Source organism: Rhinoderma darwinii, chromosome 2, assembly GCF_050947455.1.
Source record: "Rhinoderma darwinii isolate aRhiDar2 chromosome 2, aRhiDar2.hap1, whole genome shotgun sequence".
In the NCBI taxonomy this organism is placed as follows: domain Eukaryota; kingdom Metazoa; phylum Chordata; class Amphibia; order Anura; family Rhinodermatidae; genus Rhinoderma; species Rhinoderma darwinii.
In genome coordinates, this window is record NC_134688.1 from 235,596,153 (window position 1) to 235,884,510 (window position 288,358).

General features: G+C 43.2%; 1 protein-coding gene and 2 long non-coding RNA genes across 4 annotated transcripts; 2 read left to right on the forward strand and 1 right to left on the reverse strand.

Moving 5' to 3' along the window:
* The first annotated feature begins 111,500 nt into the window (after nucleotides 1-111,500).
* Nucleotides 111,501-218,974, forward strand: LOC142742823 (uncharacterized). Its single transcript, XR_012881445.1, has 3 exons — nucleotides 111,501-111,587; nucleotides 212,655-212,779; nucleotides 218,563-218,974. It is a non-coding gene; the product is annotated as an uncharacterized LOC142742823 (long non-coding RNA).
* BEND2 (BEN domain containing 2) lies at nucleotides 148,454-240,935 on the reverse strand. 2 transcript variants are annotated; one of them, XM_075852967.1, is made up of 11 exons: nucleotides 240,853-240,935; nucleotides 239,139-239,289; nucleotides 237,108-237,179; nucleotides 233,315-233,389; nucleotides 218,561-218,662; nucleotides 212,586-213,105; nucleotides 210,304-210,504; nucleotides 195,263-195,384; nucleotides 174,305-174,518; nucleotides 171,839-172,042; nucleotides 148,454-156,474 (listed from the first exon to the last, which is right to left on the reverse strand). In XM_075852967.1, the coding sequence occupies exons 2-11, from the start codon at nucleotides 239,226-239,228 to the stop codon at nucleotides 156,317-156,319; spliced, it is 1,758 nt and encodes a 585-aa protein (XP_075709082.1). In that variant the 5' UTR covers nucleotides 239,229-239,289; nucleotides 240,853-240,935; the 3' UTR covers nucleotides 148,454-156,316. The 2 variants fall into 2 exon arrangements, with proteins under 2 accessions (XP_075709082.1, XP_075709083.1); XM_075852968.1 differs by lacking the exon at nucleotides 148,454-156,474 and having other exon boundaries at nucleotides 171,974-172,042; nucleotides 174,275-174,518.
* Nucleotides 240,936-252,628: 11,693 nt separating this feature from the next.
* On the forward strand, nucleotides 252,629-270,436 carry LOC142741004 (uncharacterized). The gene is made up of 4 exons (XR_012880963.1): nucleotides 252,629-252,679; nucleotides 253,217-253,308; nucleotides 260,781-260,902; nucleotides 270,347-270,436. It is a non-coding gene; the product is annotated as an uncharacterized LOC142741004 (long non-coding RNA).
* The last annotated feature ends 17,922 nt before the right edge of the window (nucleotides 270,437-288,358 follow it).

A 288,358-nucleotide genomic window follows, 5' to 3' on the forward strand; every position in this document is an offset into this window, starting at 1 on the left:
CTTCCTGCAGAATGTCAGTATTTTCTTGATGGGGGTTTTTTTTGGAGAGAAGTGGCTTCTTTGCTGCCCTTCTTGACACCAGGCCAGCCTTCAAAAGCCTACGCCTCACTGTGCATGCAGATGCACGGACATCTGCCTGCTGCCATTCCAGATCAAGCTCTGCACTGGTGTTGAACCGATCCCGTAGATGAATCCTCTTTAGGAGACGAAGCCTTCGTCACAGCAATTGAACCTCTCTCCTTGAAGTTCTTGATGATCCGATAAATGGTTGAAATAGGAATAATGTTACAAGCAGCAATGTCCTTGCCCGTAAAGCCCTTTTGATGCCAAGCAATGATGACTACACTTGTTTTCTTGGAGGTAACCATAGTTAACAGAAGAAGACAATGATTTCAAGCACCATCCCACTTTTAAAGCAACCAGTCTGCTCTTATTCAATCGGCATGACTGAGTGATATCAGCTGAAGTGTTCACAAAGAGTTCTCCTTTTCCCCAGCTTGTATGCAGTATGGAAAATTCCAACTTCCACCGGTGTGTTTCTCTGTAATGCTGGTTCCTATAGTTCCACGAAGCAATATAGCTGTAATGTCCATGGCTGCGGGCTGTCGGCTCCAGCCTCCCGCTGACAGCCGCAGCCACGAGTCGGCAAGCGCTGGCCCCAGCCTCCTCCTCAGGAGACGCCAGCGCTTGCATCCACTCACCTCCGCTGGAGCCCGCAGGGTGCGCGCGCACGCTCGTCCCCGCTCTTAAAGGGGCAGCGCGCGCATCGGACATCTTGAACGACCTTTGACCCGTGAGTACCCGGGGCTATAAGAGGGGTCCAGCCCCCTAGTTCAATGCCTGAGCGTTGTTAGTTTCCCAGTCTGTCTTGCAAATGGTCCCTTAGTGTTTCCCGTTCCTGTTGTTACCCGTACCTTGTTCCCCGTTCCTGTTTCCCGTGCTTTGCCCTAGTATCAAGTCGTGCCACGTCCTGTGTCGTCTGCCACGTCTGGAGGAATCCGCCACGTCCTGTGTCGTCTGCCACGTCTGGAGGAATCCGCCACGTCCTGTGTCATCTGCCACGTCTGGAGGAATCCGCCACGTCCTGTGTCATCTGCCACGTCTGGAGGAATCTGCCACTTATGGCGCAACTTGCGGCTCCTGTGTCATCCGCCACGTTTGGCGCCATCTGCTGCACCCATCTCATCTGTGCCAGAGCTGCGGCCACCATCTGGACTATTCAGGTACCCTTGTGCGGGACATTGTATTTCTGGGGTGTCCTGTTGTTTGTCCAGCTGCCTCCCCGCTGCGGTGGTACGGCCTTGTGGGTCCACTAACCCGCTCCGTGACAATAGCAGCGTGCTATATAAGTTCTTACAGTCGCTGGTCTATATCTCGAACAAGAGAAAAAACATCCTGTTCTGCAGTGACCACTAGGGTGCGTGTGCGAGCTCATTCCCGGTCTTAAGGGGCCAGCACGCACATGTTAATAATTAACTAATTACTCCCAGATCACCCTGGACTATAAAAAGGGCCCTGCCCTTTCACTTCTTGCCTGAGCCTTTGTATTGTATTGTTTGTAATCCTCTGTTAGTCTTGCAAATGGTCCCTTAGCCGTATCCTATTCCCTGTGTTCCCGTGCCCTGCTACCTGTATTCTATGCTCTATTTGTTCCTATGCCATCTCTAGTGTTTGAACTGGTGCCGTCTACTACAACTGCTGACTTACACCAAGTCTGGTGTCACCTGCCACATTTTGCATCATCTGCCGCCAAAGTCCCATCTGTGCCGTTGTTACTGTCTGGACTATTACAGGTACCCTTGTGCTTGGACTTTATATTAACTTGGTACTCTGTTCTTTGGCCAGCTGCTACCCTGCTACAGCGGTGCGGCCTAGTGGGTCTACATGCCCACAGATCGTGACAATAACAATCTCATGTGGCATGCCAAGTTCTGCAGCCCGACCCTTGGTTTGACCCTTCTGGCTTCCTCTGGGGCATATAGGCATGTACCATTAGTATGCTTAAATAGTCGCCAAGAATCAACAAACAGAAATACTTAAAATTCAAATACATAAAATTATTATATCTTTGTTAAAAGATAATGCACATAGCAATTGTATTATGGAGAAATAATTTGTCACACATACTCTAGCATATGCCGCATAGCAATTTGTAGCATATAGTTATCTTACTCCGTGCTGCTAGGCTAAAGAAATTTTTATAATTTATTCTTTTACCTCAGCATAGCCAAATTCTTAAAGACAATTACACATTATATAAATGAGCACATTGATGCAGTTATATGGATATTACTTAATCCAAAGTATCTAATATATATACCCCATCTTCATCATTGATAAAAAACTAACCAATCCAAATGCAATGCTTTTGAACCAACACCTGATTTCTATATCATGGCGTATTGTTTCATTCGTAGTTAGCCACATTAAAAATCTATTAAAAGGTTCCTAAAAAATACATTATTAGAAGAATTAATCTTCCCTCCCACTATTGTATATATAATGAATTAATCATCAACCAACAAACACATTACAAATGGATACACTCAGGTAAAATACCCAATAATTTTCAGTTAGAGGATGGCTTCATAGAGATGGTGTTTTACGGGCCTTTTATAAATATTGATAAATTAGAGAAAACATTTTAGTTTGAAATCTGAGTTTAATCCCAAAGAGCATAAGGTATTCAAATGATATATCCAATAGAATTCTCTTTGACTCATTCTTTTAATGTAATTTTCACCTCACCAATGGTTTTCAATGACCTCAATCCCATAGAATTTAGTTCCATTTGGATTTTTATTATTTTATTCCACACCGGTGGAAGTTGGAATTTTCTCTTCTGTATGCAGGCTGGGGAAAAGGAGAACTCTTTGTGAACACTTCAAACTTTTTGCTTGCAACCGTCTGAGCGGTAAAATCTATTATTTTATTTTGACTTTGTGGTGTTGAGGATTTCACCTCTTTTTTTTTTTTTACCTGCTCCGGTCGCTCCCCTTCTTTTAATTTGGAAGAGAGGAGAGCTGAGTTTTTCATAATAGATAATGTGATATCAGCTGCCTTGTCCTCGTTAACACTTTCTCCTGAGGTAACGAGAAGATAATTGAAATTGTCAGCAGGTCATTTTGTGGTAGGGCTGAAATGCAGTGGAAATGGGATTTTGTGATTAAGTTAATTGTTATGAAGAGTGATCAGATGAATTGCAATCAATTGCAAAGTCATTCCTTGCCATGACAATCTAGAGTTAATGCAAATTGCCACTATAAAAACTGAAGCAGCAACCTTTGTAAAAACTGAAATTTGTGTCCGTCTCAAAACTTTTGGCCAGGACTGTGTATCAGCATCCCCAAGGTGGGCCTGGAAAACTAGAATATGACAGAATTCATGGGCGGGCTCATTCTCTGACACAATAATGGGCCCATGTACAATAGGGTCCCATAGGTCCAGCAGTAGATACCCTAATTTTAAGCAAACTTTGGAGACAATCACTTGCCACTATTGTCTATTTTTTATGGGTTGATGCTCAAAGAACTTATCAGACCTTATTGATGAAATGTCCTGCCTGTACAATGATGCAATGAAAAGTGAACGCACACAGGTTTTGTATGTTGAAGACTGGGCTCTTAGAATCATTTCCTCTGTTGGGCCCAAGGAGCCCCAGTCAAACACCGCCATTGGTCTGTCACAATAAGCAAAAAACATTATGGACATTTGTCTTGCAATACAATAACGTGTACATTTATTTTGTAATATCTCTGTTTAATCTGGGCACGTAACCCCCTATGGCAACCACATATAGAAGAGGTAGCTGTGCATGCGCATGGCCCTCTTTTATTGAATTCTATGGGAGTAACGGAGCCAGCTGAGCCAGCAACTCTTTTAGATTGTAATAGATAGAGCCAAACGCACGCCTGGCCACCTCTCCATCTCTTCTTGGCTGGATAGGATCACTGAATGGCCATCAGGGGCCCCAGATTTCTTGAGAGGTGAAAGTGATTAAGATGTGCAGTGTATGCACTACCCAAATAAAAAGTGACTACCAGGACTGCTGGCAGCCTGCTGAAAAGAGGATGCATGGTAGGCCACAAGCTAAAATAAGTCTGCAGCCTACAAGGTATATTGTGAGTGAGGGAGCTAAAGACTCCCTTGCATCCTCGGAACAACCAGTTATTCTTATACGGCTGTGATTTTAATAACCAGATCAGAAGAAGTGACATACAGTGAAGGAAATAAGTATTTGATCCCTTGCTGATTTTGTAAGTTTGTCCACTGTCAAAGACATGAACAGTCTAGAATTTTTAGGCTAGGTTAATTTTACCAGTGAGAGATAGATTATATATAAAAAAATAAAATAAAAATCACATTGTCAAAATTATATATATTTATTTGCATTGTGTACAGAGAAATAAGTATTTGATCCCCTACCAACCATTAAGAGTTCAGCCTCCTCCAGACCAGTTACACGCTCCAAATCAACTTGGTGCCTGCATTAAAGACACCTGTATAAAAGACTCCTGTCCACAGACTCAATTAATCAGTCTGACTCTAACCTCTACAACATGGGCAAGACCTAAGAGCTTTCTAAGGATGTCAGGGACAAGATCATAGACAAGGCTGGAATGGGCTACAAAGCCATAAGTAAGACGCTGGGTGAGAAGGAGACAACTGTTGGTGCAATAGTAAGAAAATGGAAGACATACAAAATGACTGTCAATCGACATCGATCTGGGGCTCCATGCAAAATCTCACCTCGTGGGGTATCCTTGATCCTGAGGAAGGTGAGAGCTCAGCCGAAAACTACACGGGGGGAACTTGTTAATGATCTCAAGGCAGCTGGGACCACAGTCACCAAGAAAACCATTTGTAACACATTACGCCGTAATGGATTAAAATCCTGCAGTGCCCGCAAGGTCCCTCTGCTCAAAAAGGCACATGTACAGGCCCGTCTGTTGTTTGCAAATGAACATCTGGATGATTCTGAGAGTGATTGGGAGAAGGTGCTGTGGTCAGATGAGACTAAAATTGAGCTCTTTGGCATTAACTCTACTCGCCGTGTTTGGAGGAAGAGAAATGCTGCCTGTGACCCAAAGAACACTGTCCTCACTGTCAAGCATGGAGGTGGAAACATTATGTTTTGGGGGTGTTTCCCTGCTAAGGGCACAGGACTACTTCACCGCATCAATGGGAGAATGGATGGAGCCATGTACCATCAAATCCTGAGTGACAACCTCCTTCCCTCCACCAGGACATTAAAAATGGCTCATGGCTGGGTCTTCCAGCACGACAATGACCCGAAACATACAGCCAAGGCAACAAAGGAGTGGCTCAAAAAGAAGCACATTAAGGTTATGGAGTGGCCTAGCCAGTCTCCAGACCTTAATCCCATCGAAAACTTATGGAGGGAGCTGAAGATCCGAGTTGCCAAGTGACAGCCTCAAAATCTTAATGATTTACAGATGATCTGCAAAGAGGAGTGGGCCAAAATTCCATCTAACATGTGTGCAAACCACATCATCAACTACAAAAAACGTCTGACTGCTGTGCTTGCCAACAAGGGTTTTGCCACCAAGTATTAAGTCTTGTTTGCCAAAGGGATCAAATACTTATTTCTCTGTGCACAATGCAAATAAATATATATAATTTTGACAATGTGATTTTCAGTTTTTTTTTTTTAAATATAATCTATCTCTCACTGGTAAAATTAACCTATCCTAAAAATTCAGTTGGCAAACTTACAAAATCAGCAAGGGATCAAATACTTATTTCCTTCACTGTAAGCATGAACGGTGGATGGTGAAGCACTTAGGGCTCGTTCCCCTAGTGCCCCCCCTAAAATCCAGCCATGACTACTAGTATTTTGTTAATTTTCGGATGTTACTTTGTGTAAAGCATGCTTAACATAGCCTATATACTAAATACTAAGACTGCACAAAAAAATAAAAAAATAAAAGCTTCAAAGTAATCATTAGTTATTTTTTATAATTACTTCAATATTTAGGTGTTTTTTTAGGTTATATGTTTAAAATATAGACTTTTTCTAAACATTTAGGAGTGCCTTCCTTTTTCTTGAACGCACAGGGGCACGACTATGTGAGAAATATGAACAACATTAAAACACATAGAAAGGGACGCAGCAGGGCCAGATTGACTTATAGGCAGGGTAGGTCTGTTCCTATAGGCCCGTGGTCCGAACCCAGAACGTGGATGCCAGTGGCATCACCGGGCGACTGCCACATTAAATTCCTCAGGACGCAAATACAGTTAAATACAATGGCACAACAGAGAGCTATCCGCTTCCTGTTCTGCCATTCCCTGGGCTACAGGTCAGGTTAGGCCTGCAGCCTATAAGACACTGGGACAAGATCCCTGCGCAGGCTGGCGCGATCATAGGCTGCAGGCCTAACGTAGCTGAGGAGGCCTGCTGTGGAGCTCTGTTTGTCGCTGGAACGGGTGTAGGTGAGAAACAAATTTACAATTTTTTAAAGAGGCACTATCTACGAGGGGGGGGGGTGGCACTATCTCCAAGGGGAACTGTAGTGCACTATCTACAGGAGCAACTGTCTGGCAATATCTAAAAGGGGCACTACCTGCAGGGGAAACTGTGTGGCACTCTATAAGGGAGTTGTGGCATTGTGGCAGATGAGCCTCGGATTTCTACTGCAGATCCATGGGTCGGAATGGCCTTTGGCAAATTTGACCCATATGAATATAGCCTTACTGTTGGTGTTCAGCTCGGACCTTCACCTGACGGCAGACCAGGTAAATGGACCATCACTCAAAATAGTTGAGTACCTCTGTTATAGGTAGTCCTAGGGAAAGGAAACCCACTGAAAGGAAACATGTACAGAAGAATAAACTGATAGTGTGTATGCATATGTACATTATATGTATACGTAAATGATGCATACATAGTTATGTGGAGCAGGGCACCCATGGAAGGACAAGGAGCCTGCAGGGGGTGCTAGATGTTGTAAGAGCAGAGAAAAATTCTGTACCTACAGGCATCTGAGATTAAAATTAATGTTTGAATCCGACAGAAAACAAATCGTAGTGTTCTTCATCGAGATACAATACGACGCACACTACACTGCAACTACATACTGGAGTACTGCTTAGTGATGTGACCGTGTTAGTGAATGTGCTTTATTGTGACAGTAGCTTATTCTTGTGAATAGGTGTATTCATCAATATGCGTATGGGAAAAAACAGTGGAGAGAGATGAAGTGATGAAGGAAATTTTAACTCTGCCTGTGGTTAGTACAAGGGCATTGGTGAGGTGTATAAAACAAATGCAAGATCATAGTTCAGGCAAGGAATCAATGCTTTCTTTTTTTAAGAGCTGCAGGTGTGGTCTTCTTGATAAATAAAGTCTAAGGCGTGCATCATTTTGTCCCTACAGGTTAATGAGAATTAAATATTCTACTGCTCACTGGATGTGTATATGGGAGAGTCATGAAACCTAGCCATTGCCAGTTTAGTAATGATTCTACCAGTCAATCTGTCATGGCCATGGGGTATGTGGACCCACTACGCCGCTCCGCTGTAGCGGAGCAGCAGCTGCCCAAAGTATGGTCAATAACAGTCTCTAGGACAAGAGTACCTGGATAGATTATCTGGCAGACACGTGGAGTAGCAAACACGAGGAGTAGCAGACACTTGGCACTGATGACAATTGGCACAGATGACAGTTGGCGTGGCAGATGACAAGTGGCACAGAGGATGAACTCGACTCCAACACTAGACTTCGCTCAGGAACAAACACAATTACTTGATACGGGATACAGGAACACCGGATACAGGATACAACTAAGGGACCATTTGCAATAACAAACATGGGTAGACACAACAACACTCAGGCAAGGAGGAAGAGGGCAGGGTCCTTTTTATACAGGGGGGTGAGTAGGGATTGGATAGGAACCTTAATTCTGGTGCCTTAATGGGTCAGCGCGCACCCTATGCACAGCAGCCGTGGACAGTCTAGTGTGCCAGGGTCTCAGAGGAGGGAGATGCCGGCAAGAGCTCAGAGGCCTGCGGTTGCGGCCGTTAGCGGGTAAGTAATGCCGACGGTCCGCGACTGCGGCCATTACACAATCTCTGTGTAAAACAGGCAGGACTGCCATCAGAAAAAGGAATCAAGTGGCACCCCCACATACAATTGGATTACTTACTCTTGATTTTTATTGTCACGGATGCAATATTTTCAACTTGCAATATACATGTTAATGGGAATGTACACCACACAGTTTAATTACCGAACGTTTTGGTCTCTAATGGACCTTTGTCAGCGATGATCTAGAATGACAAATTAACTATATGTTAATAATATTAGTGAAAATATTCAGAAAATATATATCTGATAATAGAGCTTAAAAAGGAAGAGAAACAAACCCCATAAACCATTGATGGGACAATAGTATAAAAGCACAAACCTATATGTTGGAGGCAGCTAATGCTAAGATAGGGTATATGTGGGTATATGAGGGCACAGGTAATGACCCAATAAATCGAGTATACTATTTTAAACTATCAGTGAATAATCAGATCTTGTGGCGCCAGTATTAGGTACTCTACAGGAGAATAATAATGAAGTCCGTCCAAACTGCTCAAAATAAGAATTAGCATAATCTTACATCAGTGGTTGTGTGCATAGGGAGAAGGAGAGGGTCACTCTTTCCAGCTTCTATGTAGAGCACGAGGGGGAGAAGAGGAGCAGTGCGGTGAGTATACTTGTATTCTATACAGGTATGCTGTATTTTCAGGAATGGATAGTGCATGACAGCGGACATTGCGCCAAGTGACCTGCGGGCCGATGAGAGAGTGCGCCTCTTAATAAATCTGCTGCATCTTACTCCAGCAGAGCAGATAGAAAAGACTATCTGCTTAGTCTTCGTGAATCTGCCCAAAACACTGTAACTATGATTCTAAAAGGATTCTCTATGCTTCGGTAAGAGGACCTGTTGTCAGTGACCAAAAACGTCTGGAAATACGGAGCTGTTTTCAGGCGAAAACAGCTCCTGATTTTAAAACGATTTTTTATCAACTCGCGTTTTTCACAGCTGTTTTTTGGAGCTGTTTTTCAATGGAGTCAATGAAAAATGCCTCCAAAAACGTCCCAAGAAGTGTCCTGCAGTTCTTTTTACGAGCCGTTATTTTACACGCCGTATTTTGACAGCGACGCGTAAAATAAAGGCTCGTGGGAACAGAACATCGTAATTCCCATTGAAAGCAATTGGCAGATGTTTGTAGGCGTATTAGGGGCGTTTTTTCAGGCGTAATTTGAAGCATAAATTATGTCTGAAACCACTCCATGTGAACATACCCTTATACAGTATGTCCAACTTGTTTGAAGTGATATGTATCTGGTAGTAAAGTGTTTTTGCAACTAATGGTGGAATTGTGCTTTCCATCCAATGCCACGTATATCAGGCCACACGAACATTTGAGCAAGTATACTACAAATGATGAATGACATGTAAAGAAATCTCTAATAGGATATAGTTGGCCTGTATGTGGGTGCGATATAGTATCTCCTTTGATTATGCTGGAACAATGACTACAACCCAAACAAAGAAATGTTCTAAATTTCCTATTTTTGATAAATTGTTGACTAGGAAACTGTTTAAGGCTGCATCGTATATTGCGAGATCTTATAAAGCAGGTAACTGGAAGAAAACAAAATGTATTAATAGTAGAATACGCTTTGTTAAGTAAAGCCCAGTACTTTCTGAGTTGTTGATGTATTTTAGGTAATAGAGGATGGTAAGTAGTAATGCATACATGTTGTTTGGGTTTAGATGCTGTGGGTGAATGATCAACATGTGGCCTGCCACATTTCTCAGTCAATAGATTGACTGCTCTCCTTCTCCCTATGCATACAACCACTAAGGTAAGTTACACTAATTATCATATACTCCTGTAGAGTACCTAATACTGGCATCACAAGATCTGATTATCCACTGCTTTTTAAAAAAAAACTTTTTATTTAGGTCACTACCTGTGCTCTCATACAGCCATATATACCCTATCTTATAGCATTATCCAGGGTTATACATAGAAATCATAGGCCCCAAAAGCAAAAGTCAGAAACCACCTATGGGTGTCTACAGCACTGATCAGACACAGTCAGAGGCAGAATAAATATTTACATTTACTCACAGCTGACGTCTTCTCTGACTGGTGTCATCCTCCACTTCTTCTATGCAGAGGCGTAGCTAAAGGCTCATGGGCTCGGGTGCAAGAATTGAGCTTGGTCCCCCTACCCCTCCCCAACACCACCATCATTAGACCCCTGCGCGCGCCTATGCCCAGACACCTTGCCCAACAGCCCCCATAGTATAATGCCCCCACACAGTATAATGCTCCCATAGATGCCCCCACACTATAATGCCCCATAATGTATAATGCCCCCCCATAACAGCCCCATACAGTATAATGCTCCCCATATCAGCCCCCACAGTATAATGCCCCACATAGCTGCCCCCATACATTATAGTGCCCCCCATATCAGCCCCCATACAGTATAATGCCCCCCATATCAGCTCCCCATACAGTATAATGCCCCCATATCACCTCCCCATACAGTAAAATGCCCCATATCAGCTCCCCATACAGTACAATGCCCCCCATATGAGCTTCCCATACAGTATAATGCCCCCCATATCAGCTCCCCATACAGTACAATGCAACCCATATGAGCTACCCATACAGTATAATGCCCCCCCATATGAGCTACCCATACATTATAATGCCCCCCATATCAGCCCCTCCATACAGTATAATTCCCCCATATCAGCCCCATGCAGTATAATGCCTCCATATCAGCCCCCATATCCGCTCCCATGCACTATAATGCCCCCCATATTATCAGCCCCATGCCATATCAGCCCCCCATGCAGTATAATGCCCCCCCCTGCAATATCAGCCCCCCATACAGTATAATGCCCCCATATGTGCATAATAGAAAAACAGCATAATTACTTACCTATCCCGTTCCTTTGCCTCCTCCGGTGTGTGCTATGAGTGACTCAGCGCAGACAGGCGCGATGATGTCGCTACATCCCGCCAGCCTGCGTCGAGCCGCTCAGGGCACAGTGAATGCTGGATCAAGGAGACGTCAGCTCCTTGCTCCAGCATTGAATGGAACCGGGACCTCGGTGAGTGACTCGCGACCCCCCGGCGCTCTTCACACGAATCCCCAGGGGGACGCGACCCACAATGTATAATGTATTGTGTTGTATTGTTTAGTTTGCGGAGGAGAGAGGAGGGGGGGGCTGTAATTTAACGGGCCCCCAGTCTCCACCGCAAACAGCACAATGCAACACAATACATTACAAGGCAACACAATACATTACATTACAACATAACACAACACATTACAATACAGACTCTGCAGCTCACCTGGAGTCCTCCGCACCGGCTCTTCCACTGCACTGGCTGGAAGACGTGTCACGTGACAACACGGTCACATGGTGCACTAAGTGTACCATGTGACCGTAACCAGGAAGTTCCGGCTTCACGGCACAGAAAATACATTTTTAACAAGCATGCTGTATGGCAACAGGGGCCCGTGGGCCCCCCAGGCTTAGGGGCCCGGTTGCAACTGCGACCCCTATAGCTACGCCACTGCTTCTATGCAGTGCTTATCGCCCATATGTCTTCTGCTCCTCACTTTTGCTGCAAATCCTTATACTGTGTCCCTGAAAATAACACTGTCTCATATAGAGTCCCTGAATAAAAATTCCCCACAATGTGCCCCTGAATACAAAATGCACCACAATATGCCCCCTGAATAAAGAATATGCCCCACAATATGTTCCCTAATTAAAAAATTAACCAACACTGTCCCCCTGAATTTAAAGTGCCCCACAATCTGCCCCCTGAATTTAAAGTGCCCCACACTGTGACCCATAAATTAAAAGGGCCCCTCACTCAGCCCCTGACTAAAAGTGCCTTACACTGTGAAAACGTGCTCTTGAATTAAAAGCCCCCCCCCCCCCCCCCCAGTAAAGCTTATTCCTACCTACTCTGAGTTTTTTCTGCAGGCTTAGGCCCAGTAGGTATCTTTTTAATTTAGGGATTCACTAAAAAAAAAGGTCGCCTTGATGTGGCAGGTGGGCTCACACAATTTGATAAAAATGTGCATTAAGAATCTCGTATTATTAAGTATAGTAAATGTAGCAGAAATGCAAAATTATCCAAATATACTATTTGGTGGTCTTGATGCTCACAGAGTGGTGTTGCAATGTGTTCTTTGTTATGTATTGTTTGAAGTTACAGCGTACGTGCACCTTCATATTTGTGTCATTTTGTGAGGATGTGCTGACTATTTTTTTGTGCTTTTTCCCAATGCTGGATGATATCACGAATCAGTGTGTGTGACTGCGCCCAGAGATGAAGAGGACCCAGAAGTGAAAAGTAAGTAAATGTGTGTTCTGTATTTATTCTGAAGTCTAGATTTAGTTTGGGGTCTACTGGGGTCTGAATTTATTTAGGGGTTCTGGGTAAGGGAGGAAGGCTGCAAAGGGTGCTAGATGTGAGAAGGGCACTGCAATGTTCTGCTTTATTTTGTAAGGTAATTTTAAACACAATTGAATATTTACTATGACAATTTCCATTTAAATTGGTCTCTTAATTATTATTTTATTGTAATCTTTAGAATGTGCTTGTTGTCTGTTTTTGTTAGTAGTTATTAACATCTGAAAAGACCACAAAGAACTCATCACATCCACATTATCATTCTTTTTTTCTGACTTGTAAACAGTCATTATTATTTTATACGGCACAATCCTTCGGTGCTGCCTTTGATCTATCTAATATTCGTGTTTATTTCCAGTGGAATTTGTTCTTTTTTTTCTTGCCAATTATTGCAAGCAGCTATACCATATGAGAAAAACATGTCTGCATCTAGTGCTGCTATTTCTTTTTCAGTCCACCTTTGAAGCCTTTTCTTCTGTTTAATTGTCAAAGGTGGCTGGGCACATGTATAATTGAAGTTGTGCCCGCTAAGCCCTTGCTGTGCCGTCATCCTCCCTCTGTGGCTTTGGACCAAACAACACAGCATGAGAAATGCAGTGTTTGGTCTGGAAAGTGACAGTTAGCTGCTTTCTGTATGTGAGAACTGTACTTCGTGAAAACACAGTTACAAATGACGTGCTCTTACATCTATAACAAATGATGGCAGCCTAGCAGCTTCCTGTGGTGATCTCGTCGGTCGAAAGGATATAAAATGCACAATTGTGCAGTGTATGAGCTATTCGGATTCTTTCATTTCTTTATATCTAAAATTATATATAAATTTGTTTGCAGCAATGCATATGAAATTAACGTTCTACTACATTGTACTAAACTAGCATAATATTATTTTAGTCTTACCTTCATATATGATTGAAAATTGTAAACTAGAAACAAAATAAACCACAAAATGAAGTGCCCTGTGAAACCAATATAAATAATTGTATATGACACAAAAAAAAGGATCTCTCGGATTTACATAGTAATTTTACATTTTAACTTTAAATATAATGAGCTACTTTTTAGCTTGTTTGTTTACTTATCTTCTGCTATGTCATATCCTCTTCTCTGTTCACATTCAAAGCTGCATTCATAGTCCTGCTCCTTGCCACCAGTCTGCTGACAGACACACCGACACAAGCTTAGATGAAATACAATTACACATCATTTAGTAACTTGAGAACTGTACGAGATAAGTAAAGCTGGCGATGCACATACGATAGCAGTTGGCCAAATGCTTATTTAGCTAACAGCCTTTTTCTCTTTGACTTTCCTATAAACATATATATATGTATATATGTACATACACATACATACACACACACACACACAGATACATACATACATACATGCATACATACATACTGTCATGGTCACAGGGTATGTGGACCCACCAGGCCGCTCCGCCATAGCGGAGAGGCAGCTGTCCATGTCTCAGTCTATAGAAAAGTCTATAGCAGTTCGTAACACTCTGGTACCTGAACTAGTCCAGACAGTGTCTGTGTCTTCAGCACGGATGGAGGTCGGTGCAGCAGGTTGCGCAAGATGTGGCAGAAGACACTGGACGTGGTAGAAGACACTGGACATGGCAAAATACATTGTATGTGGCAGAAGACACTGGACGTGGGAAACGACAGCAGGTGCAGTAGGACACGACTCCAACACTAGTAGGCACAGGAACAAGAACACAGCACGGGATACAGGAACAGGTAACAGGGCACGGGTAACAACTGGAAGGGAAACACTAAGGGACCATTTGCAAGACAGACTTGGGATAAACTAACAACGCTCAGGAAAGGATAAGAAGGGCTGGGGCCTTCTTATAGTCCAGGAAATCATGTGAGTTGATAATGATGACTGTTTTCATGTGCGCGCGCTAGCCCTTTAAGAGCGGGCACGAGCACCTTACGGCACACAGCGGACCGGAGTGGAAGTGAGCGCTGGCATCTCCTAGGAAGGAGATGGGAACCAGCGCTCACGGATCCATGTCTGCGGGCGTCGGGAGGTGAGTAAACCCGACGGCCCGCGGCCATGGACGCTACACATACATACATATACTTGGTTTGGCTGAGCCTGCATATTTACTGCCATAGGGAATGGGGATAAGCAGAGGTGTCTGGAGTTCTCATGTCTAAAATGAACAAAGGGTGGTTTAAATCCAGCATGCACCATTGAGAAAAAGTCTGGTGCTCTTAAATATATTAGGTTGGCAGTGAATACTGCCAAATTCTAAATCATATGTCAACATATATCTATTGTGTATAGCCAGTTAAAAGGGTATTATTAGAAAACTCTAAATATGTGGCACCATTTTTTAAAATTTTGTTATGTGACTATCCACAGAAATTTTTTGGGGGAAAATATTCTAGTTTTCACTCTGGCCACTGAAGCAGTCACAATAGGTGGACACTTCCAATTTTCTGTAGCTCACTTGTCAGCTTTTCTGTATAGACTGACATAGAATATGCAGAGTCATCACACTATCATTAGAAGGCGGAGGATTTATACAATGATCTATTGTACTGCTGGAGGCCTAGATAAGACAGGATAACTACATTATACACACACAGATATTCTGTCACTCTCTGGGGGAGGGGTTCTACCTTATCACTTCCTTTAGACTGTAATAATGCATGAAATTTCTATGTTAATTGACTACCATTAATTTCAGCTGCCATAAAGTATACACCCTGCTGCACTGTCTGTACAGACAATACAGGAAGTTTTTTTAAGAACTAAATGGCTACAACATTTAAAATAACAAACTCATTATTTCTGTACATCTAATTATTGAAATGAAAATTAAATACTTGAGACATTCCTTTTGAAGCAAAGTGTTTGTAAAGTTTTGCCACAATATATGTAGATTTAGTGTTCATACTGTATATGCCTCCTATTTCATACAAAAACAGTGTTTTTTTTTTTCCTGTTAAATTTGTAGCCCTTAGGTTTTCTGAGATTATGAAACAAAAATTAAAAGTACCTATGTGTCTGAATGCCCACCAAATGATACCACCATAGCTCAGAAGTACGGTAATTGTTTTTTATTTCCATTATGTTGCCCAGCTTTGTTGTTTACTATTTGATAGGGCTTACTGTGGGCATGATTAACATGTAAAGGACTACAGTTCCCATGATTCCTCTTTCCTCACAGAAATTGCCTATATTTATAGCTGCCTGCATGCCCCTGTATTACAAGGTGTTAGGTAGTACTGTAATTATTTACTGTCTGCTATTGAGACACAGCTCTGCATTATCTGCTGCCCAGCATGTAAAACAGGATCCCTCCGGAGAGAGGGAAGAGAGTAGTAGAGATAAGAGGCATGTGATGTGTGATGTTCCAAACATCAGGGAGAGAGGGGTGATAACCACCTGTTCAGTGTACAGAAGTCACACACGCAGTAGATATACCCCTAGCAGCATGGTTATATGACTGCATCTGAGACTGGCTTCAGAGGCATAACTTGAACCTCCTGGGTCCCAATGCAAAAGTCTCTTACAGCACCCTCAACTATCACATATAATTTATCGTGCTGCTCTCCTTACACGAGGCTGAAGGAACTTCTGCACCCCCTTTAGTTATGCTCCTGACTGGCTTACAGAGGCATTTCAGCTACAGACAGTACATTAGTAAGTGACTAATCTTACTGCAGTTAAACCATCTGCACACAGATTTGAAAGACTGGAAAACTTCTTTAAACTGAAGTATTCTAACAGAGTAGGAAGAGAGCATTTAGGTTTATGCCTCTATATTGCCACTTTTTTTTTCCCCTAAAATAGCGTGTCTTATTATGGTCATCTTTAATTGTAAAACGAACAAATCTATAATAAGGCACATATTATAGATAAAGAACTTGGATAAGTAGGTTTCACACAAGCATAATATGGCCACATATTTGCACACGTATTGTGGCTAAAAATCCTGGTCTAGATCCCTATGATGCTGCTAGTTCAAGCCTGGATTTGCTTCCGTAATACACTCATGTGAAACAGGCCTTCCTGTTCAAATCCATATTCTTGTCCATTTTTTTGACACGTTTTTTGATGTGGAAACCGTGTTGGAAATCGTACCAAAAAAGCCTCCCATTGATTTCAATGGGAGGCGGAAAAGAAGCGACATGCCCTGTCTTCGGGCATTTACGTCTCTGACCACCCATTAACATCAATGTGAGGCAGAGAAAGTGTATTTCCTGTTAGTTTTGCCCATCGGCGCTCAATGGCCATGGGCGAAAAAGGTAGCGAAAAACGCGGCAAACGGCGTGCAGGCAGATCAAAATCTGCCTCAAAATTCCAAACATACCCTTATAGTAGTTCGTGCTAGAGCAGGATTACGTATACAACAGTATCGGAATCTCTTTCCTGAATTGGTTATCACCTCCTTTGCCTGGGTCCTTTTGTCAACTTGGCAACCACTTAAAACACACTAAAAATATACAACAGTTGTCACTGGAGCTGCACTCATCTATCTACTGTCTACAAAACAGAGCTGTATTTGGAATATGCTGTGTTAATATATCAGTCTGACATAAAGACTAGAGAAAAAATACTGCGCTGTAATTGTTGTACTGTACTTCTACAGTACAATGCTTTACCTCAGTTAGGAATGTTATATAGTTCTCCGTAGGGCATATCTGTTATTACTGGTGTACTCATATTATGTTACACAGGTAATGGGTCACTGATCAGGTATAAGCAATGTGATAATGTGCTGATATACACGCTATAAAATTTCCATACTCTGCTTTGGGAATAAATTAGTTTCAATTTCTTACTACAACACTGCTTAGCATTCCAAGGAACAGAGCCAATGCCTAAGGCTACTGGTGCTAGGCTGGCACCAACTATGTCAAACAAAATCAAATACCAAAGATGATTGTCTGTTATACTCTTCCATGACCCTCCCAACTACTATCACTACTGAAATAGATATTACAGGGAAAAGTAAAACTTTCTACTTTGGGAAAAAATAAAGGACTATTAACCTTTACATAGATACAAAAACACTTTCATGTTCAGAAACATATAGGGGGGAATTTATAAACCTATCTATCCCAGTTTTCTTGCGTAGAATTCACAAAAGAGCCAAAAAGTCGTAATTTGCATTGTAAATTGTCTTTTTACGCCGCCTTGGGAAAAGGGGGCGTTCGTTCCCAAAAAGAACAGGGCCACAGCGGCCCGAGAAATTTATTATAATTTACACCAGAAAACTGGTAAAAGTTACAGTGGAAATCAACGCCAGCTCCTAGTTAGCGTAGATTTCACTTTGTGGGGCATAGCAAGGTAGAGGCCCATGCTGGGTCCCGTATCTTGCCCCCCCCCCCCAGATCGGACTACCCCTCCATCCCCCTTGGACAATTAAAATAATTTAAGAAGTATGCTCACCTCACAGCTCTTCTACTCCCCTCTGAATCCCAACAGGCTTCCTCAGCACATTGCAGCTCATATAAGATAAGTCCTGACACCGGGCAGCGTCATGACGATGTATTATACGCAACACTCAGGTCGTTAAGTGCTGCGTCACGTATAAGGTCCTGACGATGCTTGGTGCCAAGACTTTGTATGAGCCGCTGCATGCTGAGGGAGCACGAGACGACCCGGAGGGGAGAAGAGGAGTGGTGAGATGAGTATTCTTCTTTTTTATTTTATGTCCGATGGTAAGAGAAGAATGGAAGGCGTACGGCCAGAGTACGGCCAGTCGAAAGATGCAACACATTTATTAAGAGGCGTTTCAGCAAATTGCTTATTAAGACTGGACTATGAAAAGCCAGTCTTAATAAATCTCCCCCATAGAGCATAGCTTGTAATGTGACTAAAGTAACCTCCATCAACTTGTTGTACCTGGTACAATATATGACTGGATGAAATTAATTTGGTACTTTATTCAGGTATGTTCTGATAAAGTTTAGTTCGCTGCACCGATTTTCACCCACACTCCAAAAACAAACGGATAGGTTAAAAGGGTTGTATGAAATTAGGAAAATATGCATGCTTTCTTCTACAAACCGCACCACTCTTGTCCAGGGGCCGTGTCTGGTATTGCAACTCAGAATCATTCCAGTGAATGGGGCTGATACAAAGCACAACCCATAGACAAGAGAGGCGTTGTATCCAGAAGAAAGCAACTATGTTTCTCTAATCTTATCCAAACCCCTTAATTGCCTTCCTATGATATTGCCACTAGTTTGTATGTATGTGCCTTGGATAGAGAAATTAGATTGTGAGCCCCAATGAGGAAAAGGATGTATGTGAATGGTGACAATCTGTATAGCACTGGGGTATATGTTGGCGGTATATTATCAACATAAATAAATGAATATATAGCATTTCTATCCCAAACAGACACATTCATGTATGAAGCTGTCACATTCAACAGCAGTTGGACATTTAGCCAATTAAATATCATTCTTCAGCTCTACAACCCTTTATAGACCAGCATGGACGCAACGTTTTGTCTTTTCAGCCGGCCCAGATATTCTATGTACTGCCCTAAATTTATCTGGATGCTGTATGCAATATTTATCCAGGGTTTTAGGGTATCTACATTGTATTAGCTGCCTTATCACTTATTATTTGGGTCCTATACCACAATATTTGATTGATGCGGTTTTGGATCACTTGCCTTACAGGGAATATTGACCAGGTACCTATCTGCACTACTAACTGGCTACAAAGGCTTAGGGAACATTGATGCTTATTTTCTATGTGATTTCGGTGTACATATTCACCATACGTTCTGTTCCATGCATCATGAACAAATGAGAGATGAGTGCATCTCCACTTGTAAAAAACAATGTTAGGACACATAGATACAAATGCATGATCTCTACGATAGAGCCTCAATGATAATGTAGTGGGTTATATCTGACTCAGATATCAAACAATTGGAGCACCTCTCTAAAAGCTTGTATGTAGTTCTATTTTCAGTATTCTATTTTCCTGCGTAAATCAAAATCCGAATGACTTTGATATACTTCTAGTAGTTAGCCATAATAGCGCATGATATATAGTATAGCAGATTATCCTGCACTCTCGGGCCAGGCATGTACATATTGTGGCAGCGGCTTCATAAATATAGTCATCTGCAGAAGTTTTTTAGACTCTCTTACACCACTTTTTAACTTATGACAGCGATAAATCTTCTTTTACTTATGACAGCGATACATTTTCTTTTACTTATGACAGCGATAAATCTTTTACTTATGACATAGTGATAAATCTGGTCTATAAAAGTGTGGGAGATAATGGGACTTGCACTTCAGTACAGCGTGTGACGTGTTAATAGGCAGTATCAACATAACCTTCATGGACACAACTTCAGAGCTATTTCCTCAGGCAACTATGATCTACTTTACCTTGTATAGTTAGTTAGATTTGGACACTTCCATGCACTAGAAAACAAGTAGAATTCTTTGTTGCCTGCGCTGTTATTTCTACAGAATTCCATGGTTTAACACATTCTTTACACTACATCAGGGATCAATTAATGAATTCCCCGATGATGCTTGGTGTCAAACGTGAATAAAACAAATCTGCAAACGCCAGTTACAAATATTTGGATGTTTTTCTCATTCGGTTCTAAATGAGGACGTGTCTTGTTTTATCGACTAGCCAATGAATAGTCTGCAGTTCACTGTGAAATATCTCCAGATGGTGTGAATGTAGCCAGAGCCTATGTTTCTATTCACATCTGATACCAAGCCAGTACTTGGGAGCTGAAATTCTGTCATTGAAGCAGTGCCTGTCAGTCAAGTGAGAAATGATTAAATGTCCCATTGTCTCCATAGCACATAGCAGCATGTCAGGGCCACATGATTTTCACTGAGGACAATATAGATGGCTCCAGGCATATGTCTTGTGTCAGCTTTATATGACATTGCCTATTAAAAATAGTCATCCTTTGTTTTTTGTATGATGTTGTCTAATGTGGGATTTTTTCAATAATTTGCATATTTTCCACCTTCTGTCCATAATCATTAGGCCCTGTTCACACAGAGGATTTTGCAGGCAGAGAAAAATCTGCCTCGAAATTCCCTCAGGAATTTTGAGGCAGATATTGACCTGCCTGCACTTCTTTGCCGCGTTTTGTGGCCGTAGCCACTAAGTGCCGCGGGGGAGAAACACTTAGAAAAATCCTTCTTCTGCCTCCCATTGATTTCAATGGGCGGTCAGAGGTGGAACCTTGGCGAGGAAGAACATGGCCCTTCTTTTTCCTGCGAGCGGGTAAAAGCTGCCGCTGAAAACAAACGCCTCGCCTCCCATTAAAATCAATGGGAGGCGGTTTCTGCCATTTTTTTGGCGCTGATTCTGACCCGGTTTCCACGTCAAAATCAGTGCCAAAAAAACTGTGTGAACTGGGCCTAAGGGTGGATTCACATGGGGCAGATTTTGATGAAGAAATTAAAATCCGTTCTGTTCATCAAAAAATAGAACTGCAAAAACAAGCCCATACAGGTGAATGGAACTGATTTTTAGTCATAGGAATTTCTGTAACAAAATCTGCAGCATGTGAATCCACCCTTACAAGCATATTGAGGCCTAATTTTTGTTCATGGATTAGAAATCTTTGTGGTGTCATGATGACAATTTTTATTATGCTTCAGGGTGTGAGTGAATGAGTAACATTTGGTTATAAATATGTCAATGTGTTTTTGGGTATAAATATACCACAGGCGTAATAGCTGAGTTGCTGGGAACGGTTTGTTTGACATATAGTTAGTGCTACCATTGCGGGCCTATGTTTTGAGAAACAGATCTGAGAAACGTTCTAGTGGTGGTTAGCATAAAAATATTTTTAGTGCATTTTTATTACATTTTTTTCTAAGGAATAAGCTTACCCCCACCCCATCGAAAAAAAAATAAACCACTGAAATTATTAGAAAACTTCAGTGCAAAATCAGAACTTCATCATGTTCTCTAATATTGCACATCTGACTAACGTGGTAAAAATATGAAAATGAGACACCCTATCTACACCGGTCCTTATTGTCACGGCACAGAATGTCAAAGATCTGACGATTATAAAATGATAGACAGCTTCATTAGGACTTGTTTGGTCTAAGTACTGTATATTTAAAGGTTTAGATTCTAATAAAATTGGCCATTGTATTTCTGGATTTTGATTGGTTGTACATCTGCCTATAGTTAAGAATATGTAATAAAATGCATAATGTATCAATACACAGCAAATACTGTAGCTTTTCCTGACCAATGAATAAACAGAAGCTTTTGATATTTTTATCTCTCTTTCCATTAATTTTTTTAAGACCAATAAACGTTCCACAAAATAGCATTTAAGCAAATACCCTTCACATTTCTATTTAAATGCATGAAATATTTTGCGAGCTCCTTCTGCCCGAGTCATCATACACTAGCATAATTGGCATATGTTATCATCTACAAAAGGATATTGCATATTCCAAGCTGCTGCTGGCCTGGATTCCCCTGAGGGATGGAGTCTGGACATGCTTTAGGAAATCACTTTGATTATTATCACTGGGTTATCAATCTCTACAAAAAGTAAAGCACTGAATGTGGTCTAAAAAAAAAAAGAAGTACAGAAGTTTCTCCAAATGGTAATAACACAAGGACTCTCGTACACCTATAGAAAATATATAGAAGGCAAAATAAAAACTAATAGCAATGTGGAATATATGACGGCTCAGATAAATCTCAACACTGTATCATTGTAACCTCCAGGTAACAACGCAGCAAATATGGGAGATTTTGCATTCAGTGAAGTGATCTTTCCTAATGCCCGCTTGGATCTTGGATCCATCCATGTTTTGTAAATGCACTCTAGACCAAATAATATTCCTGAAAATAACTTGGATTCTCTCTATTGCTTTGTACCTTGAACCAGAAGACACAAAGAAGGATTCCCAAATGACTGAAGCTTTTATGCTTATCTTTTAATTTGCGAGAGATTAACTTTGCCTCTAATTAAACTGGATTTCAGACGTGGTCCCATGTGCAAAAGTAGCATGCATTAACTATTCTGTCACATGTGCCGATAGAATAACGGACCTGAAAGGATGTGGTTAAGTAGCTTTAATGTAATGTTTAAGGATGTAGATTTTTTTTTATTGATTATATGAAAAATTAGAACAGCAGCTGCGATGTGCAAATGTATAGATTAAAGCGAGTGATGTAAAAATATATTTATCATTCTATGCCAGCCTCCTAGCCAATGATATCTACCATTAAACACTGACTGTGCGCCGATCTTCAGGCCGTACAAAGTCATCCTTCACAATGTGTTACAATTTCCACGTCTAAGTCACCTCAACAGTTGAGACCATGGTATGTGCTATTATTGGAAAGCAGGGACCTTAACACTATATTTCAGTTTGGCACCATTTCTTATGTGATACATAAATTCTATAGCATTATTTCGCTGTTAAAAGCAAATTTTCAATTTTAGTGCATGTCAAACAGTCACATGATTTTTTTGTCTTTATGATTTTCCGACAAACACAAGTGAAACGGTCTCCTTTGTTCTATAGTGTCCATTCTATTCTATGCATCAATTTGTATCAGATTGTATCGGTTAAGTCAGACAAATCATTTTTACAGGATTCAAAAAAAATACATGAGCACTTTTCTTCTCAAAGTTTTTTTTTCCCAATTGAATACAGTTAGTGAAGGGAATTATGAATGTGAAGGGAGCCCATGCTGTGCGTGTTTATTGGATCCCGTACATGAAACGAGACCCAATAGAAATAATGATACAGACTGACATAATTAAATGCGTTTGGACCAGATTTACAAATAAAATATAGCGAATAATATGATAAAAATATAAATACATATAATAAGTTAGTTCTGTCATTGCTTTAGCTAATATTAAAGGAGTGTTCCTCAAGGCCGATTAAGGTTGGTGTTGCCCCCTTCCCACCTCTTGAACCCAGACTCGACCTGATCCCCTATCGCAGCCACATATGGGAGAGGTGACCACGCATACACATGGCCCTCTCCACTGAGGTCTATGGTAGTTACAGAGACAACTGAGCCATGGACAAAGCCATACAGAGCCATGATTTAAATGGACAAAGCCATGCAGAGCCGTGAGAGGAACCTATTTTTCTGAGAGGAATGGGTCCCAGAGATACGCAGTGTATACACTACCAATATAAATAGTGACTACAAGGCCTGCGTTACCGGCCTGTGTGGAAAGAGGACTCGTAGGTCACAAGTTAGTATTAGCCTATGACCTACAAGGTCATAGAAGGGGCAGGGAGTGGAAGGCTCCCTTTCACCCACTGGTAGGGATGAATCTAGACTTTCTGTTCACTTAAGTGAAGTCTAAAATGGCACCCACCTACCCCCCGCTAAGATGCAACGTCCCAATTACATATGATACAGATTAATAACAATTAAAGGGATTATCCAAAATGTAGATATTTCCTTAAAATACTGTAAACTTGCAAGACATTAGGAAATAAAGGTTGTCAAATGTACTGTACTGACCATTAGCATTCTCCTCCAGTCCAGAACCACCATTTTTCATTGGTCCCTGTATAGTCTGTGTATTCGCTATACCTCAACGTCATATCTATAGTGACAAAATAATGTGGCCGCATCATCAAATAAATTCAGTGAGATAGTGGTGAGTGGCAGTGAGGGATTTTATGGGAATTTTAATATGTATTTTGTTATTAGTTTGGTGTGCTTTGTTGACATCCGAATCCAGAGGTCCAGAGAATCCTGCACAAAAATTTATTGGATTAAATCAGATGCATCATATATCCCTCCAAAATCCTCTGGATCCCATAATGTAATGATAAAAAACAAAAAAGTGCATGGTTACATATTTTTATTGGGTACAATAATGCAGAATGATGCGCTATTCTGCCTGCTAAACGCAACGGGAACCAGAAGTAATTGAGGTTAAATTATTTTTCAAAAATCCACTGAACAAAATAGGGACAAACACAGAGGTGAAAAAAGGGATACATCAGCACTTCTTGTGACAACTGCAGTGTTTTCCTCTCATATATCTTTGGTCCCAGATTAGACCCCTAAATAAAGTCAGACCCATGGCCAGACCCCTATATTTATTCAGACCCCAGATAAGATTGCAACATTTATACAGACCCAGACCAGACCTCTATATTAATTCAGACCCTCAGGCCAGATCCCTAAATTAATTTAGACCCCAGACCAGACACCTAAATAAATGCAGACCCCAGACCAGATCCCTAAATATATTCAGACACCAGACAAGTACCCTAAATAAATTCATACCTCAGACCAGACCTCCTAAATAAATTCAGACACCTAAACTACACCCCCTAAATATTTACCGATCCTCGCTCCAGTGTCCTCTTCAGCTCTGGGCACATAGCACACAGGGTCCTGACATTTGATAGCATCAGGACCCAGCACGGCGGTGTTCAGAGCTGAAGAGGAAACTGAGAGTGAGAAATGTAAGTAATACCAGTCATTCTCTATTAAATTAATCACACAGATAATGGCGGATTAAAAACTCACACTTATATTTATCAAATGAGTTGCAAAATGACTAGAAAATATAGTCAAGACATTGACAAGGTTAGAAATAATGATTTTTCTTTAAAATAATAATTTTCTCCTTCAAACTTTGCTTTCGTCAAAGAATGCTCCATTTGCAGCAATTACAGCATTGCAGACCTTTGGCATTCTAGCTGTTAATTTGCTGAGGTAATCAGGAGAAATTTCACCCCATGCTTCCAGAAGCCCCTCCCACAAGTTGGATTGGTTTGATGGGCACTTCTTGCGTACCATACGGTCAAGCTGCTCCCACAACAGCTCTATGGGGTTGAGATCTGGTGACTGCGCTGGCCACTCCATTACAGATAGAATACCAGCTGCCTGCTTCTTCCCTAAATAGTTCTTGCATAATTTGGAGGTATGCTTTGGGTCATTGTCCTGTTGTAGGATGAAATTGGCTCCAATCAAGCGCTGTCCACAGGGTATGGCATGGCGTTGCAAAATGGAGTGATAGCCTTCCTTATTCAAAATCCCTTTTACCTTGTACAAATCTCCCACTTTACCAGCACCAAAGCAACCCCAGACCATCAAATTACCTCCACCATGCTTGACAGATGGCGTCAGGCACTCTTCCAGCATCTTTTCAGTTGTTCTGCGTCTCACAAATGTTCTTCTATGTGATCCAAACACCTCAAACTTCGATTCGTCTGTCCATAACACTTTTTTCCAATCTTCCTCTGTCCAATGTCTGTGTGCTTTTGCCCATATTAATCTTTTCCTTTTATTAGCCAGTCTCAGATATGGCTTTTTCTTTGCCACTCTGCCCTGAAGGCCAGCATCCCGGAGTCGCCTATTCACTGTAGACGTTGACACTGGCGTTTTGCGGGTACTATTTAATGAAGCTGCCAGTTGAGGACCTGTGAGGCGTCTATTTCTCAAATTAGAGACTCTAATGTACTTGTCATGTTGCTCAGTTGTGCAGCGGGGCCTCCCACTTCTCTTTCTACTCTGGTTAGAGCCTGTGTGTGCTGTCCTCTGAAGGGAGTAGTACACATCGTTGTAGGAAATCTTCAGTTTCTTGGCAATTTCTCGCATGGAATAGCCTTCATTTCTAAGAACAAGAATAGACTAGTTTCACATGAAAGCTCTCTTTTTCTAGCCATTTTGAGAGTTTAATCGAACCCACAAATGTAATACTCCAGATTCTCAACTAGCTCAAAGGAAGGTCAGTTTTATAGCTCCTCTAAACAGCAAAACTGTTTACAGCGGTGCTAACATAATTGCACAAGGGTTTTCAAGTGTTTTCTAAACATCCATTAGCCTTCTAACACAGTTAGCAAACACAATGTACCATTAGAGCACTGGAGTGATGGTTGCTGGAAATGGGCCTCTATACACCTATGTAGATATTGCATTAAAAACCAGACGTTTGCAGCTAGAATAGTCATTTAGCACATTAACAATGTATAGAGTGTATTTCTGATTAATTTAATGTTATCTTCATTAAAAAAAAAACTGTGCTTTTCTTTCAAAAATAAGGGAATTTCTAAGTGACCCTAAACTTTTGAACGGTAGTGTGTATATATATATATATATATATATATATATATATCCACGTATATACATACTCATATGTATGCATACATCTATATGCACACACACACACACACACACACACGCACATATATGTACAAATCATTGTGAGAGTAAATGTACATAAGTTTTACAGAATAAAGCTTTAGATACATGGTGACTTTGGCCATGACACCGTATTGCATGTAATGAAAGTAAATGTGGCCGCTTTGCGATCCGCAGGTTGCAACGACCGCCACACGACAGTTGTGAGAAATCCAAACCTGCTGGATTCCTTGCGACTGTCATGTCGGGGCAACCTGCGGGTCGCAACGTGGCCACATTGCCTTCATTGCTTGCAATGTAGGCTGCGGAATACTGTGATCTTTGGCTGTCCGACCTGTGTCGCAGCCAAAGTCACCATTTAGCCCTAGCCTACGGTTGATGCTTTTTAGATACTGCCTGGACATCTGTGTTCATCATGGCCCTGCCTTGCATGGTCAGGCTGCTATTCTTGTATTCACAGAACTGCAGGGAGCCGGCAGGGTGCGGGGCTTCCTACTAGAGCCACGAGAGGAGATGTCTGTTACAGAACACAGTAATATGCAGCTTCCTGAACTTCCTCAGCGCTGTTGTATGACTGCAGGGGTAGTTCAGAACAATGATTCTCATTACTATGTTCAAGAAGAACCACAGAATGGAGCACCAATAAATTCTCTCCTGTGTAAGCTAAAGTGATGCTTTTCAGTGTAGGGATTACCGGCATGGTTAACTAAATTCTGCCCCCTGCAGGCACTAACGTGCGCCGCCTTAGGCAAGATGCTAAATTTGCATAATGGAAGGTGTGCTCCTCCTCACTGGACAACTATTATTCCTAATATGTTTGTGATTTTTACAACCAAATTGGGCAGAGAGGGTCAATGGTTAACGCCCCTAGGTCACCAAGGTGTTCGAGGCCTGGGGTACATGCCCCATGTACCCCTCCTATAATCCAGCCCTGTTACCCCTAGCAAAATCTTGCAAAAACAAATAAAACATCTGTTTAATGTAATGTATTCAGGTGGAGATATGAAAAATATTTGTAGACCTGCTTGATGCTGGACTGTGCTTATGTAGGACTTACGCCAGGTTCTCACTTGTGTTTTTTGGGAGGATGGCGCATCTATCTATTTCATTGTGCAATGCAGGCATTTCTTGTATTGAATTATTCAGTAACTTTTTTCTTGCATATTCTGATGATGTTTTAACTATATTAAATATATAAGTTCCCTTATCCAGACCCTTTCCAATTCACTATAATCCAATTGCCTTTCTTTTCTTGTCTCCACAAAAATACATTTGAACAACGTATTATCCTTTTTCTGTCCTAACTTGGCATATAAATATACATTAGTATCATGATGGTTGAAAATCAGCACTGACAATGTAATGTGTGATTTTCCAAATCACCTTTTTATGTTTTATCCTCCCAGATGACTGTTAGGGTATGTTCACACGGGCTATTTTCAGCCGTTTTTCGGGCCGTTTTTCGGGCCGTAAACGTCCCGAAAAACGGCTGAAAAATCGGAAGCACAACGCCTACAAACATCTACACGTTGATTTCAATGGTAAATATGGCGTTCTGTTCCGACGGGGCATTTTTTTACTCCTGATTTTCAAAAAATGGTGTGTAAAAAGACACCCCGTAAAAAGAAGTGCATGTCACTTCTTGAGCCATTTTTGGAGCCATTTTTCATTGACTCAATAGATAAACAGCTCCAAAAATGTCTGTAAAAAAAACACAGCAAAAAACGCGAGTTTGATTAAAAAACGTCTGATAATCCGGAGCTGTTTTCCCTTGAAAACCGCTCCAGATTTTTAGCCGTATTTTGTTAACCGTGTGAACATACCCTTACTATTTACATGTGAAAGTATAGTTTTTTAAAGGATAAAATGTCTAAGGCCCCATGCACACGACCGTGCCCGCAATCACGGCCTGCAATTGCGTTCACGGCCGGCCGCCGACCGCCACCCGGATTTTCAGGCCGTGCTCCCATACAAAGTATGGAAGCACGGCCCGCAAAATGCAAAAGAACGGAGATGGTCCATAATTTTTGGAACATTTCTACGGCACGGACACCCATCCGTAGCGCTATGGAAAGGTGTCCGCGTTCAATGAAAGTGAATCGGTCCATTTTTGCGGACCACAATTGCGGTCCGCAAAATCTGAGGTTTTTTACGGTCGTGTGCATGGGGCCTTATTTATTGGATAGTGAATATCAAGAATTTCCATATACAGTAGGCAGGCATATAGCAATTTTAACAATTGTGTTAATCTGTTGGACAATCACCTATATATTATTAAATATGTTTCCACTATTTAGTGTTGCTTTTATTTACAAAGCACAGTGTAAGGCCTCATGCACACAAACTTATTTTTTCCCTCCCGTAAATACTGGCGTAAATACGGGTCCTTGGTCACACGTATTCGACCCGTATTGCACCAGTATTTACGGACCCGTGCCCGTAAATACGGGTCCGGTTTCACCAGTATTCCACCCGTATTTACGGTCACGTTTTCGCTGCAAAATTGCACTGCACTAATCGGCAGCCCCTTCTCTCTATCAGTGCAGGATAGAGAGAAGGGGCAGCCCTTACCGAGGTAAAATAAATTCATACTTACCCGGCTGTTGCCTTGGTGACACGTCCCTCTTTTGACATCCAGCCTGACCTCCCTGGATGACGCAGAAGTCCATGTGACCGCTGCAGCCTGTGATTGGCTGCAGCAGTCACATGGGCTGAAACGTCATTCTGGGAGGCCGGACTGGAGGAAGAAGCAGGGAGTTCTGGGTAAGTATGAACGTCTTTTTTTTTTTTTTTACAGGTTGATCTATATTGTGATTGGTAGTTTCTGTCCAGGGTGCTGAAAGAGTTACTGCCGATCGTTTAACTCTTTCAGCACCCTGGACAGTGACTATTTACTGACGTCGCCTAGCAACACACGTAGTCACACGTAATTACAGGAGCCCCATAGACTTCTATGGGCCTGCCCGTGCCGTAATTACGGCCTAAAATAGGACATGTTCTATATTTTTCAACGGCACGGGCACCTTCACGTAAGTATACGGGGAGGTACCCGTGGCCAATAGAAGTCTATGGGCCCGTAATTACGGTCGTTTTTACGTTTGTGTGCATGGGGCCTTAGGCTGGGTTCACACGAGCATGTTACGTCCGTAATGGACGGAACGTATTTCGGCCGCAAGTCCCGGACCAAACACACTGCAGGGAGCCGGGCTCCTAGCATCATAGTTATCTATGACGCTAGGACTCCCTACCTCGCTGCGGGACAACTGTCCCGTACTGTAATCATGTTTTCAGTACAGGACAGTAGTTCCAGGGAGAGGCAGGGACTCCTAGCGTCGTACATAACTATGATGCTAGGAGCCCGGCTCCCTGCAGTGTGTTTGGTCTGGGACTTGCGGCCGAAATACGTTCCGTCCATTACGGACGTAACATGCTCGTGTGAACCCAGCCTTACACAGAAGAGACATATGGAATACTATAATTCCTCAAAATTGTCTCTTTGTACTTAAAGAGGCTCTGTCACCAGATTTTGCAGCCCCTATCTGCTATTGCAGCAGATAGGCGCTGCAATGTAGATTACAGTAACGTTTTTATTTTTAAAAAACGAGCATTTTTGGCCAAGTTATGACCATTTTCGTATTTATGCAAATGAGGCTTGCAAAAGTACAACTGGGCGTGTATTATGTGCGTACATCGGGGCGTGTTTACTACTTTTACTAGCTGGGCGTTGTGTATAGAAGTGTCATCCACTTCTCTTCACAACGCCCAGCTTCTGGCAGTGCAGCACTGTGACGTCACTCACAGGTCCTGCATCGTGTCGGCACCAGAGGCTACAGATGATTCTGCAGCAGCATCGGCGTTTGCAGGTAAGTCGATGTAGCTACTTACCTGCAAATGCTGATGCTGCTGCAGAATCAACTGTAGCCTCTGGTGCCGACACGATGCAGGACCTGTGAGTGACGTCACAGTGCTGCACTGCCAGAAGCTGGGCGTTGTGAAGAGAAGTGGATGACATTTCTATACACAACGCCCAGCTAGTAAAAGTAGTAAACACGCCCCGATGTACGCACATAATACACGCCCAGTTGTACTTTTACTTTTCAACACGCCCAGTTGTACTTTTGCAAGCCTCATTTGCATAAATACGTAAATGGTCATAACTTGGCCAAAAATGCTCGTTTTTTAAAAATAAAAACGTTACTGTAATCTACATTGCAGCGCCGATCTGCTGCAATAGCAGATAGGGGCTGCAAAATCTGGTGACAGAGCCTCTTTAAAGATGCAGGAATTTAAAAAAAATGGCTGCCTCCATGGTTTTGTTTACTTTTTTTATGGCTATAAGGCTATGTTTACATGATACTATGTTGCATAAAATATCACATAAAATTCATTAATTAAACTGTAATAGCATTTTTGTCGCCATTTTGTTTTGTATGTGTTGTGGTTTTGTACTGAATTTTCTGATAAAGATTGTCGTAGACAGTATTTATATTAGACATGAAGTCTAAAATGGTGTCATATTTGTAAAGCAACTGGCTGCCATTTTGCATGTTTTCCTGTAGGCCAACAGTTTTCATTTTTCAATTTGTTTCCTAAAGGGCAGTGCATTGTGTGAATAGAATCCAACATTTTTCCATTCACTAGAAGATGTAACATTTTAATCCTACATTTTAGACAGCTATAAAAAGGCACATTAACCCCTTAACGCACCATGACGTAACTGTACGTCATGGTGAGCAGTAAGTTCGCGCACCTTGACGTACAGTTACGTCAGTGCTTTGACAGTTAACCGCCGCGCGGCGCTACACCGCAGCGGCGGTTAACTGTGCAGGGTGTCAGCCCTGCTCTCCCCGTTGCCGATCAGCGGCCTGTCGCCGCTGATATCGGCAGTTAACCCCTTAATTGCGGCGCTCGATTTTGAACGCCACAATTAAGGTCTTTAGCGCCGATCGGCAGCCCCCATGTGAAATCACAGGGGCTGGCGATGGTACCCATGGCAACCGGACGCCAGACAATGGCTTCCGGGTTGCCATGTACAGAAGCCTATGAGGACCACCCCGAGGGTGGTCGTCGTAGGCTTCCTGTCAGTGTGACTGTCACGTCACAATGACAGTTGGAATGCATTACACTACGTGTGTAGTGTAATGTATTCCAGCAGCGATCAGAGCTGCAAGTCTAAGTGTCCCCTAGTGGGACAAGTGAAAAAAGTAAAAAAAAGAATAAAAATGTTTTAAAAAAAGTGTAAAAATAAAAGTTATAACTGACATAAACAAGAACTGCTTTTTTTCCTATAATAAGTCTTTCATTATAGGAAAAAAAATGAACACGTAAAAAAAAAGTACACATATTTGGTATCACCACGTTTGTAACGACCCCAACTATAAAACTATAATATTATTTTTCCCACACAGTGAACGCCGCAAAAAAAATAAACGAAAAACAATGCCAGAATCACTATTTTTTGGTCACCACCCCTCACAAAATATGTAATAAAAAGTGATCAAAAAGTCGCATGTACGCCAAAATAGTACTGATACAAACTACAACCCGTCCCGCAAAAAACAAGCCCTTACACAGCTTTTTTGACTGAAAAATAAAAAAGTTATGGCTCTCAGAATATGGTGACAGAAAATAAATTATTTTCTAAATAAGTTATTTTATTGCACAAACGCTGCAAAACATAACAAAACCTATATACATATGGTATGGCCGTAATCGTACCGACCCACAGAATAAAGTATAATAGTCATTTATAGCCCAGGGTAAACGCCGTCAAAAATAAATAAAAATCATTGTCAGAATTGATGGTTTTTGGTCACCTGGCTTGCCGAAAAATTGAATAAAAAGTGATCAACAAAATCGCATGTACCCCAAAATGGTACCAATGAAAATTACAGATTGTCCCGCAACAAATAAGCCCTCACACGGCTCCGGTGGTGAAAAAATAAAAAAAGTTCCGGCTCCCAGATTATGGCGATGCAAAATGTGCAGAGTGTTCCAAAAGTGGATAAGATCGGGCACCATTTATCAGTGCGACACCGGCCACATATCTGTGGATTATTATTTATTTACCCCATTATTATACCCTCTTATTATGCCCGTGATGTACTCTGCCCAGCCTACATGTGCCCCAACATTATAAACTGAAATACCAGCAAAACGCCAGAGCTACTACCAAGCAAAATATGCGCTCCAAAAGCCAAATGGCGTCCCTCCCTTCTGAGCCCTACAGCGTGCCCAAACAGCCGTTTATGTCCACCGATATGGCATCGTACCAAAAAATGGTACCAATAAAAACGACAGCTCGTCCCGCAAAAAATAAGCCCCCACACCCCTCTATTGACAGAAAAATAAAAAAGTAGTGGCTCTTGGAAAGCGGGGAGGAAAAACGAAAAAGCAAAACATGAATCAGTTCGTAAAGGGTTAATTACTTTCTAATGAAAAAACATTTATGACCACATGTGGGGTATTGCCGGAGAAATTGCTTTACAAACGTTGGGGTGCATTTTCTCGTTTATCCTTTGTGAAATTGAAAAAATTCAACATTTTAGTGGAAATAATGTTGATATTAATTTTCACGGCCTAATTCTAATAAATTCTGCAAAAGACGTGTGGGGCCTAAATGCTCACTATACCCCTAGATAGATTCCTTAAGTGGTGTAGTTTCCCAAATGGGGTTACTTTTGGTGGGCTTCCACTGTTTCGGTCTCTCAGGGGCTTTGCAAATTCGACATGGCACCCAAAAACATTCCAGCTAAATTTGAGCTCCAAAAGCCAAATAGCGCTCCTTCCCTTCTAAGCCCCGGTGTGGGTCCAAACAGTAGTTTATTACCACATATGGGGTATTTACGTAATCAGGAGAAATTGTTTTACAAATGTTGGGGTGCTTTTTCTCCTTTATTCCTTGTAAAAATTAAAAATGGCTACCTTTTTTCAGAAAAAAAGTAGATTTTCATCTTCACATACTAATTCAAATAAATTTAGCAAAAAAACTGTGGGTTCAAAATGCTAACTATACCCATAGATAAATTCCTTGAGGGGTATAGTTTCCAAAATGGGGTCACTTTTGGGGTGTTTCCACTGTTTTGGCAGCACAAGGCCTCCTCACACCTGACATGGTACCTAAAATATATTCTAATAAAATAGAGGCCCAAAATCCACTAGGTGCTCCTTTGCTTCTGAGGCCTGTGTTTCAGTCCAGTACAGCACTAGGGCCACATGTGGGGTATTTCTAAAAACTGCAGAATCTGGGCAATAAATATTGAGTTGCATTTCTCGGGTAAAACCTTCTGTGGTACAGAAAAAATTTATTACAAATGAATTTTTGAAGAAAAAAAATGAAATTTGTAAATTTCACCCCTACTTTGCTTTAATTCCTGTGAAACGCCTAAAGGGCTAAAATACTTTGTGAATGCTGTTTTGAATACTTTGATGGGTGCAGTTTTCAAAATGGGGTGATTTATGGTGACTTTCTAATATATAAGGCCCTCAAAGCCATTTCAGAACTGAACTGGTCCCTGAAAAAATAGCCTTTTGAAATTTTCTTGAAAATATGAGAAATTGCTGCTAAAGTTCTAAGCGTTGTAACGTCCTAGAAAAATAAAAGAATGTTCAAAAAACGACGCAAACATAAAGTAGACATATGGGAAATATAAACTAGTATGTATTTTGTGTGGTATTACTATCTGTTTTACAAGTAAATACATTAAAATTTAGAAAAATGCTAATTTTTGCTAATTTTCTCTAAATCTTTGCGTTTCTTACAAATAAATATTGAATTTAATGACAAAATTTTTTCAGTATCATAAAGTACAACATGTCACGAGAAAACAATCCCAGAATCGCTTGGATAGGTAAAAGCATTCTGGAGTTATTACCACATAAAGTGACACATGTCAGATTTGCAAAAATGGGGCTGGTCCTGAAGGCCAAAACAGGCTTAGACACTAAGGGGTTAAAAAACAAGAAAAAGGCACTGTGTGATCCCAGTCATCCAGTTTCCGGATTACAATTATGAGATACGCATTAGTTGCGTTTTGAAAATAGCCGCACACCAGGAGTGAATGTCTTATAATATAATTACCGCCATGTTAAATTAGCCGGTCTGTGAGTGGTCTATAATGTGGTGATTAGATGGTAAATGCGTCCCCCATTGAGGGGCTAATTTTCTCCAGGTCCATAGGTTTGTAGGCAATGGATGTTCAAATGAAATGATTGCTTAGTCCGGCTTCAAATTACCGACTGAATGTGATTAAACTACATTTTAGAGAAAATTATGGACTTATGTTTTGTTGCTTTAAAATGCAGATGGGATCTAAGCCTATCAGAGGAAAGCAAGTAAATATTTTTTTATGGAATTCGCATTCTTGCTGTCTTCTAAGGGCCTGTTCACACGGACTATTATTTTGACAAAAATAATGCCGCCTAAAAAAAATGCCCTGTAAAAAGAAGTGCATGTCACTTCTTGAGACGTTTTTCATTGTGTCAATAGAAAAACGGCTCCAAAAACGGGCACAAAAAAACGTTTGCTGTTTCAAAAACGGCTGAAAATCAGAGGCTGTTTTCCCTTGAAAGCAGCTCAGTATTTTACAGCCGTTTTGCGTGTAAACATACCCTAATTACGGACCGTAATTAGGGTCCATAATTACGGACCCATTCATTTCTTGGGAAGGTGTCCGTGCCATAGAAACCTTGCATAAAAAATAGGACGGGTTCAATTTTTTTATTTTATAGACCCTGCTCCCATACTTTATACTGGGAGCATGGCCCGCAAATGCGGACGGCTGTCCGCGGCCTGCCGTGCTCGTAATTACGGACCACGATTACGGGCACGGTCAGGGGCGTAACTAGGAAAGACTGGGCCCCATAGCAAACTTTTGACTGTGGCCCCCCCTCCCCTGGGTGTCACACAACCCCCCCCCTTGTAGATAGTGCCTTTTTTACAGCCCCCCCTGTAGATAACGCCATACAACCCCCCCTGTAGATAACGCCATACAACCCCCCCTGTAGATAACGCCATACAGCCCCCTCTGTAGATAACACCATACAGCCCCCTCTGTAGATAACGCCATACAGCCCCCTCTGTAGATAACGCCATACAACCCCCCCTGTAGATAACGCCATACATCCCCCCCTGTAGAGAACGCCATACAGTCCCCTCTGTAGATAACGCCATACAGCCATACAGCGCCCCCCCCTGTAGGGAACGCCATACAGCGCCCCCCCCTGTCCGGACAAAGGCAGTTGCCGAAACGCGCGTCGGGTGCAGGCGTCTCCCCTGTGTGTCACTATGTCTACTGGTATGTAAGCCTAATTTTTTTACCAAGTCAGTAACCTTATTTTGGTATTTCTGACTTCAATGAGCTTGTCGTTTCAGCACTTCATACACTAGTCCCTCTTACTATGGCGTATTGTACATGATCATTATCTCTAATTCAATTACATTTTACCAATCGCCATCTTTTCATTCAGCAAACAGACATATCCTTGATATTCTGTTTGACTGTTCTTATTGGATGCTGTTGAATATTGTGTTTGTTACTAGCTCATAATTATGGCAAATTATTCATACCTGGTCTAACACAGGTTGACGTCATTATCATTGTGTGACTCATCTTTTATTCCATCTTTTAAACTTGTCCACGTTTTTTATGTAATAAAATTTATATATTTTCATATTTCTACATTATTGTGTGCCTAAGTTGATCATTCTCTCACTATAGTGTCTTATAGATTATTAATAGTCCATTTTTAATGATTAATATTATGTCTACTATACTAAATATGAGCAGTTCCAGCAAATGGATGTCTACTTTATCAGTCAGAATACTTATCATTTAGGTTTGAAAATGTTCTCTGTTGTTAGTGGTAAATGCTACAATAATAGCATTTATACTATATACTATAATTTTCCTTGATACAATTTAACATTGGGAAAATAATTCATATTGTGGGTAATATCTGTAATAAAGATTAATATGCACTCTGTGTGACACCACACACCAACCTTTTATACCTTGTAAGCCATATTCAACTTTGAGTGATGGTCACGTGCCACATTCAAGTAAAAGATGTTAATGTATGAAATGTGAGGAAAGACAAAATCATAAAATTTTCAGTTTTCAAATAAATATTTCAGTTTGAAATGTTAAACACTGGTATAAAATCTCTAAACTGGCACTGCTCTGGGTATAGGATGTGTATGTAATATTGTTAATGTGAATGTCATATTGTAGCCAGTACATATGACCATAACTCAGGGCTTCTATGGCGAGCCTCATGTGACTCCCAAGCCGCTGGTTAGGTAGCCCTACCATACAGTGCATTGTCTGTGCTCACAGCACTGTATGTGCATGAGCCCTTATCTCCTCTTGCTCACGACCGAGTTCGGGCCGTTTAAAACGGTCCATGTGTTGGCTGGATTTCCCGGCCCGACTGCGGTGCAGGTGAGGAGTCCTTGCCTCCCTACGGAACTGCTTTTCCGTACTAAACAAAATTATATAGTATGGAACAGCAGTTCCGCGGGAAGGCAGGGACTCCTGCCATCATAGACATTTCATGATGCTAGAAGTCCCATTGACAGGTACCGCGGTCGGGCCGGGAAATCCGGCCGATACTCGGATAGTTTTTCACGGCCCAAACTCGGTCGTGTGCAAGAGGTGTAAGTCTTACTATAAACTTTATTAGTAGTGGAGATTAACTGTATATGTTATTATTACAGGTATATTCCATATTTACACATTTTATTAATAATCTTGACAAATCTGAATATACTATCTTACCTTATCTTCGGGATGTCTTACACTTCTGTATGAGGAAATATCATAACTCCAGTTTCATCTGTGGACTTGAAATCTGACAACTTCAATATCAAGATTTGCACAGAAGATGTACACAACTACTTTTTAGTCAATGTATGTCTTTGCCAGGTGACCGTTGCATGAAAATATCATTAAAGTAACATGTACATTCAACTCAATGTATTCCTATGTACTGCATATGGTGCAAGTATATGTATTATTTATGAATTAGATACGTTAAGCAAGGTACCTGCTTGTGCTGCAAACCTCCTTTGGGAATAAGTATTTTCTCGCCTGTTCTGGGATCTGTTGGTGATTAACGACAATGGGAAGAACAGATCTCCCAATCATTACTGTGAATGCAATATTGGGCTAGGTTTACATCTGTTTTACTGGGCACATTTTATATTATTTTTTTTACAAAAGCAGATCAGTTGATTCATTTTTATGATATATTTTTTTTCACAGGGCCCCAAAAAAGTAGCCTACTGCATTTCTGGTTCTTGTAAAAAAAAAAATAATGGATTTGTTACGATCTGTCACAACCTATTTTTTATCATTTAAGTCAATAGGTGATGGATTGGAAAACTAATGCCCCCTAATGAAGCAAAGTGGAAATGCACTTTGGGATATACTGAACGAGTGGTCTCGCAGTTATACTAACTTCCATTTTGGCACTCAATTTCAAAACTTGTAAGTGCCATATAGTTTATGGGAGTTTAGAAACATGATGTTTAAATATACTGTTCTTTAATGTTCTTGAATATTATGTCCTTTTTTTCTGCTTTAGGCTAATACTATTATTAAGGCAATGATTATAGAGAACATATAATACTTTTTTCAAACAAATTATTATTTTTTGTGTATATTGTTTTCTACATTTATAGGAGCTGTAATTTGTAGTATTGTGATGTATTATCATTAATCTGAAGTAGGTGCTACATGCTAATTCCTCGGTCGTTATCTTGACTCAATATAGTATCTACATCTTAATTGTTATGTTTAATACATTCAATAAAGATAGATAATTTTACAGCAATATAATGGTCAAGCTTTTTTTTTTTTTAAATATCTTTTTTATTATCAGTTTTCACATTTTCTTACAAACATTTCACGTAAGAGTTACATCATGAGTGCGCAGCACTCTACTGTCATGGAATTAACTTTGAATTAAATTCAACATAACACATAAACATATAAACACATGAACATGGCATAATTGTCTATCTTCAGATGGACCGAAAGCATGACTTCCCCCAACCCCAACACGACCTGGGTCATCAATAAGTTTCTACTCATCCTTTTTCCCCCAGCTGATTCAGAGTTGCAACCCCCCTAAAGTGCCTGCCAAGAGCTGTGTACAATACCACTTTGTGTACTGGAAGGGCCTAACAATTTCCGCTATTTCGGCTGCTGTACATTGCGATTCTATGAATGTTTGCCACTTATCAAATAGCTTCTTGGTTCCCGTTTCCTTCCTCCTTTCCACCTCCACCCTCTCAAGAACCAATAACTGTTTTAGCCGCGACACAATCATTTCTAAACCCGGCATGTCTGCCTCTAGCCATTTACTCAGGAGGCATCTCAAGGCTACCAGTAGAATCGTGTGCACCAGCACGGGAGGTGATCTCACTCCTCGAGCACCCTCTTCCTCCGGCGGCCGCGCCTGATGGAATAGTAGCGCTTGCGGCGTCATTGGGAGATTCGTTTTCCAATGGTCCTCAATATACTTCTGTACCATCCCCCAAAATCGTTTCGTGTGTACACACCCCAATGCCACAAATTCGTCAGTGGTGTATTGCACTTGGGACAACTTGTAATGCGGTCAGGGAAAGATTGTGAAGGCAGAATATTAAAGCCATATATAGCTGCATGCATCAACTTAAAATAGGTTTCCCTCCAGCTCTCATTTATCACACTCTTCCGTACCGTCTCCCAACCCCCCAGTATGCTCTCTCCTATACCTGGATCCTGAGTCCACCGTTCCCAGCTTTTAAAACTAATCCTTGATTGCGGCCGAACAAAACCATCTCTCAATGCTCCATACAGCCCCGAAATGGTCGCCCTCCCAGTTGTTGGACCCATGACCTCATCCAGAGTGTGCGAGGTAGCTTACTTACTCACATCCCTGAGCCTGGAAGTGCAGAATGCTCGTACCTGAAGTACTTGCAAAAAATTGACCCTCCCTGCTATGTGTCTGAGTTTAGTGGTGATTTCCTCCCCAGTTAACCACCTCTTTTCCTCTGTGTGCATAAGACCCCCTGCATTGCCTATACCTACCCTCCCCCATGAGGCAATTCCGTCCCCCTTGTCTATTCCCGGTAAGAACTCTGGATGTCCATTTAACGGCATATATTTCGAGACCAGGTGTGGTAGCCCAAACTGTTTGCGTACCACTTTCCAAGCTAGAACTGTATCTCTCAATACAATGGAGGTTTTGAGACGGCACGGAAGAGAAGCAACTCTGCAATGTAACAAAGCTTTTAGGTTCCAGGGTGAGGCATACTCCCCTTCCAGATCTAAGTTGGAATAATTGCTTGTCTCATGAAGCCAATCTACTACATGGCGAAAAAGACAGACCACGTTATAACCCCTGACATTCGGAAAGTTCACCCCCCCTTCTTGTTTACCCATCATGAGCTTGGTAAGTGCTATGCGTGGCCTTTTTCCTGCCCATATAAATTTAGTGAATGAAGCCGTCAGTTTCGAGACATCCACATGCTTCAATAATAGAGGAAGTGTTTGAAAGGGGTATAGCAATCTGGGGAAACTAACCATCTTAATCAGATGGCATCTTCCCAGGAGGGACAACGGCAATTGGCCCCATCTAGTGAGTTCCGCTTGTATTTTTTTAATTAACGGGGAATAATTTAGGCCATACAGAGTGTCTGGTACCCTACCTATTTTGATACCCAGATAAGTAATGCAGTGCTCAACCGGTGATATCCCGCAACCCAAGGATTGCCAAAAGGTCTTAGGCAATGGCCTGCCCAACTCCAGCAGTTCGCTCTTAGCTATGTTGACTTTATATCCCGAGCATTGCCCAAATTCCTGTAAAAATTGAAAAACCTTCCCTAAATGCTCTTGAGGATTCGACATAAAAAGTATGACATCATCAGCGAACAGGGCTAATTTCACTGCACAAGACCCTACTTGAATGCCTCTGAACATATCCGATTCCTCCAGGTATCTAGCCATAGGTTCCAATGCCAGATTGAATAACAGGGGTGATAGGGGGCAACCCTGTCGTGTTCCTTTATGTAATTGGAAGGGATCTGATAGGAACCCTGAGCAGTGAACACGTGCTTGCGGGCTATTGTAGACTCCCTTCAGGAAGACCCGAAAGTCTCCCTGAATGTTCATTTTGATGGTCAAGCTTTTAATGTTTTTTTATAGGATCTACTGTAGCATCAGTGTTTAATTTGTTTTTCAATCAGTTCCCATTGACTTGAATGTGGAAAAAGATAATCATGACTGGTGATGGATCCTTTTTCTCTCCTGACTAAATTTAGGCTGAATTCACACTAAAATTCAGGAGATCTGTTTTCCTGTTTATTAAAATGTATCGAACACAGGAGACAGCAAACATTCCCCAACATTTTGTCAATGTTATCCATTTTACCTGTGCTGGAAACTCTATTCTTGTTTTTGAATAATGACGGACAGGAGAACAGATCTCCTAAATGTCAGGGAGCATTCAGCCATAAAGCGGTTGTCCAGTTTAGAAAACCCGCTTTCATATACTCTATTAGTGAAAAAATGTTATGATGGCGGTCCTCTGTTCAGGATTTTTATCTCTTGACCAGAGTGGAGAACAGTTACAAACCATGTCTCTCGCTATGGAGGTCCTGTCCTGTCCTGCATCAGGACATTGATTTCAATGGGCACTGTGTAATTCTTCATTTGTCCTGTGGTGGGGCTGCAGGGAAATGTAACATTTACTGCCAGGTGTTCCCACTGATTACAACTGATCACTGGAGTGCCCAGCAGGGGACACTTTGTAATCAGCTAATTGTCAAGGGACCCTTCTAACAAGTAGGGATTCTACAAAGCGCAAGATCCTTTAAAAATTATTTTCAGATGATTATTATTTTTTGTTATTGGACAGGTGTTTTATTCATTTTTTTGTGGGTTGAGAAACTGATAGAAACGGATGTCAATTGGTTATTCGTTTTCCAGTGCTTTTAGATAAAATATCAAGCAAAAACACGTCTTAAAAACAAGTCTGAACCTAGCCTTAACCATGCACTTTTTTGATCTATGGTTCATTTAGAAACTATAAGCATTATCATAATTATGTTCTTTATGCCTGAGACAGAAAACCTATTCAGGGGCAGCTGTTGAAATTCTTCAATATGATCATTATGAGTGTAATTATCCAGGCATACTAATTTACATGACATTATCCAGATTTCCCAGATGCATTAAAAATGTACTTTGTGATTAAATGTTATTGAAATATGTCAGTGGAATTGTTGACACTGTTCAGGGTGGAACTTTTTGTTACCTTGGACTTTGCATAACATTATTCAAGACTGTGGTTATTAAAAGTAGACAAACATTAAAGTGATACATTATCTACAATGTAATGATAGACCAGGATCTTTTGCAAAGGCTGCCAAAATTATGGACATGATTGTGTATTGGCAAGCCAGTCATAGAGAGAGAAAAAGCATATAGAAACCTAATCTTGAAAATCATGACCAAGAATAATTTTTTGGGTGTTTTTCTTGATTTTGCATAGGAGCATAACCATCCCATTTTTGAATGCCCCCCCCCCCTCATCCATGATCTCAGATCACAAATACATACAGTCTCAAATGTACATACATAAACACACTCCTACACCGACACACTTAGGATGCTTTCACAAGAGTGTGTGGTTTTTATTACATCTTTTTTGTCTGAAATATAGAGCTAAATTTATTCCATGAGGTTATTCACATGAACAATACGCGCATATTTTAAAAACGCATCTTGCACTACATTGATCCATCTTGCAGATGGAAAACACCCATTGAAGTTTATGGTGAGTGTTTAAAATATGGATGCATCCGTATGTGATCTGTATTTCATTAGTATTGCTTCTGTTTTTCAAAGGGGCTTTCTTATGCAATTTGATTATCTCTATAGAAGACAGACCATCAGTAATTACAGATCTGAAATACTGATGACCCCATTTTCGCTAAGCTACGCTCCCTTTTCGAGACACTTCTTAAATGTGTCTAGTGAAGCACAAACATTTGGAGTTTTATGGCGCATTTGTCTAATAAATAAATCTAAAACCTGATGCGTCATTATGAGCCAGAAATGCACCACAGTTAGATGCATTTTGCAACATATTCTATGTGCAAAAACATTAGTAAAACTGCTCCAATGTATATTAGAAAGTCTTCGGACTTGATGTGTTGACACTTTGTAATATATTTTAAATTATTATGGAACCCCTTTGAAGTGGACCTCTCCCCTCTCCTGACACTTCTATTTTAGTAAATACTTGTATTACCCATAAAATAACAGTTCTGGAACATATTTTCTTAGAATTTTGCGTTGTGCTATTCCTCTAAGGGGCGTGTCTCTACACAGTCTCACTGTCCGCTCTGATTGGACATTGTCAGTCAATGTAAGGACAAAAGAGGCTTTACTATTAATGATCAATTATACATCACTTTTCAGGGAGACATTAAGTTATTGATCAAGATGATATAAACAAGGACATTTTTATATTAGATGTATTTAATAAAATCTAACGTGTGCATGAGGCCATGAGTCAAGGAAAGAGCAATAGACATTACATGGCACAAATGCTATGTGGGTTGCGGGATACTTTCTGTTATATGATCATTTTTTTCCCCGCAAGGTAATGTCTTATTTATTTACTATAGAATAAACCATCAAACACAATGTACAAATAAATGGCAATTTAAAGCAGTTGTCATTATATTTCTATTGATTTTACCAGCAGGATTATCCATCCAAGGTTATTGCGTGTTTTATCTGACTCATCATTTTATGAATCCTCGATCGATGTTCACTGTAATTCATTTTTATACAGTTATTCCTTTGTTTATTTCTGTACAGCTTGAAACCAGGATTGCAGGAAATTGGCAGATTAGAGTGAATCTATCTCATTAAAAGCTCCATTCTGAATGCCCTTCTTCCAGACCTTCCAAGAGGCATATTGCTGCTGTTATAAATCATGTAGACATGTATTGTGAAATAACTAGCGAGGAACCATCAGTGTCTTGTCCTGCTAAAAACCTATGAACTTCTAACTTCACAAAGGAATGTAATTTAAAAAGCATTTAACACGGGACGGTGGACTATGGACTTAAGAGAGATAAACAGATTAACAATATATATTACAAAGTATCCGCCACCAAATTGCTCTTTTATTATGTGTTTGGTCCAATCATTTTGTAATAATTTCATAAAATAGATTTCTTTATAATGGACTACATTTACAAATAAGTGTTTTACTGCAGGGTTATTTTCTTTATTTGACTGACATTGTGGTTCTACTAAATTTCATCTATGCATTTATGGTGGGTCTTAAAAATTCTTTGGGTGACCCAGCTTGCCGAGTCCCCTTAGAATAGGTTTCCTCTACACGCAGATATCTGATTGGCCTGTCATGGGTCATCACATTCACTGCCGAGCAAAAGTTAAAGTAATTGGTCAAAGAGACTCATTAAGAGATGGATAAAGTTCTTTGTTCTCTCTTGGTGTAAAAATTTCTCAATAAGGACAGTAAAAAAACAGTATAATTGGATACTCTCAAGAGAATGTATTGTAATATACAATATAATGGGTCACTGGCCACACTACTTACTTCTGTGGCTGATGTCCCTGTCTGCATCCCGGCACAGTTGTCATCCTTTCATAGTGAGGCAACTTCTCATAGGGCCAGGCACACGTCAGTATGGGGTAATGGATGATCAGCACTACATACTAAAGAAACAGAGCTACACTGCTGACATACTGTATATGAGAAAAGTAATTTATTATTGCTCCTGATTTTTTTTAAAAAAATGAAAGCCTTTCAGGAGTGGAAAAATATTTCCCTGCTTTTGTCCTGCAAGACCATCAGTAGACTAAAGGCCATTGTTTATTGAATTTGGTATTACCGTGTTTCCCCGATAGTAAGACACCCCCGATTGTAAGACGTATCGGGGGTTTCAGGGGGGTCGGCTAATATAAGCCGTACCCCGAAAGTAAGACATATGTCTTACTTTCGGGGAAACACGGGGGTATTGCCGCCTCCTGCCCACTTCCGCGCCGCCCCCCTCTCCATACGTCACCGCGCCGTCCTGTGATGGCGCGGGTACTGAGACTGTACCCACGCGATCAGCGGCAGGAGCACGGCTGTTATACACAGCCTGGCTCCTGCTGCAACTGCCGTAATCGAAGCGCGCGCCGATTCCGGCAGTTTAACCCATTAAATGCCGCTGTCAATAGTGACAGCGGCATTTAATGTGTTTGACAGAGGGGGGAGCTCCCTCTGTCACCCGATCGGCGCCCCCGCAAACAAATCGCGGGTCGCCGTCGGGTTTCCATGACAGCCGGGGGTCTAACAAAGACCCCCAGGTCTGCCTTCAGCATCTGCCTGTTAGACGATGCCGGAGGCATGACCTAATAGGTTGCCTGTCAGTTTTACACTGACAGGCAATAATGCTTCGGTATACTAAGTATACCAAAGCATTATATATGCGATCGGCACATCGCATAGTGAAGTCCCCTGGTGGGACTAAAAAAAAAAATGTAAAACAGTTAAATAAAGTTTGTGAAAAAATAAATAAAAATAATTCGACAATTTTTTTCCAATATAAGACATACCCCGAAAGTAAGACATAGTGGGGCTTTTGGGGATAAAAAGAAAGTAAGACACTGTCTTACTTTCGGGGAAACACGGTAGACCAATGGAGCAGCATACATTGTATGTTGTAAAACAGCTTGTGTCTGCTGGCAGGCTTCAGGGAAGTAGAATATATTAAAGGGGCTGTCCGGACATTTTTTATTGATGGCCTATCCTTAGGATAGGTCATCAATATCAGATCGGCGGGGTCCGACGCCCGGCACCCCCGCTAATCAGCTGCGGCCTCTTCAGTGTTTACCAGGCACAGTGCAGTAAACATTGGTAGCGGCTGTGCCTGGGATTGCAGCTCAGTACCATTATCTTGAATGGGACTGGACTTGTACAGCGCTGTGGCTGTAAACTGGGAAAAGGCCAAGGCGACGAATGTCGCGGGCCCCTTCAGTTGAACACCCGCTGATCTGATATTGATGGCCTGTTCTAAGAATGGGCCATCAACAAAAAAAAAAAGTTCGGACAAACCCTTTATGGAATTTCTGGATTTTAAAATCTCTAATATGTTAGTGTAGGTTCACCTTTTATTAAAATTTGCCATATAGTCCTTGGGGGGAATTTATCAAGAGTTTTACACCAGTTTTCGTCAGTACCTTACCAGTAAGTTATCATTGCTGCGTCGTCGTCAGTACCTTGATTGAGCCGCGGTATTAAGAGAGAGTCAGAGGGGACCTGGTGGGGAGAAGAGAAGAGAAGTGGAGCGGTGAGTATGTTTTTCTTTTTTATTTATGTGATGGGGGATGTATTAAGCGTGGTTGTTACAATTGTGGCGTATGGCCAACAAAGATATGCAACACATTTATTAAGAGGCGTTCGTCTCTTAATAAATGTGTCACATCGTATGCCAGCAAATTGGTTATAAAGACTATTGTATGAAACACCAGTCTTAATAAATTGCCCCCACTGTGCCCATTGCAGGAATGATACAGATTTTAAACAAGTAAGACAGATACTAGCGTTAAATGATTATTTTTGTTACAATGTTATATATACAATATATATTAGTCTGCAAGATTGTAAAATCATTATAAAAATGCGTACTTTGCTCTGGAAGCAGGACGGCCATTGTAATTTTTATCTGCCAACATTGTTATTCTCTACATTACTCCAGCAGTGAGAATGTAGGGTTTGTTCACACAGAGTTTTTTGCAGGCGGAAATTCTGCCTCAAAATTCCGTTTTGAAGTTTGAGGCAGATTTTCCTCTGCCTGCACGCCGTTTTTCACTGCGTTTTTCGCAGAATTTTTCACCAGCGGGCAATGTGCGCTGTGGGCATAAAACTCAGCGAAATACTCTTTCTTTGCCTCCCATTGATGTCAATGGGAGGTCAGAGACGTAAACGTCCGAAGATAGGGCATGTCCCTTCTTTTTCTCGCGAGACGGTTTTACTGCTCACGGGAAAAAGACGCCTCCACCTGCCATTGAAATCAATGGGAGGCATTTTCGGGCCGGTTTTTGACGAGTTTTGCGGCGCGGTTGCCTTAGTGGACATCTTTATGTAAGATTGCCGGCTATGCAAAGATGAGTTTCAAAATATAGCACATATGTTCACTAACAGATTGCACATAACAGTAAAATTTTTAGTGCCCTATATACTATTTTATTCCCTTAATTGTAATTTTAATCATATATTTGCTGTTGATTGTACTTTCTGCTAATCCTCATTGCTCCCATGCTGTTTTAAGCTTGGGAGTTAGTGACTAGTTTGTTTGTCCCCTTAAAGAGGCTCTGTCACCACATTATAAGTGCCCTATCTCCTATATAAGGAGATGGGCGCTGTAAAGGATCTGCCAGGCACAGCTTCTGTGTCAACGCCCATAGGTAATCAGTCTGCACCTGCTTCTATGTCTGTGAGACTGACTCCATCTTCCACCACTCAGGATGGCAGGCTTAGGAGTGGGAGAGCCTATCACAGCCTGGCCAGACGGAGCTAGCTCCCGCCCTCTGTCTATTTATACCTGCCTTTCCTGTTCCTCCTTGCTTGTGATTCTTCTCGTTTGGTTTCCTGGCCCTGCTGCAGCTTCTGAACTATTTAACCCTGCTTCATATTGACCCTGGCTTACTGACTACTCTCCTGCTCTGCGTTTGGTACCTCGTACACTCCTGGTTTGACTCGGCTTGTTCACTACTCTCCTGCTCTGCGTTTGGTACCTCGTACACTCCTGGTTTGACTCGGCTCGTTCACCACTCTTGTTGCTCACGGTGTTGCCGTGGGCAACTGCCCCATTTCCCTTAGCTTCTGTGTACCCTTGTCTGTTTGTCTGTCGTGCACTTACTGAGCGTAGGGACCGTCGCCCAGTTGTGTGGCGGGTAGATTAGGGCTCACTTGTCTGTTTCCCTACCCCCATATAAACCACTTTATGAGCGATTTTTAGCTTTATGCTAATGATTTTCTTAATGCCCAAGTGGGCGTGTTTTACTTTAGACCAAGTGGGCGTTGTACAGAGGAGTGTATGACGCTGACCAATCAGCGTCATACACTTCTCTACATTCATTTACACTGCACTAGCGATATAGTTATATCGCTATGTGCAGCCACATACACAAAGACTAACGTTACTGCATTGACCTGATAATGAATATACATCACTACCAGCCTGGACGTGATGTTTATTCAGAATCCTGACCACTTCTGTAGTGTCTGTGTGATTTACAGCAAGGCAAACGTAATCTCGCGAGATTACGATGTAACCTGTCATTTCAAACGAGATTACGTTTGCCTTGCTGTAATCTCACAGACAAGATTCAGAAGTGGTCAGGATTCTGAATACACATCACGTCCAGGCTGGTAGTGATGTATATTCATTATCAGGACACTGCAGTAATGTTAGTGTTTGTGTATGTGGCTGCACATAGCGATATAATTATATCGCTAGTGCAGTGTAAATGAATGGACAGAAGTATATGACGCCTCTGTACCTGTATGCAGTGGCGTAGCTACAGGGGTCGCAGCGGTCACAGTTGTGACCGGGCCCCTAAGCCTGGGGGGCCAACAGGGACCCCATTGCCACATAGCGCGCCAATGATTTAATAAATTTTCTGTGCCATGGCCCCGGCACTTTCTGATTACGGGCCGGACTCCTTAGATGTCACGGACACATGGTACACTCAGTATGGGGGTAATTTACTGTATGGGAGGGCCGATATTGCGGGGTTGGGGCATTATACTGTATGGGAGGCTGATATGGTGGGACCATTATACTGTATATGGGGCTGATCTGGTGGGGGGGGGGCATTATACAGTATGGGGGCCGATATTGTGGGGTTGGGGCATTATACTGTATGGGGAGCTGATATGGGGGGGGGGCTTTATGCTGTGTGGGGCAGCTATGGGTGGAATTATACTGTATGGGGGCAGTTATAGGGGCATTATACTGTATGGGGCAGCTATGGAGGCGTTATACTGTGTGGGGCCAGCTATGGGGGCATTATACTGTGTGGGGGCATTATACTGTGGTGGTCAGCTATGGGGGGCATTATACTGTTTGGGGGCATCTATGGGGAGCATTATACTGTGTGGGGGCAGCTATGGGGAGCATTATACTGTGGAGACAGCCATGGGGGGTATTATACTGTGGGGACATCCATGGGGGCTGTTGGGCAAGGTGGCTGGGCATAGGTGCGAGCAGGGGTCTGGTGGTGTTGGGGACGGATTGGGGGCCCCAAGCTGAATTCTTGCACTAGCGCCCATGAGCCTTTAGCTATGCCCCTGCCTGTATCTAGTTATACATTAGATTCTTTTAAGTTTTTTCATGTCCCTTTTTGGAGTTCCCTTGGCTGTAGACAAAACTGAAGGCCCGAGAACGATGTAATTCCTGGGTATTATGATAGATATGGAACTGATGGTCCTTAACCTCCCAGAGGAGAAGTTATCTCACCTCCAGGACTCCATCCGTCAAGGTCCCAAGGCTCATAAAATTAGGCCTCATTCACACGGCAGGGTTTCCCGGCCGGGTGCCGGCCGTTCATAAATCGGCCGGCACCCGGCTGCATTAGGAATGATAGACCCCTAATGGGGCTATTCACACGACCGATTTTTTGACGGCCGGGAAATCCGGCCGTCAAAAAATAGGACATGCTCTATCTTTGCCCGGGCACCCGGCCGCCGGGCTCCCATAGAAGTCTATGGGGCCGGGTATTACACGGCCATCACCGGAATGTGTTCCGAGTGATGGCCGGGTTTTCCGGAGCTTGCGCTCTATCTCCTCCTCCTCACAGCGCAGAGTGCATGTGAGGAGGAGGAGTTGATGCCATTCTGACGAATGGCATCGCTGTACACTGTGTTGCAGGGCCGGGGTGTACAGCAGGTGGAGGGAGCGCTGCGCTGGCTCCCTTCCCCTGCTTGTTAAAAGCACCCTGGCTCGGCGACACCTTCGATGGCGCCGCTAGTAGCAGCAGCTGCTGCTGCTGCGGCTGCTACTACTGCAGCGACGCCACTATAGCAGAGCAGGGAGGTATCTCCCCGCTCTGCTATGTGCTAGCCGCACTTTAGCTCCTTAAAGGAGCGGAATCCCCGTGTTTTCGGGGATTCCGCTCCTGGACAGAGCGCTTGATGTCTCTGTCCATATCTGGGCAGTGACATCAGGGGAAACTCCTGAAGCGGAATCCCCGAACACATGGGGATTCCCCTTCAAGAGCTGCCGCTGATGTCACTGTCCGGATCTGCCCGGCCCGGCACGGATGCATAACTTTATGCAAACCGGCCGGGCAGAATGGCCGATTTTACCGGCCGGCACTCGGGCTCGGGAACGACCCGGTCGTGTGAATCCCGCCTTACCTTGAAAGAATTGCAATCTCTGTTGGACCAATTAGCTTTCGCGTGTCACATATTTCCCATGGGAAGAGTTTTTTCACGCCGGTTGTCGATAGTGACTGCAGGAGTTACTAAACCTCATCATCATATTTGGTTTTCTAAAGTTTTAAAGGATGATTTGAGAATGTGGCAAACTTTTTTGTCTTTCTACGCAGGCCTTTCTTGTTTCCCTGAACAGGAGATTCACAACTCTGATTTCGAGTTGTATACTGATGCTGCCGGATAAGAGGGTTATGGGGCTAGTTTTGGAGTAAAATGGTCTGCACAATCCTGGCCTGCCAATTGGGTCACAAAAGGTTTGACAAAAAATGTGATCTTGCTAGAACTTTTCCTGATAGTGGTGTCTTTGGAAATATGGGGTGCTGAGATGTGTAATAAAAGGATATTGAACAACATCGGCCTGGACATTTTCTTCTCTGGCCTGCAAGATGCCATAGAACGAGGTCTGTGTAGTTTGGCAGGTGGGGTTAGGAGTTTGGTGTAGGGCTACACCCAGCTTCTGTGGCGCTGTGGAAGGACCTTGTCCATTCAAGTTAGGAGATAGAAGTAGAACAGTCACCTGACGTGTCAACATAGACGTGCCCACTGCAGCTGTGGTGGTGGGGTATGTGACGTGACAATGTTTTTGAGTAGAACGAATTCCACCCGTAGCTAACTACGGACAAGGACGTTTTGTAAGTTCATTGTTAACTGATCTAAACTGAATTGACAACTGATGTATAAAATAATGCCAGTTTGCATCAGTTTTCGCTGTATATGCAGCTCCATTGGCAGAATGCGGGATACCATAAACATTGGCCTTTAGTCTGCTGATGGTCCTGTAGGTCAATAGCAGGGCACTTTATGTCTCCTCAGTTTTCCTGCTCTATTGTCCGTTCACTGCTACTCATAAAAATAATTTCAATAGCAGAAGTATATTAGGAAATATAGGTAGGTATATGCAGTTCCTTTTACAAATGTAGCTTTAAGTGAATATCCAGCATTTAATTTAACACCAGTTCGTTTTCAGGTTTAACATTCTGTGCTGCTTATCTTCATAATATATGTTTATAGTGGTTGAAAGTACCTTTTTGAGATATAGATCTCAAAATCCCCTGCATATACACATACATTCTAGCTGCCTGTAGCCACCACTAGGGGGGGGGGGGGGATTCATGAATTTATAGTATACCGCTTTATTATTGAGTTCAATGTATAAGCTCTATGCAGTTCCTCTGCTCCCTCTAGTGGTGACTACAGGAAGCTGGAATTTTATTATTTGACTCTATGGCAGAGAGCTTGAAACCCTATATATATATTAAAAAAAAACAAGAATCTCATTAAATTCTAACTGGTTAAGTAAGCAGTAATTTGTTATTTTTTTTTGCTTTTGTCTCATTGCATTCTTATGGACATAACAAAAACACATAAAAAAATGTATGCAGGCTATGGCCCAGAAGAGAGAGGTTTTTTTTTTTTTTTTAGGTTCGAGACCCACTTAAATGATGTTGCCTTGTCGTGGCAGGTGGACTCATACAATTTGATAAAAATGTGTGCAAAGAATCTCACATTTGTAAGTATTGTAAACATAGCGGTAATGCAAAATAGTGCTGTTGCAATGTATTTTTGACATACATTGTTTGCAGTCACAGCGTACGTGCACCTGCACATTTGCTATTTTGTTAGGATGTTAGAAAGAATGTATTCCATATTACTAAGTGTACTTCTCAGGTCAGGCTTAAGTCACTGATTGTATAATTACTTTATTAACAAGGACTGATAAGGAATATTTCTGAATTCAATGATCATGAAGAATTGTCCAAGCGGTGTATTGTCCTATTGTCCAGTCAGCATTCTTGGTCAAGTTCTAAATAGCCTATAGATAATCTACTGCTAAACCTAGAGACACATATGTATCCTTGCTCTGTTTAATATTACTGCATAACTCACAAATCTAAAGAGATTGGGTGTAGCGGTAGAAATGATTCCAGTAAAAATTCTTGTTACTAAAATTCTGTACATGGTGCACTTGGTGCTATGTCTAGACATCAAAAACATGACATTTCTCAAAAGGACTTTGGCAAATAAAATTGAGTGAATGATACCTTAACCTGCGGGTCTGGGCACAATTGTGTGCCATGATCTGAACCGCAATATATCTAAAAAAAAATATAATCAATAAGTATACAGAGTTTACAGCAATAGGTTTACTTGACTGGCCTAAGTAGAGTCATGTGTTATTTAACCCCTTCCCTCTTTAGCCACTTTTGACCTTCCTGACAGAGCTTCATTTTTCAAATCTGACATGTGTCACTTTATGTGGTAATAACTCCGGAATGCTTTCACCTATCCAAGCGATTCTGAGATTGTTTTCTCGTGACACATTGGACTTTATGTTACTGGCAAAATTTGCTCGATATGTTCAGTATTTAATTGTGAAAAACACCAAAATTTAGCGAAAAATTGCAAAAATTAGCATTTTTCTCAATTTAAATGTATCTGCTTGTAAGACAGGCAGTTATAATACACAAAATTGTTGCTAATTAACATCCCCCATATGTCTACTTTAGATTGGCATCGTTTTTTGAACATCCTTTTATTTTTCTATGACCTCACAAGGCTTAGAACTTTAGCAGCAATTTCTCACATTTTCAAGAAAATTTCAAAAGGCTATTTTTACAGGGGCCAGTTCAGTTGTGAAGTGGTTTTGAGGGCCTTATATATTAGAAACCCCAAAAAAGTCACCCCATTTTAAAAACTTCACCCCTCAAAGTATTCAAAACAGCATTTAGAAAATGTCTTAACCCTTTAAACATTTCACAGGAATTAAAGCAAAGTAGAGGTGAAATTTACAAATTTCATATTTTTCTGCAGAAATACATTTTTAATACAATTTTTTTTATAACACAGAAGGTTTTACCAGAGAAATGCAACTCAATATTTGTTGCCCAGTTTTTGCAGTTTTAGGAAATATCCCACATGTGGCCGTAGCGTGCTACTGGACTGAAACACCGGCCTCAGAAGCAAAGGAGCACCTAGTGGATTTTGGGGCCTTATTTTTGTTAGAATATATTTTAGGCACCATGTCAGGTTTGAAGGGCTCTTGCGGTGCCAAAACAGTCAAAATCCCCCAAAAGTGACCCCATCTGGGAAACTAGACACCTCAAGGAAATTATCTAGGGGTGTAGTGAGCATTTTCACCGCACAGGTTTTTTACAGAAATTATTGGAAGTAGGCCGTGAAAATTAAAATCAACATTTCTTCAAAGAAAATGTAGGTTTAGCGATTTTTTTTCTCATTTCCACAAGGACTAAAGGAGAAAAAGCACCGCAAAATTTGTAAAGCAATTTCTCCCGAGTAAAACAATACCTCACATGTGGTAATAAACGGTTGTTTGGAGACACGGCGTGGCTGAGAAGGGAAAGAGCGCCATTTGGCTTTTGGAGTTCACATTTAGCAGGAATGGTTTGCGGAGGCCATGTCACATTTACAAAGCCCCTGAGGGGACAAAACAGTGAAAACCCCAAACAAGTGACCCCATTTTGGAAACTATACCCCTTGAGGAAATTATCTAGGGGTATAGTGAGCATTTTGACCCCACAGGTTTTTTGCAGAAATTTTTGCAAGTAGGCTGTGAAAATGAAAATCTACATTTTTTCAAATAAAATGTAGGTTTAGCTAATTTTTTTTCATTTCCACAAGGACTAAAGGAGAAAAATCACCATAAAATTTGTAAAGAAATTTCTCCCGAGTAAAACAGTACCCCACATGTGGTAATAAACGGCTGTTTGGACACACGGCGAGGCTGAGAAGGGAAAGAGCGCCATTTGGCTTTTGGAACTCAAATTTAGCAGGAATGGTTTGCGGAGGCCATGTTACATTTACAAAGCCCCTGAGGGGACAAAACAGTGGAAACCCCCCACAAGTGACCCCATTTTGGAAACAACACCCATTGAGGAAATTATCTAGGGGTATAGTGAGCGATTTGACACCACAGTTTTTTTGCAGAAATTATTGGAAGTAGGCCCTGAAAATAATAATCTACATTTTTTCAAAGAAAATGTAGGTTTAGCTAATTTTTTCTCATTTCCAGAAGGACTAAAGGAGAAAAAGCACCACAAAATTTGTAAAGCAATTTCTCCCGAGTAAAACAATACCCCACATGTGGTAATAAACGGCTGTTTGGACACACGGCAGGGCTTAGAAGGGAAAGAGCACTATTTGACTTTTTGAGATCACATTTAGCAGGAATGATTTGCGGAGGCCAGGTCACATTTGCAAAGCCCCTGAGGGGACAAAACAATGAAAACGCCCAAAAAGGGACTCCATTTAGGAAACTACACCTCTTGAAGAATGCATCTAGGGGTGTAGTGAGCATTTTGACCCCACAGATGTTTCATAGAATTTATTAGAATTAGGCAGTGAAAATAAAAACAGTCCTTTTTCTTCAATAAGACGTAGCTTTAGCGCAAATTTTTTCATTTTCTCAACAAATAAAGGAAAAAAAGAACCCAACATTTGTAAAGCTATTTCTCCCGAGTACGGCAATACCCCATATGTGGTCATAAACTGCTGTTTGGGCAAACGGCAGGGCTCAGAAGGGAAGGACCGCCATTTGGAGTGCAGATGTTGCTGGATTGGTTTCTGGGCACCTGTGGGCCCAAAACAGTGGAAACCCCCCAGAAGTGACCCCATTTTGTAAACTACACCCCTCAATGCATTTACCAAGGGGTGTAGTAAGCATTTTAACCCTGCAGGTGTTTTGTAGAAATTAGTGTGCGCTCAATGTTGCAGAGTGAAAATGGGATTTTTTTCCATAGATATGCCAATATGTGGTGCCCGGCTTGTGCCACCATAACAAGACAGCTCTCTAATTATTATGCGGTGTTTCCCGGTTTTAGAAACACCCTACATGTGGCCCTAATCTTTTGTCTGGACATATGACAGGGCTCAGAAGTGAAGAGTACCATGCGGAGTGGAGGCCTAATTTGGCGATTTACAAAGTATTGGTTCACAACTGCAGAGGCTCAGATGTGAAATAATAAAAAGAAACCCCTGATAAGTGACCCCATTATGGAACTGCACCCCTCAAGGCATTTATTAAGGGGTGTAGTGAGCATTTTCACCCCACAGGTCTTTTCCATAAATGAATGCGCTGCGGATGGTGCAAATTAAAAATTTATATTTTTCCCTAGATATGCCATTCAGTGGCAAATATGTCATGCCCAGCTTATGACGCTGGAGACACACACCACAAAAATTGTTAAAAGGGTTCTCACGGGTATGACGGTGCCATATATGTTGAAGGAAACTGCTGTTTGGGCACGCTGTAGGGTTCAGGGCCGAGGGAGCACCATTTGGCTTTTGGAGAGCGGATTTTGCTTGGTACTATATTTGTTTGAGTATTGCTGGTGTTTTATAATGTGGGGGTACATGTAAGCGGGGCGGAGTATATAAGGGGCATAGTCAGGTGGTATAAAAAAATAAAAATAATCCATAGATGTGTGTTACGCTGTGAAGCAATCCTTTCTGCACAGGCCGGTGTCGCACTGATAAATGGTGTCATTTCTTATCCCCCTTTTGGTCCACACTCCGCGCCTTTGTAGTTTGGGGAATTTTGCTGGGAAAGTATTATCCTGGTATAATACGGGCACCGTCGCTTCCATCGGATATGATTGGGCCCTCCCTTCCTGGTTCCCTAATTTTAGGTCCTTGATAAATCGCCTCTTGAAACAGAAGAAATGTTCTCCTCGGGCACAACTGCATATTTTTTTATTTCCTGACTTATTGGAGCCATAACTAATTTTATTTTTCATAGACGTAGCGGTATGAGGGCTGGTTTGTTGCGGGACGAGCTGTAGTTATTATTGGTACCATTTTGGGGTACATGTGACTTTTTGATCACCTTTTATCCTATTTTTTGGGATGCCAGGTAAACCAAAAAACGCAATTCTGGCACAGCTTTTTTTGGTTTTTTTTTATACAGAGTTCACCACGCATTATAAACTACATGTTACCTTTATTCTGCGGGTCAGTACGATTCCGGCGATACCTCATTTATAGAACTTTTTTATGTTTTACAACTTTTTGCACAATAAAATTACTTTTGTAAAAAGAATGTATTTTTTCTGTCGCCAAGTTGTGAGAACCATAACGTTTTAATTTTTTTGTCGACGGAGTTGTATGAGGGCTTGTTTTTTGCGGGACGAGCTATAGTTTTTATAGGTACCATTTTTGGATACGTGCGACTTTTTGATCACTTTTTATTGTAATATTTGTAGGGCAAAGTGACTAAAAAACAGAAACTCTGGTAACGTTTTTTACGGGTTTTTTTTACGCTGTGCACCGCGTGCAATAAATAATATAATATTTTGATACCTCCGGTCGTTACGGTCGTGGCGATACCAAATACATATGGTTTATTATTATTTTTCAATAATAAAGGACTTGATAAGAGTAAAAGGGGGATTGTGTGTTATTTGATTACTTGAAACTTTTATTGTTTTCAAACTTTTATTTTTTGCACTTTTTTTTACACTTTTTTATACTTTTTTTACACTTTTTCTCAAGTCCCACTAGGGGACTTGAAGGTCCAACGGTCAGATTTTTTTTTTTCTAATACATTGCACTACCTATGTAGTGCAATGTATTAGATCTGTCAGTCATTCACTGACAGCAAGCCGTTTAGGCTTCGCCTCCCGGCGGGGCCTAAATCGGCTTCCGTAATGGCAGAGCAGGAGACCATTGTGTCTCCTGTTGCCATAACAGCAGTCGCCAGTCCCGATTGCCTGTCAGGGCTGGCGATCTGCTTGTAACCGCTACGATGCAGCAATCGCTTTCGATTGCTGCATCGAAGGGGTTAATGGCAGGGATCGGAGCTAGCTCCGGTTCCTGCCGTTACAGGTGGATGTCAGCTGTACAGTACAGCTGACTTCCACCGCTGATGACGCCGGATCAGCTCCTGACCCGGCGCCATCTTGCCGGCAGCTACGGAAGCCGATCAGGCTCCGCCGCCGGGCGGATCTTGACCGGCTTCGGTGCTAGGCAGACCGGGAGGCCAGTATTAGGCCTCCGGTTGCCATTGCAGCCACCGGAACCCCGGCAATTTCATTACTGGGGTTCCGATGAGCTGCAAACACCTTAAGTGCAGCGATCGCGTTTGAGCGCTGCACTTAAGGGGTTAATGGCGGGGATCGAAGCTAATTTCGGTCCCCGCCGTTACAGTCGGATGTCAGCTGTAAGATACAGCTGAGATCCGGTGATGATGGGACCGGCTCAGCTTCTGAGCCGGTGCCAAACGTTTGACGTACATGTACGGCAAGATGCGGGAAGTCAGTACTTTCCATGACGTACATGTACGTCAAATGTCGGGAAGGGGTTAAAACCTTTAACTTTTATTCACCCCTTTTCTGGCCCACCACCTAATAACGACACGTGATAACCGAGGTTGGATATGAAATGGCCACAGCGCCGTTTATTTATTTACCTTATTTTAAATGCAATTTTAATCCAAAACATTCGGATAACTCCTTTAGGAATTCGACCGGAGAATTCCTCCTCTAATTCACATGACCCAACATGGGTCAGAATCAGAAATAACAATCAACATTATTAACACTTTAACAGAGCTGTTAGGGATCTGCCAGGTACTTCATCTAGCTACACTCCTGGGATTAATCAATCCACACCTGAGGCCAGACCTGTTCGACTGACACCTTCTCCCACCAACCAGGGTGGCAGGCTCAGGAGTGGGAGAGCCTATCGCGGCCTGGTCTCTCGGAGTTAGCTCCGCCCCCTGCCCTTTATTACCTGCCCTGTGCTCTCCCTCAGTGCTTGTAATTCTTTTGGATTCCTGGCCCCACTGCTGCTTGCTCCAGCCTGCTTCTGCCGTGCTTCTGCCTTGCTGCAGTTCTGCTTGCCCTGCTTTGCTTGCCCTGGCTTGCTTCTGTCTCCGTGCCCGCTCGGGTGTACTCACTTCGTCCTGGTCCTGACTGTTCGTTCGCCGCCCCGTTTCCTCGTGGCGTTCCGTGGCTACTGCCCCTTCCCTTGCGTGTTCCCTGTTTGTCTTCCTGTGCACTTAGCCAGCGTAGGGACCGCCGCCCAGTTGTACCTCGTCGCCTAGGGCGGGTCGTTGCAAGTAGGCAGGGACAGGGCGGTGGGTAGATTAGGGCTCACTTTCCCTTCACCTCCTTCCTGCCGTTACATAATTACAAGCCCTTACCTAGTCTACCATTTCTCCTACGCTGACGCTATCATGGACCCCCTTGAGACCCTGACCCAGCAGATGCAGGGCCTCTCCCTACAGGTCCAGGCCCTGGCCCAAAGGGTCAATCAGGGTGACGCTGCTTTAGTAGTACCCCTCACCTCACCTCTAGAACCCGACCTCAAGCTACCTGACCGGTTTTCAGGGGACCGTAAGACGTTTCTCTCCTTCCGGGAGAGTTGCAGACTGTATTTCCGCCTAAAGCCCCACTCCTCAGGTTCCGAGAACCAGCGGGTGGGTATCATCATATCCCGACTCCAGGAAGGGCCCCAAGAGTGGGCCTTCTCCTTGGCTCCTGACGCCCCTGAACTTTCCTCTGTTGATCGTTTTTTCTCTGCCCTCGGACTCATTTACGACGAGACTGACAGGACTGCTTTAGCCGAGAGTCAGCTGGTGACCTTACGTCAGGGTAGGAGACCGGTTGAGGAATACTGTTCTGATTTTAGGAAGTGGTGCGTAGCTTCTCAGTGGAACGATCCGGCCCTAAGGTGCCAGTTTAGGTTAGGATTATCTGACGCCCTGAAGGATCTGCTGGTTAGCTACCCCTCGCCTGACTCCCTTGACCAGGTTATGGCCCTAGCAGTACGACTTGACCGACGTCTCAGGGAACGTCAGCTAGAACGCTTCAGTGTGCTCCCCTCTGACTTTTCTGCGATTCCCCCCGAGGTCCCGTCTCCTCGCCCCTCCACGGAGGACTCGGAGGTACCTATGCAACTCGGGGCCTCCATGTCCCCTCGACAACGTAGGGAGTTTCGCAGAATGAATGGTCTCTGCTTCTACTGTGGGGACGACAAGCATCTACTGAACACCTTTCCCAGGCGCAAGAATAAGAAGCCGGAAAACTTCCGCGCCTAAGTGATCATCGGGGAGGTCACTTGGGCGCACAGGTATTTCCCGTGAATGTGAAACGCAATAAAATTTTGCTTCCCTTTCAGGTCTCGTTTGCTGGCCGGTCTGCCACGGGCAGTGCTTTCGTGGATTCTGGCTCATCTGCTAATATCATGTCTGTGGAATTTGCTATGTCTCTAAAGATGCCTTGTATTGATTTACCTTATCCTATCCCTGTAGTAGGAATCGACTCAACACCCCTTGCTAATGGTTATTTTACTCAGCATACTCCTGTTTTTGAACTCCTGGTTGGCTCCATGCATTTGGAGCAGTGCTCTGTACTGGTGATGCAGGGATTATCGTCTGATCTGGTTTTAGGCCTTCCCTGGTTGCAGTTGCATAATCCCACATTTGATTGGAATACTGGGGATCTCACCAAATGGGGTAATGAATGTCTTATGTCATGTCTTTCTGTTAACTCTATTTCTCCCCGGGAGGAGGTAAACACGCTTCCTGAGTTTGTTCAGGACTTCGCCGATGTGTTTTCTAAGGAGGCCTCCGAGGTGTTGCCCCCCCATAGAGATTACGATTGCGCTATCGATTTGGTGCCTGGTGCCAAGCTTCCTAAGGGTAGGATATTTAATCTTTCATGTCCTGAACGTGAAGCGATGAGGGTGTATATCCAAGAATGCCTGGCCAAGGGTTTCATTCGCCCCTCGACTTCTCCTGTAGGTGCTGGCTTCTTCTTCGTGGGGAAGAAGGATGGTGGTCTTAGGCCGTGCATTGATTATCGTAACCTGAATAAGGTCACCGTAAGGAACCAGTACCCACTTCCTTTGATTCCGGATCTTTTTAATCAGGTTCAGGGAGCCCAATGGTTTTCTAAGTTCGATCTACGGGGGGCATATAACCTTATCCGCATCAAAGAGGGGGATGAGTGGAAAACTGCGTTCAACACACCCGAGGGTCATTTCGAATACCTGGTCATGCCCTTTGGGTTGTGTAATGCCCCTGCTGTCTTCCAGAATTTTATTAATGAAATCCTGAGAGAGTACCTGGGTAATTTTCTTGTTGTGTACCTTGATGACATACTGGTGTTTTCCAAGGACTGGTCCTCCCACGTGGAGCATGTCAGGAAGGTGCTCCAGGTCCTTCGGGAGAATAATCTGTTTGCTAAGACTGAAAAATGTGTCTTTGGGGTACAGGAGATACCATTTTTAGGGCAAATCCTCACTCCTCATGAATTCCGCATGGACCCTGCCAAGGTTCAAGCTGTGGCGGAATGGGTCCAACCTGCCTCCCTTAAGGCGTTACAGTGTTTTTTAGGGTTCGCCAACTATTACAGGAGATTTATTGCCAACTTCTCGGTCGTCGCTAAGCCTCTTACGGACCTTACCCGCAAGGGTGCCGATGTCCTCCATTGGCCCCCTGAGGCCGTCCAGGCCTTTGAGACTCTCAAGAAGTGCTTTATCTCGGCCCCCGTGCTGATTCAGCCCAACCAAGAGGAGCCATTTATTGTGGAGGTTGACGCTTCCGAGGTGGGAGTGGGGGCCGTCCTGTCCCAGGGTACCAGCTCCCTCACCCATCTCCGCCCCTGTGCTTACTTCTCTAGGAAGTTTTCGCCCACGGAGAGTAACTATGATATTGGCAACCGCGAACTTCTAGCCATTAAATGGGCTTTTGAGGAGTGGCGGCACTTCCTGGAGGGGGCCAGACACCAGGTAACGGTCCTTACTGATCACAAGAATCTGGTTTTCCTAGAATCGGCCCGGAGGCTTAATCCTAGACAAGCTCGGTGGGCACTATTCTTTACCAGATTTAATTTCTTGGTTACCTATAGGGCTGGGTCCAAGAATATTAAGGCTGACGCTCTGTCACGTAGTTTCATGGCCAATCCTCCTTCCGAGAAGGATCCCGCTTGTATTTTACCCCCTGGTATAATCGTCTCTGCCACGGATTCTGATTTAGCTTCTGATATCGCGGCTGATCAGGGTGCAGCTCCCGGGAACGTCCCTGGGGACAAACTGTTTGTTCCCCTGCAATACCGGCTGAGAGTACTCAGGGAAAACCATGACTCCGCTCTATCCGGTCATCCTGGCATCTTGGGCACCAAACACCTCATTACCAGAAACTATTGGTGGCCTGGGTTGCCTAAAGATGTTAGGGCTTACGTCGCCGCTTGTGAGGTTTGCGCTAGGTCCAAAACCCCTAGGTCCCGACCTGCGGGCCTACTACATTCCTTGCCCATTCCCCAGAGACCTTGGACCCATATCTCCATGGATTTTATCACCGATTTGCCTCCATCTCAGGGCAAGTCGGTGGTGTGGGTGGTAGTCGACCGCTTCAGCAAGATGTGCCACTTTGTGCCCCTTAAGAAGCTACCTAACGCCAAGACGTTAGCTTCTTTGTTTGTGAAACACATCCTGCGTCTCCATGGGGCCCCAGTCAATATCGTTTCTGACAGAGGGGTACAATTTGTTTCCTTATTTTGGAGAGCTTTTTGTAAAAAGTTGGAGATTGATCTGTCCTTCTCCTCCGCCTTCCATCCCGAAACTAATGGCCAAACGGAAAGGACCAACCAATCCCTGGAACAATATTTAAGGTGTTTCATCTCTGACTGTCACTTCGATTGGGTCTCATTCCTTCCCCTTGCTGAATTTTCCCTGAATAACCGGGTCAGTAACTCGTCAGGGGTCTCCCCGTTTTTCTGTAATTTCGGGTTTAACCCTAGGTTCTCCTCCGTCTCCCCTGGTTGTTCCAATAATCCTGAGGTAGAGGAGGTTCATCGGGAACTGTGCACTGTCTGGGCCCAGGTTCAGAAGAACCTAGAGGCGTCCCAGAGCGCACAAAAGATTCAGGCGGATAGTAGACGTTCTGCTAACCCCCGGTTTGTCGTCGGGGATTTGGTCTGGTTGTCGTCCAGGAACTTGCGCCTTAAGGTCCCGTCCAGGAAGTTTGCTCCCCGATTTATTGGACCTTATAAGATCATTGAAGTCCTCAACCCTGTATCCTTCCGTCTGGAGCTCCCCCCATCCTTTCGCATACATGACGTCTTCCATGCCTCCCTCCTTAAACGCTGCTCCCCGTCCTGGTCCCCCTCGAGGATACCTCCTGTTCCCGTTCTCACCCCTGAGGGGGTGGAATTCGAGGTGGCCAAGATTATGGACAGTAGGATGGTCCAGGGCTCCCTCCAGTACCTGGTCCATTGGAGAGGATACGGGCCGGAGGAGAGGACTTGGGTACCTGCCCGTGATGTTCACGCTGGGGTATTGATCAGGAGGTTCCACCTCCTCTTCCCCACTAAACCGGGTCCCCTTAGTAAGGGTCCGGTGGCCCCTCATAAAAGGGGGAGTACTGTTAGGGATCTGCCAGGTACTTCATCTAGCTACACTCCTGGGATTAATCAATCCACACCTGAGGCCAGACCTGTTCGACTGACACCTTCTCCCACCAACCAGGGTGGCAGGCTCAGGAGTGGGAGAGCCTATCGCGGCCTGGTCTCTCGGAGTTAGCTCCGCCCCCTGCCCTTTATTACCTGCCCTGTGCTCTCCCTCAGTGCTTGTAATTCTTTTGGATTCCTGGCCCCACTGCTGCTTGCTCCAGCCTGCTTCTGCCGTGCTTCTGCCTTGCTGCAGTTCTGCTTGCCCTGCTTTGCTTGCCCTGGCTTGCTTCTGTCTCCGTGCCCGCTCGGGTGTACTCACTTCGTCCTGGTCCTGACTGTTCGTTCGCCGCCCCGTTTCCTCGTGGCGTTCCGTGGCTACTGCCCCTTCCCTTGCGTGTTCCCTGTTTGTCTTCCTGTGCACTTAGCCAGCGTAGGGACCGCCGCCCAGTTGTACCTCGTCGCCTAGGGCGGGTCGTTGCAAGTAGGCAGGGACAGGGCGGTGGGTAGATTAGGGCTCACTTTCCCTTCACCTCCTTCCTGCCGTTACAAGAGCAGGGGAAGACCTTGAAGCCATTTAAACCGGATTTCCTTTAAATTAGCCATCTGCAAACCACCACCAACTCTTTACCTCCAGCCGTAAACCAGCTCGGAGGCACCGCTCACCTCTGCAGATGGCTCCAACCACCAGAAGACCACTTCAAAGGGATAACACCGTATGAAGTCTTCAAATTATATACTTTTTTGGGGGACGCATACCCCCGATGCGACCCCCTCACCATTTTGCACTGACCAACCTTAAGGACTCCCCCCACCACCGCGATACAGGCCTTGACTACCTTAAGCCTGTGAGTCCCTCCATACCACAACCGCCCTCTCAATTCCTTCTGCTAAGGCCAGGCTCCACATATCAATTCCAACCTCGGTCAAATGTACCCCATCACTCCGCCAATAATTTCCAACTCCAGACTCCAAATCCCCGTGTCGGACACAAATGCCCTCGTTCTTGGCAACAAAACGTGACACCGCCCGGTTCACCTTAATGCGGGCTTTATTAACCCTCTCCACTGATCTTGCCAAGCACCAAAACTTCCTCGGAACGATGTCCGACCAAACAATCACTAAGGATGGATAAGACGCCCACAGACATAACAAATCATGCTTTATATCCCGCACTAGCTCACGAAAGGGGCGTACTCCTAGATCGTTCCCCCCAACATGCAACACCAAAACCTCCGGGACTCTATCCAGCTGAGAATATGTTTGAAACTCGGCCAGTACCCGGCTCCATAACATACCTCGAAATCCCAGCCAATGTAAAACCGCATCTTGCCGCGGAATGCGAAGCTGGCGGCCATCCGGGCGCACGTCTGCCCGCAGTGCTCCCCAGTGCACAAAAGAATGTCCTAACAGCCAAACTAAACATGGGCGATGATCTGAAATGAAAGGACAAACAAACGCAAATAAAGGCCATCCGAAACAATTTACAAACTCACAACAAATGAGGGCGCACGTAAGTCCTAAACCTATTAGACTCCCAGTGACCAAAGCGACGCACACCCTCGTCATCCAACCCCCAACGCCCAGCTTCCATAGCCGCGCCGATCCTGAACGAGTGAGATGAGTAACACCCATTCCCAACTCCAACCTCAGCCAAGCATTTTTTGAACACTGCATCAAATTGATACCTGGACAGAAACAAGCCATTCTCATGGCAGAGCAATGGCGACTCAGGCACCTCGCCACGTGGCTTGAACACAACCATGCACGCAACCGGACACATCGCCGACCCGGGGAGAGCAACTCGAGTATATCCCCGTAAAGACCCATGTCCGCCTGTCACAGTCCCCCAGCCCTCGCCGTACTAGGAGAGACCAACTCCCCAATTCGGAGTGCTCCAAAAAACGCGAGGGAAAAAGCCAAACGAAACAACTCTACCTCATAAGGTGAATTACAAACAGCCCCCAGCGATGCGCCCAGCGACCCAAGGAGGGCAAAAGACACGGGTCGCCTCAAAGCTTGCCTTACTAGAAAATGCTTGGACACATCCTAGAAACCCCGTAATTTAGATCCAAACGCCAAACCCGCAACGCAACGATTCACCTTAGCCAAAGAAAATTCGGCATCCCAAGCATCCCCCAACCAGTACAGCAATGCTACCAACCTGTCTTGTTCCGTGATGACATTACCCAACACTCTTACCCACTCCTCCCATTGCTGCCAACAAGCCGAATAAGCGTTCCAAGTCGCACTCGCCAACGACCGTTCAATCAACCTTTCTACTGGACCGAAACCAGATCCCAGAGATGCTCCGGACAAGCCACGCCGAACGGATCCGCTCCCGGTGCCAATTGACGAAAGCGATCCCACTGCGAGCGAGAAAGAGCTCAGCAATACAATTGGAAACCCCTGGTACATGCACCGCACCTACCCACGCATTTAGCGACAAGCACACCAACACTAGGTGACGCAACAACTGAACCACAGGTGGAGAAGATGCTGATAAATTATTAATTACCAACACCACCCCCATGTTATCGCAGTGGAAACAAACCTTTTTATCCCTGAGCCTGTCCCCCCAAATGGTCGCCGCAACCACGATGGGGAACAGCTCGAGTAGGGCCAGATTCTGCGTAAGACCACTGATCACTCAGCTGTCCGGCCAGTTCCCTGCACACCATTGACCCCCCGCAAACGCGCCAAAACCACCGGACCCCGCCGCGTCAGTAAACAACTCCAACTCACTCATATCTTGCACCGGGGACATCCACAACGATTTACCATTATATTGGCCGAGGAACACATCCCATACCTGTAGATCTGCCCTGTGTTCCAGCCCAAGCCTCACAAAATGATGGGATGCCCGGATACCCGCCGTCGCTGCCGCCAATTGCCTACTAAAAATTCTACCCATTGGCATAATTCTGCAGGCAAAATTCAACTTCCCCAGCAGCGACTGGAGCTCGCGCAAAGTGATCTTCTTCAATCGGCAGGCCCGCCTCACCTCATGCCGTAAGGGCAGTAATTTATCCTCAGGCAGCCTGCACTCCATAGCGACCGAATCAATTGCGATCCCTAAAAAACAGATGGTAGAGACCGGGCGCTCAGTTTTTCCCGGTGCCAAAGGAATTCCAAAATCCGACGCGACCTTCTGCAAGGAATACAATAGGTTACCACAAACAGGAGAACCGCTAGGGCCAACACACAGGAAATCATCAAGATAATGGATCAAGGAGTCCACCCCTGCTACACCCTTCGTCACCCATTCCACGAAGCTACTGAAAGCCTCAAAGTATGCGCAAGACAGAGAACACCCCATTGGAAGACACCTATCAACATAAAACCCCCCGTTCTAGAAACAACCCAACAGCCGTTGGCTCTCCGGGTGTACCGGCAGCAAAAAATTGCCGCTGCGTGCCACATCGATTGTCCCTCTTTGTGATACTTGAAAGTTTATTACAGTCTACAGAGAGGGCTGTATAGCACCGAATGGGGAGGCTGTATAGCAATGTCTACAGGGGGGCTGTATAGCACTGTATGAGGAGGCTGTATAGCACTGTTTAGAGAAGGGGCTGTATAGCACTATTTACAGGGGGCACTATCTACAAGGCTAGGCTGTGTGTGGCACCCAGGGGAGGGGGACCCAGTCAAGAGTTTGCTATGGGGCCCAGTCTTTCCTATTTACGCCCATGCCTGTGCCATCCATATCTGTATAGCTGTGCCAGATACTGCAGCTTAGTCCCTTTTAACTGGTGCTGAGCTGCAGTACCACCAACACCCACATTAGCAAGAGAGGCGCTTTGTAGAGTACTGCAGAAAAGGGTCTTGTAAATAGCATGGCTCCTTCATTCTGTGGATCAGTGGGGTACTAAGGATAGGCCAACAATGTCCACAGGCTGCAGAGATCCCGCAATTTTCCCAAAATGTATCAATTCATTTAATAAGAAATAATAATTTATTTGCAAGTTTTATCATACCTGGATTCCATAAAGTAATGGGATCATAATTTCACGCAGACATGTTGTGGGAGCAAGTACTGGTTAGGGTTAATAGACAGGTGAACTGCATTTTCTACTGTGCGGGTTGCCAACATAACTCAGGAATTAGTAAAGTTTTGTATGCAAGGGTTTCCGTTTGTCTTCGTTCTGTAAGATTTCCATTTTTTTGCGGAAACAATAGCGCAGTCGACTTCGCTATTGTTTCCGCAAAAAAAAAAAAAAAACCTTACAGAACGGAGACAAACGGAGGTTCCCCTGATGGAAAGGTCTAACTGAACCCATGAACGGAAGCCCGGCGCAGATGTGAACGAAGCCTTAGCTGATATTTCTGTTCTCTGTAGCACACTTGTCAGCTTTGCTGTATATACAGGATGAGAATACACAGATGAGGCTCTAAGTGCAACTCTCCTGGTCATTGCGGTAGGGGCTGTACTCTATCACTTCCTGGAGATTGTAAAAAATAGATGAGATTTCTCTGTCTACTGACTCCAATTCATTGCAGCCAGTGTCATAGCTCTAGGGTTCACAGCGGTCGCAATTGTGACCGGGTCCCAAACTGGGGCCTATGTAATAAACTACACGGGTCCCTGTTACTATAGTATGAGTATATTTACCCTCCTCGTTCCCGTGCACAGCTGAGGTCCTGACATCTTTCAGTGTCATGACATCACGCTGAATGGAATCAGGAGCTCCGTTGTACACGGAGCCAAAGAGGAGGGTAAGTAGAAGATTACTGTCTGCTGGGGCCCTGTATCTAAGCCTACCATGTGGTAGGCTTAGATACAGGGTCCAACAAACAGTATCACACATGGGTCCTGTATCTAAGCCTACCATGTGTATCCAGGCCTGTATTTGCCACTAGGCACTAGCGTTCTGCCTGGGGACTCTAGCACTGCTCCTGATTGATGGGTTTAGTTTTTACAGTGTTCAACATCTGCAGGTCAATGCGATTACAGGGATACCAAATTTATGTTTATATTTTTTAATGTTCTACTACTTTTACAAAATAGTTTTTTGCAAGGTGAGCTGCAGTTTTTATTGGTATAATTTTGGGGTACATATGACTTTTTGATCACTTTTTATTCCCTTATTTTAGGGATGTGAGGTTATAAAGAGAAACAGCAATTCTGACATTTTTATTGGCATTCACCATGTAGGATAAATAACAGTATATTCTGATAGTTTAGACTTTTATGCATGCAGCGATACCAATTATCTTTATTTCATTTTTACAATATTTAATTAAAGAACTAGAAAAATCTTTTTTAAATCCTTTTCTGTCTAGTGTTAACTTTTTTAAAGTTTACTTGTGCATTTTTTTTTTAGTCCTCCTATTGCGATTGCTTCGCAGGGGTGGGACGATGGGATGAGTCAGGGGCTTAGCCCCTCTTTCTCACAAATTAGATGCCACGGTTGCTATTGACCAAGGCATCTAAGTGGTTAACTCTCCGATCTTGGCCGCTAGACAAGGTTGTCAGCTGTAATGAACAGCTGGCACCCACAACATACAGAGCAGGCTACTTTTACTGACCCATCATGACGTACAGTTACGTCATGATGTGCTAAGGGGGGTTAAAAATAAATTCAGCCAATGATTGTGCCAAATATTAATTTGCTATTTCTGCTATTTCTTTTTCTAATGTGCAAGTCGTGCAGCACACTGCTCCATGGCTACTGCTAAAACTTGTATGGGCCCCTAAATTTCTGTACTTGTATTATTCACAAAATATCTGTTAAATAAGAACTATTTTTAAATTCAGAACACAAACGGAAGACTAAGGGTATGTTCACACGATGAGAGGCATTTACGTGTGAAAAGACAGACTGTTAACAGCTGCCTCGTTTCACACGTAAATGCTCCTCCTCGCATTTTGCGAGCCGTCTGAGACGCTGGTAAATCTTGAGCTGTGCTTCATTGAGTTCAATGAAGAACAGCTCAAATTACGTTGCAAAGAAGTGTCCTGCACTTCTTTGCCGAGGCAGTCCATTTACGCGTCGTCGTTTGACAGCTGTCAAACGACGACGCGTAAATTACCTTATGTCAAGATTTGACTCTAAGGGTATGTGCACACGGTAGCAGGCTTTTACGTCTGAAAAGACAGACTGTTTTCAGGAGAAAACAGCTGCCTCGTTTCAGACGTAAATGCTCCTCCTCGCATTTTGCGAGGCTTCTCTGACAGCCGTAAATTTTGAGCTGTGCTTCATTGACTTCAATGAAGAACGGCTCAAATTACGTCTGAAAGAAGTGTCCTGCATATAATGTATATAAGTGTCCTGCACTTCTTTTGGTGAGGCTGTAGTTTTACGCGTCGTCGTTTGACAGCTGTCAAACGACGACGCGTAAATGACAGGTTGTCTGCACAGTACGTCGGCAAACCCATTCAAATGAATGGGCAGATGTTTGCCGACGTATTGTAGCCCTATTTTCAGGCGTAAAAGGAGGCATAATACGCCTCGTTTACGCCTGAAAATAGGTCGTGTGAACCCAGCCTAACTCTATATGGATTCCACATCTGTAATTTATTGAAAAAAACTTTTCTAAAAAAATGCTTGATTATTTCTTTCGTTTCTGCATAAGTATTGTTTCCACAATTATGTCATTGCATTACATAGGTGTATTGTGTTGGATTAGTAATTAAAAAATGAAAACATAAAAATTTGTCAATTTGCTGTACTATTGATTTCAGTGGTAATGCTTCCGTTTCAGTTCTGTAAAGTTTAATTTTTTTTCACGGAAACAATAGTGTTGTCGACTATGCTATAGTTTCTGTGAAAAAATATTCAACTTGATGGAACGGAAACAAACTGAAACACACTGAAATTGAAGCATTACCAATAAAATCAATGGTAATGCAAACGGAGCGATAGTTTCAGTTCGGCTTTTCGTTTTTTCGTCCCTCTGATGGTAAGGTTGAACGGAACCTGAACGTTGATGTGAACAGGTCCTTAGCTGTCTGTAAGGTCCTGTTATGTGCACATTATATGGCCCAATTATTTATATGATTTAAAGGAACAGTGTCACGAAAAAAAAATTTTTAACATTAGTTTGATTTTAGTCTTTTATTAAAAACTTTTATATTTATTTGTGTGTTTGTGTTTTACTTTTTTTTATTTTTACACTTTTTCTTCCCTATGGGGGCTGCCATTTTTTACTCCATTTCTGTATGTGTCGATTAACGACACATACAGACATGGAATACGGCAGCTTACAGTCCCATAGTGAATGCGAACGGGGCCCGTTCCATCCACTATGGTGTACGCCGTCTCTGTGGGAACGGCGCATGCGCCGCTCCCACACAGTCCAAGTTGAACTGAGCGCCGTCCGGCGCCATTTTCCTGTAGACTGGAAGTCGCGGCCGGACAGTAAGATTACTACTTCCGGTCGCGGCTTCCGGACTTGTGCACTTGGAGCAGCGGCAGCAGACGGAGCGGACGGACGGGAGGGAGCGGCAGCGACTGGAGCAGGTAAGTGATTTCTATGTATGTTCGTGTTTCAGTGTGTGTTTACTAGTGTATGTAAACCTACTACACTGTGTGTTAGCTCAAAAAATGGCGACACACAGTGTAGGAGGTTTGACCGTTTAATCCCCTCGTTTCTCCAGGCACTAGCCAGAATAAAGGAGGGGGGGATTCTGAGAGCTCACTAGAGCGAGGGATTTTTTTCCAATTTTGCAGCAAAAGCAATGTGGTTGCTTTACCACATGCAATGCTGCAATTTTGGGAATTGCTCCATCTAGTGACCAGTACTGGGAAATATTATAAATTAGAATCTAATTTATAATATTTCCTGACTCGTGAAAAAAATAAAAAAAATTAGAACAATGTTTAATCACCTACACACTAATTGTTTAACTAAAAAAAAAAAAAAATTTTTTGCTAACAACACATTCCCTTTAAGACCCTGTGAATTATGCACTGTATGGCACTTTTATTTAGGAAATATATGATTTTTTTTTTTACTATTATTTGGACAGTGTTCACCTCAGTTGTTTGTGCTCTATAAGACTTTCATGTGCCCACTTTATCATCTTGTAGTTTTGGGTGCTGTTGTAGGGGCTGCAAGTGCAGCTTTTATATAATAGCCCAAGAACATCTAGCTGCACCTGAGGGAACCTTCTATACTGCTCCGTCTTGCAGTGTTGACCAAATAAACTGATCCTGTCCTATTTAGCTATAACCCACCCCTTTATATATCACTATTTTGTGTAGTGAGTATTTTATATTACATTTACACTATGTGTAAAAAAGTATTGGGACACACCTCTTAATCATCTAATGTAGGTGTTTAATTTAGTCACATCGCCACAGGTGTATAAAATGCAGAACCTAACCATGCAGTCTGCCATTACAAACATTTGTGAAAGAATGGGTCATTCTAGGGAGCTCACTGAATTCCAGTGTGGTACTGTAATAAGATGCCATGGTTGGAACATGTCTAATTGTGAAATTTCTTCCCTCTTAGATATTCCGCCATTAAATTTTAATGGCGTTATTGCAAAGTGAGTGGTTAGTAACCACAGCAACTCAGTCACGAGGTATCAGACCATGTAAAGTTACAGAGCCGGGTCACCGAGTGGCATAGTGCATAAAAGTCGCCAACACTCTGCAGACTCCATAACTGCAGAGTTCCAAACCTGCTCGAGCATGAACATCAGCACAAACAATGCACGCCAAGAGCTTCATGGCATGGGTTTCCATGGCCCAGCAGCTGCATGCAAGTCCTGCATTACCAACTAGAATGCCAAGCGTTGGATGGAGTAAAAACAAGGGAAGTAATCCAGCGCTGAGTCCAGTTGTAAGTTTAAAAAGGAAGCGTTGTTCCCATCTTTATTGAAGTAATATTAAAAATCGTAGGGAGACGCAGTCCCAGAAAAATTGTGAGTAGGCAGTATGCCCCAGCCTACGCGTTTCGAGCAGCTCCTGTGCTCTTAATCATGGCAAAGAAGTTGGATGGAGTGGTGTAAAGCATGCCAACACTGCAAAGTGGAAACATGTTCTGTGGAGTGATGAATGACGCTTCTCTATCTTGCAGTCTAATGGATGAGTCTGGGTTTGTTGAATGACAGGAGAACATTACCTGCCTGACAGCATTGTGCCAACTGTAAAGTTTGGTGGAGGAGGGATATTTTTATAGGGTTGATTTTCAGGATTTGGCCTAGGCCTCTTAGTTCCAGTGAGCGGAAATCTTAATGCTTCAGCATACCAAGACATTTTGGACAATTGTATGCTACTAACTTTGGAGTAACAGTTTGGGGAAGGCCCTTTTCTTTTCTAGCATGACTGTGCCCCAGTACACAAAGCAAGGTCCATAAAGTCATGGTTTTGTGGGTTTGGTGAGGAAGAACTTGACTGGCCCACACAGAGCCATGACTTCAGCCCCATCGAACACCTTTGGGATGAACTAGAACGGAGATTGCAAGCCAGGTCCTCTTGTCCAACATCAGTGTCTGACCCCACAAATGTTCTTGTGAATGAATGGGCAAAATGTCCCACAGATACTGTAAAAGGGGGCAATTGACTATCTGTATTATCTCCCTTTTCTCCGTTCCTAGTCCGTTACCTTTGTTTCCTATATAGTCCGCTTACTTTCTATTGTTCACAATGTGCACACACTCCAGTCCTTCACACACCACAGGAGTAACATACAACCCTCGCAGATACTTAAATATATAAAAATACTTTACTCATAACATAGACATGACAAACCAATATACACTACATCAAGATACAATACATTACATAGACAACACAACCACACACAGCTGCCTCTGTTCCTACCTTCCCTGGACACTTTGCACATGTGACTAGTAATGTGTATGTGTGTGTGTATATATATATATATATATATATATATATATAAATCCAGGTCCCAACCTTATACGGTCTCCTGGTACTAAAACTATAACCAAAGCCACATACAGCGCCTGACCATTAGTACATGTACATCTAGAGACTCATGCTTAAAGAGCATATATATATATCTACTCATCTATAATCCACATAAGATTCCTAGAATATCTCTATGTACACATATAAAGTCTGCTGTAATATAATTATACTTATATACATACACAGAAAGCAGAGGCGTAGCTAGGTTCTCCTGCACCCGGGGCAAAGATTAAAATTGGCGCCCCCTCCCCCAACATCTCCTTCCCCCTCGCCATGTTTTCTTTCCCTACCAATCAATGAGATGTAATTTTTTGTTCACAATTTTTTTAATGTAACTAGAGTATAAAAGCATTTCTACATTTTACAAGCGATATAGTTCTATAATGTAATTAACATAAAAATAAATTAAAAGAAAATTAATTAAAGAGGCCGCACACAGCCCCCTGTAAATAGCGCCACACACAGCCCCCTGTAGATAGTGCCACACACAGCCCCCTGTAGATAGTGCCACACACAGCCCCCTGTAGATAGTGCCACACACAGCCCCCTTCTAGATAGCGCCACACACAGCCCCCTGTAGATAGCGCCACACACAGCCCCCCTTGTAGATAGTGTGACTTACCGGAGGAGCCGAGGAGGTCATTCGGCGCAGGCAGCGGCAGAGTTCCTTCTGACTAGGGTTGGTGACAGCCAGGGCCGGCCTTAGCTTGGATGGCGCCCTGTGCGGGACTCTCTATTGCCGCCCCCTACACAAACCAAAAATGAACCACATATATGGACACGCTGGAACATATATACTGTACATACATAAAGATAGATATTTAGACATACAGGCAAATATACACACACACATTCTGGAATATATACATACAGGTAAATATATAGACGTACAGACACATACACACACACACACACACACACACACACACACACACACCGGCAGATAAATACAAAGACAGGAACATATACAAATACATAAAAGACACATATATACAAGCACAAAGACACATTCACAAACAGACCCATATATACGCACACAGGCACATATGTACACAGCACAGATAATGTAGATGTTACCTGCAGTCCTATGTAACACCACAGATAACACAGTGATAACTCTCTAAATACAGATAGTAGTGTTACCTGCAGTCCTATGTAACACCACAGATAACACAGTGATAACTCTCTAAATACAGATAGTAGTGTTACCTGCAGTCCTATGTAACACCACAGATAACACAGTGATAACTCTCTGAGTACAGATAATGTAGTAGCTGTTGCCTGCAGTCCTATGTAACACCACAGATAACACATTGTAGCAGAGCTGGGATTGTAATTCAGCACAATGTGTTATCTGTGGTGTTACATAGGACTGCAGGCAACAGCTACTACATTATCTGTACTCAGAGAGTTATCACTGTGTTATCTGTGGTGTTACATAGGACTGCAGGTAACACTACTATCTGTATTCAGAGAGTTATCACTGTGTTATCTGTGGTGTTACATAGGACTGCAGGTAACATCTACTACATTTTCTGTACTGTGTAGCAGAGCTGAGATTGTAATTTAGCACACAGTACAGATAATGTAGTAGTGTTACCTGCAGTCCTATGTAACACCACAGATAACACAGTGATAACTCTCTTATTACAGATAATGTAGTAGATGTAAGAGACAAACACATGCAGAGAGACACACACACACACACACACAATTATATATATACACACAGACACTCACCATGTCTCCTTGCCTACAGGTCAGGACGGGCTGTGTGTGGGCGGAGCTTCCTCTCTGTTTCTCGGCAGAGCACAGAGTTGAGGCAGATGAAGGGAGGCTGCAGCACGGGAGTGGACCTGTCCCCTGACCTGAGTCATCTGACCTCATGTCACTGACGTGAGGTCAGGTGACTGGACTGGTCCACTCCCTGGCCATCACAGACCCCAGTCAGAACGCCGTAATGTCCTGGCTCTTCCTAAGCTGCTGCAGGTGTCCGACATACGGAGCGCCTGTCAGCAGCGATCAGCTGCTCTTCGGCGCCCCCCTTCCCTATCCTCCGGGTTGCGCCCGGGGCACATGCCCCGCCTGCCCCCCCCCCCTAGCTACGCCCCTGCAGAAAGCACACATACATTGAAGGAAATAAGTATTTGATCCCTTGCTGATTTTGTAAGTTTGCCCACTGTCAAAGACATGAACAGTCTAGAATTTTTAGGCTAGGTTAATTTTACCAGTGAGAGATAGATTATATTAAAAAAAAAAAAGAAAATCACATAGTCAAAATTATAGATATTTATTTGCATTGTGCACAGAGAAATAAGTATTTGATCCCTTTGGCAAACAAGACTTAATACTTGGTGGCAAAACCCTTGTTGGCAAGCACAGCAGTCAGACGTTTTTTGTAGTTGATGATGAGGTTTGCACACATGTTAGATGGCATTTTGGCCCACTCCTCTTTGCAGATCATCTGTAAATCATTAAGATTTCGAGGCTGTCGCTTGGCAACTCGGATCTTCAGCTCCCTCTATAAGTTTTTGATGGGATTAAGGTCTGGAGACTGGCTAGGCCACTCCATGACCTTAATGTGATTCTTTTTGAGCCACTCCTTTGTTGCCTTGGCTGTATGTTTCGGGTCATTGTCGTGCTGGAAGACCCAGCCACGAGCCATTTTTAATGTCCTGGTGGAGGGAAGGATGTTGTCACTCAGGATTTGACGGTACATGGCTCCATCCATTCTCCCATTGATGCGGTGAAGTAGTCCTGTGCCCTTAGCAGAGAAACACCCCCAAAACATAATGTTTCCACCTCCATGCTTGACAGTGGGGACGGTGTTCCTTGGGTCATAGGCAGCATTTCTCTTCCTACAAACACGGCGAGTTGAGTTAATGCCAAAGAGCTGAATTTTAGTCTCATCTGACCACAGCACCTTCTCCCAATCACTCTCAGAATCATCCAGATGTTCATTTGCAAACTTCAGATGGGCCTGTACATGTGCCTTCTTGAGCAGGGGGACCTTGCGGGCACTGCAGGATTTTAATCCATTACGGCGTAATGTGTTACCAATGGTTTTCTTGGTGACTGTGGTCCCAGCTGCCTTGAGATCATTAACAAGTTGCCCCCGTGTAGTTTTCGGCTGAGCTCTCACCTTCCTCAGGATCAAGGATACCCCATGAGGTGAGATTTTGCATGGAGCCCCAGATCGATGTCGATTGACAGTCATTTTGTATGTCTTCCATTTTCTTACTATTGCACCAACAGTTGTCTCCTTCTCACCCAGCGTCTTACTTATGGTTTTGTAGCCCATTCCAGCCTTGTGCAGGTCTATGATCTTGTCCCTGACATCCTTAGAAAGCTCTTTGGTCTTGCCCATGTTGTAGAGGTTAGAGTCAGACTAATTAATTGAGTCTGTGGACAGGAGTCTTTTATACAGGTGACCATGTAAGACAGCTGTCTTTAATGCAGGCACCAAGTTGATTTGGAGCGTGTAACTGGTCTGGAGGAGGCTGAACTCTTAATGGTTGGTAGGGGATCAAATACTTATTTCTCTGTGCACAATGCAAATAAATATATATAATTTTGACTATGTGATTTTCTGTTTGTTTTTTTATATAATCTATCTCTCACTGGTAAAATTAACCTAGCCTAAAAATTCTAGACTGTTCATGACTTTGACAGTGGGCAAACTTACAAAATCAGCAAGGGATCAAATACTTATTTCCTTCACTGTATAATATAACTTAGCTTGCTCCTGATGTTAAAGAGGCTCTGTCACCAGATTTTGCAACCCCTATCTGCTATTGCAGCAGATAGGCGCTGCAATGTAGATTACAGTAACGTTTTTATTTTAAAAAAACGAGCATTTTTGGCCAAGTTATGACCATTTTTGTATTTATGCAAATGAGGCTTGCAAAAGTCCAGGTGGGCGTGTTTAAAGTAAAAGTCCAAGTGGGCGTGTATTATGTGCATACATCTGGGCGTGTATTATGTGTGTAAATCAGGGCGTTTTTCCTACTTTTACTAGCTGGGCGTTCTGACGAGAAGTATCATCCACTTCTCTTCAGAACGCTCAGCTTCTGGCAGTGCAGACACAGCCGTGTTCTCGAGAGATCACGCTGTGTCGTCACTCACAGGTCCTGCATCGTGTCGGACCAGCGAGGGCACATCGGCACCAGAGGCTACAGTTGATTCTGCAGCAGCATCGGCGTTTGCAGGTAAGTCGATGTAGCTACTTACCTGCAAACGCTGATGCTGCTGCAGAATCAACTGTAGCCTCTGGTGCCGATGTGGCCGACAAGATGCAGGACCTAGGGCAGGAAGTGAGTGACGTCACAGCGTGATCCCTCGAGAACACGGCTGTGTCTGCACTGCCAGAAGCTGGGCGTTGTGAAGAGAAGTGGATGATACTTCTCGTCAGAACGCCCAGCTAGTAAAAGTAGTAAAAACGCCCCGATGTACGCACATAATACACGCCCACTTGGACTTTTACTTTAAACATGCCCACTTGGACTTTTGCAAGCCTCATTTGCATAAATACAAAAATGGTCATAACTTGGCCAAAAATGCTCGTTTTTTAAAAATAAAAACGTTACTGTAATCTACATTGCAGCGCCGATCTGCTGCAATAGCAGATATGGGTTGCAAAATCTGGTGACAGAGCCTCTTTAAGTGCTGATCGTCCAGGGCTGGCAGGAAAAGGAGCCAGCACCAAGAGCTTCCCATGGCCTATATGTTCCTATCCCATTCCATTGACTCCGCCTTATGACCACCCATATGCCTTCCGATGTGCATCTGTACAGTATAGGTAAATCTAATCACAGTATGCTCAGCTGTCTCTACATCCAGTTTACAATGGCTCCTTCCTGTACTGAGGTCCATTGTAATGCTAATAAGGCAGTAGATAAGAATCTGACCAAATGACTTCTGAGCATACTGCCACCTCAAAGGGTGAACACCACTGAATAATATCAGTATATACTATATCTATTTACCAGGTATATTTTATGTGATCATAAGTCAGAGTGTCTGGATGGGAACAATATTCTCCTGTAACAGATACACTCCAAAATCTTGTAAAAATCCTTTCCAGAAGAGTGGAAGCTGTTTTTGCTGCAAAAGGAAAACCTACTTTATATTAATGCCTATGGATATAGAATGGGATGTCATAAAAACTCCTGTAGGTGTAATGTATAGGTGTCCCAGTAATTTTGTCTATATAGTGTAGCTCTGAATAGGTGGCTGAGATCTGTTGCATGTTCCACAGAAGCAAAATAGTCAATAAATGATAAGAAACCCCCTATGAGATGTCTTCTTCAAAGATTGATACCATGTTGGTTACCATGATCATTTGGGCATCTAGAAAAACTATATTTTTAGTGGAAAAAAAAAAATAGATTTGGACCGTCAATGAAGAAGAGTTTTCAGACTATAATGTCTGAATTAACTGCTGGCTACTAGATGATTTTTTTTAACTAATGGTGTCATAAAATCAAATAAAAACACGTTTTTGAAGGTAAGGATCACACATGTAGCGTGGCAGAGAATATGACAGTTTTAATTCAGCTAGAAAACAGATGAAATCTAATACAGAACAACTTACCTTTAAATCCATTTATTCTTATACGAGACCTCTGCATGTATAACATAGCATCTTTTCTAGAACAATGTTATGTTGATAAGCCAAACACTTTAAACCTGTAACAGTATACTCTATTAAGTGTATATTACTTATTATGTTACAAGCATTCTTTAGAGTTCCTCACCGGGAATAAATTGAATGTTATTTTGCTTGGATTTGGACCAATCTCCCGCCACCAGAATATTGCTTGCAATGAGGATATCATGTCTTTCTGCCAGCTAAGCGGTGTCATGGTGTCACACCTGGTCCTTTTGATAAGTTTTCATCAAATAAATAAAATGAAAATTACAGTCCGGGGGGTAATTTATGGAAACATCTGAACTTGCAAATGTAGATTACTTCTAAAACATTTTCCTTTTGAATAAACATTTTTTTTCTTACTTTTTTCACTGTATCTACAATCACTGTTGCTGTAAATGTGTTATCTGGTGCAGAAAATGAATTTTAAAATACCCCATTAGGGAATTCTGATTTAATAGACTGGGATTCTTCTTACAGGTCCCTTATCTAATAACCATAGAGGAAGTGGTTAGAGCATTTCTAGAAGACCCAGAACTCCCATATATTACATGGACAGCCCAATGATTGCAATATGCACTGTATAATACCTAATTTCCCATGTTGCCACTGTGGGGCAATTTAATATTTGCTTTCAGGTTCCCACACAGTTTACAGGTGATATAGGGTATTCCAGGTATATATATATATCACCTTTTGACTACTGGAACCCCCACTTATCTCATGAAGGTGAAACCATATTCCCCCCTACCAGGATGACAATGGTGAGAAGGAGTTGTATGGAACGATAGACTAGCATGCGTGCTACTGCCCCATACACCTCTATGATAGTTATAGAAACTGCAGAGCAAGCAAGACAAAACAGTAATGTTGTGTTGTAACCAGTTTAAAATAGAGGTTGGGTTATATAAAATGTTTAGATTAGGCTTCGTTCACATCTGCGTCGGGGTTCCATTCATGGGTTCCATCAGACCTTTCAGTCAGGGAAACCCATGACCGGAAACCATAGCTTTCCGTTTGCATTACCATTGATTTCAATGGTAATGCTTCCATTGCTAATGATTTCCGTTTTTCTCTGTTCCGTAAGGCTTCTGTTTTTTTGGGCGGAATTAATAGTGTAGTCGACTATGCTATTGATTCCGCTGAAAAAACGGAAACCTTACGGAATGGAGACAAACTAAAACCATTAGCAACGGACGCATTACCATTGAAATCAATGGTAATGCAAACGGAATGCTATGGTTTCCGTTTGTTTCTGTTTATGGGTTCCCCTGACGGAAAGGTCGGAAGGAACCCATGAACGGAACCCCGACGCAGATGTGAACGAAGCCTTTTACAAAATGCTAAATTTAAGAACCATTTAGTGGACTGGGTTTCATAGGATGGCTCATTTTTATGTGAAACAAAAGCAGATTTTAGATTTAAGTAATGTGATTATGTGAATCATAGACTGGAATATAAAATGAAATGTTCAATTCTTCAAATCTAGCTATGCAAATATATTTTAGATTTTTTCTTAGGAGCTGAAGCAGTGATAGTTGATTTAAACAAAATCAGGCTGGATTCACACGAGCGTGTGGTTTTTGCGCACGTAAAAAACGCGTCATTTTGCGTGCATTGTAGTTGCGTGTGGCATGCGCTATGGCTGCGTTTCTGGGTTTTTTACGCGCATATGGCATGCGTTTTTTACGCGCGTTAAAAAAACGGAGGGTGGAGTGATGGAGAGGGCAGCCTACAAAAAGGCACTCTTCTCAAACACCTTCTTGATGTGAGCACATGTTCTCATCCTTTTTGCACCGTGCAAAATTCTTTGGGTCGTTTATTGTGTTTCTTGGCTTGTTGCCGTCTAAAAGGCAAATTATGCCGTTGACTCCACTGGGCCGTGTGCTGGTATGGTGGATGGTTTCTCGGCTATTTGGCGAGCGCTGACCCATGCTTCGGGAGGGAACCCGGAGAAGAGGGAGGCTTTGGGTTCATCCGCTTGTGGCACAGCGCACCTCCAAAGGGCACTTTCATACTCTCTATGATGACCTCCGCCATCACCCCGAAAAATTTAGGTCGTTTTGCCGCATGTCTGTAGCCACGTTTGAGATTCTGCTGGAGCAGATTCGTACAGGAATCACCCACCAGGACACAAACATGCGGCGCTGCATGTCCCCCGAGGAGCGACTCCTTGTGACGTTGAGGTATGTGTGTTTTACAAAATTACTGCTTACAGGACGGTGTGTGGGTGTCATGTCCTACCAACAAAGTGTATATTTGTTTGTGTCTTTTTTTTCTCACGCATTTAGATTTATTGCAACCGGAAATAGCTACCATTCATTACATTTTGAATTCCTTCTGGGAGTGAGCACAATTTCTGGCATTGTGACAGCCAGATGTGTGGTGCTTTGGCAGAGATTAAAGCCCACAGTGATGCCTCAGCCCACGGAGGAGCACTGGCTTCGTATTTCCGAGGATTTTATGTCCGCCACCCAATTTCCTCATTGTATTGGTGCCCTAGACGGGAAGCACATTCGTGTGAAGAAGCCCCCCCACTCTGGCTCAAGATACTATAATTACAAACAATATTTTTCCATCGTCTTGTTGGCCTTGGCCGACAGTAATTATTGTTTTACCATTGTACACATTGGGTCGTATGGAAGCTCCGCCGATGCACGCATATTTCGCTCATCCAGATTGGGCCATCGTCTAATGAGCAATCAACTTGCTGTGCCGGGACCGAGCATCCTCCCTGGCTCGCGAGGACCACCAGTCCCATATGTCATCGTTGCAGATGAGGGTTTTGGCCTGACAAGCCAAGTTATGCGTCCTTTTGCAAGAAGGGGCTTGGATGACCGTAGGCGCATCTTCAATTACCGGCTAAGCCGAGCTTGAAGATGTGTTGAATGTGCATTTGGCATTATGACAACCAAATGGCGGGTGTTCCTCACAACAATGCAACGGACGCCGCAGAATGTGACCCATGTCATACAAGCGTCTGTCGTTCTTCATAACTTCAGCCGCATACATGATGCCGGTTTTGATGCTGAATATATTCGGAGAAATGCAACCACATCAACCATTCTGGGCCAAATTCCCCTAGGAAGGGCCCAAACATCTGGTATCCGAGTGCGCAACATTTTTGCCGAATATTTTGACAGCCCCGATGGAGCACTGCCATGGCAGGAAGATTCTCTGTGAAGGTTGTCTTCGTGGAGATTATTGCCCCAATTTCTCATTACTGAGGGCAATGGGATGAATTTAGGGGGGGAATTTTGTATTAGGGACTCGCAAGACCTGAGGACCCTTGACGTGGGTTGCGAGCTTATATCTTTTGTGGTTTTGCCGTGTTGGTCTGCTGCCAAACAACTAATTGTATGTGAATCACATTGGCCAATCCAATGTTCGCAAATACAATCACAAAGTTGCTTAGTGCGTCCATTATCATAGCACTGAAACGCCTCAGAGAAGTCGTTGCTGTTTCGAGCAAAACTACAAAAGATAAACTAAGACCTCAATTATGGCATGCAACTACCTTGGGCCCTGGGTAGCATGTTGCAACGTTACCCTTGGACATGTTTGGGAAAGCATGTTACATTACATATACACCGTGTTCCAAATTATCATGCACATTGGATTTAAGTGTCATAAACATTTATTTATTAGTTTTTCAATGAAACTCATGGATGGTATTGTGTCTTAGGGCTCTTTGGATCATTGTAATCAATCTCAGACACCTGTGATAATTAGTTTGCCAGGTGTGCCCAATCAAAGGAAAACTACTTAAGAAGGACGTTCCACATTATTAAGCAGGCCACAGGTTTCAAGCAATATGGGAAAGAAAAAGGATCTCTCTGCTGCCGAAAACTGTGAAATAGTGCAATACCTTGGACAAGGTATGGAAACATTGGATATTTCAAGAAAACGTAAGCGTGATCATCGTACTGTGAAAAGATTTGTGGCTGATTCAGAGCACAGACGGGTTAGTTCAAATAAAGGCATAATGAGGAAGGTTTCTGCCAGACAAATTAATAGGATTAGGAGAGCAGCTGCTAAAATGCCATTGCAAAGCAGCAAACAGGTATTTGAAGCCGCTGGTGCCTCTGGAGTCCCGCGAACCTCAAGGTGTAGGATCCTGCAGAGGTTTGCAAGTGTGCATAAAGCTATTATTCGGCCACCCCTAAACAATGCTCACAAGCAGAAACGGTTGCAGTGGGCTCAGAAATACATGAAGACTAATTTTCAAACCGTGTTGTTTACTGATGAGTGCCGTGCAACCCTGGATGGTCCAGGTGGATGGAGTAGTGGATGGTTGGTAAAATTGCCACCATGTCCCAACAAGGCTGTGACGTCAGCAAGGAGGTGGCGGAGTCATGTTTTGGGCTGGAATCATGGGGAGAGAGCTGGTAGGCCCCTTTAGGGTCCCTGACGGTGTGAAAATGACCTCTGCAAAGTACGTAGAGTTTATGACTGACCACTTTCTTCCGTGGTACAAAAAGAAGAACCATGCCTTCTGTAGCAAAATTATCTTCATGCATGACAATGCACCATCTCATGCTGCAAAGAATACCTCTGTGTCATTGGCTGCTTTGGGCATAAAAGGAGAGAAACTCATGGTGTGGCCCCCATGTTCCCCTGACCTCAACCCCATTGAGAACCTTTGGAGCATCCTCAAGCCAAATATATATGAGTGTGGGAGGCAGTTCACATCAAAACAGAAGCTCTGGGAGGTTATTCTGACATCCTGCAAAGATATTCAAGCAGAAACTGTCCAAATACTCACAAATTCAATGGATGCAAGAATTGTGAAGGTGATTTCAAAGAAGGGGTCCTATGTTAACATGTAACTTGGCCTGTTAAGTTTTTTTTTATTGAAAGAGCTTTTGATTTCTGTAAATATGACCTCCTGATGCTGCAAATTCAACAAATTACCATTTTAGTTCTCTTTACATCCTTTAAAATGTTTTGATCTCTGTTGTGCATAATAATTTGAAACAGATTTTTTTTTAGAAGTAAAAAACTCAAAATGCACTGTTATCATTAGGAGATTTGTTCAATAAAATTTGCATTATACTCCAACGGTTGATGGCTTGAAGATTATACTGCCTGTCATTTGCATCGACTATTTAGGAAAATCAGCGAAATATAACATTAGCATAATAATTTGGAACGTGGTATATGGAGGGAAACACACAAACTTTTGTTGCTCCACAAAACCACACTTTATTGGGTAATGGGTCAACAAAATATATACCAGAAAACATAGGACAACAAAACAACAAACCAACGCACCAACATGATGCACAATGTGGAAAAATTGGGCCAAATAAGGCCTAAATTAGGCAGCAAAACTGTGCGGCGCCACCAGCACTACAACTCCTGATAATGGTGGGATGGGGAGTTGTAGCTGCCCATTTCAGCACCACTATGCTGCCCATGGCCCTGCAAAGGATGTTCCTCAACAGCATAGTGGTGCTGATGCTGCATGTGGTAGCCTACAGGTGGACCGTGTGGAAAGTTTACCACGGGTCGGCTGTAGGCTGGAACAGGCCGGTCCCGCATCGGCACAGGACCAGGTGACATGCGGCCCGACATTGGGCGGTGGAAGTGTTGCCGTGCCAAGGAGGTGGCAGGCTGTGAAGGGACAGGTGCATTGAACGGCACCGATGGGTCGGCCAATCCACGCCAATGCTCCATTGCCTGGAAGCACTGGCGTGGGTTGTTAGTAGGTGTGGCCGCGACTATGAGGCTGAGTATCGAGCCTTGGAGGCGCGCCATACGGTTAACGGGTACTCGCCGGAGAAGCGGGGCAATGCTGCGGCCAAAGGCGTCACAGCCATCCTCCTCGGCGCTGAGACGCAGGTACTCGAGTACCCTGGAGTCCACTTGGCCAGCTGCGGATCCTATGTGGCTGTGCCTGCGCCTGCCTGCTGCGGTGGTTTCAGCTGGAAAGTCCCGTGCCACCTGGGGTTGGCTGGACGCCTGTGGGGCTGGTTCTGGTGCTGTCGCCTCTGGGGTTAAGGGCAGCACGGGATGTGCTTCTGGTGGCGCCTGCGCCTCCTCATTGCCAGCCTCCTCTTCCGTGTCCAGAAGATTGTCACTGCATCTGTAATCAAAAATTTACAGGTCTTCGTAACATTGCCACAAGAGACAAACAAACAATTTTCGGTGCATGACATGTGAACAAAGACATGTCTTCAAGGTAAGGTCATTACTTACAGCCGCATCTCCATAATGTCCTTCAGGAACATTAGTTGCTGTGTTAATATATATTTCCACTTTTTGGTGGCCCCGTCACCACTACGGCCTCTAGCGCCATATTCACAGCGGAATTGATCCCGGCAGCTCCTCCACCGGGTTTTTACATCATCAACTGTAGAAAGGACCAAAACAACATAATTGTACTGTAACCAGGTGCCATACACGAAATATGCAGTTGTTGGAAACGTTGCCATTCCCTTACACACCAATATACATGATCCACAAACTCACTGATGCTGTGACACACCCGGAACTTTGGCCATTGGGAACATGTTAACACAAGGATAGACTACAGCATGTGGGTTTTACAGGGCATAGATAAATCAATGTACTTACCAATGCTCTTGCTGTCTCGTGTGCTGCCTTTAGACCAGGCAGATCATCTTCTCCACATCACACGCACGAGGCATTGCAGCAGTTGTCGGTGTGAAAATGAAGCATGTGGCCAACAAGTGAAAATCCACTTCCTGGTTGGTGCTTGTTTGTCCAAGTTCTCTCAACTCATTTAGGCTGGATTCACACGAGTGTATATGCCTTTTGCGCACGCAAAAAACGCGCCATTTTGCCTGCGCAAAGTTCCGTGTGGCAGCATCATATGATGCGTGGCTGCGTGGTTTTCGCGCAGCCGCCATCATTATGACACTCCATTTGGATGTTTGTAAACAGAAAAGCACTTCAATGGGTGCGTGATACGTGAAATAAGCAGAAACAACGGACATGTTGTGACTTTTTCGCCTGGGACTCACGTGGCGTAAAAATCACGCACATGTCTGCACGGCCCCATAGACTAATATAGGTCCGTGCGATGCGCGTGAAAATCACGCCTGTTGCACGGACGTATATCCCGTTCGTCTGAATAAGCCCTCAAAATGTAGCCTTCCCCTTTCCCATCCCTTGGTTGAACTTGATGGACATCTGTCTTTTTTCAACCGTACAAACTATGTAATATTAGCTTTTAAATGATACCAGAATTAAAGCTTTAGGTGTAATATTCGGGACACATGACTAATTTAACCCATTCCCGACATTTGCCGTATGGATACGTCATGGAAAACTAGTGCTTCCCGCATTTTGGCGTATCCATATGACAAATGCATGGCACCGGCTCAGAAGCGGAGTCGGTACTATCATCGCCAGATGTCAGCAGTGTATTACAGCTGATATCCGGCTGTAATGGCGGGGACCGAAATTAGCTTCGATGCCCGCCATTAACCCCTTAAATGCGGCGGTCAAACGCGATCGCTGCATTCAAGTTGTTTGCAGTTCATCGGAACCCCAGCAATGAAATTGCCGGGGTTCTGGTGTCTGCAATGGCAACTGGAGGCCTAACACTGGCCTCCCGGTATGCCTAGCATAGAAGTTTTCCAGGCCCCACCCGGAGGCGGAGCCTGAAAGGCTTCCGTAGCCGACGGCAAGATGGCGCTGGCTCGTGAGCTGAGCCAGCGTGATCAGCTGTATGTTACAGGTGACTTCCACCTGTAACGGCAGGAACCGGAGCTAGCTCCGATTCCGGCCATTGCAGTGATCGGAAGCAATCGCTGCATCTTAGGGGTTACTTAGGGGTTATAGCACACTGTTGTCTGGTATCACACCCGACACACGTTTCGGCGAGGAATGACCACCCCCGGACGAAGGCATTCCTCGCCGAAACGTGCGTCGGGTGTGATGCCAGACAACAGTGTGCTATAATATGGGTAAGCTGCTCTCACTCAACTGCATGTGCACTTTATACTAATGATTTATGCATTATCAAATGTTAGGCTACACTAATGAGTATAACCATATACCATCATTTGGGACCTTACACAAGCCTTTTTTTGATAAGTATACCCAGGTGTTAGTAATTAATTAATTTATTTATTAATCTATTTATGTACCTTGGTCTCTTATATATATCCTTGTTATGCATATGCTATTACAGTAGCCCCTTTATACACATGTGTCTGGCTTCTTTTTCCACACTGTGGTAGTCATCCTTGTCTTTTTAAACTTGTGAGTAAATATATTTATTTCTTGTATTGTGTAATAATAAAAATTATAATTCTTTATTTAAATTTGGTCTTTGACTCAATTCTTTTAGGTTGTTGTTCTTATACATTATATGAGTCATTGCTAATGTTACCAGCAGTCATGGGTATTCACTGTGTTATATGCCCTTTTCCCCCCATATATTATATATTATTTGAAGTAATTTACTTTGTATGACCTTCAAGGGGTATTTTGGTTGTCCTCCACATTGGTTGTGTATAGGTAGTGACCTGCAGAATAAAGTTAACATGTACTTTATAACGCATGGTGAACGTTGTATAAAAAAACTAAAAAACGATGCCAGAATTGCAGTTTTTTGCTCACCTTGCCCCTAAAAAAATAGGATAAAAATTGATCAAAAAGTCGCATGTACCCCAAAATGGTACCAATAAAAACTACAGCTTGTCCTGCAAAAAAACAGCCCTCATACCACTACGTCTATGAAAGGGTAGGGTATGAAACATATCTGCTGGAAGCGTAACACACATCTATGTATTATTTTACTGTTTTCTTCCAACCCAATTATTATACCACCTGACTATGCCTCTGATGTACTCTGCCAAGCTTAAATGTACCCCCACAGTATAAACGGAAACACCAGCAACACCCAAACAAAAATTACTACCAAGCAAATCCACGCTCCAAAAGCCAAATGGTGCTCCCTCCCCTCTGAACCCTACAGCGTGCCCAAACAGCTGTTTACTTCCACATATATGGCATCGCCATACCGGGAGAACCCTTTTAACAATTTTTGGGCTGTGTGTCTATCTAGGGAAAATGTTAAATCTTTACTTTGTACCATCCGCAGCGCAATCATTTATGGAAAAGACCTATAGGGTGAAAATGCTCAATACGCCCATTAATAAATGCCTTAAGGGGTACAGTTTCCAAAATGGGGTCATGTCTCTGGGGTTTCTTTTATTATTTCACTTCAGAGTCTCTGCAATTGTGAAACAATATTTTGTATATCACCAAATTTTGGCCTCAATTTTACATGGTACCCTTTCCGTCCTGAGCCCTGTCAAATGTCCAGGCAAAAGATTAGGGCCACATGTAGGGTGTTTCTAAAACTGCGAAACACAGCATAATAATAAGAGAGCTGTCTTGTTATGTTGGGCACCACATATTGACATATCTATGGAAAAAAATCCCATTTTCATTCTGCAACATCGAGTGCACACTAATTTCTGCAGAACACCTGTGGGGTTAACATGCTTACTACACCCCTAGGTAAATACCTTGAGGGGTGTAGTTTCCAAAATGGGGTCACTTCTGGGGGGTTTCTATTGTTTTGGAAATGTGACATAGCGCCCAGAAACCAATCCAGCAAAATCGGTACTCTAGAAGCCAAACGGCGCTCCTTCCCTACTGAGCCCTGCTGTGTGCCCAAGCAGCTATTTATGACCACATATAGGGTATTGCCGTACTCGGAAGAAATTGCTTTCCAAATGTTTGTGTTCTTTTTTTTCCTTTATTTGTTGAGAAAATGAAACATTTTAAGCTAAAGCTTTGTATTTTCACTGCCCAATTCTAAAAAATTCTATAAAAAACCTGTGTAATCAAAATGCTCACTACAGCCCTAGATGAATTCCTCAAGGGGTGTAGTTTCCTAAATGGAGTCACGTTTTGGGAGTTTTTATTGTTTTGTCCCCTCAGGGGTTTTGCAATTGTGACATGGCCTCTGCAAACTCTTCCTGCTAAATGTAATCTCCAAAAGCCAAATGGCTCTCTTTCCCTTCTAAGCCCTGTCGTGTGTCCTAACAGCCGTTTATGACCACATATGGGGTATTATTTTACTCTGGAGAAATTGATTTACAAATTTTGTGGTGCTTTTTCCCCTTTAGTCCATGTGGAAATGAAAAAAAAATTAGCTAATCCTACATTTTCTTTGAAAAAAAAGTAGATTTACATTTTCACGGCCTAATTCCAAAAATTTCTGCAAAAAAACTGTGTGGTCAAAATGCTCACTATACCTCTAGATAATTTCCTCAATGGGTGTAGTTTCCAAAATGGGGTCACTTGTGGAGGGTTTCCACTGTTTTGTACCCTCAGGGGCTTTGCCAATGTGACATGGCCTTCGCAAACCATTCCTGCTAAATTTGAGCTCCAAAAGCCAAATGGCGCTCTTTTCTTTCTAAGACCTGCTGTGTGTCCAAACAGCCGTTTGTGACCACATGTGGGATATTGTTTTACTTAGGAGAAATTGCTTTACAAATTTTGTGGTGGTTTTTCTCCTTTAGTCCTTGTGGAAATGACAAAAAATTAGCTAAACCTACATTTTCTTAGAAAAAATGTAGCTTTTCATTTTTCCAGCCTACTTCCAATAATTTCTGAAAAAAACCTGTGGGGTCAAAATGCTCACTATACACCTAGATAATTTCCTTGAGGTGTGTAGTTTCCCAAATGGGGTCACTTTTGGGGGATTACCACTGTTTTGGCACCGAAAGAGCCCTTCAAACCTGACATGGTGCCTAAAATATATTCTAATAAAAAGAAGGTCCAAAAATCCTCTAGGTGCTCCTTTGATTCTGAGGCCAGTGCTTCAATCCATTAGCACACTTGGGCAAAAAGTGGGATATTTCCTAAATCTGTTACAGTCGAGGAGCAGGATGAAAAGTATTACTAGTTCTGTGGGTGCAAATGATGGGTGTCACGGTCTGTGGGACCCACTAGGCCACACCGCGGTAGCGGGGAAGCAGCTGGCCAAATCACAGAGCGCCTGTAAGATGGCACTGGACGTGGCAGTACACGTCCAGTGCCTGGAAGATGGCACTGGACGGGGCAGATGACACATGATGTGGCAAACGACAGCAGGTGCAGTAGACACGACTCCAACACTAGTAGGCACAGAAACAAGAACACAGCATGGGATACAGGAACAGGTAACAGGGCACGGGTAACAAATGGAATGTGAAAACACTAAGGGACCATTTGCAAGACAGACTTGTGATACACTAACAATGCTCAGACAAGGATCAGAAGGACAGGGACCTTCTTATAGTCCAGGAAATCGTGTAGTTGATGATGATGATTGTTCACATGTGGGCGCACTGGCCCTTTAAGACCGAGCACGAGCATGCACCCTATGGGACACAGTGGACCGGAGCAGAAGTGAGCGCTGGCATCTCCTAGGAAGGAGATGTGAGCCAGCGCTCACTGATCCATGGCTGCGGGCGTCGGGAGGTGAGTAAACCAGACGGCCCGCGGCCATGGACGCTACAGTGGGTAGGAGAGTGGAGCTGTAAGTGAGAGTATTAAGAAAGATCACAGCCCTCCACTGTAATTTCTCCCCATCTACAACCTTCCAGTGATGCCAGAGGAGTGATACAGAATCCCCCACTGTGTTTAATCAGGCCACTTGTTAATACACATGACGCTAACCCATTACGGCTTCTTGCGGCATACTTTTTTGGCCTCCTCAGTTTTTGTGACTTGGTCAAGATATGTGCAGGTAGACATACACATAAGCGGCATGTTTGAATTCTTCACGCCCTGAACGTTTATTTTTAGGAGGTGTTGTGCGTTTCAGGCTCTGCATGGGTCAGACTTAGCTTCAGGCATGATTTTTTTTATGCATTTTTTTTACAAAACATTAAGCTTTCATGCAAAATTACATGAAGGTGCATCATTCAGATTTTATTTGTGAATTTCAGTGTCAAAATTGTGCCGACTGCAAAAGGGTTAATGGCGTTGTATCATCGCAAAATGACATTATTTACATCATGTTTTTATTGGTCGGGGACAGCGGGCGAGCTGAGCTCAATGCTCGCTCCTGCCTGTAATGTATATACAAGCTATATTATATATTCGATGAGGGAGTGGTGGTGTCAGGTCCGTATTTCACACCGAATAACCACCTCTGTAAATTGAAAGCTGAAGGCATGCCTGGAGAGAAGTACACCACACAAATGTCTGAGGTACAGCTTCAATGTCAGCCAGGAGGAACTGAACTTTATTCAGAACAAAGAAACACACACAGAGAAGACACATGCCCCTCCCTATAGATGTGGGACTTGCTTGAATTCCATTGGCTCTTCTGCTGTAAGTCTTCCTATACATTCTTCTGCACACTCCTCTTTGCATTCCAGGGGGCGGTGTCTTCCATAGGTGTGTCCGACATGAACAAAGAACTTGTTATATATATCAGTATATTACACAAAGAACTGAAATGTATATACATATGTGTGAGGATAATATTTTTCAAACAATATACATAGTATTGATCCCTCACAGTGGAAGCCATTCATGTCAGCCTTGTGTCCACAGACGACACCGTTGTGTGCAGTGAAACATGTTGAATCATTATGAATCATGCTGAATGAGTGAAAAAAGTTTTTAATTCACACATCGCGTCCGACTGTTGCAATGATATACAATAGAAGAATATAATATAGCCTGGAAATACATTACAGACAGAAGCGATCATTGAGCTCAGCGCCTATCCACATGGCCGCCATCATGGCAGTACTGCTGGTACACCTGTTAGGGGCTCGGCAACCAGGATGAAAAGAAGGGGCCCGTCCACTACTTTAAACTTTTAGTTGAGGGCCCCAGCGTTAGTTACTTGGAGAAAGGAACGGGCCATTCTTTACTCTGAAGTAACTTACGCTGGGGCCCTGAGAGGAAAATGCTGCATGAGCAGGAAACAGAAGCTCCATGTCAAGTGTGGAGGGAGCCGCCCACCAGACAGGGAGGACGGAGGAAGAAGAGCTATAGAGGAGCAGCGACACACAGCTGCCCCCTCTCCTGTCTGCAACTTGTACCAGGGGAGGGAGGACGGAGGAGGAAGGAAGAGCTGGAGAGGAGCAGTACCACGCAGCTCCCCCCCTCCTGCCTGCAACTTGTAACGGCTGAGGAAGATTCCTCCAGGACAGGTAAGAGGGAACTGTCATGTTATGTGTGGGGGATTCTTTACAAATCGTTTTTGTGGGAGAGGGGGAACTTAACTGTAAATGATATATGTGGGGGAGGGGATTTTGTGTCAAATGCTATATGTTGGGGAGAGTGGGACTTGGGTGTGAATGCTATGTATGGGGGAGGGGATTTTGTGTAAAACGTTTTTGTAGGGGAAGGTAGGACTTGGCTGTGAAAGCTATATGTGGGGGAGGGGACTTTGTGTAAAATACTATATGTGGGGGATAATGGGACTTGGCTGTGAATGCTATGTGTGGGGGAGGGGATATTGTGTAAAATATTTTTGTGGGGGATGGTGGGACTTGGCTGTGAATGCTATATGTGGGGGATTGTGGGACTTGGCGGTGAATGCTATGTGTGGGAGAAGGGATTCATTATTAATTTTTCTTGGGGAGGGGGAACTTAGGCTGAGTTCACACGGGGCAGATACGCTGCATAAAAGCACGCAGCGTATCCGCCCTTTGCGCCGCAGGGAATTCCGAGCGAAAATCCACACCAAACTGTGGTGCAGTTTTTCGCCCAGAATGTCCGCTGCGGTAACTGCAGAATTTATCCGACTTGCCAGCAGTACAGGACAGTTTTCCCACAACGAGGCAGGAACTCCTGGCATCGTACATAACTATGATGCTAGGAGCCCGGCTCCCTGCACTGTGTTCGGTCCGGGAAATACGGCCGACATGCGGTACGACATATCAGGGGATTATGTTTAAAGGCTATGTAAACCTTTGAAAACTTTTTTAAAAAAAATAAAAATGTCTATCAGTGTGTTTGGTGAAACTGTGCAATTACATTTTATTACAAATTATTTTTACTATTTGAGATACAGCGGCTTTATATCCTGTATACAGAGCAGCTGTATCTAGTTCTGAGATCTGAATCCGTCAGGTCAGTGGGACTGACGGCTTCAGTGACAGCGGTCAGATCAAGCTGTTATCGATCACATCTTTGTTTATAAACGCTGCGGAATTTCCGCAACGGAATTCTGAGCGGAAATTCCGCAGCATTTACAGTAGCAGCAAAGAGGATGAGATTTTGTAAATGTCATGCCCACGCTGCGGAAAAAACCTGTAGCATAAACGTTAATAAATTGACCTGCGGTGCGGAATTTAAATCATGTCAATTTATGCTGCGTTTTTGTTGATTTTTCTGCTGCGAGTTTTCCCCTTTGAATTCAATGGCGATGCAAAACCCACAACAGAAAGCCAAGTGTTCCGACGTTTGTGGCGTAATCGCAGCGTATACGCCGCAACAATTGCAACTCTGGAAAAAAAAAATCATACCCAGAAGGCCGTCGTCCTTCCTGCAGTTTGGCCTCCTGGGATGACGTTACATCCCATGTGACCGCTGCAGGTAAATCACAGGCTGCAGCGTCACATGGCCTGCAACGTCATCCAGGGAGGCCAGAGCGGATGTCAGAGGAGGGGGTAAGTATGAGCGCTTTTTTGCGCAGAGGAATTTCCGTCCGCAATGTGGTGCGATTTTTCGGACGGAATGTCCTGCGGGTTCCAGGTCAGACACGGTGCGTGATTTTTATGCGTATCCGACCGTGGGAACCCAGCCTAACAGCTCAATCCTGCATGCAAGAAATACGCAGGATCCGCTGTCACTGAACCAGTCAGTCCCCCTGACCTGACGGATTCGGGTTTCAGCACACGATACAACTGCTCTGTATACAGGATATAAAGCAGTTGTATCTCAAAAAGTAAAAATTATTTTGAATAAAATGTAATTGCAAAGTGGCACAAAACACACTGATACACATTCTTATTAAAAAAAAAAGTTTTCAAATGTGTAGCGGCTGCAGCCTTTATATAATTTTTGTGGGGGAGGGGGGATTTGACTGTAAATGCCATGTGTGTTGGAACTTATTTCGCATATATTCACAAGTTACGGTCATATTGCGTTTTTTTGTTTTTTTTTGCAGAGATATTCGCAAAACCATGGCAAATGACAGTTATAAAGCAATTTTACAGGAACTGTTGCAAAAAACTTGATTTGACCTCGACGTGTAAAGAGACCCTTGTAGTTTATTTGTGTAGGGTAAGAGGGCTTTGCTGTAGATGTTATTGCGAGGGAAAAGTTTAGTTATAGTTTTTGTGTGGGGGAGGGTATATTCACATGTAGCGTTTGAGGTGCAGTTAAAAAAAAATGCATCAAAACCGCGCAGTCAACTGTGCTATTGATTCCGTCCAAACAACGGAACCTTATAGAACGGAGACAAACGGAAACCATTTGCAACTGATGCGTTACCATTGAAATCAATGGTAATGCAAATGGAATGCTATGGTTTCCTATTGTTGCAGTCTGGTTCCCATTTCCTGACGGAAAAGTGAGACGAAACCCATGAACGGAGTCCGACGCAGATGTGAACGAAGCCTAACATATATAGACATAAGGAACAGCCGCAGAGTCCCTGGGCAGAGCGATAGTAGAAGATCTGCCCGGGGACTCCAGCCCTGGGGAAGCTCCACTTCCCGGGCGATGTATCCCACTATATGCCATACAGTCGGATACGTTTTGGCTAGATTTAACAAAATCCAGACCATTAACCGATCACTGACTGCTCCATGGTTTTGTTCACTGTAATTGACATCGGCACCAAAATCGGTTAACACGTATAACATACAAACATGAGCGCCACACTTTCCGTTGTCCACCCCTGGTAATGGAGGGGGCCCAGACATCTTGGCTGTATGGGGCCCAGAAATTCCTGATGGCGGCCCTGCCTATCCAAGTTCTATTTCTATTGATTATCATCAATAAATAGACATCATTAGAAAGAGCACTTTTGCTTAAATTTCTTAATTACAAAATATATATTGAAAGCAGGACCATGTACTATACGGGCCATGTGCAAAATACTTTACATTTATTGAGAATCAAATGACAAGCGGACAGTCCACAATAATTTTTATTGAACACATTATTTGTGATAATTAACACAGTGTAAATTACAATAGTGATTTTAGTAATACATAAAATAAAAGTTGTTTTAAATTTAATCCTCAACTTGTGGGATTAAATCTATTGAGTTGGTAAAACATCCTGCATTATATGGCAAAAAGTATGTGGACGCCCATCCTAATTATTAAAGGGGTTATTGGGGGACCAAAAATTGCATTGCAATAATATATTTATGTGAAACTAAGTAACTTACTAATATACTTTAATTAAAAATTCTGTACTAAATGTTGCAGTTCAAGCCTCATGAAGTATTCAGTAAGTGCTGGAGCTTTTCTAATAGTGATGACGCTCTGAGACGGCCCCACGTGACGGAGCTCTTGCTTCATGTGCTGTTCGTGAACATGACCGCAAGGGGATGTCACATTGCCTATTGCTTGAGTCCCGAGCAGAGCATCAGCTAGCGCTTTGCTCGGGACTCCAGCACTGCTCCCGACATCCATATTTGGTCAATTCAGGAGTTACCTATCGCTGGAGTGCCCGAGCAGAGCATCAGCTCCACAACTTCTGCCACTTTGTCACTGTTCATATATCGACAATGACGTCGGCAGAGTAGTACTGGAGTCCCTGAGCAAAGCATCAGCTGATGCTCCAGTACAACTGCCGACGCCATTGTCTATATATGGACAGTGACAATGACATGGGCAGAAGTTGTGGAGTGCCCAGGCAAACCATTAGCTGATGCTCTGCTCGGGGACTGCAGTACAGCTGCTGTCGTCATTGTCCATATATGGACAGTGACAATGATGTGGGCAGAAGTTGTGGAGTCCCCAGGCAGAGCATCAGCTGATGCTCTGCTCGGGGACTCCAGTACAGCTGCCGACGTCATTGTCCATATATGGACAGTGACAATGACGTGGGCAGAAGCTGTGGAGTGCCCAGGCAAAGCATTAGCTGATGCTCTGCTCGGGGACTGCAGTACAGCTGCTGTCGTCATTGTCCATATATGGACAGTGACAATGATGTGGGCAGAAGTTGTGGAGTCCCCAGGCAGAGCATCAGCTGATGCTCTGCTCGGGGACTCCAGTACAGCTGCCGACGTCATTGTCCATATATGGACAGTGACAATGACGTGGGCAGAAGTTGTGGAGTCCCCAGGCAGCGCATCAGCTGATGCTTTGCTCGGGGACTCCAGCGATAGGAAACCCCTGAATTGACCAAATATGGACGTCGAGAGCAGTGCTGGAGTCCCGAGCCAAGCGTTAGCTGATGCTCTGCTCAGGACTCAAGCAATAGGCAATGTGACAGCCCCTTGCGATCATGTTCATGAACAGTACATGAAGCAAGAGCTCAGTCACGTGGGACCGTGTTGGAGCGTCATCATTATTAGAAAAGCTCCAGCACTTCCTGAATAATTCATGAGGTTTGAACTGCACCATTTAGTACAGAAATTTTATTTAAAGTATATTAGTAAGTTACTTCATTTCACATAATTATATCATTGCAATGCAATTTTTGGTCCCCGGATAACCCCTTTAAGTTAGGGTTTTTCAGTGACACCCATTGCAAATAGGTGCATAAAATAAAGCAGACAGCTATGCGATCTTCATGGACAAACATTGGTAGTAGTATATGGTCCATACTGAAGAGCTCAGTAACTTAAAACATGGCACGGTCAAAGGGTGCCACTTTTGCCAGAAGTCAGTTTGTGAAATTACGGCTAGATCTGCCCCGCTCCAACAATAGCTCAGCCGAGAGGCGGTAGACCACGTGGCACGTAAAAACTGTCTATATTCTATTGCATCACTTACTACAGTTACACACTGCCTCTGAAGGGGACATCAGCACAAGAACCAGGCATCTAAAGCTTCATGAAAATGGTTTCCATGGTTGAGAAACGATACACAAAGCTAAGATGACCATGCACAATGTATGCCACCACTGGACTCTGGCAGATGCCAGGGGAACGCCACCTACTGGAATGCTTAGTGCCTCATTTCCAGTGAAGGGTAATAGCCTGTGAAGGTCCTGCCTGTTCCAACATAACTGTGCCCCTGTGTGAGGTCCATAAATGCATGGTTTCACAGCCGTTCTAGCCGCAAAAGGGGGCCCAAACCCATATTAATGGCCATGGTTCTGGAATAGGACGTCCAACAAGCTTGCATGTAATTGCTTATAGGCACCACTATGGAGGTAAGCAAAAACTAAAGATTTCCCTCTCAGTTAATTCTGAAGATTTTTGCAGCTACCTTTGCACACACTGGGGTAATTTCCTGGATGATAATGTATCCCCTGTGGCCGACACATGATTCCTATGATGTACGTCTAAGGCTGTCATATGTGGTCACAGAAATTCTTATGTCATTTAAAAAACAAAAACCAAGAGGCATACTATAAAATCTTACATTCTGACCTGATAACAGCCCACCAAGAATTTCTAACACTCCCAGATGACCCTCATAAATAGCGGTACCTGGAGACTAAGCGCTTTTTGGACATTTATAAATTAGTGCAGGCTTAAAGGGGTTTTCTGCGCCCGGACAACTGATGACCTATTCACAGGATAGGTCATCAATATATGATCGGTGCGGGTCCGACACATGGACCCTACACCGATCAGCCGCTCTGTCTGCCTCCGGGCGCCTGATGTTTTGAACGGTATGCAAAGTGGCTGTTCTGCAGAACTGCAGCTTTGCTTCTATTCACTTGAATAGGAGCAGAGCTGCAGTACTGCAGCTCGGTCGCTATTTTGTGACCGGAGCCATCTGCTTCCAGCTCCAACTACTGCATACCTTTCCAAACATCCGATGCCCGGAGGCAGACAGAGCGGCTGATCGGTGCGGGTCTGGGTGTCGGACCCGCACCGATCATATGCTGATGATCTGTCCTGTAGTCAGATGTCCGGTCGTGGGAAACCCCTCTAAGCTCACCAAAAATCATTATTTCCGCTAGGGTCGTAAAACCAGCAGTTTATCAGCTTGCTTCACCAAACCCTGCCGTTCTGGTCGCGCTAACCTCCAAGTCTGGCACCTATCAATTGGTCCATTTTCCTCTAATACCCACAATATCCAAACTACCTTAACGCAGTACTTTACAGATCTTTACGTGAAACGCCCATATAACTCCCAAGCAATCTGGGATCTTTTTCCTCGATCTCTCCTCACTCATTACAGGTCAACAGGAAACCCTTGCGATGCCCTCAGCAGGAAATCGACAGAACTATCTCTTTCCTAAACAACGATAAAACACCTGTTCCTGATGAGCTCTCCAGGGGATATTACAAACTACTTCAACCAGAGGTCATACCTCTTCTGACTTCATTGCTCAAAGACATGTATGAGAATGGTACCCACGTTGAGTGTTTCCAATAAATCGTGCTTCCTAAACTTAACAAAAGGCATACTTAACGATAGCATCGACGCTCTTGGCCCACCAACAGAAACATGCCATTCTAATGCTTCTAAGCTTAGATGCTCCTTTAAGTGTCCCTTAATTATTTAAACAAATGCCTAAGACACCGCAATTTTGGTGACACTTTCTTCAGCTTCCTCTCGCTGCTACAATTCCAAATCACTGATTATATACAGGATTGAATCCCCTCTCTCTCCACTTTTTTAGGGGAACCCGATAGAGCTGCCCCTATCTTTACTCCCATTTGACCTGGCTTTTTATTCTCTAAAAAGCAACCTTCACTCATGGATTGGATGATAGCTGGGTATTCAATTTGGCAATGAGGAACTATGGATCTCCACATTCACGGATGATCTTTTACGGTTTGTTTCTAAAGAGCAATAGACCTTGGCTTCTCTCCTGTAGGAAATTGAACTACATGGAGCACTCATGGGATTCGTATTTGTCACGGACACTGGGTTTGTGGACCCACTAGGCCGCTCCGCCGTAGCGGGGAGGCAGCTGACCAGGTCACAGTCTATGCGAACGTAAAATGGCAGACAGTAATGCTTGGGTACCTGAATTAGTCCGGGCGGTGGCTGTGGCTTCAGCACGGGTGGAGGCAGGTGCGGCAAGTGGCGCCAGACGTGGCGGGCAGTATCCGATGAGCGGTAGACACTTGACGTGGCAGATGGCACTTGACGTGGCGGATGGCACTTGACGTGGCGGATGGCCTTTGAACGCGGGTAGGCACAGGAACAATACGGAATACAGGAACGGTAACAGGGCACGGGTAACAGCTGGAACGGGAGACACTAAGGGACCATTTGCGAGACAGACTGGGAAAGATTAACAACGCTCAGGCAAGGATTAGAAGGCCAGGGGCCTTCTTATAGACCAGGAAATCGTGGCAGTTGATGATGATGATTTCCTAATTGCGCGCGCTGGCCCTTTAAGGCCGGGCGCGAGCACCCTACGGGACCCAGCCGGACGGAGCGGATGTGAGCGCTGGCATCTCCTAGGAGGGAGACGGAGGCCAGCGCTCACAGATCCATGGCTGCGGGCTTCGGGAGGTGAGTAAACCCGATGGGCGCTACAGTATCCCCCCTCTTACGCCCCCTCTTCTTGGGGCCAGAGTGAGAGAGGAACTTTTTAATAAGAGTAGGGGCGCTGAGGTTCTCCTCTGGCTCCCAGGACCTCTCCTCAGGACCAAACCCTCTCCAGTCCACTAAATAGAAAGTCCTTCCTCCTACCCTCTTGCGGTCCAGGATCTCCATTACCTCGAATACATCAGAAGGGCCGCTGGGAGCAACTGTGGAACTAGAGGTCTTGCTGTAGTGGTTCAGGACCACTGGTTTCAGGAGGGACACATGGAAGGAGTTAGGGATTCTGAGGGTAGGAGGCAGCCGCAGCTTATAGGAAACAGGGTTAATTTGTTGCAGGATCTCGAAAGGACCAAGGAACCTGGGAGAAAACTTGTATGAAGGCACCCTCAAGCGAATGTTCCGAGAGGACAGCCAGACTTTAGTCCCAGGAAGATACTGAGGCGGCTCTCTTCTCTTGGTATCTGCCTTATGCTTCATGCGATCTACCGCCAGCAAAATAGAGGACAGGGTCTGTTGCCAGATTTGCAGGAAGTCCCCATATGCAGTCAGCAGCGGGTACCTGAGATGAAGTCGACACTGGAAGAGGAACTCTGGGATGTTGACTGTACACGATGTGAAACGGAGTGGAGGTGGTGGACTCACATGTGTGGTTATTATATGAAAACTCCGCCCATGGAAGAAGCTGTACCCAGTTATCGTGCTGTGAAGAGATGAAGTGGCGGAGGTAATTTTCCATGATCTGGTTGATCCTCTCAACTTGCCCATTGGACTGGGGGTGATAGGCAGAGGAAAAGTCCAAACTCACATCCAGGAGTTTACAGAGGGCTCTCCAGAACTTGGAGGTAAACCGAACCCCCCGGTCGGACACAATGTGAAGAGGCAAGCCATGCAAGCGGAAGATGTGCTGAATGAAGGAACTTGCCAGTCGAGGAGCAGAGGGTAGGCCGGTCAGCGGGATAAAATGTGCCATCTTAGAGAACCGATCCACCACCACCCAGATGGTGTTGCATCCTGCTGAGAGAGGAAGGTCCGTGACGAAGTCCATAGCGATGTGCTGCCAGGGGGCACTGGGTACAGGCAGGGGTTGAAGCAGGCCGGCAGGCTTGCTGTGAGTCACTTTGTTAGAGGCACACACCGTGCAAGCAGAGACAATGCAAGCAGAGACAAAGTCCAGAACATCCTTCGGTAGCGTGGGCCACCAGAAGTGACGAGCGATCAGGTCTTCGGTTTTACGGACACCGGCGTGCCCAGCTAGTTTAGAACTGTGTCCCCAGCGGAGAATTCTTTTTCTGTCTGCCAACCGAACAAAAGTTCTCCCCGGAGGGCTATTTCTAAACTGCAGAGGATTGGCGGTGACAACGCAGGATGGGTCTATGATCGTCTGAAGGGACTCCACCGTGTCTTCCATTTCAAATGATCTGGACAGGGCATCGGCCCTCACGTTCTTGTCAGCGGGACGGTAGTGGAGCAGAAATTGGAAACGGGTGAAAAACAGTGACCACCTGGCTTGACGAGGATTCAGTCTTTGAGCGGACTGAAGGTAAGTGAGATTCTTGTGGTCGGTGAAGATCAGGATGGGGTGAGCAGCGCCCTCCAGAAGATGTCTCCACTCCTCCAGAGCCAATTTGATAGCCAGTAGCTCCCGATCTCCAATGGAATAATTGCGCTCAGCAGAGGAAAACAGTCTTGAGTAGTAGCCACATACTACTGCCTTTCCTTTGGAGCTCCTCTGGAACAGAAGTGCGCTTGTACCAACAGAGGAAGCGTCCACTTCCAGTGAGAACTGCTGAGATACGTCAGGGTGATGGAAGGCTGAAGTGAAGGCTTTCTTGAGGCTAATGAATGCGGACTCTGCCTCTGGAGTCCATACCTTGGCGTTCACACCCCTCTTGGTAAGGGTAGAGATGGGGGCCGTCAGAGAAGAAAAGTTCGGAATAAACTGGTGGTAGAAATTGGCGAAACCCAGGAAGCGCTGTATGGCCCTTAGGCCTTGAGGACGTGGCCATTCCAGGACAGACTTTAACTTCTCAGGGTCCATCTTAAGGCCTTGATCCGAGATGACATAGCCCAGGAAGGGCAAAGACCTCTTTTCAAAGGTGCATTTCTCTAACTTGGCATACAAGCGATTCTCTTTTAGTCGCAGAAGAACTTGACGAACATGCCTCCGATGGGTCATCAGATCTGGGGAGAAAATTAGAATATCATCGAGATAAACTACAACACACGTATAGAGGAGATCTCGGAAGATATCATTGACGAACTCCTGAAATACTGCGGGAGCGTTACACAGTCCGAAGGGCATCACTAGGTATTCGTAGTGCCCATCGCGGATGTTAAATGCCGTCTTCCATTCGTCACCCCAGCGAATCCGGATTAGATTATAGGCCCCCCGCAGATCTAGCTTGGAAATTTTTTGGGCTCCTCGTATGCGATCAAACAGCTCGGAAATGAGTGGCAACGGGTATTTGTTCTTGACCGTGATCTGATTGAGACCACGGTAGTCAATGCAGGGTCGGAGAGATCCATCTCTCTTTTTAACGAAGAAGAATCCTGCCCCGGCCGGGGAGGAAGATTTTAGAATAAAACCCCTCTCCAAGTTCTCCTTGATATAGGCTGACATCGATAAAGTCTCTGGCAAGGAGAGGATATACTCGTCCACGGGGAAGAGAAGCATTGGGAACCAGTTCAATGGGACAGTCATAATTCCGATGTGGAGGCAACGTCTCAGCCTCTCGTTTGCAGAAGACATCCGCAAAACTGGCATACTGAGAAGGTAGATCGGAGAGTGACTGAGGCAGAGGGGGCACAACAGGACGGACTTGTGACAGGCAATGGCTATGGCATCTGGAACCCCATTGAAGAACTTCTCCAGAACTCCAGTCGAGTGTCGGGGCGTGTAGACGGAGCCATGGCAGACCCAGCAGGATAGGATTGATAGCCTTGGGTAGTACCAGGAAGGAGATCTGTTCTGAGTGAAGAGTAATGTCAACGGCTCAGTGATGAGCATGATTGGATCAGGCAACGGTAGACCATTCACAGAGGCAACTACCAGGGGTCTCTCCAGACGGACTGTGGGTAGTTGAAACCGATCCACTAGATCTTGGTGGATAAAATTAGCAGCCTCTCCAGAGTCAAGATAGACGGAGGAAGGATGTGATGCCTGTCCGGTGACGATGGCCACAGGTATCGATAATTTGGAAGAGGTTTTAACGTTTGGAGACGTTCCACCTAGAGTTGCCTCTCCAACCAACCCTAGGTACTGAAGTTTCCCGGTTTCTGTGGGCATTGGCGCACAAAATGACCCTTGAGGCCGCAATACATACAAAGTCCAGAGGAGCGTCTGCGCTGTTTCTCCTGTTCAGATAACCGGACTCTGTCTACCTGCATGGGTTCCTCAGGTAGCGCACTAGGAGTGGACAATAGTGGTCTCTGGGCAGAGGGTGCTGGTCTGTGGGCCCGGCTCTCCTGACGAACCACTTGAGAGTGCTCCCGGATTCTCATATCAACCCGGGTGGCTAACAGGATGAGGCATCCAAGTTAGAAGGAAGGTCGCGGGCTGCCAGTTCGTCCTTGATGTGAGAGGACAGTCCCTGCCAGAAGGTCGCCACCAGTGCCTCATTGTTCCATGCCAGCTCGGCTGCTAGGGTACGGAAGGAGATGGCATACTCCCCTACTGTGGAGCCTTCTTGCTTGAGGGTCAGCAGAGTGGCTGCGGCAGAGGATGTTCGACCTGGCTCCTCGAACACGGCACGAAAGGACTGCAGGAACAAGGCTTCGTCCGAGGATACAGGTCCTTGTTGCTCCAAGATTGGGTTCGCCCATGCGAGGGCCTTGTCAGCGAGGAGGGAGATAATGAACGCTACTTTGGCCTCCTCGGAGGGGAAGAGATGAGGCCGTAGCCTAAAATGCACCGTGCATTGATTGAGAAATCCTCTGCATGCTCTGGGGTCACCGTCGTAGCGAGGAGGAAGAGGCAGAGGAACTGAGGATCCGGAACAAACAGGGGGAGCAACAGGCAGTGGCATGGCAACAACTTCAGGAGGAAGAACCGGGGGTGGAACCGCGAGTAGATCCAGGCGGACCAGAATAGAATTCACCGCCTCAAGGAGTTGATCCTGACGTGTGCGTAGGTCCTGCATCTCTGTCTGAATCTTCTGTACTGGGGTCTTGGGCTGGCCAGCGGGTTCCATGGCCTGAGCGTACTGTCACAGACACTGGGTTTGTGGACCCACTAGGCCGCTCCGCCGTAGCGGGGAGGCAGCTGACCATGTCACAGTCTATGCGAACGTAAAATGGTCCGGGCGGTGGCTGTGGCTTCAGCACGGGTGGAGGCAGGTGCGGCAAGTGGCGCCAGACGTGGCGGGCAGTATCCGATGAGCGGTAGACACTTGACGTGGCAGATGGCACTTGACGTGGCACATGGCACTTGACGTGGCAGATGGCACTTGGCGTGGCAGAAGACACTTGACGTGGCGGATGGCACATGACGTGGCGGATGGCACTTGACGTGGCGGATGTCACTTGAATGCGGGTAGGCACAGGAACAATACGGAATACAGGAACGGTAACAGGGCACGGGTAACATTTGGAACGGGAGACACTAAGGGACCATTTGCGAGACAGACTGGGAAAGACTAACAACGCTCAGGCAAGGATTAGAAGGCCAGGGGCCTTCTTATAGACCAGGAAATCGTGGCAGTTGATGATGATGATTTCCTAATTGCGCGTGCTGGCCCTTTAAGGCCAGGCACGAGCGTGCGCGCGCACCCTACGGGACCCAGCCTGACGGAGCGGAAGTGAGCGCTGGCATCTCCTAGGAGGGAGATGGAGGCCAGCGCTCACAGATCCATGGCTGCGGGCGTCGGGAGGTGAGTAAACCCGACGGCCCGCGGCCATGGGCGCTACAGTATTAACCTAGACAAATCAGAAGCTCTAATGCTGACAGCCCCTCCTATGCCCAAATTGGCCTTCCTCCACTTGTAAACTCGTTTCTTAGTGTATTTAGGGGTACAAATTATATGCAATCCAGCCCAATTAAACACCAATAATTTTAATATTTTTTATCAGGGAATGAAACAAGGATCTTACCGCCTGGTCAAGCTTTTATAGACAGAGCCAATCTTTAAAAAATTATCACATTTCCAAAACTGCTCTGCCTGTTTCATACCTCATATTATCACTGAAATCAATATGTGGGTTCCTCAAATAAACAAATAGTATCACAGAGTGGGAACTCTTCATAAAACATAACCTTTATTTATTACTGAGATTAAAATACTGTATGTAATACTTTTGAATACAAATACTCTTGTCACAACCCGGGTTGAATGAAATAAGCAATCCACAATAATCACCTGGAGTATCCAGAAAATTAGATCTAGGTGGTGTGGTACCATACACCACCTATGGACAAACACCAAGGAAACAAAAATATCACAGACAATTAGTGTAATTTCTAAGTACCATATTGCATAAAATGACCATAAGGCCTGATTCACACGAACGCTGCGCATCTCGGACGTGACAAACGGCAGTTTTTCACGTCCGAGGTGCATCCGTGCCCAGCGCTGCGGGATGCGATGTCACGCATCCCCCATAGTGGAGAGGCTATGGAGGGATGCGTGATGCGTGAAAAGATAGGACATGTCCTATTTTCCCACAGACCCTTCACACGGTCTGTTGAAACAACGGCTGTGTGAACGGCCACATTGAATAACATAGGTCCGTGGGACGGCCGCTGTTTCAACGGCCATCCCACAGACGTTTAACACGTTCGTGTGAATCAGGCCTTACACTGATACTTCATAACCGTCCCAAGGAGTTTCCCCAACCTAGTTGGTTCATCAGGGGACAATATTGGACAATTTTTGTATAATTGGAGACCTATAAAAGGTATATATACACATATATAATAAATATTTGCTTGTATCAGCACATGTGTGCCAGTTTACAACTCACGACTCCTGGGAGTAAAGATGACAATGGGTTGAGGAAGGAACAGGTGGATGAAGATAATCCATTTTACAAGGCATGCTGGTTTGTAGAGGCTATAGATGGAGGCTTGGCATTCCACATGGTCTAGGGACGCGTGGTGGCAGCATGCCTTGTAAAATAGATTTTCTTCATTAAATGTGTGTGATAGAATTTTTGTATCCCTGGAGTTTGTCCATAGGTGTTGTATGCTACCACGCCATCTAGATATAATTTTCTGGAAGGGGTATTTATATTCAAAATAATTACAGAGTATTTTAATCTGAATAATGACTAAAGGTTATGTTTTATGAAGAGTTCCTCCTCTGTGATACTGTTTCATACCTTGCCTGTGATGATTAAACCATTAACAAACCTTTTTTCACACTTATCTGGCGAGGCAAAATGCATTGCATAAGTTATCACATTTTGCAACAAGCCAAACCACATGGGGGCATTAACTTCCCATGACATCAAATGATATAACCTTTCTGCCAATGCATGAATTCTTCAGGACTGAATAGCTAATTCCTCTGTGCATGCCCCCACCAAACTAGAGGAACAACTTTACCCTTCCATCTATTTAGCCAACCTACTCCATCTTCCATACTCTAATCTCTCCATGCTGTGGTGGAGGTAAAGTCACACCCTTTTTTAATGACGTCATGGCACACATGGTTGGTAGTCAGACGATGGCTTTGCTTTTTAGGAACATCCTCCCAATATCTTTAATTTACCCATAACCATCAATTCTAACACGGTTGGGCCCACTTGATCTTCCACCTTTGGTCATTGCAGGGGCTTTCCCTGGTGAAGGATCTCCTTAACCCACAAATGAAATCCGTAATCACCTTCAACCAAGGATGCTAAAAATTTGATTATTTCTCCGCCCACAACTTTTTCATTTTCTGTAAGCCCAAAGCTATGTGATAGGGGTCACCTGCACCTGCACCTTTACAGACACGAACTGGGAAGATATTTTTGGTGCTAGATTCATGCAGCTTCCTGCCATCTGGGGGAAAATCTCCAGTTTCTACTCCTTCATATGCCCCAATAGAGCTATGATGCCAGTGGGTCAGGAATCGTCAAGTGATTGGCTAACGACCCGGAATTCACAGTGAGCAACATCTTGACCGCTCCTTCTGAAATCAAATACACCAAATACACCAAGTGTTGCCTACTGTGAAATGTACCTAAACATAGTCCATAGGGGTTACATTTCGCTGAGCAGGGAAGTAACAATCATGGTCACACGGAGTGCAACCTCGAGCGAGCCTGGCGGGGAAGAGGGCCTGTCAGCCCTGATCCCCATGTGAGCGCTGCTTTCTATAAGCCATTGGCTCCCTGCTCTGCCAGTAACTCTGGTAAGCCACAGGCTGTTGTAGGCCTGTGGCCTTCTGAGGATGTGAGCCTAACTTCATGGCGCAGGTGGCAGGACGACGTCGCTGCAATGCGCCAGGCAGAAGATGCAGCAGCTAATTGTGGGAACGTGGTTAGGTGCATTTTTCAATTTATTTTTTATTGGCGCATAGGGGACACTTATTAAAGGGGCAACTAACTACTGGATATGGGCACCTATCTACTATATGGGGGCCTAACTACTATATTGGAGCACCTGAATTCTATATGGGTGGCCTATCAATTATATGTGGAAACCTAACTGCTATATGGGGCCTATATACTATATGGAGAGCCTATCTACTATATATAGGCACCTATCTACAGTATGGGGCACTGACTACTACATGGGGCACAAAAGAAAACTACTATATGGGAGCACAAAAAAAGAACTACTACTGTAAGAGAGCACAAAGGGGGACATTACTACTGTGTGTTGGCACTAAGTCTGTTTGCGAATAGGTGGGGAGGATGCTGGAAAATCAAGGAGCCCAAAAAAAAAAGTCTGTGTTGTAAATTCTGCAGCGACAAGGCATGGCTGAAAGAAGTCGTCGTATCGGTCTGGCCTGGTAGAAGAAGAAAAGGAAAAGTGAACGACTTCAATCTGAGAAGACATCACCTTTGAGTCACTTGATGTAACTGTACTATAATCACTTATATGGTCTGCAGAATGCCTGTGTGGGACTGGTATCTACCACTATGTAGTCACTGTCTGGTGGTAATATTGGTCTTTGTGTAGTGGTTTTCATTAAGTAACAGTATGGTGGCATTATTTACTCCTGTGGCATTAGTTATTCTGTGGTGGTAACATGTGGTCATAGTATGGCGGTATTATTTAGTAACAGTATGGTGATATTATTCAGACACTATGTAGTAGTAATATGTGGTCATGGTGTGGAGGTATTATTGAGTAACAGTATGGTTGTATTATTCAGTCACTATGTGGGGGTAATATGTGGTCAATTACTTGCAACAACACAGGGGCCTGCACATCCAAGCAACGTTTAAGGATGGGGGCAGGTGCAAAATTTGTCCTGGGGCCCAGAGAACTTTAGTTGTACCACTGTCGCTTAGATGCAATATTGCCATGGGACGAACAATCGTGGGAGGCTGTCCTCAATTTATTTTGGATCTGTCCCCAGACTTACTCCTTCTAGAAGAAATATATCTTTCTCGCACACTCGCTCTAATTTATTAGTCTACCATAGGTTTTGAGTTAGAATGCTTAAAGGGGTTGTCCCAAGTTGATAAATGGAGCTATAAAGCTCCCCCATGTAAAAATAAGAAGAATTCTAATTACCTGTCCGTCGTCCAGCGATGTCGTTTTCTTGATATCGTTGATTGAAGTTGCGGTCGGTCCCTCTTTGTATCCTGCTCGTTGCCTAGGTTCCCGGCCACCGCTATTTACCTTTAGCGGTGGCCGCGCATGCGTAATTACATCCTCTGCGTCCTGAGCAGAGGATGTCATTTACTCATGAACGCGCATCTCGGCGCATGCGCAGGAGATGCAGTGGAAGGCACCCGTCGCGAGAAGTCTGCGCTCCGCTAAAGGTAAGTGTGTGTGTGTGTGTGTGTGTGTGTGTGTCTGTGTATATAGGGGTGTGTTTGTGTATATGTGTTTGTGTTTATGTGTGAGTGTATATATGGGTGTATTTGTGTGTATATGTTTGTGTATATTTTTTTTGTGTATATGTGTGTGTGTTTATGTGTGTGTGTGTGTGTATATATGGGTGTGTTTGTGTATATGTTTGTGTGTATATGTTTGTGTGTGTGTGTTTTTGTATATGTGTCGGTTTGTGTATATATGGGTGTGTTTGTGTACATATGTTTGTGTGTGTATATGTGTATGTTTGTGTGTATATGTGTGTGTGTTTTTTTGGTGTGTATGTGTGTGTGTTTGTGTATATATGGGTGTGTTTGTGTATATGTGTGTGTTTGTGTATATATGGGTGTGTTTGTATATGTGTATGTTTGTGTATATATGGGTTTGTTTGTGTACATGTGTTTGTGTATATGTTTGTGTATATATGGGTGTGTTTGTGCATATGTGTATAGGTTTGTGTGTATATGTTTGTATGTGTGTTTGTGTATATGTTTGTGTGTTTGTGTATGTGTGTTTGTGTATATATGGGTGTTTGTGTACATGTGTTTGTGTATATGTTTGTGTGTATATGTGTGTGTGTATATGTCTGTGTGTGTGTGTTTGTGTATATATGGGTGTGTTTGTGCATATGTGTATATGTTTGTGTGTTTTTGTATATGTGTGTGTGTGTATATGTGTGTGTTTGTGTATATATTGGTGTTTTTGCATATGTGTATAGGTTTGTGTGTATATGTTTGTGTGTTTTTGTATACGTGTGTTTGTGTATATATGTGTGTTTGTGTATATATGGGTGTGTGTTTGTGTATATATGGGTGTATTTATGTATGTTTGTGTGTATATGTGTTTTGTATATATGGGTGTTTGTGTACATGTGTTTGTGTATATGTGTGTGTTTGTTTATGTTTGTGTGTATGTGTTTGTGTGTTTATGTGTGTGTTTGTGTAATATATGGGTGTGTGTTTATATGTGTTTGTGTATATGTTTGTGTGTGGTTGTTTGTGTGTGTGTAGGTGGGTATAAGTATCGGTATTGTTCACATTGATAACTTTTTTTTTATGTTGTTGCAGATTTTGATGTACCAATTGGACTACATCTTCGATTCGTTGGACTACTGCGTAGAGCTACGTTTTTTGAAAATTTTAATAAAATGGTTAACGAGGGTTTTGTTGGGGATTTCTTATTTCAATAAAAAAAATTGTCTTTGTGTTTTTTTTTCAAACTTTATTTGTGCCTAGATAATGGTAGTTGGCTGATTGACAGCGTCCATTATTAAGGCGGTACTTAGTGTTAGCCGGTGCAGAGGCTAGCACTAACCACCCATTATTACCCCGGTACCCACCACCCCCAGGGGTGCCGGGAAGAGCTTGGTACAATCCAGTACCCGACCATCTGTTGTGATGGTCGGGTACTGGGGCGGCCGTAGGCTGGTATTATGAGGCTGGGAAGGGCCAAAAATAGTGGACCTTCCCACCCTTGTAATGCTAGGCTGCTGCTGCTGTGTTGTATCGGGCTGGTTATAAAAATGTGGGGGACCCCCACGTCGTTTTTTTTTACAATTTAATAGACGTTGGGTCCCCCACATTTTTAATAACCAACCATATACAAGGCCGCAGCAGCCTGGCATTACACGGGTGGGAGGGGCCACTGGTTTAGTACATTCCCAGGCTAATAACACTGTGTTGTTTGTGGCTGGTTATGATAAATTGGGTGGAACCCCATGTCTTTTTAATAAAAATAATAAATAAATAATAAATAAAAAAAATGACGTGGGGTCCCCCCCATTTTTATAACCAGCCAGATACAACACAGCAGCAGCAGCCTAGCATTACAAGGGTGGGAAGGTCCACTGTTTTTGGCCCTTCCCAGCCTCATAATACCAGCCTGCGGCCGCCCCAGAGCCCGTCCATCACAACAGATGGTCGGGTACTGGATCGTACCCAGCTCTTCCCGGCACCCCTGGTGGTGGTGGGTACCGGGGTAATAATGGTGTTTAGTGTTAGCCTCTGTACCGGCTAACACTAAGCCTCCCCTTAGTAATGGACCTTGTCACTCAGACAGCGGCCATTACTAAAGTGATAGTAATAAAACTTGAAAAGAAAAGACAAAGATATAGATAAAATATTTTATTGAAATAAAGCACCCCCAACACAACCCTCATTAACCATTTTATTGATGAAAAAAAAGCGTCATCTAAGTAGTCCTTGAAACCGACGTAGTCCAAACACCAAACCTGTAAAAAAATCAAAAATATAAAAAAAAAAATGAAATAAAACATGTCGTAGGCTTAGTTTCACTTTCATGTGTGATACTGACTGTTATACCATGTATAGAAGCCTGCGGCAAAGTTGGCTTAGATACAGGGCGCCAGCAGACAGTATCATACATGGCCATACAGACATTTATACAAACAAACATACATACATACATGCAAACATACATGCACATATACACATACATACAAGCAAACATACATACATACAAGCAAACATACATACATACATGCATACATACATGCAAACATACATACATGCACATATACACATACATGCACATATACACATACATGCACATATACACATACAAACATGACAACATACATACAAGCAAACATACATACAAGCAAACAAACATACATACATGCAAACAAACATACATACATGCAAACATACATACATGCAAACATACATGCACATATACACATACATGCACATATACACATACAAACATGACAACATACATACAAGCAAACATACATACATACAAGCAAACATACATACATACAAGCAAACATACATACAAGCAAACATACATACATACATGCAAACATACATACATACATGAAAACATACATACATGCAAACATACATGCACATATACACATACATGCACATATACACATACAAACATGACAACATACATACATGAAAACATACATACAAACATACATACATGCAAACATACCTACATGAAAACACATACATGAAAACATACAGACATACAAACATGACAACATACATACAAGAAAACATACATACATGCAAACATACATACATGCAAACATACATGCACATATACACATACATGCACATATACACATACATGCACATATACACATACAAACATGACAACATACATACAAGCAAACATACATACAAGCAAACAAACATACATACATGCAAACAAACATACATACATGCAAACATACATACATGCAAACATACATGCACATATACACATACATGCACATATACACATACAAACATGACAACATACATACATACAAGCAAACATACATACATACAAGCAAACATACATACATACATGCAAACATACATACATACATGAAAACATACATACATGCAAACATACATGCACATATACACATACATGCACATATACACATACAAACATGACAACATACATACATGAAAACATACATACAAACATACATACATGCAAACATACCTACATGAAAACACATACATGAAAACATACAGACATACAAACATGACAACATACATACAAGAAAACATACATACAAGCAAACATACATACATGCAAACATACATGCACATAAACACATACAAACATGACAACATACATACAAGCAAACATACATACATGCAAACATACATACATGCAAATATACATGCACATATACACATACATGCACATATACACATACAAACATGACAACATACATACATACATACATGACAACATACATACAAAAATAAACTCACCTAAGACGTTCCCACGAAGAGCTGAACGGTCCCGTCACTTTTCTTCTCCCATTCACAATAACAGAGCGGTGGGCGCAGATGACGTAATCACGTGGGCCTGATATGATTACGTCATCTGCGCCACAACGCATTGTTACTATGAATGCGAGCGGCGCCAAGAAGAAGGAAGATGGCAAGTGACGGGACCGTTCAGAGCGCCGTTAGAATGTCTTAGGTGAGTTTATTTTTTTTATATATTTTTAGTTGTTCGCCGGGTGCTGATGCAGCACCGATGCGGCGGGTACAAAAATGTAGTGACAGGGTGGGGGAGGGAAAAGTGGCTTGCCGAAACGGGGTGAATGTAGTGTAGTGTAGTGTACAGTACATTCACGGTAAGTTCGTCTCAATCGGGCTAACCATGCCCGCTTGAGACGAACATTCTCCCGATGTTGCTAGAACTACAGTATCTAGCAACATCGGGAGCGCGCACACTGCAGAGCGGAGCGGCTTGATTGACATCGAGCCGCTCACGCCCCTTTTTAGAGAAGATAACCAGCACTTGCTGAGTTATCAAGTGTAAAAAAAAAGGCACTTAGGAAATGAATTTTTAAAATTTCCTGCTTAGAATGTATAAAAAAATTTTTTAGTCAACTTGGGACAACCCCTTTAATTTTCTTGATGGACTGGGTCTCTTTAATTTCACTGAAATTCTCAGGAAACAGAGTAAAACCTTTAGCTCTCAACAGTTTTTTCACCCCAGATTCAAACTGACACTTGCACTGGGGATAGTGTAACTACCCCAAGCACCAAGAGTGCTCATGACTGGCAAATCTGCTGAAAGCAAGTGAACCCCCCCCCCCCCCCCCCACCACCATTGGCATGCAAGTTTTGGTTTGCAGTAAGGAAAGGTGGCAATAATGCATGCTTGCTATAATATTCTATAAAACCATTATGCTTTGCTGACTTCTCATGTTTCAAAAGTACATTTTGTTTGTTTCAATAATATTATGTATTGCACATGCCGCTGTGAGTCAAGCATTTTTGTGTGCATATCATTTATATATTATTACTAACACATTATTTGGTAATGAACAGCCCCTGTGTCAAAATAGCGGACAATCTTCAACTTGCAAACATGTCCGGGCCAACTACAAGTATTGGAATTGCTTACTTTACAAGTGGGATGTTTGTAAATGTTTAGATAATAGAACATGAAAGTCACCGGAAATTCAGATTGTCAGCCTCTGTAGGTTCCTTTATGACAACCTGTGTATGCTGCCCTTAGATGTAGGCAGCACGATTTCTGCTAATGGGTTTATATGGCAATGGTTGAGAACTTGAACGTATTGCTTCTGCTCTACAGTAATATTATATATATATATATATACACATAAGAAAAAAGCAAAACAAAAGCAGCACCGTTCCTTCAGTATCGGGTGCACAGGTTCTTGTTCAGACACGCGACCAGTGTCCCAAATAGCCAACAAAATCCAATACACAAGACAGCAGTCCAAATTCAGTGAAAAAATCGGATCACTTTAATCACCACTTGCAACGTTTCAGTACTGCTCCATGGGGCCTTTCTCAAGCAATACATTTCAGTGAAAAGTGCACATATAAATACATGGTTTACAAAAAACTTCATAATAAGGCAATAAAATGTCAATATTGCATAATTCTCTGGTTTCAAATAAGAACAGTGCAGTGAAAAAACACCACCGTGTTGAACATTCTCTTTTTAAATAGATTGCGTGCTATTGATTATGAGGGCATATCGCCCATACTGTATAAAATTTAAAATACAATCTAATTGGCTAAGTGGCAATAGATAAGGTGCAGGTGTAAAACATTATAAATCTAAAAACTTTTAATCATTTCTAAATTCGGCTCACCGTTCTGTGGATCCCCTTCCATCCTCCATGCTGGTTTGATTCCTCGGCGACGTTCAGGTTTAATTCAAGGGGTTGAATAAAAATATCCTGTGAAACGTTTAGGGATTGCAACCATTTTTCTAAACAGTCTCCTCCTTTCAGGGGCTCAAAAGTAATTGGACAAATTACCATTACAATAAATAAAAAGTTTTTTTTTTTGTTTTTTTTAATACATTGTAGAGAATCCTTTGCAGGCAATGGCTGCCTGAAATCTGGAACCCATGGACATCACCAAATGCTGGGTTTCCGCCTTTGTGATGCTTTGCCAGGCCTTTACTGCAGCGGTCTTCAGTTGTTGCTTGTTTGTGGGTCTTTATGCCTTAAGTTTTCGCTTAATCAAGTGAAATGCATGCTCGATAGGGATGAGATCTAGTGATTGACTTGGCCATTGCAGAATATTCCACTTCTTTGCCTAAAAAAAACTCCTGGGTTGCTTTCACAGTATGTTTTGGGTCATTGTCCATCTGTACTGTGAAGCGACGTCCAATCAACCTTGCTGCATTTGGTTGAATTTGAGCAGAAAGTATATCCCTGAACAATACAGAATTCATCCGGCTGCTTCTGTCTTCAGTCACATCATCAAAAACACTAGTGACCCAGTGCCTTTGGCAGCCATGCATGCCGATGCCATCACACTGCCTCCACCATGTTTTACAGAGGATGTGGTGTGCTTTAGATCATGAGCCGTTCCAAGCCTTCTCCATACTTTCTTCCACCCATCATTCAGGTACAGGTTGATCTTAGTTTCATCTGTCCAAAGAATGCGGTTCCAGAATAGGGCTGGCTTTTTTAGATGTTATTTGGCAAAGTCTAATCTGGCCTTTCTATTTTTGAGGCTGATTAATGGTTTGTACCTTGTGGTGAAACCTCTGTATTTGCTCTTATAGAGTCTTCTCTTTATGGTAGACTTAGATACACCAACTTCCAGGAGAGTGTACTTCACAGGGTAGATGTTGTGTTGTGAAGGGGTTTTTCTTCACCATGGAAAGGATTCTGCCATCATCCACCACTGTTGTCTTCCGTGGACATCCAGGCCTTTTGGAGTTCACGAGATCAACCGTGGGCTCTTTTTTTATTTTCAAGAATGTACCAAACTGTTGATTTGGCCACTCTTAACATTTGTGCTCTTTCTCTCTGATGGATTTCTTCATTTTTTTCCGCCTAACGATGGTCTGTTTAACTTGCATTAAGAGCTCCTTTGACCTCATGTTGTGGGTTCACAGCAACAGCTTCCAAATGTAAATGCCACACCTGAATCAACTCCAGACATTTGACCTGCTTAATTGATGATGGATGAATGAGGGAATAGCCCATGCAGCCCATTAAATAGCTTCTGAGAAAATTGTCCAATTACCTTTTGGTGCCTTGAAAAAGAAGCAGCTACATATTGAAGAGCTGTAATTCCTAAACCCTTCCTCAAATTAGGATGCGAGTCTGCACTTTAAGCCCATATTGATTATATAACTGTATATTCAATATGTTTTGGTAAACCGCTAAAATGCCAAAACTTGTGTCACTGTCCAAATAATTCTGGACCTAACTGTATATATATATATATATATATATATATATATATATATATATATATAATCTCAACATTGGAATTGCAACACCAAGAAGGAAAAGTTTTTGAATTGTGGTAATCACACGATCGATAGACATGTTAATAATATGCAAATGATTAAAAAAATGGAAACCAAATATTCCAATCATCTTGATTTATTCAGTATCCAGTATAAGCAACACGAGCAGAAATACACACACTTACACGCCTTGGCATGCTATCAATGTAGTTATTAATGGTTGTCTGAGGAATGGTATGCCACGCTGAATGCACCTTGGCACGCAAATCATCAAGATTGGCTGCAGGCAGCTCCCTTTGCAATTGTCGACCAATGAAGTCCCAGATGTGCTCGATGGTAGACAAGTGTGTAGATGCTGCAGGCCATGGTTGCACATTTAGGCCACACAGGCTGCTCACAGTAGCACGAGCAACATGCGGCCTGGCGTTGTGCTGTTGAAAAACGTGTTCTGGGACACTTTGGAGAAATGGTCGAACCACTGGTTCCACAATCAAATCAATGTAACGTTGAGCTGTTAGTTTACTAGAGGAGTCCGGCTACCGTACATTATGCCACCCCACACATAATCCTGGGAGTAGGACCAGTGTGACATTCCCTTGTGAAGGCCTCTTCATGGCGTTGCCCACATGGTCTGCAGACCAGTCTCTGGCTATCATTGCATCCGAGAAAAAAGCGGCACTCATCACTGAAGAGAATAGACCTCCATTCCAGCCTCCATTGGCATCTTGTTGTGCACCATGATAGCCTTACAGGGCGGCGGCGTGTGGTCAATGGAACACCTGTAGCTGACGTCTGGCTCGTAGCACAATGTCGTGCAAACACCTTCTGATGGTTTGTGTCGACACTGGTTGCTGCCCTAGGCTTGGGCTGTGTTGTTCAATTTCACTTGTTGTTCTCTCAGCCTCTGGGACACACAGTATTAAACAGTCCTGACATCTCGGCCTAGGCGCGTAGTGATCTACTGGAGTGATAAACCAAGGTCTCTCAGTTTGCGACAAGTGGCAATAAGTGGCACGTCGACGAACAGGAGGCATCTCTCGAGAACACACTGTGTGTCTGCACTGCCAGAAGCTGGGCGTTGTGAAGAGAAGTGGATGATACTTCTCGTCAGAACGCCCAGCTAGTAAAAGAAGTAAAAACGCCCAGATGTACACACACAATACACGCCCAGTTGGACTTTAACTTTAAACACGCCCAGTTGTACTTTAGAAAGCCTCATTTACATAAATATAAAAATGGTCATAACTTGGCCAAAAATGCTCGTTTTTAAAAAAAACGTTACTCTTATCTACATTGCAGCGCCGATCTGCTGCAATAGCAGATAGGGGTTGCAAAATCTGGTGACAGAGCCTCTTTAACATTGCTTTGCAAATGAAACCATGTAAAATGCATGGTTTTCCCCTGCTGCGCCGATCTCCTCTACAAAATGCAACGTAGTATGTAATGTTGTACGTGTGCTCAAAATATTCTAGCTATGCAAATAAAACCTGTTTTAATATATACTATTCGGCTGTATTTGACTCTCTTATATGAATTCAACAATTTTGTAGGTTAAAGACTCCTAAATGCCCAGTATTGAGATATTCTTGCTTCCTTAAGTATCCATGTATAACACATTGGTTACATTACTATATACCTTCAAATGTATTATAGTTTCCAGTGTTATCGACTTTACATACATAGGTGAAAAACGTATCCATTTTGATTTTTTGTTTTATAGAGTGTGCAGCATCCTGTTGACCAGTCAAGGATTTCCAAGAGGAAATAACAGACGTCTCTAAAACACCAAATAAACGGGATTATTATTAAACTTTCCATCAGAACGCACCTCATTAACTACTAATCAGCTTAGGGCTTACACACTCCCTCAACAATCTTCTTTCCCAAAAATGGAGTCATGAAACAAAGTGATTTTCAACCAGTTTTATGCAGTGGTTACTGGCCTCTGAAGCCCCCTGGTGCAAAGCCTGGCAAACCGCGTTCAGTAATTTACTGTATGAGTGTTTTGGCAAGTGTGCTCCCGTTTCCATGGTGATATAGCTCGGTCCTCACATTAGATTGCTTTCGATGAAATTACAGCACGTGCTCCTCTTTTTGTTGACATTCATTCAATATAACTGAGTAATCTAGCCTTGTCACAAGCATTTCAAATCAGATTGCGTATGCTCGGTCTTACATGTCAGGCGGAGCAGTTTATGAGAACCCTTAAGATGCACTTTCAAGGATGAGTCATTTACCAGGCAGAATTTTTTTTCATTCAAGTCAGTTCGATAGATGGAAGGGTTAATATATGTGGCAGCCTAATTATCTAATTACCTGGAAGAAATGATAATGGATTCTTAAATTTGCTGCAGAAAACTTGAGGGATTTGTTATAAATGCATGGCTAGTGTCGGTTTTCTAGGAGTTTTACATTATTTGCATTTTAGGCTTTTATATACCGTAGAAGTGTAGCTGCCAACAATACATTACAATTTTCAGGGAAACTTCACTGCTTACAATATGTATTATAGCTATGCTAGGCTTACACAAACACACAAACATTTTGCTTTTATTCTTAGCAAATGCCCAAGTATATATACCCAAATTATATATATATATATATATATATATATATATATTATATATACATACATACACAAAGAAAATAGAGCACAGAGCAGCACTCAAAGGAAAAAAAATGTAAATTTATTCACCCAACAAATGCAACGTTTTCCTTCCTCAATAAAAGCTTTTTCAAGCAATTTGTGAAAACAACACACAAGTATATATAGAGAGAGCATAGCTCAATTAACAAGTGCTATATAGATTGGCAATTATATAAATCATGCAAAAAGTCGCAATGTGTAACAGTGTATCAAAATACAGTACAAATGTTTTTAATAGTCAAATCTTGACATAAGGTATAAAATCATGTTGTATCAAACATGTGCATATAAACCAGTGTAATACATTCATTAGGTATCAACAGTAATCAATATTAAAATTCAAAAGAGCTGGCACTCACCAATCCAAACAAGCTAAGATTTCCTGAACAAAATATCCCATGTGTCGACTACGAGATTCTCGACGTCTCAAGCGCCGAGTTGCGCATGCCCAAGTGCCCATTATTATTTAAATTACTCTGTAATCCTGTCTTGACTCTGCACAACTGTAATATCTGCTATGATTCCAATAGCTTAATATTATATGGGATGATTTATGATCGCTCTGTCCTCTGATTCATGGATGTAGGTTCTGTATATAGGAGGTTTGATCTAATAATGTAGGACTTGTCTTCTCAGCCAAAGATCCCGGTATTGATTACCACTATATACCTCTGTGCTGATTATATATCGACACATTGGTGGAGTGGATTTTTTTGAGACCTGAGACTCCGGCATCTCTATATGTGGGTGGTCTTTTGTCTCTAGGGACGTAAGGCATTAAGTATAGCCAAGCCTACTGTTGAAGTATGTGATACCCAGCTTTTACACACTCCGCTATTACAGCAGAACACACTATCCATGACTTGGATATAATCTCTGTACTTATATATCTGTTTAGATTATATGTATTGGTAGTCTGCCCTAAATAAAGATGGCGCGATACCACACACTTACCTAAATACGACTGCGCGGCTGATCGGGCCTTTGATAGTGTTGAGGTTTACGTCAGTCACCACAGTGTTGTGCATTGCCATAGCAACCACATAACACGTGTGTAGGCCTTACCTAATGGACAGCTAGGACTTGGGCATGCGCAACTCGGCACTTGAGAAGCCGAGAATCTTGTAGTCGACACATGGGATATTTTGTTCAGGAAATCTTAGCTTGTTTGGATTGGTGAGTGCCAGCTCTTTTGAATTTTAATATTGATTACTGTTGATACCTAATTAATGTATTACATTGTTTTATATGCACATGTTTGATACAGCATGATTTAATAGCTTCTTATACCTTATGTCAAGATTTGACTCTAAGGGTATGTGCACACGGTAGCAGGCTTTTACGTCTGAAAAGACAGACTGTTTTCAGGAGAAAACAGCTGCCTCGTTTCAGACGTAAATGCTCCTCCTCGCATTTTGCGAGGCTTCTCTGACAGCCGTAAATTTTGAGCTGTGCTTCATTGACTTCAATGAACGACGGCTCAAATTACGTCTGAAAGAAGTGTCCTGCATATAATGTATATAAGTGTCCTGCACTTCTTTTGGTGAGGCTGTAGTTTTACGCGTCGTCGTTTGACAGCTGTCAAACGACGACGCGTAAATGACAGGTTGTCTGCACAGTACGTCGGCAAACCCATTCAAATGAATGGGCAGATGTTTGCCGACGTATTGTAGCCCTATTTTCAGGCGTAAATCGAGGCATAATACGCCTCGTTTACGCCTAAAAATAGGTCGTGTGAACCCAGCCTTAAACACATTTGTACTGTATTTTGATACACTGTTACACATTGCGACTTTTTGCATGATTTGTATAATTGCCAATATATATATAGCACTTGCTAATTGAGCTATGCTCTCTCTTTATATGTGTGTTGTTTTCACAAATTGCTTGAAAATGCTTCCATTGAGGAAGGGAAACGTTGCATTTGCTGGGTGAATAAATGTCAAATTTTTTGCTTTGAGTGCTGCTTCCGTGCTCTATTTTCTTTATATATCATATGGGGAGAAGTCACTCCTCATTATTTCAAGCATAGCACCAGCCAACTTTGTTTTTTTGCCACGGTGCTGCTCCTACCCTGCTTTCCATTTTACATACATATACATATACAGTGCCCACCAAAAGTTGTGGAACACCCTCATAACTTTTGAACGGCTCGAGGTAGAGGGTTGAAATTGGGTAGGATTTAATGGGGTCATAAAATCTACCAATTAACGCCCAAAAAAACACCCCCACCCCCTTGGGGACAGCAAAATCTTAAATGGCACGGGGGGGGGTCGAGTGGGGGGCTCATTTGAAAGCTCTTTTCAATACGAAAACAATGCCACAGTCGATTTTTTTCGCTGAGATATTTAACTTTAAAGTTATCATCTTCATTATCGGCTACCGCTTGTGTTAGCATTACCCAAAATGTACCTCGCAAATAAAATCCTAAATGTGTGTGGGTGCGTGTGTGTGAGAGCTTGGGAATGTCGCATCAAGGTGACTTTAAATTACGTATTATTACAATCGGCCTCGGCGATACAAAATGGACCTTGTCTACGATTGTAACATGATTTCATGTGTACACATTTCGGTAGTCACTTGTGAATTTCAGAGAGCGCTAATTCGGAGAGTAATTTTCATTTTTGTATATTTCTTTTGTCATATAACAAAATGCATTTGACCGAAACGGAAAGGATCACTTTATTGATGATGAGAGGGTATGGCGAAGAAAAAATAAGATCCTATCGAGAAGTAGCAGCTTTATTCAATGCCACTTATCCTATCCGTGATCCAATTTCATTATCAACTGTTAAAAGAACTGTTCATCGTTTTGAAATAACCGGTTGAGTTAAAGACCCAAATATGCTAGTAATGATGAAAAAGCTTTAGATGTTCTGCTCACTGTACATGATAATCCTCATACATCTGTCTCGAGTGGAGCACAACAAAATGATATTAGCACCACATCAGTCCGTCAAATTTTGAAGAGGCATTATTATCATCCTTATAAAATACGTCTAGTTCAGGAGCTAACCGAAGATGATTATGACAGAAGAATGGAATTTTGCGATACAATGATGACACGATTTGATGATAATCATCAGATTTTCAACTGGACCTGTTTTTGGGATAAAGCTACGTTTGAACTAAACGGTTCTGTAAATCGACAGAACATGAGGTTTTGAGCTGACGAAACCCCACATTGGATGAGAGACAGTCATACCCAGTATTCTCAGAAGGTTAACGTTTGGGCCGGAATATTGCTCAATCATATTGTAGGACCGTTTTTTATTGAAGGAAACATAAATGCAGAAAATTACGGCAATTTGCTAAGAAACCAAGTGATACTGGCTATTCAAAATATTGCTGGAGAAGCTTTCCGCAATGTTTTGTATCAGCAGGATGGAGCTCCGGCTCATTTTTCTAAGCGAGCTCGAAATCTTCTGAACGATAATTTTCCTGAGCAATGGATAGGTAGAAGAGGCCCGATAGAATGGCCACCGAGATCACCAGATCTGACCCCATTAGAATTTTTTTACTGGGGGGTATTTAAAAAGCAAAGTCTATGAGACTAGGATTGCAAACTTAGACAGGCTGGAAAGAATAGTGAACATTTCTAATTCAATCACACCAGATGTAATAAATAACACACACACACCACCCCCCCCCCCCAAGGGGACTCACATTAATCTAGCACCCCAATGAGATGTAAATCCGACCGTGCGACCTCCGCGCGGTACATTTTGGGTAACGCTAACACCGGCGGTAGCCGATAATGAAGATGATAACTTTAACATTAAATATATCAATGAAAAAAAATTCTATCTCAAAATCGTGTAGCATCAACCCCCCGTGCCATTTAAGATTTTGCTGCCCCCAAGAGGGTGGGGATGTTTTTTTTTTGTTGCGTTAACTTGTAGATTTTATGACCCCATTAAATCCCACCTAATTTCAACCCTCTCCCTCAAGCCGTTCAAAAGTTATGAGGGTGTTCCGGAACTTTTGGTGGGCACACACACGCACGCGCACGCACGCACGCACGCACGCACGCACACACACACACACACACTCTATTTGGCCAAAAGTATGTACACCTGAACATCACACTTATATGAGCTTGTTCGAGATCTTATTCCAAAACCATCGGCGTAAATATTAATTTGGGTCCTCTTTGGGGGCTAGAACAGCCTGCATTCTTTTGGGAAAACTTTCCACAACATTTTGGAGTTTGGTACAATTGAGAATTTGTGGTCACTTGCCCAAAAGAGCATTTGTGAAGTCAGGCACTGATGTTGGACAAGGTCTGGCTTGCAATTTGTGTTCTAATTCATCCCAATGGTGATCGATGAGGTTGAGGTTCTGGGCTCTCTGCAGGCCACAGTAAGCGCTGGCCCCATCCTCCTCCTCAGGAGACGCCAGCGCTCGCTTCCACTCACCTCAGCCGGATCCCATAGGGTTTTATGCACCCTATTTTCCTTTGCAGCTGCTGCTTGACATTGAGTACTGCTGCTTAGCTTACTTGTAAACAGAATACCCAGGTCCTTCTCTTGTTATGCCCAATTTTATCCCATTTAATGTACATGCATTAATGATATTACTGTGGCCTAGGTGCATTTCTTTACAGTTATCAACATTAAAATGTATCTTCCATGTATTGCCCATGATGCCAGCTTAACTTGGTCTGTCTGTGATATTTTACAATGAAGCTGAATTTCAAGAATCTTACAAAGTTTTGTATCGACCGCAAAAACTGACAAACTATCAATCCCATTCACAAAATCATTAATAAAGAGATTTGAAAGAATTGGGCCTAACACCGATCCTTGTGGTACCACACTGATGACTTTAGCACATTTTGAGTAAGTACTATTTACAACTCTGTTTCTGTCCCTTAACTAATTCTTTAACCACACACAGACATTGTTTTGCATCTTTAGCTTTAGTAATACCTTATCAAATGCTTTTGCAAAATCCAAATATATAACATCATCTGCATTAAAAACATTTGCACTTATCTCCTCAAAGTTGGGCATGACCTGGTTTTCATGAATTTATACTGGTTATCAGGTATTCGATTGTAAACTGTTAGGGTATGTTCACACGGCCAAATTAGGAACGTAATTCGGGCGTTTTATGCCTGGAATTACGTCCGAAATTACGGCTTGAAAGCGTTGACAAACATCTGCCCATTGAAAGCAATGGGCTGACGTTTGTCTGTTCACACGAGGCGTATATTTACGCGTCGCTGTCAAAAGACGGCGCGTAAATAGACGCCCGCGCCAAAGAAGTGTGATGTCACTTCTTCAGACGTAAATGGAGCCGTTTTCCATGGACTCCATGGAAAACCAGCTCCAGTTACGTCCGTAATGGACGCGGCGTTCAAACGCCTGCACATGCCGTTACAGCTGAAATGACGGGGCTGTTTTCTCCTGAAAACAGCCCCGTAATTTCGGCCGTTACGGACGCTGCCGTGTGAACATACCCTTATACAGTGCATTCGGAATTCTTTAGAACCTTTCACTTTTTTCACATTTTGTTATGTTGAGGCCGTGTACTAAAATAAAAAAAAATCTGGATTTTCCCCATAATTCTGCACTTAATACCCCATAAATACAAAGTGAAAACAGAATTGTATAAATTTTTGAAAATTTATTAAAAATAAAAAACTCAAATTTCACATGGACCTAAGTATTTAGATCATTTGCTATGACACCTGAAATTTAGCTCTGGGGGCCTCCCATTTCTCTAGATCATCTTTTAAATGTTTCTACGCGTTAAATGGAGTCCACCTGTGGTAAATTCATTTTATTGGACATGATTTGGAAATATACACCTCTGTCTATATAAGGTCTCACAGCTGACAATGCATGTAAGATGAAAAACCAAGCCATGAGGAGAAAAGAACTGCCTGTAGAGCTCAGAGACAGGATTGTGTGGAGGCACAGATGTGGAGAAGGGTACAAAAATAATTCTACCGCACTGAAAGTTCCCAAGAGAACAGTGGCCTTCATAATTCTTAAATGGAAGACGTTTGGAAGAACGAAGACTCTTCCTAGAGCTGGCCGCCCCACCAAACTAAGTAATCAGGGAAGAAGGGTGTCATGTCTGTGGCTGCCAGCTCCAATCTCCCCCTGGCAGCCGCAGCCACGAGTCTGCAAGCCCCAGCCTCCTCCTCAGGAGACACCAGCGCTCGCTTCCACTCACCTCAGCCGGCTCCCGTAGGATGCGCGCGCACGCTCGTGCCCGCTCTTAAAGGGGCAGCGCGCGCACCGGACTTTGATGAACATCGGGCCGTGAGTACCCTGGACTATAAGAGGGGTCCAGCCCCCTGCTTTGATTCCTGAACGTTGTTGTTGTTTCCTAAGTTTGTATATATGATGGCCTCCTAGTGTGTTCCTGTTCCCTGCATTCCGTACTATCCTGGTTGAGTACTGTGCTGAGCCAAAGTCGTGCCATGCTGTATTCCACGCCTGTCCTGCTTCACCACGACTGACGTCTGCCTGCTGCCTAGTTCCAACCGAGCCTGCCTTGCTACTGTCCGAGCTGTCACAGGTACCCTATATGAAATATAGACATTGACCTGGACCCTGTTGGCCAGCTGCCATACCGTCAAGGTATGGCCCAGTGGGTCCACAGACCCTTCGTGACAAAGGGCCTTCATAAGAGAGGTGACCAAGAACCCAATTGTCATTCTGGCTGAGCTCCAAAGATCCTGTATGCAGATGGGAGGTCAACCATCTCTGCAACACTCCACCAATCTGAACTTTATCGCAGTGGCCAGAAAGACGCCTCTCCTTAGTAAAACAGCACACAAGAAAATGGCAACAGCACACTGCGAACACTAATGCCACCTAAGCTACTAAATATAAATAAATATGCATTACTGCTAAATCTACTTACAATAGGGAGGTTCTTAGTGCACATTTTGATCAAATTGTGTGAGCACACCTGCCACGACAAGGCAACCTCTATGAGGTTGGAACCTACGCTGCACATACACCCAGAACTGGGACTAAACCTACATATTCTTGGGGATGGTAGGAACTAGCATTAAACTAATTAAAATCACACAGGGCAGAATGGGAGGAGTGCAAGATCAAAAAATGGAGGCAGTCACTAAAGCCACATATATAAAACACATAAACACAAAAGTTTGAACGGCACATTCCAACAAAATGATACAAAACGTATATGCAGGTGCAAGAACGCCTGTGACTGCAAATATACAGCACACAAGAAAATGACAAAAGCACACTGCGAACACTAATGCTACCTAAGCCACTAAATATAAATAAAAGACACATGAAAGCCCGCCTGGAGTTTGCAAAAAAGCACCTAAAGGACTCGTACACTGTGAGAAACAAGATTCTGTGATCTAATGAAACCGAGATTGAACTTTACGGCCACAATTCTAAGCATAATGTCTGGAGGAAACCAACCACTGCTCATCCCCTTCTCAATATCATCCCTACAGTGAAGCATGGTGGTGGCGGCAGCTTCATGCTGTGAGGGTGTTTTTCAGCGGCAGGGACAGGGAGACTGGTCAGGGTGGAGGGAAAGATGAATGGAGCAAAGTACAGAGATATTCTTTTTTTTTTTAAAACATATTTTTATTGATTTTCTGAAGATTTTTCACATAACATAATATGAAATAAACTGTTGCAGAAATATAATCACCTATTGCTTATGGTATGAAAATCACATTCCCACAATGACACTAAGCTCATAGTTGTTTACATCATTATGTGACAGTTATTGAAGGTCATTACAAGAATTTCCATAACATTTGGTGTACAGCGTTAACAATGAATATCCCTGAGGAACAATGCATACAAAACTTTTTTAATATAAGTATAAACATGAATAACCTAAACTGGAGCCACATGAAGCTATATTCCTAACCGAGTTGGCCTAAATATCATTTCAAAGTTACAGATATTATGTTCTACGCGTTCTCAACACTCCCAAGGTGCCCTTGAGATCCTCTATCAGGTACCAAGGTGATCCCGTGAATGGATCGATCATTTTGCATACCTCCTCCCCCGAGAAATGCTCTGTTATGAATAGTTTCCATTTCCCAAAAAAAATCCCCCCTTGTGCATCTTTATGTTTTAGAACATCCATTCTATCTAAATAGAATAGGCTTTTCATCCCCTGTACAACCTCACTTGATTGCGGGATATCTTGTACCAACCATTTCTGGAGTATGCATCGTTTTGCCACCATCAATGCCGCATGTGCAATGGGGGGCAAGTGGGTTACTTCTGTGTCATCTGACCCTCCATCATGCTGGACATGCAAAAAAACTTCCATTGGCCCCAGGAGCCCCTTAAATCTGCTTATTTGTTGCATTAAAGATGCCATTTCTTTTCAAAATGGTTGTATTTTGGTGCATGCCCAAAACCCATGGTACATGTCTGTGCGAGGTGATCCACACCTCGGGCATGAAGTCTTTCTATCTGGTTTAGTTATGGAAGGGGGCAGGGTGAACGCATATATGGCATGATGGAGGATTTTTAAGTGGGTTTCTCTCCATTTCTCGTTTGTTATATGTTTTCTGAGATCCACCAACCCCATTTCCACATGTTTGGCAATATTAGGCAAGCCAAATAGCTTTTCCCATTTCATAAATGCCTGAGCTGGTGTCACCTTTAATAGTACTGGCTTTAGGGTGTTATACAGTTGCGATATGGACCTGTGGTGTCAGAGATATTCTTAATGAAAACCTGATCCAGAGTGCTCTGGACCTCAGAATGGGCTGAAGGTTCACCTTCCAACAAGACAATGACCCTAAGAACACAGCCAAGACAACACAGGAGTGGCTTAGGGACAACTCTGTGAATGTCCTAGAGTGGCCCAGCCAGAGTCCTGACTTGAACCTAATCGAACATCTCTTAAGAGACCTGAAAACGGCTGTCCACCGATGGTCCCCATCCAACCTGACAAGGCTTGAGGGGATCTGCAGAGAAGAATGGCAGAAAATCCCCAAATCCAGGTGTGAAAAACATGTGGCGTCATACCCAAGAAGACTGGAGGCTGTTATCGCTGCCAAAGGTGGAGTAAAGGGTCTGAATACTTATGTCAATGCAATATTTTAGTTTTTCCTTTTCAATAAATTAGCAAAGATTACTAACATTCTGTTTTCACTTTGTCATTATGGGGTATTGAGTGCAGAATGATGGGGAAAAACTTGTGGTTTTTTTTTAGCACAGGGCCCCAACATAACAAAATGTGAAAAAATTCAGTCTGAAGATTTTCCAAATGCATTGTATACTTTTGCAGTTCATCTCTTAGAATACCTTCAAATATTTTACATATCACAGATGTTACTGGCCGGTAGTTACTTGGTTCCAGATTCTTACCCTTCTTAAATATTGGTACAACATCAGCCGTCCACCAATCTTGTAGCACTCCCGTTAGTAGGGAGTCTAAGAAGATAAAATACAATGGTCTGTCCATTACTCAGCTCAATTCTCTTAATACCCGATGATGGATGCCGTCTAGATTAGGGGCTTTATCAAAATGTAATTTGCTCAGACGCAGCTGTACTTCCTTCTTTGTTAAGTAGGTAATATTTGGTGGACAATCTTGATTTCTGTCCCCCTGAATATCTGGCTCTGGGTGCTTATCAGTAAACACCGCTCCTTTTATCCTCTACAATTATATTGCCATGGTAATCTTAAGAGGCCCAATATTGTAAGTTTTTTTCTTTTTAGCACTTATTTATAAAATGTTTTTGGATTCATTTTAATCTAGTTAGCAATTTGTTTTTCTATGTCCATCTTTGCTAACTTGATTTCATTTTTACGTTTCCTATTGAGATCTTTGTAAGCCTGGAATGCTTTTTCTGAACCCTCAGCCTTCAATGTTTTGAATGCTTTTTTTTTTTATTATATGTCTGAATAGGGAAGTACTAAATATAATACTTGCCTATTCAGCCATATTGATCTTCATTTATTTCTAGACATTTTGTTACCATTTAAACTTATTCACGATTCATGTAATATAAATTATATGGACAAATGTATTGGGACACCTACGAATTATACCTACAGAAGCTTTTAGGACATCCCATTTTAAATACATGGGCATTAATATGGAGTTGGTCCTCCCTTTGCAGCAAAAACAGCTTCCACTCTATTGGGAAGGATTTCTATAAGATTTTGGAATGTGTCTGTGGGAATTTTTGCCCATTCTTTCAGAGCAGCATTTATGGGGTCAGATGCTGATGTTGGACCAGATGGTCTGGCTCGCAATTTCTGTTCTAGTTCATTCCAAAGGTGTTCAATGGGGTTGAGGTCAGGACTCTGTGTGGGTCAGTCAGGTTTTTCAACACCAAACTTACCCAACAATGTCTTTACTGACCTTGCTTTGTGCACAATCATGCTGGAACAGAAAAGGGCCTTCCCCCAAACTGTTCCCACAAAGTTGGAAGCATAGAATTATCCAAAATGGCTTGGTATGTTGAAGCATTAAGATTTCCCTTCAATGGAACTAAGGGGTCTAGGACAACCCCTGAAGAAAAAACTCCCTCCTCCAATAAACTTCAGTTGGCACAATACAGTCAGGCAGGTAACGTTCTCCTGGCATTTGCTAAACCCGGACTCATCTATTAGACTACAAGACAGAGAAGTGTAATTTGTCACTGCAGAGAACACGTTTCCGCTGCTCCAGAGTCCTGTGGCGGCATGCTTTACGTCACACCATCTAATGCTTGGCAATGTGCTTGGTGATGAAAGGCTTGCATGCAGCTGCTCGGCCATGGAAGCCCATGCCATGAAGATCCAGGTGATGACGTTCATGCCAAAGATTTGGAACTCTGCAGTTATTGAGTCAACAGAGCGCTGGCAACTTTTATGCACTATGCGCATCAGCACTTGGCGACCTTACTCTGTAACTTTACGTGGTCTGCCATTTTGTGACTAAGTTGCTGTGGTTCCTTAACGCTTCCACTTTGCAATAATACCACTCACAGTTGATTGTGGAATATCTAGCAGGGAAAAAATTTCATGAACTGACTTTTTGCAACAGTGGCACCTTATTACAGTACCACTCTGGAATTCAGGAAGCTCTTTAGAAAGACATTCTATCACGAATATTTGTAAAGGCAGACTGCATAGCTAAGTGCATGATTATACAGCTGTAGCAATGGGACTGAATGAAACAACTGAATTCAATGATAAAGAGGTGTGTCCCAATACTTTGTCTATAGAGTGTAAATGGAAGAAAAAAAAACACTATTATGAGAAAGACAAAACTTATTAGGACGTTAAAATAGGATTTTGCTGACTCGTTTATTAAATTTTAATGATCTTTGGTCCTTTGAGATTCCTTTCAAGGACTCTTCTTAGGTTTCTTTCATTAGCGGCTAGGACAGTGATTGCTTGACTCTGGAAAAACTCTTGTCCCCATAAAATTACAGAAGGATTTCAAGAAAACTTTCATGTTCAGAAAACTGATTAATTTATAGATCCTTAGATATTGCCATATCGAGACCGTCTTGAATTGCTCTTCTCTCAGATTATAGAGGCCTTACCTGATTAAGTGTTATAACAGACCGATGCAGTCCTTTCACAAAACTGTATGATCTAGCTTTAGGCTGGGTTCACACGACCTATTTTCAGACGTAAACGAGGCGTATTATGCCTCGTTTTACGTCTGAAAATAGGGCTACAATACGTCAGCAAACTTCTGCCCATTCATTTGAATGGGTTTGCCGACGTATTGTGCAGACGATCTGTAATTTACGCGTCGTCGTTTGACAGCTGTCAAACGACGACGCATAAATTGACTGCCTCGGCAAAGAAGTGCAGGGCACTTCTTTGCCACGTAATTTGAGCTGTTCTTCATTTAACTCAATGAAGAGCAGCTCAAGATATACGAGCGTCACAGACGCCTCGTATATTACGAGGAGCATTTACGGCTGAAACGACGCAGCTGTTTTCTTCTGAAAACAGGCTGTCATTTCAGCCGTAAAAGCCAGCTAGCGTGTGAACATACCCTTAGCTGTTTGGTCTGAGGAATGTATTTTGGGTTCTTTACTAATTTAAGGAATCTGTGGTCTGGTCTGGGGTCTTATTGAATTTTGGGGTCTGATTTAATTAAAGGGTCTGAATTACTTCGGGTTCTGATCAATACTCGGGACATGATGGGAGTTCCAGTTTCTCAGAAAGTCTGCCCTTACCCTAACTTTTACATGTATCTGGTAAATGCTCGGGGGGAAAGTGGGGTCTGTTCAAAAGTTCACTGTGAGGCCCATCGCTCCTGGTTTTACATAACTTTCACCAATGTTTTCTGTGAATTACTCATGTTTTCCCTGCTATGTCATGTTACGCCTGATTTATTAATCGATTACTTATCTTTTCCTTTCCCTTTTGTGCCTTCCCCCTTCCTTTTCTTTTTCTTTGGAAAATTAATAAAAATATCAAGATTACAAATAGGATACTGCTCATGAAAAATACAAAAAGTGTTATGACATCATCACAAAGAAATTTTAATTAAGAAGACAAACACTATTATACAATCATCATACAGCAATTCTGCCTAAGACGAAAAAAAAAAATATAATTTTTACTTCATCATCATGGTATTTTGCCTGGTGAAAAAAAACACAAATTGTGACATGATGATGTCACAATAATGTTTGTATTTTTCCTAAGTAGAATTCCATTGTAAGTATAATAGGATTCTTGTTATGAAAAAAAACAACAAAGTAAAGTCAAACACCATTGTGACATCACAATGGAATTCGGCTTTGGAATTAAGAAAAACACTATTGTGAAATCTCAATGGAATTATGCCTAGGAATAAAGACAAATACTTTGGTGACATTAACACAATGGAATTGTGACATGAAACAATGGAATGGTTACTAGGAATAAATGTAAACAATTTTGTGACATCATCACAAAGGGACTCTGCCTAGGAATAAAGACAATTGCTTTTGTGACAACACAATGGAATTCTTTGTACGAATAAAGGCAAACACTATTTTGACATCAGAACAATGGAATTCAATTTAGGATTTATGATAATGGTTGTGACAATTCTGACTTGGAAAAAGGACAAACACTGTTGTGACATCATTACAATAGAAATCTGCCTAGGAATAAAGACAAGCACTATTGGGACATCATCACAATGAAATTTTGACTAATATAAAAGACAAACTCTATTGTGACATTACTGAAATTCTAACAAGGTATAAGTACAACCACTATTCTGACATTATCACCAGGGACAGCCTTAGGGTTGTGCAACTGCACAGGGTGCATCAGTCTCTGACTGAGGAGGGGGCACTGCGCCGTGTCAACACAGCTGATCAGCACACAACTGGCTGGAAAAAGCAGACTGTACGGGGGAATAATGGGAAAGTGCTTGTGTTATTCTCTGTGACAGAGGGGCGATTCCTTACACTCCGCACCCTAGGTTAGCCTGTGCCAACTCAAATAACGAGCTCAGTCATTCATTGTTCCTGCTGGATGCAAAACTATTCCTGCACTGTGCAGAACTCATTCTCCAAAAAGTCTGCATGGTGCCACTAATGACTTTTCGCTTAACGGTGTTAGGGTATGTTCACACGCAGTGGTTTCATGCGTATTTTGGCATTTATGCCTCGAAAAATGCCTGAAAAAAATGGAAGCTGAACGCTTACAAACATCTGCCCACTGAAATCAATGGGAAAAACAGCATTTAGTTCATACGGGGCGTTTTTGTACGCCTCGGTTTCAAAACACGGAGAATTAGCATGTCACTTCTTGAGGCGTTTTTTGGAGGGGATTTTCCATAGAACACTATGAAAAACGCCTCAAGAAACGCCTGAAAAGAAGCCTCAAAAGAAGCTCCAAATTTCATTTTCAGCTTCATAAACGCCTGAAAATCAGAGGCTGTTTTCTCTGAAATCAGCTCCGTATTTTCAAAAGTTTTTTGCTAAGCGTGTGAAAACACCCTTACTCAGCTTCACTATGCTTGAGACGTCGTCCAAGTTCCAATTACGCTACCCGTGGACCGCATCCAGATACGCTATTGGACTTATGGTCTAACATGGAGCGTTACAGACAAACACTATAGTTACATCATTTCAAAGGAATTATGCCTAGGAATAAAGCCAATCTTTTTTGTGACATTATCAGAATGTTATTTTGACTAGGAATAAAGACAAACCGTATTCTAAACCTTGTAAAGCTCTTTGAGGCTACCTTCACACACACTTTTTTCTGGCTGGTAAAAAAACACAATGAATTTCATTCATTCAAGTTTTTCTTGGGGTGGGGTTTTCTGTAGCCACACACTTTTAATTTGATTTTCAAATTAAATGAAACTTTGAGTTTGATTTTCACGCACCCATTGACTTCAATGGGCACGTAGGTGTGTAAAAAATGCGCCAATATAGGACATGCAGTGAGTTTCACGCAACGTACACACGCTGCGTGAAGACTCCTGCATGTGTGAATGGCCCCATTGAAATCAGTTGTCAGTGTGCTGTGCGTGATTTTCACGCACAGCACACGGACCAGTTTTACGCCCGTCTGAATGAGCCCTAAAAGGTTTTTTTTTTCCTATAGAGAAGCCTATGGGACAAAGCCTGAAAAACAGACAAAACCAACCTCATGCTGCGATTACAAAAACACGTTACTGACCCAAAAAACAAACACAAAAGGGAAAACAACTACAAAAAAAATGCATTGTTTTAGTGTGTTTAATATTTCCCTATCCAAAAGTCTAAATATCACAGCACCAGATAAATGAAAAAAAATGGGTGCACGCCTCAATAGGACTTGATCCAAGTTCCCTTGATATAGACAAAGAAAGAAATGCAAGGCAGCACATCAAGTGGGAGCTTTATTCACCCAATGCGACGTTTCAGTCCAACAGGACCTTTCTCAAGCATGTAAAACCACAAACAATGATAGGTATATAAGGACTCACAGAGTCATAATCAATTATGAATTAATTAATATAAAAGTACAAAAAAATACAGATATGGAATACAATAAACGTATCTATGAAATGCTAATATTTCCCTATTGACTTCCAGCTAACAAAAAAAACATGTAAAAAAGCACAAGGAAACACGCAGCCTATAAAAAAAAAAAGGTGCAGTTTTCCCCTAAAAAAGCAGTGTGTGAATTCCGCCTACTGCTAGTTTCCCACAATGTTTGAGCCCATTTTCAGACGTATACCTTTTTAAAAGAGAACTGTCAAAAGAATCTGTCAAAAATCCAGGGAAGTGATTATTTCTTTTTTTTTTTTTTAGATGCATTCGAACATATACTATGAAAACTGATATACCATTACTTTGTAAGCCTCTGCTATTATTAACTATATTTTAAAAAAAAGTACACCTTTACATATACACTTTTTTTTTAGTGTCCCTTTTGTTTTGAAAAATCCTAAAGTCCATGCTTTTCAATACAGAAAGAAAAAAAAAAGTATTCAGATGTATACCTGCCAGGCATATGCTAAAAGTAAAGGTTAACTGAAATGAATAAAAGGTGGCACAGAACCACAGAGGACAGTTTGTAATGATAACATTATTTGTTAGGTCGTGCCCCTTTTATCTGAGGAAGGGATCTATATGCCTCGAACACATTATAAATATTGGAGACCAATAAAATAAAAGCTCCTTGAACCATACGGACTCCGTCTGTTAAACCTTTTACCCAGAGTTGCACAAGTTCTAGCTTTGGCACAAAAATCTGCAACAAACACACACGATGTATGAATCCAGCCATACAGAAATACACAGGACTGTGAGGAGGGGACGTGGCCGAGCTCCTGGGACACACAGGGAAGAATTCTTTCAATATTTCTTCGTTTTAAATTGTAAAATGGGTCAAAAGAAGGATCAAAAAGAGAGGAAGAGTTAAAGGGAGGAAGTGCTGGGGTATCCTTTTATTTTTTATGTGCATTTTCTTTGTTTAGCTTATTTAAGTATTACTTTGTAGAATATGTTTACAAGATCTAACATGGATTACACATTTGGACTTAACTTATGATTGTGGGAGGAGATCATTATGGTAAAAAGTGCGGAGGCCAGTAACTATGTTGCCCACGACTGACTGGCTCCTCTATTATCTTTATCACAAAGTGTTGTGGTATGTACAAAATGTATGAACGCTTGCTTAATAGAACCAAGTCTTACTTAACTTTTAACAGATGTTTGTGCACCCTTTTCCAATAACTGGGTAAATAAAAAGTTAGCAGGAACACATTAAAAACACATGACCTAACGGGTTTGAAAAATAAATTACAAGCTGATACTGTAACAAAATATGTTTTACAATAATCTACAGAATTCTGCCAATTTTTGACAGCAAGAGCCAACACCAGATGGACGTTTATCATGCTGATCAAGACTTCATCAGTATAAAATCTCACATCCAAAGGAAACGAGAGCAGTTTACAAAGCTAATCGTATAACAATGCTTGGCAACAAATGCAAAAAGCTCTTAGTCTGTATGAAATAGTACTGCATGTTTGCCATTGCTAGTCCTCCCACATTGCCATGGAGATGTTTAATTATGCTATTTAATGTCATTGTGTATTTACAGCTGTAAATAAGCTTTTGGCAAGCAGAAAAGTCTATGCTTTCTTGGATTGTTCAATCCATCTGCAGTCTTGACAGCCGTCCAGTATTCCATATGATGAATTTCTGCAATTTATAACATCTGAGTTATTCTGTCTTATACTTAATGCAAACCGTATAAAAATTATTTTGTATTTGGCAAAAATATTACAAAATATTAACAGAAAGCAGCTATAAAAAAAAAAAACAAAGTGTCATTTATGGAAACTTGGAAGCATTTGTCATGTTACTCCACTGGCTGGAAGGTTTTGAGAACTTTAGATTGATAATAAATAATCCATACTTTGGGCTCACTAAAATATCAATATCAATTTATATAATAAACAAACAAAACCCCACTGTTTCAGCCTCATGCACAAGGCTGGGTTATGTGCATGCACTCTGTGGTGCCATATGGAGTCCCCACAGGTTTCACATTATGGAGCTATAGGCACTCCATGTACTGCCATATAATTCTTCCTTATGGCATCCTCCTTATGCTCCTGTATGAAATTGGAGGTATACTGAAGTACAGTATGACCCCATAGACTGCTGTGGGTTCTGTATTATGTCTCAGCACAACTCAGAGCTTGTCCACTGCTGAAATATGGCGTGTGCATCAACCCTTTACCCCTTCCCGTCATCCGCCGTATATATACGGCGCTGTCGGGCAGGGCTTCCCGCAATGTACAGTACCATTACGTTGCGGTGATGGTGCGGGCTCAGGAGCTGAGCCCGCACCATCACTGCCGGATGCCAGCTGTATATTACAGCTGGCACCCTGAGGTATTAGCATCTGATCCGGCCGATTAACCCCTCAGATGCTGCGTTCAATAGAGATCGCAGCATGTAAGGCGTTTTTAGCCACCGGTACCCCAGCAACGTCACCGCTGGGTTGCCGGTGGCTGCAATGGCAATCGGAGGCCTAATACTTACTTTCCGGTCTGCCAGCAACAGAAGCCTCCTATGCCCCGCTCGCTAGTGGGGCCTAAAAGACTTCCGGTACCTTCAGCAAAATGGCACCGGCTCAGAAGCTGAGCCGGCATCATCAGCAGTGGGTGCCCGCTGTATGCTACAGCGGACACCCCGCTTTATCGGCGGGAACCAGAGCTAGCTCCGATTCCTGCCATTAACTCCTTCGATGCAGCGATCCAATGCAATCGCTGCATCAAAGTGATTTGTAGCAAATCGGCAGCCTGCCATGTGATGGCAAGGCTGCCAACTGCTACTATGGCAACAGGAGGCCTAACAATGGGTAGTGGAATGTATTAGAACATCAATCAAACAGTTGGACCTTCGAGACCCTAGTGGGACTAAAGAAAAAGTGTAAAAAAAAAGTAAAAATAAAAGTTGTAAAACATAAAATAACAGTTTCAAGTAATAACATAAAACACGATCGCCCTTTTTCCCTTATCAAGTAATGTATTACTGGAAAAAAAATAATAAAGCCATACATATTTGGTATCGCCGCGTCTGTAACGACCTGAACTATAAAAATATTATGTTATTTGTCCCGCGCAGTGAACGCCGTAAAAAAAACAACTAAAAAACAATGCCAGAATTGCTTTTTTTTTGTTACTTTGTCTTCCAAAAATTGAAATAAAAAGTGATCAAAACATCTAATGTATCCAAAAATGGTACCTATAAAAACTATAGCTCGTCTTGCAAAAAACAAGCCCTCATACAGCTCCGTCGACTAAAAAAATAAAAAGTTATGGCTCTTACAACTTGGCGACAGAAAAAATACATTCTTTTTACAAAAGTAATTTTATTGTGCAAAATGTTGTAAAACATAAAAAAGTTCTATAAATTTGGTATCACCAGAATCGCACTGATCCGCAGAATAAAGGGAACATGTAATTTATGACGTGTGGTGAACGCTGTATAAAAAAAAACTAAAAAAATATGGCAGAATTGATGTTTTTTTTTGATCACCTTGTCTCCCAAAAAAAAAAGATAACAAGTGATCAAAAAGTTGCATGTTCCCCATAAATGGTACCAATAATAACTACATCTCATCCTGCAAAAAAAAGCCCTCATACCACTACGTTTATGAAAAAATAAAATTAGTTAAGGCTCCAATAATTCAGGAAAGAAAAATATGCAGTTGTGCCGGCCCGAGGGGAACATTTCTTCTGTTTCAAGTGGCGATTTATCAAGGACCTAAAATTAGGGAACCAGGAAGAGGAGGACCCAAACATATCTGCTGGAAGCGAGGGTGCCCATATTATACCAGGACAACACTTCCCAGCAAAATTCCCCAAACTGCAAAGGTGCGGCGTGTGGACCAAAAGGGTATAAGAAAGGATATTTATCAGTGCGACACTGGCCTATGCATAAACGATTGCTTAACAGCGTAACAAATATTTATGGATTATTTTATTGTTTACCCCATTATTATACCACCTGACTATGCCCCTGATGTACTCTGCCCAGCTCGCATATGCCCCACATGATAAACTAAAATACCAGTAAAACTCCAAACAAAACTACTACCAAGCAAAATCCACGCTCCAAAAGCGAAATGGCGCACCTTCCCTTCTGAGTCCTACAGCGTACCCAAACAGCAGTTTACTTCCACATATATGGCATTGCCATACCTGGGAGAACCCTTTTTACAATTTTTGGGGTGTGTGTCTCCAGTGGCATAAGCTGGGCATAACCTATTTCCCACTGAAATGTCACATCTAGGGAAAAAATTTAATTTCTACTTTGCACTATCCTCAGCGCAATCATTTATGGAAAAGACCTGTGGGGTGAAAATGCTCACTACACCCCTTAATAAATGCCTTGAGGGGTGTAATTTCCGAAATGGGGTCATTCTCAGCGGTTTCTTTTATTATTTCACATCAGAGCCTCTGCAATTGTGAACCAACACTGTGTAAATTGCCAAATTAGGCCTCAATTTCTCATGGTACTCTCTCACTCCTGAGCCCTGTCGATAGTCCAGGCAAAAGATTAGGGCTACATGTAAGGTGTTTCTAAAACCGGGAAACACAGCATAATTAATTAGAGAGCAGTCTTGTTATGCCAATATGTGGTGCCCAGCTTGTGCCACCATATCTATGTAAAAAATCCCATTTTCACTCTGCAACATCGAGTGCACACTAATTTCTGCAAAACACCTGCAGGGTTAAAATGCGCACTACACCCCTAGGTGAATACTTTGAGGGGTGTAGTTTCCAAAATGGAGTCACTTGTGGGGGGTTTCCAGTGTTTTAGTCCCACAGGGGCTTTGCAAATGTGACATAGCAACCAGAAACCAATCCAGCAAAATCTGTACTCCAAAAGCCAAATGGCGCTCCTTCTCTTCTGATCCTTGCCGTGTGCCCAAACAGCAGTTTATGACCACATATGGGGTATTTCCGTACACCAGAGAAGTTGCTTTGCAAATGTTGTGGTTATTTTTTTCCTTTATTTGTTGAGGAAATTAAACATTTTGAGCTAAAGCTATGTCTTATTGAAGAAAAAGGATTGATTTTATTTTCACTGCCCAATTCTAATAAAATCTATAAAACCCCTGTGGGGTCAAAATGCTCACTACACCCGTAGATTAATTCCTCAAGGGGTGTAGTTTCCAAAATGGTTTCACTTGTGGGAGGTTTCCACTGTTTTGTCCCTTCGGGGGCTTTGCAAACCATTCCTGCTAAATTTGAGCTCCAAAAGCCAAATGGCTTTTTCTCCTTTAGTCCTTGTGGAAATGAGAAAAAAATAGCTAAACCTACATGTTCTTTGAAAGAATGTAGATTTTAATTTTCACGGCCTACATCCAATAATTTATGCAATAAACTTTTGGGGTCAAAATGCTCTCTATACCCCTAGATAATTTCCTTGAGGGGGTCTAGTTTCCCTAATTGGGTCACTTTTGGGGGATTTCCACTGTTTTGGCACCGCAAGAGCCCTTCAAACCTGACATGGTGCCTAAAATATATTCTATTATAAAAAGGAGGCCCTAAGATCCCCTAGGTGTTCCTTTGCTTCTGAGGACGATGCTTCAGTCCATTAGCACACTAAGACCACATGTGGGATATTTCTAAAAACTGCAGACTCTGGGCAATAAATATTGAGTTGCATTTCTCTGGTAAAACCTTCTGTGTTACAAAAAAAAAATGGATTAAAAATGAATTTCTGCAACAAAAAAAAAAGGACATTTGTAAATTTCACCTCTACTTTGCTTTAATTCCTGTGAAATGTCTAAAGGGTTAAGAAACTTTCTAAATGCTGTTTTGAATACTTTGAGGGGTGAAGTTTTTAAAATGGGGTGACTTATTTGGGGTTTCTAATATATAAGGCCCTCAAAGCCACTTCACAACTGAACTGCCCCTGTAAAAATAGCCTTTTGACGATGCCAATGTAAAGTAGACACATGGGGGATGTTAATTGTGTGGTATAACTGCCTGTCTTACAAGCAGATACATTTAAATTTAGAAAAATGTGCAAATTTTTGCAATGTTTCATAAAATTTTGGTGTTTTTCCACAATTAAATACTGAACGTGTCGAGCAAATTTTGCCAGTAACATAAAGTCCAATGTGTTACGAGAAAACAATCTCAGAATCGCTTGGATAGGTGAAAGCATTCCGAAGTTATTACCACATAAAGCAAAACATGTCAGATTTGAAAAATGAGGCTCTGTCAGGAAGGTCAAAAGTGGCCAAAGCGGGAAGGGGTTAAACACATAGCAGACGTGCACATATGCATTAATAAAGATCTCATCTATAGGTAATAATGCTATATGTAATCTTGTAAAGACATGAATAATATGAAATGGGACTGAAAACATAATCAGTGTTCATAGTAAATTAAAAAAATTAGAGGGTAAATGATTGGCACTAACTTCACTTGTGGCATCAAAGGATTGCGTGCCTGCTGGGACTTGTGGTACAATCACGTTTAGTTGATGGTGCTCAGTGCTCGTAGAAGAAAGGCATAAACAGATACACAGCAAAAAGTAAAAAGACTGCACGGCATTCAACGCTTTCCTAAGGTGCTTTTAATTCAATAAACAGAGGCAGGCATAACACGGGAGACGCGGACAAGACAACTGGCCTACGACCGTTTCACGTCCTCTAGTCGCTTTTTCAGGGCCCGTTGGGATTGAGTGCACTCGCACTTAAATCCCCTAGCTGTGCATCAGCAACAACTTCCGTTCCTTGTAACAGTGGACAAAAATACAAACATTTAAACTTAAATATTGATAAAACCAAGTGTAAAGAATACTAACCGGAGTGGAAACAGTATGAAATTGTTAATCTATTTAAAAAAAGCAGATCGATCATTTCTATCATTCAAACCCAAAGGTCCTAGTGCCTCCATTCTGATTATCCAATTGGCTTCACAGCATAACTGTTTTATGTGTCGATCACTACCATCGAATGGAGGGAACACACGGTGTACACCCGCAAAGGACATACATTTTGGGTCCCCCCCATGTACTTCTCGTATATGATTTATTAATCTAGGAGATCCCTTTCCTTTGCCAATAGAATATATGTGCTCACGAAACTGTTTAAATACTGGCAGTATTGTTTTTCCTATATAGAAAAATTTACATGGGCAAAATACCACATAGACTAAAAAGTTGGATCTACACGTAATAAGATGTTTGAAATGGGACTGAAAACATAATCAGTGTTTTAATCGCACCCATTCTAACTTTTTTCCAAGTGCTCATCTGTCCACAAAATGAACAGTTACCACATTTGTGATTGCCTACTGGGACTATATCTCGCAACCAATCGATTTTTTTTTATCCAAAAAGCGGCCCTTAACTAATTCGTCCCGCAGATTTTTGTATTTTCTACTAAATCTACATCCGCCTCTATAATGTGACGTTTCCTAATGGCACTATTAATAAGGCCTGCTATTGGACTATATAAACAGATCAGAAACAGAGTCTAATGCCAAATAATACGAAGGAATAACAAATCTTTATTGAATACATATAAAAACATACATGTTAAAAAGGTAAATGAGGGGAGAGACTCTACATAGTACACACAGATAAGAACCAGATCCAGGTATATGATATATATTCATCTAGAGACCCTATATTAGGGACATATAGCTAGGATAAAGGGGCTATCAAAATGTAACATAGGTGGTTGAGTACAGGCTGAAATGTTAAGAACGGATAACAAGAGTAAGTTCCTTCTATAGCAAAAAACCCAAACAATTGGTGACTCAGATAGTCTTACCCATAATGGTCTTCCTGATGGTCTGGATGTCTGTGTGTGGACCCCGGACCCCGACGCGCGTTTCGCGATGATCGCTTCCTCAAGGGGTATTTAGGACGACCAGTTGTTTGGGTTTTTGGCTATAGAAGGAACTTACTCTTGTTATCCGTTCTTATCATTTCAGCCTGTATTCAAACACCTATGTTACATTTTGATAGCCCCTTTATCCTAGCTATATGTCCATCTAGATGAATATATATCATATACCTGGATCTGGTTCTTATCTGTGTGTACTATGTAGAGTCTCTCCCCTCATTTACCTTTTTAACATGTGTTTTTATATGTATTCAATAAAGATTTGTTATTCCTTCATATTTGGCATTAGACTCTGTTTCTGATCTGTTTATATATATTATAGAGTTGCCTTTCCATTACTTAGGGAGGTCAGTCAGTAGCGACTTTACCTAGCCCATTACCTACCTTGTATGTGGAATTATTGAGATTATTACTGCTATTGGACTATATTGGAAAAAAATTACGAATCCCATAGTTCTATCTTTCTTCCTTTTTTAAAAAAAGTAGTATATTTCGGTCACATTGAAGTGCTCTAGAAAAGGATTCTTACAATACATCTTCATTGCACCCTCTAGCTCTCAATCTCTCCATCAATTCCATAAATTGTTCCAAAAATACATCATGATCACTATTTATTCGTTTTAACCTAAGAAATTGGCCATAGGGTAGTGACCTTTTAACATGTGGTGGTTGGAAACTGTTATGGTGTAAAAGTGCATTAGAAGCTGTAGGTTTACAGAATCCACTAGTATGTAAGCCTCTATCATCTACTGTAATTTTAACATCTAGAAACGTTATACTGGCACCGCCAAAATTAACAGTAAACTTCATATTTAAGTCATTCGTATTAATATACTGAATAAAATGATCAAACTGTATTTGGGGTACCTGACCATACAATTATGACGTCATCAATAAATCTAGACCAATATCTTATGTATTTTATATATGGGTTATTTTATATATGTATTTTTCCTCCCAGATGGCTAGAAATAAAATTTGTGTATGTTGGAGCGACAGGTGTCCCCATCGCTGTACCGGTTCGCTGCACCAACCAATGGGCCCCAAAATGAAAAGCATTGTGAGTCAATACAAAGTCCAATGCTTTGCAAATAAAATTTACACATTCCTCACTTTTCCCTGTGCTCTCCAAAAATGAACAATCTATGGAATTGATGGAGAGATTGAGAGCTAGAGGGTACAATAATGAAGTATTGTCAGACTCTTTTTTTAGAGCACTTCAATGTGACCGAAAAACACTACTTTTTAAAGGGAATGTGTCGCTAGAAAATTATTATTTTTTTCTTTAGTTAAACAATTATTATTTAAGCGATTACACATTGTTTTAATTTTTTCACAAGTCAGGAATTAATATAAATTAGATTCTAATTTATAACATTTCCATGTGCTGGCCACTAGAGGGAGCAGTTCCCAAAATTGCAGCATGGTCACTGTGGTAAAGCAACCTCATTGATGTATGCTGCAAATTTGGGGTGGACACGCTCTCTCTCTCTAGTGTTAGAGATTATTTGGGGTGGACACAATCGCCCCTCCATTCTCCTGGCTAGTGCCAGGAGGAGGGGTTTGAATCTTCAAACCTCCTACACTGTGTGCCGCCATTTTCTGAGCGACTGCACAGTGTAGGAGGATTAGATACAGTGCTCAGCAGACAGTATCACATGAACATACACGAACATAATACACACATCACATACACGAACATAAATTACCTTCTCCTGCCACCGCCGCTGCCTCCGCTCCTATTCCTTGCGCCTTCGCTTCCTTGAACATATGGCCGGAAGCCGCGGCTGGAAGTCGTCATCTTACTGTCCGGCAGCGGCTTCCGGTCCGCAAGAAAATGGCTCCCTGGATTTCGCTCTGCAAACGAGCTCCGTTTTGGTGTGTGGGAGCGGCGCATGCACATTAAAAAGCAGCATGTTCTTCCTTGCCGCGATTCCAACTCTGACTTCCCATTAAAATAAAATTCCTCTGTGTGAACTAGGCCTTAAAGAGGCTCTGTCACCAGATTAGGCTGGATTCACACGAGCATACTCGATCTGTAAAGAACGGAACGTATTTCGGCCGCAAGTCCCAGACCGAACACACTGCAGGGAGCCGGGCTCCTAGCATCATAGTTATGGACGACGCTAGGAGTCCCTCCCTCTCCGTGGAACTACTGTCCCGTTTTCAGTACGGGACAGTAGTTCCACGGAGAGGCAGGTACTCCTAGCGTCGTACATAACTATGATGACTCCCGGGACCACGACAATCAGCTGTTTTGAAGGGGCCCCAGCGCTCGTACGAGAGCTGCTTCCCCTTCATTTTCCTCACTCGCTCACACTGTGAATCGCCGACACGGATTCACAGTGTGAGCAAGTGACTGGAATGAAGGGGAAGCAGCTGTCGTACGAGCGCTGCGGCCCCTTCAAAACAGCTGATTGGCAGGGTGCCGGGAGTCGGACCCCGTCAATCAGCTTCAGCAGACAGAGATATTAATCTTACCCTCCTCTTCAGCCGCAGCGGATGTCCTGACTCTATCCAGGATCAGGATGCTGTGCGCGGTGCATAGCGTTGTGACGTCATACGCTGCGCATAGTGCTGTGATGTCAGGACCTCCGCTGCGCTCCGGAAGGTAAGTACTCTAGTTACTATAGAAACAGGGTCCCCTAGTTACTATAGTAACTTTTTATTGATGTGGTGTGGGGGGCCGCGGGCCCCTAGCTTCGGGGCCCGGTCGCATTTGCGACCTCTGCCACCCCTATAGCTACGCCACTGGGAGCAGAGTTGCAGTACTGCAGCTCGGTCGCTATTCCGTGACCGGAGCCATCTGCTTTCGGCTCAAACTACTGCATACTGTTCAAAACATCCGGCGCTCGCCGGCAGCCTGAGCGGCTAATCGGTGCGGGGATAGGTCATCAGTTGTCTGGTCGTGGAAAACAGTTTTAATTTCTAGCTTAGTGTTCCTTTAGGAAGAAGTAGTGGCTATGTTATATTCACATATGTAAAAATGTCCTTTGACCTCACAGTTTAAACAACAATAATGCATTAGTTAAAATGCTCATACCGAACAGCTTTATTTACAGTTGAAAATTAGTTACGTTCGGTCACATTCACCCATTGCCAAAGATACAGATAGCCGAAACATTATGTAAAATAACACCATAAAATCCATATCTGATCTAGTTATCGTAAAGTATATAAATTACTTAAAAAATATAGCAGCTATAAAACATGGATCATTTGAGATAGTTTATTATATAGTTCAATATAACTGGGCATATTTCAGGTTAGTGTAACAGTAAAATAAAACTATATTTTGTAACAAAATGTATATTTTATTTTACATACAACACAGTATAGTAAAGAGAGGGACATCGTAGATTTCCTAAAAACGATAAAAAGGGGTTATTTAAAACTAGAAACATATCGAACTTCACTAAACCCAAGATACAAAACACACCTCTGCATAAGCTTATAGTGTAGGACTTAGAAGTCAATAGACAAAAAATAAGAAGTACATCAGTAACAGGTATAGCAATATTACACATGAAATGTCCAAGCTGAAGACACTAAATCAAGAAGTTACTGCATGCTCTGTCTTTACATAGTTGGGAAAAACTAGAGAGCACATTCTCACACAGGGTTTTTCAGATTTTTTTTGTACACTGTTTTTTTTTAACCAAAATATGCTTAAACAAAAAAAACAGTCAGATGGTTTGGAAAACCGTGATCACCGTTCTATATCTGGTTTTACCGTTAAATTTAGTGGAAAAATCCTCCACCTCTGGCCTAAGACTGGTTTCAAAGTTATAGATTTGTTAATATGCTCATTTGCTATGCCAATCAAGAAGGTTTTGGCCCGGTATTACTGGCATAATCTTTACAGCCCAGTGCACTACACTTTACGGTAAAGAATGGTGCAAGTTTTTGGTAATGCTTCAGTTTCAGTGTCTGAAAAACTTGGTTAGGCCTTGTTCTCTCAATGCAGTTTTGACTGCCCAGTATTTTCACAGCAGATTTTATTCCTTGCAATGCAAAGATTGAAATCCAAGGCTATATCTGAACCAAAATCTGCAACAGTATTCTGCATGTGACACTTGCAGCTTTCATTACGGGAATTTGGTGATATTTAGCCCGGATAGTGTAATATTACTGCTTGTCGAACGTTTAGCTACACTTTAAGGGCCGATTCACAAACTTCTGACATGTCATAGTGACATGTCAGAAGTTTGGATTGGTGGGGGTCCGAGCACAGAGACCCCCGACCAATCGCTAGAACGAAGCAGCTGAAGCGCTCGTGTGAGCGCTCAGCTGCTGCGTGTCTGTTCATCTTTTTCCGGAAATAAATGTATCGGTGAACGAACTCAATAGAAAGTCTATGAGCCCGTACTCCGATACATTGGCTTTCTGTAAAAAGCCGAACAGACATGAAGTGGCTGAGCGCTCACACGAGCGCTTCAGCTGCTTCGTTCTAGCGATTGGTGGGGGTCTCCGTGCTCGGATCCCCACCAATACAAACTTCTGACATGTCAGAAGTTTGTCGAACGTTTAGCTACACTTTAACACAAATATTGTATAACAAGCACCTGCTAATTTGTATAGATGTCACCTCTTTGCATATACATAGGTCAGAAAGGATGCTCAGAAGCAGTCAGTATAATGCCCTGTTCACAGTTTTTTGCAGGCAGAATTTTGAGACAGATTTTGATCTGCCTGCACCCGTTTTGCGCATTTTTCACCCGCGGCCAAAAACGCCACGAAAAATGCTTTTTCCCCTTGCGGGAAAAAAGCGCCTCCCATTGAAATCAATGGGAGGCATTTTTGGCCAGATTTTGGCGCGTTATCCGACGCGGTTTCCGTGTCAAGACACGTGTAAAAAAAAATATCAGTGTGAACAGGGCCGAACCGGTCTATAACGAAAGTCACAAACAACCTATATATGAAGGATCTATATATACATATATATATGTAACGTGGAAACCGGTATAAGATATTGTTTCTGCATTAGGACCACTCCTTGGAAATTGGGATAGAACCAAAGAATCAATTTCCTTTGCACAGAACAACATTTAGAAATATTGTTATTTATCCATTTTGCGTTATAACATATTTTATCTACAACCCATCCCTTGTGATTTGATAAAGCTTCAATGTGATGCAAAATAGACATTATCCAAACCAAAGCGAGATCAAAGTTAGCATAAAAAAAAATGCAATGAAGTACACGTTTCTATGGAAGGGAAGTAGACCAACTATATTCAGAAGATAAACTTTAAGGCTATGTTCCCACACACAGGATACGCTGCAGATTTTCTGCAGCAGAATCTCTAGAAAAACTCCGGTAAATCTGATAGAAATTTGCAATAAATAGTGCGTTTTTTCTGCTCATATTTCTGCGAAAACGCTGCGTTTTTTCCACAACGGTTTTACCTGCAGATTTAGCGTTAAATATTGGTTATAGCAAAGTATATGTGCACTTTCGGATTTTCAGCTTTTTTTTTACTGTGTTTACGCTGTAAAAACCACAACAAATCTGTTGCGGAATTTCTGTTCCCCATTGAAGCCTATGGGCCAAACACGCAGCATCTCCGCATAGAACATGCAGCATAAACGGACACGCTGCGGAATTGAAAAACGCACCGCAGAACACTTTCCGCACAAATTTTGTGTGTTTTTTTTCTGCAGCCTGGGCATGAGTTTTTCTAAATCTCATTCACTTTGCTGCTACTGTAAATGCTGCGGAATTTCCTCACAGAATTCCATTGCGGAAATTCCGCAGCGTCTACGCTACGTGGGAACCCAGCCTAAGTGTGCAGTCACAAATGGTGAAAATCCGTTCCATTCATCTGAATGTGGTTGTTTCTGTAACATGTACGTGGATTTCTGTTTTTTGTTTTTTTTCAGATGAATGGAACTTCTACTTCTTTCTCCTGGATCCACTTTAAAAATCTGAATCAAAATCTGCAACAAATCGAATGTGTGAACATAGCCTAAATCAGTTCCATTTATCTGAATGGGGTTGTTTCTGCAAGCAAGCACAAAATCTGCCGCGTGTGAAACCACCCTAAGTGGAGCGCCATGCTCATCAGTCGCCAGTTATCAGGGACAGTTTCGGTTCAGATCACAGTACAAAGTACACGGGCCATGTAGTAATTTTAAGGGTCCACTAAAATTCATAAAATAAATATACAGAATCTAACAGATCCATTGTTTTTCTAGAAATGTAAAAGTTTAGCGTTTTTTTTTCCTCCAGACAAACCTATACTATATGCCATATGTTTATCCCTATTGTTTTAGCATATATTGGGCAATTCTCTTAAAACACTGTTTTTATCCTCCCAGATTTCATAAGCATCCATGGAAGAGACCTCCAGGTTCTAAAATCCCTAATACAGTTGTATGCATTAGAATTTAAAGGGGGCTTTCTGGGATTTTGAGATTGATGATCTATCCTAGTGATATTGATGGAATATCCTATCATGGGAGGATAGCGGGCTGTGCCTGGAACTGGAGCTCTCTCCCATTCAAGTAAATGGGACTGAGCTGTAAAACCAGGCACAGCCGATACGAAATGTACGGCGGTGCGCCTGGTAAACAATGAAGCGGCACTAGTTATCGGTTAGCTGATCAGTGGGGGTGGATTAGAGTCGGACTTCCACCGATCTGATATTGATTACCTATCCTGAGGATAAGCAATCAATATCAAAGTCCCGGGAAAATCCCATTAACCTGAGGCATGCAGAGTGAGGAACATTTGCTTAGTCAGAAATCCTCCTGTCATATAGGAGTTAAAGGATACATTTTTATAATTTCATTTATACATTAGTAACCATAGTTCATCTTCATTCATGACTTACAAAGTTATACATGTATTTATAACAATATAATATATTGTAATCGCTAGAATACCCAGTGATAAAGTGATGTCATCATGGTGAAGTCAACTTTAGTTTTATAGTGAGCCCATTCAGTTAGGAGGTTAGTACAAAAGACATACACAGTGAATCTTCAATGTGAAATGAGTAGGCTGTAAATCTCTAAAGTGTTTTTAATTTTTTTTAGTTTGTCTATTTGTTAATTGGATGCATGGTCCAAGGATTTGGTGGAAACTAGATCTACAACATCCATCTATTAAACTTATTTTACAAATATAAAATTATAGTAACAGGCAGTAAAAGTCTGTCTAATCTAAAATTATTAATATGGTAAAACCGTCACAAAAAGAATGACCTAAAATATCTTTGTGATGTCACTTGAAAACGTGCCAGGTCTTTCCAGCACAAAGGGTTAAGAGGGTTCCTTACATAGCTATACTATTATACATTACTTATTGGAAATGCGCCAGTTCACAACAATTATATAAAATTAATGACAAAAGAAATTCCCGTTTAGTTTACCCTCCAATCTGCGTTCATACTATGTTTGCCAAGTATGTTCGGCGTATACATCTGATAAGCTCCTGACTGCCTGCAACGACCACTAGAGGGAGCATAGGAGCTTGCTGAATACTGCAGCAGGCAGCCAGTTTATCATTTCACTCCATGTCTATGCAAGGGATTTGGGCTGACCCCTATTAAAGAGGATCGGTCATACGTTTATGATACACGTCTGAGGGACATATAATGAAGTGACAGAAACGCCGATTTCAGACGTCTGTCACTTATTAGGTAATGTGCCGTAGTTTCTGAGAATTTAGTAGTTATACCTGCGGAGCGCGGCAAGCTTAAGTCCAAGTATATTCATGCTGCCCCCAGACGCCGATTGACACACTTCTCTCTATTAGGGTATGTTCACACGGCCTATTTACGGACGTAAATCGGGCGTTTTTGCCCCGAATTACGCCCGAAAATAGCGCCTCAATAGCGCTGACAAACATCTGCCCATTGAAAGCAATGGGCAGACGTTTGTCTGTTCACACGAGGCGTAAATTTACGCGCCGCTGTCAAATGACGGCGCGTAAATAGACGCCCGCGTAGAAGAAGTGACCTGTCACTTCTTTGGCCGTAATTGGAGCCGCTATTCATTGACTCCAATGAATAGCAGCGCTAATTACGGCCGTAATTGACGCGGCGTTCAAGCGCCTGCACATGCCGGTACGGCTGAAATTACGGGGATGTTTTCAGGCTGAAACATCCCCGTAATTTCAGCCGTTACGGACCCCCGCCGTGTGAACATACCCTTACTGTGCATAGGGAGAAAAGTGTCATTCAGCATCTGGAGAGCGGAGGGCAGCATGAATATACTTGGACTCAAGCTTGCAGCGCTGGAGGTGTGCCGCAAGTATAACTACGAAATTCTCAGAAACTACAGCAGATGACCTTTAAGTGACAAGGCAGCATACATTTATGACATATCCGCTTTAAGGATATATTAAAATCGTACAGAATTTTGAACCTATTTAGGTTAAAAAAAATTGTGTTTAAGAGTTGACACTTTAATTTACTTTTTTTTAATAATGGAAGTCATATGCAGCATAGGCACCTTTTTTTTCTTTTTCAAACATATGTCGAATATAGTCAGCAAACATGAACAGAGCCTCAGGATCCTAAACACAGGTATTTTTTTATTTTCTTTAAACAAATTTAGTGGATGTGAGAAAGTTTTCCTTTGTGAGGCTTCATCTTTCTCCCTGTTTTGGGATCAGTTTGTGCTTCTCGAAAGACAGATACCAAAAAAAAAAAATCCACAAATGAGACCTAGAGGGTAAGGGTAGAAGGGGGAGGGGGATTTGAACTTCACATATTTCCTTTTCTGGATAAAGCATTTTCAGTAATAAGGGGTTAAATTAGATAGCCTTTAAGGATTCCCAGTAAAAGCAACGTCCACCTTAGCGACATCTAAAATGCAAAATGAAACCACTTTACAAGTACTCTTTATTAACCATCTAGTGACCAGCCTATTGCAGGCCTTAATAACGCGTTTGTGTCAGTGATATCGCATCTTTTCATCGTCGCATTTCAAAAGCCACCATTTTTTTATTTTTCCGTAGACATCGTGTGAGGGCTTGCTTTTTTTTTGCAGGATGAGTTGTATTCGTAATGGCACAATTTTAGGCTACATATAATTTATTGGTAAACTTATTAGCTTTTCTTGGGGGTAAAGGAAAAAAAAAAACCCTGAAAATCTTAAAATTTATGCCATTTACCGTGTGTTATAAATAGCATTTCTTTATTCTTTTGGTTGTTACGAGTATGGCTATACCAAATTTATATTGTTTTTTTATATGAACAATAAAAACCCTTTTTTTTTTTTTTATTATATGTTTTTGTCAGAGCCATAACTTTTTTTTATTTTTCCACCGACGTAGCCGTATGAGGGCTTAGAATTTATTGGTACCATTTTGGCGTACAAACTACTTTTTAGTCGCATTTTTTGAAAGGCAGGATGAACAGAAAACAGCAATTCTGGCATTGTTTTTTATTTAATATTTGATGGCGTTCACTGTGTGGGTTTAATAACGTCATACTCTTATAGTTTGGGTTGTTACGGATACGGAAATGGCAATTATGCGAAGCTTTTTTTTTTATAAATGCATTTTGTAAAGGGAACAAAGTGAGTTTTTGTTTTTTTTCTACTTGTGATTTTTAAACACTTAACATACTGCAATACTTCTGCATTGCAATGTATTATGCTCGTCAGTGTAAAACTGACAGGCATTCTATTAGACCCAGCCTCAGGGCCTTATAGGCATATACTGATGGCAGACCTGGGGGCCTATGTTAGGCTGCTGGCTGACATGGAAACCATCGGCACCATGAAATAGGGGGGGGGGAGGGGGGCTGACTGGTTGCTGTCTGTTATCTTAAAAAAACAGATCTGCATAGCAGCTATAGATACAAAATTGTAAGATTGCTAATGGAGTCTAATTGAAAATGTAAGCAACTTTGCAATTTAGATGCATTGGAGCAATAAAATAAAATGTTTTGGGAATATAAACATAGACTTGCCCTACTAACTTGGCCAGTGGTCTTAAATTAGTGACCAAAAACACAGCTATCTGCCCCCATTGCAACACATGACTGGATGACCAAGCTCCACAGCACCCTGCACACTTTGATTTGTATTTGAATAAGCAACAAAAAAGAAAAGAATGGAAAATCAACGAATATTACACGTGTGTGTACAAGGCCTTAAAATGGTTGGCCACTTTCTTATAAATATATTTAAACATATGAGGTAAAAGTTCTAATGATTACGAATATACTTTTATTTTGCATTTTGCAGAATCTCTGATATTTCCTGTTGTGGTACTCCCCATAAACCATGCTCTCTCTGTGTCACTTCTCATCCATGCGGCATCATGCCCTGCGGGGAATCACCTGACCCACACGCCCATAGCTCTGTGAAAGCTACCCAGTTTGTCGCATGCCCAGTAGGTGCGTCGCAGTGCCGCCGTCAATTAGCTTCTATTTCACAAGCGCAGTAGAAGCAGTGCTTTTTAAAATAAGTCTATTATAAACGTACTGCTACTACTGTGCCAGGCAGGAAATTCTGTGCATGCGCAATAAAAGCTAAAATGACAACGCCGCTGAGACGCATTCGCTGAACAGGTGATTTGGAACATGCTCAGTAGAAACCAAAGAACGGGACAGTGCATAGAACCATGGACATTTGGGTCAGGTGACCCCGCAGGGCATGACCAGTAGATAAAGCACTGTTTATGGGGAGGACAGCAACAGGAGCTTTCAGAGATTTATCAGAATAAAGTTAGATTTAAAATAAAGGTATATTAGTAATCCATACAACTTCACAATATATAATTTCATTAAATATATTTATACAAAAGTGGCCAACCTCTTTGAAGGGGGTTGTCCAAGATTAGAAATACCTGGATGCTTTCTTCCAAAAACCGTGCCACATGTCCACATGTCGTGTGGGGTATTGAACTCAGCCCCATTCACTTTAAAGAAAATGTGTCTTTAGAAAATGACCTTTTTAAATGCAGCTTTAAAGGGTTATTCCCAAGTTGAGTAATTTTTATTTATTTTTTTATAATACTTCCTAATCATAAATAAAAATATATTGCTGTAAAAATTTTGGGGATAATCATTTCCTAACTCACTTTTTCCTCAACTAGATAATGCAGCTAGTGCTGGTTATATTTTCTAAAAGGGGGCGTGAGCGGCTTGATGTCCATCAAGCCGCTCTGCTCTGTTAGTGCGCGCTCCCGACGTCGTTAGATAATGTTGTTTTTACTACCCCCCCCTCCCTTTAGCGAACTCCATTGGGACGCCTTCTAGGAGTGTATTTCCGACACTTTGGCTGGGAATTCTGGTCCTGGAGGAGCCCCTGACTATAGGGTCCGTGGTGTAAGCTGTGCATAAATCAACTGTATGAGACAGCGTCCTGCTCTGTCTCCTGTTGGCAGTACAGCAGCCCGCGCAGATACAGGGCTGGCTTCCTTACAGCAGATGAGCGCATAGGAGACCGAGCAGGACGCAGTCTTATACAGCTAATTTATGTGCAGCTTACACCACGGACAGCGGTCAGTCCATGCTGCTGTGTAGCATAAGTATGTAGCAGACAATGTTACATATCTAGTCCTGATAAGGGCTCAGCTAACTCTGCTGGCCTATACTGATGTGCCGAGCACAGGATGGCCCCAGGGCATGCCTGGGGGCCGCCCTATAGACTTGAATAGAACTCGGGAGGTGGTCAGGCAGGGTGCTACTGTGCATGCTCTATTATGCCCGTTCCCGAGATCCCGGCCATCCTCACTGCAAAATAAAGAGTTAGAACAGCGCAGGCGCGGCCACCGCTAGATGAAGCAGTGGTGGCCGGATCCCTAGGCAATGAGCAATAAACAAAGAGGGGCTGTCAGTAAGATAGAGACAGGATGTCTTGCATAGTACAGCATTTTAAAAAAAGGAAGGTATTTACAAAAAAGCCTAATTTTATGTTGTTAATCTTTATAGGAATATTTGTCAAGATGGGAACACCCCTTTAAGGTTAAAACATTTTATAACATTTTTGGGTGATTTCTTTTTTAATTTTATATAATAAAAAAATCCTAAAATCTTGTATTTTTGACTCTGGCCACTAAGCTTCACAATATGCCGACACGTCCTGTTCTATATAGATCACTTTTCAGCAGTCATCTCATTATCATCGCAGGCAGGATTACAATGAAAGCTAACACCTATATATTGAGAACGTAGGATCCACCATTGGCATTAGATGAATGACACAGCTTCCCTCTTATTCCTTCCTGTACAATGACCACAGCACAGGTCACAGAGCATGCCTAGAAAACCCGTCCATACAAGTCAAGGGGTCCCCTCCTGTTCACAGGTTCCTATGGTCCATGTGCCTGCTGTAAAGCATATCTCTAAATACTTTTAAAAGCAAAATAGCTGCACCATAATCCAGTAATAATGAAAAATCTACAATAAATAAAAAAACAAAAAAACTTATTGGAAAACAAATAATAAAGTATTATGGTTTCACTAACTGGTTTTAATTAGGAAACAATACATTCCTTTAATAGAGCAGATCTTCAATTCCAGACAGAACCCACTGAGTTTCTAAAAGAAAGCAGCCATGTTTGGTTGATCCTGAACAACCCCTTTAAGGTTTCACAGCCTGTTTTTTTTCCCTTCATCATGCATGTTATTTAAAAATAGGTTTCTAAAAATTCACTTGATACATATTCCTAACATTGGAGATTACAAGTATAAAAAAAACCTATGAAAAATCCCTGCAGTATTCTAGAAATAGTACATATAGCACTATAATATGTTTATGTGTTGGTTACACAAATACAACAACATGTTAACAATTATATAGTTCCTTTAAGAAAATGTTGGACTTCAATCCATTATAAAAAATTACAATGTAAAATACAAATACCACAGGATTTAGAACATTACAGTAAATACTTTCATAATGTGTCATAAGCATTGTTTCTGGGCATATTAGGACTTTATTTAGGTAAACTAGTGCTCCATGGCATCCAATTAGATTGCTGCTTTTATTCTCTAACCTACTATAGAAAAATGAAAGCCATAATCTTATTGGTTGCTATTGACATTAATCGCCAACCTTGTTTGCACAAATTCACCATTGAGTGTCATTGGCCCACATTTATCAATGTATTCGCGCAATTCTTTGGCGCATTTTACTCCAAAATCGTGTCTAATTTGCCTTTGAGATATTTATTGACCATTTTTTGCAGAATTTAGTGCCATTTGCACCATGCACATTCGTTTTTAAAAGTTGGTGTGGTATACGGTTTGGCAAATGAGAAAAAAAATTAATGGTAGTGATACGTGTTGTGACATTTAGCAGAAGAGGGCACATGAATTTATGAATTTGTCGCAACATAGGCTAATAAAGTAGCCGACCTATAGACACTGGCTAAAATGACACCGCTTTAGATAAATGTGGGCCATTGACTTTAGTAATTCTAATTTAAAAATAAACAAAAAATTCCTGCAAAAAACATTCCATAAAAAAAAAAAAAAAAAATCAAATCTCTAGTGGCACTTGTTGCAATACAGAATTACAGAGAACCTAGTATTAAGTATTAAGAATGACTGTCGCTACTCATCACTTCGATAACTGCACCACAATCCAGCTATATAGTCCAAAGCACGTTTTACAAACATTTGTAACAAGCGGACCTTTGAATAAAAAAAAAAAAAGAGATTTGCCAGAGAAATTTGAATATCAGATATATTAACAGTGCTTTTGTATTATATATTAAAGACAGACATTTGTGTTAGAGTACAAAAATAAAAAGGGTTGTCCACTTTGGATAACACTTGCCCATCAGGCCCCCCCCCCCCCCAATAATAAGATAATAGTAGTGGGAACCCTCCTGTGATTGGGCACCTGTACAATGTTGCCAGACCTGCCAAAGCGACCACTCTTTTCAGCTGCTATGTGCAGGGGTACCCCTCTACCTCCCCATGCCTGAATAGAACAAGCTTCTTTGTCCAGAATCCTTAATGTATTCACTATCCCATTAAAGGCAATCCATATTCTGTATTGCAGCCATTAATATAACGTTTAAAAGATATAAACACCTTTGCAATGACCCTTTTTTATATTTAATTTTTTTCCTAAATCTAAATATAAGCAACTTTCTAAATAGTCTTTATTAAAAACGTCCTACCATTTTGCATTCTATGCAGCTCCTATAGATAACTGGCGGTGCTGCTGTTTCTAACTCAAATCCGTCAGTCCACTTCTCCTGACGTGATGATGTAATCTGCTCTCTGAGGTTGTACATGGTAGAACAGAGAGAGGAGAGGGAGGAAAGCTTTCAAGCGTTCAGGGAGGATAGATCACACAGGCTGTCAGTATCAGAGTGTAGATAGGGAGGAAAGCCGAGGGGGAATAACACAGGCTAGTGTAGAGAAAAAGCTGTGCCGATACATGAGAGCTAATGAATACAGTAGCATCCTGAACACACAGACCTCACAACCAGCATGGGAGAACATGTCCACTGGAAAAAAAAGTCTGAAACTAGAGTAGCTTATAAACTGCATACCAGGTAGTCTAAGGCCCTGTTCACACTGAGTTTTTTTGCAGGCAAAAAATATGCCTCAAAATTCCATCTGGAATTTTGAGGCAGATTTTGATCTGCCTGTACGCCGTTTGCCGCGTCTTTCATGGTGTTTTTCGCCCGCGGCCATTGAGCGCCTGGGGCAAAAACGCAGCGAAAAACGATTTCTCTGCCTCCCAATGATGTCAATCGGAGGTCAGAGACGTAAACGCCCGAAGATCGGGCATGTCGCTTCTTTTTAAGCTTTCTCTGCCTCCCATTGAAATCAATCGTTTTTGGACGTTTTTTGGCGCGTTTTCCGGCACTGTTTCCGCGTAAAAAAAACTCCATGTGAACAGGGCCTAAATATAAATGAAGGAATGAAGATTGCTGCCTAAATCTTAGTGCAACTTTTTTTTTTTAAAACTTCAGGTAACCACTACCATATGTAAAAATTATTTTTCCCATGTCAAAAGTTGTCCATAGCATTTAAAACATTTAAAAAACGTTTTGTCCTGCACTGGGTGCCACTGCAACATATATATGCTTAGTGGCACCTTTTTTTTTAGAATGAAGACTACACAGAATTGGAGCAGCCCTACAATGAACAATATGGCTGCTAGTGAACCCTGGCAAAAGTAATAATATAAATAATATTTAATATATACACTACAAAGGGGTTTTCCAGGGAGATAATTTTTGCGGCAGGCAGTGCAGTTATATTAAGGAGCACATTGAAGCATAATCAAAGAACGAATGGAGCAGGCATTGAGGAGGCTGTGGACCAATAGGATGCCTCAAACTCGGGTATACATCAGAAGTCCTGGTTCTGAGGCATCCTATTGGTCCACAGAGTCGTCAATGCCTGCGCTATTCATTTTCTGCTTATACTTCAATGACAGGCCTGTGACCGTGATGTATGGACACAGGTCTGTCTGCATAACGCTCGTGCACAAGGGTGTGTCAAAGCAACAAAAAAAACACTAGAATGAAAAGCAGAACTTTCAGCCGGCCAGAGGTAGGGGGAATAGGAACAAATGCGTTCCGATTTTTGACACAATGAATATTAGGAAGGGTATTTAATTTTGACAGAGTATTAGTACAACAATTTTGTATCCCTGGAAAACCCCTTTAATGCATAAAACATGTTCTATAAAAAAAATAAAAATCTATGTTGCCCATAGTAATGAGAGAAGCAATGTGACACTTTCTAAAAAAAAAAAGAATATTTTTTAGCATGAAGCCCAATTGTTTTTAAAAGAAAATACCTTATATGATAACTACAATAACCATCACAAACTTTTCGGACATAAATGTTGTAAAACTAAAAACCATAAAGTACGTTTCCGCTTTTTTTGTATTGGATGGTATGTCAAAGTAGTCATTAAAACCGTCAGTAGAAAAACTTCAGTAGACAAAGGCACATCTCGGCACCATCTAGAACGTAATAAACAGCAATCAATTCATGCCAGATTGCGCCAGCATTAGATGGTTACATTAATTGTGCCTATGGCATCTATCTGCCAAGAGAGGTATTTTTCCAGGTTTGCAAAGTTGCCTTTTTCTGATCATGACGAAGACTTCGGATGGTACTGTTAATCGCAGCCACACACGCTTTCCAGTCCTGACCATTTTCCTTTAGATCAAATGCTGGGTAATTCATCTGTAGGAAGTCTGGAGGGAAAAAAAAAAAAAGTAAGCCTAGACTATTTTGAAAGCTATTCCTCAAATTAACCCACTGTCAATTGTATTATGTGACCTTCACTGCCTGGTGTGCACCACCAAACTTGTGTATAGTACCCCAGTGATCAGTGCAGAAGTGTCACTGAACTATGTAAATGTTGCTTCCCAGGATGTCCCGATTGGAATAGCGGCGCCACCAATGAGGAGATCCATGTTATTGTGAAATGCACCAAAACGTCAAAAATATACACAGTAAATCATCCGCTCAGTAGCAGTGGGTGTTATGTTCATACGAAGATCGTGGTGGCATCTGTCCACAAATGTGCATGTATGCTGAACTATACACAGAAACAAAGTGATAAGTGGTGCTAGTGAATTAAGTGTAGTGTGCCCCCTTCAAATTCTATTATGCTGCTAAATAATGACTTCACAATCAGAGATGGAAAGTCCGACCTAGGATCGATGCTCCTGACTGGCACTATATGCAGTGACCGCTACAAAGCTGTTCACTCTATGCACTAGGGAACATGGGCATAGTATGATACAGCGAATGCAGTCAGTGTGTGGCAATATAAAACGGAGAATAGCGGGGCTCCAACTCTCCGGCTACTAGCGCAAACTCAGTGCTGGTTGCACGCTAAGGTTCACGATCTGTGCATTACTGATAGTATCAGCTCCTCTTCACAACTGGGCGTTGTGAAGGAGTATATGACGCTGACCAATCAGTGTCATACACTTCTCATTGTTCCAGCCCTGCTTCTTTCACTGCACATTCACACTGTAACAATGGGCTGGAACAATGAGAAGTGTATGATGATGATTGGTCAGCGTCATACACTCCTCTTCACAACGCCCAGTTGGTAAAAAGTAAAAACACGCCCAGTTGGTCATGAAGAAACTAATTAGCATAAATCTAAAATTGTTCCCAACTTGCTAAAAAATTATCGTTTTTCAAAATAAAAACCACTGTTATCTACATTACAGCGCCGATCAGATTATTATAGGGCACTTATCTGGTGACAGAGCCTCTTTAAAGTAAAGTAGAGGGGAAATGCACAAATTTCATTTTTTTGGGCGAAATTCATTTGCAATATATTTTTTCTGTAACACAAAGTTTTACCAGAGAAACGCAACTCAATATTTATTGCCCAGATTCTGCAGTTTTTAAAACTATCCCAAATGTGGCCTTAGTGTTCTAATGGACTGAAACACAGGCCTCAGAATCATAGTGGATTTTGGGTCCTCCTTTTTAACCCTTTCAGGACCGAGCTCATTTTGGCCTTCAGGACCAGCGCCATTTTTTCAAATCTGACATGTGTCAATTTATGTGGTAATAACTCTGGAATGCTTTTGCCTATCTAAGCAATTCCAAGATTGTTTTCTCGTGACATATTTTACTTTATGCTAGTGGAAAAATGTGGTCAATAAATTCATTGCTTATTTGTGAAAAACCCCAAGATGTAAAGAAAATTTGCAAAAATTATGATTTTTCTAATTTTAAATGTATCTGCTTGTAAAACAGATCGTAATACCACACAAAATAGTTACTATTTCTCATATTCCATATGTCTACTTTATATTTGCATTGTTTTTTGAACATTATTTTATCTTTCTAGGACGTTACAAGGCCTAGAACTTTAGCAGCAATTTCTCACATTTTCATGAAAATGTCCAAAACCTATTTTTATAGGTACCAGTTCAGTTCTGAAGTGGCTTTGAGGGCCTTATATATTAGAAACCCCCATAAGTCATCCAATTTTAAAAACGACACCCCTCAAAGTATTCAATACAGCATTTAGAAAGTTTCTTAACCCTAGGTGTTTCACAGGAATGAAAGCAAAGTAGAGGGGAAATTTACAAATTTATTTTTTTTGTCGGAAAATCCATTTGAATCCATTTTTTTCTGTAACACAAAAATACACAACTCAATATTTATTACCAAGATTCTGCAGTTTTTAGAAATATCCCACATGTGGCTATAGTGCGCTAATGGACTGAAACACAGGCCTCAGAAGCAAAGGAGCACCTAGTGGATTTTGGGGCCTCCTTTTTATTAGACTATATTTTAGGCACCATGTCATGTTTGAAGAGGTCTTGTAGTGCCAAAACAGTGGAAACACCCCCAAAAAGATACCATTTGGCAAACTACACCCCTCAAGGAATTCATCAAGGAGTTTAGTGAGTATTTTAACCCCAAAGGTTTTTTGCTGAATTTCGTGGAATTAGTGCGTAAAAATGAAAACCGAAATTTTTTTCAATACAACTTCGAAATTATACATTTTTACAAGCAATAAAGAAAAAGCACCCCAAAATTTGTAAAGCAATTTCTCCTGATTACGGCAATACCCCATATGTGGTAATAAACGGCTGATTGGACACACGGCAGGGCTCAGAAGCAAAGGAGCGCTATTTGGCTTTTGGAGCTCAATTTGTTTTCGGGTGTCATGTCGCATTTGCAAAGCCCATAAGGGACCAAAACAGTGGACAACGCCCAGAAGTGACCCCATTTGGGAAACTACAGCCCTAAAAATAATTTGTCTAGGGGTATAGTGAGCATTTTGATCCAATAGGTTTATTGCTGAATTTAGTGTAATTAGGCCGTCGAAACTTCTATTGTTTTTTATTCTTTTTTTTTTGTACGGCGTTCACCGTGCGCTATAAATGACATATTTCATTTATTCTGTGGGTCGATGCGATTACGGCGATACCATATGTATATTTTTTATGTTTTATGGTGTTTGCACGATAAAATCACGGTTTTAAAAAAATTATTTTGTTTTTGTGTCGCCATATTCTAAGAGCCACAACTTTTTTTTTTCCATCAGGAAAGCTGTGTGAGGGCTTGTTGTTTGCGGAACAAACTGTAGTTTTTATCGGTACAATTTTTGGGTACATGCGACTTTTTGATCCCTATTTATGCAGTTATTTGGGAGCTGAATTGAATAAATAGAGCTATTCTGGTATCGTTTTTTTATTTATTTTTTTATGGCAGTCACCGTGCGACATAAATGACATTATATGTTTATAGTTCAGGCCGTTACGGACGCGGCGATACCAATTATGCATAGTTTCTTTTTTTCTAATAAAGGACTTTTTGTAACTTTTTTTTTTTAGTCCTACTAGGGACTTGAAGATCCAATTGTTGGATCGTTGTTATAATACCCTGCAATTCTTATGTATTGCAGGTTATTATACCTGTCAGTTTCACACTTACAGGAGGCATATTAGGTCCTGCCTCTCGGAGGACGTAATCACCTTCAATAGATGGCAGACCGGAAGCCTTTGTTAGGCTTCCGGTTGCCATAGCAATCGCCCCCCCGCAATAATCGGCCCCCACAATCGCGTAGCGGGGAGCCAATGTTGCTACAACAACTTAAATGCGGCGGTCGCTGTTGACTGCCGCAATTAAGGGGTTAATTGGTTCAGATCACCGCTGTGATCCGACCCGATGTTTTCCCCCAGTACTAAGGCTGCTAGAAGCAGCCTGTACTGGGAGATGCCGGGCTGCGGGGAGCGCCTGTGTGCTCTGTTAGGAGCACACGTAGATTAACGGGCTGCAGACACAAGGACCAGCTCTGCAGCCCATTAATCTACGTGGGGTGGTCGGGAAGGGGTTAAAAGAATATATTTTAGACACCATGTCAGGTTCAAAGAGATCTTGTGGTGTCAAAATATTTGAAACCCCCAAGTGACCCCATTTTGGAAACTACACCCCTCAAGGAGTTTTTCTAGAGGTATAGTTAGCATTTTGACCCCACAGGTTTTTTGCTGAATTTAATGGAATTATGCAGTGAAAATGAAAAACTTTTTTTCTGAAAAGATATAGAAATGCTTAATTTTTACAAGGAATGGCTAAAAAGAACCCTAACAATTGTAAAGCAATTTCTCCCGATTACAGCAATATGCCATATGTGGTCATAAACTGACACACAGCAGGGCTTAGAAGGGAAGGAGAGCCATTTGGCTTTTGGAGCTCAAATTTAGCTGGAATAGTTTTCGGTTGTCATGTTGCAAGTCCCTGAGACGAAGGCCGGATTCACACGAGCGTGTGCGTTTTGCGCGCGCAAAAAACGCGGCATTTTGCGCGCGCAAAAGGTCAGCAAAAGGTCCATGTGTCAGCAGCATATGATGCGTGGCTGCGTGATTGTCGCGCAGCCGCCATCATTATGACACTATGTTCACATTCATAGTTTTGACTACTGTAGAGCGCATCACGCGCGGCACACGGAAGTGCGTCCGTGTGCTGTGCGCGGTTTTCACGCACCCATTGACTTCAATGGGTGCGTGATGCGTGAAAAACGGGCAAATATAGGACACGTCGGGAGTTTTATGCAGCGGACACACGCTGCGTGAAAATCACTGACAGTCTGAATGGCCCCATTGACTAACATAGGTCCGTGCGACGCGCGTGAAAAATCACGCGCGTATTATACGTTCGTCTGAATAAGCCCTAAAACAGTGGAAACACCCCAAAAGTGATCCTATTTGGGAAACCACACCCCTTAAGGAATCTATCTAGGGCTATAGAGAACATTTAGACACCACAGGTCTTTTGCAGAATCTATTAGAATTAGGCAGTAATTCTAAAAAAAGAAAAATCACAATTTTTTTCCACAAAAATGTTGCATTTTTTCATTTTCACAAAGGTTAAAAGGAGGCAAAAGAACCCCAACATTTGTAAAGCAATTTCTCCAGAGTATGGCTATAACCCCATGTGGTCATAAATGGGTTTATTAGAAATGAATTAACCCTTTCAGGGCTGATCCATTTTTTGCGCTTTCATTTTTGTATTTTCATCTCCGTTTTCCAAGTGCCATAACGTTGTTTTCTTTTTCTGTCAATATAGTGGGGTGAGGGCTTATTTTTGCGGGAGGAGTTATAGTTTCTATTTACACCATTTAAAAATACCATTTAATGTACTGGGAAACTGAAAATAAAATGAAATTGGAAAAAAACTGCGATTTCTCCATTGTTTTTTTGGGTTTCCTTTTTACTGCTTTCACCGTGCAGTAAAAACTTACATTTTTTCTGCGACTCAATACGATTACGAAGATACCAAATTTATTTTCTTTTTTTTTTTTATATTCTACTACTTTTACAAAGTAAAACCAATTCGTTAAAAAATAAATAAAAAAAAATTGTTTTGTTGTTTCACCACATTCCGAGAGCCATAACTTTTTTTAGTTTTTTGGTCGACTGAGCGGTGTTGGGGCTTATTTTTTGTGGGACGAGCTGTAGTTTTTATTGGTACACTTTTTGGTACATACAACATTTTGATCACTTTTTATTACATTTTCTTTTGAGAGCTAAGGTGACCAAAAAAGGCTTTATTTTTTACTGCGTTCACCGTGCGAGTTAAATAATGGTATATTGTAATAGTTTGGACTTTAACGGATGCAGTGATACCAATTTTGTTTATTTGTTACATTACTGTAGAGGAAAAAGTTGTTTTTTTGGGACTTTTAAATATTTCATTTTTTTCCCACTAATAACTTAATTTACTTTTTTTTTTAAATTTACACATTTTACTAGTCCAAGCGATCTAATGCACTAAAACTGTATATAGTCCTTGCTGTTGGCGGCTCATAGTTGTGCACTAGGAAATGGAGACAAGCAGGACACTGCTTTTTGTTCACTGTGCACTATAAATTAAATTTACTTTATTCTGCGGCTCGTTACGATTATGGCTATACCATATGTATATAGTTATTTTACGTTTTGCAGCATTTGCACAATAAAAAATCACTAAAAAAAAATAGAATTTTTTGTGTCACCATATTCTGGAGAGCAATAACTTTAAAGGGTATGTTCACATGCTTAACAAAAAATGGCTCCGATTTTCAGCCGTTTTTTTATGCATCAGACTTTTTTTATGCGTTTTTTACGGCCATTTTTGGAGCTGTTTTTCTATTGAGACAATTTAAAACGGCTCAAGAAGTGACATGCACTTTTTTACGGGGCGTTTGTAAATAACGGGCGCGTAAAAAACGTCCCGTGGGAACGAAAAGCCGTTTCTCCCATTGAAATCAATTGTCAGATGTTTGGAGGCGTTCAGCCCCCGTATTTTCAGCCATTTTTTGGCCCATTGAAGGACCCCAGAGCTGTCTGACCATATTTCCTATGACCATATTGCCCTAACAACTGCCTGAGTACTATCGGTACACAGGCTAATGTACTGGCACATAGATATATGAGAGTACGTTAAAAAAAATAAAAAAATGAGAAATACATTTTTAAAAAAGGAACGTTAAATTCCAAAAAATCCTTAAAAAAAAAATAGATACGTGTTTTTTTTTTTCAATAAATAAATAATTCAAATATAAGTCACAATACATAAAATATACACATATTTGGTATTGTTCCCATCGTAATTACCAGCCCAACAAATTCATAGCGTCATTTATGGTGATCTGTGTATGGTGTAGAAAAGAAAAAGAAATACAGCTTTTTTTCTTCACTTTTGCCAAACTAAAAACTTATATAAAATAGAATAATAATGTATATGTACCAAAATACGGCACCTTCATAAGGTACAACTAGTCCCACAAATACAGTCTCATACAGCTACATCAAGCAAAAAATAAAAAATAAAAAGTTATGAACGCTGGGATGCAAGGAAGGAAAAAATTATTCTGTCCTCGTATTGTTTTGGAATCAAGAATCGCAATACTACGCAAAGTATCGGTATCGCAGTCCAAATTCTGGTATCATGACAACCCTAATCTGGACCATGGTTCACAGAATAACCCGCACAAAACGGATTAAAACTAAATGGGCATTAAAAAAACAAAACATGTCAAATATAATATAAGGCCTCATGCACACGACCGTAGCCATGTGCACGCCCGTGATTTCCGGGTCGGCCGGCCGGCCACGGAGTGACAGCCGCCCGCAAATCGCGGGCTGTGCACATGGCCGTGGCCATAATTTTCAATGAGCCCTGGACAGCAGAACACGTTCTTTCTGCGGTCCGGGATGCTGGGCCATGCACGGACCATGGAAATCACAGTCGTGTGCATGGCCCCATAGGAATGAATGGGGCCGCAATTTTCGGGGGAATTGCGGTCGCAAAAGCACGATCCTGTGCATGGGGCCTTCGAGTGGTTCAGAGACACATGTACCAAAGAATTCTAGATATGCCTTTTCAGTAACCATGTACTACTTTACATCTCAATCCCTTTTGAGCAGCACCATAAATTGCAACAAAAACGCAGTGAGAGTGTGTGTGTGTGTGTATATATATATATATATATATATACACACATACATACACACACACACACGATTAATCAAACGATTCCTCCATTGTTTTTTGCGGTTTTTTTTTCTATATTTTACTTCTCTCACAAGTAAAAAACTAAGTGTAAAATGTATTTATTTTGTGTCGCCAAATTCTGAGAACACTTATTTTTCCATCGATTAAGTGGTATGAGTGCTTATTTTTTGCGGGATAAGCTGTAGTTTTTAATGGTACCATTTTGGGGTACATGCATTTTTTTGCGGGAGATGAGTTGACCAAAAAAATAGTGATTCTGCCATTTAATTTTTTTTTTTTTTAGTGGTGTACACTGTGCGCGTTAAATAATGATATATTGTAATAGTTCAGACTTTTACGGATGCGGCGATATCAATTATGTTTATTTATTTTTTTTACTACGCTCTAGGGGGAAAATGGGCAAAGTTTTTTTTTGTGAACTTTTTTTTTTTTTTTACATAAAAACACAATAACTTTATTTGACTAATTTGTACTTTTTTTTTTTTTTTATTAGTCCCCCAACGGAACTTCAACAAGTGATCGTTGGATCGCTTGCACTATATACTGCAATACTAATGTATTGCAGCATATCGTCTTTCTGACAGGCTTCTATTAAACCCTGCCAGAGGCGGACCAAGCAGCCATAGAAAGCATCGCCTCCCCGTGATTGCATTGCGGGGGGCGCGATGAGTTGCTAGAAGGGGTCACCCCCTCTAACGATTTAAATGCCGGGATCGCTATTGACCGCGGCATTTAACGGGTTAAAGAGCCTCTGTCACCACATTATAAATAGCCTATCTTCTACATAATATGATCGGCGCTAGATTACAGCAGTGTTTTTTATTTAGAAAAACAATACTTTTTGACGGAGTTATGACATATATTAGCTTTATGCTAATGAGTTTCTTAACCCCTTCCCTCTTTAGCCACTTTTGACCTTCCTGACAGAGCCTCATTTTTCAAATCTGACATGTGTCACTTTATGTGGTAATAACTCCGGAATGCTTTCACCTATCCAAGCGATTCTGAGATTGTTTTCTCGTGACACATTGGACTTTATGTTACTGGCAAAATTTGCTCGATATGTTCAGTATTTAATTGTGAAAAACACCAAAATTTAGCGAAAAATTGCAAAAATTAGCATTTTTCTCAATTTAAATGTATCTGCTTGTAAGACAGGCAGTTATAATACACAAAATTGTTGCTAATTAACATCCCCCATATGTCTACTTTAGATTGGCATCGTTTTTTGAACATCCTTTTATTTTTCTATGACCTCACAAGGCTTAGAACTTTAGCAGCAATTTCTCACATTTTCAAGAAAATTTCAAAAGGCTATTTTTACAGGGGCCAGTTCAGTTGTGAAGTGGCTTTGAGGGCCTTATATATTAGAAACCCCAAAAAAGTCACCCCATTTTAAAAACTTCACCCCTCAAAGTATTCAAAACAGCATTTAGAAAATGTCTTAACCCTTTAAACATTTCACAGGAATTAAAGCAAAGTAGAGGTGAAATTTACAAATTTCATATTTTTCTGCAGAAATACATTTTTAATACAATTTTTTTTATAACACAGAAGGTTTTACCAGAGAAATGCAACTCAATATTTGTTGCCCAGTTTTTGCAGTTTTAGGAAATATCCCACATGTGGCCGTAGCGTGCTACTGGACTGAAGCACAGGCTACAGAAGCAAAGGAGCACCTAGTGGATTTTGGGGCCTTATTTTTGTTAGAATATATTTTAGGCACCATGTCAGGTTTGAAGGGCTCTTGCGGTGCCAAAACAGTCAAAATCCCCCAAAAGTGACCCCATCTGGGAAACTAGACACCTCAAGGAAATTATCTAGGGGTGTAGTGAGCATTTTCACCGCACAGGTTTTTTACAGAAATTATTGGAAGTAGGCCGTGAAAATTAAAATCAACATTTCTTCAAAGAAAATGTAGGTTTAGCGATTTTTTTTCTCATTTCCACAAGGACTAAAGGAGAAAAAGCACCGCAAAATTTGTAAAGCAATTTCTCCCGAGTAAAACAATACCTCACATGTGGTAATAAACGGTTGTTTGGAGACACGGCGTGGCTGAGAAGGGAAAGAGCGCCATTTGGCTTTTGGAGTTCACATTTAGCAGGAATGGTTTGCGGAGGCCATGTCACATTTACAAAGCCCCTGAGGGGACAAAACAGTGAAAACCCCAAACAAGTGACCCCATTTTGGAAACTATACCCCTTGAGGAAATTATCTAGGGGTATAGTGAGCATTTTGACCCCACAGGTTTTTTGCAGAAATTTTTGCAAGTAGGCTGTGAAAATGAAAATCTACATTTTTTCAAATAAAATGTAGGTTTAGCTAATTTTTTTTCATTTCCACAAGGACTAAAGGAGAAAAATCACCATAAAATTTGTAAAGAAATTTCTCCCGAGTAAAACAGTACCCCACATGTGGTAATAAACGGCTGTTTGGACACACGGCAGGGCTTAGAAGGGAAAGAGCACTATTTGACTTTTTGAGATCACATTTAGCAGGAATGATTTGCGGAGGCCATGTCACATTTGCAAAGCCCCTGAGGGGACAAAACAATGAAAACGCCCAAAAAGGGACTCCATTTAGGAAACTACACCTCTTGAAGAATGCATCTAGGGGTGTAGTGAGCATTTTGACCCCACAGATGTTTCATAGAATTTATTAGAATTAGGCAGTGAAAATAAAAACAGTCCTTTTTCTTCAATAAGACGTAGCTTTAGCGCAAATTTTTTCATTTTCTCAACAAATAAAGGAAAAAAAGAACCCAACATTTGTAAAGCTATTTCTCCCGAGTACGGCAATACCCCATATGTGGTCATAAACTGCTGTTTGGGCAAACGGCAGGGCTCAGAAGGGAAGGACCGCCATTTGGAGTGCAGATGTTGCTGGATTGGTTTCTGGGCACCTGTGGGCCCAAAACAGTGGAAACCCCCCAGAAGTGACCCCATTTTGTAAACTACACCCCTCAATGCATTTACCAAGGGGTGTAGTAAGCATTTTAACCCTGCAGGTGTTTTGTAGAAATTAGTGTGCGCTCAATGTTGCAGAGTGAAAATGGGATTTTTTTCCATAGATATGCCAATATGTGGTGCCCGGCTTGTGCCACCATAACAAGACAGCTCTCTAATTATTATGCGGTGTTTCCCGGTTTTAGAAACACCCTACATGTGGCCCTAATCTTTTGTCTGGACATATGACAGGGCTCAGAAGTGAAGAGTACCATGCGGAGTGGAGGCCTAATTTGGCGATTTACAAAGTATTGGTTCACAACTGCAGAGGCTCAGATGTGAAATAATAAAAAGAAACCCCTGATAAGTGACCCCCCCTATGGAAACTGCACCCCTCAAGGCATTTATTAAGGGGTGTAGTGAGCATTTTCACCCCACAGGTCTTTTCCATAAATGAATGCGCTGCGGATGGTGCAAATTAAAAATTTATATTTTTCCCTAGATATGCCATTCAGTGGCAAATATGTCATGCCCAGCTTATGACGCTGGAGACACACACCACAAAAATTGTTAAAAGGGTTCTCACGGGTATGACGGTGCCATATATGTTGAAGGAAACTGCTGTTTGGGCACGCTGTAGGGTTCAGGGCCGAGGGAGCACCATTTGGCTTTTGGAGAGCGGATTTTGCTTGGTACTATATTTGTTTGAGTATTGCTGGTGTTTTATAATGTGGGGGTACATGTAAGCGGGGCGGAGTATATAAGGGGCATAGTCAGGTGGTATAAAAAAATAAAAATAATCCATAGATGTGTGTTACGCTGTGAAGCAATCCTTTCTGCACAGGCCAGTGTCGCACTGATAAATGGTGTCATTTCTTATTCCCCTTTTGGTCCACACTCCGCGCCTTTGTAGTTTGGGGAATTTTGCTGGGAAAGTATTATCCTGGTATAATACGGGCACCGTCGCTTCCATCGGATATGTTTGGGCCCTCCCCTTCCTGGTTCCCTAATTTTAGGTCCTTGATAAATCGCCTCTTGAAACAGAAGAAATGTTCTCCTCGGGCACAACTGCATATTTTTTTATTTCCTGACTTATTGGAGCCATAACTAATTTTATTTTTCATAGACGTAGCGGTATGAGGGCTGGTTTGTTGCGGGACGAGCTGTAGTTATTATTGGTACCATTTTGGGGTACATGTGACTTTTTGATCACCTTTTATCCTATTTTTTGGGATGCCAGGTAAACCAAAAAACGCAATTCTGGCACAGCTTTTTTTGGTTTTTTTTTATACAGAGTTCACCACGCATTATAAACTACATGTTACCTTTATTCTGCGGGTCAGTACGATTCCGGCGATACCTCATTTATAGAACTTTTTTATGTTTTACAACTTTTTGCACAATAAAATTACTTTTGTAAAAAGAATGTATTTTTTCTGTCGCCAAGTTGTGAGAACCATAACGTTTTAATTTTTTTGTCGACGGAGTTGTATGAGGGCTTGTTTTTTGCGGGACGAGCTATAGTTTTTATAGGTACCATTTTTGGATACGTGCGACTTTTTGATCACTTTTTATTGTAATATTTGTAGGGCAAAGTGACTAAAAAACAGAAACTCTGGTAACGTTTTTTACGGGTTTTTTTTACGCTGTTCACCGCGTGCAATAAATAATATAATATTTTGATACCTCCGGTCGTTACGGTCGTGGCGATACCAAATACATATGGTTTATTATTATTTTTCAATAATAAAGGACTTGATAAGAGTAAAAGGGGGATTGTGTGTTATTTGATTACTTGAAACTTTTATTGTTTTCAAACTTTTATTTTTTGCGCTTTTTTTTACACTTTTTTATACTTTTTTTACACTTTTTCTCAAGTCCCACTAGGGGACTTGAAGGTCCAACGGTCAGATTTTTTTTTTTCTAATACATTGCACTACCTATGTAGTGCAATGTATTAGATCTGTCAGTCATTCACTGACAGCAAGCCGTTTAGGCTTCGCCTCCCGGCGGGGCCTAAATCGGCTTCCGTAATGGCAGAGCAGGAGACCATTGTGTCTCCTGTTGCCATAACAGCAGTCGCCAGTCCCGATTGCCTGTCAGGGCTGGCGATCTGCTTGTAACCGCTACGATGCAGCAATCGCTTTCGATTGCTGCATCGAAGGGGTTAATGGCAGGGATCGGAGCTAGCTCCGGTTCCTGCCGTTACAGGTGGATGTCAGCTGTACAGTACAGCTGACTTCCACCGCTGATGACGCCGGATCAGCTCCTGACCCGGCGCCATCTTGCCGGCAGCTACGGAAGCCGATCAGGCTCCGCCGCCGGGCGGATCTTGACCGGCTTCGGTGCTAGGCAGACCGGGAGGCCAGTATTAGGCCTCCGGTTGCCATTGCAGCCACCGGAACCCCGGCAATTTCATTACTGGGGTTCCGATGAGCTGCAAACACCTTAAGTGCAGCGATCGCGTTTGAGCGCTGCACTTAAGGGGTTAATGGCGGGGATCGAAGCTAATTTCGGTCCCCGCCGTTACAGTCGGATGTCAGCTGTAAGATACAGCTGAGATCCGGTGATGATGGGACCGGCTCAGCTTCTGAGCCGGTGCCAAACGTTTGACGTACATGTACGGCAAGATGCGGGAAGTCAGTACTTTCCATGACGTACATGTACGTCAAATGTCGGGAAGGGGTTAATGGACAACTGGGCGTGTTTTACTTTTTGACCAAGTGGGCGTTGTGGAGAGAAGTGTATGACGCTGACCAATCAGCGTCATACACTTCTCTCCATTCATTTACACAGCATATAGTGATCTTATTACATCACTACGTGCAGCCTCATAAACACACTATAACGTTACTGAAGTGTTCTGACAGTGAAGAGAGATCACTACCAACCAGGACGTGATGTCTATTCACAATCCCGACACTTCTGTAGAATCTGTGATATTTACAGCAAGGCAAGCGTAATCTCGTTTTAAATGACAGGTTAGATCGTAATCTCGCGAGATTACGCTTGCCTTGCTGTAAAATATCACACAGACGCTACAGAAGTGTCAGGATACTGAATAGACATCACGTCCTGGCTGGAGGTAATGTATATTCACTGTCAGGTCACTTGAGTAACGTTATAGTGTGTTTATGTGGCTGCACATAGTTATGTAATAAGATATGCTGTGTAAATGAATGAGGAGAAGTGTATGACTCTGATTGATCACTGTCATACACTTCTCTCCACAACGCCCACTTGGTCAAAAAGTAAAAAACACGCCCAGTTGTCCATTAAGAAACTCATTAGCATAAAGCTAAAATAGGTCATAAATTATCGTTTTTCTAAATTAAAAAAAACACAGCTGTAATCTACATTACAGCGCCGATCATATTATGTAGAAGATAGGCCACTTATAATGTGGCGACAGAGCCTCTTTAAATGAGTGGGATCGCACTCGATGGCGCTCCCGCTGGTTACGGTGAAGTGTCGGCTGTAACATACAGCCGACACCCGAATCGTATGGAGCGGGTTCACTCCATGAGCTCGTTCGATACTTCCCCTGCCCGGCTATGACGTACGGATACGTCAAATGTCGGGAAGGGGTTAATGTGCAACGAGAGGGCCTGGCTCACCATCTCTGTTCTAGTTCATCCCAAAGGTGTCCAATGGGGTTGAGGTCAGGGCTCTGTGCGGGCCAGTCAAGTTCTTCCACACCAAACTCACACAACCATGTCTTTACGGACCTTGCTTTGTGCACTGGGGCTCAGTCATGCTGGAACATAAAAGGGCCTTCCCCGAACTGTTCCCACAATGTTGGAAGCATTCAATTGTCTGTCTAAAATGTCTTGGTATGCTGAAGCATTAAGATTTCCCTTCTCTAAGGGTGGATTCACACAAACGTCAATTGCGTCCGTGCAGGCCGCGTGGTTTTCACACGGCTCGCATGGACCAATAGAAGTCTATGGGGAAGTACAGACAGTCCGTGCTTTTTGTGCAGCGTTTGTCCGCTGCGTAAAAAGCGCGACATGTTCAATATCTCGGCGTATTTCGCACATCACGCACGCATTGAAGTCAATGGTTGCGTGAAAACCACGCAGGTCGCATGGAAGCACTTCCGTGCGAACTGCCTGTTTCGCGCAACAGCTGTAAAAAGGATGAATGTAAACGGAAAAGCACCACTTGCTCTTCTGTTTACAAACATCCAAATGGCGTGTCATAATGATGGCGGCTGCGCGAAAAGCACGCAGCCGTGCATCATATGATGCTGCCTCACGGAGCAGGTAAGTGGCTTTTGCGCAGGCAAAACGCAGCGTGTTTTGCGTGCGCAAAAACGCCACGTTCGTCTGAATCAGCCCTAATACGAACGGGCCTAGGCCAACCCCTGAGAAGCAAGTTAGCTAAGCATTATCTCACTAAACATTACAGTTGGCACAATACAGTCAGGCAGATAACATTCTCCTGGCACTCGCCAAACCCAGACTCGTCCATCAGACTGCCAGAGAAGGGTGATTTGTCACTCCACAGAACACGTTTCCATTTCCCCAGAGTCCAGTTGCAGCGTGCTTTATACCACTCCAGCGAACGCTTGGCATTGTGCTTTGTAAAGTAAGCTCCTGGTGCACAGTTTTTGCGCAGATATGAATGCCAGAGGAGGTTTGGAACTCTGCAGTTGAGTCAGCAGAGCATTAGTGACTTTTATGCACTATACGCATCAGCAGTCGGCAACCCGCGCTCTAACTTTACATGGTCTGCCACTTCATGGCTGAGTTGCTGTTGTTTCTAAACGCTTCCACTTTGCAACTTTAACCACTCACAGTTAATTGTGGAATATCTACGAAGTGACTTGTTTCAACAGTGGCTTCCTATTACAGGACCACGCTGGAATTCAGTGAGCTCCTTAGAATGACATTCTATCACAAATGTTAGTAAAGGCGACTGGATGGCTAGGTGCTTGATTTGATACAACTGTGGCAAATGAAACTAAATGAAACTCAATGATCAAGAGGTATGTCCTAATACTTTTGTCCATATAGTGTATGCATTCTTGACTTGATCATGCTCTTGTCTTTTGTATAATTCTATACATAAACTGTAAAATGGTGTTCAAAAGGTGTGTATACGTTTTAGAAATAAGAAGTAATACTTATACCTCTTAAAGCAGCAATTCTGTTGGGATCTAATGGAAGAATGCCACGTTCCAGGTTTCCATAAACATTGCTCTTCACTAGAATTTCCTCCAGGAAGAGATGCCGAATCAAATACCTAGCAGAGAGTTCTGGACGAGACTTTCCTTTGCCAATATAGATGACTGAGAATGGTAACTGCACATTTCTCCAGGGTTCACCAAAAAGTTCTTAAGGGAAAGAAAAAAAAAAAAAGGGAAAAAGTAAAAAAAATCTTATGCCAGAATTTAAAGGGGTTGTCCAGGATTAGAAAAACATGGCTGCTTTCTCCAAAAACAGTGCCACATATGTCCATGGGTTTTATCTAGTATTGCAGCTTGGTTCCACTTAAAATAATGGAGCGGCGCTGCCATACCACACACGGAGCCTGTGTACAGGCGTGGCACTATTTTAGAAAGAAAGCAGCCATGTTTTTCTAATCTTGGACAACCCCTTTAATGTGACAATGTGTTTTTATTTGGACTGAAAACAATTAAAAGACACATTTAGCTCGGATTCATCTGCACATCAATTATAGGGAACCATAACTGCAGGCAGCATGAAATCGTGTCCCGATTAGGGATGCACGATGCATCGAAACTTCGATACTGTTTCGATACTGTGCATCCCCAAACGGTTCGATACCGCCATTTTATGTATTTCGATACTTAGCTGTGCGGTCGCACAGCTCAGTATTGTAACACATGAATGTATGAGAGCGGGGCTGCGTCTGTGAAATTTAGCCATTGCCCCGCTCCTGAGTCCTGACAAGCGATGATGATGCAATGCGGCCGGCGCTGCACTAATGCACTGAAGACAGAACATGGCGGGCGCACTGCAAAACACCCCCATGTTCTGTCCTCAGTGCCTGAACCGCCGCTCATTAGAGCAGCGTCGGCCGCATCTCCTCATGCTGACCGCGCACGCACTTCCTGTTAGGAGCGGGGCAATCGCTGTATTACACAGCCGCAGCCCCGCTCTATAACGGCGGAGATCAGGTAAACCTCATCTCCGCCGTTATTTCCGTGAATGCTGCGATCAAAGCTGACTGCATCATTCAGGGGAAAATGAGAGGGGGGGGGGGGATGTCCCTTGGATCGCGTCACAGGGAATTCCTGTGACGCGATTGAGGGACATACCATATATGGGCAGACAGCCCAGGGTCTATTGACGGACCCCAGGGCTGTCCTACCATATTTCCTGTTATGGCATACTTAGGTATGTCCTAACAACTGCCTGTGTACTATCAGTACACAGGCTAATGTACTATAATATAGATATATGCCAGTACATTAAAGTTTAAAAATAAAGTAAAAACATAAAGTAATGTTAAATAAAATAAAAAATACACATACACCTTTTTTACAATAAACATTAAAATAAGTCTCAATACATAAAATATACACATTCAGTATTGGCGTGGCCGTAATAACCTTCACAACAATTTTTTTTGCATAATTTATGATGTGTACGCTGTAAATAAATAAAATATCACTTATTGTGGGGCACAAGTTGTGATGATGAATTTACCCTCCATGTGCCTCACATTAATAGTAATTAACTCCATCATGTACCTTACATATATTAACCCATTATGACTGAGAAACATGATGGGGTTAATTACTATTAATGTAAGGTACGTGGAGGTTAAATTCATCATCACACCATGCGCCTCACATCAGAAAATGGAAGAACTTTTTTTATTACTGTTGGCAAAGTATTGAATTTGTATCGAAATCGAAATACTAAACGAAGTATCGGTATCGAAGTCCAAATTCTGGTATCGTGACATCCCTAGTCCCGATTACACTAAACTATGTTTTACTCTACAGTTCTGCAGCATTTCAGAGAAATCATAAAACTAGGATTTCTCCTAAACATCGCAGCCCTGTTAGCCAAGTATGATGATGTGTTTAATAACGGATATATATCAGCTGTGTTCTGTGTGACGTGGATTATCAATAAAGTATCACTTGAAGCATATCCCTTGCATTTAAGTGCCGTTCTATTTCTCTATTTCTGGATACATCATTATGGCATGCCAGAAGTTGTTGCACATGGCAGTGAGAAAAAAAAGGTGATTTCGAGCACTGTATCATAGAAAACAAATGTTTTAGCGTGGTTTGTTCGCAGAGCTTCAATCTTGTCCCCCCCCAGATATGAACATTTTAAAATCCTGTAGGCCAGAACCTACCACTAGTGGTATCTAAAGTTTGCCTAAGGCTAATTTGAGATAAAAATAAATAAATAAATAAAAAAAGTCTTTTTTTTTTATCCTCTTGAAACACTACTATCTGTCCTTAATCTGTATCTGGTACTGCAGCTCAGGTTCGGGTAGAGTGGTGTTATTTCCTGAACAAATGTCAGACCCTTTTTTATTTCTAATCTCAGATAACGCCTTCATAAGCAATAAAGTATTTTACCTCTGAACACTGCCTAGCCAGGAGCATTACCTATAGGATCCGAGGCCTTATGTTTTGTAGACATTCCAATCTTCTGCGATCCAGATGCCCTGTTATCCTTCTGTTTTTTTAGTGGCGTGTTTGCCTGTGTGACATCCTCAACATCTGTAACTTCCACCTCATTGTACTCTTCTGTCGCATCATCAGAATCCAAGCAAATCGAATCATCAGGAATTTGTGGTGTAGCTTTAGGATAGACATTGATCTTTAGGAAAAAAATAAATTCACAGTTAAACAGGTAAAAAAATAAAAATAAAATAATTATACGTCCATTAAGTTTACCCTTCCTAAGTGCTAGCCGTTTGATTCAGGGGAAAGTAAAACAAAATTGGCCAGTTGCAGCACATTTTAGTCATTGACCCCACATAGCAGTTAGGTTACTTCTCTGCCTCCCCCGTCTAGAACTCTCAATGTCATCTAATTGCCAGATGAATATCTATTTATTTTTTTAAACTCTGTTATTGTAGTTGCCATGACCTCTTGGGTAAAGCATTCCAAAGTTTGCCTACTTAAAATGTAATGGTACGATTTTCTATACTGATTAACTCGTCTTTCCTCCACGGTAAAGGATGCTCCCTGGTCTCTTGTACAGTTCTTGGAATTAATAATTCAATTGTCAATTCTTTGTTATGTCCTTTTTTATATTTATACATATGAATAGGTTCATTCCTAAAGCACCTTTTTCACAACCCTAATATTATTTTCGCATAGGTTTCGGGTCATTGACAAACGCTGACACTCTACTTTCTACCTCATCCACAGGGTCATTACGAAACGATTAGGGTGCAGTTACACGCGCCACATTTTGTCGCAGAAATATCTGCGACTGAAAATCAATTCCATTCATCTGAATGAAACCTGCAGAAAACCATGTACTTGCTGCAGAAGTAACCCCTTTCAGATGAACGGAGCAGATTTTCAGTTGCAGAAACTTCTGCAACTAATCTGCCGTGTGGGAATCCACCCTTACAAAAAATTGGACTGAAAACAGAACCTTAGAAACTCTGAAGAGGAGAAGCTGTAAATGGAATGTACTCAAAATGGCAGCAATCACACCAACTAATTATCCATGTACATACTTCGTCACCGTGCAGGAAAAATAATTATAGTTTTATTGTTTGGGTATACACACACACACACACACACACACACACACACACACACACACACACACACACACACACACACACACACACACACACACATATCTCGCATGTACCCCAAAATGGTACCAATGAAAACTACAGATTGTCCCGCAACAAATAAGCCCTCACACGGCTCAGTTGGAGAAAAAATACAAAATTTTCAGAGCCAGAACTCTTTTTTTTTCGCCATATCCTGAGTGTTCCAAAACAAATAAGATTGGGTACCACTTATCAGTGCGACACTGGCCACATATCTATGAATTATTATTTATATGCCCTGATGTACTTTACCCAGCTTACGTATGCCCCCACATTATAAACTGAAATACCAGTAAAACTCAAAACAGAACCACCAAGCAAAATCTGCCCTCCAAACGCCAAATGGAGCTCGCTCCCTTCTGAGCCCTACAGTGTGCCCAAACAGCAGTTTACGTCCACAGATATGGTGACATCGCCATACCCGGGAGAACCCGATTAATATTTTATGAGGTATTTGCTTTCAGTGGCACAAACTGGGCACAACATATTGTGCACTAAAATGGCATATCAGTGGAAAATTAAAAATGTCACTCCGCACCATGCGCTGTGCATTAACCCATTCACGCACCACGACTTAATAGCATGTGATGCATGGGGCGGGCTCACGTGCGGAGCCTGTGCCATACGCCCGGGACTAACGGACATGAACAGCGAGTTACAGGATCCTGAAAAAATGACAATATACTGCAATACATTAGTATTAGTCCCCTAGGAGGACTAATATAATGTGCAACAAAAAAAAAAGTTAGGCCTTAGTCACACAACAGGGTCCGAGTGTCGGCTGATAAAAACGGCCGTTTTTTCCCGGCCATTTTGCATCCGTTCCGATTCCGTGTTGCCGTTTTTAACGGCCGATTTTGACCCGGTTGCATCCGTTTTTTTCCCTGTCCGTTTTAAAATCGGATGAATTTCATAAATTTGTTGCCACACACTTTCCTCTGTAGGTAATGCCCCCCAGCCCCCTGCAGGTAATGTCACCCAGCCCCCTGCAGGTAATGCCACCCAGCCCTCTGCAGGTAATGCCACCCAGCCCCCTGCAGGTAATGCCACCCAGTCCCCTGTAGGTAATGCCACACAGCCCCCTGTAGGTTGCACCCATCCCCCCCCCCCTTCCAGGAGAAGTCAGACTTCAATGTCCATAAATGGACAGTGTAGTCACTCACTTCTCCTGTAGCGGAATGCCCAGCCATAGGGTCGGGGATTCCGCTTCAGAAGTGAGGGACATCGCTGTGTCCATATAATGGACAGTGTAGTTACTCACTTCTCCTGTTGCGGAATCCCCAATCCCCGGCTGGGGATTCCGACTCCTACAGGGAGCAAAAAAAGACCCTCCTCCTCCTCACATGCACTCTGCACTGTGAGGAGGAGGAGGAGAGAGAGCGTGAGCGACGGAAGACACGACCGTCACTCGGGACACATTCCGGTGATGGCTGTGTTTTACCTGGCCCCATAGACTTCTGTGAGAGCCGGGCGGCCGGGTAAATGGCCGAAAATAGGGCATGTCCCATTTTTTGACGGCCAGGTTTCCCGGGCCGTCAAAAAAAAATCAGTCGTGTGAATAGCCCCATTAAGGGTCTATTGCTCCAACTGCAGCCGGGTGACAGACGTTTTATGAACGGCCGTCACCCGGCCGGGAAACCCTGTCGTGTGAATAAGGGCTTAAAGTTATTATTAGTGAAAAAAAATGAAATTAATATTTAAATATTTTTTTCTCTAAAGTATTGTAAAAAAAAAAAAGAAATACACAAAATTGGTATCACTGCATCCGTAAAAAAGTCCCAGCTATTAAAATATACCATTATTTAACTCGCACGGTTAAATATATATATATATATTTATTACAAAGATAGAAATTTGGTATCACTGTAATTAAATTGAGTCGCAGAAAAAATGTAAATTGACGTTTGTACGGTGAAAGTAGTAATAACAAAACCCAAAAAACAATGGGGGAAATCTCCAATTTTTGCCTGCAAAGAATTTTATTTCCAGTTTCCCAGTACATTAAATGGTACTTTAAATGGTGTCAATACAAACTACAACTCCTCCCTCAAGAAATAAGCCCTCACACCGCTCTATTGATGGGGGATGATAAACAAGAGAAAAAAAAGGAGTCCATACATGTCAATATATGAAAAAACTAAACATCTTTATTGATAACATAAAATACATTAAATGACAAAGACAGAGAATCTAAAATGAATCCTAGTACGGATCACAGATATATACATTGAGTATATATATATATTTTTAATACACTGATGGTATGCACAATTACTGTAACTCAATGTAGCTCCAACATGGGGTGCATCAAAATAGGAGTAATTTTAAAATATAAGTTGTGTAAAGAAGGACAATGTGCCTAACTCAAAAAAGGCCTATAGTAACTGAAAAGTAATTGGTGCCTGGAAAAATGGCATAGAGCCAAATTTAAGTCAGATATGTGCACTTACCCATGTGTGGGAGATTGAATGTGACCCAGCGGTATAGGAGAGCGCCCCCTTGAGAAAGCCACAGGCGAAACGCGCGTCGGGGCGCTCTCCTATACCGCTGGGTCACATTCAATCTCCCACACATGGGTAAGTGCACATATCGGACTTAAATTTGGCTCTATGCCATTTTTCCAGGCACCAATTACTTTTCAGTTACTATAGGCCTTTTTTGAGTTAGGCACATTGTCCTTCTTTACACAACTTATATTTTAAAATTACTCCTATTTTGATGCACCCCATGTTGGAGCTACATTGAGTTACAGTAATTGTGCATACCATCAGTGTATTAAAAATATATATATATACTCAATGTATACATCTGTGATCCGTACTAGGATTCATTTTAGATTCTCTGTCTTTGTCATTTAATGTATTTTATGTTATCAATAAAGATGTTTAGTTTTTTCATATATTGATATGTATGGACTCCTTTTTTTCTCTTGTTTATCATATATTGTTAGAGTCCTTATCTCTAATTATTCATATGGGTGGTTGAGTGTTGTCTCCCCCCTTTACACGTATTTGTCCTGTGAGACATCCTGTCTAATTTCTATTGATGGGGGGCAGAAAAAAGAAAAAAAAAAGTTATGGCTCTTGGAAAGTGGGGAGGGAAAAACTAAAAAGAAAAAAAATTGATTAGTCAAGAAAAATGTAATTGATTTCTAAAAACAAAACCATTTGACCACATGTGGGGTATAGAAATACTCGGGAGAAATTGCTTTACAAATGTTGGTGTGCTTTTTCCTCCTTTATGAAAAAAGTCAACATTTTAGTGGAAATAATGTTGATATTCATTTTCACGGCCTAATTCTAATAAATCCTGCAAAAGTCCTGTAGGGTCTAAATGCTCACTATACCCCTAGATAAATTCCTTAAGTGGTGTAGTTTCCCAAATGGGGTCACTTTTGGGAGGTTTCCACTGTTTTGGTCCCTCAGGGGCTTTGCAAATGCAACATCACACCCAAAAACCATTTCAGCTAAATTTGAGCTCCAAAAGCCAAATAGCACTCTTTCCCTTCTAGGCCCCGCTGTGGGTCCAAACAGCAGTTTATTACCACATATGATTTATTGCCGTAAATCGTGAGAACTTGTGTTAGGGATCTGCCAGGTACTACGTCTAGGTATACTCCTGGGATTAATCAATCCACACCTGAGGCCAAACCTGTTCGACTGACACCATCTCCCACCAACCAGGGTGGCAGGCTCAGGAGTGGGAGAGCCTATCGCGGCCTGGTCAGTCGGAGTTAGCTCCGCCCCCTGTCCTTTATTACCTGCCGTGTTCTCTTCCTCAGTGCTTGTAATTCTTCTGGATTCCTGGCCTCACTGCTGCTTGCTCCAGCCTGCTCCTGCCGTGCTTCTGCCTTGCTGCAGTTCCGCTTAACCTGCTTTGCTTTGCCCCTGGCTTGCTTCCTTCTCCGTGCTCACTTTGGTATACTCCACTTCATCCTGGTCCTGACTACTCATTCACCGCTCCGTTTTCTCGCGGCGTTCCGTGGCTACTGCCCCTTCCCTTGCGTGTTCCCTGTTTGTTCTCCCGTGCACTTAGACAGCGTAGGGACCGCCGCCCAGTTGTACCCCGTCGCCTAGGGCGGGTCGTTGCAAGTAGGCAGGGACAGGGCGGTGGGTAGATTAGGGCTCACTTTCCCTTCACCTCCTTCCTGCCATTACATAATTACAAGCCCTTACCTAGTCTACCATCTCTCCTACGCTGACGCTATCATGGACCCCCTTGAGACCCTGACCCAGCAGATGCAGGGCCTCTCCCTACAGGTCCAGGCCCTGGCCCAGAGGGTCAACCAGGGTGACGCTGCCTTAGTAGTACGCCTCACCTCACCTCTAGAACCCGACCTCAAGTTACCTGACCGGTTCTCAGGGGACCGTAAGACGTTTCTCTCCTTCCGGGAGAGTTGCAGACTGTATTTCCGCCTAAAACCCCACTCCTCAGGTTCCGAGAACCAGCGGGTGGGTATCATCATATCCCGACTCCAGGAAGAGCCCCAAGAGTGGGCCTTCTCCTTAGCTCCTGACGCCCCTGAACTTTCCTCTGTTGATCGTTTTTTCTCTGCCCTCGGACTCATTTACGACGAGACTGACAGGACTGCTTTAGCCGAGAGTCAGCTGGTGACCTTACGTCAGGGTTGGAGACCGGTTGAGGAATACTGTTCTGATTTTAGAAAGTGGTGCGTAGCTTCTCGGTGGAACGATCCGGCCCTAAGGTGCCAGTTTAGGTTAGGATTATCTGACGCCCTGAAGGATCTGCTGGTTAGCTACCCCTCTTCTGACTCCCTTGACCAGGTTATGGCCCTAGCATTACGACTTCACCGACGTCTCAGGGAATGTCAGCTTGAACGCTTCAATGTGCTCCCCTCTGATTTTTCTGCGATTCCCCCCGAGGTCCCGTCTCCTCGCCCCTCCACGGAGGACTCGGAGGTACCTATGCAACTCGGGGCCTCCATGTCCCCTCGACAACGTAGGGAGTTTCGCAGAATGAATGGTCTCTGCTTCTACTGTGGGGACGACAAGCATCTACTGAACACCTGTCCCAGGCGCAAGAATAAGAAGCCGGAAAACTTCCGCGCCTAAGTGATCATCGGGGAGGTCACTTGGGCGCACAGGTATTTCCCGTTAATGTGAAACGCAATAAAATTTTGCTTCCCTTTCAGGTCTCGTTTGCTGGCCGGTCTGCCACGGGCAGTGCTTTCGTGGATTCTGGCTCATCTGCTAATATCATGTCTGTGGAATTTGCTATGTCTCTAAAGATGCCTTTTATTGATTTACCTTATCCTATCCCTGTAGTAGGTATCGACTCAACTCCCCTTGCTAATGGTTATTTTACTCAGCATACTCCTGTTTTTGAACTCCTGGTTGGCTCCATGCATTTGGAGCAGTGCTCTGTACTGGTGATGCAGGGATTATCGTCTGATCTGGTATTAGGTCTTCCCTGGTTGCAGTTGCATAATCCCACGTTTGATTGGAATACTGGGGATCTCACCAAATGGGGTAGTGAATGTCTTATGTCATGTCTTTCTGTTAACTCTATTTCTCCCCGGGAGGAGGTAAACACGCTTCCTGAGTTTATTCAGGACTTCGCCGATGTGTTTTCTAAGGAGGCCTCCGAGGTGTTGCCCCAACCATAGAGATTACGATTGCGCCATCGATTTGGTGCCTGGTGCCAAGCTTCCTAAGGGTAGGATATTTAATCTTTCATGTCCTGAACGTGAAGCTTTGAGGGTGTATATCCAAGAATGCCTGGCCAAGGGTTTCATTCGCCCCTCGACTTCTCCTGTAGGTGCTGGCTTCTTCGTGGGGAAGAAGGATGGTGGTCTTAGGCCGTGCATTGATTATCGTAACCTGAATAAGGTCACCGTAAGGAACCAGTACCCACTTCCTTTGATTCCGGATCTTTTCAATCAGGTTCAGGGAGCCCAATGGTTTTCTAAGTTTGATCTACGGGGGGGATATAACCTTATCCGCATCAAAGAGGGGGATGAGTGGAAAACTGCGTTCAACACACCCGAGGGTCATTTCGAATACCTGGTCATGCCCTTTGGGTTGTGTAATGCCCCTGCTGTCTTCCAGAATTTTATTAATGAAATCCTGAGAGATTACCTGGGTAATTTTCTTGTTGTGTACCTTGATGACATACTGGTGTTTTCCAAGGACTGGTCCTCCCACGTGGAGCATGTCAGGAAGGTGCTCCAGGTCCTTCGGGAGAATAATCTGTTTGCTAAGACTGAAAAATGTGTCTTTGGGGTACAGGAGATACCATTTTTAGGGCAAATCCTCACTCCTCATGAATTCCGCATGGACCCTGCCAAGGTTCAGGCTGTGGCGGAATGGGTCCAACCTGCCTCCCTTAAGGCGTTACAGTGTTTTTTAGGGTTCGCCAACTATTACAGGAGATTTATTGCCAACTTCTCGGTCGTCGCTAAGCCTCTTACGGACCTTACTTGCAAGGGTGCTGATGTCCTCCATTGGCCCCCTGAGGCCGTCCAGGCCTTTGAGACCCTCAAGAAGTGCTTTATCTCGGCCCCCGTGCTGATTCAGCCCAACCAAGAGGAGCCATTTATTGTGGAGGTTGACGCATCCGAGGTGGGAGTGGGGGCCGTCTTGTCCCAGTGTACCAGCTCCCTCACCCATCTCCGCCCCTGTGCTTACTTCTCTAGGAAGTTTTCGCCCACGGAGAGTAACTATGATATTGGCAACCGCGAACTTCTAGCCATTAAATGGGCTTTTGAAGAGTGGCGGCAATTCCTGGAGGGGGCCAGACACCAGGTAACGGTCCTTACGGATCACAAGAATTTGTTTTTCCTAGAATCGGCCCGGAGGCTTAATCCTAGACAAGCTCGGTGGGCACTATTCTTTACCAGATTTAATTTCTTGGTTACCTATAGGGCTGGGTCCAAGAATATTAAGGCTGATGCTCTGTCACGTAGTTTCATGGCCAATCCTCCTTCCGAGAAGGATCCTGCTTGTATTTTACCCCCTGGTATAATCGTTTCTGCCACGGATTCTGATTTAGCTTCTGATATCGCGGCTGATCAGGGTGCAGCTCCCGGGAATGTCCCTGGGGACAAACTGTTTGTTCCCCTGCAATACCGGCTAAGGGTACTCAGGGAAAACCATGACTCCGCTCTATCTGGTCATCCTGGCATCTTGGGCACCAAACACCTCATTACCAGAAACTATTGGTGACCTGGGTTGCCTAAAGACGTTAGGGCTTACGTCGTTGCTTGTGAGGTTTGCGCTAGGTCCAAAACCCCTAGGTCCCGACCTGCGGGCCTACTACGTTCCTTGCCCATTCCCCAGAGACCTTGGACCCATATCTCCATGGATTTTATCACCGATTTGCCTCCATCTCAGGGCAAGTCGGTGGTGTGGGTGGTAGTAGACCGCTTCAGCAAGATGTGCCACTTTGTGCCCCTTAAGAAGCTACCTAACGCCAAGACGTTAGCTTCTTTGTTTGTGAAACACATCCTGCGTCTCCATGGCGCCCCAGTCAATATCGTTTCTGACAGAGGGGTACAATTTGTTTCTTTATTTTGGAGAGCTTTTTGTAAAAAGTTGGAGATTGATCTGTCCTTCTCCTCCGCCTTCCATCCCGAAACTAATGGCCAAAACGGAAAGGACTAACCAATCCCTGGAACAATATTTAAGGTGTTTCATCTCTGACTGTCAATTCGATTGGGTCTCATTCCTTCCCCTTGCTGAATTTTCCCTGAATAACCGGGTCAGTAACTCGTCAGGGGTCTCCCCGTTTTTCTGTAATTTCGGGTTTAACCCAAGGTTCTCCTCCGTTTCCCCTGGTTGTTCCAATAATCCTGAGGTAGAGGACGTTCATCGGGAACTGTGCACTGTCTGGGCCCAGGTTCAGAAGAACCTAGAGGCGTCCCAGAGCGCACAAAAGATTCAGGCGGATAGTAGACGTTCTGCTAACCCCCGGTTTGTCGTCGGGGATTTGGTCTGGTTGTCGTCCAGGAACTTGCGCCTTAAGGTCCCGTCCAGGAAGTTTGCTCCCCGATTTATTGGACCTTATAAGATCATTGAAGTCCTCAACCCTGTATCCTTCCGTCTGGAGCTGCCCCCATCCTTTCGCATACATGACGTCTTCCATGCCTCGCTCCTTAAACGCTGCTCCCCGTCCTGGTCCCCCTCGAGGAAACCTCCTGTTCCCGTTCTCACCCCTGAGGGGGTGGAATTCGAGGTGGCCAAGATTATGGACAGTAGGATGGTCCAGGGCTCCCTCCAGTACCTGGTCCATTGGAAAGGATACGGGCCGGAGGAGAGGACTTGGGTACCTGCCCGTGATGTTCACGCTGGGGTATTGATCAGGAGGTTCCACCTTCTCTTCCCTACTAAACCGGGTCCTCTTAGTAAGGGTCCGGTGGCCCCTCATAAAAGGGGGAGTACTGTTAGGGATCTGCCAGGTACTACGTCTAGGTATACTCCTGGGATTAATCAATCCACACCTGAGGCCAGACCTGTTCGACTGACACCGTCTCCCACCAACCAGGGTGGCAGGCTCAGGAGTGGGAGAGCCTATCGCGGCCTGGTCAGTCGGAGTTAGCTCCGCCCCCTGTCCTTTATTACCTGCCGTGTTCTCTTCCTCAGTGCTTGTAATTCTTCTGGATTCCTGGCCTCACTGATGCTTGCTCCAGCCTGCTCCTGCCGTGCTTCTGCCTTGCTGCAGTTCCGCTTAACCTGCTTTGCTTTGCCCCTGGCTTGCTTCCTTCTCCGTGCTCACTTTGGTATACTCCACTTCATCCTGATCCTGACTACTCATTCACCGCTCCGTTTCCTCGCGGCGTTCCGTGGGCTACTGCCCCTTCCCTTGCGTGTTCCCTGTTTGTTCTCCCATGCACTTAGACAGCGTAGGGACCGCCGCCCAGTTGTACCCCGTCGCCTAGGGCGGGTCGTTGCAAGTAGGCAGGGACAGGGCGGTGGGTAGATTAGGGCTCACTTTCCCTTCACCTCCTTCCTGCCATTACAACTTGCTTTACAAATGTTGTGGTGCTTTTTCTTCTTTATTCCTTGTAAAAATGTCTACTTTTTTTCAGAAAAAAAAAAAGTAGATTTTCATCTTCACAGACTAATTCCAATGAATTCTGCAAAGAACCTGTGGGGTCAAAATGCTCAGTATAACCCTAGAAAAATTCCTTGAGGGGTGTCGTTTCTAAAATGGGGTCAATTGTTTTTTTTCTACTGTCTTGACACCACAAGACCTCTTCAAATCAGACATGGTGCCTAAAATATAGTAGCCACCAAAAGTTCCGGAACACCCTCATAACTTTTGAACGGCTCGAGGTAGAGGGTTGAAATTTGGTGGGATTTAATGAGATCATAAAATCTACCAGTTAACGCCAAAAAAAAACAAAAACACCCCCACCCCCTTGTGGGCGGTGGGGTGGGAGGTCGAGTGGGGGCTCATTTGAAAGCTCTTTCAAAATCGATTGCGGCATTGTTTTCGTATTGAAGATAGGATTTTTTTTCCGCTGACATATTTACCGTATTTTTCGGACTATAAGACGCACCCAGGTTTTAGACAACAGAAAATAGGAAAAAAATGTCATATTTTACTTCTTTTACAAAGAAAAAACTATTGGTTAAAAAAAAAAAATTTCTTCAGTTTCACCACATTCTGAAAGCCATAAATTATATTTTTCCATAATTTGAGCAGTGAGAGGGCTTATTTTTTGCGGGACGAGCTGTAGTTTTTATTAGCACCATTTTTTGTCACATACAATTTTTTTAATCACTTTTTATTTCATTATTTTTAGCGCTACGGTGACCAAAAGACAACGATTCTGGAGCTTTAAATTATTATTTTTTTTACACCATTGACTGTGTGAGTCAAATAATGCTATATTGTAATAGTTTCGGACTTTTACGGATGCAGCGATACCAATTTTTTTAATTATTTTTTTATTTTGACATTGTGCTTGGGGAAAAATGGGAAATGTTTTTTTTTTTAACTTTTAAATACATTTTGAGGTGTGTAAAAAAAAAATGTAACTTTTTTTTTTTTTTTACACACATTTTATTAGTTCCCTTAGGGGATTAGAATACACTGCAATACATGCATGAGTTACGGAAACAGCGTAACACGCTGAGCTACGTTATTTCCGTAACTCCCATAGTAGTGAATGGCAGTTACAGAAGCAGCGTAGCATGCTACGCTCTTTCCATAACTACTATTCAGTTCTATGGGAGTTACGCAAACTGCGTAGCTCAGTGAGTTACACGGTTTCCGTAACTCGACCATGTAAGAAGGAAATGGCCGTGAGACCCGCATCTATTTGACATTTATGACATATCCTGTGGATATGTCATAAATGTCCTTCATGGGAAAACCACTATAAATGCCGCGGTCACTATTGACCGTGGCATTTAACTAGTTAAACCGCCAGGAACAGCGCCATCCCTGTTCCTAGCCGTTAGTGCAGCGTGTCAGAAGCTGACACCAGCAGTGTATGGAGCGGGCTCAGCGCGTGAGCCCGCTCCATACATCATCCCCTCCCCGCACCATGATGTGCCGGCACATCACGGGTCGGTAAGGGGTTAAGTAAAGAGCGGTCAGTGGGCCCGGTACTGCCGGGTCCCCTGACTGCCGACTATAAGACGCAGGGACTTTTTAGCAAGATTTACTCTTGCTAAAAACTGCGTCTTATAGTCCGAAAAATACAGTAACTTTAAAGTTATCATATTCATTATCGGCTACCGCCGGTGTTAGCATTGCCCAAAATGTACCGCGCAGGTAAAATCCTAAATGCGTGTGGGCGCGTGTGCTTAATGTCACATCATGGTGATTTTAAATTATGTATTATTACAAATCGGCCTCGGCGATACAAAATGGACCTTGTCTACGATTCTAACATAATTTCATGTGTACACATTTCAGTAGTCGCTTGTGAATTTCAGAAAGCGCTAATTCGGAGAGTAATTTTCATTTTTGTACATTTCTATTGTCATATCACAAAATGCATTTGACCGAAACGGAAAGGATCACTTTATTGATGATGAGAGGGTATGGCGAAGAAAAAATAAGATCCTATCGAGAAGTAGCGGCTTTATTCAATGCCACTTATCCTATCCGTGATCCAATTTCATTGTCAACTGTTAAAAGAACTGTTCATCGTTTCTAAATAACCGGTTCAATTAAAGACGCACCAAGATCCGGAAGACCCAAACATGCTAGTAATGATGAAAAAGCTTTAGATGTTCTGCTCACTATACATGATAATCCTCATACATCTGTCTCGAGTGGAGCACAACAAGCGACTACCGAAATGTGTACACATGAAATCATGTTACAATCGTAGGCAAGGTCAATTTTGCATCGCCGAGGCCGATTGTAATAATACGCAATTTAAAGTCACGTTGATGTGACATTCCCAAGCTCACACACACGTGCCCACACACATTTAAGATTTTACCCGCGCGGTACATTATGGGTAATGCTAACACCGACGGTAGCCGATAATGAAGATGATAACTTTAACGTTAAATATCTCAGTGAAAAAAAAAATCCTATCTCAAAATCGTTTGCAGCATAGTTTTTGTATTGAAAATAGCTTTCAAATGAGCCCCCACTCGACCCCCCCGTGCCATTTAAGATTTTGCTGCCCCACCCACCCCACCACCAAGGGGGTGTGGGTGTTTTTTTTTTAGCACTAACTGGTAGATTTTATGTCCGCATTAAATCCCACCAAATTTTAACCCTCTACCTCGAGCCATTCAAAAGTTATGAGGGTGTTCCGGAACTTTTGGTAGGCACTGTATATTCTAAGAAGAAGGAGGCCCCAAAATCCACTAGGTGCTCCTTTGCTTATGAGGACTGTGCTTCAGTCTATTAGCACACTAGGGCCACATGTGGGATATTTCTAAAAACTGCAGAATCTGGACAATATTAAAGAGGCTCTGTCGCCACATTATAAGTGGCCTATCTTCTACATAATGTGATCGGCGCTGTAATGTAGATTACAGCAGTGTTTTTTATTTAGAAAAACAATCATTTTAGACTGAGTTATGACCTATTTTAGCTGTATGCTAATGAGTTTCTCAATGGACAACTGGGCGTGTTTTTACTTTTTGACCAAGTGGGCATTGTGGAGAGAAGTGTATGACGCTGACCAATCAGCGTCATACACTTCTCCCCATTCATTTACACAGCACATAGCATTATAGCTATATCGCTATGTGCAGCCACATACACACACTATAACGTTACTGCAGTGAATATACAGTACATTACCTCCAGCCAGGACGTGATGTCTATTCAGAATCCTGACATTTCTGTAGCGTCTGTGTGATAATTACAGCAAGGCAAGCGTAATCTTGTTTTAAAGGACAGGTTACATCGTTATCTCGCGAGATTACGCTTGCCTTGATGTAAATATCACACAAATGCTACAGAAATGTCAGGATTCGGAATAGACATCACGTCCTGGCTGGGGGTAATGTATATTCACGGTCAGGAAGCTTGAGTAACGTTATAGTGTGTTTATGTGGCTGCACATAGCGATATAGCTATATCGCTATGTGCTGTGTAAATGAATGGGGAGAAGTGTGTGACGCTGATTGGTCAGCGTCACACACTTCCCTCCACTTGGTCAAAAACTAAGACACGCCCAGTTGTCCATTAAGAAACTCATTAGCATAAAGCTAAAATAGGTCATTTGGCTTTTTGAGAGCACATATTGCTGAATTGGTTTTTCGGTGCCATGTCGCATTTGCAGAACTTCCTAAAAGGTACCAGTACAGTAGAAATTCCCCAGATGTGACCCCATTTTTGAGACTCCACCCCTTAAGGAATTACATTAGGGGTGCAATGAATATTTTGACCCCACAGGTGTTTTAAAAGATATTAGAATTTGGCCATGAAAAATATAAATCCACATGTTTTTTTAGCTGAACATTTTTTCATTTTTACAAGAAATACAGGAGAAAAATCAATAAATAAAAAAAAAAAAAAAAAAAAAAAAAGAGACCCCAAAATTTGGTACGCTAGTTCTCATGAGCAAGGCAATACCCCATATGTGGTCGTAAACGGCTATTTGGACACACAGCAAGGCTCTAAAGGGAAGGAGCGCCATTTGGTTTTTAGAGTGGAGATTTTACAAGATTAGTCTTCGGACACCACGTTGCATTGGGTTGAGGATTCCAGTACAGTGGGCACACCTGAAAAATTACCCCATTTTGGAAACGACATCCCTCATAAGGTGTAGTGAGCATTTTGACCCCGTAAGTGTTTTGCAAAAATTACTACACAATAGATGTTGCAGATTGAAAATTGCCATTGTTCCACATATATGCCATGTTAGTGCCTAATATGTTGTGCCCAGCTTGTACCACTGGAGCCACACACCCCATGAATTGTTAAAGAGGCTCTGTCACCAGATTCTCAAATCCCTATCTCCTATTGCATGTGATCGGCGCTGCAATGTAGATAACAGTAACGTGTTTTTTTTAAAAAAAATGTTAATTTTTGGCCAAGTTATGAGCAATTTTATATATATGCAAATGAGCTTTGAAATGGACAACTGGGCGTGTTTTGTGTTTTTAACTGGGAGTGTTTACTTGTTTTACTAACTGGGCGTTGTGGAGAGAAGTGTATGATGCTGACGAATCAGTGACCAGTCAGCATCATGCACTCCTCTCCATTCATTTACACAGCATCACGTTCTTACTAGAACGATGTGCAGCCACATACACAAGTGTCCTGATAATGAATATACATGGCCTCCAGCCTGGACGTCATGTGTATTCAGAATCCCGACACTTCTGAATCTTTTCTGTGAGATTCCAGCAAGCCACGCGTAATCTCGCGAGATTAGCCGTGACTAACTGCATAGAGACACCGAGACATGACATCTTTCCCTGCGCATGTGCGGAGATCATAGCTCCGCTATGAAGATTTTATTAGAAGCCATGAGGATGGCTTTTGATGCAATATCAAAAGGGGGTTATTATAGTATCTCAGGATCGCTGGATTATTCTGCATTAATGCAAATTTATATATTAAATTATGTTACATCCATAATGGTATACAAGTACAGGGGGTAGATCTATAGATCAAGAAATATACAAACAAAAACGGCGTAGCTGTCAGGTTGTTAGAATAGAAACAAAGTGGTTCAAGGAATAAGGTAAACTATAAATAGTATATATGTTATATTTCAAAAGACTTCTCATTAGGGGACAATCCCTCCCAGTTGATTTATGCAACGGAGGAGAAAATGTCTAAATATCGTAGATTTGTTTATAAACCCAAGAAACAGACTTTAACCCCTTAAGGACACGGCCAATTTTGGCCTTGAGGACAGAGCAATTTTTTTTACATTTCCCTCTTTGCATCCCGACGCTCATAACGCTTTTATTTTTTGTACGACGTAGTTGTACGAGACTTTGTTTTTTGCGGGACGAGTTGTACTTTATGTACGTACCATTTTTTGGTACAAATACATTATCGTTTAATTTCTATACATTTTTAATTAGATTAAAATGCAGAAAAAAAAGCAGTTGCGCAGCAGTTTTAATATTTATTTTTTTTACACCATACACCGATCATCATAAATAATGTTATACATTTGTTGTACAGGTTGTTACGGTCGTGGCGATACCAAATATGTCTATATTATTTCATGTTTTGGGACTTATACTTGAAAAAGTTTATTTATTATAAAAAATGTGTGTTTCTGTGTATTTTATTTACTTTTTATTTATTTATTTACCATTATTTTTTTTTAACATTCATTTAACTTTTTTTTTTAATCCCATAAAGGGATCTTTCATTTTTATTTTTATTTTGTAAATGTAATGTACTGGCATATGCCAGTACATTAGCCTGTTACTGATTGTACACAGGCAGTTGTTAGGGCATACCTCAGTATGCCCTAACAACAGGAAATATGTTCAGACAGCCCTGGGGTCCTTCACTGGACCCTGGGCTGTCTGGCCATATGAGTTGTGGGCTTTGATCGCGTCACAGTTATTTTCTGTGACGCGATCAATGTGCAGTCCCCCCTCTTTGAACGCCGCGATCAGCTGTCATCGCGGCGTTCAAAGGGTTAACAGCGGAGAGAAGATGTTTCTCTCCTCTCCGCTGTCAGAGCGGGGCCGTGGCTGTGTATTACAGCCGTTGCCCCGCTCTCGATCGCACACACAGACGGCAGAGACTGCTGTCACACAGGACGAGTATGCTCGTCCTAATGCGCAAAGTGCTCGCCGCTCAGGACGACCATACTCGTCCTGTGTCGGCAACCAGTTAAAATGGTGTGTAATTGTTTAATCATTAAAGAAAACCTGCAAAGGTAAAGCCTTCATTCAGTCCTGTCGGGCTAAGAGTGCCCAGGCGGTGAAACCACCTTGCTTCCTCTTGCAGAAGTTTACGATCAAGGTTCCCAGCTCATGGACCCAACTTAATCTGAGTAATGCCCCAGAATTTCAATGATCGAATATCACCATCATGAAAGGATCTAATATGTCTCGATAGAGGTGTATCCTCTTTTTTGTTAATGGCACTAAAATGTCGAGAGATCCTTCTCCTTAGTTCTTGTACAGTTTTCTCCACATACAATATCGGACAGGGGCATTTAGCCACATAGACCACTCCACTACTTTGGCAGTTTATGAATGGTTTAATCGGTTTAATGGTTTTACTGTCTGAAGGGTTACAAAAGCTTTTAGTGGGTAGCATATATGGGCAAAAAGAACATCTGCCACAGGGATGGGAACCCGTGACCGACGATTTGAGCCAGCATTTAGATGTTGATGAGGACTGTGAGTAATGGCTATGTACAGGGTAGTCCCGTAGATTCTTACCTCTTCTAGAAGGGATACTGGGAGTAATAGAGATTTGGTCACACAGATCAGAATCCACACGCAGAATAGACCAGTATTTTTGTAAGATCTTTGTAACTTGATAAGAACATGCATCAAATGTACCGATGCATCTGACAATTGAAGAGGCTAAAAGTCTAAAAGTCTGCTTTGGTATTAAAAAGATTTCTATGCTTTGATTCACACAAGAGCTCTCCTATCTGTCGCCCTGGCCCTGGCATACGCTCTGTGTAGACATTTCTTTGGGTAGACATGGGCAAGAAATTTAGAAAACAAGCCGTCAAATTCGGTTTTAAAAGATTGCTCAGAGCAGTTTCTTTTTGCTCTCAGGTATTGTCCTATTGAAATTCCCCTCTTCAGGGAGGGGGGGGGGGTATGGCGGCTATCCCATTGTAGAAAGCCATTTGTAGCTGTAGGTTTCCGAGAGATGTTAGTTTGGACACCACCATTAGGATCCAAGGAAATTCTGAGATCAAGAAATATAATCTCTGTGTGGTGTATCTCATATGTAAATTTCATACCAATTTGATTGCTGTTAAGCACGGACAGTGGAGGAGTCCCCATCCCAAAAAATCAAAATATCATCTATATATCTACCCCAAAATAAAATGTGACAAGTGAAACAGAGTAGATCCTCAGAAAAAACAATAGTGTCTTCCCACCACCCCAAAAATAAGTTTGCATAGGTGGGGGCACAAGCAGTGCCCATTGCAGTGCCTTTCAACTGATGATAGATCTTTTTTGTCAAAAATAAAGTAATTATGGGTTAACAGAAACCGGAGAAGTGACAACACAAATTTATTATGCATGTGAAATTGGGTACCTTTGGTGCTCAAAAAATTATTGACAGCAGTGAGACCGATTTCAGGTTGTATTTTCGTGTATAGAGACTCAACGTCAATGCTAGCAATCATGGTAGTTGGGGTAACATGAATGTCTTGGATCCTAGTGATGGTGTCCTTTTGTGTCCCTAAGATGTGAGGGTAAAGATGTAACAAAGGGCGAGAGTATTTCATCCACGTATAAACTAATACCCTGTGTGAGGCTATCGTTCCCAGATACAAAGCGCTAAAGGGATACTATAATGACCCCTTTGATATTGCATCAAAAGCCATCCTCATGGCTTCTAATAAAATCTTCATAGCAGAGCTATGATCTCCGTGCATGCACAGGGAAAGAGGTCATGTCTCAGTGTCTCTATGCAGTTAGTCACGGCTGTGTGCCCTTTGTGCGCATGCGCCGTGAATATAATCCCATAGGTCAATGAAAATACATCCCTATTGGCCGATCATTACGTCCGTCAAACGGAGAGAGGCTCGACCTTTCTACTCGGACTAGATTGGCCAGTGTCTGGATGATGCCATAGGCCAATGACCCAGCATCCTGATTGGCTCACTTAGGTGCCTGTCAGACAACAGGAAGCTTGACCTCGCCGTTTGAACCTGATTGGTTGATTTTGTGTCCATTGTACTCTTCCGGCCGCTATATCATTTCAGAAAATTTGCGGCGCGCTGTCATTAGCCCCAGTACCCCTGAGGAAACATGTTGGGGGGAGGGGGGCTCTGAATTACTTTTAAATAACGTGCTTTGCTTCTGGTTTTCACAATTATACTATGGATTAGGCTTAGCGTTCTGCAGCCGCCGGCCATCTTTGGCACTGTGTACCGCTTAATATATAGACATTGTCCGACGGTAGTAACCTTCCAGCAGCATGCATGTTCAACTTTTAAGCATACATGTGGTTCGTCTTTTTGCTTCAATAGGATAATAAAAGTTGATAATTATTTAGGGATAGATGGGAAATAGTTTTTTTTTGCCGGAGGCAATTTTGTATATATAATGTTCTAGTGCCCGCCAACTATCGGTGTCTTTTCTCGTTTTTGAACTGCAATACCAGACACAACCCACGGACAGGCGTGGCACTGTTTTTGCAAGACAGCAGTCATGTTTTTCTAATCCTGTACAAGCTCTTAAACCCCTTAATGACCAGGTCTGAAGAGGCCTTAATGACCAGCTTCCTTTTTATCGTTTTTTGCCTCCCTGCATTTCACCAGCCATAACTTTTTTTTTAACATTTTTCATTGACATGGCTGTATGACACCTTGTTTTATGAAAGAGAAATTGTATATTTTCTGTGCAGCTTGGGAGTTCAAACAAATTAATGTGTAATTTATTTTTGCAGCGTGAATATAACATTTTTTTAACATTGGATAACCGGTTAAATTAATTCTTCAAGTTATTATGGACCTGTAGATATCGAATATGTGTAGTTTTTTTTTGTAATGCATAGGCAATTAAATATATTTTATGCTAAATGATGCCTTTTTGTCGTGGACAATTCATTATTATTTTTTTAATCCTATAACAAGGGATAACTTTTTAACTTCTTTATTTTTTACTTACATTGTCTTAGCATTAGTAACAGCTCTTGCTTAGAGCAAGAGCGCTTACGTCTTTTGGTATCACAGCAGACTTCGGACCTGTACTGGCCACTGCCAAAAGACAGTGGGAGGTCGGGAACGGATTAAGTCAAAGTTGCAATTTCTGAAAAATTTCTGGAAAAACCATTTTATCCCAAATTTGTTCAAGTATAGCGTGGAATACGGGGATATACACCCCTCAACATTTAAATTGCAACACCGAGTAGGGCAAGCCGTAAGGTTATGCAAATCGAAGTAGCAGATGCCGCTAGGATTTGCAAATTATCAAAATTTCATGCACCTAGCTCCAATCTGTGTCATGTGGGAAGGGCATAAAAGCCAGATTGAAACCCATGAAAAGCCACATGAATCCTCAAAAATTAGATCAAGTGGTGTGGGATGATTGTGCGATGCCTCCCATTAGTCAACATGCCAGTAATCACCACTTGTCGAAAAATAGGGACAGAATCCTTGAAATGAGAGACCTTTGTTTATCACGCAGGCAAATCAATACGCGCCTAGGCAGAGATGTCAGCACTGTTCAACGTTGCGTGTTCCGGAGGTCGGGAGAACAGAGCGGGAATGACAGCAAGAGGTGCGCAGAGGCGAACCTCTGCACGAACAGATCATTCGATTGGAAGAACGGCACGTAGTGATCCATTCTGTACCGCAACTGAAAGTCACATTCCAAGTCAAGGGCGGCATCCGGTGTCGACACAACCATTCGGACGACATTTGAACGACATTGGGCTACAAGCCAGACATCCAGCTGCAGGTGTTCCATTGACCACAAGCCACCGCTCTCAAAGGCGATCATGTTGCACGGCAAGACAGCAATGGAGGTCTATCCTCTTCAGCGAGGAGTCCCGCTTTTGTCTCGGACACGATAGCCGGAGATTGGTCGGGAGACCACGTGGGTAACTCCATGTACTGGCCTTCACAAGGGAACGTCACACCTGTGCTACTCCTAGGATTATGGTGTGGGTTGCATAATGTACGGACCCCTCTAGTCTTCATTTCAGGTACACACGAACAGCTCGGTGATACATTGATTTGGTCGTGGAACCAGTGGTACGACCATTTCTCCAAAGTGTCCCAAAAGCCGTTTTTTCAACAGAACACCACCAGGCCACATGTTGCTCGAATTACTGTGAGCAGTCTGCGTGGCCTAAACATGCTACCATGGCCTGCAGCGTCTCCGGACTGGTCTCATATGGAGTAAATTTGGGACGTCACTGGTCAGCAATTCCAAAGGGAGCTGCTATCAGGTAAACTTCATGATTTGCGTGCCTAAGTGCATTCAGCGTGGCAAAACATTCCTTAGACAACAATTAACCTCATTTATAACGTTAATGTGTCAGTAAGAGCAGTTACTAGTGGCGGTTTATTAAATGCACTAAATGTAGACTGTCAGAGACTGAATAGACAAGTATGATGGAGGAAAAGGTATTTGACCTATTAAACAGAATAAGCGCATAGACCCAACCTCCCAAAAACAAAAACAAAAAAATAACTTACTGTGCTTTTCTTTGTTTCTAAATGCAAACACCGAATCATGGCATTAACATTGGTGGTACAGGTTTTCCAGTCTTTTCCATATTCACTAAGATCACATTCCGGAAATCCAGATTCTAGAAATTCTGCAAGACCAAGCAAATAGTTAAAAATAAGAGGTTTTTGTTTTCGGATGTACTACAATTATAATCTGCTGGACAGACACTGTAGTACACTTCCGACTGAGAAACTCATTTGTGACCTATCTAGATCTGTATTAACTATGCCATGTCTGTTATTACCCATAAAGCTTAAGTACACATTATCCGGTAAAGCTGTGTGTCCTAATAAGTTAAGTTTGTGTTCTGTAGTAGAGAAACCGGAATTAAAAGGGTTTTTCTGTGGGAGATGTGCACCTGGGTGGATGCACTACGAAGCCACTGACACAGGGTTGTGCCCTTGCTCCACTCATCCCCCTCTCTTATTCCTGCTGCCTGACCAATTATCCGCTCTCCTTGTGCTGAAGGGCTATGCTGGTGATTGACTACGTCTCTGACCCTGGCTATGTTCTGCTCAGATGATAGGTGGTGCTGCTCTCATTCTGGGGTTAGAGTGATGCTATTTTTTTGCCCCTTCTGGGATACCTTTCCCCAAGCATTGAAGGCCCAGAAGGCTACACCTGCAAATGCTGTACTAGCCATTCTCTGCTTGGGGCCTTTCCCCCTCTGTATTCCTGGACAGCCCACCTGGGAAAATGGGACCTGATAAAAAATTATTTTTTTTTAACATTTTCCTCCTTTATATATTGTGTTATATCTGCTGACCTACTGTGGTTAAGGTTAAAAGACAAATTACGTGCTCAGTGTTTCTACCATCACACTCGGATTCATGCATGCTTTCCTATACTGGGTAATATATGCATTTAAAAAGAATGTCACAGAAAAAAGGTAAAGACACTATGGCAGTTAACAGACTTTGTTAAATCAAATAACTGTCTACGGGCATCCGTTAATGGAAGCAGTTCTATATTGGATGTGAATATATTACTAATTTCTAACACATTTGCTCTTTTTGTGTGGAGCAGGGCAAGGGATGAAGAGATGAAAAGATTTGGATATCTGTTGGGTTGCTAGTTTAGGGTATGTTACGGGGTATGGGAGGGTAGGGAAGCTCGCTCCGGGAGAAGCAGAGGGTTTATTTTTTCATGTTTTAAGCTTTGGCTATTAAACTTAGAGCTAAGATGAAGATTAGGAGACTTTATGGGGAGGAAGAAAAATGTTCTCTCTATGCGGACAACATGCTCAGGTTTTTTTTTATTTTTTTTAGGAGATTTGTGACCATTGTAGCAAGTCGTCCATTTACATGAGCAATTCGGCAAGTTTTCAGGACCAGAAAATAAGCTGGGGGGCGGGGGGAATCTAGTATAATGCTAGTCAATCCTTTGGCAACTTTCTTTTTCCTTTGGGGGTCTTAAGGTCCATGTGGTTAATAAATTTGTTCTATTTTGGGTTTCAATTATTTAGAAACCGAAGCGATTTAATAGATCTTAGAAGAAAACTTTAGCTGAATGGCATGAGATTGATAGTTAGAGGCTCGGTTTAGGGGTAATTTATTCCAGATACGAAGTAAAAAATGGTGTTACCTGAAATCTTACACCTGTTGTATTATGCACCAGTTTGCATTCCACAAAGAGTTTTCAAAGTTATGGAATCCATTTTGAACGAATGGAACAGTAAGTGGGCTCGTATCACTCAAACATCTTACATTTAAAATTGTGTGAAGTCCATGCTGCCAACTGCTCATAACTATGCAGTTAGAGACAGAGCGTCCTACTTGTCTCAATGGCTCCCATATCCAGAACAGCTGTTAGCGCCCTAAGATTCTATAGCTCTCGTGGGCGTTCTGGATACGGGAGCCATGGACAAGCAGGACCCGGTCTCCTACTGAAGAGTTATGAGCAGCCAGGACTTTACAAATTCTGTGCTGCTAATAGAAGCCAAATCAGTAATACAAGTGATTTAGAAAAATTATTATAGTGCACACTCCTGCACTATAATAGTTTTTCACTGAAAGTTAAAAAGGTACACTTTAAAAAATGTGTGCCTTTTACCGCAACTTTGCGATGCTGTTTTCGGCAGTTAAGCTATTACAGGTGAGGCACATGGTTTCAGAATCGCAGCAGATCACGGTAAAATGCATTAGTAAAGCAATTAGGCAAGGATCCCCTACATAGTTTTGATGCAGTTTTTGGCTGATGCATTCAGGTATGTGTATAAGAAACTGATGTCTGAATAAAAACATAACCAAATTAAAAGAGGTACAAATATAAAGAATTTTACAACGGTGCATGAATTGGCCTCCATGTCAAAAGTACGAATATGCATAAATAGAAAATACAAATGTCGCCAAACACACACACACACACACACACACACACACACACACACACACACACACACTTTACTTTACTTTATCCACCATTTTAACTGCATTTGCCTGTGTATATATAGCTTCTTGTTCTATGGGCTGGCACTAGGACCTGATGAAGGCCCGGTTCGGAACTGAAATACCTTGTCCGTTATTTCCCAATCAATACGGTTATCTTGACTTGGAAGTCCGTTTGTGATGTTTAGCAGCGCTACAATCACCCTATTTTTTTCTTCCTACTGCTTGCCACTAGGAGGCTGGCACAATGTAGGAAGAAGTCTTGGCTCCGCTCAGCCAGGCCACAGACCCTCCCACAGACACTGGCTAAATCTGTTTGTACAGAAAACAGTAGAAGACAAAACAACAACAACAACAACAACAACAACAACATTTCCATGGTCCCGGGCCTAGCACAAACAAAATAAGGTGGGATCTGTGTCCCCCAATGAATACGAGAAAGATTATACAGGAGTACAAAAAATAATTTTCACATTTATATCATTGGGGGACACAACACCATGGGACGCCCTAAAGTAAAAGTAAAACAAAAACTACAGCTGCCTGCAGAACCTTGCAACACAAACTGGCAGCAGAGGAAACCAGGCAATGGATCTGGCAAAATGTAGCTAAGGTTTTCACCGAAACCGAGGTAGCAGCCATGCATACCTGACAACCTAAAGCTTCATGCCGGACCGGCCAGGAGGCACCAACAATGGGCAGCTAGTTCGAATCCCTTCTGATGGAGGTGGCGACTGTCAGGAAGGCCACCATCCAGGAAAGTAAATGCAGTGAACCATCCCGCAAGGGTTCAAAGGGAGCAATCTGAAGAGCCTCAAAAACCAAATTGAGATGCCAAGGCTCAGTGAGTTGTTTGAATTGAGGGACGGCATGAGCCACCCCTCGCAGGAAAGTCTTCACTTGAACAAAGGACAAAGGTCTGCTGAAAAAGCATGAGAGAGCAGAAACTGGACTCTTAAATGGACACTAACTTTTCAAACATCTTATAATAATCTAATACTATACCTGACATAGATCAACTTTGTAATTTACTGTCAAAATTTAGTTTTATTCATGTGTAAAGCTAATGCCACTAGGTGTCTCCCCACCTGTAATCTGCTGTCCACCCCATGTTGTCAAGAAAAGTCTGTTCCTGGTTAACGAGAGGGTGTCTCGTCCACGAACAGGAAGACTTGATCAGCATACCAGGCCCGGGTAGGGTGCAGTCTTCGGCCTCCACACAGTTCAGGGCACCTGGTCGACCGAGGAGTCAAACCTTAATCTACTGGGACTAAGGGCAAACTTGCTCACTCTCTCTCATTTGATGATCTTTCTCCAGGCCAATCTGGCACCACCACGATTGTGGGAACACAGAGTCTCTTGGAGCACTCTAGGTAAGATCGGAAGGGGAGGGAACAGTTACAGGAGGGAAAACTCGTCCTACGAAGTGATCAGGGCATCAATCGAGATGTACCTGGACTCCCTTGATGTAACGCTAAGAGACACACGAACGGTGTGCCCCACATCAAAAGTGATGAGACATCTAGGTGTGGTGGCCACTCTCCTGGGTCCAGCTTCTCTCGACTTAGCAAGTCTGAGGCCCAGTTGCTCACTCCTGGTATGTCGGCTACTGACAACACAGGAACATTACTCAAGAATCCAAGTGGACTACCACAAAGTCCATAGACTCCTGATGCCGCTCTGGTGGTTGAGATCGACAACAGCCGTAGAATGGTCGGCCCATATCCTGACCTGATGACCCAGAAGAAAGAGAATCAAATGGGAAAGACTTAGCAAGATTACACTTCGTTTCAAGAGATTAATCTGTGGGGTTGACTCCTCGATCATCCAGGTGCCTTGAACTGTGTGGAGGCCGAATACTGCACCCCACCCAGACAGACTGGCATCCGTCGAGATGACAAGTCGCTGGAGTGGAAGGAAGGACCGTCAGAGCACGATAGTCATGGAGGTCTCCGACCAGCGCAACTCCTGATGAGAGGGCAGGAGAATCAAAAAGTCCAGGCAAAAGCGGATGGGAGAGGGAGTGTTCCTGCAAAAGAGGGCCACTACTGCCCAAAGGGTCTTGATCTAGTCATCCGGAAGATTGGACTCTCGCTGATCTTTTATTAAAATTCATACCCAGAAACCTCATGTTTTCGAGATGGGACCAGGGAGGATTTCTTCTCGTTGATGAGCCTGCCGAACCAAGTCAACATGTCTGACTGCTTCACCCGGACATGATGGAGCCCGAAGTTTGTGAGGGCCTTGCATGCGAACTCCAGTCGCACCAGTCAGTTTCCGCGGGAGACTTCCCTCCACTTACCACCCAGTGTGACTCGCAGCAGGACTGACTGCGTGGCATCGAAGTGCTGGGCTATAATGACGGCACCATTTTTCCCCATCTCCTCAGGTACCTCTCCCGGAGGACTTGTCCCAGCTAAGCTAGGGGACTCCCGCCATTCTCAGAGGTCCCATCTCTTCCCCCTCAGAAGGCGGGGACCATCAACCTGCCTTCTCACCTGGTCCACCACCCTCTATGGACAGTACCTTAACCGAACTGTGGGTGGGAAATGGTGAGAGCCTTACCCACAAGGTCAGACCTGGAAACGCAAATTTCCCATCTTGAAGAAAAGCACGATAAGACCATTCAGGCAGTTAACAATGAGGTTCACTCACTTGCTGAGCGTGTTTCTATATTGAAACGCCAAAACTCAATGACTATGGACATCTCAGTTCTTTCTCAGACCTCGGAAACCCATACGACCCAAATACGAAATTATTCTTTGCACCATGATGATGTGGAAAATAGGGGGGGGGGGGGGAGAAGAAACAATTTGAAATGGAGAGGCATCTCAGAATCTGCGTCTCCGGAATGCCTCCATGACACAATGACTACCATTTTCAATAAAATCCTTGATAGGCCGCAGGATATAACCATTGAACTCGATAAGAGTACACAGACTGGCGGGCCCTAGGACAAGAGACACAAACCGTCCACGTGTGGTGATCTGCAGAGTACATTTTTACGAGGGGAGTTTGAGAGAAAGTGTTTGAATATACCGAAAAAAGATCCTCCATTCTCAGTCTCTTCTGGAAGAAAATAGCTCAGATGACCTTCCTTCAGGAGAGCCATTTTCGTGCTGATTGTATAGCGAAACTCTCTGATGCCCATTTTCCGGATGGTTACCACAATGTGTGGTGTCGATCCTAATCTCATGCCCTATTCCCTGGGAACACGTGGAGACTTAAATTGACAGAGCAGGTAGAGATCTCTTTGTGAAAGGTAAGCTAGCCAACACACTGACCACACTGGCCTCTTTATCTCCCTAATTCTGGACAGGTCATCTTTTTGGAAAGGGCCCTGACGGAATTGGATGACTTTCTGGAAGGCACGCTAATACTGGGAGGTAACATGAACTTACCCCTTGAGCCCCTCCTAGACTCTTCACGACGACACTACCTTGTCTAGGTCCGCCCATCGTCAGTAACTACATGAACATCAATTGGTTGATGTATGGCGTCTCCTCTTTCCGTCGACAAAGGACTATACAATTACTATATAATTTTCCGCTCCACACAACTCTTATTCCATAATAAACTTTTTTGTCCTCCCTCTCAATGGCAACTATAGACAATATTACCTTTTCTGACCAAGCCCTTATCACACTAACACTTTCCGCATTGTTCACCCCCGTGCATGGCAGTGGCACTTGAATGAATAGTTTTTACAAGATCCCACGGTCTTAGCAGACATATGAAGGACACCACAGAAATATTTTACTTCTAAGGGTATGTGCACACGATAACTGCAATTACGTCTGAAAAAAACGGAGCTATTTTCAGGAGAAAACAGCTCCTGAATTTCAGACGTAATTGCATGTACTTGCGTTTTGCGGGGCGTCTTTTACAGACGTAATTTGGAGCGGTTCTTCATTGGAGTCCATGAAAAACTGCTCCAATTACGTCACAAGAAGTGTCCTGCACTTCTTTTGACGAGGCTGTAATTTTACGCGCCGTCTTTTGACAGCGACGCGTAAAATGACAGGTCGTCGGCACAGTACATCGTAAAGCCCATTGAAAGTAATGGGCAGATATTTGCCGACGTATTGGATCCGTTTTTTCAGCCGTAATTCGAGGCGTTAAACGCCCTCATTACGTCTGAAAATAGGTTGTGTGAACCCAGCCTAAACGTCACCCTGGAAAGTTATCTGCTTTGTATTTGGGAGGATCATGAATGTGTTATACCAGGTTCATTCATTAGAATTGGTTCCAGACGAAAAAGAACGTATGTCATACCTGACCGATCTATTATCCTGTATGCATACTTTAGAACAGTCCCATAAGGCCTCTCTTGGCAGGGACATCGGGCTGGAGCTGGGGCAGTTACGGGTAAAGGTGCGATTATTCTGCTTTCCAAGGATAAGGCCTCACCGGCTAAATGTAGTTGCCACTTTTATGAATTTAGCAATAAACCAAGTAGGACACTTACGCGGGCACTTAGGAAAACACGGGCTCGCACACACATCCCTCATATAACCACATCCCGGAATCCACGTCTACACCTGCCCCATGACATAACGGAGGCTTTTCGTGCATATTATCAATCGCTGTATAATTTTCCCTGCCCCTCATTGGTTTCCTACAGGAAGGCCCATCAGGAGAAGATGGATTCCTACCTCCAGGCCTCAGGTATGAAACTTATCCCTCAGGATGCACTTGATGTCCTAGAGGCCCCTATCTCACAGGAAGAATTGGCATGGGCACTAAAAGATTCCTTCTCAGGGAAAGAATAGGGACCCGATGGTCTACCTTTACAATATTATATGTCGTGCTCGGACACTTGTCGCCCCATTTCCTGAACGCATTTAACTCACTTACCTCAGGAGTGTCCTACCGCAAGATACGCTACGTGCTTACATTACGGTGATCCCAAATGAAGGGAAGGATCCTTCCCTTTGTCAAAACTATCGCCCCCATTTCATTGTTAAACGTTGATCTTAAAGGAACAGTGTCATCACAAATTATTTTTTTATATGTTAAAGATGTTAGTGCTTTATTAAAAACGTTTATATTCATTTGTGTGTTTGTGTTTTACTTTTTCTTATTTTTACACTTTTTCTTCCCTATGGGGGCTGCCATTTTTTTTCCATTTCTGTCTGTGTCGATTAACGACACATACAGACATGGAATACGGCAGCCACAGTCCCATAGGGACTGCGAACGGCTCCCGTCCCATTGACTTCCGTGTACGGCGTCTGTGTGGGAACTGCGCATGCGCCGCTCCCACACAGTCCAATTCGAAATTGGCGCCGTCCGGCGCCATTTTCCTGTGGACCGGAAGTCGCGGCCGGACAGTAATATTACTACTTCCGGTCGCGGCTTCCGGATTTGTGCACTTGGACCAGCGGCAGCAAACGGAGCGGACGGGCCGGAGGGAGCCGCGGCGGCAGGAGCAGGTAAGAGATTTCAATGTATGTTCGTGTTTGTGTGTGTTTACTACTGTATGTAAACCTACTACACTGTGTGTTAGCTCAAAAAATGGCGACACACAGTGTAGGAGGTTACACCGTTCAAACCCCTCGTTTATCCCGGCACTAGCCAGGATAAAGGAGGGGGGGATGCTGAGAGCTCACTAGAGCGAGGGCTTTTAACCCAATGTTGCAATGCTGCAATTTTGGGAATAGCTCCATCTAGTGACCAAAAATGGGTAGTATTATAAATTTAGAATTAATTTATAATATTTCCTGACTCGTGAAAAAAAATAAAAAAAATTTGAACAATGTTTAATCACCCACACACTAAATGTTTAATTTAAAAAAAACAAACATGTTTTTCTGGCAACACAATGCCTTTAAGCTATTTGCCAAAGTTCTGGGTAAGGCTGACCCCCGTATTGCAAAACGTTATTCATAAGGACCAGGTGGGCTTTATGCCTTTACGGAGATAACATAACACTACTAGAACAGTAAAAATAATTGGTCATGCTCTACCCATGTTTTTACTGTCCACGGATGCGGACAACAGCATCTGGATCTTTAAGTTGGCGACTAAGGCATATTGGCCTAGTGACCCATATGATGCAATGGATATCGAGTCTCTATTCCGCCCCTCCAGCTAGGGTCAAGGCAAATGGTCGCTTCTCTTCCGTGTTATCTCAAATGGTACGAGACAGCCATGTCCTGTGTCCCATCTAATATGTATCCTACATTTGGAATCCTCCTTGTGTCATGTGCGTTCCAACCATGACATATCGGATGTTCCTCTAGGTGGGACGTCCCACAAAGCGGCAGCACATGCGGATGACCTGCTCTTTTTTTCTCACCTCCCCCAGGATATCCTTGCCTAACCTGATGGTCGGAACAGAATAAATACTCGATGCTATCAAACTTTAAAATGATCAAAAATCGAATGCTCTTAATATTTCCCTGCCACAACCACTAGTAGCTGATTTGACAGAGTCTCTCCTCTTTAAATGGGCAAGAGACTCCCTTAAATAATTGGGCATCCTGCTCATCAGAGATTTGTCTCGCCTTTACGCAGTGAACTACCCTCCTCTTCTTCACGGCATAAAGTGATCTAGAATCCTGGACGACAGGCACGTTTATCTGGTTTGGTCGGTGCTCAATTTTTAAAATGAACATCCTTCCTAGGATCTTTAACTTCCTTCAAGCGTTGCCCATCCAAATTCCCCGACTCTTTTTCCAAACATCGTTATCCATACTAAACAGATTTATATGGGCGAAGAAACCGGCTTGTAATGCCCGCTCTCCACTTTTCAGAACCAAATGCGAGTGTGGTATTGGCCTTCCGGATTTTGCCTCGTACCATCATGCCTCCCATTTAATCGCAGATCATTGACTGGTGTAAGCATAGTGATGTTAAACAATGGGTACCTATGGAGCAAACCTTCCTTGCAACTCCGCTGCAGGTAACCTCCTGGCTAGGCAATTACGTCCCCTAGTCAGAACGAACGCACCCAACCAACCATTGGGCCCACCTTAGCGGTCGCATCACAAATTTTGCCACGGAAGGATATTTCACCATCCCCGCTGTTTCCCATACTGGGTGTCACGATCCATGGGTATGTGGACCCACTAGGCCACACCGCCGTAGCAGAGTAGCAGCTGGCCAAACAACAGTCCTAGTACAAGAGTACCTTTGATAGTCCAGACAGAAACAGAGGCTCGGCACAGATGAACTTGCAGACACCAGACGTGGTGTATATCAGCAGGCGTGACAGGTGGCGCAAAACGACTCCAACACTAAGGCACAGGAACAAATATACCACGGGATACAGGTAGCAGGGTACAGGAACAGGCTAACACTAAGGAACCATTTGCTAAAACTAACTTGGGTAAATATAACGCTCAGGCAATGAGTGAAAGGGAAGAGCCCATTTTATAGTCCAGGGTGATCATGGGCTAAGTAGAGATTCTTTTCATGTGCGCGCAATCGCCTTTTAAAGCCGGACGCAAGTGCGCACCCTACGGGACCCAGTGAAGCAAGGCGGAAGGGAGTGCTGGCGTCTCCTAGGAACTTGAAGCCGGCCAGCATTCAGAGTCATGCCCGCGGCCGTTGAGGGGCGAGTAGGAACGACGATCCGCGGCCATGGCTTTTACACTGGGCAGCCCTGCATTCCCTCCTGGAGAACGCGATCCCTTTCAGCGTTGGATATTGGCTGATAAGGGTCATGCTTCCCATTCCCTGCGGGATGGAACTTGGCTGTCTAATCAAATGTTAACATCTCAGTAAGACTCTCAGTCATTTACGACCTGGCAGGTCACCAAACGGACATTTTCTCATGTCATTACGAAACCCTTCAGAGTACCCTCGGGACAAAATCCCCTTTGAATACCACAGCACTGGAAAGGGAACGATACGCCATACATTATCCCAACTCTATGTCATCATCCTCCTAATTTCCCCAACCAATATCTCTACACCCTCCTGCTTATTGAGCTGGTAAAGAGATCTAGGCTTAACTTTCACCACAGAGTGAAAAGATTGTTTATACACCATGACTCATGAATTTTCCATGGCAAGTAGATTTAAGGAGGCGGGATTTAAGATCCTGTCGTGGTGGTATGGAGTGCCTTCCAGATTGCATACTTTTATACCTGCTGTCTGACCTCGGTGTTGGAGATGTGGAGAACATGTGGGCACCATCTTACATACCTTTTGGGAATGTCCGAAGTTGCCTACGTAAAGATGCTCAGTAGTGCACCATCTGGTGAATGCAGCCAGAGCCCGTATCCCTGCGCTTTCGGAGACAGTCCAACCCTCCGTCGATCGCTATGTGGTTCGGTAAACTACAGGCGATCATGAGAATGGAGGATCTTACTGCTTCTATGCGGGGCTTCCATGATAAATTCCTTAAAACTTGGTATCATTGGATTAGGTTACAGTCCTCTATGGAATTCAAAGCCATTAGTCTCTCTTGATAACGCTCAACCTGGTTCTGGATAACATGCTCCCCCCACCTCCACTTTTTATTTATTTTTATTCCCATATTCCTTCCCATTCCATCTCCACTTCTCTTCTTGTATTACTGTACCTGTTGTTCTACACAAGTATTGCATTGCATCTACGGACATTCTGTTCAGATAGCTGAGAAACACTTGTTATGTTGACGGCATGCTGCCATAAATGGTTTTATTCCAATTTTCTGTTTGCCGACTCACAATCTGCAGTTTTATAAACGGATGGCCTGCAAGTCGATGTGTGTATGTCCTTTTGTTGCACTTTATTATTTAAAATACAAAATAAAAGAATTTTCCAAAAAAAAGGAAAAACAAATAATACTACCAACGACCACAGGGATTCTATGTGAAACCTCCGAACGTGAATGAGACAGTTCAGCTTCTCTAGATCCAGGATTGGACAGTGACCAGTATTTCTTGGGAACCATGAAGAGATTACATTAGAGCCCCTGAAACCATCTCACCTGAGGAACCGGGAAGATGACCATCTGCAGGAGTAGTGAGCAAAAAGCCTGGGGAAAAGCAGAAGCATGGTCCAATATACGAGGTGGAGTCAACATAAAAAAAACAAAAACCTGCAGGAAGCTCTGAGAACTCTATCTTGTAACCGGTCGACACCACATCTTAAACCCAGGTGTCATCCACATAAAAAAAAACATGACTCCCGAAAGGTAAGCAATTGATCCACCCCCCCCCCCACTCAGACATGTGAAACGAGTGGGGAGACACCTACACTGTGAAGATGTCTTGGCAGGAGGAGGACTACTGTGGCTTAGGGAGGTCTGGGCTTGAAGAAAGGGAGTCTGGGATCGGTGGGGTGAGCAGTTCTCCTGTTCGGTCTCTGGAAAGAGAACGAGGAGTAGTTTGGAAAGGTTCTTGGTCAAAAGAACTCTTACGGCCAGTAGCCTCTGCAATAACTTCATCCAGGCGCTTGCCAAAAAGTCTGTCAACAACAAAATGAAGGCCAACGAAGCAGCCCAAGATTACAGCCAGACAGAAAGCGGCTATGGTTTGGAAAGCATATTCTTTGGCGCCGTAAGGGTGACTCGCTTTGCCAAGGGAAGATGGGGTCCTCCTTTACATAAAAGGTGTCCCAGAAAGCGAGTATTAGTCACTGCATTGCCATGATGGCGACCAATTTGAGCCCTGCTCTGGTAGGTTCCAAATCGGAGGATACATGTGAGGAGGGTGTCTGATGCTAATTGGAAGGGGTTTCTCCACTGATGACTAACAGGGGACCCTGGAAGAGAACATGAAGAGGAGCAGGACTTGTCCATGATATTTCTGCACCTCTTACAGGGTCTACCGCGAAAGGTTGATGGCGTAGTACCTCTGGGATAAAAAAAAAAAAAGTGAGGCGTAAGCTCAGTGTTCCAAAGACAACTATGGTTTGGGAGAGTCTGGAAATGTCACCCAAGGCCTGAGCAAAAAACCTTGCCAAATTCAGGAATTGCCACATCCTGGGGGGGGGGCTAGCATCTCATGGGCTTCCTGGGTTAGGTACACTGTGGGCAGAATTGGATAGACTGGCCTCATGTAAATTACACCTGCCACAATTAAAGTAAGTAACAAGTGCCACCACATGTGGCGGCTGCCTGGCGGACTCCTCCCGAGGGGAGGACATGTCACAAGGAAGTAGGGACACAAACAAAAACTATTAAGTCAGTGTCAATGGGAAGAGTGACCCCCTGAGGAAAGCTGCACCTACCAAAAAATTTGAGATCATATAAACAGCAACACAGCCCTAAGGATGGCCTATTAGTGCTGTGTACCACCAAGTGAAAATGGCTGGGGAGGCTGAGGAGACTAAAAAAAGCAATGCTTGAAGAGAGGACCCCTTCAGGGTAGCAGTGTAAACAAAAGGCATTGTAACTCGTGAGAGGAAACAACGTGGGACAATCTGAAGCACCGCCCCAAGAAAAGCATGCGCTTAGAGGGCGGCTTCCCTGTTCTTACTCCACCTCCAACTGCACAGCAAATGAAGGGATGGCAGCCGGCCGATTGAATCACGCGAGCAGGAGGCAGGGTTGTGTAAACAGCTTGCAGAGCTGAAGGGATGAGTGTCGTGCTGAGATGACATGGCCAGCGCTCGTTCCCTCACAGATAGTAATTAACACAAACTTCTCACTGCTCTGTGAAAAGAGGGGAGAGGTATATTGTTCCAATGTAAACAGGTTAACTGAGACAGTGATGTCCTAAATGAAACTCATCTCCAGATGAGTCCTCACCTCCAATAGACATTTTTCCTTCGATAATGAACCACTAGGAATACCTTCCCTCACACAGAATTTCACCAAGGAAAAAAGTTAAGGTTCGCAAGAGAAAAGGAGGGTGAGAATGATTTAGATATTCATACTCACCCTCCGTAGTCTTCAGGTGTGCGCAGGGTCACCTCTTCATTAACCTCGCACTAATAATGGGGTTACTGATAGATGAAGAAATTTTGGTTAGGTGATTGCCGGTGAAGGAAATTAAGAGCAGATAATTCCCCGCAGGGGAGGTTAACTAGGCTGGAGACTACTCCTACAACCCCCTGTAGCTAAGAGAAAAAAAAAAAGAAGAGAACAAAAAATTAATAAAAGCAGCAGACCTGAGAATGAGAAGTCTGCCTCCTGCGTACACTAGGCTAATACAGGTTTAAACAGTGTCTGTGGGAGGGATATGGCCTGCCTTGGTGGTTGCAAAGCTAGTGTCAGCCTCCTAGTGGAAAGGACCTATACCAATAGTGCTGTGTCCCCCAATGATATGAACAAGAAAAAAAAGTTTTCCTGTTTTACGTAAATAAAATGCAGAGCTTTGCCACTTTCTAAAGTTTGTACATAGGGGCAGATTTACCAAGACTGGCGTTTAATCTGGCAGTCTTAAACTGAAGCCTGCAGGAATAAGCTGAAACAAAATGTATTAAGGCCTCCCACACACGTGCGTGTTTGGTCCGTGATATACGGTCCGTATGTCGGCCGCATTTCCCAGACCACACACACTGCAGGGAGCCGGGCTCCTAGCATCATAGTTATCTATGACGCTAGGTGTCACTGCCGCGCTGCGGGACAACTGTCCCGTACTTAAAACATGATTACAGTAGGGGACAGTTGTCCCGCAGCGAGGCAGTGACATCTAGCGTCATAGATAACGATGATGCTAGGAGCCCGGCTCCCTGCATGGTGTTCGGTCTGGGAAATGCGGCCGACATAACATCTTGTGCTGTTTGTGTACACACACACACACACACACACGTGTATATGCATGTGTATACGCTAGTACTTCTCAATGAACTAGACTATTAAAAAGTTAATTTCAGTAATTCAATTCAAAAAGTGAAACTCATGTATTATATGGATTTATTACACACTGTGATCTATTTCCAGCATTTTTTTCTTTTACCGTTAAGGATTATGGCTAACAGTTAATGAAAACCCAAAATTTAGTGTCTCAGAAAATTAGATTATATAAGCCCAATTTCAAAAATATTTTTTAATACCAAAATGTTGTCCTACTGAAAAGTATGTACAGTATATGCCCTCAATACTTGGCCTCGGCTCCTTTTGCATGAGTTACTGCATCAATGCGGCATGGATGCGATCAGCCTGTGGCACTGCTGAGGTGTTATGGAAGCCCAGGTTGCTTTGATAGCGGCCTTCAGCGCGTCTGCATTGTTCTAGTATAAGACTAGTATACACACACAACAGAAATATAAATGCTCTAGACAGCGTTTTTTTAGTGAAAGCTGCGAGATCTCATGGCTCTAAAACCGTATGCTGCCAAGGAGCTATGGAAACGCCGTGGGGCAGGCCGGGAGCCCATTGCCCGTAAGTTCTGACCCGACTACTGCAGAGAGTTAGGTCATTTGCATAATGTTCTTGCCACATGTAAGGTTTTTGTTGTTTTTTTTAAAATAAAGTTATATTTAGAAATACATTTTTGGAAATGAATACATTTTTCTGGGGGAAAAAAAAGTTTTTGGAAAAATAGATAAGATGAAAAGTGCCAATAGGTCCTCTTTAACGTTGACCTGTGTTAGTTGGACCCGCTTAGATAAGACGTTATCGAAATTATGGTCCTCAAACCATTCTGTATGTACTCTTATTATAACTTATCCTGCTATTTGTTTTCAATCATACAGTCATATCTTAAAAATGTAATAATTATTTAAATTGACATTACCTCTTATTGCTCCAACCTTGTTGGCATCAAGTGCCAGCAATCCTTGTACGCTTGTTTCAGTAGCACTGCCCAACAATGCCTCTTTAGTGAACAAGGCACGGACCAAGTAACGGGCTGCATATCTGGGCTGTGTCTTCTGTCTTGCTTTCACCAAGAAGATGCCTGGGACTGTGATATTTCTACTTGGATCTCCAAGAAACTCTGACAATAAAGCAATCCAAATACACTCAGACATACAATATATTCCATGCATAAGCAATATAAAGATCAAAAGGCTACACTACCAATCCTTATTGATAATCAAACTTCACTCAAATCCTAAAAAAATAAAAATATATGTTTGAAGTAACACAATCTCTCACTTTGCTCCAGGTAATCATCATCATCTTGGAAGCCAAGCTCTGTACTGCTCTTTGCGGGGTTCCCACACTGCCCTTGTGCCTGTAACACTAACAAGGTGGTGGTGCTAGTAACAAAATAATACCTCTGCAGGAGAAAATAAAATTCCAAAGTGTACTCTTTATGCTGAAAGCAAGTAGACAGATCCTGCAAACAGCAGCATAGATTTCAGCTTCTGGGACCCTTGTGAGTATGAGCGGGTCTTGTAGAAATCCTGCAGAGAATACAGTGTTTAGGGGTTTTCCAGTCCTATAAAATTGATGGCCTATCCTTAGGAAAGGCCATCTGTATGTGATTGGTCTGGGTCTGAGTCCCGGGAAAGCCGCCGATCAGCTGTTTTGAAGGGCCCTCGGCACTCATACGAGCGCTGCTTCCCCATAATTTCCACTGCTCGTACTGTGAATCGCCGACGCAATTGTAGCGGCGGTTCACAGTATTACAGTCTTCTCCCATTGAAGTGAATGGAAAAATGGCTCTAAAACTGTGAACCAACGCTACAATCGCTGCGGCCCATTCAAAATTGCTGATCGGCGGGGGTACTGGGAGTTGGACCCCAACCGATCACATATTGATGGCCTGTCCTGAGGATAGGCCATCAATTTTATAGGACTATAAAACTTATTTAATTTCTTCCAAAACCCTGTCAGGTGTGTATCACATATAGGAGGGCTGTTTGCCTTCTAGCCAGATACAAGATTGTGAGAAGAAAGGGGGGGGGGGGGTGAGAATTTAATTCCTGGAACATATATAGAGGAATTCTTTATATATTTCTCACAGTTTAGATCACAATATAAACAGAGTAGGACCACGATGGCAATAACTGGCCAAAGCAGTGATGTCACTTTGGATGACACATTAGTATGCAGGGAAGGACATAAAAAGAAAAGCAGGACACTGGCAGAGAGTAATTCAGAGATCACAGATCAGAGAGTAATTGGTAAATATAATGTAAAGTTTTTTATTTTCCTATCTTAGGCCCCCCAAGAATAAAATGATAACATTTATATTGCTAACTGGTTGTTCAGGATCTTAGCTGAATAAGTCAAACATTAAACTAGAATTTTTTTTACCTGTAAAATATCACACATTATTATTAAATTATCTCAACATGGCGTGTGTGTGTGCGTGTGCGTGTGCGTGTGCGTGTGTGTGTGTGTGTGTGTGTGTCACTATGGGTGTCTAATTTGTGAAAGGAAGAAAAAACAAATACTACAAAAAGAAAATAAATGAATAAATACTTCCCCCTCCGTATCCAAATCCATTGCCCCCAACTAAATTCCCAGAACTAGTTCATGTTTGACAATATGTCAAAATAAGTGTCAGATGATGAATGACACAAATATAAATTCTATTTTAAGGTTTTTGAATGGTCTAAATGAGATTATTTTTTTTTCGACATACAAAGAGCAGAGTAGAGGCTCAATGAATCTCTATTACAGCCCTATTACGGTGCCATGTGCTTAAACCCTAAATCCCACAAAACACCAGCTAAAGGGTTAAAGGGGAAATACTAGGCAGGCTTTTTTCCCTAGAAATATTAACAGGAATACAGCCCTCTCATGATGGAAGTTAGCCAACACGCTTATGGACACTACGGTATTACAGATTCGTACAACCTTCGCATAGGCCAACAATGTTTTATTCATGAAAAATCCCTAAAACGAATATAGAAAAAACTCAAAATTAGTTTGCCAGCCCTGGGGAATACTAATTATACTGTAAAAGGGTATAGCAGATTTGGGAGGGAACAGCAGATATACCATGAATGTGAAAGAAAATATAAAAATTATTTTGCACCCTCAAAACTTACAAAAAAAAAAAGTGTAACAGTCATTTGGTCAATGGTATTGTTAAGGGGAAGGGGTTCTACACATGTAACTCACCATAGATTGGAACTGGCTGAACTGAAGATGAAGGTAGTTCTTCACTGATGATAATATTTTTTTGCACAGGGACGCATGACACCAACACTGGTTCAATCTCCGTAATAGTGCGCCCTGTCTTTTTTGGACCCATTGATGAAGTTGCAAGGGGTGCAGCGATGATTGGTGGAGAAGAACAAGTGCTTTCTGGCAAGGTTTCCATTTTTACTTCTCGATTATCTTCATCTGATACAGTAATAATTGACTGCAAAGAATGGGTAGATACAATGGTGGGCAGAGGTGGACTTGATCTGTGAAGAGTCTGTTGCGGATCTATTGGAAGTGGTATTGAAGGAACAGGTTTACATTTTGTAGTGCTCGGATGGTGCAGTTCTCTCTCCTCATGAGACTTTCGTGGATGGGTTGGAGTGTTTCTTGGGGGCTGTAGAATCAGTGAGCTTGGGACACTTTGGTTTAGTTTCTCTCTCATGTGACCGTGGGATAGGGGCTGAGCACGTCTAGGTTGAAAGTTAACTGGCCTCTGTGCAGGCATAACAAAACAAAACATTTTTTTAATAAACAAAGTATTTTAAAAAAAAGGGTATGTTCACCTTTGCAACCATTTTTTCTTTGCTCCAAAGTATCTAAAATAAAAATTAAGCAACTCTGCAAATAGTCTAAAATATATCCTACCATTCTACGTATACAAGCAACTCCTGGAAAGCCATCAGTGGTCCGAGCATTTTTAGACAGAATGCAATGGTCTTTACTTTATGGCAATACTAAAAAAAAAAGCCATGGTGTGAACAGCACCTTATTCACACACAGCATGTTCTATATCCATAAGGAGATATCGGATTTCTGTGAGAAAATGCAGCTCAGCCATTTTAGAATGAGAGCGGGAGAAGACAGAGGCGCACAGACTAGAGAGCATGCTCCACAAGTTATGCCCGCAGAGCTCTGAACTTAAAAGTTCACAAGCAGGCTTGAAGACAAAACAGGTTTTTAAAAAAAATAATCAAAAAAATCAAAAAATAAAAATAAATCAGACGGCATTGTGCAACTTGAACCTCTCCAGGTAAATAGATTCTATGTAAAAAATACCCCCCCCCCCCTACAAAAGGTGCACATACTTACATTTTTTAAGGCTTCAAAAACTAAAGACATGTTGTGGACCCAGTATAGTTCCTCACTAATAACGCGCAGCATAGTCCACACATTTTTACGGCTAAAAAATGGAGTTGTCTAGTAGCTAGGACTAAAGCTAAAAAAAAAACAAAAACAACCTCTATGAGAATGTCAAAGCAGAAATATGGCTGCTGTAGAACCGGCAGCACAAAATGCTGCCTTTGCAATGAGAGAACCTAGCACTTACATGTTGAATGAAAAGTCACCCCTTTAGAATCCGGCTTCGTTCACGTCTGCGTCCGTACTCCGTTCATGGGTTCAGTCAGAGCTTTCCGTCAGGGGATCCCACGAACGGAATCCAGACTGAAACCATAGGTTTCCATTTACATCACCATTGATTTCAATGGTGACAGATCCGGTACAAATGCTTTTCACTTGTCACCGTTGTTTAAGGGTTCTGTGGTTTTGAGGGAATGAATAGCGCAGTCGACTACGGTATTGATGCATTTAAAACAACGGAACCTTTACACAACGGTGACAAACGGAAACCATTTGAACCGGATCAGTCACCATTGAAATCAATGGTGATGTAAATGGAAACCTATGGTTTCTGTTTATTGGTTTCCCTGACGGAAAGCTCCGACCAAACCCATGAACGCAGATGTGAACGAAGCCTTAGCTGGATTTCTGCATCGATTACTAATAAAACGTGGTCTGATTGTTATCTAGGTTATAAATTATAGAAAAACATTCTAACTAAACTAATAACACACAGTGTTCTACTGGTTTTTTTTCTGAGCATAGTGACTAAGGCTAGGGATACATAGCGACTTTGGCCGTGACACAGGTCACATGACAAAAGATCGCGGTGTCACCCTGCCTGCATCACAGGTAATGAAAGTCAAAGTTACCGTGTTGCAACCGGTAGGTTGCAGAGGCTCGACAGTCGCAAAGATACGTCAGGTTTGGATTTCTCGCAACGGTCGTGTTGCAGTAATTGTGGTTCCCAACGCGGCCACATTAGCTTAAATGACATGTGATGAAGCCAGGGCAACACAGCGAGCTTTGGTTGTAAGACCTGTCTTGCGGCCAAAGTTGCAATGAAGCCCTAGCCTAAACCTTTACAGTGCAGAGGGAAAAAAAGTTAACGCCTGAATTAACCCCTTAGTGACCAGCCTATTTTAAACCTGAATGACCAAGCTATTTTTTACGTTTTTGCATCATTGCATTCCAAGAGTTATAACTTTTTATTTTTGCGTCGACATAGCTGTTTAAGGTCTTGTTTTTTGCGGGACAAGTTGTGTATTTTAATAGCACCATTTTGGGTACATATAATTTATTGATTAACTTTTATTAACTTTTTTTTGGGGGGGGGGTAATAGAAAAAACCCCAGCAATTTCACCACTCTTTTGTGTCCTAAATTTACGCCATTTACCGTGTGGTATAAATAACACTTTATTCAGTGGGTTGTTGCAATTGCAACGATACCAAATTTATATAGATTTTGTATATCACAGTAAAATCTTTTTTTTTTTTTTTTTTTAATTATTTGGTTTTGTGTCTCCATATTTGAAGAACCATAACTTTTTTTATTTTTCCGCCGATGCAGCTTTATGAGGGCTTTTTTTTTTGCGGGACGACTTCTAGTTTTTATTGGTACCAGTTGAGTAGACGCAACTTTTTCAATTTTTTTTACAGAAAACAGCAATTTTTGCATTGTTTCATTATTTAATTTTTTTCAGCGTTCGCCGAGCGGGTTAAATAATGTAATAACTTTATAGTTGGGGTGGTTATGGACGTGGCGATACCAAAATATGTGTAACTTTTTTTTTTTTAATAAAGCAGTTTGTAAGGGGAAAAAGTGGGTTTTCATTTTTTTTATTTATTAACTTCATTCAACTTTTTTTTTTATTTTTTGACCAGACCCACTAGGGGACTTCACTATGCGATCGTCCGATCGCTATTATAACAGTGAATTACTGCCTGTCCGTGTAAAACGGACAGGCATCTGCTAGGCCATGCCTCTGGAAGGCAGCTGAGTGCAGGGAGATTTAACGGCTCCCTGCGCTATTTATTTATTCTGATGCAGTGCCGTAAAAAGGCTACTGCATCGGAATAAAGCCAGTTAGTGGCCGCCGTAAAAACACTATGGGGCGGTCACTAACGGGTTAAACACTCTGCGTATCACCCTTTAGCAGTAATCCACCAAATATTACCCGTCGCTGCCAATAAGATATGTACAACATTGAGGCGGAATTTGGACCATTCGTTTCTGAAAATGTGTTTCCGGTTTTTTTTCAGGGATGCCTTGTGCGCACAGCCATCTTCAGGTCATGCCACATCTTCTCAATAGGGTTTAGCTCAGGACTTGGTCATTCCAAAACACAATTCTTCTTTTTCATCCATTCTTTAGTGATTTACTTGTGTGCTTTGGGTCAGTGTCTTGTTGTATCACCCGTCATCTCTTCAGCGTCAGGTCATGGGCTGCTGCCCTTACATTCTCCTGTAAAATGTTTTGATATAACTTTTAATTCATTGTTCGCAAGGTCTCCAGGCCCTGAGGCAGCAAAGCAGTTCCCATCTGAGAAGCATGGTGTAGGGAGCATTTCCTTCAAACATTTCAGGTTTCAGGATTGCCCGTTCTGCTCTTGGAGTGATCCTAACAGGGCGCCCACTCTTAGGAAAAGTAGAAATAGTCCTGATTTTTCTCTATTTGTAGACAATTTGTCTAACCATGAATTGATGTACATCCAGGTCTTTTGTAGCTTCATGCGTTTCTACAACACATCTTCTGAAAGTTGTTTCGTTAATGTGAAGCATGCCTCAGGCAATCTTTCTTGAGAAGAACAGATTTGTCAGTAACCAGGCTTGATGTGCCTTCATTTGAGGCTACATTTACACGAGCTTGACAGGTTAATGCACGTAAAAACATGCATAAATCTGGTCCGTGTGCGTTGCGTTATTGCATCTGTGCTTTGCAAGTGGCATGTGTTTTTCACGCACTCACAAAGCACTTTTTTTTTTTAAAGGAATCGATGTGCAAATCACATTGGATGTGCATCCATGTGTTGTGCGTGGTTTCCACGCAACCATTAACTTCAATTGGCGCGTAGGTGCGGGAAAACGTTGCAGTATTGAACATGCACTGAGCTTCACGCAGCAGACTCTCGCTTTGTGAAAACTACTGCAAGTGTTAACAGCCCCATGGAAATCAATGGGTTCCGTGTGCTGTGCATGATTTCCATGCACAGCACTTGGACGGTTTTACGCTCGTCTGAATGAGCCCTAATGGGCAAAGCACCTGTGAAAACCACAATTCCAAGCTCATCTCCATAATTGAAACACCTTTTGACAATTAGCTCCTGGAGAAGTCATTAACAAAGAGGTTCACTTACTATTTCTCCCTGCACTATGAAATATTTATCAATGTGCTCAATAAAAGACATGAATAGTACAACTGTGTGTTATTAGTGTAGTTAGTGTTTGTCTATAATTGTGACTTACATAATAATCAGAACACATTTTATTAGTGATCAATGCAGAAATCTAGGTAATCCCAAAGAATTCATTTTTACTTGTAACTGTACAATGGTGTTGAAATGTACAATAAGCGATTACTCTAAGTAACAATGTTTTTGTCACAAGTCTCTGTAGCTGCCCTCTTTCGCAATGCAGAAAATTAGTGTACACAGAATCCCAGAAAAGCCTTCAGGAGTAGCTTAAAGAGGCTCTGTCACCACATTATAAGTGGCCTATCTTGTACATGATGTGATCGGCGCTGTAATGTAGATTACAGCAGTGGTTTTTATATAGAAAAACTATCATTTTTGACGGAGTTATGACCTATTTTAGCTTTATGCTAATGAGTTTCTCAATGGACAAATGGGCGTGTTTTACTTTTTGACCAAGTGTGCGTTGTGGAGAGAAGTGTATGATGCTGACCAATCAACTGACCAATCAACTGACCAATCAGCGACCAATCAGCGACCAATCAGCGACCAATCAGCGACCAATCAGCGACCAATCAGCGACCAATCAGCGACATACACTGCTCTCATTTACTCTGCAGATAGCGATATAGCTATATCACTATGTGCAGCCACATACACAAACACTAACATTACTGCAGTGTCCTGATAATGAATATACATTACCTCCTGCCAGGACGTGATGTGCATTCAGAATCCTGACACTTCTGTAGCGTTTCTGTGATTTACAGCACAGCACAGCGAGATCTTGCTGTGAATGACAGTTCACAGCAAGATCTTGCTGTGAATGACAGTTCACAGCAAGATCTCGCTGTGCTGTAAATCACAGAAACGCTACAGAAGTGTCAGGATTCTGAATGCACATCACGTCCTGGCAGGAGGTAATGTATATTCATTATCAGGACACTGCAGTAATGTTAGTGTTTGTGTATGTAGCTGCACATAGCGATATAGCTATATCACTATTTGCAGAGTAAACGAATGGAGAGAAGTGTATGACGCCGATTGGTCACTGATTGGTCAGCGTCATACACTTCTCTCCACTTGGTCAAAAAGTAAATCACGCCCATTTGTCCATTGAGAAACTCATTAGCATAAAGCTAAAATAGGTCATAACTCCGTCAAAAATGATCGTTTTTCTAAATAAAAAACACTGCTGTAATCTACATTACAGCGTCGATCACATTATGTACAAGATAGGCCACTTATAATGTGGTGACAGAGCCTCTTTAAGTAAAGGATAATCAAGTTGTTTAATCTATTGGGTGTTCATGTAAACTTTAGTGGAATGCATGTTTTAAATGTCTTATTTGCTAAGAGCATATGAAAGAGCACTGTAAACACGTAAAGGTAAAAAACCTGTTTTTTCTCTGACTTACAGGCTTAAAATGCGGCGTTATCCGGGCATGGTGCATCTCAGATACCTTCCTCTGGAGTAAATCCATTTTCTTATCCAGCTTTAGGACCAGTTCATACATCGCCTAAAATATAACAAGGTTATTGTTCACATTTGCCTTGGACTATGGCAGTTCTTTCAATACAGCAAATTATATTGTAGCACACTGCATATGCAGTCAGTTACCACTGTGGTAGCTTATACTTTCTATAAATAGTTTAACAAAACGGTACAAAGTTCACATAGGACATGACTACTAGTACAAGAAACAAATACACATCTGAAATAGAGGAATATTATGCCAACCTCAAACTTTTTCTTAAAGGGAAGGTGTCACGAAAAAAATTTTTTTTATATGTTTTTGCTTTTAGTAGGTTATTAAAATAAATTTTAGTTATTTGTGTTTTACTTTTTTCTGTCTTTTACTTCTCTATGGGGGCTGCCATTTTTTCTTTCATCTCTGTATGTGTCGATTAACGACACATACAGAAATGGAATACGGCACATACATCCCCATAGTGAATGCAAACAGGAGCCGCTCCATTCACTATAGCGTACGCCGTCTGTGTGGGAACGGAGCATGCCAAAAGGAAGGTCTTCGGCCGAGCGACATCCGCCGCCATTTTCATGTGGACTGGAAGCCGCGGCCGGACAGTAAAATGACTACTTCCGGTCGCGGCTTCCATCCATATGTTCAGAAGCAAGGACTAGGAGCAGAGGGAGCGGCGGCGGCAGGAGCAGGTAAGTTATGTTTGTGTATGTTCGTGTTTTACTGTGTGATTACCACTGTATCTAAGCCTACTACACTGTGCATTCGCTCAAAAAATGGCGGCACACAGTGTAGGCGGTTTGAACATTCAACCCCCTCCTTTCTCCTGGCACTAGTCAGGATAAAGGAGGGGGATTGTTTGAGTACACTAGAGCGAGTGTGTCTTCTCCAATTTTGCAGCATAAAGCAATGAGGTTGCTTTACCACATGCCAATGCTGCAATTTTGGGAATTGCTCCCTCTAGTGACCAGCACATGGAAAGGTTATAAATTCTAATCTAATTTATAATATTTCCTGACTTGTGAAAAAAATAAGAACAATGTGTAATCATGTATACCCCCGTTAGTGACCGCCAATACGCCTTTTAACGGCGGCCACTAACGGGCTTTATTCTGATGCATATGCCTTTTTACGGCACTGCATCAGGATAAAGCAAACAGAGCAGGGAGCTGTCAAATCTCCCTGCTCTCAGCTGCCAGGGGCAGCTGAGGGCTGGGGGCGTCCCTGCTCTGCTGTGTGAGATCGATATAAGTATCGATTTCACCCGTTTAACCCCTCAGATGCGGTGCACAATAGCGTGCACCGCATCTGAGTGGTTTTGGAGAGAGGGACGGAGCTCCCTCTCTTCCACCGACACCCGGCGATACGATCGCCGAGTGTCTGTGTCTCCCATGGCAGCCGGCTGGGGGCCTAATAAAGGCCCCCAGGTCTGCCTGGAGCGAATGCCTGCTAGATCATGCCGGAGGTATGACCTAGGAGATGCCTGTCCATTTTAAACGGACAGGCAGTAATACACTGCAATACAAAAGTATTGCAGGCAGTGTATTATAATAGCGATCGGAGAATCGCATATTATAGTCCCCTAGTGGGACTAGTAAAAAAGTAAAAAAAAAGTTTAATAAAGTTAATTAAAAAAAAATTTGAAAAAAAAATGAAAAATCCACCTTTTCCCCTTACAAAATGCTTTACTATTAAAAAACCAAAATAAAGTAATAAAGTTACACATATTTGGTATCGCCACGTCCGTAACGACCCCGACTATAAATCTATTACATTATTTAACCCGCACGGTGAACGCCGTAAAAAATGTAATAAAAAACTATGGAAAAATTGCTGTTTTCTGTGAATCCGGACTTAAAAAAAATGTGATAAAAAAAGTGATCAAAAAGTCGCATCTACTCCAAAATGGTACCAATAAAAACTACATGTCTTCCTGCAAAAATAAAAGCCCTCATACAACCGTATTGGCGAAAAAATAAAAACGTTACGGCTCTTCAAATATGGAGACACAAAAACAAATAATTTTGAAAAAAATGCGTTTTTGCTGTGTAAAAGTAGTAAAACATACAAAAACAATACAAATTTGGTATCGTTGCAATCGTAAAAACCCGTTGAATAAAGTTATTGTGTTATTTATATCACACGGTAAACGGCGTTGATTTAAGACGCGAAAAAGAGTGGCAAAATTTCAGGTTTTTTTCTATTCCCCCCCCAAAAAAAGTTCATAAAAGTTAATCAATAAATAATATGTCCCCCAAAATGGTGCTATTAAAAAATACAACTTGTCCCGCAAAAAACAAGACCTTATACAGCTATGTCGATGCAAAAATAAAAAGGTTATAGCTCTTGGAATGCGACGATGGAAAAACGTAAAACATGGCTTGGTCATTAAGGTTTAAAATAGGCTGGTCATTAAGGGGTTAAACGAACAGTTTAACTAAAAAAAAAAAAAATATTTCTAGCGACACATTCCCTTTAAAGGCTATGTAAACCTTTAACCCCTTCAGGACTGAGCCTGTTTAGGCCTTGAGGACGAAGCCAATTTTTTAAAACCGGACGTGTCACTTTGTGTGGTAATAACTTTGGAATGCTTTTCCCTATCCAAGTGATTCGGAGATTGTTTTCTCGTGACATATTGTACTTTATGTTAGTGAAAAAATTGTCGATAAATTCAATATTTGTGAAAAACACCAAAATTTGGGAAAAAAATTATAAAAATTTGCATTTTTGTAAATGTAACTGTATCTGCTTGTAAAACAGATTGTAATACCAAACAAAATCTATTTCACATATCCCACATCGTTTTTGAACGTTCTTTTATTTCTCTACAACGTTACAAGGCTTAGGACTTTCGCAGCAATTTCTCACATTTTCAAGAAATTTTGAAAAGGCTATTTTTTTCAGGGACCAGTTCAGTTCTGAAGTGGCTTTGAGGGCCTTATATATTAGAAAGTCCCCATAAATCACCCCATTTTGAAAACTGCACCCCTCAAAGTATACAAAACAGCATTCAGAAAGTGCTTTAATCCTTTAGGCGTTTCACAGGAATTAAAGCAATGTGGAAGTGAAATTTACAAATTTAATTTATTTTGCCAAAATGTATTTGTAATACATTTTTTCCGGTAACACAGAAGGTTTTACCCGAGAAATGCAACTCAATATTTATTGCCCAGATTCTGCAGTTCTTAGAAATATCCTACGTGGCCCTAGTGTGGTAATGGACTGAAACACCGGCCGCAGAAGCAAAGGAGCACCTAGGAGGATTTTGGGGCCTCTTTTTTTTTTTTTTTTTTTAATATATATATATTTTAGGCACCATGTCAGGTTTGAAGAGGTCTTGTGGTGCCAAAACAGTGGAAACCCCCCAAAAGTGACCCCATTTTGGAAAATACACCCCTCAAGGAATTTATCTAGGGGTAGTTAGCATTTTGACCCCACAGTTTAATTCCAATGAATTCGGCAAATATTCTGCAAAGATAAAAATCTACTTTTTTTCTGAAAAAACTTATAAATTTGTAATTTTTACAAGCAATAAAGGAGAAAAAACAACCCAACATGTGTAAAGCTATTTCTCCCGATTACAGCAATACCCCATATGTGGTGGTAAACTGCTATTTGGACCCAAAGCGAGGCTCAGAAGAGAAGGAGCTTCATTTGGATTTTGGAGCTGAAGCTTGCTGGATTGGTTTTCGGGTGTCATGTCGCATTTGCAAAGCCCCTAAGGGACGAAAACAGTTGACACCCCCAAAAATTTACCCCATTTTGGAAACTACACCCCTCAAAGATTTTTCTAGGGGTATAGTTAGCATTTTGACCCCACAGTTTATTTGCTGAATTCATTGGAATTAGATCATCTTCACAGTCTACTTTTTTTTCCTGAAAAAAACGTAGCCATTTTTACAAGCAATAAAGGAGAAAAAGCACCCCAACATTTGTAAAGCAATTTCTCCTGATTACGGTAATACCCCATATGTGGTAATAAACTACTATTTGGACCCACTGCAGGGTTCAGAAGGGAAGGAGCACTATTTGGCTTTTGAAGCTTAAATTAAGCTGAAATGGTTTTTGGGTGCCATGTCGCATTTGCAAAGCCCCTAAGGGACCAAAACAGTGCAAATACCCCAAAAGTGACCCCATTTGGGAAACTACACCACTTAAGAAATCTACCTAGGGGTATAGGGAGCATTTAGACACCACTGGTCTTTTGCAGAATTTATTAGACTTATGCCTCATGCACACGACCGTATTTTTTCCCACCCGTAAATACTGGCGTAAATACGGGTCCGGTGTCACACGTATTCCACCCGTTTTGCACCAGTATTTATGAACCCGTGCCCGTAAATATGGGTCCGGTGTCACACGTATTCCACCCGTATTTACGAGCACGTTTTTGGCGGCAAAATAGCACTGCACTAATCGGCAGCCCCTTCTCTCTATCAGTGCAGGATAGAGAGAAGGGACAGCCTTTTCTCTAATAAAAGTTAAAGAAATTCATACTTACCGGCCGTTGTCTTGGTGACGCGTCCCTCTCTTCACATCCAGCCCGACATCCCTGGATGACGCGGCAGTCCATGTGACCGCTGCAGCCTGTGATTGACCTGTGATTGGCTGCAGCGGTCACATGGCCTGAACCGTCATCCAGGACTTCGGGCCGGATGTCGAGAGGGACGCGTCACCAAGGCAACGGGCGGGAGACCGGACTGGAGGAAGCAGGAAGTTGTCGGTAAGTATGAACGTCTTTTATTTTTATTTTTTACAGGTTTATACTGATCGGTAGTCACTGTCCAGGGTGCTGAAAGAGTTACTGCCGATCAGTTAACTCTTTCAGCTCCCTGGACAGTGACTATTTACTGACGTTGCTTAGCAACGCTGCCGTAATGACGGGTGCACACATGTAGCCACCCGTCATTACGAGAGCTCCATAGACTTCTATGGACTGTCCGTGCCGTTATTACGGCCTGAAATAGGACATGTTCTATCTTTTTCAACGGCACGGGCACCTTCCCGTGAGAAAACGGGAAGGCACCCGTCGCCAATAGAAGTCTATGAGCCCGTTATTACGGGTCGTGATTACGACCAGTAATAACGGGCGTTTTTACGGTCGTGTGCATGAGGCCTTAGGCTGCGAAAATTAAAATCAACATTATTTCCACTAAAATGTTGTTTTCATTTTCACAAAAGGATGAGAGAGGAAAAAGCCGCCCAACATTTGTAAAGCAATTTCTCCCGAGCATGGCAATACCCCATATGTGGTCATAAATGTTTAATAGAAGTTAATTAACCCTTTCCGGACTGATCCATTTTTTGCTTTTTCTTTTTTCCCTCCCCGCTTTCCAAGAGCCATAACTTTTTTCATCAAAGAGTGGTGTGAGGGCTTAAAATAAAATTTGTTGCAGGCTGAAATTGGAAAAAACTGCAATTCCATCATTATTTTTTGGGTTTCGTTTTTACGGCTTTCACCATGCAGTGAAAACGGCAATTTTTTCTGCGACTCAATACGATTACGGTGATAGCAAATTTATATATATTTTTTTTATATTTTACTGCTTTTACAATGTAAAAACTATTTGTTAAAAAAAAGAAATTGTTTTGTTTCACCACACGTCCGAGAGGCATAACTGTTTTTTATTTTTGCTAGATTGAGAAGTGTGAGGGCTTATTTTTTATTGGTACCATTGTTTGGTACAAAGAACTTTGAGAACTTTTTATTAAATTTTTTTCAAGACCTAAAGTGACCAAAAAAACTAAGATTTTTGCATTTTAAATTCTTTATTTTTGATGGAGTTAAATAATGGTATATTGTTATATTTCAGCCTTTTACAGACGAAGTGATACCAATTTTGTGTATTTTTTACATTACTTTAGAGAAAAAAAATGGGAATTTTTTTTTGGGACTCGATTTCATTTTTTTCACACTAATAACTTTCCTTTTTTTTTGGACACTTTTTATTAGTCCCCCTAAGGGACTTAAACCAGCGATTATTAGATCGCTGGTAAAATACACTGCAATACTAATGTGTTGCAGTATATTGTCATTTTTATAGGCTCCTGTAACAGCGCGATCGCAGTTCCTGTCCGTTAGTCCCGGGTGTCAGCTGTAATACTGTCAGCTGTCAGCAGCCCTACAACTCTTTGGGCATGCTGTAGGGCTCAGAAGAAAGGGAGTGTCATTTGGCTTTTGGAGCGCAGATTTTGCTTGGTAGTTCTGTTTGGGGTTTTGCTGGTATTTAATTTTATATTGTGGGGGCATATGTAAACCGTGCGGAGGACATCAGGATATATGTAGGCTGCGCGGAGTACATCAGGGTATATGTAGGCTGCACGGAGTACATTAGAGTATAATAAGAGGGAATAATAATGCGGTAAATAAATAATAATTCATAAATATGCGGCCAGAGTGGCACTGATAAATAGCGCCTAATCTTATCCGCATTTGCAACACTCTGCACGTAGTGTAATGTATTCCAATTGTCATTGTGACGTGACAGTCACTCTGACAGGAAGACTACGAGGACCAGCCAGGAGGTCATCGTCTGGTCTCCGACAACCATCTGCAGCCCCCGAAATTGTATGTGGGGGCTGAAGATCTGCTATGGGGTCAATTGCCCAATTCAGCGACGACGGGCCGCTGATCGGCAACAGGGAGAGCAGGGCAGACACCCTACACAGTTAACCGCCGCTGTAGTGTGGCGCTGCGCGGCAGTTAAACGTTAATGCGCGGACATAACTGAACGCCCAGGTGCGCGAAGATACTGCTCACCTAGACGTGCACTTAAGTCAAGGTGGGCGAAGGAGTTAAAAAGCGATTATTATTTTTAAATAAACAAATAGGTCAGCGTGTTTTGTGCAACTTTATAATTAGTTTTTATTAAAATTTATTTTTTACTTTGAGATACAGCTGCTATTCTATATACAGAGCAGCTGTATCTTACATTGAATCCTGTACCCATCAGTGTCCGGGATCCACGTGTTATCCATCACATTCAAGTCAGAGACCCGCAGGACCCGCTGACACTGAACCAGTCAGTGACGCTGACCAGGATTCAGGTCTTAGCACACGATACAACTGCTCTGTATACAGAATACAGAGCAGCTGTATCTCAAAATGTAAAAATTATTTTCAAAGGTTTACATAGGGATATTGGTCCTTAAAAAGGTTGTGCCTTTTAATAGAACATTTTCTGCAGCGTTGAACAATATATGTTACAGTGACATACTATTATAATCATGTACATTGTAACAATATAAAAAGAAGAAGAGGGTCCTGTTAGACGTTTACCAGGGAATATGGAAAGCTGCAGACTAGAATGTAAAGTGTTAGGTGTCCACACTCAGAAGCAGAGTAGTTAGTTATTGGTAAGACAAGCTCCTGCTTTGTAGGACTGACTTGATTGGGCAGTGTGTATAAACCCCTTCCCAACCACCCCACTTAGATTAACAGGCTGCAGCACTGGCCCTTGTGCCTGCAGCCCGTTAATCTACGTGTGCTCCTAACAGTGCACACAGGTATTCTCCGCAGCCCGGCATCTCCCAGTACAGGCTGCTACCAGCAGCCTTAGGACTGGGGGAAAACATCGGCTCGAATCACAGCGGTGATCCCTGCCGATTAACCCCTTAAATGCGGCAGTCAATAGCGACTGCCACATTTAAGTTTATAACATCGGCACCACGTGACGCGATTGTTACTATGGCAACCGGAGACCTAACAAAGGCCTCCAGTCTGCCATCTACGTCTCTTATAAAGTCCTTTATTTTTTTCATTTTTTCCTAATAAATAAACTATGCACAATTGGTATCGGTCTAACGGACTGAACTATAAAAATATAACGTAATTTAACCCATACTGTGACCGCCATAAAAAAAAATTATATAAAAAAAAATTTAATAAATAGAGATCAACAAGTCGCACTAACCAAAAATGCTTCCACAAAAAACAAGCCCTCACACAGCTTTCTTGATGGAAAAATAAAAAAAAGTTATGGCTCTTATAATATGGCAACCATCGTGCGAACACTGTAAAACATAAAAAACACACACACACACACACACACACACACACACACACGGTGTCACCGTAATTGCATCGACCCGTAGAATAAATTAAATATGTAATTTATAATGCATAGTGAACAAACAAAAGTTTTCAGGGCCTAGTTACACTAAATTTAGCAAAAAACCCGTGGAATCAAAATGCTCACTATACCGCTAGATAAATTATTTTTAGGGCTGTAGTTTCCAAAATGGGGTCACTTCTGGGGGTGCCCACTGTTTTCGTCCCCCAGGGGCTTTGCAAATGCGACATGACACCCAAAAACCAATCCAGCAAACTTCAGCTCCAAAAGCCAAATAGCTCTCCTTCCCTTCTGAACCCTGCAGTGTGCCCATTTATTACCACATATGGGGTATTGCCGTAATCAGGAGAAATTGCTTTACAAATCTTGGGCTGGATTTTATTCTTTATGCCTTGTAAAAATGTATTTTATTGGAAAAGATTTTGACTTACGCACTAATTCCACTAAACTCAGCAAAAAACCTGTGGGGGTTAAAATGCTCTTTATACCACTCTATAAATTCCTTGAGGGGTGTAGTTTGCCAAATGGTGTATTTTTAGGGGGGTTTCCACTGTTTTGGGCCCACAAGACCTCTTCAAACCTGACATGCTGCCTAAAATATAGTCTAATAAAAAGGAGGCCAGAAAATCCTCTAGGCACTTCTTTGTTTCGGAGACCGTGCTTCAGTCCATTAGCACACTAGGGCCACATGTGGGATATTTCTTAAAACTGCAGAATCTGGGCGGGCAATAAATATTAAGTTGCATTTCGCAGGTAAAACCTTCTGTGTTACAGAAAAAAAATGGATTTTCTTGCCAAAAAAAACAAAATATGTAAATTTCACCTCTACTTTGCTTGAATTCCTATGAAACACCTAAAGGGTTAAGAAACTTTCTAAATGCTGTTTTGAAAACTTTGAAGGGTGCAGTTTTAAAATTGGGTGATTTATGGCTGTTTCTAATATATAAGGCCTTTTAAAGTCACTTCATAACTGAACTGGTACCAATAAAAATTAGGTTTTGGATTTTTTTTTGAAAATTAGAGAAATTGCTGCGAAAGTTCTCAGCCTTGTAATGTTCTAGAAAAATAAAAGGATGTTCAAAAAACGATGTAAACAAAGTAGACATATGGGAAATGTGAATTAGTAACTATTTTGTGTGTTATTTCTATCTGTTTTACAAGCAGATACATTTAAATGTAGAAAAATGCTAATTTTCTGCAAATTTTCTCTAAAATTTGGTGGAAAAATGTAATCAATAAATTCAGTATTTGTTTGTGACAAAGTACAATATGTCACGAGAAAATCTCAGGATCGCTTGGATAGGTAAAAGCATTCCCAAGTTATTCCCACATAAAGTGACGTCAGATTTGAAAAAAAAACGGCTGTGTCCACAAGGCCAACAGGCTCAGTCCTGAAGGAATTATGCTATTTCAACTTCAGCAATGCTGCAACATGCCCAGAGCTTCCTACAGTGATATTGCAGCGTGCATGTACATAGTGAGCATACATATGTCTGTAGTGAGTGCATATGTGTGATCATGAATGTAACTGCACATGGAATGTGTGTATGTAGTGACTATGTATGTATTGTGTGTATGTCGTGACTACATGCGTGTGTAATTGTATGTGGCGAACGTGTGTAAACGTACTCATTTTATGTTCTGTGGCACTGTATGGCGATATTGAATATAGCAGAGGTTGCCCTAAATCAATAAAGTTTGGTATTGGTCCGTGTGCTTATTAGTTACACCCCTGCCTAGACATGATCAGAAGTAACGTTACAGATATTCTACAGCAGTAGCATAGTCATGTATGATAGCAGGGACACAAACTTTCTGTACCCACCGGGCGATGAAGAGGTGAAAACATTGAAAGAAGTAAAAGGTTGCAGGACATATGAGAACATCAAATTATTTAGTCACTGCTAAGTTTTGATTTTTTGTGGATAGATTAGCTTTAACTCCTTAATGACCGGGCATGTTTGTACCTTAATGACCAAGCCAGATTTGTCAAATCTGGTATGTCTGACTTTATCAGAGAATAACTCTGTGAAAGTTTTGAATATCCAAGTAATTCTGACATTGTTTTTTCGTCACATGTTGTACTTTATTTTAGTGGTAAAAGTAGACTGATACAATTTGCGGAAATTAATTAAAAAATAGAAAAATGGAAGAAATTTTGTAAAAATTACCATTTTCCCCTATTTTTAACTGCAATATGTCACATATGTACACACATACTGTACAATTTTTTTTAATTAAATATATATTTCTATCTCTTTACTCTATTTTGGCAGCACTTTTGAAAAAATAAAATACATTTTCAGCAATTTAGAGGACTTACAAATTGAATAATCATTTTATAAATTTTGAAGTACATTTTGTTTTCCTGCACCAAGCCAGGTTTTCAGAGGCTCATAGGTCTCAGAATGGTGGAAACCCCCACAAATGACCCCATTTAGAAAACTAGACCCCTTAAGCTATTTACCTAGGTGTATAGTAAGTATTTTGACCCCACAGTTTTTTGCTAAATTGAATACATAGCAGGTGAAAAAAAAAAAAATAATTAACTTTTTTCATAAAAGTATTTGTTTGAAGACCGATTTCTTTGTAAAGCGAACATGAAAATGAAGAAACACACCCCAAAATCTATCACCCTCTTTCTCCTGTTTTCAAAAATACCCACATTGTGGCCCTAATGCGTTGTTTGGACACACGGCAGGGCCCCAAAGGAAGGGAGCACCCGGAGGCTTTCAGGACTCATATTTTGCTGGAAATTGTTTGGGGCCCCACTGTACATTTGGAGAGGCTTTGAGCTGCCAGAACAATAGAAACTCCCCATAAACGACCCCATTTCGAAAACTAGACCCCTTAAGGTATTTATCTAGGGGTATAGTTAGCATTTTGACCACACAGGTTTTTCGCGAAATATATTGGAATTAGTCTGTAAAAATTAAAATGTACTTTTTTTCTGAAACAACATAGAAATTTTTATTATTTACAAGGAATAACGAAGAAAATGCACCCCAACATTTGTAAAGCAATGTCTCCCGATTACGACAATACCCCATATGTGGTAATAAACTGCTGTTTGGACCCACAGCAAAGCTCAGAAGGGAAGGAGCGCTATTTGGATTTATGATTTTGCTGGAATGGTTTTCGGTGCCATGTCGCATTTGCAATGCACTGGAGGGACCAAAACAGTGGAAACCCACCAAAAGTGACCCCATTTTGGAGAAAACTTTCAAGGAATTTTTCTAGGGGTATAGTGAGCATTTATTAGAATTAGGGTGCGAAAATTAATATCAAAATTTTTTCCACTAAAATGTTGAATTTTCTCATTTTCACAAGGGATAAAGGAGGAAAAAAAACAACCATTTTTTATAAAGCAATTTCTCCCGAGTCCGAAAATACCCCACATGGGGTCATACGTTTTTTCATTAGAAATGAATTAACCCTTTCAGGACTGAGCCATTTTTTGGTTTCATATTTTAGATTTTCCCTCCCCGATTTCCAAGAGCCATAACTTTTTTATTTTTCCATCAATAGAGCGGTGTGAGGGCTTATTTCTTGCGGGAGGAGCTGCAGTTTTTATTGGTACCATTTTTTGGTACATAAAAAGTGATTCAAAAGTTGAATTACATTTTTTTTTTTAGAGCGAAGGAGACAAAAAAAAAACAAACTGCGATTTTGGCGGTTTCAATTATTACATTTTTTTAAGGTGTGCACTGTGCAAATTAAATAATGGTATATTGTAATAGTTCGGACTTTTACGGACGTAGTGATACCAATTTTGTTCATTTTTTTACATTACTTTAGAAGAAAAATGCGAAAAGGTGTTTTGTTTTTTTAACTTTAAAAAAAAAACATTCTCACTACTAATAACTATAATTCTTCTACACATTTTATTAATCAATCCCCTTAGGGGACTTGATCCAGCGATTATTGGATCACTGGTACAATACACTGCAATACTAATGTATTGCAGTATATTGTTATTCTTACAGGCTTCTGTAACAGAGCGATCGCTGTACCTGTCCGTTGGTACCGAGGAGGCCTGCTGTAATACACAGCCGACACCCGCAGCGTATGGAGCGGGCTCAGCTCCATACATCAACCGCCGCACCATGACGGGCAATTAAGTCATAGTGCGCAAAGGGGTTAATGGGCAGCGGATGGTTCAAAGTGAAAATTGCAATTTTCCACCGATATGCCATTTTAGTGCATAATATGTTGTGCCCAGTTTGTGCCACAGAAGACAAATACCTCATAAAACGTTAAGCGGGTTCTCTCGGGTATGGCGACGCCATATGTGTGGGCGCAAACTGCTGCTTGGGCACGCTGCAGGGCTCAGAAGGGAGGGAACGCTATTTTGCTTTTGGAGGGCAGATTTTGCTTGGTAGTAGTTCTGTTTGGGGTATTGCTGTTATTTCAGTTTATAATGTGGGGGCATATGTAAGCTGGGCGGAGTACATCAGGGTATATGTAAGCTGTGCGGAGTACATCAGGGTATATGTAAGCTATGTGGAGTACATCAGGGTATATGTAAGCTATGTGGAGTACATCAGGGTATATGTAATATGTGAGGAGTACATCAGGGTATATGTAAGCTGTGAGGAGTACATCAGGGTATATGTAATATGTGCGGAGTACATCAGAGTATATGTAATATGTGCGGAGTACATCAGAGTATATGTAATATGTGTGGAGTACATCAGAGTATATGTAATATGTGTGGAGTACATCAAGGTATATGTAAGCTGTGCGGAGTACATCAGGGTATATGTAATCTGTGCGGAGTACATCAGGGTATATGTAATCTGTGCGGAGTACATCAGGGTATATGTAATCTGTGCGGGGTACATCAGGGTATATGTAATATGTGAGGAGTACATCAGGGTATATGTAAGCTGTGAGGAGTACATCAGGGTATATGTAATATGTGCGGAGTACATCAGAGTATATGTAATATGTGCGGAGTACATCAGAGTATATGTAATATGTGTGGAGTACATCAGAGTATATGTAATATGTGTGGAGTACATCAAGGTATATGTAAGCTGTGCGGAGTACATCAGGGTATATGTAATCTGTGCGGAGTACATCAGGGTATATGTAATCTGTGCGGAGTACATCAGGGTATATGTAATCTGTGCGGGGTACATCAGGGTATATGTAATCTGTGCGGAGTACATCAGGGCATAATAAGAGGGTAAAATAATGGGGTAAATAAATAATAATTCATAGATGTGTGGCCGGTGTCGCACGGATAAATGGCGCCCGATCTTATCCACTTTTGGACACACTGCACATTTTGCATCGCCATATTCTGAAAGCCAGAACTTTTTTATTTTTTCACCACCGGAGCAGTGTGAGGGCTTATTTGTTGCGGGACAATCTGTACTTTTCATTGGTACCATTTTGGGGTACATGCGATTTTTTTTTATCACTTTTTGTTCAATTTTTTTGCAATCCTGAGCAAAAAACAGGAATTCTACACCGTTTTTTAGGTTTTCTTTTTGCGGCGCTCACCGTACGCTATAAATGACATTTTTACTTTATTCTGCGGGTTCGTACGATTACGGCGATACCATATGTATATAGGTTTGGTCCTTTTTTTAGCGTTTGCGCAATAAAATGACTTATTTATTAAAAAAAAAAATTCTGTGTCACCATATTCTGAGAGCCATAATTTTTTTAATTTTTGGTCAAAAAAGCGGTGTAAGGGCTTGTTTTTTGCGGGATGGATAGAAGTTTTTATTGGTACTATTTTCGGGTACATGCGACTTTTTGATCACTTTTTATTCTTTATTTAGGGAGCGGTGGTAACCAAAAAAATTGTGATTCTGTCTTAGTTTTTTATTGATTTTTTTTGGGGTGTTCATCGTGCGGGAAAAATAACATTACAGTTTTATAGTTGGGGTCGTTACGAACGCGGTGATACCAAATATGTGTACTTTTTTAACGTGTTAATTTTTTTTCTATAATAAAAGTCTTATTATAGGAAAAAAAAAGCATTTAGTGTTTATAGAACTTATAACTTTTATTTTTACACTTTTTTTAAAACATTTTTATTACTTTTTTTACTTGTCCCACTAGGGGACACTTAGACTTGCAGCTTTGATCGCTGCTGGAACACATTACACTACACGCGTAGTGTAATGTGTTCTAACTGTCATTGTGACGTAACTGTCACACTGACAGGAAGCAGAGGAGGAACGGCCGGAGGCTGTTCCTCCGAGGCTTCCGTACATGGCAACCCGGAGGTCATTGTCTGACCTCCGATTGCCACAACAACCATCGGTAGCCCCCACGATCACTTCGTGGGGGCTGCCGATGTGCTTCAAACCACTTAAATGCGGCGACGGCAATCTGTCGCCGCACTTAAGGGGTTAATTGCCGAAAGCAGCGGCGATGGTCCGCTGTCCGGCGAGACTGATGTCTCAGCTGTCTAGGACAGCTGTCAGCGCGCGTCTGTCACTCTGTGTTTACACAGAGTGACAGTTTGAAATGCGGACGAAAATTAACGTCATGGTGCGGGAACTAGCAGCCGACCATGACGTTCATTTTCGTCCTTGGCCGTGAAAGGGTTAAACTTCTTCATTGTGCAGTAAGAGCACAGGTTTGTATTCTATACCTGGCAATAGCTGAGAACTTCTATGAGTCTAGGCTGCGGTTCTCCGGAGTAAGAGACATCTGAAATAACGCTTGCCTGATGAAAAAAAGAGAATACATATTAACAGATTTCTGCCATTGATTTGAATTTGCAGTAAACCTTCAAGAACCTGTCATGGCATGTAAAGTTAAAAAAAAGCTACATAGCATACTTATTAGTCTTATAAAGAAAACCTTTTTTTGCAAGCTGAATTAAAGGTCAAATAAACAGACATTCCGTAACGACCACCCACCATCTTTTGACGGCAGGCGGTGCAGGTGCTTCGTCTACATCTTTTGGTGTCTCTGTAGAAGAGGCTGATGAGCGCTCCTCTAAGCAGAAGCTGTTACTTACAGCTCCAGATCTTAGAGGAGCCTGCTGAATACAGCTGGGGTCGGAAAACATTCCAACCCCTTCTGTTTAACCCTTTGACCGCTGCGGTCCGCTGCGGAACTTCCCTCTTTGATCGAGTCACCGCAAACCCGGTGACTTTATCAAAGACCGGGGGATCCCTCTGCAGTCAGCCCTGGGGACCTGGAAATGGCTGTCTGTTCAGTTTGCCTGCTGTTAGGGCACACCATAACAGCAGCCTGTGTCATAGTGTAATGTATTAGCATACAAGAGTATACTAATACACTAAAAGTAAAAAATAAAGTTGTAAGTAAAAAAAAAATGACCCCAAAAAAAGGCCATTATTTTGCATTAAATATATTTTATTGCCCCTCCATTACATAAACACAAAAAAACCTATACATATTAGTTATCTACATGAGCATAATAACCTGAAGAATTAATTTAACCGGTTATTTAGCATGAAACGTGAACAGGATAAAAAATAAAGAAAAACTATGACGAAAATCGCTTTTTCCTATAGTCACGCTGTAAAAATAATTTTCTCCTACCCCCAAACTGTGAAAATACAATTTCTCATGCATAAAACAAGGCCTCATGCAGCCACGTCAATGAACAAATAAAAAAATATATAATTTTCCCCCAGAAACGCAATGTAAAAAATTAACATATTTGGCATCGCCGCGTCAGTAAAAGTCTGAGCTATTACAATATAACATTATTTAACCCGCACGGTGAACGCCGTAAAAATTAAAATAAAAAAAAAGAAACAAATAGAACCACTGTTTTTTGGTCACTTAAAGGGGTTTTCCAGAACTAATTAATCCACCTAACTAAACATGTTCAACCAAACATTTTTATAATGCACTTGCGTTAGATCTGATGCTCGTAGCGGGGTATCCCATTTGCGATCACGTGATCCCTTGCTAGCCAGAAATCCGAACTTCCTGCTCAGCCATGTACACGGTCTAACTTCCGTTTTCCGGCTTTCAGAATGTACGGTCACGTCATAAATAACTGTACTCTGTGGTAAGGGGTGTTATACTCTAGTCTTACTCCACCTATTCTGAGCATGCATCGTTGATATATACACACACACACACACACACACACACACACAGTCCAATACGAATGCTCTATTCTATGTCTTCCCATCATCTTCCACTGAGAGCAGTTGATTTCAGATCGCGCATGCGCCATTCCCTTTCTACCAATCGTAGTTTTAGAGCGCCTATACTGGTGCTCTGCCCGGGACTCCGGCTCTGGGAGAAGCCCCTGACATCACTGTACATATATGGACAGTAATGTCAGGAGCAGAGCTTTAGTCCCACAAAAAGTGCCAATAGCTTTGACCAGGAGCCCGGCTCTGGGGAAGCCCCTGACATCACTGTACATATATGGACAGTAATGTCAGGAGCAGAGCTTTAGTCCCACAAAAAGTGCCAATAGCTTTGACCAGGAGCCCGGCTCTGGGGAAGCCCCTAACATCACTATCCATATATGGCAGTGATGTCAGGGGCTTCCCCAAAGTCCTGGAGCAGAGCCTATACTAGTGGGATCCCGGCTCTGGTGAAGCCCATGACGCCATACATGGACATTGACGTCCGGAGCAGAGCTGGAGTCCGAGGCAGAGTGCTAATAGTGGGACTTCGGCTCTGGGGTTGCCTCTGACATCACTGTTCATATATGGACAGTGACCTCAAGGATTTCCCCGGGCAGAGAAGAGCGGAGAAGCTCCCGCTGCTCTGTATTAATGCTGAAGCAGTGAGCTGACCGTTCCCTACTTCAGCATTGGGTTGAGCAGCATTGCAGTGATTAAAAAATAAAATAAAATATTGGAAAACCCGTTTTATCTCCCACAAAAAAAATGGAATAAAAAGTGATCAAAAAGTCTAATTTACGCCAAAATGGTACCAATAGAAACTAAAGCTCGTCCCGCAAAAAATAAGACCTCATACCGTTCAATCGACAGAAAAATAAAAAAAGTTGTGGCTCGCATAATAGGGCAACAATAACACATTTTATTTATTGGGGAGGAAAAAACGAAAGTGAAAATCTGAAAAATGACTACAGCGGGACGGGGTTAAGATTTCCCTTCACTGGAGCTAAGGGACCAAGTCAAATCCCTGAAAAACACACTCTTCCACCAAACTTTACAGTAGGGCTGGGCGATTATGACGTAAATCAAAATCACGATTACCGTAATTGAACATGTAACCTCTATTACATTTAAAGAACTATTTAGGCCATGCCCCTATATGCAAGCTGCGCCATTGAATATATACCCCGAGCCTACTGTATATAATATACGCCCGAAACTGCCACCCCAGAGTATAATGCCCCCATAGCTGCCCCCCCACATCCAGTATAAGGCTCCCGGTGCCTAATAAAAATAATGAAATAAATACTAAACCAACCCCGTTCCCATGTCGATTGCAGCACCCGGCCATGGAAACGCATGCCATGGAGCTACCGGCATAAACTTTTTGTGCTTATATTAATGCCAGAGGTTTGCAACTTTGCAGTTATTGAGTCAGAGCGTTGGCGACTTTTATGCACTATGCACCTCAGCACTCGGCAACGCCGCTCTGTAACTTTACGTGGTCTGCCACTTTGTGGCTGAGTTGCTGTGGAATATCTGGGAGGGAATCAATATCACGATCTGACTTGTTGCAATGGTGGCATCCTATTATAGTACCACGCTAGAATTCAGCGAGCTCTTTAGAACGACCCATTCTTTCACAAAAGTTAGGAAAGGCGACTCTATGGCTAGAGGCTTGATTTTATACATCTGTGGCAATTGGACTGAACCCCTTAATTTAATGATTTAAGGGGTGTGTCCGAGTACTTTTGTCCATATAGTGTATATTAAGAAATTATGCACAGGATAGCTCATCAGTATATGATCGGTGGGGGTCTGATAGCCGGACCCCCGCACTGATCAGCTGTTCTGGCTTCTTCCGGGCACCGGAATCTACGCAGGGTCGTGCTGGAAACAGAAGGTTCCGGCACCACTGTATAGCGGTCGTGTCGTGCTGGGTTACTGCAGCTCTGCTTCTATTCAATAGCAGCTTACTGCATACGGTTTTATTATGGAGTTTAATGTATAAACAGTATGCAATAAGTCCACCTAGTGGGGACTACAGACAGCTGATTTGGAGTGGTGTCAGAAACACAGTACTCCAGACACTAAAAAAAGAAATATTATAAAATTAATCAGCACAAAATTTGAGCCATTTAGAGTAAAAAAAAAAAAATAGTGGTGCTCAATGCAAACATTCACTTTAAGTGGAGGTTGTGTCCGTACGGTAATGCTTTCCAAATCCCATGATAATTTCAGTGGCGTAAAAACCATCCACTGACGCGGTGAGTTGCTGCTGCAAAAAAGTAGAAAAAAAATTACAGAAGAAAATAGAAAACTTACACTTTCATATTCTGCCTCATAGTCATACTCTGAATTGTTAACCTCTTCATATTCTTCGCCCTGCATAACCATCTGCATATATAAAGACAAAAGCAATGCCGCATTGTTAAAAAAAAAAAATTGGTCAACATACATGAAAACAAGTTGAGAGATAGACAGAAGGTAAAAAGTTAATCTATGAACTATGTGGTTTACAAGTGTGCTTTAACATATTACATGGATTTCTTCTGACAAGTACTAAAAAGGTTTGACAATCTCAGCCCTGGGACAAACTTCTAGCTAAGTGATGTCAATATACCTTGGTCCTCCTTTTTAGTGACATCTGCCCACAAAAGCTCGTTTCTAAGGTTTTTAGGTATAGTCACAAATCACACCTAACCCTCTAAGGGCTTCTCCACACGTAACAGAAGTGCTGCAGAAAATTTCTGCAGCAACTCCGTTAAAAAGTAGCAGACTTTCTGCTGCAGCAAAAATACACCATTTCCTGCGTTTTTAACTGCAGACAATGGTGCGGATTTTGCTGCGTTTTTCACAGTGCTGTGAGATGGTGACATCTCCTCTGAAAGATGCAGCAATTCAGTCCACTTTCCGCAGCGGGAATAGACATGCCGCGGTCCGAAAAATACGCACTGAAGGTCAACTTCTGCTCAGACTTTTTAAGCAGCGTGTGGATGAGATTTGTTAAATCTCATCCACTTTGCTGCTTCTGTATTCTGCTGTGTATTTTCCATCCGCAATTCTGGACGGAAAATACGCAGCAATTCCGCTACGTGTGGACAAGCCCTAAGTCAGTGCTCTGCAGCTGATAGAGAGCACTGGTGTAATTGATGACTTCCCGCTGAAGCCTGCAGGGCTTATTATTGGACAGCCCTCCTGTCCTTAGAGAGCTCTCTGGTTCCCCAAATGTTTGGGTATTGAGTTCCAGCAACTAAACACAAGGGAAAGAAGCTGGAAGAGATCACTTACACAAGCGCAGTAGGCAGCAGCGATGTCATGGCTCCAAAATCTACAGCTACCAAGAACTGACTAGGTCAGCAGTTATTTTTCCTGGTGGAGATCGACCCCAAGGCCCCATGCACATGGCCGTGCCTGTAATCACGGGCTGCGATTGCGGGCACGGCCGGCCGCCGACAGTCAGCCACATTTTCGGTCCGTGCTCCCATACAAAGTATGGGAGAACAGCCCATAAAAAGCAAAAGATAGGACATGTCTTATCTTTTGCAGTACACTTCTACGGCCCAGACACCTTCCCGTAAAAAAATGTGAAGGTGTCTGTGGACAATATAAGTGAATGGGTCCGTAATTGCGGTGCGCAATTACGGACGATTTTTACGGTCGCGTGCATGGGGCCTAATGCTATATTCAGACGATATTAGAGAAAAAAAATTGACGTTAAAAACTGATCAACTAATTTTTTCAGTTTTGCATCAGTGTGTTTCCAAATTTTCATCCATTTCAAGTCCGTCTGACCATTGTTATTGGCTGTTTGTAATTGTTTTTTCATTGCCATTAAAAAAAATGATCGATTGACTGCTATGGGGGTCGTCGGGGTGTGAAGACTCCCAAAAATAGAGGGCCGTTAAAATAATGGTCGTTTTGGTACACCCTTAGAACTTCATTAAAAACGTGTGAATGTAGCTTTAGGCCTTGTTCACACAGTACAGATTTTACATGGCATTTTTAAGCCAGAGCCAGGAACAGTGCCTAAAAAGAAGAAATATAAAAAGGAATGCCTTATAGGTCTTCTCTCCTGGATCCAATTCTGTTTTTTGCTGAAAAAATTCATGCCAAATCTTCAGCAAATTTGCACCGTTTGGACAAGGTCTTATACGTCTAAAACCCGTAGAGAATTTTGGAGCAAACACCATCAAAAAGCAGTGTATTTTAATTTACCCAACTGGGTACATTTTATAAACTATTCATTGTAGCCTGGATTATAGAATTACTTTTAAATGTTCTAACACTTGAAATTATTGCTTTTAAATGGATAGCAATGGCGGTTGGTGGATCTGTTCTGACCAATATACATACTGTAGTGTCTGACATCCCGCTGCTACCTCTCCGACGCTTGTGTGGAATGCGAAATTCCAACTCCTCAGTAGTATTGACATCGTTCTGCATGGCTGAGTGTAGAGAATACGTGTCACTCCAGAACTAGTCAGTGATGCCAGATTTTCATCCTCTGAAATGGAAGCAAAACACTTTTTGAAACTTGGATAACCCCATAATGTGTAATTTCTAGAAAGCAGAGATGCAGTCACCCCTCGAGCCGCACCCGATAACATTCTGAATTCAGATATAAAAGATTGTCACATATTAAGAGAACCTTTCACCTCCCCATACATGTGCAGCTGAGTGCAGCATGTAATGGGGAGGGCTGAACAAACCCTGGGGCACTTTAAAAAAAAAATTCTACCCTCCTCAGTTATTTAGATATCGGTGCCGTTATATTTGGCGCCCAATACTTAAATAACCCCCTGAACAGTCAACGGGGCGTGGTACTATGGCTGTGACACTGTCCAATCAGATATGGACAGTGTTACAGCAAGGCTGGATTCACACGAGCGTGTGCTTTTTGCGCACGCAAAAAACGCTGTGTTTTGCTTGCGCAAAAGGCACTTAACAGCTGCGTGTGTCAGCCCCGTATGATGCGCGTCTGCATGCTTTTCGCGCAGCCGCCATCATTATGACACTGCGTTTGGATGTTTGTAAACAGAAAAGCACGTGGTGCTTCTCTGTTTTCATTCATCCTTTTCACTGCTGTTGCGCGAATCATGCGCGTCCCACGGAAGTGCTTCCGATTGACATGTGTGGTTTTCACGCACCCATTGACTTCAATGGGTGCATGATGCGCGAAAAACGCAGAAAGAACGGACATGTCGTGACTTTTACGTAGCGGACTCACATAAACAGACATCAACAACTGCAGTTTTTTGCGGACGCAAAACACACGTTCATGTGAACAAGGCCTAAGGCTTCATGCACATGACCGTGCCCGTAAGGGAGCACGACCGGCCGCAGACAGCTGGCTGTTTTTACGGGCCGTGCTCCCATTATAAAGTATAGAACGGTCCGTAAAATTAAAAAATAGGACATGTCCTATTTTTTTCGGCCGGTTTCTACGGCACGGACACCTTCCCGTCGGCCATACAAATGAATGGGCCTGTAATTACGGGCGATTTTACGGTCGTGTGCAATGGGCCTTAGTCTATGTCTGCCTCAGCCTAATATTGGCAAACTTCAGAGCTACACCACACAACGCAGCGCGACCTATTACCGCACTAGTGATACTCGCCAGGTTGTACTTGGTGCCACTTACTGGAACTTTTCTACATGTAATAGGGTCGTAAAACTTTTGTAGCTCAGTCACATAAAGTGCAAAAACCCCTTCTCCCAAAAATGAGAAAATGCACTGGATTCGGAAACAGGGTGAGGGTACGTGATAAAATGGTGGTGTGTGGGGAATATAGAACTTTTATTACTCGGAGTGACCAGCAGCTACAAGTAACGCGGAGCTCATTGACAGACGCTGCCTATAGATGAACATACATACGACACAACTTAGAGGATTCATTGTGTACATTATCCTCACAGCCCAGTATATAAACACAGCTGGCCCCGGGCCCATCCTCCAACCACCCCTCACAATGTATATACGAAGCACAGCGCCGACAGGTGGTGGAGGACTGACTACGTCTCACAACACCCAACATCAATAATAATAAAAAATGGGAGAACAACAAACCGGCGGAAAGAAAGCGAAGCAGCGTCGTCCCGTTCACGTATCCGGGATCTTGCAGACGATACAGAGCTAAAGGACCTTTCCTGATGTCATGACCATGTGATCAGTCACGTGTAGGAGGAGTCAGGCTACGGACTGCTGAAGGAGTCAGTGTATTGTGTGTGTGTATAGATCACGTACGGTGCGTGGACAGTATAGAGTTGTGTATGTGACATGCATGATGCGGAGCTGTGTGTAACATATATGGAATAGAGCTGTATGCACACTGTGCAGAGCTGTGTGTATGGCCGAAACATAGACGGGTTTTTCGTGTATTACGTCCGATTTTTACTTCTATCATCCGTATTTTATGACCGCAAAAAAATAGCAAGAGGCCAGGCAGTACTTTCTTTTGTGAATTTTTCTCTTTCAGCGTCATTTACCAACCGATCCATGACCAGCAGATGGGGTACATATGCTGGCTGTGTGGTTTTCTTTTTGCATTCCCATTGACTTCAATAGGCGGGTCTCCTCCACGAGAATCTGACTCCGATGGTGAATGCTGTGATTCTTTTTTTTTTTTTTTCTATGCAGACTGTGTTAAATAAACATTAATGTGAATTAGGGTATGTTTTTAGCAGTTTTTCAGGGCCGTAAACTCCCCGAAAAATGGCTGAAAATACAGGGGCTGAACGCCAAACATCTGTTCCGCTCCCACTGGGCGTTTCTTTAAAAACACGCCCCGTAAAAATGAAGTTTATTTCTCTTCTCGAGACATTTTTCATTGTGCCAATAGAAAAACCGCTCTAAAAACAGCTGTAAAAACGTCTGAAGATCGGGCTGTTTTCGCTTGAAAACAGCTCAGTGTTTTATGGGCGTTTTTCGTTTGCCATGTGAACATAGCCTTAGGCCAAAAATAAGTTTTATGCTCTTTTCACACTGCGTTTTTATCCTCCATACAATGGGAAAATCTCCAGGCGTATACTTTAAATGGAGACTGTGACGAATACATAACCGTGGCCTCTAACCCATAGACTATAGTTGTATTCCTTTATCGTGCACATCATGAACTCTCATGTCATATACTTTAAACGGATAACAGACTATGGGTGACTGATGCCATTGTTGGGCATCCGTCAGCCTCCATATATGTGCAGTTCTCACTGGAGCTTTAAAATGCAGCAGAGGCCGCCCTGCCCGCACACACAAAAAATTGTCTCTCCGTTATCTAAGGCAAAGTTTAATGCTGGTATAGAGAGTGTCAGCTCTGTGGGATCCACAAAGCTCTGCCACACATCCACCCACATGGTGGCTTGACTATGCCCGCAACTGAAAGAACTTCAGAGGAGCCGGAGATAGGCTATAAAATCATCCCTTAAACATATACTTTTTTTTTTTTTTTTTACTGGACACCTCTGAAAAGAATAGAGTAGTCAACTACTCTATTCTATCAAGAAAAAAAAAACCCTGTATAGCCAACATATACCGCCCAATGTAGACCAAAATGACGCTCTTTTGGCCTTCATTGGTATAATGGGAGCCTACGGGCACGTTTGACATATGCGGCATCAATCATACAGGCAAAACGCAGTTTGAACAGGGCCTCAGCGTAAACGCATGGTGCTAAACTGCAGAGATACGTGTGTGTGTGTGTGTGTGTGTGTAACATGTATGGTATAGATCTGTGTGTGTGTGTAACATGTATGGTATACATCTGTGTGTGTGTGTGTGTAACATGTATGGTATAGAGCTGTGTGTGTGTAACATGTATGGTATAGATCTGTGTGTGTGTAACATGTATGGTATAGATGTGTGTGTGTGTGTGTGTAACATGTATGGTATAGATCTGTGTGTGTAACATGTATGGTATAGATCTGTGTGTGTAACATGTATGGTATAGATCTGTGTGTGTGTGTGTGTGTGTAACATGTATGGTATAGATCTGTGTGTGTGTAACATGTATGGTATAGATGTGTGTGTGTGTGTGTGTGTGTGTGTGTGTGACATGTATGGTATAGATCTGTGTGTGACATGTATGGTATAGATCTGTGTGTGTGACATGTATGGTATAGATCTGTGTGTGTGACATGTATGGTATAGATCTGTGTGTGTGACATGTATGGTATAGATCTGTGTGTGTAACATGTATGGTACAGATCTGTGTGTGTAACATGTATGGTACAGATCTGTGTGTGTAACATGTATGGTATAGATCTGTGTGTGTAACATGTATGGTATAGATCTGTGTGTGTAACATGTATGGTATAGATCTGTGTGTGTAACATGTATGGTATAGATCTGTGTGTGTAACATGTATGGTATAGAGCTGTGTGTGTAACATGTATGGTATAGAGCTGTGTGTGTAACATGTATGGTATAGATCTGTGTGTGTAACATGTATGGTATAGATCTGTGTGTGTAACATGTATGGTATAGAGCTGTGTGTGTAACATGTATGGTATAGAGCTGTGTGTGTAACATGTATGGTATAGATCTGTGTGTGTGTGTGTGTAACATGTATGGTATAGAGCTGTGTGTGTAACATGTATGGTATAGAGCTGTGTGTGTGTGTGTGTGTGTAACATGTATGGTATAGATCTGTGTGCGTGTGTGTGTGTGTGTGTGTGTGTGTGTAACATGTATGGTATAGATCTGTGTGTGTGTAACATGTATGGTATAGATCTGTGTGTGTAACATGTATGGTATAGATCTGTGTGTGTAACATGTATGGTATAGATCTGTGTGTGTAACATGTATGGTATAGATCTGTGTGTGTAACATGTATGGTATAGATCTGTGTGTGTAACATGTATGGTATAGATCTGTGTGTGTAACATGTATGGTATAGAGCTGTGTGTGTAACATGTATGGTATAGATCTGTGTGTGTGTAACATGTATGGTATAGATCTGTGTGTGTGTATCATGTATGGTATAGAGCTGTGTGTGTGTAACATGTATGGTATAGATCTGTGTGTGTAACATGTATGGTATAGATCTGTGTGTGTAACATGTATGGTATAGATCTGTGTGTGTAACATGTATGGTATAGATCTGTGTGTGTGTGTAACATGTATGGTATAGATCTGTGTGTGTAACATGTATGGTATAGAGCTGTGTGTGTAACATGTATGGTATAGATCTGTGTGTGTAACATGTATGGTATAGAGCTGTGTGTGTAACATGTATGGTATAGATCTGTGTGTGTGTAACATGTATGGTATAGATGTGTGTGTGTGTGTGTGTAACATGTATGGTATAGATCTGTGTGTGTGTGTGTAACATGTATGGTATAGATCTGTGTGTGTGTGTGTAACATGTATGGTATAGATCTGTGTGTGTAACATGTATGGTATAGATCTGTGTGTGTAACATGTATGGTATAGATCTGTGTGTGTAACGCACACTGCAGAGTTGTGTTTGTGTAACATGCATGGTGCAGAACTCCCATGTGTGTTTGGGGGCACCACTGTGGATTTTTAGGATGAATTTACACGGGACGAAGAATTCGTCACATTTTCCGTATGGAAAGTTTGCAGCGAATTACAGTCCCAGCCACGTGAATAAGATTTGAACAAATTTTATCCACATGCTGCTGAACATTTTCCGGACGGAAATCAGAGGGTGCCGTGAATTTTCAAATCAACAGCATGCTAATTCTATTCTGGATGTGCACTGGGGATTTCACCCTTTTCAATGTAGATATGCTGCGGAAAATCCACAACAAATTTGTAGTGTGTGAATCCAGCCTTAATGCAACGTGTACCAGACCAATAGCTTAGGAGGCCCACACACGAGCGTGTTCAGTCCGTGATATACGGGCCGCATTTCCCGGACCAAACACTGCAGGGAGCCGGGCTCCTAGCATCATAGCTATCTATGACGCTAAGAGTTTCTGTCCCGTACTGAAAACATGATTACAGTTTTCCCGCAGCGAGAAAGTGACACCTAGTGTCATAGATAACTATGATGCTAGGAGCCCGCCTACCAGTGGCGTAACTACCGCTATAGCAGCCGTAGTGGCTGTTACAGGGCCCCCCCCCCCATATCCGGAGGCTCCGCTAGCAGCTGCTACAGCGCGACGCCACTGAAGGGGTAGTTCCTACAAAAGACATGCATCCCCTATCCACAGGATAGGGGATACATGTGTGATCGCTGGGACTCCCAGCGATAAGGAGAATGGGGGACCGAAAGTCCCCCGAAGTTCTCGATGACAAACCTCGGACTTCCGGGGTCTGTCTGCAGCTCATAGAAATGACTTGTGCACCGCTTGTGCGCATGCGTGACCAGCGCTCCTTTCATTTTTATTGAACTGCGCAGACGCCGGAAGCCCGAGGTTTGTCATGTAGAACTTCGGGGGACTTTCGGTCCCCCGTTCTCCTGATCACTGCTAGCGATCACACATGCATCTCTTTTGTAGGACAAACTATAGGCCGTTCTTTTTTTTGGGGGGGGGGGGGGTTTCTGTATGGCGTTATCTACAGGGGGGGGTTCTGTATGGCGTTATCTACAGGGGGGGTTTCTGTATGGCGTTATCTACAGCGGGGGTCAGTATGGCGTTATCTACAAGGGGGGTCTGTATGGCGTTATCTACAGGGGGGTCTGTATGGCGTTATCTACAGGGGGGTCTGTATGGCGTTATCTACAGGGGGCTGTGTATGGCGCTATCTATAGGGGGGCGCTGTGTGGTGGAATCTATAGGGAGGCACTATCTACAAGGGGGGGTTGTGTGATACCCAGCGTAGGGGGGGCCCAGTCAAAAGTTTGCTATGGGGCCCAGTCTTTCCTAGTTACGCCCCTGCCAGCTACCTACAGTGTGTTCTGTCTGGGAAATGCGGTCGACGTACAGTTCGTATATCACGGATTAAACACACTCGTGTGAATCCAGCCTAAAACAGTGGGTGTTTTTGAATCCACTGTGGTGACTCCTGTTTAGGTGTTTTTTTGCCACAATTAGAAAAAAATTGTGACAAAACCAATCCACTCATGGGGGGGGGGCGGGGCTGGAGGGGCCGTGACAGTTCACACACCTTGTTCTAATGTATCACTCTCGTCCTAGAGAGATTGTGTAGTCTGTCCCATGATTTAAATTTTTTGTGAACATAACCTGCATAGACAGCCAAATAGCACATAGGTAATTATCGGAATATTAAGCATCACAAACACGCACCTAAATAACGGGAAGATGGAACATTTTATTTCATAATGCAGGTTACTTGGAAGTGTTTTTAGCATAAACCATTGGAAGAATATTGACGACATTTAGTGATTAACCCCCTTGGAGACCGTTAATTTAAATATTTCCATCGCATTCCAAAACCCAAAACTTTTTTATTCTTTCGTCTTCATAGCTGTGCGGGACCATTTGTCGTTTTTAATCGTACCATTTAATGTATAAATGTTCTTGTAAATGTATTTTTTTTTTTTCATGATTTACTACTTTTACAAAAGAAAAACTATTTGTTGAAAAAAAAAAAAGTTTGCTTTGTGCGGCCATATTCTGAGAGTCATAACTTCTTTTATTTTTCAGTCAATGGAGCTATGTGACAGCTTACTTTTTGCAGGGAATTTTGGGGTACATACGACTTTCTGATCCTTTTTTTTTTTTTTTTTTTTATTTATTTCAGGAAGCGAGCTTGTTTTGGGAAAAGCACGTGGTGCTTTTCTGTTTACATTCATTTTTTTACTGCTGTTGCGCGAATAACGCGCGTCCCACGGCAGTGCTTCCGTGTGGTGCGCGTGATTTTCACGCACCCATTGACTTCAATGGGTGCGTGATGCGCAAAAAATGACGAAATATAGAACATGTCGTGAGTTTTACATAGCGAACTCATGCTGCGCAAAACTCACGGACAGTCTGGACTGCCCCATAGACTTGCATAGGTCCGTGCGACCCGCGTGAAAACCACGCGGGTTGCACGGACGTATAGCACGTTCATGTAAATCCGCCCTAACACTGCAATTAGTATTGCAGTATATTGTACCAGCGCTGTTTCAAGTCACCTAGGGAGACTAATAGAATGTGTAAAAAAAAACAAAAAACGTTTTTAGTAGTGAAAAAATAAATAGAATATTAAAAATTTTAAAAAAAAAATTCCCATTTTTTTTCTCTAAAGTAATGTAAGATTTTGTATGTTGGATGTCGCTAAGGGGTTATATACCACCATCATGTGAGACGGTAAATAAGGGTACCTATTGTGAAATGGACGAGTTTGATGTGCTTGAGGAGAAGAGCACTGTCAGTAAGGGTGTATTCACACTTGCAGTGTATCTTTGGTGTATGCGCCAGAAAAGCTCCCGACGCATAAGCTGGATATATCCATAGGCCCCATTTACTTAGGCTTCGTTCACATCTGCGTCGGGGTTCCATCAGACATTTCCCTCAGGAGCCCATGAATGGAAACCATAGCTTCGGTTTGAATTACCATAGAGTTCAACGGTAATTCCGTTGCTAAGGGTGTCCGTTCGTTTCCATTCCGTAGCATTTCTGTTTTTTCGGCAGAATCAATAGCATAGTCTACTGCCGCCAAAACAATGGAAACCTTACGGAATGGGGACAAAAACGGAAACCATTAGCAATGGAAGCATTACCATTGAAATCAATGGTAATGCAAACAGAAGCTATGATTTCCATTTGTTTTCCATTCATGGGTTCCCCTGATGGGAAGGTCTGATGGAACCCAAGAACAGAATCCCGACGCAGATGTGAACGAAGCCTTAGCAAGGCCAAAAGAGTGTCCTTTTGGTATCTGTCAGGTTTATGTACGTTGGCATAGTTTTTCTTCAACTGTGATGAACCATCCATTAAATCAATGTATACCTCGTGGTAGCGTCAAACTGGCCACCAGAGGATTCCCCGGTGGGCCCAAGCTCTAATACAATAATGGGCCTTGAAATGTCCAGCAGAAAAAAACAGATTTTAGAGCTCTTTGGAGCCAATCACTTGCCACTAGGGTCGATTTCTTGTGGGATGATTCACAAATTACCTAAGAGACCTTATTGATGACATGTCCTGTGTGTACAATGATAACAACAAGGACTATGATGAAATGAAAAGTAGACATGCACACGTTCTATATAGTTGGAGTGTGGGCCCAAGGATCCCCAGTCCAACGCTGACGCACAGTATACGCTGGCTTGTTTATTTATTTATTTTAAACCAAAGTAGAAGCCTATGTGTGACGTATGATACTGAATGTCTATACGATGGGATATGTCAGAGGTATACTTCGATAAATCCTTCTGACGGATATCTGAGACGTACACTGTGAATAGACCCTACGGGAGAATTTAACAACAACTTTACATGACTTTTGTAGCATTAAAAAGTTGCGGATTATGGGGCATGCAATATTTGCGCCATAACTAGCGTTTTTCAAATAGTGAGAAAAGTGAGCAGGGTTTTGCGGGAGGAGGGTGTGGTCTCCCACAGGCTGACAGATTAGATTTGCACCAGAAAAAGACATTCTACGACTTATGAGCGTAGAGTAGATATTCTGGTGGACAAATTTATGAAGAGGCTTGCGCCCTTTTATTGGGTTTCGGGAACAAAGAAAAAGGGTTGGCACGACACTATATGTAAAAAGAACTGTTGGGAGTGCTGACTCAACAAGTGTGTAACAACTACACAATAAGAAGAGGAAAGACAAATGCTACTAGAGTCACACATCCAACGCAATTTAAAGTTACTTTATTACAATAAACATGAAAAAGTACAATGAGAACAGCAGTACTCAAAAGGGAAAAAAAAAAATCTAAAAACAATTAAAATCCAAGAAGAAAAAAAAAAAAAAAAAAAAAAGGAGCACACGTCCCTGGCCTGAATAAATACTAGAGGCACCCCCACTTTTGCCCTATAAGAACTTAAACAGGAAAAGTGCCACTGAAAAGAAATGACACCCGGAAAAATCTGCATTTGAATAAATGAAAATGCAATGTCAAATATAGAATGCAAATGAATAAAGACAGATAGGAAAAGATGCGGTTACCACACCATTATGGTGGAATTAATGACCTGGTCCTGCGAGGGCAAGAGTGGGGCTGATGCCCCACACATATCACCACTTGTACAGCTTCATCAGGGTTAACTGTCTTTGGACAAAATGCTGTATTTTATATCCCTAATGGTTCACTATAATCAATAGATACATAGAATTGGCAAAGGAATGGAGCTAGTGGTGGCTGTGATGTACATGGACAAGACTCTCCTCAGCAGGGCCGCCATCAGGAATTTCAGGGCCCCATACAGCTAAATTTTCTGGGCCCCCCTACCGTGGCACCGCCTGTTAACTGTACTCCGTCCAGCACTATATCATGCTACCCAGGACCGCCATCAGGGGGGTATTAGGGGTACTGATGTGAGGGGCCCGGCCAAACCTAATTGAAAGGGGGACCCGGCAACTGCCGCGACTTGCCTTTGGTATAAAAAAAACAGGCCCCTGCAATGGGGCCCATTTTTTTCACCAAAAGAATGTCGTGAGCTGCGGGCCCCCCCTCTCGTCATGGGGGCCGTCAAACACCGCCCGCGCGACCGATTGCGCGCACCCACAAACTCCCGCACGTGCACACTCGCGAGCGCGCACCGAATTTTGAGGCAGATTTTGACCTGCCCACACTATCTTGCTGCGTTTTTTGCCCGCGGCAATTGAGGACAGTAGACAAAAAAACGCAGCAAAAAATGCATTTTCTGCCTCCCATTGATTTCGATGGCAGTTCAGAGGTGGAACAGCGGCAAGAAAGGACGTGCTGCTTTTTCTTTTTTCCGCGACTGGCTCCCATTGATTTCAGATAAAATCAATGGGAGGCGGTTTTGGAAGTTGTTTGGTGCTGATTCTGATGCAGTGTCCAAGTCAATATCAAGGCCCAAAAACTCTGAACTGGGCCTTATTGTTAGGGCTTATTCAGACGAACGTGTAATACGTCCGTGCAACGCGCGTGATATTCACGCGCCTCGCACGGACCTATGTTACTCTATGGGGCCGTGCAGGCTGTCAGTGATTTTCATGCAGCGTGCGTCCGCTACGTAAAACTCACGACATGTCCTATATTTGTGCATTGTTGGCGAATCACGCACTTATTGAAGTCAATGGGTGCGTGAAAATCACGCCCAGCACTTCCGCAGCAGTAAAAACTATGAATGAAAACAGAAAAGCACCACGTGCTTTTCTGTTTACAAACATACAGTGTGTCATAATGATGGCGGCTGCGTGAAAATCACGCAGCCACGCATCATATGCTGCTGACACACGGAGCTGTTATGGACCTTTTGCATGTGCAAAACGCCACGTTTTTTGCGCGCGCAAAAAGCACACGCTTGTGTAAATCAGGCCTTAGGGTAGGAACACACTAGCCGTGAACACTGCAAATTTTATGCAACACATTTTATTGTGGAAAATCCGCAGCGTATTACAGTCGCAGCAGAGTGGATGAGATTTGAACATTGACAGTCCCAGCATGTCAATTTATTCTGTGGAATCGCTGCTCCTCTGTTGCGGAAATGCTGCGGTTCTGCCGCAAAAATCACAAATGAGAAAAAAAAAAAGGTACTTTTTTAAATTTATAAAAAAGTTTAGACTTACCCCGGCCGTAGTCCTGGTGACGCGATCCTCTATTCTTAGCGCAGCCCGGCCTCCTGCCATGACGTTTCATCCCATGTGACTGCTGCAGCGGTCACATGGTCTACAGCGTCATCCCAGGAGGCGGGGCTACGTTCAGAAGAGAAAGATGCGTCACCTAAACTACGGCCGGGGCAAGTCTAAACTTTTTGTTTCCCTGCAGGATTCCCGCAGCGGACATGCCTCACTATTGCGCCACTATTTGGTGCGGTTTTGCTGGCAGAATTCCCTGCGGCTACCGGGGCGGATAAGCTGTGTAGTTTTACTCAGCATATCCGCCAAGTGTGTTCCTACCCTTATGATGTCGCTCCTGGAGCTGCTGCCTGTCTCTAAATAGGCAGTTGGTCCAGTAGAATTTGGAATTATTTTTTTTTGTGAACCAGCTTTAAAAAAATTACAAAACTTTTGTGTTAGGGCCTGTTCACATCACCGTTCGCTTCCGTTCCGGGGTTCCGTCTGAGGTTTCCGTCGGGTGAACCCTGCAACGGAAAGTGAAAGTGACAGCACAGCTTCCGTTTCAGTCACCATTGATCTCAATGGTGACGGAAACATCGCTAATGGTTTCCGTTCGTCACCATTCCGGCTGGTTTTCGGTTTTCCGACGGAACCAATAGCGAAGTCGACATCATAAGGGTAGGAACACACTAGGCGGATATGCTGAGTAAAACTACACAGCTTATCCGCCCCGGTAGCCGCAGTAAATTCTGCCAGCAAAACCGCACCAAATAGTGGCGCAGGTTTCGTGAGGCATGTCCGCTGCGGGAATCCTGCAGGGAAAAAAAAGTTTCGACTTGCCCCGGCCGTAGTTTAGGTGACGCATCTTTCTCTTCTGAACGTAGCCCCGCCTCCTGGGATGATGCTGTAGACCATGTGACCGCTGCAGCAGTCACATGGGATGAAACGTCATGACAGGAGGCCGGGCTGCGCTAAGAATAGAGGATCGCGTCACCAGGACTACGGCCGGGGTAAGTCTAAACTTTTTTATAAATTTAAAAAAGTACCTTTTTTTTCTCATTTGTGATTTTTGCGGCAGAATCGCAGCATTTCCGCAACAGAGGAGCAGCGATTCCACAGAATAAATTTGTTCAAATCTCATCCACTCGGCTGCGACTGTAATACGCTGCGGATGTTCCACAATAAAATGTGTTGCATAAAATCCGCCTTGTTCATGCCTAGTGTGTTCCTACCCTAAGGCCGGATTTACACAAGCGTGTGCTTTTTGCGCGCGCAAAAAACGTGGCGTTTTGCACATGCAAAAGGTCCATAACAGCTCCGTGTGTCAGCAGCGTATGATGCGCGGCTGCGTGATTTTCGCGCAGCCGCCATCATTATGACACTCTGTATGTCGGCTGTCCTCAATCACCGCGGGCAAAAAACGCAGCAAGATAGTGTGGGCAGGTCAAAATCTGCCTCAAAATTCTTTACGGAATTTTGAGGCCGATTTTTTTCTGCCTGCAAAATACTCTGTGTGAACAGGGCCATACTTAAACAGCACTTTGAGACACTTTACTCACTGTGTCAGAAGAGCTGCTGGCTCCCACTCCAGTCCTCGTCAGGCGATGTCTTCGGTCCAGACGTCCAGTCCTTCACCTCCAGCCAGGCTGCAGGTAAGTTGTGTCCATGTGTGTCCGCGGCTGCGCGTGCTTCGTTTGCGGGTGCGCGCGTGGGCGTTCGCGGGTGCGAGCGCCCGGGCTGTCGCGTGTGCGAGCGCCCGGGCTGTCGCGGGTGCGCGCTTCAGAGCTTTCGCGGGTGGCCGCGAGCGGTCCCGAGTGCGGGCGTTCGCGAGTGCGCGGGTGTTTGCGGGTGTGGGCGGTGTTTGACGGCCCCCATGATGAGAGGGGGGGGGGCCCCGCAGCTCACGACATTCTTTTGGTGAACAAAACGGGCCCCTTTGCAGGGGCCTGTTTTTTTTCTACCAAAGGCAAGTCGCAGCAGTTGCCGGGCCCCCCTTTCAATTAGGTTTGGCCGGGCCCCTCACATCAGTACCCCTAACACCCCCCCCTGATGGCGGCCCTGCCCCTCAGCCCAAAGGACTCCATGCCTGGTTTACACTCCATACACAAAACACGCCATCCCACACACAGTTTAGGTGCCAAAACCAAACAGGAACCAGGAAGTTAAAGACAGTCACATGACACACACTGCCCCACTTCCTGTTTCAGGGATACACACTGCCCCACTTCCTGTTTCAGGAATACACACTGCCCCACTTCCTGTTTACACATCAAATAACGACAAGGTATGCGCAAGCGCTAGTAAAAATTACAAAATAGTATGCGCAAATGAGTTGTCTCCCCTGATAAGGCGTCAAACTCAGAGACAACCCAGATCACATTACAAAAGTGACGTGCACAGGTCTCGCTTCCGGAACTGGTGAAAAGAGGTTTCAAGGAGTGGAGTTTCTATAGAGAATAGAGTGCACGCGCAATGCCACCATGATAAATGCATATATACTTTTAAATAAACCCCCCTCCCAAAAAAAAGGGATGCAAAAACAACCATGTAAAGTGAGACAGTATACATATATAAATAGAATCATGAACAATAACTGTATAATGAGGACAGTTTAGTGTCCCAGCTCATGTGATAGTTACCCGCAAAATATAATTTACCAGTGTGATATATAATACATAAGAAAGGACAATAAAAAGCTAACCATGTGTCATTAAGAGATGTTAGGGGCCATAAGCCTTATTACAAAGAATAATGTGGGGGGGGGGGGGCATAGTAGATATGGAACAAAGGAAAAAAAATAATTCTGTTTCATCGGATATAGTACCCATGTGTCAAATCATGGAAAGATTGGGGGAAGAGGAGTCCTGTCCAGCACCAGCCAAGCCACCACATGCATAATTCCAAAGAAAATAGGTAAGAGCAAAATTTGTATAATTCAACGCATTAATTCATGACTCAATATATAAGGATACATTAGAGGCATCTCCTATGGATTTGCCATGGTGCAAATTGAATCAAGCGAGGCAAAATTTAAAAAATGAATCAATGAGAACATAGACATGTGTAACGTCTATGGCCGAGGGCCGTCGTTCAGACTTACCCTCTGCCGGCCCCGGCCATGGACTTCTGCGTTCTCGGCGACATCTCCCTCCAGGGAGATGACGGCACTCACTTCCATGTTCTGGGACTGTTTCCCACAGGGCGCGCGTGCACAGCCTTAAAGGGCCAGTACGCATCCAGCTGTCATTAGTTTATAATTAGCCCAGAATGCTGCTGGACTATAAAAGGGCTCTGCCCCACTTGATCCTTGCCTAAGTATTGTTGTCTACCTAAAGTGTGTCTTGCAAATGGTCTCCCAGTGTTTTCCAGTTCCCAGTGTTACCCGTTCCTGCTGTCTGTACCCTGTATCCCGTGCTACCGTGCCTCTGTGCCATCTACAGTGAAAGTCAAGTCGTGCCTTCCGCTGCATCTATTGTGCCATCTGCAGTGAGAGTCAAGTCGTGTCTGCTGCTCCATCTACTGTGCCATCTACAGTGAAAGTCAAGTTTTGTAACCGCTGCTGTCTACATTGCCTCAGGTACCCGTTCTGGACTATAGTCATTGATTTGTACCTAGTTGGCCAGCTGCTATCCCGCTGCGCGGTACAGCCCAGTGGGTCTACACCCCGCGTCGTGACCGTACGCTCAGGCCATGGACCCCGCTGGTCATTTCAAGGGCCTATCACCCTCCCAAGCCATGCAGGCGGACCTGCAGGATCTGCGAGAACGACAGGATCAACTTCTTGTGGCAGTTGACTCCATGGCACAGCAGCTAGGGGCACTAGCTACTTCCTTCTCCTCTCCTATGCAAGCTCCTCCGATCGACCCTCCTGCTACACCTCCTGGCAGCCCCAGTTCGGATCCTCGGTTCTCGCTACCATTGCCATCTCAGTTCCATGGAGACGCAAGTTCGTGCAGGGGGTTTCTGAACCAATGCCATATCCACTTCACTCTGCACGCCCGAGCATTTCCTTCGGAAGGAGCCAGGATCGCCTTCATTATGTCTCTACTTGCCGGCAAGGCCTAGGCGTGGGCGAATCCAATCTGGGAATGACAGGGACCCGAGACTTCCAGGGGTTTGTGCGGTTATTCCGTTCCGTGTTCAAGGAGCCTGGACGAGTCTCGTCGGCAGCCACTGCTATATTAACCTTTTCCGTGGGCGAATACACCATCCAGTTCCAGACCCTGGTAGGAGAACTGTCCTGGAACAATGAGGCCCTGGTAGCTTCCTTCTGGCATGGCCTATCGGCCGAGATCAAGGACGAACTTGCTGCTCGAGATCTACCACCTGCCTTGGACGACCTGATTCTACTTGCTACTCGAGTGGACATAAGTCTCAGAGAGAGATCTGAAGAGATTTGACAGGAGAGACGGCTTCCTAGACTGGTGCCCAACTTCCAGCAACCCCTCTTGCCTTCTTCTACTACTCCACCCGAGGTTCGGAGGCAGGTGGATCGTTCAAGAGAAACAGCGCGGGCGCACCTCTGGACTCTGTTTATATTGCGGCCTCACTGGCCATGTCGTGCGTCTGTGTCCTCAGAAGCCCCAAAAAAAACAACGCCTAGGACTGGTTGGAGAGAAAACCCTGGGCGATACTACATTTATTAGAGAACTCTCCTCCAAACAGTTCATTCCTGTGACCATCGTCGCTGGCGAGAGGTCCCATCCAGTTTCTGCCTACCTGGACTCTGGCTCTGCAGCCAATTTCATCTGCCAAGACCTTGTGGATCTTCTTCAGTTGCCCACTGTTCTGCTGGAAAGGCCGTTGATCGTTGCCTCGGTAGATGGACTACCTTTGCCTGACCCAATTTTGTCTGTAACCAAGCAGTTAAGACTCCAAGTGGGAGTTCTTCACTCTGAGCTCATGTCCCTGTTTGTCCTGCCGAAGGCCGTGCTGCTGGGTTTGTCTTGGCTCCGTTTACACGCCCCAGTCCTGGATTGGAACTCTGGAGAGGTTCTCCAGTGGGGTCCCAAGTGTCTCGACCGCTGTCTTGTGCAGGTCCATCCTCTATGTCTGTGTTGTGGTGTATCTCGATGACATTTAGATTTTTTCCCCAGATCTTGTGACTCATCAGTGTCATGTCCACCAGGTATTGCTTCGATTAAGGGAGAATCATCTTTATGCCAAGCTGGAGAAGTGCGTGTTTGAAAATAAGTCTCTACCCTTTCTGGGCTATATCATCTCTGATCAGGGCCTCAAAATGTACCCTGAGAAGGTAAAAGCTGTCCTGGAATGGCCACACCCCCAATGTTTAAGGGCCATACAACGCTTCCTGGGATTCGCCAACTTCTACCGGCTGTTCATTCCCAACTTCTCTTCATTAACAGCTCCGATCTCCACCCTCACTAAAAAGGGCATGAATGCCAAGGTGTGGACTCCAGAAGCAGAAGTCGCATTTCAAACCTTTAAAAAAGGCCTTCTCATCGGCCTCTATTCTTCATCACCCTGATGTATCCCTACAGTTTTCATTAGAGGTGGACGCTTCCTCTGTTGGTGCCGGTGCACTTTTGTTCCAGAGAGGTTCGAAAGGCAAGACTGTCGTATGTGGCTACTATTCCAAGCTGTTCTCTCCCGCAGAGCGCAACTACTCGATTGGGGATCGGGAGTTATTGGCCAGCAAGCTGGTCCTGCAGTAGTGGAGACACCTACTGGAAGACACAGCTCATCCTATCCTGGTCTTCACGGACCACAAGAACTTGACCTATCTACAGACGGCTCAACGGCTGAATCCTCGTCAAGCCAGGTGGTCATTGTTCTTTGCTCTGTTCCGGTTCGAACTCCACTACCGACAAGAATGTGAGGGCCGATGCCTTGTCTAGGTCATTTGAAACAGAGGACACTGTGGAGTCCCCACAGAATATTATCGACCCTTCCTGCATCTATTCTGTTAACCCTCTGCAAGTTAGAGACATTCCTCCGGGAAGGACTTTTGTACGTCTAGCAGACAGAGGAAGAATCCTTCGCTGGGGTCACAGTTCCAAGCTGGCAGGTCACGCGGGTGCCCGTAAGACCCGAGACCTAATTGCCCATCAGTTCTGATGGCCCACGCTGCCCTAAGACGTCATGGACTTTGTCTCCTCCTGTGCGGTGTGCGCAGCAAACAAAGTTGCCCACTCCAGACCAGCCGGTCTGCTCCAACCACTGCCTGTGCCCGATGCCCTCTTGCAGCATGTTGCTATGGACTTTGTCACAGATCTGCCTCTCTCTGCGGGATGCTGAGATCTGGGTGGTGGTGGATCGATATTCTAAAATTGCTCATTTTGTTGCCCTGACTGGTCTGCCTTCTGTTGCTCGACTGGCCGACCTCTTCGTTCAACACATCTTCCGTCTGCACAGCTTGCCTCTGCATATTGTCTCGGATCGAGGAGTCCAGTTCACCTCGAAGTTCTGGAGAGCACTCTGCGGCCTCCTCGGTGTAAAGTTGGACTTCTCGGCTTTTCATCCTCAGTCCAATGGACAAGTCGAAAGGGTTAACCAGATTATGGGGAACTATCTGCGGCACTTTGTCTCCAGACGGCATGATGACTGGGTGCAGCTGCTCCCGTGGGCTGAGTTCTCCTATAATAACCATACTAGTGAGTCCACCACCTCCAGTCCGTTCTTCATCGTCTACGGCCAACATCCTCGTATACCTCTTCCTGTCTCTACTATGTCCCAGGTGCCTGCAGCTGACTCTACCTTCAAGGACTTTCTGCAGATATGGCAACAGACACCATCTTCTATTGTGCTGGCGGTGGACCGCATGAAGAGAAAGGCAGACACTAGAAGACGAGAACCTCCCAAGTTTCTTTCAGGTACGATGGTCTGGCTGTCTTTCAGGAATATCCGGCTGAGGGTGCCGTCTTGCAAGTTTGCTCCCAGGTTTCTCTGACCCTTCGAGATTCTACTACAAATCAATCCTGTGTCGGCTGCCTCCTATCCTCAAGATCCCTAACTCCTTCTATGTCTCCTTGCTGAAGCCCGTGGTCCTGAACCGCTACTCCAGGACTCCTAGTTCCGCAGTGGCTCCTGGCGGTTCGTCTGGGACTTTCGACGTGAGGGAGATCCTGGCCACCAAGAAAGTGGGAGGAAGGACGTTTTATTTAGTGGATTGGAGGGGATTTGGTCCAGAGGAGAGGTCTTGAGAGCAAGAGGAGAACATTGATGCCCCTGTCCTTGTGAAGAGATTTCTCTCCCGCTCTGGCCCCAAGAAGAGGGGGCGTAAGAGGGGGGATACTGTAACGTCTATGGCCGAGGGCCGTCGTTCAGACTTACCCTCTGACGGCCCGTGCCATGGACTTCTGCGTTCTCTGTGACATCTCCCTCCAGGGAGACGCCGGCACTCACTTCCGGGTTCTGGGGCTGTTTCTCACAGGGAGCGTGCGTGCATGGCCTTAAAGGGCCAGTACGCATCCAGCTGTCATTTGTCAATGATTAGCCCAGAATGCTGGTAGACTATAAAAAGGGCTCTGCCCACTTGATCCTTGCCTGAGCATTGTTGTCTACCTAAAGTTTGTCTTGCAAATGGTCTCCCAGTGTTACCCGTTCCTGCTGCCTGTACCCTGTATCCCATGCTACCATGCCTCTGTGCCATCTACAGTGAAAGTCAAGTCGTGTCTTCCACTGCATCGACTGTGCCATCTACAGTGAAAGTCAAGTTGTGTCACCGCTGCTGTCTACATTGCCTCAGGTACCCATTCTGGACTATTGACATTGTTTTGTACCTAGTTGGCCAGCTGCTATCCCGCTACGCAGTACAGCCCAGTGGGTCCACACTCCGCGTCGTGACAACATGTATAAATACATCATAGATCAAATATATTCTGTATAAAAAAATACTGTACTAGAAATTTAGGTGAAGCATCAGGAAGATCATAATGATAAAGGATCACATAGAGTCCAAAATACCAATAACTTTTATTAAAAAAAAGTCAACACAGGTAATAATCCTATTAGAAGAAGGTGGCAAGTTCCAAAGTCTTCTACAAGAAAGTCTCTCACGTATCTGAGAATTGGGGGAAACCAAGGAATGCAATGTCCTTTAAATTAATCGAGACTAAAGGCATCAAACAGAGGACAACACCTATCCGCAACTGCGCCCGGAGTATCCAAACAATACAATTGGAGACAATATGGAAGAATGTGTCAGCACGCCAAGGAAATGGTCCCGATACAAGAGGAAATCTCATCAATCAAGGAATGAGGATCATCCATTCATGAGGTTAAGAGACTGTTGAGGGGGCGTGGCTTAGGCATGGCAGTGTGAAGACGTGTTCTGCTGCAGCTCTGGACTCACCGCACAGAAAATCGCCCGACAGGGCATACTTACCGGTCCCCACCGCAGGATGACGAAGGGGAGAAGCCGCAAAAACCTCCCGGTCTCAGCTGGCTCTTCTACCATTGGCAGATATCTCCGTTCCACGATGGACGGGACTCCGTCGCAATCTTCCTCCACTCCTCCTGCAGGCCGCACCCAGACCCCGCCGCAGCGTGGCTACTCGCCGCTGCCTCCCTCCTCAGGTCAGACTCAGGCCGGCTGCTGCTCCCGGATCCTAGGGGCGGACATGGCATCTTCAGAGGGAGGTCAGTGGGATGCAGGCGCCCGAGGCTCGGTCACACCGGCCAGATTAGAGGACTTTCCCCCAATACAACCTCAGACAGTATCAGGACAGGGGGCGAATCTAGTGGCACCGCCGGGCAGGGCGACTGAGACGCCATTTTTCGCTGCCACCCCACGGCAGTTTTCCATACAGGATGGTCCGCTGAGTCAGAGCACGCCTACCATTTTCAGGGGATCACTTGCCCCGTCAGAGAGTCTGGGGGACCCATTGCCCGTTTTGCCTCTGGGCCCCCCGCTATCCATGGAACGGACCTTGGCGAAACTATGGGAAATGTTGAAGGTGTTGCCCACCAAATCGGATCTGGATCAACGCCTCTCTCGGTTGGAGGAGAAACACGACAGGGCCATTGGCGTGGTCTCACAGGAGGTGCGGGCACTGACCGCGAGGGTGGAAACCCTGGAGCGCCAAAACTCCATATCTACTGTGGATATCTCGGTTCTCTCACAGTCTCTGGCCACTCAAGCCTCGCAATTACGGGACTTTTCTCTCCATTTAGACGATGTTGAAAACAGGGGGAGACGCATTAACCTGAAGTTGAGGGGTGTACCGGAATCAGTACCCCCGGATGGCCTCTACGACGCCGTTTCACATATCTTTAACAACCTCCTGGGTCGCCCGCGAGACATGGCCATCGAGATGGACAGAGTTCATAGGCTGGCAGGTCCCCGGGTCAGAGATGGTAACCGTCCCAGAGACGTCATTTGTCGGGTACACTTCTATAAGCAGAAGGTGGAGATTGCCTGGAGAGCGTGGGAGAAGGGAGCCATTACTTTCCAGGGCTCCGAGATCACTGTTCTGCTGGATGTATCCCGATTGACGCTCTCCATGCGCAGAATTGTCCGTCCATTGCTAGAAGCAACCAAGTCTGCAGGAGCTACATACAGATGGGGCCACCCCTTCCACATCATCCTTCGCCGACAAGGGAAATCATTCGCAGTCAGGTCCCCGGACGACCTGGAGGAGGCCTTCCGATTTTTGGACATCTTACCGGTGCGGTTACCGGATTGGACTGAACCCCCGGCACTGTTTTCTATTAGAGGTGGTCCCTATCCTGATTTTGTGCCTCATCATGCACCTCGCCCTGGAGTCGAGATGTCTGATCCACTGCTTTCGTGGCGGCGATCCCCACAAAGAGATGGTGGAGCTGGACCAGTCGAACCACGGCCTCAGAGGCGCCGATCCCCGCGGAGAGATTGATCTTCTACGCTCATGTGGGACATAATTTGCACTTAACTCCTCTTTTCTCCACAGGGTTCCCCGTTAGCCGTGACTGCAGTCGTTGCTGGTGTGGCCCTAGGGGTCTCCTGTACCAGCTACGGACCGGGGAGTTCTCTATAGTATGGATTGTTTCAAAAGCTTTGTTTAACGGGGGAGGGTAGGTTCAAGTACTAGTTAATCTGGTGGGTCCGGGGTTGTGCCACTTTCAATTTGTGCCTTTAGTTGTTTACTATATTTGCGTGACATTGTCTGCTACGCCGCTGTCTTTCTTCGTTCCCCATTAGGGTTCTGTGTCGTGGTCGGAGTGATTTCCTCTGAGGACGACATAGCCCACGTTGAGTAGTGGAGGGAATTTGTACTCCAATTTTAGTGGGATAGTGTTGCCTCTTAGCTCTTGTACTTGTTTTCTGTGCAGGAGCCTTTCTCCTTCCTTTTCTTTTCTTTCTTTTCTGTCTTTTTGCCCCTTCTCCTCTGTCCATCCTTCTGTCCACTATGACTGACCTTACCATTGTCTCCCTAAATGCACAGGGTCTGAACATGCCGGAAAAGAGGTCCTCCATTCTCCGTCTCCATCCTGATCTCTCGCTCTCTTCCCTGGGAGCATGTGGAGACTCGCACAGATGGGACGGGACGATACCTCTTCGTGAAGGGTAAGCTGGATAACACTTTGTACACACTGGCCTCATATTATCTCCCTAACACGGGTCAGGTTGCCTTCTTGGAGAAGGTCTTTGTGGCTCTGGATGACTTTCTGGAAGGCACTCTCATACTAGGGGGAGATTTGAATGCCACTTTAGACCCCACATTAGATTCCTCCCGAGGGCATTCCTCTTTGCCGAGGTCGGCACACCGCCGCATTCATCAGCTGCTGCATGAGCATAAACTTGTTGACACGTGGAGGCTTATGCATCCCTTGACCAAAGACTACACGTTTTTTTCGGCACCCCATAACTCATACTCTAGACTGGACTACTTCTTTCTACGCCATCCCCACCTCTCCAACCTCACGTCCGCCTCAATAGACGACATCACTTTCTCGGACCATGCCATTATTACGCTTACTCTAGCCTGCCAAATGGCCGGTCCACATCCCTGGCAGTGGCGACTGAATGAATCGCTCTTACAGGATCCGGCAGTGGTATCGGACATTCGTAGGGAACTAGGGGAGTACTTCGACACGAATGTCTTGCCGGGAGTTGACCCTTTTTGTATCTGGGAAGCCCATAAATGTGTAGTGCGTGGTTCCTTCATACGTATAGGTGCTAAACTTAAGAAGGAGCGGGCGGCACACCTCCGGGACTTATTGACCCGGATACATCGGCTGGAACAGTCCCATAAGGTGTCTCAGAATCGGGTTGTGGGGGCAGAGTTGGGGCAACTGAGAGAGCAGGTACGTTCGCTCTGTCTTTCTAAGGCTCGGGCTGCCATAGTTAAGTGTAGGAGGCACTTCTATGAATTCAGTAACAAACCAGGTAGGACTCTGGCGCGGGCACTTAGGAAAACACGTTCAAGTACCTATGTCCCACACATTCTCGGTTCCCATAGTAGACACCTACAGTTTCGCAGGATATCACAGAGGCCTTCCGTGCCTACTACCACTTGTTATACAATCTCCCTCAGGCCCCTTCTTCCCCGGATGGCGGCAGTCACTTGGGAAAGATTGAGCAGTACCTCCGTTCCTCGGGGATGAAAAGCATCCCCTCGGAGGCGATTGAAGCCTTAGAGGCTCCCATTTCCTTGGACGAGTTGTCGTGGGCACTGAAGGATGCACCAGTGGGGAAGGCCCCGGGCCCGGACGGCCTGCCGTTACAATAGTATAAGAGCTGTTCAGACCCCACTTCTTGCTTGCGTTCAATTCACTTACAGGGGGGGGCACCATTCCCCGGGACACGTTGAGGGCACATATCACGGTGATACCAAAGGAGGTTAAAGACTTATCGCCCTATTTCCCTATTGAATGTCGATCTTAAACTCTTTGCTAAGATTCTGTCCAAAAGGCTGTCCCCGCTACTTCACAATGTGATACACAATGATCAGGTGGGCTTTATGCCCTCACGGGAAGCACGGGATAATACCACACGAGCAATTAACCTGATGTACCAAGCAGCCGCTTCTGCACTTCCCACTTGCTTTCTGTTGACGGATGCGGAAAAGGCCTTCGACAGAGTCAATTGGGAATTTATGTTGGCTACCTTGCGCCATATAGGGCTGGGGACACATATGATGAGCTGGATTTCGGGTCTTTACTCCTCCCCATCAGCTCAGCTTAAGGTTAAGGGACACCTCTCCTCTGCGCTCGCAATCTCTAATGGAACGAGGCAAGGCTGTCCCTTGTCTCCACTGATTTTTATTTTATGCCTGGAGCCCTTCCTGTGCCACATTCGCTCCAATCCAGATATTGGGGGTGTAGCCTTGGGAGGTAGGTCCCACAAGGTTGCTGCCTATGTGGATGACCTTCTCTTTTTTTATCACCGCCCCCAGGATTTCCTTGCCTAACCTGATGGCGGAGCTGGGTGAATACTCGAAACTGTCCAGTTTCAAGATCAACTACTCGAAGTCAGAGGCGCTTAACATATCGTTGTCGCAGACTCTTGTGGCAGATCTGCCAGTCATTCTCCTTTAAATGGGCTAGGGATTCGCTCCTTCAACGGGTAAAGAGCGATCTGGACTCTTGGACGTCGGGCACCTTTACATGGTTTGGTAGATGTGCCATATTTAAAGTGAACATTTTACCACGGATCCTATATGTTTTTCAGGCGCTGCCGATACATATCCCACGCCCATTCTTCCAGTCTCTGTTGTCCATGCTTCATAAGTTCATTTGGGCGGGGAAACCTGCGCGTATTGCCAGATCCATGCTCTTTCGTGCGAAGTGTGAGGGTGGTGTTGCCTTCCGGATTTTGTGTCCTATCATCAGGCCTCCCACTTGGCACGAATTTTGGATTGGTTCAGACATACGGAGATTAAAGAATGGGTGTCCATGGAACAGGTCTTCATGGAAGTTCCTTTGCAGGCCTTACCATGGTTGGGCACTCAGGTCCCTCTGGCGGCAAGGACACATCCGACGATTGGGCCCACTCTGGCGATTGCGGCACGGATCTTTCCTCGGAAAGAGGTCCCTTCCAGCACTGGTTGAAGGCAGGTAAAGGACGTGCGGCCCATTTTCTACAGGATGAGGTGTGGATGAGTAGCGCTCAGTTGGAGTCCATGTCGGACCCGGTCTCTTTTTCTTTTTGGCAGGTTACCCAATTGAGACACTTCCTTGTGTCCTTAGCTGACCCAGCGGCATATTCGCGAGAACTCCCCTTTTGAACTGCCCCTTTTGAACTGCCCCTTGTACGGGCACGGGCACAATTCGTCACGCACTGTCTAGACTCTATGCCCTCCTGATCTCTCCCTCCACCCTGTCCACACCATCATACTTGCTTAGCTGGGAACGGGACTTAGGTCTAACATTTACCCCGGAGCATAAGGATCGCATCTTCCACATGACACATAAATCATCTCTGGCTAGTAGATTTCAAGAGGCAGGGTATAAGATTTTGTATCGTTGGTATAGGGTGCCTTCCAGATTGCACGTGATGTTACCGGCGGTTTCGCCATTGTGTTGGAGATGTGGAGACCATGTGGGTACTCTCTTACATATTTTTTGGGACTGCCCCATGCTGACGGACTTTTGGTCTGAGGTGTATGGCGCATTACCTCGAAATTCACGGATTTCCCCCTGCCGAGGTCATCGGGCCTCTTCCTGCTCCACTTGTGTGAGATGCCTTTATCTGCTTACCGACGGTCAGTGGTGCGCCATCTAGTGAATGCAGCCAGGGCATGTGTTCCCGCGTTGTGGAGACAATCCTGTCCCCCGACTGTGGGCATGTGGTTTGGTAAAATTCAGGAGATCATGAGAATGGAGGGCATCATTGAAGGGATCCCATGCCGCCTTCCTCAAAACGTGGCCTGAATGGATTCTCTTTCAATCCTCCGAGGAATACAAGATCGTCATGGCTTCTTGAGCTTACCCAGTGGGCCCATGGGTCAGGTCAGTTCTTTCCCCCTTCTCTTTTTCTTCTGTCTCCTTCCCTCTTTCGTTGCACTGCAACGCTTTACTGCTCTTCCTTACGGGTATACATGCATGGCTGCGGGTTCAGGGTGCATACCAGAGCTTCTCTAATTTCAATGTTCTCTGCATTTTGTGATATTTTTCTCTGTGATTATGGTGCCTATGTATTCTCAGTTGTTGGCCAGCGAGCCGATGTTGGTGCAGCTTTGCTTTACACTGTAACAGGAAAAATAAAAGAATTTGAAAAAAGAGACTGTTGAGGTTCAGACTTCAGGTTGATCAAAATAAGACTCAGAGATAGAGGCATCCCCCCCAGGCTTCCGTCAGGTGTATCCAAGCTTTGCATCAAACCTAATGAGAACCGATGAAAGGGATCAAATCTGTATGCAAGGATAAATAAGATTGTTATGGGGGGGAATAAAAATTAAAAAAAAATTAAAGAAGAATAATAATAATAATAATAATAATACATAAACTTTTGATTTTACAGTATATACCTGATAAACAATGATTATATAAATTTGAATTGATAGTAACACATACGTCTAGTTATGTATTACTTTTTGTAGAAGCCCGTAAAGAGCAGTTCATTGACATCAATAGGAAGGCAAACCGTTAGTATATACAAAGCGCTTTTTTACGTGAGCATATTTAAATTATGCGTTGCATAAAAAGAAAAACATCATGTCAATTCTTTGGTGCGTAAAGCGTAATGTCCCCATATCAATGGGAGTCCTAATTACGTACGCACCAAAAGCGCTCACCAAACAAGTAAAAAACGCCTGTATTTTAAAAAAGCGCTTTACTATACTTAACATATTTGACAAGTTTACACATAGTTGTTTTTTTGAGCGCCGTGTGAACATACTCTTAATCCAGCGAACTGTATATTAACCCCTTCCCGCTATTGGGCGTAACTGTACGTCCGAAAACCAAGTGAGTTCCCACAGACGGGCGTACAGTTACGCCCTGCAGATAAAGCGAGCACAGGAGCTGTGCGCGCTTTATCTTCAGCGGCTGTCAGCTGTTATACACAGCTGACATGCCACTGCAATGGCTGCGATGACTGTTACCGCCGATCGCAGGCATTTAACCCCTTCAATGCGGCTGTCAATGACGTCCGCCGCATTGAAGTGGTTGACAGAGGGAGGGAGCCCCCTCTGTAACCCCCGGGCCCCCCCGCGATGGATCGCGGGTTGCGATTGTTGCTATGGCAACCAGGAAGCCGATACTAGGCTTCCTGGTTGCCCAGGTACGGTAGCCTATTAGGTCCTGCCCGAGGCAGGACCTAATACGCTAACTGTCAAATGAAGAATGACCGTTACGATACACTGCACTACATAAGTAGTGCAGTGCATCATACCGGGGATCAGAAGACCAGATCTTCAAGTCCCCAGGTCAGTGTAAAAGAAAAAGTAAAAAATGTGAAAGAAAAATAAATAAATAAAAGTTAATAAATAATAAATAAATATTAAAAACAACACTTGCCCTGTTTCCCTGATCAACTCCTTTATTATTAGAAAAAAAATGAAAATATGAAAAAAAAACTATACAAAATAGGTATTGCCGCGTTCGGAACTTCCTATTCTATAAAAATATCACATTATCTTTACTGCACGGTGAACACCGTAAAAAAAATTTAATAAAAAACCATGACAGCATTTTATTTTTTGGTCATCTTGTCTCAAAAAAAAATGTACTAAAAAGTGATCAAAAAGTTACAAGTAATGCAAAATGGTACGCATAAAACAAGCCATCCCGCAGCGATCTCAACGAAAAAAATAAAAAAGTTATGGCTGTCAGAAAATGGCGACACTAAAACCATGTTTTTTTTTAGAAAAGAGTATTTTTATTGTGGGAACGTAGTGAAACGTAAAAAAACAATATAAATTTGGTCTCGCTGTAATCGTATCGCCCCGCAGAATAAAGTTAACATGTTGTTTATACTGCACGGTGAACACTGTAAAAAAAAAAAAAAAGAAACGTGCTGGAATGGCTGTTTTTTGGTTTCCTCATCTCCCAAAAAATGGAATAAATAGTGATAAAAAAATCGCATGTACCCCAAAATGGAACCAATAAAAATTACAGCTCGTTCCACAAAAAACGCGTCCTCACACAACTCCGTCAACGGAAAAATAACACGTTATGACTCTCAAAACGCAATGATGCAAAATTATTCTAAATGACGGCCCAGACTCATTTTTAGGTCCAGTAGAATTTCACTAAATACCCCACATCGTCATTTGCTGGACCCCACAGGTGGACCCTGTAGATGCAGCGGAGATGAGGAAACTTTAGGGCCTTGTGCGGCTGATAGGGCTAGTGAAGAAGTCAAATATAAGGCAACACTGGAGCGCAGATATTTTGTATAATACCCAATAAACCCGGCCTGTGTATAAAGGATTGGTTCAAAGCGTACCACACCAATCCATGGATTATTCATTCACCCCATTATTACATCATGCTATTATGACCTGTTGCACTCCGCCCAGCTAACATATGCCCTGATGTACTCCGCACAGCTTACATATACCCTGATGTACTCCTCACAGCTTACATATAGCCTGATGTACCCGCACATATTACATATACCCTGATGTACTCCACAGTTTACGTATACCCTGATGTACTTCGCCCAGTTTACGTATACCCTGGCTGAAATACCACTAATACACCAAGCAAAATCTGCGCTTCAAAAGCCAAATGGTGGTCCAACTGAGCCTGGCAGTGTACCCAAATGGCAAATTATGACCACATATAGGGTATTCTGGAGAACCCGCTTAACAATTTATGGGATGTGTGTCTACGGTGGTACAAGCTGGGCACAACACATTGGGCACTGAAATGGCATATTTGTGGAAAACAGCAATTTTCAATCTGCAACATCTATTGTTTACTCATTTTTGCAAAACACTTGTGCGGTCAAAATGCTCACTACACCCCTAGATCAATTCTTTGAGGGATCTAGTTTCCAAAATGGGGTAATTTTTCGGGGGAAAACCACTGTACTGGTACTATAGCTCAATGCAACATGGCGTCAAAAAACGAATCTTATAAAATCTCCACTCCAAATACTAAATGGCGCTCCTTCCCTTTAGAGCCTTGCTGTGTGTCCAAATAGCAGTTTATGACCACGTGTGGGGTATTTCCCTACTCTGAAGAAGTTGTTTTACAAATGTTACGGTGCTTTTTCTCCTTTATTTGTTGAGAAAATGAAAAATGTTTAACTAATGCTGCGTCTTATTGGAAAATAATGTAATTTTTCATTTTCATTGCCCATTTCTAATAAAATATATGAGACACCTGTGGGGATCAAAATGCTCACTACACCCCTAGATGAATTCCTCAATGGGTGTAGTTTGCCAAATGGAGTCACTTTTGGGTAGTTTCCACTGTACTGCTACCTAAGGGGCTTTGCAAAAGCGACATGGCGCAGAAAAACCAATCCAGCAAAATCCGCTCTCCAAAAGCCAAATGGCGCTCCTTCCCTTCTGAGCCCTGATGTGTATTCATACAGTACTTTATTACCACATATGGGGTATTTCCGTACTCTGGAGAAGTTGCTTTACAAATGTTATGGTGATTTTTCTCCTTTATTTGATGAGAAAATAAAACATTTTTACCTAAAGCTACGTCTTAGTGGAAAAAAATGAAATTTTTCATGTTTACTGCCCAAATCTAATGAAATCTATGAAACACCTAGGGGGTCAAAATGCTCACTACATCCCTAGATTAATTCCTCTAGGGGTGTAGTTTCCCAAATGGAGTCACTTTTGGGGGGTTTCCACTGTACTGGTACCTTAGGAGCTTTACAAATGCGACATGGTGCAGAGAAATGAATCCAGCAAAATCAGCGCTCCAAAAGCTAAATGGCGTGCCTTCCTTTCCGAGTCCTGCCGCTTGCCCAAACAGCAGTTTATGACCACATGTTTGGTATTTCCGTACTCTGGAGAAGTTGCTTTACAAATGTTGGGGTGCTTTTCCTCATTTATTTGTTGAAAAATGTAAAATTTTGAGGTAAAGCTACATGGTATTGGAAAATAATGTAATTTTTCATTTTCACTGCCCAATTCTAATGAAATCTATGAAACACCTGTGGGGTCAAAATGCTCACTACACCCCTAGATGAATTCCTCAAGGGGTGTAGTTTCCAAAATAGAGTATTTTTTGGTTTGTTTCCTTTGTTTCGGCACCACAAGACCTCTTCTAACCTGACATGGTGCCTGAAATATAATCTAAGAAAAGGAAGGCCCTAAAATCCTCTAGGTGCTCCTTTGCTTCTGAGGCCGGTATTTCAGTCCAGTAGCGCACTAGGGCCACATGTGGGATATTTCTAAAAACTGCAGAATCAGGGCAATAAATATTCAGTTGTGCTTCTCCGGTAAAAACCTTCAGTATTACAGGAAAAATTTATTAAAATGGAATTTCTGCAAAAAAAATGAAATTTGTAAATTTCCCCGCTACTTCGCTTTAATTCCTGCGAAACGCCTAAAGGGTTAAAAAACTTTCTGAATGCTGTTTTTAATACTTTGAGGGGTGCAGTTTTTAAAGTGGGGTGATTTGTGGGGGTTTCTAATATATAAGGCCCTCAAAGCCACTTCACAACTGAACTGTTCCCTAAAAAAATGGGCTTTTGAAATTTTCTTGAAAATGTGAGAAATTGCTGCTAAACTTATAAGCCTTGTAACGTCCTAGAAAAATGATGCCAATCTAAAGTAGACATATTGGAAAAGTTAGCTAGTAACTATTTTGTGTGGTATAACTATCTGTCTTACAAGCAGATACATTTGAATTTAGAAAATGCTAATTTTTTGCAAATTTTCTCTAAAGTTTGGTGTTTTTCACACAAAAATATTGAATATATCGACCAAATTTTTTCACTAACATAAAGTACAATATGTCACGAGAAAACAATCTCAGAATCGCTTGGATAGGTAAAAGCATTCCTGAGTTATTACCACATAAAGTAACACACATCAGATTTAAAAAATGAGGCTCTGTCATTTGGTCCAAAAGTGGCTACGTCCTGAAGGGGTTAAAGGGAATGTGTCGCTAGAATTATTTTTTTTTTCCAGTTAAACAGTTCGTATATAAGTGATTAAACATTGTATTAATTTTTTTCATTTTTTTCACAAGTCAGGAAATATTATAAATTAGATTCTAATTGATAACATTTCCATGTGCTGGTCACTAATGCCAGGAGAAAGGAGGGGGTTCAATGTTCAAACCTCCTACACTGTGTGCCGCCATTTTTTGAGCGGATGCACAGTGTAGTAGGCTTACATACAGTGTTAATCACACAGTAAAACACGAACATACACAAACATAACTTACCTGCTCCTGCCGCCGCCGCTCCCTCCGCTCCTAGTCCTTGCTTCTGAACATGTCCGGAAGCCACGACCTGAAGCAGTCATCTTACTGTCCGGCCGCGGCTTCCGGCCCACATGAAAATGGCGCCGGATTTCGCTCTGACAAAAACCTTCCTTTTGGTCTGTGTGGGAGCGGCGCATGCGCTGTTCCCACACAGCCGGCGTACGCTATAGTGAATGGAACGGCTCCCGTTCGCATTCTCTATGGGGATGTATGTGCCTTATTCCATCTCTGTATGTGTCGTTAATCGACACATACAGAGATGAAAAAAAAAATGGCAGCCCCCATAGAGAAGTAAAAGTAAGAAAAAAGAAAATAGTACAACACAAAAATACAAATAAATAAAATGTATTTTAATAACATACTAAATGCAAATTTCTATAAAAAATGTTTTTTTTTCGCGACACCTTCCCTTTAAGCAGGGGCATTGCTAGGGTCTTAGAAGATCAGGGGCACAAGCCCCGAGACATATGTTTACCCACCCCCCTATAGCTACACCACTGGATATAATTGGATGCATTGTCTCAGCAGACTTTATCACATATGATGGGCTTAGATATAGGGCACAGCTCGCTGACATTGGGGCTCCAGTGCTGGACCCAGGAAAGGTTAAATAATAATTGCTTTACCTATGTGTTACTAGTTGTTTTTTTGTGTTTTTTTACAGGTTTGGATGTTAGACTACGTTGGATTCGAGGACTACTTCAATGACGGCATTTTATATTCTCATAAAATTGTTGACGAGGATTGTGTGGTGGTTTTTTATTTCAATAAAATATTTTTTCTATGTCCTTGTATTTTTTTCAACTTTATTACTACCGCCTTAGTAATGGCCGCTGGCTGATTGACAGCATCCATTACTAAGGCGGGGCTTAATGTTAACACTATCCCCCCATTATTACCCTGGTATCCACCGCCACAGGGGTGCCAGTAAGAGCTGGGTACGATCCAGTACCCGACCATCTGTAGTGATGGTATTAGGCAGGGAAAGCCCAAAAACAGTGGCCCTTGAAAATGCTAGGCTGCTGCTGCTATGTTGTATCTGGCTGGTTATGAAAAATGGGGGGGGGGGAACAACATAGCACCAGACCAGTATTAGCAAGGTGGGAAAGCCCACTGTTTTTGGGCTTTCCCAGCCTAATAATACCAGCCTGCATCCGCCCCAGTGCCCGACCGTCACTACAGATCGTCGGGTACTGAATCACACCTGGCTCTTCCCACCACACCTGGTGGCGGTGGGTACTGGGGTAATAATGGAGGTTAGTATTAGCCTTTTCACCGGCTAACACTAACCCCCATCTCAGTAATGGATGCTGTCAATCAGCCAGCAGCTGAACCTTTAAAAAAAAGCACAACACAAAAAAAAACCATTAGTAACACATGTGGTATGCTTAGATATAGGGCCCATGTGTGATACTGTCTGTTGGACACTGTATCTAATCCTACCACATGTTAGGCTTAAATACAGGGCCCCAGCAGACAGTAATCTTATACAGTATAAGATTACTGTTTGCTGGTGCCCTGAAACTAAGCCTACTATATAGGCTTAGATACTGGGCCCATCATAATGGATCACACATGGGCCATGTATCTATGCCTACCATGTGATAGGCTTAGATACAGGGCCAAAGGACACAGGATCACACCATGAGTGATCCTGTCTGCTGGGCCTTGTATCTAAGCCTACCAATGGTAGGTTTAGGTACAGGGCCCAGGTGGGATACTGTCTGTTAGACCCTGTATCTAAGCCTACCACAAGGTAGGCTTAGATACAGGGCTCCAGTAGACAGTAACGTTATACGTACCCTCCTCTTCGACTCTGGACGCAGCAGAGGTCCTCACGCCATCCAGCGTCGTAACGTTGTGTGGGCCGCACAGCATAATGACATCATGACACTAGAATACATCTGGTCCTCCGCTGCGCGGCATCTAAGTGGTTAGAGACGGGGTGGCCCCAAAAAATTGAGGCATTGCTGTTTTTTCCCAATTCCACCCCACATAGAAATTTTCCCACTAAATTATATGGTACAATAAATGGTGGCGGGCAAATCTTCAACTCCTCCCGCAAAAAAAAGCCCTCATACGGCTATATCGACAGAAAAATAAAAAAGTTATGGCTTTTGGAAGGTGGGGAGGAAAAAACTAACGTAAAAATCCGAAAATGGCTGCAGCGGGACGGGGTTAAATATGCTTGCAGCACTGTAACTCACGGGCAATAGGTTTGTTGGAGAAATGTCCGCAACTGAAAATCTGTTCTGTATAGTGGGGTTATTTCTGCAGCATGTGCATGGCTTTTTACAAACCCCTTCCAGATGTATGGAACAGTTGAAGACATTTCTGCAGCAAATCTACCGTGTTTGAACATCCACTAAATGATAGTGATGGCAATATACAATTGTCATTAGAGGGGCTGTACAGAATTAAAAAACATGGCTGCTTTCTTCCAGAAGCAGTGCCACTCCTGTCCATGGGTTGCAGGGCCGCCATCAGGGCAGTACTGGCAGTACTGCAGTCGGGCCCAGCTATAAATTTTAAAAAAGGGGCCCGCTCTTCCACTGAAATTCATATACTCACGGCAGTGGAGCCCTTATGTTTTCATTTTGGTGAAAGGAACAGGTCCCATCACGAAGCCGGGGCCCGTTCTTTAAATCAGAGTAAAACCATAAGGGCCCGCAGGAGAGTGAGATGTGCCCGCCCCTCCTTCTCCACAACAGCGTGACAGCGTGTGGGGAGGAGACAAGCAGCGGGAGTTTTGAGCTAAGCCTCAGGCCTCACGCACACTTCCGTGTGCCGTTGAACGGCCGCTAATAACGTTTGTTTATTTCTTTCGCTAATATAGTAAATATGAAAGATATATGATCTCAGTGGTGTGGAATCATATTTCATACTGCAGTGACAGTCATCTAATGCTGGAGTAAGTGAGGAGGGAATCAGCTATAATGCTTTTTCTTCTCCTGGTACCGGTAGAGGGCAACTGTTACATTTTTATTATCTGGAAAGTTAGGTACGCTGAAAGCAATGTCAGTAATGATGATAATGGTTCCTTTATATACACATTTTGTGTCTAAACCTTCCCTCAATCTATATGCAGCATCCCATTCCCTGGTACCCCCTCTGTTACATACCTCTCTTTGGATGAAGGCCGGCAGCCTAGAATCCCCTGCCATAGACCTTCTTCATCGATGAAAGTGTATTTATGTCGCTTTGCATTGTCACTTCTGCCTGTGTTGTAAATGTATGGCTCAGAGCAGGCTGTGAGAGTCAATTTTGTTCTTTAAAGAGGACCTGTCACTAGGTCATATAAAGTTGAACTGGTTCACTGACCTGAATAGCACTGTCTCCCCGATTCTAGTGCTGTTTTTTGTTTTTTTTCCTGGACCCCAGTTCTAGAGATATTGCCCAGTGTTGTGTTGGCTTCCTCTATGCTAATTTGCTGTAGCCAGTCAACAGGGCATCAGAGGCAGGGAAGCTATCTCCACCGTGTTATCTAGCACACAAGAAAATGGCAACAGCACATTGCGAACACTAATGCCACCTAAACTACTAAATATAAATAAATATGCATTACTGCTAAATCTACTTACAATAGGGAGGTTCTTAGCGCACATCTTGAGGTGGGAACCTACGCTGCACATACACCCCGAACTGGGACTAAACCTACATATTCTTGGGGATGGTAGGAACCAGCATTAAACTAATTAAAATCACCCATTGCAGAATGGGAGGAGTGCAAGATCAAAAAATGGAGGCAGTCACTAACCCCACATATATGAATCACATATACAACACAAAAGTTTGAACAGCACATTCCAACAAAATGAAACAAAACGTGTATGCAGTATGTAACGCCTGTGACTGCAAATTTATATAGCACACAAGAAAATGGCGACAGCACGCTGCGAACACTAATGCCACCTAAGCCACTAAATATAAATAAATATGCGTTACTGCTAAATCTACTTACAATAGGGAGGTTCTGTTGGCTAACTACAGCAAATTAGCATATACACAACAGTGGGCCATATATCTGGTACGTATTTGGCAGACCAGGAGGCCTTTGGGGGAGGGGTTCATTAAAAAAGGGAGACAAGGCTTAGTGCAACACCCCACACAGTAATAGTGCCCCCTTTGGGCTTCACACAGTAATCGTGCCCTGCCTACACAGGAAAGCTTCTCTAGTAGGTCCTCCTTTGGGCTCCCATATAGTAGTTAGGACCTTTTTGTGTCCCCGTGATAGTTAGTTCCCGTTTTGTGCCCCTATATAGTGGTTAGGTCCCCTTTGTACCCCTATAAAGTATTTAGGACCCCCTTGTGTTCCCATGTTACTTGGGTCGCCCTTTGTGCCCCTATAAAGCAGTTATGCCTCCTTGGTGCCCATATATAGTAGTTAGGCCCCCTTTGTGCCCCTATATAGTAGTTAGGCCCCTTTTGTGTCACCATATAGTAGTTAGATCCCTTAGGTGCTCCCATATATTAGTTTGGCTCCTCTTATGCCCATATATAGTAGTTATGCTCCCTTTGTGCCCTCTATATAGTAGTCAGGCCCCTGTGTGCCCTAGTTATAGTAGTTAGGCCCCTTTGTGCCCTACATATAGTAGATAGGCCCTTTTGTGCCCTCCATATAGTTGTTAGGCCTTCTTGTGCCCTCCATATGTGTAAGACCCTTCTTGTGCCCTCCATATAGTAGTTAGGCCTTTTCTTTCCTCCATATAGTGGTTAGGCCCGTTTGTGCCCTCCATATATTTTTTAGACCCCCCCTTGTGCCGTCCATATAGTAGTTATGCCCCCTTGTGCCCTCCATATATTTGTTAGTCCCCCTTGTGCGCTCCATATAATAGGCCTCCTTGCACCCTCTTTATAGTAGTTAAGCCCCTTGTGCCCTCCATAAAGTAATTAGGCCCCCTTGTGCCCTCCATACAGTAGTTAGGCCCCCCTTGTGTCCTCCATACAGTATTGCGGCCCCCTTGTGCCCTCTATGTAGTATTTAGGCCCCCTTGTGCACTCCATATAGTAGTTAGGCCCCCTTGTACCCTCCATACAGCAGTTAGGCCCCCTTGCGCATTCCATACAATAGATAGATCCTCTTATGTAGCCCAGCGTCGTGACGTTATCGCATCACCGGCGTCGTGATGTCAGCCTGTGGCCTACAAGAGTAAGCGGCAGGGCAGTGAGCCAATGGCTCTCTGCCCTGCTCCTAGAAAGAAATGCAGATCGGCGCCTAGGCCCACCGGAGGATCCTCCGGTGGGCCAGTCCTACCCTGCTTCCCTCTCTCTCACAAACTGCTGTTTAGCTGCCCGCCTGTCTGTCCGTGGAAGTAAGCGGCAATTGACCAGTTTGCTACCCCCCTAACAGAGGCCTTGCTGCAGCTCTACTTCACAGTACGAGCAGATAAGGAGCTGATCGGCGGGGATTCCAGATGTCAGACCTTGACCGATCAGATATTGATGGTCTATCCTGTCGATAGGCCATTCACTTTCAGGGACTGGACAACCCCTTTAATATAATACAATGCAAGCTTCTCAATTCCATTCTGTACTCATTCCAACAGACAGCTCGCTTTCGGAACAGTTTGCATCCCCTCTTTCTCCTCTCCAGAACACTAATCTAACCTCAAATATTACAAGATTTGAGTTTATATTATTTGATTTTTTATTTGATTGGAGAGGAAAGAGTGGGGCTGCAGACTAAGCAGTAAGAGAGCAGTCTGATTGAAATAGCACAGAACAGCATTGAGCATCTTGAATTGCAGTTTATTATCCTCTTTGGGAACATCAGGGACCAGAGACCTGTGACTTGCAGTGCTTCTTACGGATCTTCCGCTCGATCTTTGAGGAACCTGGGAGAGTTTCTTTGACTGCTGCATCATTGCTGACCCTACACCAGGGAGACCTCTCCATGGGCGAGTATGCCATTCAGTTCCGTATCCTGGCTGCTGAATTGACCTGGAACAACGAGGCTTTGGTGGCCACATTCTGGCAGGGACTGTCTTCAGATTAAGGACGAGCTGGCTGCACATGATCTGCCATCTACCCTGGACGATCTTATCCTACTCGTCTCCTGGGTTGACATGAGGATCCGGGAGCGTTCCCAAGAGGTTCTCCGGGAGAGAGAACTTCCTAGGCTGGATTCTACTTTCCAGCAATCCTCCTCAGTTGTCCCACCAGAGGATCCGATGCAGAGTAACTATGTCAAATTGTCTACCCAGGAGAAACAACGCAGACGCACTTCTGGACTTTGTTTGTATTGCGGCCTCGGAGGCCATATTGTGCGTCTGTGTCCCCAGAGGCCAGAGAGATGCCATTGCCTAAGATTGGTTGGAGAGACAACCCTAGGTGGAATGGTACCTAATAGAGCATTCTGTTCCAAGCTGACTATTCCTGTGACCCTAGTATCCAGCGAGAGGACGCATCAAGTTTCTGCCTATCTTGACTCTGGTTCTGCGGCAAACTTCATTCAAAAGGAGCTAGTGGGACCGGTTCAAAGTGGTGTGGGATCCGTGGGATCTGTATTGGTTACAGATATCTCAGGATTAGACCGTAGATTGATCTCTGACTATCCCGCCCCTTCCCCCTTTTGTCTTTTCCCCGGTGTCTTGTTTAGTCTGTTTGAATTTACTGCTATGTCAACTGGATTGTATGGCCTGCCCATGCGTCCTAATGCCATGTGTATATTTTGAAAAATTTTCAATAAAAATACAGTTGAAATCAAAAGGAGCTAGTGGATCATCTTCAGTTGCCCACAGTTCCCCTAGATACATCTTTGGCTGTTGCCTTTGTTAATGGACTGCCTCTGCCTGATCCCATCATTTCTAAAACCAAGCCGTTGAAGCTCCAGGTTGGAGTCCTTCATCTTGAACTGATTTCTGTCCTTGTTTTGCCCAAGGCCATCAATCCTGTTCTGCTGGGCCTGCCTTGGCTTCGACTACATGCCCCAGTCCCGGACTGGAATTCTGGAGAGGTTCTCCAATGGGGCTCCAAGTGCCTTGGTCGTTGTCTGTTGCAGATCCATCCTGTCAAGCCTCCTCTGCCTCAGTCATTGACGGGACTGCCCCCCCCAGTTTGCTCAGTTTGCAGATGTTTTCAGCAAAAGGGAGGCTGAGACGCTGTCTCCACATCGGACTTATGACTGCCCCATTGAACTGGTTCCTTATGCCTCTGTCCCCCGTGGCCGAGTATATCCTCTCTCCTTGCCAGAGTCTCTATCCATGTCGGCATATATCAAGGAGAATCTGGAGAGGGGTTTCATACGAAAGTCTTCCTCCCTGGCCGGGGCTGGATTCTTCTTCATTAAAAAGAAAGACGTTTCCCTTCGACCCTGCATTGACTACCGTGGTCTCAAGCAGATCACGGTCAAGAACAAATACCCATTGCCACTTATATCCGAGCTGTTTTATCGCATACGAGGAGCCAAATTTTTTTCTAAGCTAGACCTGCGGGGGGCTTATTATCTAGTCCGGATTCGCCGGGGTGACGAATGGAAGATGGCATTTAACACCCGGGACGGTCACTACGAATACCTAGTGATGCCCTTCGGACTGTGTAACACTCCCGCAGTGTTTCAGGAGTTCGTTAATGATATCTTCCGAGATCTCCTCTATGTCTGTGTTGTTTATCTTGATGATATTGTAAAGGATCTGCCAGGCACAACTTCTGTGTATACGCCCATAGGTAATCAGTCTGCACCTGAGTCTATGTCTCTGAGACTGACTCCATCTTCCACCACTCAGGAGGGCAGGCTTAGGAGTGGGGCAGCCTGGCCAGACGGAGCTAGCTCCCGCCCTCTGTCTATTTATACCTGCCTTTCCTGTTCCTCCTTTGCTTGTGATTCTTCTCGTGTGGTTTCCTGGCCTAGCTACAGCTTCTAACTATTTGATCCTGGCTTACCGACTACTCTCCTGCTCTGCGTTTGGTACCTCGTGCACTCCTGGTTTGACTCGGCTCGTTCACCACTCTTGTTGCTCACGGTGTTGCCGTGGGCAACTGCCCCTTTGCTTTGTGTTCCCTTGTCTGTTTGTCTCGTGCACTTACTGAGCGTAGGGACTGCCGTCCAGTTGTACCCCGTGGCCTAGGGCGGTTCGTTGCAAGTAGGCAGGGACAGAGTGGCGGGTAGATTAGGGCTCACTTGTCCGTTTCCCTACCCCCATCATTAAATAATCACAAGCCCATATACCTAGTCTACCCTGCTCCCTGACACTACTATGGACCCCCTTGAGACCCTGGTCCAGCAAATGCAGGGTCTCTCCCTACAGGTCCAGGCCCTGGCTCAGAGGGTCAACCAGCCTGACGCTACCATGGTAGTGCCCCTCACCTCACCTCTTGAACCCCACCTCAAGTTGCCTGACCAGTTCTCAGGGGACCGGAGGACTTTTCTCTCCTTTCGGGAGAGTTGTAGGCTCTACTTTCGCTTAAAGCCTCATTCCTCAGGTTCTGAGAGCCAACGGGTGGGTATAATTATGTCCCGGCTCCAGGAAGGGCCCCAAGAGTGGGCCTTCTCCTTGGCTCCTGACACCCCTGAACTTTCCTCCGTTGATCGTTTCTTTTCTGCTCTCGGACTCATTTATGACGAGACTGACAGGACTGCCTTTGCCGAGAGTCAGCTGGTGACCTTACGTCAGGGTAAGAGACCTGTTGAAGAGTATTGTTCTGACTTTAGGAAGTGGTGCGTAGCTTCTCAGTGGAATGACCCTGCCTTAAGGTGCCAGTTTAGGTTGGGTCTGTCGAACGCCCTGAAAGACCTGCTAGTTAGCTATCCCTCTTCTGACTCCCTAGACCAGGTTATGGCTTTAGCTGTACGACTTGACCGACGTCTCAGGGAACGACAGCTTGAACGTTTTTGTGTTTTCCCCTCTGACTCCCCCATGATGCCTCCCGAGGTCCCGTTGCTTCGCTCTTCCACGGAAGACTCGGAGGTACCTATGCAACTCGGGGCCTCCGTGTCCCCCCGACAACGTAGAGAGTTCCGCAGGAAGAATGGTCTCTGCTTCTATTGTGGGGATGACAAGCATCAAGTGAAGACCTGTCCTAGGCGTAAGAATAAGCAGCCGGAAAACTTCCGCGCCTAAGTGATCATCGGGGAGGTCACTTGGGCGCACAGGTATTTCCCGTAAATATGAAACGTAATAAAATCTTGCTTCCATTTCAGGTCTCTTTTGGTGGTAGGTCTGCTACCGGCAGTGCCTTCGTGGATTCAGGGTCTTCTGCTAATATCATGTCTGTGGAATTTGCTATGTCTCTAGCTATGCCTTTGATTGATTTGCCTAAACCTGTCCCGGTAGTGGGTATCGACTCCACTCCTCTTGCTAATGGTTATTTTACACAGCATACCCCTGTTTTCGAACTCCTTGTTGGCTCCATGCATTTGGAGCAGTGCTCTGTACTGTTGATGCAGGGATTATCGTCCGATTTGGTTTTAGGCCTTCCCTGGTTGCAGTTGCATAATCCCAAGTTTGACTTTAATACTGGGGAGCTTACCAAATGGGGTAATGAATGCTTGACGTCATGTTTTTCTGTTAATTCTATTTCTCCCCCTGAGGAGGTGAACACGCTACCTGAGTTTGTTCAGGACTTCGCTGATGTTTTCTCTAAGGAGGCCTCCGAAGTGTTACCTCCTCATAGAGAATACGATTGCGCTATCGAATTGGTACCAGGAGCTAAGCTTCCTAAGGGTAGGATATTTAATCTTTCTTGTCCCGAACGTGAAGCCATGAGAGAGTATATCCAGGAATGCCTGGCCAAGGGTTACATTCGCCCCTCTATTTCTCCGGTAGGTGCTGGCTTCTTCTTCGTAGGGAAGAAGGATGGTGGTCTTAGGCCATGCATTGACTACCGTAACTTGAATAAGGTCACTGTAAGGAACCAGTATCCCCTTCCTTTGATTCCTGATCTCTTTAATCAGGTTAAGGGGGCCCAATGGTTCTCTAAGTTTGATCTACGGGGGGGGCGTATAACCTTATCCGCATCAAAGAGGGGGATGAGTGGAAGACTGTGTTTAACACGCCCGAAGGTCATTTCGAATACCTCGTCATGCCCTTTGGGTTGTGTAATGCTCCTGCGGTCTTCCAGTATTTCATAAATGAGATTTTGAGAGATTACCTGGGGGTATTTCTTGCAGTGTAACTTGATGACATACTGGTGTTTTCCAAGGACTGGTCCTCCCACATTGAGCATGTCAGGAAGGTGCTCCAGGTCCTTCGGGAAAACAAACTGTTTGCGAAAACCCGAAAAATGTGTGTTTGGGGTACAGGAGATACCATTTTTGGGTCAAATCCTCACGAATTCCGCATGGACCCCGCCAAGGTCCAGGCTGTGGCGGAATGGTTCCAACCTGCCTCCCTGAAGGTGTTACAGTGTTTTTTGGGGTTCGCTAATTATTACAGGAGATTTATTGCTAACTTCTCGGTCATCGCTAAGCCTCTTACGGACCTCACTCGCAAAGGTGCTGATCTCCTCCACTGGCCTCCTGAGGCTGTCCAGGCTTTTGAGGTCCTTAAGAATTGCTTTATCTCGGCCCGGTGCTGATTCAGCCCAACCAAATGGAGCCATTTATCGTGGAAGTTGACGCATCCGAGGTGGGAGTGGGGGCTGTCTTGTCCCAGGGTACCAGGTCCCTCACCCATCTCCGTCCCTGTGCCTACTTCTCCAGGAAGTTTTCGCCTACTGAGAGTAACTATGATATTGGCAACTGCGAACTCTTAGCCATTAAATGGGCATTTGAAGAGTGGCGCCACTTCCTGGAGGGGGCTAGGCACCAGGTAACGGTCCTTACCGACCACAAGAATCTGGTTTTCCTAGAATCTGCCCGGAGGCTAAACCCGAGACAAGCTCGATGGGCGCTATTTTTTACCAGATTCAACTTTTTGGTTACCTATAGGGCTGGGTCTAAAAATATTAAGACTGATGCACTGTTGCGTAGCTTCATGGCCAGCCCTCCTTCGGAGGAAGATCCTGCTTGTATTTTGCCACCTGATATAATCATTTCTTCTATTGATTCTGATTTAGTCTCTGAAATTGCGGCTGATCAAGGGAACCTTCCTGAGGACAAGCTGTTTGTTCCCCTGCAATACCGGCTAAGGGTACTTAGGGAAAATCATGACTCCGCACTATCTGGTCATCCAGGCATCCTGGGTACCAAACACCTCATTGCCAGAAACTATTGGTGGCCTGGGTTGCCTAAAGACGTTAAGGCCTACGTCGCCGCTTGTGAGGTTTGTGCTAGGTCCAAGACTCCCAGGTCCCGACCAGCGGGCTTACTACGTTCTTTGCCCATTCCCCAGAGACCTTGGACCCATATCTCCATGGATTTTATCACCAATTTGCCTCCATCTCAAGGCAAGTCGGTGGTGTGGGTGGTAGTAGACCGCTTCAGTAAGATGTGCCACTTTGTGCCCCTCAAGAAACTACCCAACGCCAAGACGTTAGCTACCTTGTTTGTCAAACACATCCTGCGTCTCCATGGGGTCCCTGTCAATATTGTTTCGGACAGAGGGGTACAATTTGTTTCATTGTTTTGGAGAGCCTTCTGTAAAAAGTTGGAGATTGATCTGTCCTTCTCCTCTGCCTTCCATCCTGAAACTAATGGCCAAACTGAGAGGACTAATCAATCTCTAGAACAATATTTAAGGTGTTTTATCTCTGACTGTCAATATGATTGGGTCTCATTCATTGCCCTCGCCGAATTTCCCCTTAATAACCGGGTCAGTAATTCGTCAGGGGTCTCCCCCTTTTTCTGTAATTTTGGGTTTAATCCACGGTTCTCCTCCGTTTCACCTGGTAGTTCCAACAATCCCGAGGTAGAGGTCGTTCATCGGGAACTGTGCACAGTCTGGGCGTAGGTTCAGAAGAACTTAGAGGCGTCCCAGAGCGTACAAAAAACTCAGGCTGATACAAGACGTTCTACTAACCCCTTGTTTATGGTCGGGGATCTGGTGTGGTTATCGTCTAGGAACTTGCGCCTTGAGGTCCCGTCCAAGAAGTTTGCTCCCCGGTTTATTGGGCCGTATAAGGTCATTGAAGTCCTCAATCCTGTCTCCTTCCGACTGGAGTTGCCCCCATCTTTTCGAATACACGACGTGTTTCATGCCTCCCTCCTTAAACGCTGCTCCCCGTCCTTGGCTCCCTCGAGGAAACCTCCTGTTCCCGTTCTCACCCCTGAGGGGGTGGAATTCGAGGTGGCCAAGATTGTGGACAGCAAGATGGTCCAAGGCTCCCTCCAGTACCTGGTCCATTGGAGAGGATACGGGCCTGAGGAGAGGACTTGGGTACCCGCCCGGGATGTTCACGCTGGGGTATTGGTCAGGAAGTTCCACCTTCGTTTCCCCAATAAACCAGGTCCACTTAGAAAGGGTCCGGTGGCCCCTCATAAAAGGGGGGGGTACTGTAAAGGATCTGCCAGGCACAACTTCTGTGTATACGCCCATAGGTAATCAGTCTGCACCTGTGTCTATGTCTCTGAGACTGACTCCATCTTCCACCACTCAGGAGGGCAGGTTTAGGCGTGGGAGAGCCTATCGCAGCCTGGCCAGACGGAGCTAGCTCCCGCCCTCTGTCTATTTATACCTGCCTTTCCTGTTCCTCCTTTGCTTGTGATTCTTCTCGTGTGGTTTCCTGGCCCAGCTACAGCTTCTAACTATTTGATCCTGCTCCATACTGATCCTGGCTTACTGACTACTCTCCTGCTCTGCGTTTGGTACCTCGTGCACTCCTGGTTTGACTCGGCTCGTTCACCACTCTTGTTGCTCACGGTGTTGCCATGGGCAACTGCCCCTTTCCCTTTGCTTTGTGTTCCCTTGTCTGTTTGTCTCGTGCACTTGCTGAGCGTAGGGACCGCCGCCCAGTTGTACCCCGTCGCCTAGGGCGGGTCGTTGCAAGTAGGCAGGGACAGAGTGGTGGGTAGATTAGGGCTCACTTGTCCGTTTCCCTACCCCCGTCATTACAGATATTTTGATTTTCTCCCCAGATCCGACGACTCATCGGAGGCATGTCCGTCAAGTTCTACTACGATTAAGGGAGAATCGTTTATACACCAAGCTGGAGAAGTGCGTCTTTGAGAAGAGTTCTCTGCCCTTCCTGGGCTACATCCTCTCGGATCAAGGTCTCAAGATGGATCCTGAGAAAGTGAAAGCTGTCCTGGAGTGGCCACATCCTCAAGGCTTAAGGGCCATAGAGCGGTTCCTGGGATTCGCCAATTTCTACCGGCAGTTTATTCCTAACTTCTCATCTCTGACGGCTCCCATCTCTACCCTTACCAAGAAGGGTGTGAATGCCAAGGTGTGGACACCAGAGGCAGAGTCCGCATTTATTAGCCTCAAGAAAAACTTCACTTCAGCTTCAATCCTCCATCATCCTGACGTATCTCGGCAGTTCTCGCTGGAAGTGGACGCTTCCTCTGTTGGTGCTGGTGCACTTCTGTTCCAGAGGAGCTCCAAAGGAAAGGCAGTAGTATGTGGCTACTATTCTAGACTTTTCTCTTCTGCTGAGCGCAATTACTCTATTGGAGATCGGGAGCTACTGGCCATCAAATTGGCTCTGGAGGAGTGGAGACATCTGCTGGAGGGCGCAGCTCACCCCATTCTGATCTTCACCGACCACAAGAACCTTACCTACCTTCAGTCTGCTCAACGACTGAATCCCCGTCAAGCCAGGTGGTCGCTGTTCTTCACCCGTTTCCAGTTTGTGCTCCACTACCGTCCCGCGGACAAGAATGTGAGGGCCGATGTCCTGTCCAGATCGTTTGAGACGGAAGACACGGTGGAGTCCCTTCAGACTATCATAGACCCGTCCTGCATTGTCACTGCTAATCCTTTGCAGGTTAGAGACTTCCCTCCGGGGAGGACTTTTGTTCGGTTGGCAGACAGGAGAAGAATTCTCCACTGGGGACACAGTTCTAAACTAGCTGGGCACCCTGGTGTCCGTAAAACCCGAGACCTGATTGCTTGTCACTTCTGGTGGCCCACACTACCTAAATATGTTCTGGACTTTGTCTCTTCTTGCACGGTGTGTGCTTCTAACAAAGTTACTCACTTAAAGCCTGCCGGCCTGCTTCAACCTCTGCCTGTATCCAATGCCCCCTGGCAGCACATTGCGATGTACTTTGTCACAGATCTTCCTCCCTCATCAGGATGAAACACTGTCTGGGTGGTGGTGGACCGGCTCTCTAAGATGGCACATTTTATCCCGCTGACCGGCCTACCTTCTGCTCCTCGACTGGCGAGTCTCTTCATTCAACACATCTTCCGCTTGCATGGCTTGCCTCTTCACAAGGTGTCCGACCGGGGGGTTCAGTTTACTTCAAAGTTTTGGAGAGCCCTCTGTAAACTCCTGGATGTGAGATTGGACTTTTCCTCAGCCTATCACCCCCAGTCCAATGGGCAAGTTGAGAGGATCAACCAGATCATGCAGAATTATCTCCGCCACTTCATCTCTCCCCAGCACGATAACTGGGTACAGCTTCTTCTTTTTTTTTTTTTAAACTCGTTTTATTGAAAATAAGCTGTCAGAGTCAAGCCATCACATACATCAGGATAACATTATACAATCATCAGTACATATATCAGAAGAATCGATACAGAAAGATACGTGCACTCGCAGGTACACATGACGTTAGACCGTGGTACGCAGACCACGTATGTATAGTACAAATCGATCAAAGCATTATAATAAAACTTTTAATCCAAGAAGAAATAAAGTGCCCACGTTTCAATATTCTGCAATAAAGCACCAACCATCTCGTACTGCAAAGAAAAGAACACATGGGTGTGCCATCCACCCGAGTCCCTTACCCACTTCCGCCCTCAGCTTGATTTAAAGCACTTCAAAGGGAAGTATTTCTTTGACCAATTTACGCCACTGCGCTACTGTCGGTGCCCTATCAGCCATCCACCTTATGGCCACTGCCTTCCTTGCCATAAATAGTGATTCTCTGAGGAAAATCCTCTCATATATTGACCACTGCTCCTCGGGAAGCAGTCCCAACAAACACACCTCCGGCCTGCGAGGTATCGTCCTTCCCATCACTGCCGTCAATAATGCGACCACCTCCTCCGAAAAGCTAAGGATCCAGTGGCAACCCCACATTAAGTGAATAAAATCAGCCCTCTCCTCTCCACACCTATGACATTGTGAGGATGCCATCCGTCCCATACGGTGTAACCTTACGGGCGTTAAATAACATTGGTGGATGATAAACAGTTGCACTAGTTTATTGTTTGCAGCTGGTGAAACCAGCAAGTGGGATCCCTGAGCCTCCCTCCAGTCCTCCACTGTAAGTTGTGGAATAAGTGCTCGCCACCTATCCTCAGCCACAAGGGGCTCCATTCGCAATTTAGCATCTAGTAAAAAGGAATCAATTTGTGACACGACTCCGCGCGTGAACCTCACCACCAAGTCATAACTAGAGTATGTTGTGGAGTTCAGTGGGAATTGTGCTAGTAGAGCATGATGAAGCTGAATACAGTATAATTCATCCCCCGGTGGTATATTGAAAGCTGCACGAATCTCACTCACCGCCATGGCAGATCCTCCGTCCATTAGCAGTTGTGACAGAGTATTTACGTCTCTAGAGGGCCAGTAGTTTTTCCCCAGCATCCCATGCAAATGAGAGAAACTCAGATTATCCCACAGCGGACTCTCCGCCACCACCCCCACAAACCCCAGTAGGTCTCTAGCCTGTTGCCAGACTCGTCTGGCCAACTTATGCAGGGGTAACAGAGAGCGGTGCCTAAAATCATGCGGTTCCAATACCGGCCACAGAGTTTTCAAGCCCAGCACCCGAGCTAGATGACACTCCGCATTAGTCGTTAGGGGGGGGGGGGGAGACCCAAGAAACCAAGTACCTGAGCTGACCCGCCAGATAATATAAAAAAACATCCGGTAACGCAGCTCCCGCCTCATCTTTAGGTCTCTGTAGAATTGACAGCTTGAGTTTAGATCTCCCCTCCCCCCCATACAAACGGCGCGAACAGCGAGTTTATTATTTTGAAGAAACGTTTAGGCACCAACACATCCATGTGTTCTAGCGCATACAAAAACTTCGGCAAGACAATCATCTTTAATATGTTAACGCGTCCTGCCACTGACAAAGGCAGACCTTTCCACACCTGTATTTTATCCCTTAAGTAAGTGACCAGAGGTGCTACATTTAACCCGTACGATCGAGAGCTATCCCTAGCAATATTAATCCCCAGGTATTTGAATTCTGGAGTTACTGGCAGACCACAGAACTGAGTGCCCCATCCACAGTCATCCTGCCTCAAAGGCATCAGATACGATTTGGACCAGTTAATCAGCAACCCGGAATACCTCCCAAAGTCATTAATAAGGGAAATGGCCCTAGGAAGAATGGCATTGGGGTTCGCCATAAACAGCGCCATGTCATCCGCATACAACCCTATCCGGTCCTCTCTGGTCCCTATTCTAATCCCCATATATGCCGGATCACGCCTGATATTAATGGCCAGTGGTTCTATGGCCAATGCGAAGAGAAGTGGCGAAAGTGGACACCCCTGCCTCGTGCCCCTATGGAGGCCAAAGGAAGGGGACAGGACCCCATTCACCAGCACCTGCGCCCGTGGAGATTTATACTACAAGGAGACCCATTTAATGAACCCGTCCCCAAACCCAAATCTTCGCAGCACTGCCAGCAAATCAGGCCATTCAACCAAGTCAAAAGCTTTTGCCGCGTCCAGAGATGCCAACGCCCAATCCTGCTGTTCCCCCCAGCCAATCTGTGTCACTACCTGCACCCATCTTATAGTCTCCGAGGTGGACTTGCCCGGTATAAAGCCACACTGATCTGAATGGATGATCTCAGTTATCACAGTGCATAACCGATTAGCCAGCATCTTGGTCAAGATTTTGTAATCTACAGTCAACAGTCAAATCGGTCTGTATGAACCACATTCATCAGGTTTTTTGCCTGGTTTCAGCAACACAATTATGGTGGCATCACACATGGATTCCGGAAGAGCAGAGCTCCCATAGCTATGCTCAAACAGGGCCAATAATTGGGGGGCCAGCAACTCCCCATACTGTAAATATACCTCCAGGGGTATGCCATCCGGCCCCGAGGCCTTCCCCTTAGACATAGACGCCATCCCCTCCAAAATCTCTTCCACGGTAAAAGGAGCATCTAGCATTGCCACCTGCTCTGCTGTCAAGGTAGGAAACGATATTCCATCCAGATACAGCTCCAACTCATCCAGCACATAATCAACCTTTGAAGAATACAGCTGATCGTAAAAATTTGTGAATTGCGCAAGAATATCCCCCGGGGAGGTGCAGATTCCATCACCTGGCCCCACTATACCCATCACCGGAGGGGATCTAGAACTGTTCCTAACCATATGAGCAAGAATTTTACCCGATTGATTGCCCAATTCAAAGTGAGATTGTTTACTAAAGAATAGACTACGAGAAGCTCTATCCCTCAAGACCTGTAAATACTGTCTACCCAAATCCAGCCATGCATTCCGGTTATCCAGCGAGGGATCCTGGACGAACACCCCTTCCGCCTGCGAACATTTACATGCTAAGTCCTCCTCCTGAAGGGCAGAAGCGCGTTTTACATAAGATATGGAGGATCGGAGACATCCCCTCAAATAGGCCTTGAGGGTGTCCCACACCAGCGAGCGATTCTCCATCTGAGCATGTGCTTCTATAAAAATCGATAGCTGATCCGGTATACGATCATTTTGCTGAATGAGCTGAAGCCAAAACGGATGAATTTTACCCACTCCCCTTCTGCCTGTCCGTGGCCTTTTCAATGTCAGTAATATTGGGCTGTGATCCGAGATCCCCCTCGGTAAAAGAGCTACAGATTCCACCTACTGGAAAACAGCAGGCAAGCCAAAAATATAGTCAATTCTGGACAGCGCATTGTATTGTGGGGTGTGACATGTATACTCTCTAAACCCTTTGTGTGTCGCTCTCCACAGATCGATCCAGCCCATCTCTTTCACAAGGAGACCTAACTGAGAGAGGCCTCCAGGACCTCTACCCCTGTTCCCCTGAAAGCGGTCTATACCAGGGTCCATAACCAAGTTAAAATCCCCCATCATGATCACCCGGGAGCTCGAGTAGGAAGACACAAATCGGACGGCCTATTGAAGTATTGCCAAGGAGGCTGGTGGAGGATTGTACACCCCTAAGATCACATAGGGACATTCATCAATAACCGCATGCAGAAATATGTACCGCCCCTCAGGGTCAATGTAGGATTGTAGCAATTTCCATCGGAGCTCAACATGCACCAATATAGCCACCACCCTAGAATACGACGTGTGGGAAGCATGTCCCACCCACTGCACCCAGGGCTTACTCAAACTCCTCACAGTATCAGGTGTCATGTGTGTTTCCTGTAGACACATTAAATGAGGACACTGTCGCCGCACAGCAGCGAATATCATATGCCGCTTTTCAGGAGAACCCATTCCCCGGACATTCTAGAACATTAACCGTAATCCTGCAATTTCGTACTGTTAACACATATTGAATAGCCATAGCCCAGAATCCTACCAACGAGCCCCTGAGTATCAACTGTCCCGAACCCGTCTGCGATTCCCACTATGTCCCATAGGTGTACACCATTTATGCTCATTTCTGCATCCATGTGAGTTGACTCATTATCCTTCATAACAGAACCAAGAACATACATTGCTCAACGGGAGCAAACCTTTGTAGCCAA

What these genes read in the sequence shown, in the direction of transcription:
- BEND2 (XM_075852967.1), bottom strand. Translation starts at nt 239,228, where the DNA reads ATGCAGAACGATGTCAATACTACTGAGGAGTTGGAATTTCGCATTCCA. An exon ending in AAGTTCTCAGCTATTGCCAG is followed by an intron (nt 218,663 to 233,314) that starts GTATAGAATACA and finishes GTTATATTTTAG; the next exon opens with GCGATGTATGAACTGGTCCT. An exon ending in CAGAATTGCTGCTTTAAGAG is followed by an intron (nt 156,475 to 171,838) that starts GTATAAGTATTA and finishes TTTTCCCTCCAG; the next exon opens with ACTTCCTACAGATGAATTAC.